The sequence below is a fragment of the Dama dama genome, chromosome 15, assembly GCF_033118175.1.
Source record: "Dama dama isolate Ldn47 chromosome 15, ASM3311817v1, whole genome shotgun sequence".
In the NCBI taxonomy this organism is placed as follows: Eukaryota; Metazoa; Chordata; class Mammalia; order Artiodactyla; family Cervidae; genus Dama; species Dama dama.
Window position 1 is genome coordinate 8802020 of NC_083695.1, and position 288358 is coordinate 9090377.

A 288358-nucleotide genomic window follows, 5' to 3' on the forward strand; every position below is an offset into this window, starting at 1 on the left:
AGAGGGTATTACAGGCCTCCTAAAGAACCTTAGACTAGGAGAGAAAACTCCTAGACTCACTTCTGTGCCGGTGGCGAGATCCATGAGTCAACACAGCATGAATCACAAATATCAGCTTCTTCAAAACAACCCAGGCTTCCATCAGTCCTGTCAGGACACAGACTGAGCCACCCTGAGCTGCACATTTCCTGGGGATTTCGGACTCCATTGGTTGGTGTTGGGATTGGATGCTGGTGAAGAGTGACTAGCTGGTTAGCTCACCTGTATCGCATTACCTGTAGGCCGGGCAGAGGGCCCTGGGCAGGGCATTTAGGAATTCTGGTTTTTAATCCCAGCTCTGCTTGTGGACTCACTGAACAATTTTGGCATTTTGATTTCCTCATCTTTAAAACTGGGATATGAGCTGGCTTAACTGGGAAGATGACCATGAGTGATGAACCATAGACCATTTGGTGCTCTAAAAATTGTTCAGCAGATGAGTAGAGAGTTAACCATGAACTCTAGGCCTCACTCTGCTTCACCCCACCCTTAGTCTACTTGTACATGAGATAGGCCATATGATCCCTGAGATTACTTCCATTCCAAAATTCATCATTTTGGGACTTCTCTGGAGGTCCAGTGATTAAGACTCTGTGCTTCCAATGCAGAGGGCATGAATTTGATCCCTGGTCAGGGAACTAATACCCCACATAATACAGGCCAAAAAATAAAATTTAAAATGAATTAAAAAAAAGGAAGGTAACAGTTAAAAAAGGAAGATAAAACCCTCCAAATCCATTATTTTATTTATTTTCACATGGTATTGCATTTTATTTCATCTTACTATTATTTTTATTTTTTATCAAAGTATAGTTGATATACAATATTATGTAAGTTGTGTATAACCTAATGATTTATAGTTCCATTTATATATTTTTATATATATATTTGTATGTTCCATTTATAATTATTATAAAATATTGGCTATATTCCCTGTGTTGTACAATATACCCTCACAGCTTATTTATTTTATGTATAATAGTTTGTGCCTCTCGTTCCCGCACCCCTGTCTTTGACCCTCCCCACTTTCTCCTCCTCACAGATAACCACTAGTTTGTTCTATCTGTGAGTCTGTTTCTTTTTTGCTATATTCACTAGTTTGTTGCTTTTTTTAGAGTCCACATGTAAGTGACACCATACAACATTTGTCCTTCTCCATCATTTTAAGCACCAAAATCCAACATGAGGCAGTGGTTCTCAAACATGAGTGTGAAACAGAATCACCTGGAAGGCTGGTTAAAACACAGACAGGAGCCCAAGATGGGAATGTCCAACAAGCTCCCCTAGGTCTCTGTTGCTATTTTCTAGGGACCCCACCCCCAAGAACAGTAGTTTGTGGCTGTTGAGAAAAGTAGTCAAAGGAAAGTTGCTGAGTAAAGCTCTTCATGGGCACACAGCCCGTGCAGTACCCCAGGCTCTGCCCCTCCCCTCAGAAGGTTCTGGTACTTAGCCTCATGCTCTGCTGTCACCACTGGAAAGTCTTCAGTTTTCAACAAGAAGCCTTGCATTTTCTTTTTTCTTTTTTTCCCCAATTATTTTTATTAGTTGGAGGGGGACCTTGCATCTTCATTTTGCATTGGACTCCATAAATTACATAACCGGTCCTGTTCAAAGTTTTGGTTCTACAAATAAATTTTGGGTAGTGAACAAGTGTCATTTGGAAAAGCCATCTTAAAAACGACGAAGAACTAAGAACTTTCAGCTGTTTCTACACCCCAAGAAACAGGCTTATTGAGAAACTGTTCTTTTAGTTACAAGTGTTTTGCCAGTCTGCTCATCCACTCAGCAGAGGCTGGTATGCAGAAGTGGGCAAGCCCTTGTTAAAATAGGGCAGGGTGAGGTCCAGTCTCATCCTCCCACTTCTTTTGCTCCTTCCTCTCCTCCGTACACCAGGTCATCTGGGTTTTCCTCACTGCCCTAGGTAGAAAAGCCTTTAATAGGTTGTAGCAGGAATGTCAGGGCGTCCCTGGTGGCTCAGATGGTAGACAATCTGCCTGCAATGTAGGGACCGGGTTTGGGAAGATCCCCCAGAGAAGGGAATGGCTACCCACTCCAGTATTCTCGCCTGGAGAATTCCATAGACAGAGGCGCCTGGCGGGCTACAGTCCGTGGGATGGCAAGGAGTCGGACATGACTGAGCGACTAAGCACACACACACAGCAGGAGTGTCTGTGTTTCAGAAGACGAATACTTTTGATCTTTTTTGAATAACACAGATTTGAACTGCCTGGGCCACTCATAAGGAAAACAGGAAACCTATCAAAGCATGAGTTTTAATTTATTTGCTCTATTTATTCATTTTGTCTTTGATCAACCCAAGTTCTTAAAGAAAAGTATGGAAAGAAATAATTTGAAGTTAAGAACATTCTATCCATCAAATCACCATTTTCTGAAAGCTGAGAAACAGTTACCATTCCTTGAATTTAGCAGCAGGATCCTTGAGTTCAGCATTGGAGCAAGAGGGTTTTTGCAGCAGCATAGACTGCGATCCACCTCAGAATGTGGGCCCGACAGGATATTTGTGGGGCACATAAGAAATTTTCCAGAAGAGTTGGCAGTAGTGTTCAACTCTTTGCAACCCCATGGACTGTAGCCCCCTCAAGGCTCCTGTGTCCATAGAATTCTCCAGGTAAGAATGCTGGAGTGCGTAGCCATTCCGTTCTCCAGGGCATCTTCCCAACCCAGGGTTCAAACCTGGGTCTCCAGCATCGCCGGCAGATTCTTTACCATCTGAGCCATCAGGGAAGCCCATTTTCCAAAAGGAGACCAAAAATAGAAGCCAGAATCAAAATTCAATCAAACTTGTTCATAAAAGGATTAGCATTTGTATCAGTATGCCAGTGCCTAGAATAAGATTATCATCCAAACCAACAAGATACTCTTTCAGTCAGTTCAGTTCAGTTCAGTCGCTCAGTCATGTCCGACTCTTTGCAACCCCATGAATTGCAGCACGCCAGTCCTCCCTGTCCATCAACAACTCCCGGAGTTGACCCAAACTCATGCCCATCGAGTCAGTGATGCCATCCAGCCATCTCATCCTCTATCGTCCCCTCCTCCTCCTGCCCCCAATCCCTCTCAGCATCAGGGTCTTTTCCAATGAATCAACTCTTCGAATGAGATGGCCAGAGTACTGGAGTTTCAGCTTCAGCGTCAGTCCTTCCAATGATCACCCAGGACTGATCTCCTTTAGGATGGACTGGTTGGATCTCCTTGCAGTCCAAGGGACTCTCAAGAGTCTTCAACACCACAGTTCAAAAGCATCAATTCTTCAGCGCTCAGCTTTCTTCACAGTCCAACTCTCACATCCATACATGACCACTGGAAAAACCATAGCCTTGACTAGATGTACCATTGTTGGCAAAGTAATGTCTCTGCTTTTTAATATGCTGTCTAGGTTGGTCATAACTTTCCTTCCAAGGAGTGAGTGTCTTTTAATTTCATGGCTGCAATCACCATCTGCAGTGATTTTGGAGCCCAGAAAAATAAAGTCTGACACTGTTTCCACTGTCTCCCCATCTATTTCCCATGAAGTGATGGGACCAGATGCTATGATCTTAGTTTTCTGAATGTTAAGCTTTAAGCCAACTTTTTCACTCTCCTCCTTCACTTTCATCAAGAGGCTTTTTAGTTCCTCTTCACTCTCTGCCATAAGGGTGGTGTCATCTGCATATCTGAGGTTATTGATATTTCTCCTGGCAATCTTCATTCCAGCTTGTGCTTCTTCCAGCCCAGCGTTTCTCATGATGTATTCTGCATATAAGTCAAATAAGCAGGGTGACAATATACAGCCTTGACATACTCCTTTTCCTATTTGGAACCAGTCTGCTGTTCCATGTCCAGTTCTAACTGTTGCTTCCTGACCTGCATACAGGTTTCTCAGGAGGCAGGTCAGGTGGTCTGGTATTCCCATCTCTTGAAGAATTTTCCACAGTTTATTGTGATCCACATAGTTGAAGGCTTTGGCATAGTCAATAAAGCAGAAATAGATGTTTTTCTGGAACTCTCTTGCTTTTTCGATGATCCAGCGGATATTGGCAATTTGATCTCTGGTTCCTCTGCCTTTTCTAAATCCAGTTTGAACATCTGGAAGTTCTTGGTTCACGTATTGCTGAAGCCTGGCTTGGAGAAATTTGAGCATTACTTTACTAGCGTGAGAGATGAGAGCAATTGTGAGGTAGTTTGAGCATTCTTTGGGATTGCCTTTCTTAGGGATTGGAATGAAAACTGACCTTTTGCAGTCCTGTGGCCACTGCTGAGTTTTCCAAATTTGCTGGCATATTGAGTGCAGCACTTTCACAGCATCATCTTTCAGGATTTGAAATAGCTCAACTGGAATTCCATCACCTCCACTAGCTCTACATGTTCATAGTCATGCTTCCTAAGGCCCACCTGACTTCACATTCCAGGGTGTCTGGCTCTAGGTCAGTGATCACACCATTGTGATTATCTGGGTCGTGAAGATCTTTTTTGTACAGTTCTTTTGTGTATTCTTGCCACCTCTTCTTACTATCTTCTGCTTCTGTTAGGTCCATACCATTTCTCTCCTTTATCGAACCCATCTTTGCCTGAAATGTTCCCTTGATATCTCTAATTTTCTTGAAGAGATCTCTACTCTTCCCTATTCTGTTGTTTTCCTCTATTTCTTTGCATTGATGCTGAGGAAGGCTTTCTTATCTCTCCTGGCTATTCTTAGAACTCTGCATTCAAATGGGAATATCTTTCCTTTTCTCCTTTGCTTTTCGCTTCTCTTCTTCTCACAGCTATTTGTAAGGCTGCCTCAGGCAACCATTTTGCCTTTTTGCGTTTCTTTTCCATGGGGATGGTCTTGATCCCTGTCTCCTGTACAGTGTCACGAACCTTCATACATAGTTCATCAGGCTCTCTTTAGGTTCCAGCAAAGAGTTGGCTTTTATTCTGCCAAGGTTAATTGAACATACCACTCACCTCTGAAACTGTGCGCTTTTCAAAAGGTATCTAAGCACACTGAACACTAACATAACATTGCTTGTAACAAAAATATACCTATTTCAGGAGGGGAAATCTGGCTACAAGAGTCAATTCTGAATCCTCCCATCCTGTAACAGTTTTCAAAGTTTGAACTGAGTGCATTTCTCACACTAAGGGTTCCAGGGCTCAAACAGGTGCCCAACTTGAAGGCAGCCTTCTACATATGGAGGGTAAAATGGCCTTTACCACTGCCAATGCAGGAGACACACGAGAGGTGGATTCAATCCCTGGGTCAGGAAGAACCCTGGAGGAGGAAATGGAAACTCACTCCAGTATTCTTGCCTGGAAAATCCCATGGACAGAGGAACCTGGCAGGCTGCAGTCCATAGGGTTGCAAAGAACTGGACGCAACTGAGCCATTGAGCACATAGGCATGACACACTGCCAAACAGATAATTCTCACAAATTGTGCCTGTTGCCAAAAGGGCCATACTAAATTTGGATCAAGGCAATATCTACTATTTTCAGAGGATTAAAACAAGAATCTAAGTTCTCAAATCACATTGCTTGGGTGGATCACATCTTAATTGACTGCTTAGGGACTAAATAAAATTTTAATTCCTTTTGATACCAATGATAATTGACATCCAAAAACACATCTTCCTTGTACTACTCATTATAATGATGTTTTAAAATATCAGAGGTCTACATTGCTGTCTCATTGTGTCACCTACTGATTTTATACCGTGCTTACATTCAGACCCGTAGGGTTAGCTCAGGCTACTTGAAGAACAACGAGTTTGTTCTGGGTCACCTCTGTGCCAACCTGCCCTTGTCTTCATCAGCTAAGCCAAGAGAAGAACAACAGTGTTTTGCATACAGCTTTTCAAGAAATGATTCACTGCTGGACTTAAAATGAAGATTGCAATTCTTTACTTTCATGTGAAAGAACTGCTAATGAATGTTCTTGTTTTGTTTTCAGAAACATCCAAAAAATCTGGCTGTGACATGGAGAAAGGAAAGGAAAGGGAAAAAGAAGCTAGGTAAAATGCAGCATGAAGGATGCTTCTGAGCCATGATCACAATCCACAGTCACTTACTCATAGGGTGACCAGAAAGTTCGCCTTCCAAACAGAATACATCTGAAAGTAGATGCAAGTAGCCTTGTAGATTAGGAATTGGCCTTGTTTGTCCTCCAAATCTGAAATGTACAATAGTAGTTGAGCTGTTCAGGAAATGCGTGTTGATTGGTTGATCCCAAGATTGGAACCTAAGCACTTAAAGCTTACGAAGCACGTACTGTGGGCCAACACGACAAGGAATGCTCTTGTTATGTCACATCACTTCATCCAGGGATGAAGAGCAGATTAGAAAGGGAAAACGTTTAGTTTGCTTAGTCACACATTCATATATATTGTAGTAGTACACTTTATTATCATTGTATAATTGCATTTTTACTAATTCCATAAATACAGGAATGCTATTATTAATTTTATACATGTAATTATACTTATTATAATTAAATATTTTCTAATTAAATGTAGAAGCCAAATGATCTAGGAAATTATATTCATAATTACATACTGATTGTGCATGTATATATATATATATAGCAATATATATAGCATATTACCATATATTACTAGTTATACTTAAAATATTATTTTACTGTGCTAGATGCAATCATTTCTGCTTCTGCTTGTTGCTACCTCTTTCCCTTTCCTTCTTCTTCTTACTCTTTTTCTTCTCTTCCTCCTCCTTGCCTTCCTCCTTCTCCTTCATTGCTGTCTTTAATGACAATAAAATAAATATTCAAGTTCCATTTTTCCTGTTCCTTATGATAATCATGAATAAAAGAATATTCCTGTAGGCTTGGGGATTAGCTTTTAGTCTGTCTTTTTTATCATTGACCTAAAAGAAACCCCTCAGACTTCTTTCTTTGTCCAGTTATTTTTTTCTTTCTATATTATTTCCTTTTCCCAATACCAAATTACATGGAAACATCAATTCTATCTAGTGCCTAGGTAGATCTCAGCTTTGAATTTGAGGAGGCACTGAAGAATCCTGAAAGCTGGTACTTGTGTGATCTGAGACTCAGGAAACCTTTGCCATCTCTTTCTGTATCACCAATTTCTTTTTATTAAAGGATAATTGCTTTATAATGTTGTGTTAGTTCCTGCTGTACAGTATTTTGAATCACTCATATGTATATATAACACCCCCTCCCTCTTGACCTTCCCTCCCAACCCCCTCCAACCACCCCTCTAGGCCATCACAAAGCATATAGCTGAAATCCCTGTGTTATATAGCAGCTTCCCACTAGCTATCTATTATATTTATGTCAATGCTGTCCTCTCAATTCGTTTTACCCTCTCCATTCATTCTATCCTCTCCGTCCCCCACTGTGTCCACAAGTCTGTTCTCTATGTCTGCATCTTGTATCACCAGATTTTCATGTGGTTGGGCTGTGGAGGTCCTAAGGCCAGAATCCTGTGTTAGATTCCCAGGTGAGCCAGGCAGAGTCATTAGCTTCCGTGCTTTTAATCCCAGCACACATAGATGGGAGAGGAAGCAAGGTTGAAAGCTGAATGGATCAGCCATCTGCTGAAGGGAGCTAAAAGCACCCCAGAGGCAGCTCTCCTCTCTGAGGCCTCACTGAAATTGCTCAGGTTTGGCCTCTGAGGAAATCCACATAAGTGGCCTGGGTCTGCCCTCTTCCCGTCCTTGGTTAAGATGCTGGGAGAGGTGAGTCTTGGCACTTTGGGTCTCTGGGTAAGCACTACATGGGAAGGGCGTCATTCCAGGGTGCTGGGTCCTGGCAGGTGTGGGAAAAGGGGAGGCTGGCCCTGGAGCCCTTTCCGGGGCTCTCCCCACATGCTACCTCTGGAGCCTCAGCAGCTCTGCTCTTGCCAGAAATGAAAGATAGCACCCCCCATCTTCTGCCCAGCCGCTGAGCTGTCAGCAGCTTTCAAAACACACACACACACACACACACACACACACACACACACACACACGGCCCGGGCAGAGTCCACACTTTCTTCTTGTGTGCTTTTGTTTGCTTGTTTGTTTTAGGCACAGAGTAATCTGAAAGTACATCTAAGAGGGAACAAAATGAGTAAACGTTTAGCAACTAGGATCTGCAGCACTGCCTGCCACAGAGCATCTTAGGTAACCGTATCCTTTGCCGTGCTTTGGATGCTAAGAACAGAAAGTTTTACCAACAGCTTAACTGAATCTGAGGTGACGAAAAGAATCATGAGGCTGCACGTCCAGAAGGCCATGTGTGTGGTGCCTCACAATTGCCACACAGACGCCTCAGCCCAGGCATTCCAGTCAGGAGGGAGGGCGCAGGTCATGCCGGCATGTCCTCGTCTCCCAGCTGGACTTACTGGGAGAAAGCAGAAGATTTCTGAAAAACAGCTCTCACCTCTTTCTTGGTCTCATTGGTGAGAACTCAGACACATGGCCATGCTGGCTGCAAGGTAGGCCAGGAAAACAAATATCTGTTTCCTGTTTGTTTTCCTCAGTTTCTCCGGTGGAACCAAAAAGCGCTTATTTATGTGGCTTATATCTCAGTATTTACCACGTGCTGTGTGCTTAATCACTTCAGTCATGTCTAACTCTTTGTGACCCCACAGACTGTAGCCCACCAGGCTCCTCTGTCTACTGGATTCTCCAGGCAAGAATACTAGAGTGGGTTACCATTTCCTACTCCAAGGCCTCTTCCCAACCCAGGGATTGAACCTGTATCTCTTGAATCTCCTGTATTGGCAGACAGGTTCTTTACCACTAGTGCCACCCAGGAAGCCCAGTATAAGCCCAAGAATACTGGGTAGCCTATCCCTTCTCCAGTGAATCTTCCTGATCCAGGAATCGAACCGGGGTCTCCTGCATTGCAGGTAGATTCTCTACCAGCTGAGCTACCAGGGAAGCCCAATATTTACCATAGCAGATACTAAAACTGAGAATTATTTTTAGTTAAAAAATTTTTACTTGGGAACAATTTTGTATTTTCAGAAAAGTTATAAAAAGAGTAAACAAGGAGTTCCAATATGCCCACTTTCTCCTGTTGTTAACATCTTAATACAATTTCATGGAACATTTGTCAAAACTAAGAAAATGACATTGGTATATTACTATCAAGTAAATATCTATATTTAATTTTATTTAAAAAAACTACCAAACCATTTTCAAAGTAACTGTACTGTCATGCATTCCAGCCAGCAATAATCAAAATTCCTGCATTATTTGAGTAGAAGAACATAATGAAAACCAGTTATGTTGAAACATCAGTATTTTAACTACTTTGAAATTACAAAAAGTTAATAAAAGGAAGTGTCTTAAAACTGCTAAGCCATTGATTACAAATGACAAAACAGAAATTCTGTGGTATTTACTCACACTGGAATATTATACAGCCTTAAAAAGGAATGAAATTCTGATGCAACATAGATGAATCTTGGAAATATTAAGTGATGGGAGCCAGCCACAAGAGGACAGATACTGTATGATTCCACTTGTATGAGGTACCTGGTGTAGTCAAAGTCATAGAAACAAAGTGGTTACCATGGCCTGGGAGAAAGGACTAATGAGGCATTAATGTTTAATGGTACAGTTTAGTTTGGGATGATGAAAAAGTTCTGAATGTGGATAGTGGTGATGGTTGTACAATAATATGAATGTACTTAATGCCACTGAACTGTACATTTAAATCAGTTAAAATGTTAAATTGTGATGTATATTTGGTCACAATAATAATTTTAAAAAGAAAAAACCAGAAATTTTAAGAATATTTATTACTTCATTTTAAAATAACAATAACAAACCCATAATATTGGTTTCACACAAAGAGTATATTTTTTATGAAACATAACTGTATTTTCAAAAACTATAGTGAATGCAGTAACATTGTTTAGCATTTTTTGCACATCTCTTTATTATGTCTCTTTTTGTTTAGGTTGTAAAATTGACTTTTGTCATTTTAAAGGTTTTTTTGATGTGGACGATTATTAGAGTCTTTACTAAATTTGTAATAATAATGCTTCTGTCTAGTGTTTTGATCTTTTGGCCATGCGACATGTGGGGATCAAACCTGTACCCCTTGCGTTGGAAGACAAAGTGTCAACCACTGGACTGCCAGGGAGGTCCCTATATGGTAGAAGACAGCTAGATTCTCCTATCAGCTCCAGCAATCTGTTTCATTATCACATGTCATATAACATTGGGAGAATTTGACTATACACTTGTGAGAGGGTGGGAGTAGCAAAAGCAAGTTCTGTCTTTGTGTTGGAAAAATAGTTTCAATCTCACAGATCCCCTGAAAGGGTCTCAGGACCACTTTGAGAACCAGATTGGCGTAGACGTGGTCATTAGTTTGGAAGCCAGCGAGGGGTGTCTGCCAAGGTCTCATTTTCCAATTTGGGGCTTTATCTTTTATTTGCATAAGTAAATGGCCAATATAAGTGTTAGCCTCAGAAGGAATAGTCGTCCCCACAATTATGTAAAATTTTTCGTGCCTTACCAAACAAAAAATGACCAGCAACTTTGAAAATGCAGGCTCATTTTTGCTTCCCTAATATGCATTTGGATTTCAAAAGTCATAGGATCTTTCCCATCACAGTTCAGATAAATAATGCCCGTGTTTCCCCTCTTTCCAGGCATCTCTGCAAGAAGGACACTTCCCTCGCAAGCTCATGGCACAAGAATAGGATATGGAGCAGGAAAACGCATCTGAGTCAGGGCAGTGGAAGGATGTGTCTGCCTTGCTCCAGTCTTGCTCCAGACTGTGCAACCATCCCTGTTCTACAGGGCTTATGGAAGACGTGATTGATGACATCCAAATTTACACTTAAGATCTTCTGCTGAAGATCTTCTGCTCCAAGGATCAAACCTAACTGCTCAGTCAACTATTGTCAATATTTGATTATATCCACTTCATTCTCTTTATGCTCTTCAGCCTTCTTAGCTATACTCTTCTAAGTGTGAAAAAGTTCACATGGCAGTATTGGCAGGGGGAGGCTTATGTCATCTTCCCTAAGTGCTTCAGAGGTTAACTCTGAAATGTCAGAAGCCCTGTGGGCAAATTGCAGAAGCTAGAGAGGGCCTCCATCAGCGTCCAAGATCTGTGACAGTGGTTTTCTGAAGAGGCAATGAGGTTTTGCAGGTGGAATACAGAATCACCTGGGAGTTTTCTCAGACTACACTTAGCAGTTCCTTCCCCCAAACCCCGAGAGATGGATCTCGCCTCGCCACCAACCCGTTTAAAATCACTGATCTGCTTGTTAGGAAAGAGCTTCATTAAACTTAAATTTAGCATGTGAGGCTGTGGATAACCCCATCTCTGTTTCAGAGAAACAACTGTTTACTATTCTAACACTCTGGAAACCTGGCAAGCCGCTCCAGGAGGGCTGGCAACCCTGAGCTCCAGAGGCTTCTGTGCAGCTGCTCTGTAAGGGACCCCTGCCTCAGCTCCCACCTGCCCAGCTCGGTGTTCAAATTAGGAGGGGGTACATGGCCAAGAACTTTGCAGGACCCAGAAGGGCAGCCAGAACCTATTTTTGATGATCCTGAGGATTATTAAGAAAGGAAATTCCACAAAGTCCTTGTAACTCTCAGAAAGGATTTTGTTCCACTGCTTGCTTTCTTTGTCTTCCAATTCTATTTCTGGATTTCCCTCTTTACGTTTCTAGGTCTGGAACTGAATAGCAATGAAGTAAAAGTGATTGTCCTAAAGAGATATTCCTGGGTGAAAAAATGGGTTACTGAAAATCCCTGCCCACCACCTATATGATGGTGGTCTTGGTGGACTTGTGAGAGGATTTGAAGGACAGTTGGAGCCCTGAGAATTCTGGGCTCCAGAATTCCCAGGGGATTCTGGAGGGGGATTTTTATTCTATTGTCGCTTACTCTAGGGGAAAGTCGATGTGGGTTACAGCTACCTAGGTAGTGGGGCTGAATTAATTGCTGCACACTGAGAAATTGTCTTGCTTACACTTTCTTTCTGTATTTATTTATTTTATTGAAGTATAGTTGATTTACAATGTTGTATCACTTCACAAAATGATTCAGATATATATATATATATATATTACATATATATGAAACTTATAACCATATACTTCTGTTATATTTTATTATAAGGTATTGAATATAGTTCCCTGTGTATACAGTAGGACCTTGTTGTTTACCTATTTTGTATACAGTAGTGTGTATCTGCTAATCCCAAACTCCTAATTCTTCCCTGCCCTCCTTCCCCTTTGCTGACGGTAAGTTTGTATTCTGTGTCTCACACTTTACTCTAGAAGCATTTGTTGCAGGAAAAGCCTTCTGGTTAGATCCTCATCTTCTAAATCACACGCTCCGTACGTGACCCTGGGTGTTGGAGCGGGGACACTGGACCGTAGAGGCGAAACAGCCCCAGTATCCACAAGTGACGTGATAGACAGGCCGCGTGATCTCGGCAGCTAAAATGAGACTCCAGACGCCAGAGGGAATGGAAAGTGATGACGCCGGACACCCGAACAGTATCGTAACCTCAGAGGATGTTCACAGCCAGGACTATGTAAGCTGAATGGACTGGAGCTAAGTGCGTAAGACAGCCTTGTGGACAGAGAATGTAATGACGTTGCCTTTTATTTCCTGTTTGAGGTATCCTGTCGAGTGAGCCTGCTCATTACGGAGAAGATAAAGTAAAGCTTTAATTCATCACTATTTGATGTTGGAAATGCACCCTGGAAGAGTATAGAGTTTACACACTTGAAGGCTATCTTTAGCCAAACTTGTCCAAAGCCATCTATTCTGCAGTTATCTTTATTTTTGCCTAGCAGACCATACAGCAGGTAGTGAATACATAATTAGTCCTTACGGTGGACTATTCTCCCCAGAATTCTGGAAGCCAGGGCAAAATTCCAGAACCTTCTTTTTAAAAGATGTTAGTTTCTGTTATAACAAAAATAACAGCAGTGAACTAACAGTGAAATATGATATATACATACATATATATATATATATATATATATATATACACTCCTTGTATAATTGAGTGAATGATACCTTTTATTTTGAGATTTTTGCTCTTTTCTCATCTTTTTAAAACCATTTTAAAGATTGAAATATAGTTGATTTACAATGTGATGTTAGTTTTAGGTACACAGCAAAGTGATTCAGTTTATATATATATATATATATATATATATATATATATATATATAGCTAGCATGCCTGCTCAGTCACTTCAGTCATGTCCAACTCTTTTGCAATCCCATGGACTGTAGCCCACCAAACTCCTCTGTCTATGGGATTCTCCAGGCAAGAATACAGGAATGGGTTGCCATGCCTTTCTCCAGGGGATCTTCCCGACCCAAGGATCAAACCTGTGTCTCCTGCCTCTCTTTCATTGGCAGGAGGATTCTTTACCCCTGGGCCACCTGGAAAGCCCTCACAGTTCTTATACTTTGATTTTGAAATATACATATGTGTTATAGTTACCTAAATACTGTTCATTTATAGGCTTTCAATAATTAAACTGACTCCATTTAAATTTAAACAGTTACTTCTATTGTAATAGAATGAAGTCTTGGTGGAGAAGGCAAGTTTTGCAACCTGAAATCTTTTTATACATTGTTATAGAAAAACAATGCATAGAATTGGAACTACACTAGGAGTTTGGGAAAAGGCTTAAAAGCAAATTTGAAATATGTCCTCTAAGCTTCTTAATTAAAAACCAAACCAAAACAAACAGTCTGACCGTCAGATGACTAGCATGCTTTTCTTTAATTTACACCCTTCGTCTTGTCCTGAGGGAGCCATTCTTCCCACTTAAGGCCAATGCCACTCCTGTAGGAGTCCATCAAGGCGTTCTTGGCACGAACCTCAGAAGCCCCTGTGGTAGAACCACTGAGCCAAGCCCTGTGGCTTCCCTTCTGCTAGGAGGCTCTGGGCCTGGGCAGCCCCTCCCTGACTTCAGGACTTTGATCTATGCAGGCTGCTTGCACCTGCCCCTCCCCCACACCCCAACTGGGCAATTCCAGAGATTCCCTGTCCCTCTGCTTCATAACAGTGGAAGTACCCGCACGCTCCTGCGAACACACACGCACACATTTTGCCTGTCTTTGCTGGGTTCCTTTGCCACTGCAGAATCATCACTGCCTCACACCATGTCTGAGTTTAGCCAATACTGTCTTCCACATGACAACCCCTCCTGGCCCCCTCCTCTCTTGTTTCTACAGTGAGTATCTGTTGAAAATAGAAGCTTTGCTGGAGAAAAGATAGAGGGGGGTGGCATAGAGTAGAGAGTCTCTTTCCACCTTAGCCTCCTCGCCACGCACTCTCCCCAACACTAGTCCCTGGCATTGACAATGCAGAGACTCTCATCTTGTTACCTGTGTCCTGCTTCTGCACCTCTTCCCCTCCCTACCACCTTGATCCCTCCACATGTCTGTGATGAGAAGAGTGAGAGGAAGATGGGGAAAGATAGACCCAAAGAGGCTGGGGCGCAATGCTCACTGTGTCACACCATTACTCACCACCCAGAGGGTCCTCCACCCACCAGCCCTGCCCAGTCCACCCCCAGCCCCTCTCTGTTCCCACATCTCCTGCCAAAGTCCCTTCCTCTTGAGGACCTCCAATCCTTGCTCCCCACTTCTTCCCAGCCTCCAAGGCTCAGTAACTTCTGCCCTCGGCCATGGGGTCCTTGCTAGTAGTGTAGACCCGGGAGGTTCTTAATCATTTCTAGGGCTACAGTGGTGGAAAGGTAAGTTCTTGACATCCAGAGTTAGGTCTCTGTCAGAGCAGGATTTGCTCTCATCTCCCCAATATCTACAGAACAGAGTACAGATTCTGATCCACAGGCTTTTTATAACCTAGTCCTGCCCCTCTCTCCAGCCGTACCTGCCGCCCACCCTCTTTCCTATACCCTCCCCATATCAAGCCAACATAACACTTACCTTCTCCTTCATGTGTGTTAGTCACTCAGTTGTGTCTGACTCTTTACGATCCCATGGACTGTAACCCGCCAGGCTCCTCTGTCAATGGGGATTCTCCAGGCATGAATGCTGGAGTGGGTTGCCATGGCCTCCTCCAAGGGATCTTCGTAACCTATGTATCGAACCCACGTCTCTCATGTTGCAGGCGGATTCTTTACCATCTGAGCCACCAGGGAAGCCCAAGAATATTGGAGTGGGTAGCCTATCCCTTCTCCTGGGGAATCTTCCCAACCCAGGACTCGAACTGGGGTCTCTTGCATTGCAGGTGGATTCTTTACCAGCTGAGCCACCCAGGGAGCCTGTTATCCTTCATACTCTTTTGTTTTTCCTTTAGGCTGGGCTGGGTCTCCGTTGCCACGCACAGGTTCTTTGTTTCGGAGCATGGGCTCAGTAGATGCAGTGGCGGGGGGTTGCTTAGCTGCTTCACAGCGTGTGGGATCTTAGTTCCCCCACCATGGGAAGGTGGATTCTTAGCTGCTGGACCACCAGGGAAGTCCCCACACTCTTTCTTTTGTATGAAATATTCCCTTTCACCTCCTAACCATTTGCTGTTCGTTCTTCAAGGAGCAACTAAGATGCCCTGTCTGTTGTTCTCCATGCCCTGCTTCTCCAGGCAGAATTCATTGTTCCCTAACCTGGATTTCTGTTCCTCTTCTCATGCCCACTTCTACTAGAGTGTTTATCACATTGTGTTCAAGGTTTTGTCTATGTTCTGCCCTCCTCCAGGCACTGTATGCAGCCAGGGGGAGTGTTTGGGAGGTCAAGCAACATATCTGATCTATCTTCAAGTCCCAGGGAACTAGTGTGTGATAAACTAATGTGTGTTTGATGAATGGAGTCAAATATATGATACACCTTTGACTTATCATGTAAGATGATAACAATACACAAGATGATAGCCTTGACCTTGGACTTCCAGCCTCTGGAACTGTAAGAAAAGAAATTTCTGTTGTTTAAGCCCGCAGTCTGTGCTATTTTGTGATGGAAGACCAAGCTGACTAGCCCAGAGAGTAATACCAGAGGAAGTCAGAACAGCAGGTGGAGGAAGGGACCCTTGAGGACCTTGAGCCCTGGGCTAAGGAATATGGAAAGATCACACTGTTTGTGTGCTCCTAGTGCCGGGTACTTCAGTTGTCTCTTTATGCATGAGAACCACCTGAACCCTTAGTGTCTTGAAGCAAACACCACCGTTTATCTGCTCCTGATTTTGCAATCTGGGCAGAGCTCTGTGGGGATGACTTGACTCTGTTCCAGGAGGTATTGGCTGAGGTCCCACATGCAGCTGTGCTCAGCTTGGGACTCCCCTGAGGACAGACCACAAACATGGCTTTCTTAACTGCATGTTAGGGACTGCACACTCCCAGCAACGGAGCTGAGTGGCTGGGGGCTGGCTGGGCCTTCTGCTCTCCCTCTGGTTTCTCATCATTTAGTGGTATATCTTGAACTCCTTTTTAGGCAACTGGATCCCACGAGGGGGAAAGGAGAAGCCACAGGGCCTTTTAAGTGCTGGGACTGGAAGTCCCAGAATGTCACTTCTGCCGCATCTGCCAATATTCCAAGAGCTGGAGATGCTGAAAATACAAAATAGTTTTATTTTCCAACCCAACAAGATGGGAAATATCTCCTCTAACTTTTGTTTGAAAAGAAGACAGGTTTTTTGTTTACTTGTTTGTTTTCCTTTTTTGGCCATGCTGTCTGGCATATAGCACCTTAGTTCCTTGATGAATCAAACCTGCATCCCCTGCAGTGGAAGCATAGAGTCTTAACCACTGGACAACGAGGGAAGTGTCTTCTTTTTTTAATGGTTAAGATAATCAATTTTATGATATGTTTTTTACCACAATAAAAAAGTGGTACAGCTTCTGCCTTGTTCTCTTGGAATCCTTAGCTGTGTTTTGAGGAAGCCCAGACCAGCTCTAGCAGAGACATCACATGGAGAGGTATGCCGTCTCCAATGAGGTAGCCCCTCAGTGGGGATTTCAGCGCCTGAGGTCTCAGCCACCAACCAGCATCAACCACCAGGGTGTGAGTTAAAGCAACAGCAAGTCACTCCTGTCTTCCAGGCTTCACAGCCCCAACATGCTGGAGCAGAGACGAGTCAACCCCCTCATTAAGTATAGTCACCGTGCTGTACATTACATTGCCAGGACTTATTTATTTTATAACTGGAAATTTGTACCTCTTGACACCCTTCACCCATTTCTCCCATCCTCCCACCTTCCTACTCCATCTCTGGCAACCCTCAGTCTAGCTCTGAGTTCAGTTGTTTGTTTGTTTTAGATTCCACACCTAAGCAAGATCATATAGTATTTGTCTTTGTCTGTCTGACTTATTTCACTAAGCACATGCCTTCAAAATTCATCCACGTTGTTGCAAATGGCAAGTTTTCCTTATCTTTTTATGGCTGAATAATTTTCCATAATATTATTATGAGTAATAAAGTATAAAATATACTTTATACCGTAAAATACACCGTGTTTTTCTTTATCCACTCATCCATTAATGGACTCCTAGGTTATATCCTTATTTGGGCTATTGTAAATAATACTCTGTTCTTGGGGATTCTCCAGGCAAGAATACTGAGTGGATTGCCATGCCTTCCTCCAGGGTATCTTCTCAACCCAGGGATCATACCCAGATCACCCACATTGCAGATGGATTCTTTACCATCTGAGCTACGAGGGAAGCCCAAATAACGCTGCAATGAACATTGGAGTGCCTATATCTTTCTGAGTTAAGGTTTTTGTTTTCTTTGGATTCATATCCAAAATAGGATTTTCTGGGTCATTCGGTAGTTCCATTTAAATTTTTGAGGCTCCTGTATATTGTCACCCTGCTTATTTAACTTATATGCAGAGTACATCATGAGAAACGCTGGGTGGAAAAAGCACAAGCTGGAATCAAGATTGCCAGGAGAAATATCAATAGCCTCAGATATGCAGATGACACCACCCTTATGGCAGAGAGTGAAGAGGAACTAAAAAGCCTCTTGATGAAAGTGAAGGAGGAGAGTGAAAAAGTTGGCTTAAAGCTTAACATTCAGAAAACTAAGATCATGGCATCCGGTCCCATCACTTCATGGAAAATAGATGGGGAAACAGTGGAAACAGTGTCAGACTTTATTTTTCTGATCTCCTAGATCACTGCAGATGGTGATTGCAGCCATGAAATTAAAAGATGCTTACTCCTTGGAAGGAAAGTTATGACCAACCTAGACAGCTTATTAAAAAGCAGAGACATTACTTTGCCAACAAAGGTCCATCTAGTCAAGGCTATGGTTTTTCCAGTGGTCATGTATGGATGTGAGAGTTGGACTATAAAGAAAGCTGAGCGCTGAAGAATTGATGCTTCTGAACTGTGGTGTTGGAGAAGACTCTTGAGAGTCCCTTGGACTGCAAGGAGATTCAACCAGTCCATCCTGAAGGAGATCAGTCCTGGGTGTTCATTGGAAGGACTGATGCTGAAATTGAAACTCCAATACTTTGGCCACCTCATGCGAATAGTTGACTCATTGCAAAAAACCCGGATGCTGGGAGGGGTTGGGGGCAGGAGGAGAAGGGGAAGACAGAGGATGAGATGGCTGGATGGCATCACTGACTCGATGGACATGAGTTTGAGTAAACTCCGGGATTTGGGGATGGACAGGGAGGCCTGGCATGCTGCAGTCCGTGGGGTCGCAAAGAGTCGGACACGACTGAGCGACTGAACTGAACTGAACTTATAACTGTTTTCCAGTAGCTGCGCCAATTTACATTCCAGTCAATGGTGCACAAGTGTCCCATTCTCTCCACAGACTCACCAACACTTATTTCTGGTCTTGCTAAATAATAGCCATTCTAACAGGTGTTAGGCAATATCTTATTATGGTCTTTTTTCATTTTTTCAATAATTAATGATGCTAAGCATCTTTTCATATATCTGTTGGCCATCTGTAGGTCTTCTTTGGCAAAATGTTTATCCTGCTCATTTTTAATTGAACTGTTTAGTTTTTTGCTGCTAAGTTGTAGGAATTCTTTATGTATCTTGGATTTTCACTTTTATCGAATATCTGACTTGCAAGTATTTTTCCCATTTGGTGGATTGCTTTTTCATTTTGTTGATAGTTTCCTTTGCTGTGCAGAAGCTTTTTAGTTTGATGACATCTCACCTATTTTTCTCTTTGCTTTTGATGTCAAATCCAAAAAATCATCGCCAACACTGATGACAAGGAGCTTACTGATTGTGTTTTCTTCTAGGAATTTTATAGTCTATGGTCTTATGTCCAGGTCTTTAAACCAGGTTATTTTCTTGTGTATGGTATGAGAGAGTGGTCCAGTTTCATTCTTCAGTATGTGGCTGTCCAGTTTTCCCAATACCATTTCTTGAAGAGACTTCCCTTTCTCTACTGTATATTCTTGTCTCTCTTATTTTTTTTATTAATTAGTTTATTTTAATTGCAGGCTAATTGCTTTACAATATTGTGGTGGTTTTTGCCATACATCGACATGAGTCAGCCATGATTGTACATGTGTCCCACCTTCTTGTCTCTTTTGTCATAAATTAATTGATAATGTATGTGTAGATTCATTTCTGGACTGTCACTCCTGTCCCACTGATTTATGTGTCTGTTTTTATGCCAATACCATTTGATTTCCAGTCTTCCCAGTGTTAGCCATTCTAGTGGATGTGTAGTAAAGTCTCACTGTGGCTTTAATTTGACTGTTATAGTTGATGCTAAGAACATACCCATATGTTTATTAGACATTTAGAGATTGTCTTTTTTGAAATGACTGCTAAAGACTTTTGCCCATGTTTCTATTGGGTCATCTATCTTTCCTTTTTGATTTTAAGTTGTTCCTTAAATAATCTGTACATGGTCCATTTGTCATATATGCATATGGTAAATATTTTCTCTCTATTCTTTGGCTTGCCTTTGCGCTTCATGGTGTTTTTTGATAAACTCATCTATAAAGTATCATTACTCCTAGATGGTCATTTGCTAAACTCTACTTCCCAATGAGGTCATCCCGTTTCTTTGGATTCTCTCTAATGTAACTGCTGCCTGTGCGCTGGCCTTCAGGACAGTGTCTCCTGCTGGCTGCATGGAACATCCTCAGAGTTCAGTGCACCTGTTGCTGTCCTTTTGGGGTCTGCCCCATCCCAGTGGGCATATCTGGTTCCCAGTTCTGGCATTATCCAGTCTTCTCAGACTCCCTGCAGTTAACTAGCTGTGCCCATAGTGTTCTGAAAATAAGTTCAGGATGTGCAAACAATTGACTTATAAATGAACTTTGGCACCCATGACTCTGTCCATTGGGAAGTCCTAGATATTCTATTTACTTTGCCTTAGTCACTTAAGAACAAATACTTCTAGTCAAAAGGAACTGAAATATTAAAACCATAATTGTGGATCACCAAGACATCTCTGCAACTTAGTTCTAGCCTACAAGTCTATGGGAGAAATGGTACTATGAGAAAAAGAATCTTTTAAGCCAAGTTGAGAAATTCAACAAGTAATGATTGACATGTCAGTCACTGTTGTAAATACAACAGAAGTAACAAAAGGAAAAAAAAAAAACATGCAGCAATCCATGCATCCACAGCCAGCACTTATATTTTAGCTAGAGAGACAGATAGCAAACAGGATAAATAAACAAAACATCTAGCATATTAAATAAAAAGTGCTAAGGGAAAAGAGGTGCATCGTGAGAGAGGTTGTGGGGTGATAATTTTAGATGGAATTTGCAGGTAAGAGCTCACCAAAAGAGTGATATTTGAAGGACTTCCTTGGTGATCCAGTGGTTAAAACTTTGCCTTCCAATCAGGGGGTGCAGGTTTGATTCCTGGTTGGAGAGCTAGGATCCGGCATACCTCAGGTCCAAAAAACCAAGGTACAAAAAAAAGGAGCAACATTGTAACAAATTCAACCAGTGCGTGTGTTAGCTGCTGAGTCCTGTCTGACTCTTTGCAACCCCATGGACTGTGTAGCTCACCAGGCTCCTCTGTCCATGGAATTCTCCAGGCAAGAATACTGGTGTGGGTTGCCATTCCCTTCTCCAGAGGATCTTCTCAACCCAGGGATCGAACCCGAGTCTCCCACATTGCAGGCAGATTCTTGACCAATTTTCAATGAACAAATTCAATAAAATTTTAAAAAGACCCACAGAAAAAAATCTTTAAATAAAAAGGAGTGATATTTAAGCAAAGACCTGAGAAAAGAGAGAGAGCCATGGAGATATTTGGGGGAAGAAACTTCAAGGCAGAGGAAACAGCAAGTTCAAAGGCCCTGAGGTGGAAATGTGTATCCTGTGTTAGAGGAACAGCAAGCATCAACAATGCAAATGTGGCTGGATTTGAGAGAGAAAAACAGAGAGAAATAAGTGAAGAGGCCAAGGAGGTGTTAGGGGACTAGGGCCTGACAGGGCAGTGTTCTACAGTGTGACGTAGTCACTTAGTTGTGTCCAACTCTTTGTGACCCTGTGGACTGTAGCCTGTCAGGCTCCTCAGCCCTTAGGATTCTCCAAGCAAAAATACTGGAGTGGGTAGCCATTCCCTTCTCCAGAGAAGGGATCCAGAGATTGAACCTGGGTCTCCCACATTGCAGGCAGATTTTTTACCATCTGAGCCACCATATGGCAATATGACATAGGACTACACCGATTTGGGATGGTGATGCTCAGAGGCCAAATTTACCTTGTGTTGTAGGTAAGGAAGATGGTGGTAATTTCTGCAGCCCTGAGAAGAAAAGGAGACATGGGGAAGGGAGCGGCTAGAGACCTCACTACTGAGTCAGAGGTTTGGCCGGCAGTAAGTGAGGAACACTGCAATTCTGAGTCCACAGGGGCAAGAAGATTCAAGGAGAGGCCAGGACCTAGGAGGGGATCAACAAACCCCAGACACAGAGGTTCAGCAGCACCTGGCTGACTTCTTGCAGAGAAGTAATAAATGAGAAAAAGAGCAGAGGTCACTTTAAGAAATCTTACTGGTTCACAGCTTATTATTCAAGGATCATCTCTGCGGTGTCTGCCTGCTATGGGTCATTCTCCAGTACCTCAAATTATAAGATTTTTAAACAATTTGTGAAGACTTGATGATTTTTATCAGCAAGAAAATCACTCCATCTGAGCTACTCTATCAGTTCTAGAAGTGACTTCTTTTATTATTTTTTTAAATCCAAGATGTTAATAATCATTTCCAGCAACATGTGTTGTGTTAATTATGACTTATATTCCTCTGTTTGGCTATTTCCACATCTTTGGAAATAAGGTACATTTTTGTTTTTTCTTTTTTCCAAGGAAGAAGGTCCTCCTTTTCCCATGGTTCATTTTTCCTTTTCTTCTCAGGGTTGCAGCATGCTTTTCTTAACAATTCCCAAATTACAGCCATTCTCCTGGTCTGATATTGCATTGCCCAAGTTGATGGCTCCCTTCATGTAATAAAAGCCGAAGCTGTCTCTCCTTCTATGGCTTGACAGTATAGAATCAGGCGGGTGAAGAGTCTCATCGAGGGTTACAGACAAAGTCTTTCTGTTCCCAGTTTCTTCTTACTTTCCTAGCCTAGAGACCAGTGATGACTCAGGGCATTGTCAAACTTTGCATTAGTAATCATTGCTAGGTACCAGTGTTACTGCGAAACCACACGTTCATTATCTCGCACTTTCTGTGGGTCAGGGGTCCAGGCACAGCAAGGCTGGTCATCTGCTTCAGCCTCTCACAGACCTGAAATTAAAGCATCAGCAGGGGCTGTGGGTGCACCTGAGGCTCAAGTGGGGAAGGATCCTCATCCCAGTTCATGTGGTTGTTGTCAGCCTTTAGTTGTTTATAGGCTCTTGGACTGAGGGCCTCCATTTCCCTCTGACTGTCAGCTGGAAGCTGCCCTAAGTTCCTTGCTAGGTGGATATTCCCAACAGCCCCTTGTTTCCTCAGAGCCAACAAGGAAGAGAGTCTCCTGGCGAGATTAATGCTACAGCTGTATGCACGTCATCACAGATCTTGTCACCTTTGCCGTATTCCATTGGTTGGAAGCAAGTCACCACTCACCAGTCCCATCTTCACGCAAAAGGAGAGGTAAGGGCATGAAGACCAGTAAAGGGGCCATGGGAGACCACTTTAGGATCTGTCTGCCGGCAGGTTCTTTCTTCCTTTTCTTTCTTTTTTGTCACACAGGCAGCATCTTAAGCCCCCCAACCAGAGATGGAACCTGTCCTCCCTGTGGAGTCTTAACCACTGGACCACCAGAGAAGTCCCAGCCACACGTTTCTTCTCGGCCTCTTGGGGCCAAAAAGACCAGACACACTCACACATTCAAAGCCAGCCTACCATAGGAAGGAGCATAGATTTTAGCAGGACATGTTCTACCCAGGAGTCTCTCCTTTATGGACTTCATGCAAGAGTTTCTTGATGTTATTAGACTCCATGCTCCTCCCTGGTACCTAGAGAGCATCTCAACCACACACACAACAAAGGGTCTACTTCTCCTGGCTGCTGCTGCTGCAGCTATCTGGTCCAGGTGAGGCACAGACAGTAAAATTACAATTTAGCCTCACTCGGTGGCACAGACTCAGAATCCTCTCTGGAGTATATTTTGTGTGTGTGTGTGTGTTCAGTTGCTTCACAGTTGTGTCTGACTCTTTTGCAACCCCATGGACTGTAGCCTGCCAGGCTCCTCTGTCATGGGATTTCCCAGTCAAGATACTAGAGTGGGTTGCCATTCCCTTCTCTGGGGGATTTTCTTCATCCAGGGATCAACCCACATCTCCTGCATCTCCACCATTGCAGGTGGATTCTTTACCACTGAGCCACCAGGGAAGACCATATTTTTTAATAACATGGAATATTTTCCATAGCCTAAATGTTTGGGAAATATGCAAATAAATTATGACCCCCATAAAGTACAGTACCTTCAAATTTTGTAGCTACTAACAAAGATTTTAGCATGGAAAAATATTCCTAGAATAGGGAAGCAGTTTGAAAAAATAGTGATTTCAGACGTGATTTCTTTAAAATATATGTATTTATGTGTGTATAATAAAAGTGGTTATTTTTAGGTGATAAGGAAAATGTGTGATTTTCTATTTCTTCTTTTAACTTAGCTATGTCAAAAAATACAGTGAAATATATTCTTTAAAATATATGTATTAAATTAAATTAAATTAAATTAAAATATATGTATTAAAAGTCCTAGTTTTATAACTTTTTGCTTATTTTTATTTGAGAGTGTGATCTATTTGAGATTGAGGACTGTGTTATTTATCTTTGTGTTTCTAACCTCTTAGTATAACTCCCTTTGATATACTAAGCTCTTAATAAGTATTTTTTTTTTTTAACAAACAGATCGGTTTCAGAAGATTTAAAAGTGATATCAAGATATTCTGTGGAGATATGCAAGCAATATTAATTTCTATGCATTATTACAAAAAAACCCCTCCCCAATCTCCAAAACTTGAACTCTACTTCTTCTAAGGAACCAATCCCACTGCACCTTCCCCAATGCCATCAACTATTAGAGGAGGTAAAGGTGGCAAATGACATGGTCCCTGGTTAAGTATGCTTTAGGCAGGTGAAATTCACATATAATCTAGTATTCCTTGTTTTAAGCTATAGTTTCAACTGTCTTTCTTGATATGACTTCTGAAACTGACTAACAAGAAGAAAAATGGAAGGAATTGGCATTACATTTCCTATTTTGGACCACAACTTTAGCAGTTGGTAATGAATATCCAGTTGATTTTGAACTTTAGAATGAATGAGGAAGAAAAATAAGGAACCGAGTAAATAACCCCAGTACTAATGAGAACTTACTATAAATAATTCCTTGCTATTTTTCACTTCATCCAAAACAACTGTTCCTCACCAGGAGTGAGTGGGCTAGAGAATTTTCCCCCAAGAATACTAAATGCTAATATATCACGATACATTTATAAGTTGTTATTTCAGGAGTATATTTTAATGCTTACACCATTTTTAAGGAATATTCAGTTCAGTTCAGTTCAGTCGCTCAGTCGTGTCCGACTCTTTGCGACCTCATGGACTGCAGCACGCCAGGCCTCCCTGTCTGTTGCCAACTCCTGGAGTTACCTAAACTCATGTCCATTGAGTCAGTGATGCCATCCAACCATCTCATCCTCTGTCGTCCCCTTCTCCCACCTTCAATCTTTCCCAGCATCAGGGTCTTTTCCAATGAGTCAGTTCTTCACATCGGGTGGCCAAAGTATTGGGAGTTTCAGCATCAGCATCAGTCCTTCCAATGAATAGTCAGGACTGGTTTCCTTTAGGATGGACTGGTTGGATCTCCTTGCAGTCCAGGGGACTCTCAAGAGTCTTCTCCAACACCATAGTTCAAAAGCATCAATTCTTCCGCGCTCAGCTTTCTTTATAGTCCAACTCTCACATCCATACATGACCCCTGGAGAAACCATAGCTTTGACTAGATGGACCTTTGTCGGCAAAGTAATGTCTCTGCTTTAAGGAAATGGACAAGTATAATCTGGATCCTATTTTACAGAGGTGAATATTGAAGCCTGGAAAGATGCTAAATTTTTTTTACAAGATGAAAAAGTCAATGGCCTATCAAATAAGAGCTGTTAATATTTTTACTTTGAAAGTCAGTGGTCCATTAAATAATAGACATCAAATCACTTATCAATCCATCTTTAGTATGACTAGGACCTTTTTATCTCCTACTCAATGTTTTCTTTTTTTAATGTATGAAAGGTTTTTTTTTTTTAATTTTATTGAAGTGTGGTTGATTCACATTGTTAATTTCTGCTCTTCAGCAAAGTGATTGTTATACACACATATATATTCGTATAGAACCATGTTCTATTATGGTTTATCCCAGCCTATTGGATATAGTTCCCTGTGCTGTACAGTAGGACCTTGCTGTTTACCCATCCTATATGTCATAGTTTGCATTCGGTAATCCCAAACTCCCATTCCTTCCCTCCCGCTTGGTAACCACAAGTCTGTTCTCTTTATGCCTTTGAGTCTGTTCCTGTAGCTTATTTGCGTTGTATTTTAGATTCCACATATAACTGATGTCATATAGCATTTGTCTTTCTCTTTCTGATGAACTTCACTTAGTGTGATAATCTCTAGATCCGTGCTACTCAACGTTTCTTGATTCCTAGGAAAATAAAACAACAAATAACTAATTAGATCATTGGTGTTTTCTTTTTCCTTCTCCAACTCTTGCATTTCATGATAACTAGCTCAGTTTCCCCTCTGTAGTCGACTCTTTGCCTGTTATGACAGGACCCACGACATGGTTTTCAGGTACAAACTTTTCTAGCCTCAGCTGAGTAACAGAGCTGTCCACCAACATCATGATCCCAGCAAGAGTGAGCTGCATCTTGGATTTCCCCCTATAATTGTAGCCACTACCTCAGTCCTATCTAGGTTCAAACAGCTGTATTTTCCTCATTTATCATCCTAAAAAAAAGAGAAAAAAGCCTGCCACGTACTTGAGATTGTGTTAAGGCGTGGCTGAAGAATGGGGTAAGGAAAGGAAAACCCAGTTACAGCTGCTGCTTTCCTGTGCTCAGAAGAAGTTTCCTTTCCCAGTCACTCTATAACACACCTTCCCTTCTACCATCAAGTCCTTGCTTGGAAGTCCCTGGCTTTGAACATCCTAGTTTGAAATCTGTGCTCCACCCAGGCAAATCAAGTCAGTCTATTTACTTCTTTTCTCACTCTTCTTGTCTTTTAGATTCCTTTTCTCTCTTCAATGAAGACTACTTTTTCTTTAAAAAGGTCAAATTTCAATTGGACCTTACCACCAGCAAGACTGTTTAATCACTATGTTGTGTTGGACTCTTTTGCTGCCCCGTGGACTGCAGCCCTCCAGGCGCCTCTGTTCATGGGATTCCCCAGGCAAGAATGCTGGAGTGGGTTGCCATTTCCTTCTCTAGGGGATCTTCCCGACTCGGGGACTGAGCTGGCGTCTCCTGCTTAGCAAACCAGCAAGAATACAAATTAAAATGAGATTATGTCACTCTCTTCCAGAAGTGCCTAAAGTTGACTATTGTTCTCAGAAAATGACGTTTAGAAAGTATTGTTTCAAGTTAAATTGGCTTCTAGGTCTTTTTTTCTGATGTCGAAAATAAACATTCCTTCAACAAAATGAGAAACTGCAAGGAATTCAGAGAAGAAAACAGAAATCAGAGTTTCATCATCCAATATTAATATTAATATTGGCATACATTTATTTCAAGATCTTATTTTATGCATATATGATTAGATATAAAATATACACATTTACTGAGGAGGGATAATTTGAGATACACATTTTGGTATCTCTTTTTATTTAGCATAGTGACATTTCCAACATAATTAAGTATTCAATTAAACATGTAATTACCTTCAAATTACTTTAGATGCTTCCTTTCATTTATCAATTGAGAAAAAGATCAACCCAATAATTATGGGCTTCCCTAGTGGTTCAGATGGTAAAGAAATCTGCCTGCAATACGGGAGACCTGAGTTTGATCCCTCGGTGGGGAAGATCCCCTGGCAAAGGGAATGGCTACCCACTTCAGTATTCTTCGGGCTTCCCTGGTGGTTCAGATGGTAAAGAATTTGCCTGCAATGCGGAAGGCCCTGATTGAATTACTTTCAGATGTTTCATTTATCAATTGAGTAAAATATCAGCCATATAATTATGGCCACTCCTAAAGTCTGAAAATTCTAACTCCACACTGGAAATTTTTTAATCCCTAAAAGTAAACTTAAACAACTAGACCTATGGAAAAATCTATTATTGCTGTTGATATTGTAAACAAAGATTTCTTATATTTTATTTCATGAAGAGCAGTGGTGCCATCCATCATGAATACCAAAATGCAGCTAAAAATAACAACTATGGTTGAGTAAGACAGCAAAAGATATTCTAAGGACAGATGAGGAAACATGATAGCTAATTCCTCTGTAGTTTGCGAATAGACTTATGAGCTCTGTTGGAAAGTTTGGGTCTTCTGTTCAACTATGAAATAATATCCAACTTAATTTCAATCTTGTCTATGTGGGCTAGTAGTTAGGGAAATGGTCAGAACTGGTCAATAAATAAAATATAATAGTTGTGAATGAATATTTCCATGATGATTATAATAGTACTAAAGAAAAAAAATTTTGAGAAGGATATATTAAGAGGCTCAGAAATTTATTTGCCTTGATAAAAGAAGGAAATGATACATTTTACCTACTTTCTTTCTTTATTAACTTTTTCTTAAAAAAATTTTTTTTAATTTAAAATTTTATTTATTTACTTATTTTTAGGCCACACCACGTGGCATGCAGGATCCTAGTTCCCCAACTAGGGATCAAACCCATGCCCTCTGCTTTGGAAGCACAGGGTCTTAACCACTGGATGAACAGAGAAGCCCTATTTTTAACCTACTTTCTTAAGAAATATGCAATCTGACTAGATTTGCAGAAAGCTAGTGTGTGTGTGTGTGTTGTTAGTCACTCAGTCATATCCAACTCTTTTGTGACCCCATGGACTGTAGCCCTCCAGGCTCCTCTGTCCATGGAATTCTCCAGGCAAGAATACTGGAGTGTGTAGCCATTGGCTTCTCCAGGGGAATCTTCCTGACACAAGGATTGAACCCAGGTCTCCTGTGTTGCAGGCAGATTCTTTACCGTCTGAGCCACCAGGGAAGCCCTGCAGGAAGCTGGATGTTCAGGTAAAGTATCTCAAGGCCTTGCTTTGTGAGAAAAAGCATCTGGTTGGGATTAGAAAACCTGGATTCTCATCCTATCATTTTCACTAACTGTTTGAGTGATTTGAACAAATTACTTCACTTATCTGAGACTCAGCTTTTTCTTCCAAAAAAAGAAAAGATAAAAGTAATGCATGTTCGTTAAAAAAAACTGTAAGCAATATTTAAGTATGTAAAGTAAAAATGTACTTTGCCTCACTTTCTGAGTCTACTCCATGGTTTAATGTAATCACTGTTAAAATTTGGTGCACACCATCCAAATATACTTCTCTATAACAAGGTAAAACATTTTTAAAATAAAAACGGGATCAAACTCCATATATTATCTTATAATTTGCTTTTTCCACTTAATACTATATGGTGGACATTCTATCCAACTGCAGTCTTACATTTCATGGTACAGAAATACCCTAGTCGATGAAACAATTTCCACTACTGACGGATGTTTATATTGCCCCCAATTTTTCACCATCTAAAAATTATGAAACAAACACATTGGAACATATATTCAATGTGTATGTATTAGGTTTCTTTAAGATAGCTTTTTAAAATTTTTTTCTGCTTTTTGGCCATGCTGCATTGCATGCAGAATCTTAGTTCCCTGACCAGGGATGGAATATGTGGCCCTTGCACTGGGAGTGCAGTGTCTTAACCACTGGGCCACCAGGGAAGTTCCAGGATTGCTTTCTTAAAATGAACCAAAAAATATACATTTCTAAAATTTGTGTAGGTGGTGCCAAACTACCCTCCCAAAACATACCGTTTGATATTTTCCTTAATCAGGTACAAGAATGTTCCTCTGGACACTTTTGCCAACTTTAAATATCATATATCTTCTTATATTCTGCCATTATGGTCAGTGAAAATGGAATCCTATTGAAACTTTCTTAATCTATAAGAAGAAGAGTTGGATTGCATGATGTCTAAGGACATCTTGGTTCTAAAATGGTACATGTGGGAGCTTTCCCTGGCTCTTCAGTGGTTAAGACTGCTTCCAATGCAGGGGGTGTGGGTTTGATTCCTTGTGAGGGAACTAAAGATCCCACATGCTGCATGGTGTGGCAAAAAAAATATTTTTAATAAATAAAAGACTACATGTGGAGTTACATGGAAAACAAAATTGCCTTCCATAAATACGTAAATGTCTGGCATCATAATGGACTTTTCTGGGCCGTTTCTGATCTATCTGCAAAACTATAATGCACAGTCCTGAGATTTCTGTTGAGGATTCCAGAGGAGGTGGGAGATCTATTTAGAGATATGGGATCTGACAATCTCATCTGATTCAAAGGAAGACAAATTTTGCTATTGTCAGCAATTTTAACTAAAAACAAACAAGCAAAAAACACCAAAAAAAAAGTAACAAAAGCACTAGAAATACATAATCTTCCATTCAATGCTACATGTTGTAACAATTCAAGGATAAAAGCTCAATATTTGACATGGACTCTGTAACTATTGGTAATTCTACTGATGAAACTATATCAGTTAATGCCTTTCTGGCTAAATTTAGATATGTAGATATCACGCTAATGCTTATAAATTCTTCAGTTAGCCTCAGGAGGGGAAAAAAAGATTATGACAGAGCAATGGAAAATCTATCCAGGGCAAGGTTAGTTTGACTGATGTGCCCTTCGGACTCTGGCACTCACTTATCCCATTGAGTTACTGTTTCTTTTAAGTGGCAGTTTGGAAGCCAGCTCCTAAATTCAAGGCATTTGTGAGTCTCCACCAAGCTCCAGACATAGGCAGAGGCTTATGTCTTAATTACCGTTTGTTTTTGTGTGACACCTTTCTTTCTGGTAGCTTTTTATTTCATAAAATCCTTGCACAGTTTCAAAACTTTTGCCTTTTAAATTTTCAGTCAATCATACTATGAAATGAAGGAAATAATTTCTTTTTTCTTAAAAAAAAAAAAATCGTTTTGTTTTATATTGGAGTATAGGCTCAGACAGTAAAGAATCTGCCTGTAATGCACGAGACCCAGGCTCGATCCCTGGGTTGGGAAGATCCCCTGGAGAAGGACCTGGCAACTCACTACGGTATTCTTGACTGAAGAAACCCATGGACAGAGGAGCCTTGTGGGCTACAGTCCATGGGGTCAGAAAGAGTCAGACACAACAGAGTAACACTTTCACTTTTCATGGCTGATTAAAATGTTGTGATAGTTGCAGGTGGACAGCAAAGGGGCTCAGCCATACAGATACACGTATCCATCCCCTCCCCCCCAATTCCCTAAATGCAGGAAATAATTTCTAAATGACATTTGTGAAAAAATTTATTAAAATGCAAACATAACCCCAAGGATGAGCTATCATGATCATCAGCTCCTACTGGTCTCTGCCAGCAGCCTTTGCTCCTTTGACCCGATTTACAACTTTCCAGCCTTAGAGAGATTTGGCTTAGAGCATCTTCCATATCCAATCTCGGTCTCCCAATCCCACCTCCTTTCTTGTCTTTTTCGTTAGCATGGACTCCGTGTTCCTATCAGCCTGGCAGTTCTCCAAACTCTGCTCTGTGTCTCACTGACTTTTCACAGGTAGATCCACTGCTCAAAATAACTCATCCCCACGCACGTCACCCCTTGTTTATTTCTTTTCCATGTTTCGAGATGCAGCTCACACGTCACCTTCCCTGGGAAGATTCACTCCCTGGGGAAAGCTGACCCTTTTTGTGCCCTCAATCTCTGGTCTCATGTCTGTCGCACAGATGGCAGAGCTTATTTTCAATGGCTGCCTCTGTACTAGCCTCTGCTAACACCTCTTTCTGGGAAAACATAGGCCTTGCGTATTGGTCATCTTTCCATCGTTTATCAAAGTGTCAAGCACACTGCAGAGATGTAGTTGACATTCACTGAATTAACTTGAACTGACACTCCGGGCAAACCTAGAATGTACTTGGAGACTCATTTTATTGGTGATCATGGTATGAATTCTAAGAAAGCATCGTGTATAAACTACACTTACAAATCATGCAAACTCTGAATGAATCATATCTCTTGCACAGCAATCCCTAGCTCCTTATTATTGGGAGAAGGATGCGTAAGATTTCATTCTGTTATTTTTATAATCTTCTTTCATGTACTTCTTGTACAATAGCCATGGTTCCCTAAAGATTCTGTGATCTTTTGAAATGCTTGACAGAACATTCAATGAAAACACAAGACTAACAACATGTGAAATAAAATAGAACTCCCTTTGCTATTGTTAATCCAGTTAACTTTTAAAGGTATACAGACATCCTCCCAACCTTTAAAACGTTCAGAGAACTTTGACGTGACCAATTTTGAAGCTTTAATGTAGCGGATTCCCCATTTACCTATCTGACAGTCCAAAATAATAACTGCCTATATATGAATACATTGCCCTTTAATCTAAGGCCTTGAATTCTTTAATGTCTGTAATTACACTTGTAGCTTAAAATTTGTGTGATTTTTACAGAGAGGTCCTCTGAGATACAGACTGAAAATTTTTTTGTCTTTATAAGTATAGCAAATAGAGTTAATTCTTTTCATTATTCTTTCTGTTATAGAAATCTGATTCCCAGAATTGAATATCTTCTTCAAAGTATGCTCTTTTGTTCCAAGGCTAAAGAAAAGCCCTTGAAAAAATAACATAATTCAAAAGGTGCAAGCATCGAGTTATAAGTATGAAGGATGTACTGTACACCACGGTGACTATAGTGACCACTACTGTGTGATAGATAGGAAAGTTATTAGAGAATAAATCCTAGGAGTTCTCATCACGAGGAGAAACATTTTTTCTCTTCCTTTTACTGGATCTATTCAAGAAGATGGATTTTAGCTGAACTTATTGTGGTAATCATTTCACAATATATGTAACTGAAACCATCATATTCTATGCCTTATATAGTGATGTAGGCCAATTATTGCTCAATCAAATTGGGACTAAAAAGCATATCCCAAAATGTCCTTTTTCGTTTAAATACTTGTTAACAGATTTTCTTTAATCAATTATGTGGAACTATTTATGAAAAACACTTAACTATATTACAGTTCAAATATTAGAAGCCGACTGAAAATGAAAACTAACATTACGTAAAAATAGTTGGTATGCATAGATAATTCAGGATTTGATTTTTTTTTCATTTTTCAATTGATCTTTGATTATTTTTGTTTTAAACTGTTAAGCTATATTCTTATATTTAAAATCGATACTTGTAATTAACTGTACATTTAATTATATGTAACTTTACTTTTTAGAATCCACCATTCCACATAATAAAGTGACAACAGTCTTGTTTACAGCTGTGGCATGTTGGATGGCTACAGACTTAACAGAAATGAAATGAGGAAGTTAATGGATATAAACATATTTTGAATTCCTGCTGCATATTTCCAAATTGCGTCTGAAAGGGTGATACCGATTTATAGTATCACTTGTAATGCATCAAAATATAAATTAACATCTGCTTTTTCCAGGAATAAACATTACTTTGTAGAAAATTTAGTAGGTATATGGAACATTAGTTTAGTAGGTATATGGTACGTATTTAGTAGGTATATGGTATATTAATCTAATCTACATTCCTAGAGTTGAACATTTGCCTGTAAATTTGATAATTGGACTTTGTACACGTGAATCATTTGTTTATATTTTTTGGCTGTTTTTCTACTGAACTCTGTTTTTCTCATTATTATTATGAGCTGTGTGTTAAAAGCAAACATATATACATATTTTATCCTTTTATTTTCTGTATTTGTTGTTTTTTCACTCTGTTGCTTGTCTTTTAAAGGTCGTTTAGCTTGTTTACCCATTATTTTAAAAAGCAGAAGATACTTAAATTTGCCATTTATATGTAGTTATATCTGCTGAACGTTTCCTCGATAATTGTTTTCTGAAATGTCTAGAAAGTCTTCTCTAACATCATTCCCCATATTGATAAAAATGCAGCTCCATTATTTTCCGGGTTTTCTACTACTTGTTTTAATACAAATTTTCAGCATTTGATTATGATGAGACTCGGTGTTGTTTTCATCATGTTCCTTGTGTGGGTGTTTATTGAGCTTCCTGGGTCTATGGATGATCATTCTTCATAAATTTGGAAAATGTCCAGTGATTGCCTCTTCAAGTATTTTTTCTGCCTGCCCCATTTCTTTAGGGACTCAAATTACAAACACGTTAGTCCACTTGAAATTGTTCCATAGTTTACTGATGTTTTGTTCACTAAACAAACAAACAAAAAAACCTCTTTTCTCTGGATGTTTCGTTCTGATTCCTTTCTATTGCTATGCTTTCAAGTTCTTTTCTTCTGTGATTCCGGTGTGTGTGCTCATTTGCTCATTCACGGCCTATTCTTTGCAACCCCATGGACTGTAGCCCGCCAGGCTCCTCTGTCCATGGGATTTCCCAAGCAAGAATGGGAAGCAGGTTGCCATTTCCTCCTCCAGGGGATCTTCCCGACCCAGGGATCGAACACACGTCTCCTGCTTCTCCTGCATTGGCAGATGGATTCTTTACTGTGTCACCCGGGAAGCCCAATGTGGTATTTGCTTTGTCATTATTCCCATGGGGTGTTTTTTCCATCTCACACATTGTAGTTTCTTTCTCACTGGTGAAGTGACTGAGATGACAGCCTCATGATTGGATAGAATTTCATTCCTGGTCATGTGTGAATACAGGTATTGTCCCCTCTGATTCTTTCAGACTGTTCTTTCCTCAGCTTGAGATTGTTCCCTCACCAGCAAGTGCCGACCGTTACTCGAGGGGGCTCTCTGCAGGTCTCCAGAGCCTCCTCTTAGGTTCTCTCTTCATACTCTTCAAATTTCAGCCGCCTCGTCCTCCCTGGACTCTGAGGTCCATTTCTTCAGCTCAGAGGGTCCTTCCTGCTCTGCCTGGGTTTCCTCTTCTTGGGCCGCGGCCAGGAGACTCACTCAAGGTGGTAAACTGGGGCAACCATGGGGCAAACCTTGCTTATTTTATTTCTTTCTAGGATCGTTGACAACTTAGTTGCCTGATGTACAGTGTCTTGAAAAGCATTGTTTCGTATATTTGTCCACGTTTTGGCTGTTTCCAGTGGGAGTGTAAATACGGTACCTGTTATTCCATGCTGTTCAGAACTATAATTTCTTTAGGTATCTGGAGTCCCTTCTTGCATTTTGATTTTTTTTTTACTCCATTCAAAGTACTTACCCCAACACCAATTAGTGAAAATTTTCTTCCCTGATTGTTTTTGATACTTACATTGTACTATTTTAAACACTTACTAAAATTGGGGTTTGTTTCTTGATTAGCTAACTCTTTGGGTAATGGTGGTGGCGGAAGCGGTGGCTTAGTCACTCAGTCCTGTCCAACTGTTTTGTGGCCCCATAGACTGTAGCCAGGCTCCTCCGTCCATGGGATTTCCCAGGCAAGAATACTGGAGTGGGTTGCCAGACCCTCCTCCAAGGGATCGTCCCAACCCAGGGATCGAACCCACGTCTCCTGCATCTCCTGTATCACAGGCAGGTTCTTAACCACTGAGCCACCTGGGAAACCCAGCTCTTTGGGTATTGAGGGTCTATTTGTCTGATTTTTCCCCAGAGCTATATTCTTTTACTGGCAGCTGCTTTGTCATATATTTTTAATACATGATAATGCTAATCTTCCCTATTATACTTTTCCATTAAGTGTTCCTCTGAGAATTTTTAAGATGTATTCTTTTATATCAATTTAAGAAACATTTTGTCAAATCTGGGATTTTTTCTTAAGACTGAATTAAACATGTATATTAACTCGGAGTTGGCACACAGACATTTTATATAATATTTGTCTTCCTATCCAGGAGCATAATATAGCTATCAGTCTTCTCTATTCATTCATTTTAATTTTCTAATGGCTTTTATAGTTTCTTCTCAAAGACCTTATACATTTTCCTCTCAGGTACATTTATGTGTGTGTTTTGCTATTGGAAATTGGTCTTTATTTTCTTAGTTTGTTTTCTTGAAATTACAGATAAAATGTTCTAGACATCACATGTATGTTTGTATGTGTATATATATTTGCACTGATTTAATGTCCTATATTCTATATTATATCCAATTGTTTTCAGAACTGAATCCTTGACTTTTCTAGTATATAATCATATCACTAGGAAATACTTTTTTTTGTCACTTTATTTACACTTAAATAACTCCATAAAATTAGACTGACTTACTGGGTCATGAAGCTAGCTACAGCATAGTTATACAACAAGAAATATTAGTCTGGATCCCAAATAGAACTGAAAATAAATTGAAATCTTCATAGAAGTCTTTTAAAAATACCAAAGGAAGAATTCAAATGTAATACAAATCAAATAAATTGTATTTTTTTTTTTCTGTTTACCTCTAATCTGTCTAATATGTCATACAGAGAACTGGTCTTCTCTTCAATTTATCCCCCAAACTGCTCTCTCTGCCCCAAGTTCTTCTTCAAATTTGACTCACATAGAGCCAAGTCCTTCCCCCCACCCCCACTCCCACCCAAAGTTTTCTGATAACTATTTATTTCACTTTGCTGGCTTTCCTGGTTCTCTACTTCACCATTACGCTAATAAACAAAAAATCTTTCCAGTGGCAAAAATTTAATGGAATTTAACTTAGGATGGGGTGGGAGTGAGGGGACTCAGGCCACCCACACCTATCATTTAGGGTACTTATTAAACAGATGATTGTGAATGCTTCTCATTAGCTAAGAAAATATAAACATTTAGAAGTCCCATTGCTTTCCAAATAATGTTTTAAAACATTATTTTTATAAAAATCTTAATTTATGTGGAAGAGTTAATGAACCAATTTTTATCATTGTACATCACATTCAAACCTTAAATTTGAATACTGTAGATCCTTTAAGGTACCTGGAGATACAGCTGAATTCACTCTGGGGTCAGAAAAATGCTCTGGTGCTATCTGCTGGTTGTTAAAGATATAGCAGGTATTTGCTGTGGTTTGATTTCCAATTTTTTTTTTTTTTTCTCCAACTTTCTACCAGTGCCTTTCAAAATAACCAGAAAAAAATAGTTGTAATTTTGGGTGACAAGACCACAAGTGCTCAGCTTCATAATAATGTATATGACTTTGTACAGGACACAACATGACGAAACAAATTCTTAACTTCTCAGTTCTCATTGAACCAGTCATCTATTTGTTGGCACTTGGCTAACGTAAGGTTTCACATGATGCATTTACAGTGTTAATTATGTACATCTTATTTTGTTTCTCATCAATAGATACATTTTCAAGGAGACAGTATGCTATCAGTCGTGATATATGGTGAGAATAATCTGCTAATAATACAATTTTGAATTTTCTGAATAACTTTCTTTTATTTATAGTTAGAATAATTCTAAGTTATTCCTGTAACAATGCTACTCTTACTTACTTGCATTCTGATACACACTTCTTGAACAGGAAGGAGATAGGGCTAGAGCTTACACGTATTTACATTCGTTAATAAATATTTACTGTCAAGCATATGCTAGGCATTTTACTTTGGAGCAGTGATTCAGCCACAACCTTGGGAAAGTCCTGTCTTCAACAGCATCCTTGGACCAGCCTAAGGTCTGCACATCAGTTCAGTTCATTTCAGTCACTCAGTCTGACTCTTTGCGGCCCCATAGACTGCAGCACACCAGGCTTCCCTGTCCATCGCCAACTCCCAGAGCTTACCCAAACTCAAACTTACTCAAACTCGGTAATGCCATCCAACCATCTCCTCCTCTGTTATCCCCTTCTCCTGCCTTCAGTCTTTCCCAGCATCAGGGTCTTTTCCAATGAGTCAGTTCTTTGCATCAGGTGGCCAAAATATTGGAGTTTCAGCATCAGTCCTTCCAATGAACACCCAGGACTGATCTCCTTTAGGATGGGCTGGTTGGATCTCCTTGCAGTCCAAGGGACTCTCAAGAGTCTTCTCCAACACCACAGTTCAAAAGCATCAATTCTTCAGCGCTCAGCTTTCTTTATAGTCCAACTCTCACATCCATACATGACTACTGGAAAAATCCTAGCTATGACTAGACAGGCCTTTGTCGACAAAATAATGTCTCTGCTTTTCAATATGCTGTATAGGTTGGTCACAGCTTTTCTTCCAAGGAGCAAGTGTCTTTTAAATTCATGGCTGTAGTCACCATCTGCAGTGATTTTGGAACCCAAGAAAATAAAGTCTGTCACTGTTTCCATTGTTTCCCCATCTATTTGCCATGAAGTGATGGGACCAGATGCCATGATCTTTTTTTAATGTTGAGTTTTAAGCCAGGTTTTTCACTCTCCTCTTTCACTTTAGTCAAAAGGCTCTTTAGTTCCTCTTTGCTTTCTGCCATAAGGGCGGTGTCATCTGCATATCTGAGGTTATTGCTATTTCTCCTGGCAATCTTAATTCCAGCTTGTGCTTCATCCACTAGCATTCATTCAGCCTGACATTTCGCATGATGTACTCCACTTAGAAGTTAAATAAGCAGGGTGACAATATACAGTCTTGACACACCAGTCTGTTGTTCCATGTCTGGTTCTATCTGTTGCTTCTTGACCTGCATACAGATTTCTCAGGAGGTAGGTAAAGTGGTCTGGTGTTCCCATCTCTTGAAGAATTTTCCACAGTTTGTTGTGATCCACACAGTCAAAGGCTTTGACTTAGTCAATAAAGCAGATGTTTTTCTGGAACTCTCTTGCTTTTTCTATGATCCAACATGTGTTGGCAATTTGATCTCTGGTTCCTCTGCGTTTTCTAAATCCTGATTGAACACCTGGAAGTTCTCAGTTCACATACTGTTGAAACCTGCCTTGGAGAATTTTGAGCATTACTTTGCTAGCATGTGAGATGAGTGCAATTGTGCAGTAGTTTGAATATTCATTGGCATTGCCTTTCTTTGGGATTGGAATGAAAACTGTCCTTTTCCAGTCCTGTGGTAACTGCTGAGTTTTCCAAATTTGCTGGCATATTGAGTGCAACACTTTCACAGCATCATATTTTGGGATTTGAAATAACTCAGCTTGAATTCCATGACCTCCACTAGTTTTGTTTGCAGTGATGCTTCCTAAGGCCCACTTTGCACTCCAGGCTGTCTGGCTCTAGGTGCGTGAGCACACCATCATTGTTATCTGGGTCATTAAGATCTTTTTTGTACATTTCTTCTGTGTGTTCTTGCCACCTCGTCTTAATATCTTCTGCTTCTGTTAGGTCCTACAAACTGCAGAACAATTATACCAAAAAAATTCTAGCACTGTTAAGAACAGTGCTATGTTAAAACATCTGCCAGCACTAGGACCCATAACAGATTTCCCAACCTCGGGATCCAGCAAAAGACTGAGAACCTCCCAGGGAATTTGACTTTGGAGGCCAGTGGGATTTGATTACAGAACTTCCAGAGGACTGGGGAAACAGACTCTTGGAGGGCACAAACAAAACCTTGTGCACACCAGGAGCCAGGAGAAAAACAGTGTCCCCACAGGAGACTGAGCCAGATTTGCGTGTGAGTATCCAGGAGTCTCCAGCAGAGGCATGGGCCGACAGTGGCCTGCCGCAGGGTCAGGGTCACTGAATACAACAGTGTGTGTCCAAGTCCTTTTCAAGGAGATCGCATTACCTTCATTACCCCTACTGTAGGGGCCTACTGTAGGCTTCAGACCAAACATCAGGGAGGGAACACAGTCCCGCCCATCAACAGAAAATTGGATTAAAAATTTACTGAGCATGGCCCGGCCCTTCAGAACAAGACCCAGTTTCCCCTACAGTCAATCTCTCCCATCAGGAAGCTACCATAAGCCTCTTATCCTTATCCATCAGAGGGCAGACAGAATGAAAGCCACAGTCAAAGAAAACTAACCAAACTGACCACATGGACCACAACCTTGTCCAATTCAATGAAACTATGAGCCATGCTGTGTAGGGCCACCCAAGATGGATGGGTCATAGTGGAGAGTTCTGACAAAACGTGGTCCATTGGAGAAGGGAATGGCAAACCACGTCAGTATTCTTACCTTGAGAACCCTGTGAACAGTATGAAAAGGCAAAAAGATACGACACTGAAAGATGAACTCCCCAAGGTCTGCACATGAATATCACAAATACATGAGAAATTTGTTTTAAAATGTAGAAGTCTGGCCTTCAGAAGCTGCCATCTAGCACTGCTGTGGCACATTCCATGACTCTGAATCTCCAGTCTTTGATTTATATACTTAAGCTTCAGGAAAACAGTTTCTCACCCTGTGTTCTCAAATAAAAGACAAACTCGTCTGAGTGTTCTGAAGGTTTGTGGATTGTACTGTTTCTGGACACAGCTTTAGCACAGGGGAAGATTCAAATCCAGAAGTGCTTAAGTAAGAGAAAGACAAATTGATGAACTTGTCACACTTTTCCTTTTAGACCACATGTACATATTAGATTTTTGCATAGAAAAGTATAAAGTATTATTTCTAAGTAGTTCCAAACATGCAATTTCTTGTTTCCTTTTGTTTCCCAATTTACAGTTCTGGAGGTACTCATGAACTACTGTACTACATATTCTCAACAATTGGATGTGGTAACTAAAGATCCTTTAACAGCATTAAAAAATTCATATGACCCTTCAATTTGAAAACAGGTAGATATACATAATGGCTTCCCTGGTGTGCCTGCAACGTGGGAAACCCAGGTTCGATCCCTGGTTGGGGAAGATCCCTTGGAGAAGGGAATGGCTATCCATTCCAGTATTTTTGCCTTGTGGATCCCAAGGACAGGGGAGCCTGGCAGGCTACAGTCCATGGGGTTGCAAAGAATTGTACATGACTGAGTGACTAACACAGATATAAGTATAGCATGAATGAAAGGGAATACTGATTTTTCCTTTTTTTGGCAGAGGGGATGTGGTGGGATATTGATTCTTTACACTGGCAACTAGATAGACATGGAATGACAAACTTGTGAATAACTTTTATGAATAGTTTATTATAATAAGATAATAATATTTTCCAAAAATAAAAATTACCTTTATTTAATTTTATTTAAGATGTTGACATTATAACCTGTGCTTTTGCCTTGTTGAGGGTAATTCTTTTGAAAACATTGAGAATAAGTGAAAAATATAATGTACAGATTTTTTACATAATTTATATTTTTATGAAATACATTCAAATTTTGTACACTTTGAATGTAATTAAATTTTATCTTTTAATCTTTTTGATCATTTTTGTCAATAGGACACAATTTGTGAAAGTCTGAATTAAACAACATAATTGGTAACTATGCTGACATGAAGGCAAAATTCTATGTGCTAAATATATAGGAAATCTATTAACTCTCAATCAATATTGTATCCAGTATGTGCATGTGTGCATGCTTAGTCACTCAGTTGTGTCCAACTCTTTGCAACTCCATGGACTGTAGCCCACCAGGCTCCTCTGTCCATGGGATTTCCCAGGTAAGAATACTGGAGTGGGTAGCCATTTTCCTCCTCCAGGGGATATTCCCAACCCAGAGATTGATCCTGGCTTTCCTATATTGCAGGCAGATTTTTTACTGCTGGGCCACCAGGGAAGTCCATATTGTATCCAGACAGTTATGATAATAATTGAATGCTGTCATCTTTTGTATTTTGCTGTCTTTCAGTCATATGAAAATATTTTTGTTATACTTTTTTTTTTTTTTCGTCAAAGTTAAAGGTTATACCATATCCGAGGTTACAGTGTGTTAGGTTGATCTTTATCTCTTAAGTATTTTAGACTGACAGCTGCGTCTCCATCTGCAACTTTGCCTTGGTATCAAAATCTCAGGGATGGGCTCCATGCCAGTGTGAAGACAGTATTCTGTAAGTGGATATAAGAAATAAATAGGTAAGCAAACAAATCAGATCATTCCAGGTAGTTGCAACTCTGTGAAGAAAATACAAACTTGGTATACTTGATAGGCAGAAAAGAGCCTTGCTGTGATTGGAGTGAACATCAAGATTGATCCTGTCTAGGGTATTTCCTGGAGAAGGAAATGGCAACCTACTCCAGTACTCTTGCCTGGAAAATTCCATGGATGGCGGAGCCTGGTAGGCTACAGTCCATGGGATTGCAAAAAATCGGACACGACTGAGCAACTTCACTGAGGGTATTTCCAGTTTATCAAGACTAGTCATTCAGGTCTTGGCTTAAATGTTCCCTCCTCAGAAGGTCCTTCTCCAGCCACTCAAATTAATGATGCCCTCTCTGTTTTACCCCTATCCTATGGCTTTTTATTATTGCCAGCAGAGCTTTCCCTACATTACCTGATGTTTTTCTGATTTATCTATTTGCCTTTTACCTGTCACTTCCTGGTGGGATGTAAATTCCACAGGAGCAGAGAACTTAACCTGTCTTGTCCACACTGTATGCCTAGCTTGGTATAAAGTGGGGAAGGAAAGTATCTGTGCTCTGGAGTAAAGAAGAATGGGATGAGGGAGGGCTTTTACAAGTACTTTAAAAAAGAGCTCATTTATTCAAGTCACTCTTACAAAGTTGTTTTTTGGGAAGGGTTAGAGTCCTTGCCATGAACAGTGATTGAAATAAGCAGCAGAATAGATCACTCTGCCATGTGACATCTCCCATCAAACGAATGAATGAATGGTTAATATACCATGTCTGAAAACAATGCTTACCCTTGCATCAAGAAATACATATCACTATGGCTAAAATTTTGGATTTAATGAGTGTAAAATGGCAAAATGCAGTAAAAGGGTTATTAAGAGAAATTGCAGAGCAACAGATGATCTATGACCAATATTTTGAATTCAAGTAGCAACAGAAAAGAAGTTTACTCTGGTCCCCAGCTGAATAATCATAGCAGGAGATAAGTTTATAATCACAAAAACTGAGGAGGTAGTTATTAGACAACAATCAGGAATATATCCAAACAATTCTTTTAAAATGGAGAAAAATACACAGTTCAAGGTCACAGCATGTTTTTTAAAACAGATATTATATTTACGAATCTCTCACTTGTTCTTTTTACTTTTCTAGTTTACTTAAAATTTTTTTTTCTTCTCATTTACTTCTAAAGTAAAATTCAGCACAGTACCATATACCATTGGAACTAATATAAACATGATTGAACCAAACATTTGTGGCATCTTTGTTTATTTGCACTTTGATGAGGCTTGTAAAAACATGAGAATTTTTTAAAGCAAACAAACAGTATCTGATAATTTGGGGACAATAATTTGGGGACACTGGTGGGGGAACTTTTCATTTCTCACTATTTTCATTTCTCCCAAAGCTGATGTAAAGAAGAACAACAAAAATTCCTTTGAGAGATCTGTTTTTAAGGATCAAAGAGATATTCCTGGAACTTAAAAAAACCACATCATTCTCTGCAAGGCGATCAACAGCCCATGCAAAAGATCATTAGCTATCTCTAGAAGTAACTGAGAAGTTTTTTGGTTGTTGCAGATGCTGTTAAGACAAAACAAAAATGAAAGGTTGTGTTCACAAAGAGAGATCTACATGGAGTAGAGAAGGGAGCCCCTCAAACTATAACTCTGTTTCCAACTATTCAAGAATAGAAGACTGACACCCTGGCATCAAAAAGACCTCCACGTCCTAAGAGAAACGAATGCACCCAAAAAATACAGGTAGGATATCCGATCTCATGCCTGCATCCTGTGCAGCTTCTTGGAGTGGCCAGTTCACTCCATCTGGGCACATACCCTTGCTTTGGGAACAGGCTGTGGTATACTCATGTGGAACTCTCTTCAGCAGCACCAACTTATAGTGATACTAAGATGCCCAGTTGTTACCTGGGGCCAGGAGTGGGGGGCGGGGGGGCAACACAGCAAAGGGATCAGAGGGAACTTTTTGGGGCAACGGAAACTTTCTATGTCTTGAATGGACAGATAGTGATACCCACTTAATCCTTTGTTAAAACTCATCGAATTGCTAAACTGAATTGTGCGATGTCGTTTGTAAATTGTATTTCACCAGGGTTAGTGAAAAACAAAACAACAAATCACGCAGGGCGTGTACTCCGGAAATACAGTGGCTGGCCCCAAGTTTCAGAATAGTGGTAGCCAGCATTTATTTGCAGAGCGGCTCGCGCTGCCATCAGTAGGTCATCTGATGAAACTCTCAGCCTGTTTTCATTTTATAGAGGAGATACCAAACTCCGAGAGACGAGAATTCAGTGCAGCTCACAGAGCCCAAAGACCCTAGAGCGGGTATATTAACCCGGACTGCGACGGCATGGCTCAGTTTTAACCACTGCGCCATGCTGCCGGTATGTAGTAAAAATCTCGATAAGTATGTTGAATGAAGGATTCCTGCTACGGAACGTCAAAGCTCACAAAATGCCCAGTCAGAAACTGAAACCCAGCAGCGAGCCAAGCACAGACCGCAAGCCTCCAACAGATCCGGACCGCGCGGCGGAGGGGCGGGGCTTCGCCGCCTGGGGGCGGAGTCATCGTTTCGCTTTCCGGCAAGCTTGTACCTCTTCTCTTGCCGTAGTGCCTGAGACCGGAAGTTCGCGCGAGGCGTGCTCTACAGTTCCGGCCGAGAGCTGGACTTCTTGGTACCCATGTGGGAGCTGCTGGGAAGATTCATTGGTTTCTGAGTCCTGCCCAAAGTCGAGCTCGGGTGAGCAGGGGCTGTGAGTCGGGGCGGTATGGAGGAGAGGGTTAGGTGTCCTCGAGTTTTCGAGTCTCCGCGGAGTTGGAGCTGAGAAACGCTTGGCGCGGCCCTCGGGGATGTCATTAGCTATTAGTGCTGTTGTTTTAGGGTTTGCACGTTTGGCGTCTGGGGGTTCCTGGACAGCAGGTGATGTGTCCGCAGCCTCGCTGAGTGCGGAGGAAAGTTGCTTGTACGTGAGACATTTGCTGTTTGCCGTTACGCCGTCTTACAATTTTGTAGAGGGTTCTCACGGTGGGTCTGCTTCTTAACCTGTGTTTTTAGAAGTCTGCCAACGTGAAAGATGACGTCCTTAGCCCAGCAGCTCCAACGGCTTGCCCTCCCTCAGAGTGACGCCAGTCTTTTATCTAGAGATGAAGTTGCCTCTTTGTTGTTTGACCCCAAGGAAGCGGGCACCATCGACAGAGACACCCTCTTTGCCATTGGTGAGCTGCCCTTTAACTTAGAAAAATCCCTGGGAAGCGTGTGTTACCCGGATGTTGCTGTGTTTTCTGACCCGCTCTCTTAGCGGTTTGTATCTTGCTAACTCGACTTACGTTGTTAGGGAAAGAAAATGGCAAATAACTACGCTCTAGATGCTTAAAATGTGTATAGGTAGCAGTGTCTGAATTTCACACTAAGGTTGGGGGAAGTTATCTAAGGTGTAGAAAGGAAGAGGCCGGAAGCAGTGGTTGGGGGGTCAGGGAGGGGTCTTCCAAGGACTGGCCTAGTTACTGTACTGAAATTGTATTGAAAAAAAAAAAAAAAGGCTCCCTGCCTCGAGGTACTTTTTCTTCTCCTTGGTGAGATGAAATTTATTTTCTATGTTGGATAGAAATCTATGTTTGGGACTGTATTACAGATTATTCTAAAAGAATAGAGAGTATTAGAGAAAACTTCAACTGTAAAAGAAGGGTGAGGCGTGTTTACTTGCAAAGAATTGTTACATCAACTGGAGTTTTCCTAGGATGCACTGGACTGGAAGAGCTGCTTGGAATTGATCCTTCCTTTGAGCGATTTGAAGCACCGTTGTTCAGCCAGCTAGCAAAAACCTTGGAGCGCAGCGTTCAGACCAAAGCAGTGAACAAACAGCTGGATGAAAACATTTCATTGTTTCTTATTCACTTGTCCCCTTACTTCCTGCTGAAGCCGGCACAGAAGTGTCTGGAGTGGTTGATCCACAGGTAGCAAATGAAATTACAGAAATAACTATGGGATGATAACATTGATGTTTTTAAGTAATGAGAACGTTTGTTAATTTAAATATTGAGATAAACATGATTTGTATTGGGTGAGATAAGCATGCCCTTCTATGTTGAACTCATTTTTATTGATAGTGAAAAGTAAAACTACTTTTTAAAAGATCTTGAGTAAAAAAAAAAAAAAAAATCTTGAGTAAATAGTCTAACCTCATTGGTTCTAAGGGGCTTATGTCACTTCGCTATTACAGATTACTTTTGCATATTTGGGGCAAAGAGTGTTATTGAACTTCTTGCCAAAATAACAAAAATGGTGGTTTGGGAAAAGAATAATATTATTCTTTAAAATACTGTAACTTAAGAAAAACAAAAAAAAAGAAAAACAGTAATAGCTAATGTGTATGGAACACTTTACACCAGGCCTGATGGTAAGCACTTTGTATGCCTTATCAGCGCTTACAGCATTCATGTGAGCGAGGTGGTGCTTTCATCCCCATTATACAATTGAGAAAACAGGTGTAGAAAGTTAAGTTGGCAGAGTCACATGACTCGTAAGCGGCGATATAAATTTGTTTCCAAGGTCGGATCTTTCATCTCCTTTTGAAATTGTCTAAGTTTACTCAGTCTATTTTCTCATTTATTTACATCATGTTGGTATCACACCATAGTTTACACATTTTTTTTTTCTTATGGATGTTTTAAAAGTAGAAAGACTTCCAATTCATTAACTGGAGGCATAGAGGTAAAGGAGGCCAGTGAGTCATTGAGAAAACATAGTTTAACCTGGGTCTTCTGATTATCACATCATTAGATTCTTCAGACAAAAAAAGAATCAAATTTGTGCTATTTCTCTCTGTCTTCTAGCATTTGATTTCCCCCAAATAGATCATTATTGTAAGGAGTACTTTTTGCCTTTGTTTTTGCATTTATTTATTCATGTGAGTTATTTAGCAAACAGTAAGTTCAATACAAGGATAAATGTGCTGCCTTTTCTTAAACCATTGTGAAATGAATGCCACAGTAAGGGTGTATACAGGGTTTTGGGAGTGTGGTGCTGCCTGAAGTAGTTGCAGAAAGCTTCATGGAGGAAGTGAAGACTAGCCACTAGTCTTGGCTAGTCCTAATGCCCTATTAGAGAACTAATAAAAGGCAAGAGGTGTGGTGCTATAAGAGAGAAGGGATAGGAGAGCTTCGACAGACAGAGGGATCACTTGGCTGGGAGAATTAGTAAAAACATCTCGAGAAAGAAACCTGGAAGGGATTTAGATCTTAAAGGCTAGAAAGGATTTAATGAATCTGACAGAATTAATACATCTGTCTTATGTTAATGGGTGGCATGACCAATACCAAGTTTTGTAAAGTTCATGAACAAATTAAATAGGCTTGTAATTTCATAATTTTTTTTTATTCAAAGAAGGTAATATGATTTTCTTTGTAATTAGTCTTCTGGTTTTAGGATGATGATATTAATAGTTAGGTAAACTGAGGAAACAGCTGTGGAAGGTGAACTTTGGAGAACAGAGAGAAATTGAGTGTTACCTAGTTGACCCAGTTTGCTTTTCTGTTGGTTTGACTGCAGTGATCCCAAAATTATGTTAATAAATGGGTTTTTTAAAAAGTTGAGAAAAAGTGAATGGATGTCAATTTTGATATTGAATATTTTAAAATATTTCTGCATAAGAATTGGCCAACCGTATTGAATACTTTCATGCCTGTGCTTTAAGTGTGCTATACCTCGCTTCTAGTTTTATCGTTGTTTTAAGTGGGTTTAGGTCACTGGTGTACCATTTGGGCACATAAGGAAATATATGCTTGTAAGTTTTGTATCAGTTTGAATTGTTTGCTTCTTCTTTCTCCAGGTTCCATATCCATCTTTATAATCAAGATAGCCTCATTGCTTGTGTTCTGCCATACCACGAGACAAGAATATTTGTGCGGGTTATACAGCTTCTAAAAATTAATAATTCAAAGCACAAATGGTTCTGGTTATTACCAATTAAGGTATGATTGTTGAATGATAATGTATCTGTATTAATTGCAAGCCTTCATAAAAGGTATTATTAGGAAAAATTAAAGCCATTGGTGTTCCTAAGAGTACACCAAGTATTACCTCCATCACTTTTATTTCCTAGCTTCCATTTGAAACTATTATGAATAATAGCTCGCTTTTATTTGGCACGTAATAGTAGGATAGGCAGTTTGTATTTTGTTATCTCTGATTCTCACAAAAAAACTTACAGATGAGTACAGGTTTAGAGTATTAAGTTACTCACCAAAGTTCAAGCAGCTCTAAAGTGGCAGAGTTGAGATTTGAATCTAGATCTGATTCTAGAGCTTGTCTTTCCATTATACTGTGCTGTCTGGCATTTAGAATTTTGGAACTGAAAAGCTTAAAAAAGGTTAGGTGAGGAAAAGCATAAAATACTTAGAAAAAGTAAAAAAAAAAAAAAAAAATGAAGGACTTCAAGAAATTAGTATTGAAAGAAGATGCTAAGAATTAATTTACAGATAAATAATAGGGTGATTGCCTTACAGGAAGGCTCTGGCTGAGATCAGATAGCATGATTTTGTAGGAAAACAACTGACTTGTCATTACCACCTTGTCTGTGACTATAGTAAAGAAAGTAGATGTATGTTGTTAGCAAGAATTTGATTAAATGTTGAATGGTGATTTGGGCCAGCAGGCGGCAAATGGGATGAAAGTAGGCTAACAGGTTGTGACCATGGAACAAGTAACTCTCTGGCTGATGACAGGCAGTCCATGATCAGAATTAGTAAAGAGAAAGGAATGGGCATTTTGATTAGAAGAAGAAAAGAATTTGGATGTAAAGCACTTAATCTAAAGAATATTCAGGAAGAGAAGGCCAACCTGTAATAAAGCCTATCAAACTTTTACTCAGTATTCATTCTGCTAATAACATTATTTTTTTTCTCTAATCTACGCATAGACTTTGCTGTTCTCTAGACACACTTGTTTCAGGTATCCAAACCACACTTAACCTATTGAAATTTGCTGCAAATTATCTTTTCATTGATCTATTCCAAATTTATTGTGCACTTGCATATGCCATGCACAGTGCTAGGTCATGGGAAGAGCAGTGTAAGTTGACTGGGTTCCTAGTCTATTTCTGTTACTAGTGTTATTGTAAAGCAGTGACAAAACCATATCACAGTGACTGAAAAACCAAGTCTAACTGGTAGAGTTACTAAGAATCTAGAGAATCTGGATTTAGATAAATACATATCAAAATGCAACACATGATAAGTAACCATTTTTCACTGAGTACCTCCACACTCATTGCTGGCCCTTCTCTTTTGAATTTCTTAAGTTTGCACAATTTTATATGTTAGTCTCTTCTTTACCACCAGTTATAATGGAAGACTATATTTTGTATTAATGAACTGTAGCAGTTTGAAGCTGTTACTTTGGTAGGTACTTTAATGATGAGTTGATGAATTATCCTTACTAATAGTTGGTTCTTCCTCTCTGTAACAGCGGTCTGGAGTGCCCTTAGCTAAAGGAACTTTGGTTACCCACTGCTACAAAGATCTTGGATTCATGGATTTCATTTGTAGTCTGGTGACAAAATCTGTGAAGGTGAGTAGTACGCTGTTTCGTGAACGTGTAATTCCGTTAGCATGTTGCTTCCTCGGCCTGGAGAAAGCGAATGAGGGCCTTCTGTAGCAGCAGTGGGACTTCGAAGAAGTGCCTTTTGTTAAGTGCTCTCCTCTTGTGGAGCATGTGCAGCTTAGTCCATCTTTCACCACTAAAGCTGTTTCTCTACAAAAATAAATTATTGTCTTCCTTGCCAAATACTTTACAGCGACTGTTTAAACAAAGACACAGTCTAAAAATGTCAAGAAGGTTGTTCATTCTTGCCATGTTTAATTGTTTAATATTATATGGTAGAAGTAAAGTGTCAGCCTGAAGTAGTTGAGGAGAACTATAAATATTTTCATAATTATATCTCATTAGCTTTTCACTTCTAAATGTGTTTGGTTTGTGGTTTTTGTTCCAGGCTTTTGCTGAGTATCCTGGGAGTTCCACTCAGTTGAGGGTGCTCTTAAGTTTCTATGCCTCTACCATCGTGTCTGCTCTCGTGGCTGCCGAGGACTTATCCGACAATATAGTTGCCAAGCTGTTTCCATATATTCAAAAGGTTGGCCCTGCTTATGTGTAAAATAGATTATTTTGTACTGGAAGAAATTTTCTTGCTTTTGAAAATTTCACTTAGGCATAAATGTTTTTACATTGGCAGTTTATTTCAGATGGTTGATGAAATTTAATTTTTAGGTAAAAAATATGACTTCTTAAAAACTTACCAGAGTGGAATCTTAGTTAGGAAGCTCCTTAAGAATGAACACTGGGGGACTTCCTGGCTGGTCCAGTGGTTGAGATTTGGCCTTCCAATGCAGGGGGTGCAGATTCAGTTCCTGGTCAGGGAGCTAAGATTCCACATGCCTTGTGGCCAAAAATCCCAAAACCTAAAACAGAAGTGATATAGTAACAAATTCAGTAAAGGCTTTAAAAAATGGTCTAAATCAGAAAATCTTTGAGAAAAAAAGGAAAAAGTGAAATTCTTTTTAAAAGAGAATGGATTATAAAATCTCTTGAAGGCAGAGGCTCTCTTTTAATTCTTTTTGTATCGACTTCTGCTTCTTGATGTTTCTTCTACCCAAGTACCTCATAGCCTCCCGCCTTTCCAGGTTCCCCATAGACGAACTGCAAAAGCCCCCCCAACCAGGGTCCCCAAATTATTGTCTTTAGTCAGATACTGTTTTGTTTCTGATTGAAGTCTCCCTTACACAGGTGAATGTTTGCATACAAAAGAAGACTCCTTTGTTCTTTTAGCATGTGTAGTGGATATTTGAGTTGGGAGACCTTCTGAGATCCCTTCTGTCATCCATGAATCTTGTCTCATTTCCATGTCCCCTCAGGAAAGGGGGCCAGCATCTTGATTTTTCACTTCTGAGGAGTGTTGACTCTCAGTGTGCATTAGGTTGTATTCACCTCTAATTTATGACACTTCCAATTTGTCAAAATAAAGTAATATTTTTCAGCAGGCTAAAATAACATAGTTTGTTGCTTTTCCTTATATTTTAAAAAATATTCAGGGATTGAAATCATCTTTACCAGATTACAGAGCTGCAACGTACATGATAATATGTCAGATTTCCGTGAAAGTGACCATGGAAGATACCTTCGTTAACTCCTTGGCTTCACAGATTATCAGAACACTGACCAGAATTCCCTCTCTGATCAAGGATGGATTGAGTTGCTTGATAGTTCTCCTTCAGAGACAGAAGCCAGAGAGCCTGGGGAAAAAGTACGTACGATTGAATTGAGAATGATGATAACTGGAGGTGAATGAAGTTATTTTGAGTAGTTTTTTTCATAGGATAAATTTTATGCTATTTTTAAAAATTGCCATTCATTGTCTTCTAACATGTAAAGTCAACATCTTATGTCCTTGCTTCTCCAAAGGCCATTTCCTCACTTGTGTAATGTTCCTGATCTTATTACACTACTTCACGGAATTTCTGAAACATACGACATTAGTCCTCTTCTGCGTTACATGCTTCCCCATCTGGTCGTCTCCATGATTAATCAGGTTACAGGTAAATGGTTTTGCTTGTTGTGTCCAAAAACTTACTTTCTCATATTTGATTTTCTTACGATAAAAATCACACCCTGGTTAATATCTTTGAGATATCTAGCGTTTCTGCTGTCCACCTCTTTTTGTGTAATTTGTCTGTTTTTTCTGACATGAGAAACGTTTAGGGTGGGGAGCAGGTTGGTTGAAGGGAGAACCTTGTTAGTTGAGTGATACACTCAGTATTTTTTTAAATTAATTTTTATTGAAGTGAAGTTGCTTTGCAATGCTGTGTTAGTTTCTGCTGTCCAGCAAAATGAATCAGTTATAAAGGCACCTGTATCCTTTTGGACTCCCTCTCAGGTTACCACAGAGCATTAAGTAGAGTTCCTTATGCTATATAGTAGGTTCTCTTTGGTGCTGGTGGTTTGGTTGCTAAGTTGTGTCCGACTCTTGTGATCCTGTGGACTGTAGCCTGTGAGGCTCCTCTGTCTGTGGGGTTCTCCAGGCAAGGATCTTGGAGTGGGTTGCCATTTCCTTCTCCAGGGGATCTTCCAACCTGGGGATCAAACACGGGTCTCCTGCACTGCAGGCCGATGATCTCTCAGCTGAGCCATGAGGGAAACCCAGGTTCTCATTAGTTCCCTACTTTATACAAAGGACCAATAGTGTGTATACGTCAGTCCCAGTCTCCCACTTCCTCCCGCCTGCCGCCTTTCCCTCTTGGCATCCATACATGTGTTATCTATATCTGTTTCTCTATTTCTGTTGCAAATAAGGTCATCTGTACAATTTTTCTAGATTCCACGTGTATGTGTTAATATACAATATTTGTTTTTCAGAGTTACTTCACTCTGTGACACTCTCTAGGTAGTTTTTTTTTTTTTTTTTAATGTGTGTTCTTTTATAGTTTCTACATGAAAAAAGACTGTGGAATTATTTTAAAACAGTTAAAACACATTATTGAGTCAAACTTTCCCTTTTCATCTAAATATTTAACAAACTTTAGTGATTCCTTTCCAATAAATATCTAGTTGCCCAAAAAAGTTTTTCTCCCTTGAGTCATTGAAAATATAAGAAGAAAAATCTCATGTGTGAAAATCCAGATTTAAAAAAAGGCCAGAAGTTAATTAGAAAGTGATTATTGGCATTATATGTTTTTCACCTTTCAATAAGTATGGAAAGACAAGGAAGACATTCTTGGTGCTCTTGCTACTAGACTTAGAAAGACATAGTAAGAAAGTCATCTCTAAAGTTACATCCATTTATTGGAAAACAAGGCTTACTTAACCCAATCTCAGTTTAAATACAAGTTTCAGAAACACGACTAGCACAAATGAAAGGGTACATTTCCTGTTCAGATGGTGAGTAATGAAGTCAGGGCCAACATTCAGTCTTACATAGTGGAAGATGACAGCTCTGGGTTCAGTAAGGAGGCATTGAGGTGAAAGTTTAGCCTGTATTCAGATAGTTTATTGAGATGTAGACTCAGGTCCCAGCTTCACTGCTTGTAATGTGGCTTGGGAAAAGACTGTGTTCTTTGGACTTCTGTTTGATTAATGAGAGAGGCATGATAGTACTTGTTTTTAAAAAATATAGAGGATTTCAAGTAAAGGATAAATGAGGGTAATATATACAAAATGATTTTAAAAGATACAAATGACCAAATAGGTGAATTGAAAATAGGTATAAAGCTGGATGTGGATATATGTTTTAAAGTTATTCCTATAGAAAGATTTTCTGCTATAAAAAAACCTAATAGTATGCACATGCAAAAACATTTTTCTCCAGTCAATTTTAATTTGTTATGTATGCTAAGGAGAAGAAACTGAAGAGATGGATGGTCAAATCTATAGGAGACTCTTAGAAGCCATACTTACAAATATATCCCTGAAGAACAACTTAGACCATTTGTTGGCTGGGTAAGCTCTTACTTTTGATACTTGTATTTCTGTGGCTTAGTATCCTCCTTCTCAGGGTTGGTTAACAGTTTTCTAGTATCCCTTTATAATGTATTTCTTGCTTTGTCCATGTTCATTTAATTGTAAGTACTTAGTAAAGTGATTGTGGCAACAGAAAAAGAAGTAATTTCTCTTGTTTGTCTTTAGTGTATATATGTGATCATGCAGAGTTAATAGTGAAGATAAATTTGGGTTATATTATATGTAATTTTGGTTGTTTAAAATTTCCTCGTACTAAGTGGACCAAAATGCAAGAAACACTATATCACAGTTGGTAATCAGTAAATGTCATTAAGAAACTTAAACCACTAAGTAAAAATAGTTGAGAGTCTCCCGTTTTCTTTTCTTACTGGAAGGGCAACTTGATACGGTGAAAAGAATGTCGTCATAGTAGTCAGAAAAAAAGTGGAGGTGTTAGTTGTTCAGTCACTCTTTGTGACCGCATGGACTGTAGCCCGCCAGGCTCCTCTGTCCATGGGATTCTCCAAGCCAGAGTACTCGAATGGGTTGCCGTTTCCTTCTCCAGGTGATTTCCCAACCCTGGGGACTGAACTTGGGTCTCCTGCAGTGCAGGCAGATTCTTTACCCTCTGAGCCACCAGGGAAGCCCAGACATAAGTTAAATCCTTCCTCCTATCACCTCCAGGCAGGTAGAGTAGTAAGTTCTGAAGGTCAGGCTCTGGATCTGGTTTTGTCTTTGTGTATCCTTGGGCACACCTATCTAGAGGGTGTGTCATTTGTGCACCCTGCTTCCAAGTTGTCTTGTGAATTAAGTGAGTTTAAATATACAAAGTACTGCTGAGAGCTTGGCTGTGGACTCAGACAGGGATTGAAAACTGTGCTCCACTTTTTATGATGTAATAGTGCTCACTGAGTATTGCCTCTTGTTGCTGTTCTTGTTTAACCTCAGGCAAATTATAAGACTTCTTAGTCCGAGTTTTTGTATCTGTAAAATTAATCTAATTTTTACCCTGTGGAGGTCTGACAGAGATAATACATTCTAAAGCACCTAGTACGTAGTAGGTGTTCAATACATAGTAACTCTCATGCCTGCTGGTATTTGCTTTGCTTTGCAGCCTTCTTTTTGAAGAGTATATTTCATATAGTTCCCAGGACAAGATGGATTCTGATAAAGTATCTTTGCTAAATGAACAGTTTCTTCCACTTATCAGACTTTTAGAAAGCAGGTAAGCTGTGTGTATGTGTGTGTCTGTGTGCACTTACTAATGTGTACCTCTGGTTTTATAGAGATGATTTACAAGTTACTTAATATAGTGAAGGAATTATAAAGGGATTGTTTTTCTTTTCTACCTTTCAGGGAGGGACAGTTATAGGATTTAAATATATTTGAAATATAAGAGGGAATAAAGGTTGTATGGGGGCTTTGGAGAGTATAATTTTTTATATAGACTGTTGTTGAAATAGTCATAGTAACAAACTTGATCAATGTCATTTGGTTTTACATATTCCGTTTGTCAAAAATTTAAGTCTTAATCTCAGTAATATTAAAAAGTTAGATTTTTTTTTCTTTTATACCTAGATGGTCTGTGTAGTTTAACAACTGTACTAAGAATAATGAACTGACTCTTTACTTTCATCCCAGATGCCCCAGAACATTAGATGCTGTATTAGAGGAGCGTTTGAAGGAGATTACAGACCTGAAGAAGCAGGAGCTTTTTCACCAGTTTATCTCTCTCTCTACAAGTGGAGGGAAGTACCAGGTAACTTTTTCTTCAGGGGACTTGTGACACGGATATTCATGGGATTATTTGGAGAGCTTGGGAAGGAAATTTGCTACTTTCCTGCTGTTTGAGAAGTTCCATGGAGAGAGAAGATTTACTCAGTTTGCCCTAGGTACAGAGTAAGACTCTGAGGCAGGAATTAAATAATTGCAGAAAGGTACAGTAATTTTTAAATAACTGAACCTGATGCTTATTTCAGGAAAAGTGTTGTTTGGAAATTTTATGTCTAGTGCTTATTAGCAGTCACCAAAAGATGGCCTAACTTAGATTTCTAGAGATCCTTATCTTTCTCCTGTATCTTCACTTCTTAGCACAGCACCCGCCAGCCACATGTGGCTGTTTGAGTCATTGATTAGGAAAAGGGAAATAGATTTTGTTTCATGATTATGTTAGGACTTCAGAAATTTTCTAGGGACAATTTGCCTCAAGTCTTTATGCTAGAAGTTAGATACTTAAGTAGTTCTTATTGTTTGCCTTGAAAACAAATGTTATGAAGAGAAATGTGATTGTTTTGGTGTTTCTCTTCCATAATTAGACTTTCATCTTTAGTGGTATTTCGTTTGCAGATCACAGGTTGATAGACTTCCTTCTTAGTCTAATTACATAAATAAATGAAGTTGTCAACAACTCCAGTGCAGTATCACATCATTTTCTTAATAGATGTAATGCATTCTTTCTTCAGTGATCAATTTTTTTGATATATATTTTCATTTAGGTCCTAATACCCAGTGGTTTATCTTAGGTGTTTTTCCCTTTGCAAACTTACATATAAAACTTATGTATATATGTTCAGATATACATAAAGAACACAGAATCACTTCATAAATTACTTCACTGATTTAAACCTACATATAGACACAAGTATACATGAAATCACAGCATTTGCAGTACAGATTTTTTTATCTATTTACAAATCATACTGTGTTTTGGAGGCAAAGATTTTGCTTTACTTTTTACTTTTGGTTTACTTTACATTTTACTCTCTGAAATTAGATGGTTATTGAATATGTCAGCATGGTGTGGTTTTCTTTGGTTCTTCTTGATTATATGCTGCTCAGATTTAATGGTGAGATCATTTGCTAATTGTGATGAATCCTGTAGTTTTTAGCAGATTCTGATACCTCCTTGTTGCTCAGTCTGAATCATCCGCTTGCGCCTGTGAGACTTCTGGCCATTAATCATCTGAAAAATGTCATGACAACACCAGAGGTTTGTGTCAAATAGCTTTCATTTGTGATGTTTTTATCCTTGTGATGAACAGTGTAATTCTAGAGTAAGAAATTGAAGTTACCACCTAGATTCAATATTGTTTAATTATAGAGGTTTACCTAATAAACCAGATTCGAGTTCATTGGACAAAAATTTAGGACCATACATACTGGAAGCCACCATTTTTAACCTGTATGTGTCCTAGCTGGTAAAGAATCCACCTGCAATGTGGGAGACCTGGGTTCAGTCCCTGGGTTGGGAAGATCCTCTGGAGAAGGGAAGGGCAACCCACTCCAGTATTCTGGCCTGGAGAATTCTACAGACTGTATAATCCACGGAGTCGCAAAGAATCAGACACGACTGAGTGACTTTCACTTTCTTTCATTTCCTAGTAACAACTTGTTATCAGTATGTTTCTACATTGCAGATGATTAGGTTAGCTTTAATTGAGAGTTTTTCAAGCTGGGATTAGGAATGAATTTATAGAGGGTCACAAATTATCTGAGTTTTCAGTTTTGAAATTTGAATTTGACAGTCTTACTTAACGTGAACATATTTGAGGATATCAGACTGATAGCTTTTGGAACCCTGTTCACAGTTTTGGTACCTAGAAGTCTCATTTGTGTTTAAAATTTTGGTGACTCCAAATAGTAAGTACAGAAGCTGACGTAATTTGTAAATAAAGCTTTTATGCCAAAATAATATTTTACAAAGACTTTGCAGTGATTTGACTAGAGTGCTATTTTCCGAACTTTAGTCATTCAGCCACATTTATTTTTGTTGTATTAATTTACAACTGATGTTATTTTTTAGCTTCCTTTAAATGGACTCACTGTTTTTTTCACGTAGCCTTGTTTGTTTGTTTTCTTAAAATATGGTGGATTTGGGGCTTCCTTGGTGGCTCAGTGGTAGAGAATCTGCTTGCCAATGAAGGAGACTTGGGTTTGATCCCTGGGTTGGGAAGATCGCCTAGGGAAGGAAATGGCAACCCACTTCTATATTCTTGCCTGGGAAATCCCTTGGACAGAGGAGCCTTGTGGGCTGCAGTCCATGGGGTCACAAAGGAGTCGGATATGATTTAGTGACTAAGCTACAACAACAATGGTTGATTTAAGTATTATATTTCTTTTTTTTTTCTAACTTTTTATTTTGTTTTGGGGTATAGCCGATTAACCAACAGTGTTGTAATAGTTTCAGGTACAGTGTTATATTTCATGTGAACAGCTTAGTAATTCAGTATTTTTATAGGTTATGCTTCATACAGAGTAAATATAAAATATTGACTATATTCCCTGTGCTATGAATGAATTCCTTACAACTCACTGAATTTATACGTAGCAGGCTTGTACTTCTTTATCCTCTTCATCTGTTTCACATAGCTTTTACTTCATGAGTTTGAAGTGCTAATTGTATGTACATTTTATTATAGTTAGGACAGTCGGAAATGTTCATCTATATAACATCTAAAATCACCTCATGCTCTGCCACTTGCATATTTGGGAAATTTTTGGACTAGAGACAAACAGTAGGAGAAATTCATTTCTCCATAGCACATAGCAGTGTAAACAGGCTGAACTCTAAACTTGTGTCTTGGCTGTTAAAACCAGATTCATTAGTGCACATAGAATTTAATTTCAGCTAATCATAATTACCGCTTTAAATTTATTGATGACTTTTTTTTTTAGTTTTTTTAGCTTTTGACTTACAATTTTATAAATATTTTGAAAATATTATATTTTATATTTTTAAAGAGTTATACTTACTTTTTAAAATGGTTGATGTACTCATATTTGAAGAATACTGCTTTGCTTGATTCATTCCTGATCTGGTACAAATTATGTTTCTTTCATGAATTGCTGGTAGATTTGTCTTACTGACTTATAGGATAAGTAAACTCAGTGAATACTGTTCTTTGTTGTAATAGGAAAATTTCAGTGAGTAGACTAAGAAAGGAGTTCCTGAAATCTCCTAATATTCTTGAAGTCATTCTCATCCTTCTTTCACTCTTAATCCAGTCCTACCCTGGATTTGTTAGTTTTTCAGTGAAGGGCAGTGTATATGTACGTTCAGCTTAACAGGCTTCAGTACTGTAATTGCAGTTAATGTCTGTCTTCGCATGCATTGATTTCCTTTCACTTCTCCATTAATGTCTGGACACAGGTTCTGTTCTCGAATTCCAGATTGAGCTATTGGGCTACTTGTTAGCTTTTGAGGAAAATTTGACATTATACTTTGACTTAGTTTTGTAGATTTGAAGGATTTTACTTTTTCTTTGCCAACCTTCCCTTCTGATCTACATTTTTCTTCTGTAGGATTATTTACTTTTTTTTTCTTTTTACCACCTACAGGCAGAGCTATATTCAGTTGGGTTAGGAGTCTTATATTTTTTTTGTGAATGATTTTGTTTTATTTTCTTTCATAATTTAAAAGAAAAATATGAACTTTTTTTGGCAGAGTGCATGTTTAAGCATTGATATGTATTATTTGATCCTGTAGCAACCTTTTGAGGGAGGTACTGTTATTTGCCCTGTGTTATAGATGAGAACAATGAGGCTTAGGAAAGTTAAGTAACTTACTCAAGATCTCACAGCTTGTCCAGTGGTAGAGCTAGGATTTCAACCTAGACATTCTGGTTCTGTAATCTCTGCACTCGCAATATGTAGGTTTTCTCTCATTTTAACAAAATAAAAATTACATTTCAATTACACATGTTATATTTTCAGTGGAAACTGGAACAAGTTTGTACCAAACAGTTATTCATCTTAAAAGGACTTCTAGAGATTGCCTGCTGCTGCTAAGTCACTTCAGTCGTGTCCGACTCTGTGCGACCCCTTAGATGGCAGCCCACCAGGCTTCGCCATCCCTGGGATTCTCCAGGCAAGAACACTGGAGTGGGTTGTCATTTCCTTCTCCAATGCATGAAAGTGAAAATGAAAGTGAAGACGCTCAGTTGTGTCCGACTCTTAGCCCACCAGGCTCCTCCGTCCATGGGGTTTTCCAGGCAAGAATACTGGAGTGGGTTGCCATTGCCTTCTCCAGAGATTGCCTAGTTCAATGCAAATTCAGTTCACGTGAGCTTAGTTTTGAATGTGCACCAGGGGCAACAGAGCCTGTGTTCCTTGAGTGGAATTCTGGAATGCCTTTCACAAAACCATACTTCCCTTCTAATTTAAAGTCTCAAGAGATTTTAGCAACAACTAATTTTTTCCCCCTGTTGTTCAGGAGAGTATCGATGAGTCTTTCATAAAAGAAGCTATTTTAACCCGATTAGATGATGACAGTATGGATGTTGTTTTGTCGGCTATAAGTGCTTTTGAGGTGAGTGACTTTGTTGTTCATTGAAGTGCATGTTTTGCTTGTAAGTATTTATTTACCCTTCTCACATGAATCACCTCTAGGCAGGAATATATTTGTAAATTATTCTTTTTTGGAAATATGTTCTGTTGAGATCACAGACTTTTAATTGGGGAGAGCACATAGGAGTAATTAGATTACACAGCTTTATATATCTGGAAGTTCTTCTAAAATGGAAAGGTGCTTTTCATTGATAGTAAATTCCTGAAGTTTATGGGAAATTGGCTCCTCAGTGCCACTTTTGAGAAACTGCTCACATACAAGTTTTAAATTATGTTGGGATTTTTGGGAGATAAATTCTTTTTTTTTTTTTTTTGGAGTGGGGGAGATAAATTCTTTATAATTCATAATTTTTTAAGGTTTAGTAAGCACCATATTTGAAGCCAGTAAAAATTTACTCATGGGTATTTTTTTTCTCTCTAGATTTACAAACAACACTTTACTTCAGAAGTGACAGTTTCACATCTCCTGAATCTCTTTCGAAGAGCAGAACTTTCAAAAAATGGGGGATGGTAAGTATTTATATCTCCTCTTACAAATAAATTAGTGAAATTCTTGTATTAAGTTCACTTTTATTTGGGTTTGTATGGGTCATAATATTCTCTGTGTTTGAAATTTTTCTTAATAAAATGGAAAAAGAAATATAATGTATGACATAATGCTAAGATCTGGGAAGTAGGGTGGGAGGCGACTTTAATTTTTTATTTTATATAATTTTGTGGGGTCTTTTTTTTTTTTTACAAGAATAATATAATACTTTATAACTAAAAACATACAAATATATTAAACAAAAAATAAACTCAGAAGCACACAACACTTTTTGTAATATTTGATGAGCTTTTATTATTTCATTTTTGACACCTACGCTTTTTACATGGAAAACTGACTAAGCTCTTTAGAGAATGAGAGCACGTCTTACAAGTTTTTATATCCTAAGTAGTTGAACAGAACAGAATATCTGTTCAGATATTATTTTTTGAACTTAAAAGAGTGAGTCTTGGATTTCTAGTGGAGTTGAGACATAATATAGTGTGGTCTGTGTTTTATGTTGTAATTAATGATCTCTCAAAAAAAAAATATGGGCTTCCCCTGTGGCTCAACTGGTAAAGAATCTGCCTGCGATGTGGGAGACCTGGGTTCGATCCCTGGGTTGGGAAGATCCCCAGAAGGGATCTTCCTGTATTCTGGCCTGGAGAATTCCATGGACCAAGTCCATGGGGTCACAAAGAGTCAGACACGACTGATCGACTTTCACTTTCAAAAAAAAAATGATTTGACAGAATTGATTTAAAATTCATGTCCCAAATCGCCCCTTTGTTAGCATGGATTTTAAGTGATGTCTTGGTGTTTCTTAGTAATGTATTTGTTAAAGAGATCAGGATAGTGTCAATTGAGCTGGGAAAGTATAATGATGAGTTTTTGCTGAACTGAAGTCTCTAATGTGTCTCAACCAAATGTGTTTATGTATTTTTTAGGTACAAAGTACTTGAGATAGCAGCAGACATACTGATTAAAGAGGACGTACTGGGTGAAAATGATCAGTTGTCAAATCAGGTGGTGGTGCACCTGTTGCCATTTATGGTCATCAACAGTGACGAGATGGAATCTGCTGAGATGAAAATGGCTGTTTATTTATCAAAATCAGGAATTTGCTCTTTGCATCCTTTATTAAGAGGCTGGAAAGAAGGTAAGAGATGTAGTTGTTTTTCAGAAAAAGTGAACAAGTGATACTTTAAAGGAAGGAGATAATGACAATTAAAAATGGGCAGTGATTGTTATTTGAAATTGTTTATGTTACCTGCCAGCAAGATTTTTAAAAATTTTTGCTAATATGAAGAGTATACTTTGAAAAGGAAGCTGACCCACTGATGAATTCTGAATTGTACGAAAAGAAAAATACAAAGCAAACCTTCACAGGAAGATTGTAAAACTTTTAAATTCCTTACCCTGTACTCAAGTGAATGTTGGTGGCTAAGAGCCCCTGGAGTTCGATTCTTATATATACATATGTATTTTTTTTAAATAGCTCTTGAAAATGTGATTAAAAGCACAAAGTCAGAAGAACTAATTGGTGTAGCAAATCAGAAGATGATTGAGTTGCTGGCTGACAATATAAATTCAGGGAATCCCTCTTCAATGTTAAAGATGGTAGGTACACTATTGAAGTTCAACCCCTGGGTTTCCTTCTCAGAATATTTCTGGATTCTCAGTGGTTACTTTACTAGATTCTTCTTTTTTAAAAATAACTTTTCCATTCTTGAGTATTTTGTTTTGTTTTAAAAATATATAGTGTTATATCTTGCAGATAGTTTGAAATCCTTAACATTTTGGAGAATTTATTTCATCGTGGTTGTTTATTGAACCAGTAGGAATATAATGTATACTTTTTAACCTTTTTTCCTCTCATTTAAAATATTAAAGTCATGTTTTTCTTAAAAGCGCAAAATCTAAAAGAGGAGAAATTTTCTTTTGCCTTAGTAAATAAACCTTTTAAAAACATAAAAACATTTATCTAGTTGGCAGGTGCAATTATGTTCATTATAATTTCTGAAATTATTTTTATAATTACTCAGAAGTCAGTGCTTATTGCTTATTTAAGGTTTTATATTTATCATCTCTGAATATAGAAGAAATGATACCTAGATAGGCAGAGGTTGAGAAAGTTGTTTTTATGCAACTGAGAGCCACCATTAATGGAGTTTGTTTATTTTTCAAGGTGGAGGATTTAATAGGAGTTGGAGAGAAGGAGTCCTTTAGCTTGAAGCAGAAAGTGACTTTTCACATAGTCATGGCTGTGCTTGTCTCCTGCTGTTCCTCTTTGAAAGAAACTCACTTTCCATTTGCAACAAGAGTCTTCAGTTTGTTGCAGAAAAAAATAAAGAAGCTTGAAAGTGTCATTACTACAGTGGTAAGTAGGAGTGCAGAGTCTCTGGAGAGTTGAATGTTGAGACCACTTTGCCAGTCACAGTAGAACTGAAAATTGGAGGCTGAGATGCTGAGTCTTTGCATTCTAGGAGTAGAATATGAAGTGGCCTTTTGTAGTAGTAGGTAGTGAATTAGGCACTCTCTTCCTTTTGCAGGAAATGTAATTGAGTCGTGGGATTTCAGGTTTGTGGTGTTTGTGTCTGATAATTGACTCTACTCTGTGTCATCTCTATTGGGCCATTTTCCGAGTTATAATCAACTACATCTGGTGATAAATTCACTAGATACATTACTGTTTGAATAATATTGTTTTGTTCTGTTGTTTACTAAAATAGGTCTTTTGTATTATTTTTATTTGGATTTTGCAAGCATATTATTATCTTTGACAGTCTTACATACTGATATTTTTACCTACTACCACACCTTGAAGTTACAGATTTTTTTCTTTTTATATCTGCCATAAATAGCATCTTATAATAGTGTCATTTTTATTTGTTGGGTTCCTTGTTGTAGGAGTTGCTCAACAAATCTCATCTTTTTCACATTCACTTATACTCTTAGGATTTTATAAGTTCTAGCACAGCCATTATAGCTGAATTTTTGTAAACTTTAAAGAAATGAATCTTCATCTTTTAAAAAAGTAGCCAGGGAATTCCCTGGTGGTCTCGTGGCTAGGACTGTGCTTTCCCTGCTGGGGCCCAGGTTCGATCACTGATCAGGTAGCTAAGATTGCACAAGCCATGAAGCTCAGCCAAAAAAAAAATTAAAAAAAAATAAAAAGTAGTTCAGATGAGCCCTCTTAACTTCTTTATTTTTTTGAATGTGTGGTGACCTGGACTCTACTTGTTCTCACTGGTAAAGTGTGGACAAATTGAACATTTTATTAATGGATAGATAACATGTTGTTTTATATCTGATACCCTTTCTGAAAGTTTTGAACATCTCTTTGGCTATAGTAGCACAGTGAGCCAGTGAAATCCACTATCAGAGCTGTTATCTTGAAAAGCTGTTATCTTGAAAGTCTGGCTTTGGGATAGTTTACTTCCAAGTTATTACTCTGCACTTGCCTTACGAAGTCTGATTTGTCATTTTCCTGCACCACTTCTCATGCTTCCTGTTGGCATTTTAGTGTAATTTCTATGCATCTTAACTTTATGCTTCTTGTTTAGAATCATCTGCAAATCTGGGGATTTGACCATGTATTAATACTTTCTTCAGATCAGCAGTCAAAGTGTGAAATGAGAAAAGTCTCCTCAAGGATTTCTTGGATATTCATTTCCTTATCTTCTGTTTAGAAACATGCCTACTCTTTATTTGATAAGCATAATTAACATGAATAACATTTGATTTAGGGATGGATTTTAAGAAAACAAAGATAAAATGAAGCCATGCTGAACTTATTTGTGTCTTTTCTTGTGTATAGTGATGGTGAGACCTCTTAAAAAATCTGATTAAAATAACTAATCTCCCTACCCAAATACATGTATAGACAAAATTTTGCAGATTACACAATTGTACAGCCGTTGCAGTCCATCTCTATAACTCATGTTCAGGACACCTTTGAATTAGTGCTGTTTTTGTTTTGCTTTCACATTTCAGGAAATCTCCTCAGAATGGCATTTTGAGCTGATGATGGACAGAGGGATACCGTTGGAGCTGTGGGCACATTACGTAAAACAGCTCAAAACTGCCCAGCAGATTGCCGTGGAGGACTCAGTTTTACTCTTGTTTTCACTGAAAAATTTTATTCATGCTCTAAAGGCTCCTAAATCTTTTCCTAAAGGTAGGACAGGCTGTGAATCCCTTGAGTGTGATACTATGGAAAACTGAAGTATTGATTCTACAGTGTTCTTTGTCTTGAATGAAAAGTTCCCAGCAGTGTGTTCACATAAGCTTATGCGCCATTTCCCGTTCTCTTCACGTCCCCGTAGATGATACATGGTGGAATCCTGAGCAGCTGCAAGAAGACAGCAGGGACTACCTGCGTCTGCTCATTGGGCTCTTTGAGATGGTTCTCGGTGGTGCCGATGCCATGCATTTTCGGGTTCTGATGAAACTTTTCATAAAGGTACCAGGTCATCTTTTTCAGACATACTCTTCCTGTGAAGATGATATTATAGATTATTTCAGTTTTGGCAGTTTTTAATGAAAAAGAAAGCAGACCTTTAAACAGTGAAGTGTGTGATGATGGAGGCAGACTGGTAAAGCTGTGCTGAATCATGACAGCAGTCCATAGGTTGGACAGAGACTGACGTTGCTGCCGGCCTCCTAATGTATTAGTCCTGCTCAGGTGTTTAATAATCATAACAGCCCAATATATCTGGCTGATTGATGCCATTACCAAAGAGAAACTATGGTTCAGAGAGGCAGTTTCGGCTGTGCAGAGTCACTCAGTGGAGAGATTGCATCATAGCACCATGACCTCCATGCCGCCAGGCCCAGTGGTCAGTTCTCTATCCTGTCTTAACCTCTAAACAAGCGTTTGACACAGTTGACGTGGGTCACTCTGCCCTTAAGGTACTTTCTCAGTGAGGCTTCCTAACATCATTCTTGTCTGGGTTGTCTGCTTGGTGACCTCATCCTTTTTATTGTTTGAGCCCAAAATTATAGAGAAGTCCTCTGAATACCACGGCCAATAAGTCCTCTGAACTCGTCTACATCCTTCCCAGTGGGTTAAAGTACCCAGCAGAGATGAATTTTAAGTGACTAGACAAAGCAAAACATTGCAGTAAATTGTTTTTTGTAATTGTACACCAGTGGAAAGATTTGGAACCAACTTATTTGAGTAAAGGGCTTCCCTTGTGGCTCAGATGATAAAGAATCTGCCTGCAGTGCGGGAGACCAGGTTCGATCCCTGGGTCGGAAAGATCCCGTGGAGAAGGGAGTGGCTACCCACTCCAGTCTTCTTGCCTGGAGAGTCCTGCGGACAGAGGAACCTGGTGGGCTACAGTCCATGGGGTCGCAGAGTCAGACACGACTGAGCAACTAACACTTTACATACTATTTGAGTAAAATTAACTGTCTTCTTTTTTTTTCAGGTACATTTAGAAGATGTTTCTCAGTTATTCAAGTTCTTTTCTGTTTTATGGACCTATGGTTCTAGCCTTTCAAACCCACTCAACTGCAGGGTGACAGCAGCACTGCAGACGCAGGCTCTCTATGTGGGCTGCGCCCTGCTTTCTGCTCAGAAGGCGCAGTGGAAGCATCAGCTGGCGTCTGCGTCTTCTCCAGGTACTGCACGGAGCCTTGTCCTGTTCGTCATGGCCAGCTGGTGACGCTTTCTCTGTGTGAGGTGCATGAAGGTTGTGGTTTGGAGAATTTGTTTTTATTAGTGTGAGTGCACACTCTGTCTCTGTGTGTGTGTGTGTGTATTTGTGTATATGTAGACTGTTTCTGGTTACTTTTATATTGCTTTTAAGTTCTAAATGTCAATTGCAAAATCTTGACAAAACAGATAACAAAAATGGTAGGTGATTAATTTTGGGTTTTTATCTATACAACTGTTCATTTTTTGAGTAGTATCAGGGCTATCTAGGGAAACCAAACCATCTTAATACAATTCAGCATTTAAGTGATTGATTATATAAAATTGGTCTCCATTCAGGCAACCCTTCTGGATTTATCTATTTTATCTGGTATAAAGTAATTTTCAGGTTGGGCACTCAGTAATGAAACAGCCAAAAATAAAGCTTACCTTTTTTATAAGTGAAATTGTAAATTTTGCAAAACATGCAGAATTTCATAAAGTTGATGAATATGATTTTGAAAAGTGGATTGACTTATAAAGTTATTGACAAGAGGATCTGGAAGAATCAGACCCTATATTGACTGAAAGTGAGAAAGTTGATGAGGATGATGCAGTCATTTTAGTATGAGAGGAAGAAGAGTGGCCCGGGGGAAATTTGAACATGCTCTTGATTTTGTCTTCCCAAATCACTCTTTATAAGTGGTCTGTGAAAGCAAAGTGAATGATCCTACATTTTCCTCAGAACAGTTTCTCACTGTTTTTCTTTTATTAGCTCCTTGGAAGAGGACATAATTATGATTGTAATCAAAGTTTTGTTATATGTGAGATAGATACAATTTTAAGTTTTACTTAGAAAGTAAATCCCATGAATGTAATTCTTTTTCCACTGCTTACTGTAAAATTGCATCCTTTTTTTAAATGGATTTTCTTTTTTTTTTTAATTTATGTTTTGGCTTTCTGGATCTTCATTGTTGCATGCAGGCTTTCTCGAATTGTGGTGAGCAGGGGCTACCGTAGTTTCGACGCATAGGCTTATCATTGTGGTGGCTTTCTTGTTGAGGAGCACAGGCTCTAGGGTGCGCCAGCTTCAGTAGTTGTGGTACACAGGCTTAGTTGCCTCATGGCATGTGGAGTCTTCTCAGACCAGGGGTTGAACCCATGTCCCCTGTATTGGCAGGTGGATCCTGGACCACCAGAAAGTCCTGGATTTACTTTTAAGAAGATGTATTTAGGGGTTTTGGATGTGAACTTCCTGCACATTTCTTAAACTTTTTCATTGAATACATTGTAAGCATCTTTCTATATTAATATATAAATTATATATATTTTAAATGCAGAATATTTTATATGGAGATATACTGTATTTTATGAAAATAGTTATCCACTGTTAAACTTGTGAGTTAAAAAAAAAAAGTCACAAGTAGTTAGATTTTATAGTTAGGTGTGAAATGTGCTATCCTTCAGCATCACAGGCAGTGGCTTCTGAGGGCCATGTCTCTTTGTAGGCAGCGTGACAGAGGACCTAACTTCTCCTGTGGTGTTGCAGCAAGATGAACTCCCTTCATACTCCTGCTTCTTTGCTTTCTGTCACCTCCCCCTTCCTAAAGTAATTTTGCATTTATGCTCCCTAGACATGTCACAGGACTCTGTTAAAAGCAGGAGAGATGTGTTCCGTTCTGCTTGAAAGCTCAAGGACCACTAGCATTGCCCCGGCCCAGATAGAGGGTGCTTACTCGTTGCACCTGTCCTCAGACCACTCCACTGCGAGTCTGCAGTGAGCTGCTGCTGCTGCTAAGTCACTTCTTTCATGTCCAACTCTTTGCGACCCCACAGATGGCAGCCCACCAGGCTCCTCTGTCCTTGGGATTCTTCAGGCAAGAATACTGGAGTGGGTTGCCGTTTACTTCTCCCATGCATGCATGCATGCTAACTCACTCAGTCATGTCCGACTCTGTGCGACCGTATGGACAGCAGCCCGCCGGGCTCCTGCGTCCACAGGATTCTCTAGGCAAGAACACTGGAGTGGGTTGCCATTTCCTTCTCTGCAGTGAGCTATACCATGTCCATAAGGAGTGTTGGCTGGTGTTTGTTTTCATACAGTTACGAAAAACATGATGTTTAAGAGAAAAAGGATTTGCAGTATTAAAACAGTACAGTGTAGTTGTGTGCATTAACTTTCTGTCCGTGACTTGAGAACCTAACCACCATTTATTACTCTCTCTGAAAACATGTATTCAGCTCTGGCTCACATAGAGCAAATCTTTGCTGAATGAATAAGCATTTAACATTTGTAAGCTGGAGGCTGCTGTTGGTTTGATATGCTCTATCAGTATAGTAAGTTTATAAGTATAAAAGCAAAACTCAAGTATTTTTTCAACTTTTATGTAAAATAGGCTATTTTAAATCTAAGTAAAATTAGTTAGTTGAATGAAGTCACATAGATTTTTAAATGGAAAGACATTCCTAAAAGCAGATTGTTTAAATAACGTAGTTATTTAACGTTTAAATAATGTAGTTTTGACTTATCTTGGGTTCTAGTTTCTTACTTGAACATAGTAACCATGGTAGTTAGTGCTTTGAACTTGTTTTTGAATTTCGATTTTTCTGGAAGATCTGCCCCCTCTAGACTGGGAATTTTAGCAGATAGATACCTGGGCCTGAAGCTGCCCTTTGTGTGAATTCAACTTTTCAGCCGTTCATTTCTGGCTTTATTTTATAAATTAATTTTCTGGAGACCAGGAAAATCTAACTTTTATATGACCTCAGAAAGGTATGAATGCTTGTCATACTGTTTCTTGGCATTCCAGAAGTAGTAGATATAGAATGGATCATTTCTAGCAAGATAAAAATCACCAAAATTTGCCCCAGTAAATAGCATGGAATAAAGCATAAATAACTATCTGCTATAAAAGGAATTTAATTCTCTTTATCCCAGAGACTTCTCTCTCAAAAAACCCTTATTGAGTTGCTTTCACAGATTCATTTTACCGGATCAGTGAAGCCAGGGATTGATATGTATGTATCAATACTGGTATGGGAAACATTCCCAGTATACATTGAGGTGTGACAGCCCCTGTGCAAAATAGGATGTGTCTGCTCTGGTCTCATGTATTTTCAGACAAACACACCAGTATACATCTAGCATTGCTCTAGGGTAGTGAGCAAATGATTAAACAGTGACTTCAGAGAGGGGGTTTGAGCTGGGAGGAAAACTTGCATCATGTACCTCTTGGTACAGTTGAAATTTTATACTGTTTCGATGTTTTCAATTGTTACTTAAATGTTTTTCCCTTTGGTTTTAGTGGTGATATCTCTACTCGTTAATCTGGGTAGCCCCATAAAAGAGGTGCGCAGGGCTGCCATTCACTGTTTCCAGGCCCTCAGTGGAGGGGCATCCCAGTTTCATCTGGTCATAGATCATGTGGTTCCTAAAGCAGAGGAGATCACCTCAGACGCCTCCTACGTTGTTCAGGTAAACTCAGTGGCAGAGAAGATGGAGTGTGTGCAGACCGTTGTGGGCACGTGAGCCATTCTCCCCTTGGTTGATGTTCTGCTTTGCAGGGCATTTGATCAGCTAAGTCATTGAATTTAGAAATTGATATGTCAATATCTGCACATCTTTGTCCCCTAATCTTAAAAAGATGGCAATATCATGTTGCATTTCTGCTATCTTGTCACTGGCTAAAAGGCCAGTGTTGGTAGTAAGCTATCAGATGGGTAGTGATACCATTTCCTATTCAGGTTTCAAGGGGAAATGAAAAATCATGAGCTGTGTCACATCATTTGAGAAAACATCTTTCCTGAGTAGTACATGGCGCTAGTTTTAAGCCAGTTTTCTTTTTTGTATCCTAGGATTTGACAACTTTATTTGAGGAACTGCAGAGTGAAAAGAAGCTGAAATCTCATCAGAAGTTATCTGAAACTTTGAAAAACCTCCTTTATTGTGTATATAGTTGCCCATCTTATATTGCAAAAGATTTGATGAAAGTACTTCAGGGCATCAATAATGAGGTACGTGTAATTTAAGTGGGCTTATCCATTCCAGGTGATGTTACTGAAGATTATTTTAATTGGTCATGTGTGCACAAGACTACGTGAGAGTTATATATATACACACAGGCGTGAATACTTTCATATTAATGTGAGAGAAGAGCTGAGGTGGAGGAAAAAGATACAGGGTACAAGAAACAAGCTATAGTGCATTTCTTCCCATTTTAAAATTGTGTGTTATCCCTGTCTCATCACTGACCTGACGTTAAATGAATTTTAAAAGCACAGGGAAAACCATTGATGAAAAGCAGTTTGTGTTTATTCTCGGGTGAAAATCCTCCACAGAATAATAATATTTGAACATAAAAGTCTATGTACATTTCAAGATTGTTTCCTCTTTTTTAAAATATACATGGCTGTACATTTCTGAAGAGGTGAGGGGGAGAACCAGAGCTTTCTCTATGGTTCCAGGGAAGCCCATGTTACAAAAGAGAGGTTTATGAACCACTTGTGTGATGGTTTGTGCTGGTAAGCAAGAGAAAACTGCTCCTTATCCTTGTGTTCCAAAACCTCCTCTGGACCTTACCAATCTTGGGACTTGACTGCAAGTTGGGGAAGTAAAAGAGGGGTAGTGCTGTTCAGTTGCTGGGTCCTGTCTGACTCTTGTGACCTTGTGGACTGTAGCCCACCAGGCTCCTCTGTCCATCGGACTTCCCAGACAGAAATACTGGAGTGGGTTGCCATTTCCTTCTCCAGGGGATCTTCCTCACCCAGGGATCAAACCCAACTCTCCTGCATTGACAGGTGAATTCTTTACCACTGAGCCACTAGTGAAGCCCAAAAGAGGGGTAACATGGAGTAAAAGCCCTTTCATTATATTGTCCTGGTGCAAGGAAACAGGTGGCCTATGTCAGCTCTGTGTCATTCCTGGTATAGTTTAAACTGGGAATTGACCATCTTGTTCTACAAAGCAGTGGTCCCCAAGCTTCTTGGCATCAGGGACTGGTTTTGTGGCAGACAGTTTTTCCACAGAAGGGGTGCTGGGGTGGTTTCAGGATAATTCAAGTGCATTACTTTAATGTGCACTCTCTGTTTTGTGGCCATCTTGGGATATTGCGTCTTTACTTTAAGGTTAGGGTTCATGCTCCTGTGAGAATCTAGTGCCACCACTGATCTGACCGTAGGAGAAATTGAGGCGGTAAAGCAAGTAATGGGGAGCAGCTGTAAATACAGATGAAGCTTCGCTTACTCGTCTGCTGCTTACCTCCTCCTGTGTGGCCCAGTTTCTAGTGGGCCACAGCCCAGCCCCGGGGCTGGGGATCCCTGCTATAAAGGACCAAGTAATAAATATTTTAGGCCCTGTGGCTGTACAGACTCCATTGCAGATGCTCTGCTCTGCCATCATATTGCCAAAGCAGCCTCAGACAGTATGTAAACAGAAGAGCATGCCTGTGATTTTCAACAAAATTTACAGAAGCAGATGGTCCTCTGAATGTGTCCTGCAAGCCATAATTTGCTGGCTCCTGCTTTAGTTATTGAAGAATTCACACATATATAATTTGAATTAATATTATACCAAATTGGAAATGTTGTGTGGAAAAGCTTAATTTTATTTTTGTAGTCTAAAACTTCAGTTTGTATTTCCTGCTTTTAGAAAGTCTTAGAATGCCCACAGATTATTACTGCTGAAAGATTCAGAGCTTTTGATTATTACAGACTGAACTGTCATGAGGGACCTGGGTGCCTTAGTTGGATTAATAGCTATCCTTATGTCTAAGAGGTCATTACTGTTGGTTTTTTTCTTCCCTGCTAAGCTTCTAGTCTTACAACATATCTTTGTATGTTTTTGTACAGTAAGCAATAATTTGCATCAGTATAAATAACTATTTACTAATAAATTTTCCAAACTTTAGATGGTGCTTTCTCAGCTGTTACCAATGATTGAACAACTTTTAGACAAGAGCCAGAAGGAGCCCACAGCTGTCCTGAAAGATGAGGCCGTCGCCTTGCATCTCACTCTGGGGAAATATAATGAATATTCAGCTTCCCTGTTACATAAGGACCCAAAGAGTCTAGAGATATTTATAAAAGCGGTGCACACAACAAAGGAACTTAGCCCGGGAATGCCAACCATTCAGATTACAGCTCTCGAAAAGGTCAGCGATTTCTTTCAGAGATTAAAGCATGTTAAGCTTTTGAAAATCTGTAATGTTTTCCTTCGAGAAAATAAAATGGTCCAAATATGTTTCAAAGGAGTATAATATATTTGACCCATATGCAAAACTGGATAATGTACATGAGTCATTTAAACTGACAAAATGGGGGCCAATTTCACATTGTAAGACAATGATAGAAACATTATTTTTAGAATTCAAGTTTGTTCATTGATCTCAATTGCCTTTTTTCTGCCTCTAGATTACGAGGCCATTTTTCGCAGCTATAACAGATGAAAAGGTTCAGCAGAAGCTTTTGTGCGTGTTGTTTGATTTATTGGTGAACTGTAAGAATTCACATTGTTCTCAGACTGTTAGCAGTGTTTTCAAAGGGGTAAGCTGCAAACTTGTCATTTATTTATTAATATTTATTCTCTTCCAAGTAATGCCATATTTAAGCCTTCTCCCTTTTGTAATTCCTTTAGGAAGTCAGATATTCCCAGTAGCCAGAATCATAGAAAAGTAGGTCATAGAGAAGTACAAAATCAAAGTTGTAAGTCCTCACTATTACTTTTATGGTATGAAATATTTAGTTTTGAACGGTAGGATGTGTGTTAGTTTAGGTGTTACTTACCTCCTAGGCAAGAACAGGAAGGAATGGTGACTTGAAGTTCATCAGGGTCACGGATTATTCTACTTAATTTACATTGTTTAATGACACATAGAATGGAATTGAGAATCTGCTCATTGGTTTATATGTATATTGAAAGCTAGCTGTAGATCTGAATAACTACCTGATTACCGTATATGTTGTTTTGTTGTGCTTTTTAGGGAAATTTTCTTTCACAAAAATACATAATAGCATGGTGAAGTCCTAGTATCCAGATTCTGCAGTTCTCAGAATTATAACATATTTTATTAGATTTCTAAGATAAGTGGAACCAATTAAGGTACAGAGCAGTGTGATCATATGCTCTGGTGTGTGTCTAATCTTTATAGAGCTGTTGGTATATGGAAAATTCCCCAAGGAATACATAAGGGATTGTCAGTGAAGTTTCCCTTTGGGTATTGGACTGGGCTCTAGGGTCATAGGGAGACATAAAGTGGGACACAGACGTTTTCATTGTTATCTCTTTAAATCTATGTAAACTGCTCTAATTGTATCCCGTGGAATCCTTTCATCACCCATACCTCCTTAATATTCTAGATTTCTGTTAATGCTGAACAAGTCAGAATAGAACTGGAGCCACCGGATAAAGCCAAGTCCTTAGGCTCAGTTCAGCAGACGAGGAGGCAAAAGATGCAGCACAAGTAAGTGTGGCTGTCCCCTGGCCGTGAGTGTTTGCGGCCACTGTAACCCTCTGATGCCCATCACTGCGGCATAATGGGTTACGACAGTTTGTACTTAACATTGACAGTGTTTGCTTTTCTTTTTGTCTCATCCGGTTCCCAGAAGATCACAAGAGCAAGAATCTGTCCAGGAGGTTGGAGGTTCTTACTGGCAAAGGGTAACCCTTATCCTGGAATTACTGCAGCACAAAAAGAAACTCAAAAATCCTCAGATATTGATACCAGCCCTTTTTAACCTGCTGTCAAGGTAGTGACACTTGCCTTTGATATGTGAGAGAACAGGATTCTAATTCTTGCCTGTCTTATTTAACTTTCACACTCTCCTCTTCCTCAGCTAGTCTGTAAAACAATGCAAGTTGAATACTATAGTTGGAAGATTTAAAGAATGGTTATAGGAACCTGTTGCCAAGGCCTGAAGCTAACCTTCATCCTGTATTGTATAGTAAATGAGCACTCAACCTTGCAGCCTGCTTTGCTTCTTCGTTTTCAATACTGTGTCCCTGGGGCGTCGTTACTTCTGTTTAAGGATGTAGTGTGACACCTAGTGTATTTTTAGACATGCATCATTAGATAGCCATAGGGTATGCCTTGCATGGTGGATGGTGCTCTCGTCTAAGAAAAAGTAATTCTCAAGGTCGTCCTCTAAGAAGGTTCAAAATGGGATGATGGAAAGTTCGGTAGAAACGAGAGGTAATGTGACGTCAGCTCCTGCCTGCACTAGAAGAATCAGAGTTAGAAATCTCACACTGTGTTTATAGACATAATGTTAATATTTTAGTTCATCCTCATTTAAGATATGCTCTAGGCATTGGTCGTTACTGCAGCACTCAAACTGTACAACCCTTTCATTTCCCATCATTTCTCTTCTGGGATTCCTGAAGGTGTTTAGAGCCTCTGCCACCGGAGCAGGGAAGCATGGAATACACCAAACAGTTAATTCTTAGTTGTCTGCTTAACATCTGCCAAAAACTCTCTCCAGAAGGTGGCAGAATACCCAAAGGTGCGTATTTTGTTGGAAGCAAGTGGGGAAGGGTTATCTGTTCTGAGTGTGAATGTACCTACTACTTGGAGATTTTTTATTTCTTGCCCTGTAGACATTCTGGATGAGGAGAAGTTCAATGTGGAACTGATAGTCCAGTGCATCCGTGTTTCTGAGATGCCTCAGACCCATCACCATGCCCTTTTGCTCTTGGGTACTGTTGCTGGAATATTTCCTGTAAGTGTTAATGATTTTAAGGCTTATGCAGATATTTTGGATGTTTTCTTCCGTGGACATACGTAGGTGCACATGCTTGGGATTCTGTGGCGTTCTGGATCTTACAGTGCAGGTGGGACTCCCAGGCCTGTCTCTTTAGTCGAGGCAGTGAGCTGGTTGATCTATCTAAGCTTTGGCTCCACCTTTTGTAAAGTGGAAAATACAGTAACCTTCATAGAATCGTGAGAGTGGGATTGGATAATTTATGGTTAGCACTTAGCGTGGCACTTCATGCAAGGTAACTCCAGTAAGTGGACTTAAAAGTAACTTGATTATGAACTACCTCAGTTAAAGAAATCGTGTTCGTTATAGAAATATATCATTTAAAGATTTTTGAAGAGATGGAAATTATTTTCATCTAAGGGATATGTTCCTAACTGACAATTTTTGGTTTTCCATGAGCTTCTGTGGGATTTTAATCTACTAAAATCATGTGCAAGATTTAATGTGTATGGGATTTTTTTTCCCCTTGGTATAGAGTCAGTAGCCCTCAAAGGGGTTGATAATCCAGAAACAATTAAGAATCATATTTTTCTTTTGTTTTTATTGAAATATAGTTCATATTGTTACAAAAATCTACCCATGTGAAGTGCACGATTCAGTGGTTTTAGTTTACTCGCAGAGTTCTACAGCTGTCACCGTTATGTATTTCCAGAACACTCAGCAACCTCAGAAAGAAACCCCATATGCATTAGCGTTCAGTCCCCATTCCCTTTACCAGCAGCACCACCACCTCTGGCAGCCACTTATCTACTTTTCTGTTCTGGACTTTCCTTGTGAATGGAATCATATAATATGTGCCTTTTTTGTGTCTGACTTTTTGCACTTCGCATGCTTTCAAGGCTAATCCATTTGGAAGCGTGAGTTAATATTCCTTTTATGGCTGAGTAGTAAACCATTGTAGGACTTTTCCTAGTAGCTCAATGGTAAAGAATCCACCAGCAATGCAGGAGACATGGTTCAATCCCTGGGTTGGGAAGATCCCCTGGAGGAGGGCATGGCAGCCCACTCCAGTATTCTTGCCTGGAGAATCCCATGGGCAGAGGAGCCTGGCGGGCTAAGTCCATGAGGCCATAAAGAGTCAGACACGACTTAGAGACTGAACATCGGCAACAACAATAAACCGTCGTATGTACATGTATTTTGTTTATCTGTTCACTGATTGTGGGCATTTAAGTTTCCCACTCTACATCTATTCATTAACTGACATGTTTGTTGTCTCCGCGTTCTGGCTGTTAACCAGGCTGCCGTGAACATTCACATGGGAGGTTTTGTGTGAACCTGTTCTTGGGACTTTCAGCAGGAGTGGGATTGCTGGCTCTGTGCTACCTTTGACCTTAGGAGAAACTGTCAGGCCATTTCACAGTGAGGTCATTTTGTGCCCGCCACGCAGTGTCTAGGGGTTCTAATTTGTCCACCCCCTCACAGTTATTCCTGTCTGTCTTTTTTATTATACTCGTCCGAATTGGTGCTTCTGATTTGGATTTTGCATTTCCCTCATAACTGATGTTGATCATCTTTTCATGTGCTTTTCAGTTGTTTATTTGTGGAGAAATATCTTTGTGCATCATTTGACTATTTTTAAGCTGGGTTATACTTTTTTATTGCTGAGTTGTAATGACTCATTGATATTTGATCTGCTTAAGTGGAAAATGTTGAAAAATGTGTTCTCTTTCAGGATAAAGTTCTACACAATATCATGTCTATTTTTACATTTATGGGAGCCAATGTGATGCGTCTAGATGATACTTACAGTTTTCAGGTTATCAACAAGACAGTGAAGATGGTTATTCCAGCACTTATTCAGGTGAGTTTTCTATTGTCATTGGTGTTATATTTTTTAATTTTTAAGATTTTACATAGTGTGAGATTCAAGTAGTAGTTAATAAATGACATCAAAAGCCTCTCCAGAATGCTTAGGTATTAGTGCCCATTAAATTTTAGAGTGGTGAAGCTAAGGAGTAGTCTTGGAAATATCTTCTCCAGAAATATCTATAAACATCCCTAGCTGATTGTGCTGTACTGCAAGGGTATAAACTATAGAAGTGCCCTAACGTTCTTTACAGTCAGGGTGTATCTCAGGACATTGTATCAGTTTGATGAGACCCTTAAGTAGGTCTGTGCAGATAGGAAGTTTTAAAGCTACGGCGGCAAGTGTGTTAATGTACAGTTTAACAGACGTTTACCAAGTGTTCTCTGAAACTTAGTACACAAAGAGATGACTGAAACCTGGTCTCTAGCAGCCTAGTCTCAGGAAGGAGTGAAGACTTTGAAACTAAACAATAGCCTTGAAGATGAACAGGCGTGGTTATCCACTTGTGTTTTCTGTTTACCTCCACTGTTGTTACTTTCTTTTCTCATGTTATTGACCGTTTCCTCAGTGACCATACCGGGCACCTTCTCCTTTTAATCTTTGTGTAAGGTTGGTATTCTTTGTGTCCAGCAAATTAGCCAGAGTGACACATATATAAAAAAGGAAAATAACTATGCATTCATGTGATGTATGCCAGTGGGATAAACACTGAGGAGTTGATTGTAGGGGAAGGCCCGTACGGGCCAGAATGACCACAAACTTTAATAAGAAATGGACTTCAAACCGGTATGAAGAGGGCAGGATTTATTCTCTGAAATGGCTGGCAGTCCCGGCCTGGGGTTGTGCACAGTGTGTGTGAGGGATGTGGAAAGCAAAGTCGGGTGGGAATAGGGGCGCTGGGTTAGCTGTCTCATGGGTCTGTCTTCATTCTTTCATTCAGCAGTTGTCTTTCATGCACCCATTCCAGATGGTCAGAATTGTATTCTGAAAGCAGCAGGGACCTATTGGCTTTGCACTGCTCTGCTTGTTAGATGATACCGTCCTTCTCCAGGCATAGCTCAAATCCTGTTTGGTTTTTCTGGATGCCCCAAGAGCAGGCTTGCTCTCAGGGCCCGTCGTTGGCCTCTGCCGTCTTTTCACGGGAGCGTCGTGTCTGGTGGGGATGGTGCGCCTCCTTCCGGCAAGGCTCACGTCTTGCACCGTGTGGTCCCCTCATGGGAACGTCCTCTGTACTCCTTGAATACCTACTGATTGGTCTTCGATTGTTAGAACTCCTTTGATAACTCTCTTGGGGGCACATCGGAAGGCCTTTTCGAGTCTAGTTAAAGCTTGTCTCATGGCGGCTTGGTGGCTTCTCCTTGCTGTCTCCTGCTTGCCGCCCTGCAGTCTGATGGTGGCGACTCCGCCGAAGTCACGAGGAACGTGGAGGACATCGTGGTCAAGATCATTAACGTGTTTGTGGACGCACTGCCCCACGTGCCCGAGCACAGGCGCCTGCCTGTCCTTGTCCAGCTTGTTGACACGCTGGGCGCAGAGAGGTTCCTCTGGGTTCTCCTGGTCCTGCTGTTCGAACAGTACGTCACTAAAACCGTGCTGGTGGCTGCCTGCGGAGAAAAGGTCAGAGCACAGAGCGGGCTGATAAGGAAAAATGGGAGGCGTTTCACATAGATTTTACATTACTTTTCACTTTAAACTTGCGGCTGGTCATGCTTAATGCACATGGCTTCACCTCTTGAGCTCAGAAGTGCTTTTAAAAGTATTTTTTATATTCTTTGGACCTACTTCCAGAGCCTGAGGCACTGAATATCCTTGGGAATAACAGGACTTCTCTTGAGGGTGACTGGAATTTAAGAAACAGTTGGTGCCATGCTGGGTGGGTCTGTTTTAAGCCCAACAGCATACAGATGTACAGGAATTAAACTGTCTCTTAAATGTGTTTTTGAGGGCATTTCAGGGGGCAGGGGAGGTGAGTCAGTGTTATAGAGGTCAGTGAGAGGCAGGTAACTGTTTTGAAGCACCCTGTTGAGAGAGATGAGGGGGGGACTTACAGGTCCAGGGCTGTTTCTAAATGACTTCTTAGACAGTGGGATTCAGGAATAGATCTAGAACCTGTGTTAAGTAATTCAGTTCTACCAGAAACCATAATGCAGTTTATCCTGGATTTATACCTCTTAATCCTTGTAAATTGGCTTTTTTATGTAAGGAGCTCACTATTTGATTCTTCTAGTCATACACATGACCATGCTTATGGTCAGTGTGGAGTAGCTTTGTGTGCTGAGAAGTATATTTAAAATGTTTCCCTTATTTGTACTTGTTAAGTAATGTAAATTTGAGAGGTACAGTTTTATTACTTCTTTCTCTCCTCTACACAGGATGCTGTTTTAGAGGCAGACACTGAATTTTGGATTTCTGTCTGTTGTGAGTTTAGTGTGCAGCATCAGATCCAAAGCTTGATGACGATCCTTGAGTACTTACTGAAGCTGCCAGAGGAAAAAGAAGGTAGGCATAAGTCAGATGTTAATTATTGTTTGATCTGGAAGCTTGAGAGAAGCAGAAGACTATGCACTTTATCCTCAGAACCCATGACATGTATTTAGAAGGATTTTTTTAAGTAAATCAGTAATTTATATGGCTGTCACCTTCTCAAATCTTTGTAGAAAACAGTAAATAGGATTTTTACCTACCATTCCTCAAACATTGGTTATTGTGTCTCTGTGTTGGTATGTGGGCTGTGGAGTATTCTGAGTGGGATGAATTATAGTAAAAAAAACCCAGCAAGTTAGTAGGACCTTATTAGCTGTATCTTAGCTTTCCCTTAAAATGGGAGCCATGTGTGGTGACAGGCTAAGTATGACAAAGCCTGAATTTTGCTTCACCCGCTAGCACAGTGATTGGTAAGTGGCCCACCAGTGGACATATACCCGTTTTATATTCGATACATTTGAGTGTGGAATTCTACAGAATTTAAAGACAAACGTCCTCAACTTTTAGGTTTAAATGTTGAAGGGGAGGGATGACCCTCCTTCAGTCTGTTGTGGGCCATCAAAGTACATGCCTGTGTAGCTTCAGAAATGGGGCATGGAGCCAGTTTAGACTCTTTTTGCAATATTTTTGTCTTCCATTTGTTTGTCTCAGTTACCTTGTTATTTGTTTGGTTTTGTGAATACTGTATTCTCAGGGCTGTTGGATATTTTATTTGTAAATGTATCTTTCACTAGTTTAGAAGAGGAAAATGGATATAACAAATTATGTATGTATGTATGTATGTATATTATAGGGCTTCCCTCGTGGCTCAGACAGTAAAGAGTCTGGGTGCAGTGCAGGAGACCCAGGTCTGATCCTTGTGTTGGGAAGATCCCCCGGAGAAGGGAATGCCGTAATACCGACTCCAGTATTCCTGCCTGGAGAACTCCATGGGCAGAGGAACCTGGCAGGTTACAGTCCGTGGGGTGGCAAAGAGTTAGACATGACTGAGCAACTAACACTTTCACTTTCTTTTCCTGTATATTATATGGATATGTTTAGTAATATACATGTATTTTATGCATAACAGAGTTCTCTCTGAAACTTGTATGCATTTACCATGCTCATTAATATCTGTGTCTATACACTAAAAAATCAGGTCAAAGACGAGTGAGGTCACTTGTTCATTGTTCTTCTTCAGAAACCATTCCCAAATCAGTATCTAACAAGAGCGAATCACAAGAAGAAGTGCTGCAGGTCTTTAACATAGACGCTCACACTAGCAAGCAGCTGCGGCATTTTAAATTTCTGTCTGTGTCCTTCATGTCTCAGCTCCTGGCTTCCAACAATTTTATCAGAAAGGTGAGCTGTTCTTTAAATGTATTTATGATATAATTTTGCTTTTTCTGAAGAAATTGTGATTAAGGCTAGTAAGAATAGCTTGGCAAGTCTCTCATGAAAACATGAGGCATGCCTATAATAGAAAAGAAAGAGTGCTGTTCACTTCAACATGAACATGTGTTGGGCACGACCTGGTAAGATTGTATATGCATAAACGCTCTGGCTCAGCAGTTCTATCTTCAGATGGTACATACCTGCAGAAGTGTATGCATGTGTGCACCGAAAGACTTTGAAAGGCATGTTAATGGTAGCACTATTGATGTTGCCAGGACTGGGAACAGTCCAAGTGTCCATTAACAGTGGAGTGGGTAAAGTGTCTGTCATCATCACTGGATGTGGGTGAACCTCACTGACACACTGTTGCCCCTCATCAGCATCACATCGAAGGAGAGAACGTATCCTGTGGTTCCTGTCGTATTAAGTTCTAAAACAGGCAGAACACACTTGTGGTTTTAGAAGTAATAACGGTGTCTGTCTTTGGAAGGAGAAGAGGGTCAGGTAGGGGAGGAATTCTGAGGTGCCGATAATACGCTGTTTACCACATATAGTGAGCTCCGCACACACTATTTGTGCACCTTTCTGTTTGTGTGCTAAACTTTGAACAATGAGAGGGAAAGAAGGACATATAGAAACAAAACAAAGACATGAAGAAACAGAAAGAAGAGTCAGAGTCCTGAGCAGGAACACAAGAATGGCTGAGCGTTTGAATATCTGTGTCCTTATAATGCATGAACTGATGGAGAGAGGAAGTCTGTGATCACTGAAGGATTCAGACAAACAGCTTAGTGAATTCTGTACTTACTCATGACTTAAGGAGGATGATTGTCAGCATCGTGAGGTAGGTGGGACTCCCTGGCCTGATAAAGACATGGTTTATATCACACTTCATGACAAGACGTTAACGTGTGCACGTCGGAGAAGTCACTGTTCACACTCAGCTAAAGGAGCGAAGTGTAAGAATCAGAAAAGGACTTGACAGACTTGCTCAACTAGTAATTAGCTAAGCAAGCTTGCTTGAGAGTGACCAGTGTAGACACGGATTGTGTCAGGCAGAGTCGAGGATGGTGGTGGTGCCTGATGATGCGAGTGGATCAGTGTGGCCGGACATCAGCTGGCCACACCCACATGATGTAAAAAGCACTTCCTGTGTTGGGCGGCGCCGTGTGACAATGGGGAGAGAGAAGTGTGCGAGACCTAGGTCTGCTGTGGTTTGTGCCGAGTCAGGAGGAGAGGCGGATGTCACATGTAAAGTTAGATTAACAGAAGGTCAATTGAAAACTTCAGTGTGAAAAGGAGTGCTTGGCACTTTGAGAAGAAAATCAAAGAAAATACAACCAGAGGATGGAGAAGAATTTCTTAAGAACTTCAATTAAAAAGTCACCATAAGCAAAATGAAAAGAAAACCACAAACTAAGACAAGATTATTGCTGTTCGTGAGTTCAGAGGCATCCGTTTCTATTAGAATAGTTGGCAAGCAATATGAATTCACTGAAGAGGAAATCTCAAATGGCCAGTGAGATGAGACAACCTCCTTAGTAAGAACAGAAATGCAGATTAAAGGAGATGCCACTGTGATGTTATCAAATTGGCAGAAATTTTAAAGTTTTTAATGCAGGAAGCACCAAGACTGTGGGGACACGATCATTGTTCTACAGTGTTGGGAAGTGGGACTCAGTATGCCACTTCAGGAAGCGCCAGGCAGTGACCAGTCAAAGTGAGGATGTTGTCCCCTGTGACCTAGCAGTTCCCTTTCTCTACAAAAACTTGGCTCGATGCTCAACGAGAAAAGTTCTTTTTAGCACTGTTACTAAAGGAAAAAAGGATGAGGGGGGTGACATAAGCTATCCACAAAAAGAGGTGAATGAATAAGTTGTGATACATCAGGGGGAATAGTGTGTACAGTTAAAATAAGTGAACTCGAGCAACATGAGTCACCGTAGAGAGACCTCCCCAAATCTAATCAAGGGAAGCACGTTGCTGCCTGGTATGTACTCTCTAATGACGTTTAACTGCAGGTTGAAGTGTGTGGGGCTCGGGGTGGGAGGAGATTGGGATTAGAAAGCAGTAAAGGGGGGACTCCAGCTGTACCCTTCATGTTTATTAACATCTTAAAATTAGATACAGCCCTCACAAAAGATTAACATTTCATAAAATAAAGAGGTAAGTGTTAATCATTTGCTGTATTTTTCTGAATCTTTGTGGTACTTTACAGATGCTATGAATATCTATAAAATGTAATCAAAGTAAATTAAGGGAAGTGGAGTTGATACAGTATGATGGGGTGATTTGGACCTAATTAAGTTGTAGTATCAGAAAACACTGGGGAGTGAGTTGAAGAATTTCCGAAGTTTCATTTCACTTACTTCAAGTGATTTTTCATCCCTGACTTCCATATTGTTCTAATGATGCCTTCTTTAAAAATCAGGTAGTTGAAAGTGGTGGCCCTCAGGTGTTGACAGGCCTGGAACAGAGGTATGTTCCCTTTCTTTCTTTAATCTGTATTTGGAAATAATTTCAAACTTTTCATCAGAAAGCTGGAAGAAGTTAAAACTCTCATACGAGTCTCCTGTGTTCCAGGTTGCTAGAAACAGTTCTTGGCTACATCAATGCTGTAGCACAGTCCATGGAGAGAAATGCAGACAAGCTAACTGGGAAGTTCTGGAGAGCACTCCTCAGTAAAGCTTATGACTTGCTGGACAAGGTGGGCATTTATTTCTCTCCGTCTTCTGTGTTTTGTTGCTGTGCTATGTCATTGTCAAGTTATTTATCAGAAAGTTTTACTTTAAGAATAAAGTTAGCGATACCTTCTCATTAGAATGCAGGTCAGATTTTTCTTGGAAAAGAATTTGATGCCTGGAGATCATTTTATCTGAAAAACAGTTGCTTACTTACTGATTATGCGATCGTGTATCTCAGTAAATTTAAAGCATCAGCTTTAAATGTTGAGTCATATCCTACTGTATTAACGTTCCAGTTTATTTAAGTGGAATAAATGATTCCTATTAGATGGAGTGTGTAGTTCATCAGTAAAATCACTGGCCAGGACCACTGTTTAAAATTGAGCTGAATTGTTTAGCTCAATGATAGCATCCTCTTTTGTTGTTGTGTGTTTGATAAATGTGGTTAGTCATGTCTCCCTGAAACGTGAGAACTAGATAAGAATTGGTGTGTGAAAACGCCTCATACTTTGAAGGTGTGCAGCGAGTGGAAGTCTGTCTTAAATGAGTCATCTTCCCTTTTGTATTTTATATTTTCCTCTTTTGTTAAATGTGAAACTGCTGTATAGGTCAATGCCTTGCTGCCCACAGAAACCTTCATCCCTGTGATCAGAGGACTGCTGGAGAACCCACTGCCATCTGTTCGCCGGAAAGCTTTGGATCTTTTGAACAACAAACTACAGCAGAAAACCTCCTGGAAGAAGAAAATTGTAAGTGAAGACTGTGCTACAGACCCATTACCCATCCCTTGGTTTATCAGAGCTGTAGTTTCTCTAATGGTACAAGTTAAAGAAGTATGTTGCTATCCAAGTATAATACTGTGATGCCTGTGTGTTTAACTGTGATGTTAACTCTGGTAGGAGCACTCTATATGTGTTATAAGAGCTATTAGAGGGGAATTGCAGCCAAATGGAATTCTTGCTTAATATTGACCACATATTGCCTTAACTTTAGCATGATTCGAATCCTTTTTCACTCCACACTGGTAGGGTGCTTTATATAAATACAGAATTGATTGCAAGCACATGCACCCATTTATTCGTAAGTAACACAAGTGGGGAAATGGTTGCTTGTGTATAATCGTATGGCTTAGGACTTCTTGGTCTGATCTCCATTTAAGCAATCTCAAGTAGTAAAAATGGACAGAAGACTAGCATTTCTTTGCAGCTTTAATTATTTGGGAATTCTGGCTGTCTTCCTCAGATTTACCATTTCCTCGACCTGATCCCCGTCCTCGTGGCCATGGTGAGGCATAAAAGAAAGACGTTAGAAGACCAACCAATAAACAGACAGACGGCTCTGTATACCTTAAAGCTCTTATGCAAGAATTTCGGTTCAGAAAATCCAGAGCCTTTTGTCCCGGTGCTGAACACCACTGTGAGGTTGATTGCTCTGGGAGCAAAGGAGGAGAAGAACGTCCTGGGCAGCGCCCTGCTGTGCGTGGCCGAGGTGGTCTCTACCCTGGAAGCCCTGGCCATCCCTCAGCTCCCCAGGTATGCCGAGGGGACCTGGGGCAGGACCACCGCACAGGGTTTCTGCTACCAACTGGGAAATAAAAACCTTAGTGACTTCTTTTTTTTTGCCCATCAGTAGAAGTTTCATTAAATTCGATTTGTTAGAGAAGTGATCTTTTCTTCAAACTGGAAAACACAGCATTCTCATTTACCTTTATGATGCGTATTGCCCCCAGTTTTTGCTCCACTTGGACCAGCAGTCCTAGGGAGCAGCGGGGACAGTGCCATTTCGTGGAGGAGCCCTTCTGGTCGGGCCGTGGCTGGCGCGTGCCGGCCATGCCGGAAGTGGCCACTCCTGGCTGTCTCGCTGGCTCCGGTATCTGCTGGCCGTGCAGCCTCGCCAGGGTTACTTAGCCTGTAGAGCTCTGCCACCTACAAACCGAGATAGTGCCTGTCCAATGCGGTAATGATGGGGCAGTAGATGCAGGGCTTATTTTCTTTTTTTTTTGAGATTAAAAAAAATTTTTAATTGCATAGACTGCTATTTTCATAAAATACACTAAAAACAACTAGAAAACTGAAATAACACAGGCACACAAAATTTCTTATTACTATTAGAGTCACAGACATAAAATTACTCTGCCAAACTGCTATAAATGTTTTTTTCAGAGCTTGCTCCCAGTCTCCTTACTTATTGCTTTGTAGACTAATAGGTTTTTTTGTCTTTTTTTAAAATTGGAGTGTAGTTGCTTCCATGCAAGGCTTTTTTACCTGACATGTAGCGAGTGTTCAGCTGAAAGGCGTTGTCATTTTTTAAGTAAAGTGATAGTGTGTTGGTACTATGGGCCGTGGGAGAGCTCTTGCTCTTGGTCACATGAAATGTATAGATGTTTCCTGGGCTCGGACATCAGAATGTCAGGGGCATGGATGGTGGTTTGGATTTTTTCATGGTGACTTCTGCTCCATCTTCCATTCTCTGTTTCTGCTTTAAGTTTTGAAACTTGTGTCCTTTCTTTCCAGCCTGATGCCACCACTGCTGACAACCATGAAAAACACCCGCGAGCTGATCTCTGGGGAGGTCTACCTGCTCAGCGCCCTGGCGGCCCTGCAGAAGGTGGTCGAGACCCTGCCGCACTTCATCAGCCCCTACCTGGAAGGGGTCCTGTCGCAGGTGCGTCGGTGACCACAGCAGGGGAGGGAAGAGTTACAGATGCGGTCACTGTATCTGTGCCCACGGTTTTCCATCTGGCAGGGAGAGTCTTACTCTGAAAGATGTGCTGCTGCTTACCAGCTATGCTCCTCGCTCACTTCCGTCGTCCCTCCAGTTCAGTCCTGACGTTGGTGCGGGCGTTGCTTCGTCACGAGGCTCTTTCCTTCTTTGACTTTGCAGGATGTATTTTACTGCTTTCTTTTGCTATGAGCTCTTTGGACTTGGGCTGATAGAGCTTCTTGTAGAAATGGGCATGCCTGCTTTGTTCCTAACGTGAGGGTTTCTTAACCCTAAGGTGTCTTTCAGAGTGGAATGCCTGTGCTGCAATTCAGACAGTGGGCCATTGGCATTTCTAGTGAAATGCCGATCTGTTGTGTTGTGTTGATCACTGGCCATTTATGAAGTTAGGAGCCTTAGCTGCTTTGATGCAGATGACTTAATTGATTCACATACTTTCTAGCCACACCTTGAAGGTAGACATGAAGAAATGGACCTCTGCATCTGAGCAGCTTTCTCGATTCTTTAGCATAGAACATAGCTTTCCTCCTGGTCCCTGGATCCTTGTCCTCTAAGATCACTGTCCTGAGCCCTGCCCTCTGTGTCCTGCCTCCCACCATTTGCCTGCATCCCTGATTCCCTTGGAAAGAGGCATCTGTCCATTTTTTTCTATTTTAATTTATATTAAATATTAAAAATAAGTATTCATTTTTATTTATTCTTACGTTTGGGGTTGGGTGTATGAAGATTTCTGTGTAAGGCTAAGTGCACTGAGCATTCCCAGTCCTGGCGCTTGGACTGACTTCTCCATCCTCCCCATGACTTTTCTGTGCGTGTGTAGACACATGCTCTCAGTGACGCCCTGTGGTGGCCTTAATGGTGGTTGTTATTTCCTACAGGTGATTCACTTGGAGAAAATCACTAGTGAAATGAGTCCTGCCTCCCAGGCTAATGTCCGTCTCACGTCCCTTAAAAAGACACTGGCTACCACGCTGTCACCCCGGGTGTTACTGCCAGCCATCAACAAGACGTACAAGCAGATTGAGAAGAACTGGAAGGTTAGACTGTACAGGGTATTAGACTTGGGAGGAGGGAGATGTGGTACTCAAATTTTTAGATTTTAACTTAAAGAAGAATATAGTTATTTAATGCCATTACAGATGCATTAATGAACTCTAGGAGTATTAAAAATGGGCACATCTCCTGTGTGTTTTCAGAATCTCATGGGCCCGTTTATGAGCATCTTGCGCGAGCACATTGGGGTGATGAGGAAGGAGGAGCTCGCCTCCCACCAGCCCCAGCTCACCACATTCTTTCTGGAGGCCCTGGACTTCCGCACCCAGCACGCTGAGGTAGGCATGTTTCCACCTGCCTGTCCTGAAGTTGCCACCTAGCTCAGAGCCAGAGAAAAGCCTAGCTGTGTAACCTGTTGTACCTGCCAGAGTTAGACCTAGATGTCAGTACTCTGGGTAATAAATTAGCTCTTCTGTTTTTAGAATGATCTCGAGGAAATTGGAAAAACGGAAAATTACATCATTGACTGTCTTGTAGCCATGGTGGTCAAACTTTCTGAGGTCACATTCAGACCCCTGTTCTTCAAGGTGAGCTTTCTTCCTCTACTTCTCTTACTCACATAGCAGTCACAAGATCCATAGAAGAAACTAATATTACTTTTATCTTTTTAGCTGTTTGATTGGGCTAAGACAGAGGATGCTCCCAAGGACAGACTGTTGACCTTTTACAACTTGGCAGATTGCATTGCTGAAAAACTGAAAGGGCTTTTTACCCTGTTTGCTGGTCACTTGGTGAAGCCTTTTGCTGACACCTTGAACCAGGTGAACATCTCCAAAACAGGTAGGTAGCTGACTCTAGATCAGCTGGCGTGCTTGCTCTGTGTACCTTACACAAGGTATAGTAAGGAAGATACATTTCTTACCTTGTATTCAGTTGTCAGACACTGTTTTAGCATGTCATTAACTGGGGCTTCCCTTGTGGCTCAGACAGTAAAAGAATCTGCCTGTGATGTGGGGGGTCTGGGTTCGATCCCTGGGCTGGGAAGATCCCCTGGAGGAGGGAACAGCTCTCACTCCAGTATTCTGGCCTGGAGAACTGCATGGACAGAGGAGCCTGGCAGTCCACGGGGTCACAAAGAATCAGACACGATTGAGCAACTTTCACACACACAATATTAATTTACTCACTTGGAAGAAAGAATAAAGGTCATTCCTCTGCTTCTGGAATTAACTCTAAAACATTAAAATTGGTTTATTCGTTAATGCTAATAACAATCAGTCCATTTGCCAAACTAAGCAGTCTTAACAGCCAAGAATGGTAACAGCTCTGAAAGAATGAGCCAGTCCCCTGAGACATTTTATTTGTGCTCTGCCTTCATCCTGATTGATTTCTAGATCATTTTAGAAATATCCCTCTACTTATAGTTCTTATAATAGTGATTTGAATTTAGATACTGGAGATTTGAAATTCAGCTTTTTTTGGTTTTGTTTCCATTTTTACTCTTCCCAATCTACAGATGAAGCGTTTTTTGACTCTGAAAATGATCCTGAAAAGTGCTGTTTGCTACTGCAGTTTATTCTGAACTGTTTATACAAAATCTTCCTTTTTGACACCCAGCATTTTCTAAGTAAAGAGAGAGCGGAAGCCTTGATGATGCCCCTGGTGGATCAGGTAACCACGTGGAACCATTCTCTGTTGAAAGTTGGGACGGTCGGTGGTACATGCCCACAGGGTTTATGTTGACCAGAACCACAGTTTGCTGGGTTTTCTTTTCCTTTTTATGAAATTTTTATTTCAAACTTGATTTCATCTTTCTGATGAATGTAACTCGTCTTCACAGTGGCATTGATGGAGTTTTTAATTTTTCAAATAAAAGGCATGGTATAAGGTCTATTAGTTAAATTTTTAATTCTTAAAAACTGAGTTTCTTGAGAATGTGTAAGGGTTTGGCTGCTCTTCTCTCAGTTTCTGCAGAGGGAAAGGGGTGAAGCTGTGGGCTGTGATTCCACTTGAGTTCCTCGAAGGTGGTAAATTTACTCTAGAGAGAGTAATAGAATAAGCAGTACCTGGTTTTTGAGCCTGCTGATATTAGGAAGGATAGTAAAATACCATATACATTGAGTTTTTTCCAAACAGCAAGAGACCCACTGCTCAGTCCTTGTCTCACTGTCAACAGCTGGAAAACAGGCTTGGAGGAGAAGAGAAGTTCCAAGAACGGGTGACGAAGCACCTGATCCCATGCCTTGCACAGTTCTCAGTGGCCATGGCAGACGACTCGCTTTGGAAACCACTCAACTACCAGATTCTGCTGAAGACGAGGGACTCCTCACCCAAGGTCAGGCGCCGTGGTGTGCACGTGGGTGCAGGACCGGCACTGCTGTGTTTAGCACCAGGGCTTGGCCTGTGACAGGCAGAAGACTGAACCTGAGAAATCTGAATCCCATTTACAGACCGTTTATAAATAGCAGTCCTTCCCACACCCATGGTGTGTTAGACAGGACCACCAAAATGCTTTATACTTTTAAATACTCAAAAGACTTTAATTCCTCGTGTTTCTTAAGCACCATTTTCATGTCAGTGTACTCCCAGACGCATGCTGTGTTTGTCCTCAGAACATTCCTTTCAGTTAGAGCAGTGTATTACCCTGTTGTACACACATCTCAGGCCTCGGACTTTGTGGAGTAATGTGCATCAGCACGGGTGGGCGGGGGGAGTGAGTGATGTGTGGAGGTTTGAAGCTTTCAAGCTGTCCTAGTGATGGATCACCATTTCTCAAGCTGATTATTACACTGAATTTCAGTGGATAAACAGACTGAAGCAGAATTTTATTAATAGACTGATTGGTTGAAATTCACAGCATTTATTTTTTTGGAAGTAATGGAAACAATGAGGCTCTTCCAGTATACCCCTACATTTTAAATTGTAGGTTCTTACAAAGTTGCTGCACTACATTTATTGTAACATATGTTGTTTTGATTGTACCAGATCAGGAAAATCCTGATTGAACATAGGCAGTTACAAATGTTTTTTTAAACATCTCACTTTGCTGTATCCAGATATTCTTTATATCACCCCAAACAGAAAGAGGACTAACATGGCTTTTGTTTCAGAGTGAATCACTTAACAGAGCAAACAGCTGCTTGGGTCCCTTGTCACAGACAAGACATGTAAGCAGCACGCCAATCTTTAAGTTACAAAACTAGGACATTTATGACACGGTGAGTGTCTTCTAGTCAGGCTGAGGAAGGTGGCCCCTCACACCACCACACGGTGGCCCCGGTCGGGGTTGAGGGCAGGGGCCCTGCCGGCAGTGGCTGGGGGCCCCCGCCAGGTGGGCCTGAGCCAGGCCAGCCAGCAGCTCCCGTGCAGCCACATTTGGTGACACACTGGAGTTTGCATGTGGCTTTTTTACTGTTTCTATTTGTTTTAAGGAAAATGTTACAAAATAAAAAATCACATGAAAGGCCTGCAGCACTAGAACACAGATTGAAAGACTCCGACTTTACAAGGTTGCCCACGTTATAAAACAGATCTCAAACTGTTAAACAAACTGGTATGCTAAGATAAAGCTTGAATGGAGAGAGTAAAACAGTTTAAAATTCAGAGCATGTCTCAAGTTAGATCATAAATTAACAAACATAGCTATAATAGTTTTTTGGTTTTTAAAAAATGATTCATCATCTTTTCAGGTTCGATTTGCTGCTCTGATAACTGTGTTAGCACTGGCTGAAAAACTGAGAGAGAATTATATCGTCTTGTTACCAGAATCCATTCCGTTCTTAGCTGAATTGATGGAAGGTAATTCCCAAACTTTTAAGAAGTAATTAAACCTCTGTGGGAATGTGCCCGGTGGGAATACCCATTTGGAGAGACTGTGATGAGCTCTTGGCTCCAGCCCTCTGCCTGGAGGCTGAGCTCCTGTTTTGAGTGGGGTGGAGGGAACAGTTAGAAAGCAAACGCCTCCTCATCGTTTGAGATTTGTTTACAGCATAATCCTTACTATCTTTAGCTTTGTGTTTTTTGCTGACAGTACAGACTGTAAGAGTGTTTTGCTTTAACCTCATACATGACTGTGATTGAATACTTTGGTCCACAGATGCAGGGTTGTTATATCAAAACACAGTGCCACTGAGGATGCAGGGGAGCAGCTCTGTTAATGCCCAGCGCTTATCTGTGCTCTGTGTGGGTGAGCTCATTAACCCTCACCAGGCACATGCCCTTATCCCCCTTTTTTCCATAAAGGAAAAAACTAGGTGCTTTAACAGGATTAAGCAATCTATCTGATAACAAGTGTGACAGGTGGGACTGGGGTTGACGTCCAGGTTTGCGCAGCTCTGGACCCACAGCAGTGAGCACGGTGCTACCTGCAGCCCAGGAGATGGTACAGAACGAGCAGGGGTGGCGGAGGCAAGGACGGAGCGTTCACATCGGGCCTTCACTGCGCATGCCAAACCAGGGGCCTGCACCTCTGCTCCCCCCGCCCCGCGAGGGGCTGTGTGAACGACGGTACCGAGCGGCATTGCTAGGCGTCTGCAGTGTCCATTTGTGCACCACTGTTTGGGGTCTTTCTCCGCTTGCCAAGTCTAAGACCGTAAGAAGGGGAGGCAGGCAGGAAGGAGAAAGGCAGGAGGCACTTCCAGGATGGCTTCCGCCTCAGGACCGTGCTCCACTTCTCTCCTGACTCAGGGACTCGCAGCGAGAGCAGGACGTGCGGACCCAGGCCGATGAGAACCGGGGCAGGAAGACTGACTTGTGTTCATTTTTTTTTTTTAGATGAATGTGAAGAGGTGGAGCACCAGTGCCAGAAGACCATCCAGCAGCTGGAAACCATCCTGGGAGAGCCTCTCCAGAGCTACTTCTGAAACTCTGGGTTTGGGTATTTCACACTCTGTTCAGAGGTCAGACTGCTTTTTCATATCTTTATTCTGGGTGTTCAGGACCATATTACTTTTGGTGCCTTAACCCCACTTGGACTTCTTTACAAAATTCCCACCTGATTTGTGCGACCACAGAAGCCTTTCCTGCCAGTTGTACAGAACCTACAAAGAGTGAATGATACGGACTGCTGTGTTTGTTTCAGCGTTGATTATGTGTGTAGTGTGTGCTCAGTTGCTCAGTCTTTGGGACCCTCTGGATTGTAGCTCGTTGGGCTTCTCTTTCCATGGGATTCTTCAGGCAAGAATACTGGAGTGGGTTGCCATTTTCTCCTGCAAGGGATCTCCCCGACCCTGGGGATCGAACCCAGGTCTCCTGCATCGCAGGTGGATTCTTTTACCAATAAACCACTGGGGAAGCCCCAGAACTGATTGCAGTCTCTTCTGATTGATGTTACTGTCACTATATACATGTTTAATGTTAGCATTCAAAGCTAACCTGCACTTGGACTGTAAAGCCTGAATGTTCGTGGTAAAGGAAAGCTTTTGTACATGGTGTCCATGTCAGGCATTTCACTCAAAGTAGCTCTTTACTTCAAGAAAATGAGTTACTCAGGACCTAACAAGAATGCTTTCAGCCCTGAAGCCATTGGATTTTTACTTTTCGTTCTGGGTGGATAACACTTCAGTCTTGTGTGTGCCCCATAGAGCAGGTCGTTCTGGAATGCATCTTCTACTCTGGACTATCTCTCCTTTATCCTTCAGTCTCTTGGGGGCAGGGTGGGGTGGTGGAGGCAATAGATTGTTTATAGAACCACCACACCCAATGATCCTACAAATAGCCAGGGCCTCAAAACAAAAGGAGCCCCTCCAGAGTTAGATGTGCTCACATTTCCATTGGCAGTTAACCAAGAATTGAGGAAAAAAGTAAATAAAAGAATTTTTTCAAGGCTTTAAAGTTCTCTTATCTCTATACCATGTCATGGTGAAGCTAGAAAGTGAACACTCAAGCAGAGTTAAACAAATCTGCCTTTATTTTAAGACATTAATTGATGCCTTTTAAAATTTAAGGCATCTAAGAACTGTTCCATAGCTGTTAAAGTCTGAAAGCCCTTGATCTAATTTAATATAGAAATTTAGTGTGGAACTGTGACAAGCAGAAGGCTGGTTTGCGTCTGGAGACAGAGCTTGCTAGGAGTGCGTATTCTCTTTAAGAAATGTCACAACAGGGTTTATTAATAAATGCTAACAGCTTATTTTCCAAAAACAAGATTTTATATTTACTCTATCAAAGAACTGACTTACTATTGTCCACATAAAAGGAAAATGTACTATGGTTTAAGACTTAAAACAAGGTAAGTGGGCTTTTCTTTTTTCCTAAGTGGGCCACAGTTTCTGCCAAGCTCTCTGATGTTCCTTTCTGAAGGAAAAAAATACCCTGGGGATTCTAGACCTTTCTTGCCTTGTACAGCTTTCCCAATATCCCCACCTCCACCATTATTTTTTTTTTTTTTTAGTTTGGTGAGACTCAGCATAATAAAGTAACATGAAAAGATGGAAAAGAATAAGTGCTCGAAGTTTCCACACTGAGTACCTTTAGGAGTAAGATTGGTAATAGTATTTTCTGCAATATAGGGATACAAATAACACCTGACCACAAACTGTTACGAAAATAGCCCCAAATCCTGGCAGAATTCAGCCCAGCAATTTAACATGATGAAATGATGCGACTGATCTAGCCTTTTCTCTCCCCTCTCACAAACCTCTGAAATTCCCTGTAACAAGATCTGACCTGTAAGAATTCTACAAAGAACTTCTGCCAACTTGCTTCAAAGAATAATAGACAAAAATTACAGAAATGCAACAGTTTAACTTGCTGATACAGGTTTTGATTTTAATCACTAGAAGCAGAACAGTGTTTTGATCTCTGGCACTAACGACGATGGACCCGTCTCAGACGGGCAGAGGCAGTGCTGGTCTGTGCACTGACCAGGGACCGCATAAGCGAGCCCCTCCTCACGGGTCTCGGCTGCTGTGTCTTACTTCTCTGAGAGGCCTGCTTCATAAACAGTCATCAGATCTAATCTTGACACTGCTTTGTCACCCACAGACGTTTTACAAATTGAGACGTCTCTTGTCTACCTTACACTCTGTAGAGTATGTGCATAGGAGACCTCTGGCTCACTCGAAACTCCAATATTCTAAAATATGCATTTACTGGTACAGACATCAGTGGCCTTGAGACTGATGTCAAGTTAATTTCAACATCATTTGGTTCAGTTTTGCTTTGCTTTTTGCCTTTATCTTTGTGCTGTGTTTAGATTTCATAGTGTTAAATCATTTGGTAATGCTTACAACTAGCAGAGCTAGATATTTATCATGCTAAAGAAAATCTCCAGACATAAATCAGCATCAGTCCTCCCAATTATGGGATACAGTCAAACCCTGAGCCAGCACTGGAGGAAGTGTCGCCTGTAAGTTTGTGTCCTCAGGTGATTAACAGAGTAATCCTTCTAAGCCCCTGGTGTGTGAGGGAGGAGCAGCGGCCCAGAGCTTGGCAGAGCAGGGGATGCATGCGCCCCACTGTGTGCCCCTGGCCCCCACCACACACGCAAAGCTAAGTGCTCAGTGCGGGCTGGCTTCCTCTGTGACCGTGGACACTTCCTAAACGCTTGCTGAGCGCAAAGTAGGTTTAAAAGAGGCAGTCAAGGTGCAGAGGAGAGAGCAGGAGAGCCTGTTACAGCAATGGCTGTGACCACTGTCGCATCAGTCTTCTCACTCTGGGCTCGGCAAGGCGCGCAGCACGGACTGAGGATACCCAGCGGGACGTAAGGACTTAACAATGTATATAAAGCATGTCGTGATAGATGTGTTTTACCAAGGCCAGTGTTACAGAGGTCATGCTGTAGTTCAGCGTTGGCAGCCCCTGTGTCAGCTACCAGCTCCGCACTTCCAGCAAGTGGATGTCACCGTCGATCTCCAGCGTGTCGATTTTACTCAGCTCCTTAAATCTGTGCTTGTACTCCAGGCTGTGGACACCGTTTACCGCGACTTTGAATTCTCTCACGTCACAGTAAATTATCATCTGGAAGGAAAGCACACATGAGGGTTCCCCAGGCTTTAGAAGTTTTTGTGTCTTGCACACAGAATGTTAAAAAATAAACCATTTAGTTCTTCTCCCAGCCTGCCAGCACTGGCACCCTGCCATGGTTTCTAAGCTCTGATGAGAGTGTATCTGGTGGTGGCACTTTCCGTCTTGTCCCACTCAGGGAAGTGACTCGCACGTAGCTGGAACCTCACTGTGGCCTGAGGCCCACTGGCCGCTCTGTCCCCTGCTCCTGCCCCGGCTCTCAGGGAAGTGGGAAGTCGCCCTCCTCGAGACACGTGGGAACTCAATCGAAGGAGAAGAGGGAGCTGCTTCGTGCCCACAGCCCAGGAACCCAGGGGCTTGGGTCCTCACCTCTCTGCCTCAAACTTGGGTTTGGGGCAGCTCAGAAAATATGGATCCCAGGTCAGGGCACCTGGCAGGGACTGCACTGCTGCCTGGTGACTCGGACCCCCACCCCACTCAGCACACTGTTTCTCTAACGCTGGTCAAAGCTCCTTGTTCTGTGAACCTCTGCATTCTGGCAGAGAGGCAGTTCAGAGTCATCACTGGTGTCAGCCCGTCAGCGCTAACAGAAGAGTCTGCTGTCCTTTAAATCCCCCGTACACCTCAACCTTTTCCCCTGCTACCGTGTTCCTTGTGCCAGTCCGGCCACCCCCTCCGCCCCGTCTCCACCCTCACTGCAGAGCCCCCTGGGGCGAGTCCACGGTTCTCCCCTCGCTCCCTGCCCCCACCCCAGAGGCAGATGGAGGCGCAAAATCTGGATCCTCAAAGCAGCAAACTGAGTGTCTCTTTTCTTTCGATAGGACTAGTAGAAATGACTGCTAGGGGAGATTAGGAAGGGGGAAATTCCATGGATGATAGCAATAACTGACACAGATGAAGGCAGAAGGCTGATGCAGAGAACTGGGGGAGCTCTCCGTGACTGGGGGTCCTGCGCTCACAACAATGGTGGAAACCCCAGTTTGAACCAGGCAGAAAGACTTCTCTGGTGACGGACATTTAACAGTCTCCACAGAACAGAGGACACACCACCCCAACAGGCTCAGAAGGGAAAACGGCTCCTACGGGACCTCAGAGCAAGTGAAAGCCAGCATGTTACAAATGGGAGAATTTATTATTGTCCTCTTTCACATTAATGCAGTAGTCCCAAACTTGGGGCTCAAACTGGTCAAAAAAGAAGACACTAGTTCCCAGTCACCAACCACAAGGATCGACCTTCCAGAGCATCCACCGCTCCTTCAGTGAACCCACATCACCCACACACCCTGACATCTGCCAAGTCAGCAACCCCAGGGCTGCACTTCCCACCTCAGCGACTTGTCCATACGTCCACAACATCTGAAAAACACAGTGTACCCACATCCTTCTGAATCCCAAACCAGTATCCATCACTTCCAGAGAACCTGTGCTTGGCTTACTTCTGTTACTTCACACACGCCAGGGCATGCCTTAGACTGGAACTTATTAATAAAACTAATGTCAGATTGCCACCTTATATTCAGCCTGATGTTCGTGCTTTCAGCAACTCTGAGGAATCTGGCGAGCTCGAATTGTCCAGAGCACGTGACAGTTTAAAATGCGGAGGCATGACCGAAATCAGTGACCCTCAGTGACCACATGAGGAGTCAGTCACGTGAGCTAGTGAGGGTGCCCGGCCGACCACGCGGCATCCGACGCCTGGAGGCACACCTGGGGAGAGGCTGTGTTGTGAGACTCCACCTCTGGGGGCTCCAAGTCCTGATGGCCTAAATGTGTCTTTCTCTGAAGATACACAAGCAGGATCGCTTGGAAGAAAGTGCTGCCACCTCAGCTGCATGTCAACAAGACGACAGGGCAAGGAGGCTCAGCTCCCATGTCCTCGTGGTCACTTAGGGTTCAACATGTTACTCAACCCTGAGACCAGGTTCCTGTTAAAATTCCTATTAACTAATAGGGGCTACACAGAAACTGTCATCATGAAAAAACATGTCAAATAATTCCAATGTAAATAATGTGGCACTCGACTGGCTTGGCCGTTTCTGCTGATTAACCTATGTTACAAAACGGCATTCAAAATAAGTCTCCAGCTAAACAAAACCACACACAAGCTCCACATATTAAGCTGTACTTGATCTAAATAGTGAAAGTCGCTCAGTCGTGTCCGACTTTTTTCGGCCCCATGGACAAAGTCCATGGAATTTTCCAGGCCAGAATACTGGAGTCGGTAGCCTTTCCCTTCTCCAGGGGATCTTTCCAACCCAGGGATCGAACCCAGGTCTCCCACACTGCAGGTGGATTCTGCACCAGCTGAGCCACAAGGGAATCCCAAGAAGACAACAGTGGGTAGCCTATCCCTTCTCCAGTGGATCTTCCCGACCCAGGAATCAACCAGGGTCTCCTGCATTGCAGGTGGAGTCTTACCAACTGATCTATGAGGGAAGCCCAGGATGGACAATTTATCCTACCCCTGCCCCCAGGATTCTTTTTCCTATCTCGTTTTAAAAAAAGATAATCATCTCACCTCAAAGTACATCCCAGGACTAAAAGGGAAACAGGTAATATTTCTCTCTTCTTCTCCCCAGGCCTCCCGAAGAAAAGAATTTCTTACAAATGCTTTCATATTCAGGCGTGGGTTCAAGTGGAGAGCAATATCCTTGGATTTTCCTGATAGCAGATCAACAGTAAAGCTTTTGAGAGAATTAAAAAACTAATTAGCCAAGGAGAAGAGAGGGGTGCAGTTTTAACAATAAGAATTAAGCTGATGACACAGCACACGTAGACTCAGGACCCAGGAATGCCAGTGGAGGTGATATTTAAAATTGTGAGTCAGTATACCATTGGTATAAATATGTTATTTGCAAAATAAAAATATGGAAAGCTTAAAGATCAGTGTTTAAGACTATAAATCCGATTGGGAAGAAATTAATGGGTTAGAATAAGTGACCCAAAAGATCACATCTGTCACGGGAATAGGGTCCCTCCAAAGTAGAAACACTCTAAACATTTACAAGTATCCTGTTCTTCAAAGTGTACTGTGTGTGCTCAGCCGTGTCTCTTTGCGACCCCTTGGACTGTAGCCCGCCAGGCTCCTCTGTCCATGGGATTCTCCAGGCAAGAACACTGGAGCAAGCTGCCATTTCCTTTTCCAGGGGATCTTCCCAACCCAGGGACTGAAGCTGAGCCTCATGTCGCCTGCAGTGGCAGGCAGGTTCTTTACCACTAGCGCCAACCTGGGAAAATAGCTCTTACTTCAAACTTTCAGAACTCTGGACATCTCTGGAAAAGATTATAAAAGCAGGAATTCTTTAAGTCCCATGACAAGAGAAGTCCTGACAAAACTGATATGCTCTCATACGCTGCCCTGCAGTTCAAGGCAAGGGCGTGCCTTACGGACAAAAAGCCATCCTCCTGTGTAGCCACAAAAGGCCTAGGACTCTGCCACCAACTTGTCCTTAGCAGTCTAACTGCCTCTGGCTTTAACTGGCTTATTTCTCAAATGAAGCTTATGACGCTAGCCCGACTTGCACCTCACGAGACTGCTGTGACAGGGTTATAGCCGTAAGAGACACCCACGGCAGCATCTGCACTTTTACGGTCACTTAACGACACTGACCCTTTGGCGTTTGTATTTACTTCTCCTTTTATGACGACAGTCCGTCCAGGGCCCATGGAGGAGTTCAACCTTGCTACGAACGGCAGAGTCTGCAAAGAAACCCCAGTCAGTGCCAGGCGACCTCAGAAAGAGATCTCGGGGGAGAACTGGCTGAAGACACCGGGACATGTTTAAAGGCCGTGACCCTGTGACCCCCGTGAAGGGACAGATGAGTCTGCCTGGGTCCCAGGTGGGTCCCCGGCCGTTAGCACTGTGCCGGCTCCCAGCAGACTCTCCGTGAGGCTGTTTCAGACCATGAAGTGAATGGGTGTGGGGGGGGAGCTGGGCCTCCCTGAGTGACACTCCCGCTGAGACGTCACCTCGGCTGGGGTCTGACGCGTGCTCTGTGTCCAGCCTGGAGGGGAGGCGGCCGAGGCGGGGGCAGTTACGGAAACACACTTGGGGCTCAGGGACCTGCTCTCCGTCCACGACACACAATGCCAGCGCCAAGTGGCTGCTTCGGGCTTGGACTGGGGGTGGAGGTTACGCGACTAGCTAACTAAAACTTAACTCGCTACACAGAATTAGGAAAATTTTGGCTCTTCAAACCTTTGACAAACAGTTGATAGGTAGTATTTTGGTGCAAGTCAAAGTGTGATTGGCTGGCGAACCTTTGCTCTTGGTGTAGACAGTTCTGGGGACGATTTTAGAAATGTCTCCTCTATTACTAGGCTGTAGGGAAACAGTTCTGCGATAAGGTATGGAATAAGTGAAGCTGTCTTCCAAGGTTTAAACTTCATTTCCTGGACACTCATAAAAAGGTTCCACATGTTATATAGCAAAAATACTTACAAGCTGTGACCCGCCAGACTTTAGTACCTATTGGAAAAGAAAGACAAAATGAGAATGTGTGACAGACAAGCAAGAAATAGACTGTGTAACATGAGCAATCATCTTCCTGGCGGTACGACTGGGATAGTGGGGCCTCCCGGCCCTGGGCGCGGGGACAGGCAGGGGCCAGAGCTTTCTGAACACGAGCAGGGCGCTGCAGAGCCACGCAGGCTGGGGGCAGCCCGCCTGTCCTACTCATCGTCTCAGTTCTGTAACTCCTCCGTGCGCTAGGCATCTTCCAGAGGCCACACGTGGGGTCAGACATGGTTTACTTCTTTCCAGGGTGCGCCCCAGATGCTGAGATTAGAGTCTACTTATGAACGTGCCGAGATCAGTTAAGACCTCACTTTTCTCCACTAATAACAGCTAAAAGGTCTGAACTGCACTTGTTTCCATGGGGAACAAGTGGAAACGTGGAAGTTGTTTACTGATTCATTGGCTGTGCTCACTATGTATAAACACCTCCTGCCAGCCCTACTCAGCAGCTAAGAGTTCTTTGTACATTAAGATGGGTGGGGAGTGGTCAGATCACTGAGTCTAAACAGCAAGACTTAACGCAACCGGCACCCTGAGTATATGCCTCAATTTTCAACTTCCAGCATATTAATTATTAAAAATGTAAGTGTTCACATTAAAAACATGGTTTCATATTATAAGTGTTCATATTAAAAATGTTTTCATATTAAAAACATAACTTAAAAAAACTCAGCCTGCCTGCCACCTAATTTACATGACAACTAAAAAGACATTTTTAGACATTTTTAAACTTTAAGAGATTTAATAATTACATTTTCTTTACTTATCCCTGTCTGTTCCAGAGTAGATCCTTGGGTACTTCCTAAATCCTGAAAAAAAGTTCAGATTAATGTTTAACATCCATCAGAATTCTAAATATAATCTTCTTGACATATCAAAAAAATCATAAATGGTACTAAACATGAAAATATGCAAATATCAAAAAATGCAGGCACATTAGCATTCTTCTCCTACTACCAAACTGACAAAAGCTAGAGGTAAGAAAAAGTGTGAAGACTGAGCGAATGTATACAGATCTTGAGACTGTAATTTGTTTTACTGTCTGTGGAGGGCAGGTTAGCAATTTCAACTGGACATCCCACTGCCGGGAAACAGTTTTAGAGAGAACTACTCCACTGTACTCCCACGTCAAGGAAATACCCCCACTCCAGCTATAAAGGGTTGGTTGGCTGGTTGTGGTTATCACTTCAGGTTTTTTGTTAGAACCATGCTAGATTTGAGATCTACAGGCAATAAGCTCTAGTCAATGATTAGCATCCTACTAGTCTGAATATTTACTTCTAAGAAATTAACACACTAGTGAGGGATATGTTTACACTGTTTTCATCTCAACAGATGATGTTAAAGATGTTTCCTACCATTTCATCAGAAGACGCCGCCAAAAGGGGACCCCCAGACAGCCCCCCTCCTCCTGTGGAAGGGCCCTCACCGAGCTGAAGCTGAAGCCCACAGAGTGAATGGTGACTCTGCCGTAAACGCCCAGCGTGTCGATCCTCTCTGGGCTGATCCTGTAGGCATACAGCAGGGTGTGCTTTCCATTGACAGCCACCTGGACAAACGGAAAACAGCACCTCCTCCAATAAAGCACTTAATAAATGAATTTTATTAATTTATCCAAGTTTGAATCTGCTGACTCAGATTTAGGTTGAGACTTTTTCCCACAGGTCTCCGCATGACACGTCTGACCAAACTGTGATGAAAGCACCCACAACGGGCAGCACTCTCAACTTCCTTGGAGTTCTTCATCTGACTGAACACCAGGGACACTCTCTCCAGACAGATCACGCATCTGTGAACGCATGACCACATCCCCGCGTGTAGCAGGCCTGTACATGAGACACCCTGGCTGCCCATGAGCCCTGGCAGAGACCTGCCCCACGACCTCATCACCCTGCTGTCCTGAGGACCAGACTCTGGAGACCACCCCACACAAGGCCGGTGCTCCACACACATCTGGGTACTTTGCTGAATGAATGAACCTGGGCAAGTGACCCAAGTTCTCTGAAATTTCTATCCGTGAGCAGGAAGCACGCGCCCTCCAGACGCCGCTGCTGGGAGGAGATGACCCTCTCGTGAGACTCCAGCCAGTGCCTGACCAAGAGGGCACCAGTGCTCCGGGCTCCTCCTTCCTCCCTCCCAGATGCCAGTACACGTGTACGGAGTGTCGGGAAGACACGCAGAACACAATACGGTCTCTGACCTCAAGGAGCTGAAAATCCCATTGGAAGGCAAGAGAAATGCAGGAAAAAAACCCAAAGCACAACAGTACAGACAGACGTTTAAAAAAAAAAAGATACAGACACAAGGACTCCAACAGTGAGAAGAGGGAGGGATGGTGGGAGGGGGAGGTTCGGGCAGGAGGGATGGTGGCAGCAGGCTCTGAAGGTCAGAGGAGTCTGCACCTCGGGTGGGTCGTTTCCCTCTGTGCTGTCGAGTCTCTACTCTGCGAGGCTCCACAGGCTGGAGCAGCCTCGGGACCACACCCCACCTCTGCGCACACTAGGGATAAAGTGCTCAGCGGTCCTGATGACGCATGGGCTTTCTAAGCTCCTCTGGTCAGAATCGCTGGACCCTATGGGACGAGGCACTGCAGGACAGAACCGACCACCCCCCGGCCCCGACTCCAACGCCAGGATCCCGTCCGTCAGTTCAGACTCCCCCACACTCGGGGTTCTAGTGCCTGCAGTTAACTTTCCATCATCAGTGTAAGCCTGAGCCAGTTCAGAACGAACTCAGTCCTGCAAGGAGACACAGTCCAGCAAAGATCCAGCCACACTGGACCTGCATGGCGACATCAGCAGGGACACAGGAGCCAGGCTGTGCCTCCTCACAGGAAGGTGCCCACCGTGCCTGCCTTCTGAGAAGAGTTATAAAGCCAAACCCCTCCTCTGGATTTAGGAGACGTAAGGGCGAGTTCACGCGTGCAGAGGGCTTCCCTCACGCTCACTGTCACGAGTGAGGAGTCAACCTCCACCCTCCAAAACCTGCCTGGAACTTCTCCTTCAGCACCATGATCACAATCTCGAACGACTTCTCTTTCTTGAAAGGCATGTCGTAGGTGATCTCCTCCCTGCCCCACTTCTCATTTCTCAGAGTGTTGCAGACAATGCAGTTGGCCCTTTTGAAGCGTGGATTGAAATGGAAGGCCACATCCGCTCGGGGTTTCACGCTGCTGCCACACTGCAGGTCCACCTGGAACCTGTGAAGGGAAGAGACGGGCCACGTGGGGACTCAGGAAGGCGGCCGCGTGGAAACCCAGGCCTGTTGACACCTGACCCACCCAGGGGGCCCAAACGGTCCAGAACAAGCACCTATTTACTGGCCTCCCTGCAGGAGGGCTGGCCCAGGGGTCCCAAGCTCTGCCAACAAGGTGGAAGGGAAGTATTCACAGAAAACTATAGGAAATGGCCTCAATAGTTGACATCTGTCTTCTGTCCACTCCGCCCCTTCCCCCCAAAAACCACATATGGACCCAGGCAGCTACACAAACAACGTGAGGACCAGAGTCCCAGCTTCCAGGAACCGTGAGAAAGAAGACATCACCCTGGGACCGCGGGTGCGGGCAGGAAGGGGCTCCCGCCTGACAGCTCCATGGCCTGCCCTTCAGCCGTCTGGACTGTCCCCTTTAAAGGTCGCATTCACCTCTTACTTAAACCACTGTTACTCGGGCGTCAGTCATACAGAGCCAAGTCCAACTCCAGCTGATACAGCCTCATCCAGACTTTGTGCCCAAGGCAAGCATTACATAAAACCACCTGGGACAGGCCCGAAGAGATGCTGTGGGAAAGTTACACTGTAACTAGGCCACATCCTTGTCATCTGACCACAATTCCCTCCACTGGCTATGTTTCTAATTCTTTACAGTAAAGTCAGACTCACGGCAATAAAAAATCCAAATCACCTGTATTTCAGTTTTTCATTCCGGATTCCTCAGCACCTTGGCCAAGGCTGCGGTAAAAGCAAAATCAGCCTCAAGTCCCCTAATGGTCTCTCCGACGTTATTTTTTGTTGTCCCACAATCACAAAGATGCACTTTACTTGTGTTCTCATCTAATACCATGACTTTACCTGTCCGAGTCACTAGGAACATGCCCACGTAGTACAATCAAAGTTCCCGGCTCCAATTGCTCAGAAATGGTCCCAACATAGGGGATTACCTAGGAAAAATAATTTTAACAAATGTTCATTTACAAAATCAAAGGACTACACTCTTAAAGGCTGCACATGAATTTGCTCAGACCCTAGCATTTTTCCAAGTCCTCACTATTCAAACAGCTGTGTGGGAACAACACAGCTTGGAGACACAACACCTGCAAACCACTCTGGGTTCTTGAGAAACAGACATACTACTTACAGTCCTTTTCATCTGGCTGGAGTGTGTGTGCATGCTCAGTTGTGTCCAGCTCTTTGTGGTCCCGTGGACTGTAGCCCACCAGGCTTTCTGCCCATGGAATTCTCCAGACAATAATATTGGAGTGGGTTGCCATTTCCTCCTCCAGGGGATCTTCCCAACCCAGGGACTGAACCCGCGTCTTGCGTCTCCTGGCTTGGCAGGCGGATTCTTTACCACCTGAGCCCCCTGGGAATATCTGGCAGAGGGTTGTATGAAATGCCACGCCTTGCTCCTGTTTTTCCTAAGGTTCCATGGATGATCCCAACATGATGGAGGCCGGGCCAGGCCCTACCCTAGCGCTGAAGAAGACAATGACAAGCACTCACTGCCTACAGAGGGCACTCCAAACTAAGCCGCTCCACCTTCCCTGGGACCAGGTGCCTTACCTTACCCACTGGGCTCCCACACTGCGCCCCACATGGGAACCAGAGACCTTCACGGTCTGAAGGACGCACTCACGGTGCCTGTGGGTCTCTCAAGACACAGCATCTACATACCTCGCCTGGTCCAGGGCGCAGGCCTGGGCCCTGACCGGAGGTCCCACACAGGATTCGGGTCTCCCACCTGCCCCTTCCTCACCTGGAACACAGCATTTTTGTCTGGGGCCTGACACAGGATCACATCTTCTCACTCCCCTCCCCTGGGTGGCTCTACCATCCTCCCTGACCACTGGTTATGTGGCTGCGCCTCCTGCACCCCAACCACATCCCACTTCCACCTGGAGCCTCTGACCGACCGAGACAAGCAGGCCAGACGCCAGCATGCCTTATACCGAGCTCACCTGGGTTATGACACCTATGCTAAAATTGACCAAGGGAGCTCTGATTGTCAAGAAGTAAGAAATAAAACAAAAGAGGCCATATAATGCCACCTCAGACACAATCTCGGGTATGAAGCCTTTTTTGGACTCTCTGGGCCAACTGAATCAGCCCTCTGTGAGGGTCATCATGGTACTTGTTACTCTGTTCCTGTGCAAACACATGCCTAGATTTTGAGCTGCATGGGGCAGGACCCAGCCGTCATCTTTACACCCCCAGGACAGAGGTCAGACGATGATCCACAATCACTTGGTGAATGAATGAGCTCTCACCATTCTGGAAAAAGGGTTCTGACAGGCCTCACAAACGCAGAGGCATGGCAACTAAACAGCTGCTGAGCAGTGTTGCTGCCTTAAGCAGTAAGACAAGCTATCACCAAAGCCAGTGACCATCTGGTGTCACAGCCATTGCTGGGGGCAGCATTGGGGAGATGAACAGGGCAACAAACCAGAAAAGGAAAAATGTAACAGATGTGCAGAGCATGGCCACAGCCACACATCAGACTGGATGGTTTCTGTGTATAGAGAATGTGGAAGTCATCACTCTTCTCAGCCACAGCCAAGAATAAACAGCAGCATCCTTCATGATGTATATCTCTTAATAAAATGAGAACCGTTTTTGTAACTTCAATTTTTTTTCCTATGTTCAACTTATATTTGGGCTTCCCAAGGTGGCTCAGAAGAACCCACCTGCCAATGCAGGAGACACAAGAGATGCAGGTATGATCCCTGGGTCCGGAAGATTCCATGGAGGAGGAAATGGCAACCCACTCTAGTATTCCTGCCTGGAGAATCCCATGAACAGAGGAGCCTGGCAGGCTACAGTCCAAAAAGTCAGACATGACTAGCAACTGAGCACAACTTATATTTATGCAGAATATTTAATAACACAGAACTGTTAGTAAAATAATTACCAGTGAGAAAGTAGCCTACAAAACTCCATACAGTGTGGTCTTAACCAAAAGGAAAAAGAAAACACTAAAGAAATAAGCCAAAAATGTTACAACACTTTTCTTGAGGAATGAGATTTTAATTTTCTTCTTTATATATTTGTATACTTTCCAGATTTATATAATAAGCATGTATAATGTTTATTACCACAGATTTTTTATTATATCAGTCTGAGAAACAACTGTGCTGCAAATTTGGGCAATTTGCTGTTTTCCATGTTAATGCTTTCTCTTTAGGAATGTACCCTGATTTATATTAATATCACTGCTGCTGCTGCTCAGTCGTGTCTGACTCTTTGTGCCCCATGGACTATAGCCTGCCAGGCTCCACTGTCCATGGGATTTTCTAGGTAAGAATAGTGGAGTGAGTTGCCATTTCCTCCTCCAGGGGATACTCCCAACCCAGGAATGAACTGGGGTCTCCTGCATTGCAGGCAGATTCTTTACCTGCTTAGCCATCAGCAATACTCAACTTTTTTGGACCATGTGAAGGAAACAAAAGCCCCTCAGCCCACTTACTCCCTCACAAACAGGCTCCTGTGGAAAGGGAGAAGGGTGCTGTTTTCAAGGCAACTCCAAGCTTTGAGGCTTTGGTGTTTCACAAATAATTTACGTAAAACAATACAATGTAGATCTGAACACACTGGAGACAGTATCATAAACTTAAGCCTTACTCAGGTTTGGCATTAACCTGCCTGAACGTCCCAGCTGATTCATATGCTTTGCCTTTTTTATGTCATTTATCAGATGTCTGCTCTACACCAGGGTCGGGTCAGGCAGCCTGCAGCTGGAAAGAAGTATGAGTTCCGTCTATCCGGGAGGAGCTGAAGATACAGTTGGGAAGAAATCAGATACCCTCGGAAAGATGATTAGTGGAAACGTGACGCTCTGTCCAGCTGTTCAAATCGGAACCTCCTTCCAGCTGGGAAACCCTCTATCTTATGAACACGAGCCCTCATCCAAACTGTGATGAAGGCATATGATGCAGATCTGTCCGTCAGCACCCCCAGTTCAGACTCTAAGCTAGAAGCCATGACAAGCAGGAGCCAGGATCCTGCAGTGCTCGCTCCGGCCGAGGCGGGCAGCGGCTCCACCGGGGTCAGAGGCAGCAGAGGCGCGGCGGCGCTGCCAGGGCACAGAGGACCGTGTTGGTCCACTGCGGAGAACAGCCCTGAGCCCGGCGTGGGCTGCTGCCTGTGATGACATCACTGACAAGCCTGGCCCTTTGGTCCAGCCTGCTGACATCACTTAATCCCTTTTCTGCTCAAATTAGCGGCTGGTTTCTGTTTTTGCAACTACCAGCCCTGGCCAAGTCAACATCTAAAAAAATGGGGCAGGAAGGAAGTGTTGAATAAATGCTTCAGAAAAATGTATGAAGAACTGTAACTGAGGTGGCCGCAGCTGATGAATGCGGGATGATGTGACCCGGGGAAAAAGTATGGTTAGGCAGAGAGGAGGAAGCCAGTTCAGGTAGAGATGTCCAGTTACAAAGGCGGAGAGGCAGGGAGAGACAAAACTGACCTGGGAGACAGTAAACAGTAAGGGAGCAGTTAAAGACAAGAGTTAGAGTCAAACTTTAGAAAAACAAGACAAAAGTGGGGGTTGGAACAACAACCCAGTGGGAGTGAAATAAACTGTTGGGCAGAGGAGTATCTGGGAGGCTGCCTGGCAGTAAGCAAGACGGCACAGAGAGATAAGAACGTGATCCTCGCTGATGGCAGCAGAGGCTGAGGGGGTGGGGGCGGGAGAAGATAAACACTTTGAGCTATATCAAAGAAAACTGTCCATGTGGGGCCACCACCTAAAATGGTCAACTGTGGAAGAAACAGATTTCAGAAGGAAGAGGATGACTTAACTTGTGAACACCCGTAGTGTGAGAGGTTGGCAAGACACCTAAGGGGAAATACACTGAAAGGAGTGGGAGACTCAGGACCAATATGAAGTGAGTGGCCAAGACTCAGAAGTCAGAGAAGAGATGATGACTTAATAAAATGAGAGGTACTAGACAAGCTGAGAGAGGAAGTCAGGAGCAAAGTCTCAATGGTGGTCAGTTACGGGGTGTGCGGCATCAACACAGCAGACCTGGCTGCTGGCTTTGAAAGGCCTCCTTCCAAGGAACTTGGATCTGGAGAGAGCACCCACCACCCTAACTGAGAAGGGTGGGTTACCCACCTCAACTATTTGTGCGAACATGATTTATGCTCAACACCTGCTTTCCTGCTGGGAGTCTGGAGTTTTGGTAGCTGCTAGGCAGATGCTATCTACACAACATCTCTCAAGAAAGACCCTGGGTGGTGAGTCTCTAATGAGCTTCCCCAGAGGAGAAAATTTCACACATGTCACAGCTAGCCGCTGGGAGATTTAAGTCCATCCTGTGTGACACCACTGGCAGGATACCCTTGAAATCCTGTACCGACTTCCCCTGGACTTCGCTCCACGTGCCTTTCCCCTTTGTGGTTTTTGCTCTACACCCTTTTACTGGCACACATCACAGCCACGGGTATGACTGAGCTGGTGAATCATTACGACTGAGGGTACGTGGGAGACTTCAATGCAGGGAGTGAGAAGAGAAAGAAGAAAGAAGGATCTGACAGAGCAGGGCAGTCATGTCAAAGAAGTCAATTTTAAAAAGGGAATGTCTCTAACATGGAAAAATAAGGAAGACCTCACCCCTGCCTCCACCAAAAGATAATGAAATGGATATCATGCTCTCTGACATAGTGATTCTGCTTTTATAGACTTCTCTTGTAAAATACTAGCACATGTGCACAAAGATGCACCTCTAAGGATGTACACTACAGCCCTGGATAGTCATAAATAGATCTAGCCCTTTAACAGGGGGCTGGTTATATAAGTCACAGTACATCCATACAGTGGGCAAATTATGTAGCCACTAAAATAAGTGAGTAAACTCTATGCTGATACCTCCAAAATGTGTTAAATGGAAAAAAGCACGGTATAGCACAGTTTATCCAATATGATACATGCATGTAAAGAAACAGAATATACAAAAGGTGATACACACAACATATGTTCACTCCTGGATATTCACATATAGTCTCAGGAAGGATATGCAAAAACCTGGTAGAAAACAGTTACCTTTAGGGAGGGTAAATAAGCACCAAGGTAGAAGGAAAATTTATGTTTTAATGAAATCCTTAAATACTGCTTGAATTTTAAAAACATTGTACATATCTTTTCTTTGTATTTTTAACATAGTAATAAGGAAAAGTCATTTGAATTTGAGATAAATGAATTTAAAATTTTGAAGACAGATTAACTTCAAACTGTTGGGGGCTTGGCAGCATGGAAGGACACTGAAAGAAATGGACATCCACAAAAGGGAAGCTGGTTTGGAAAGGAAGATGAGAGTTTTGTTTTGAACTCACAGTCCTGAAGGGCTGGCAGGGCATCTAAGTGAGCTGGAGGTCACAGAACTATATACAAACTGTACACATATTCAAAAGATGATCAGTCAACACAGAAATAGACGAAGCACAGGCTGGAATCAAGATTTCAGGGAGAAATATCAATAACCTCAGATATGCAGATAACACCACCCTTATGGCAGAAAGCAAAGAGGAACTAAAGAGCCTCTTGATGAAAGTGAAAGAGAAGAGTGAAAAACTCAACATTCAAAAAATAAAGATCATGACATCCGGTCCCATCACTTTATGGCAAACAGATGGGGAAACAGAAACAGTGACAGACTTTCTTTTCTCAGGCTCCAAAATCACTGCAGATGGTGAGTGCAGCCATGAAATTAAAAGACGCTTGCTCCTTGGAAGAAAGGCTATGACAAACTGAGACAGCATATTAAAAAGCAGAGACATTACTTTACCAACAAAGGTCCGTCTAGTCAAGGCTGTGGTTTTTCCAGTGGTCATGTATGGATGTGAGAGTTGGACCATAAAGAAAGCTGAGGGCCAAAGAATTGATGCTTTTGAACTGTGCTGTTGGAGAGGACTCTTGAGAGTCCCTTGGACTGCAAGGAGATCAAACCATGTGTCAGTTGCTTAGTCATGTCCGACTCTTTGTGACCCCATGGACAGTAGCCCACCAGGCTCTCCCATCCATGGAATTCTCCAGGCAAGAATACTGGAGTGGGTTGCCATTTCCTTCTCCAGGGCATCTTCCTGACCCAGGGATCGGACCCAGGTCTCCTGTATTGCAGGCAGATTCTTTACCATCTGAGCTATAAAAAGTCCCTGAGATCAAACCAGTCAATCCTAAAGGAAATCAGTGCTGAGTATTCATTGGAAGGACTGATGCTGAAGCTGAAACTCCAATACTTTGGCCACCTGACGCAAACAACTGACTCACTGGAAAAGACCCTGATGCTGGGAAAGACTGAAGGCAGGAGAAGGGGACGATAGAGGAGGAGATGGTTGGATGGCATCACTGACTTGATGGACATGAGTTTGAGCAAGCTTAGGGAGTTGGTGACGGACAGGGAAGCCTGGCCCCACGCAGTCCATGGGGTCACAAAGAGCTGGACACGACTGAGTGAAATGAAAAGACAGCAAAGAAATAAAGAGAGACACTGAAGACAAGAGTGGTAAAAAGACAAGAAAGAAATGAAACTTAAGAGTTAAAAACGCAAGAGGGCAGGGAGGAATACATTAGGAGCGTGGGATTAACATATACACACTACTATTTACAAAATAGATAATCAATAAGGACCTACTATATAGCACAGGGAACTCCACTCAGTACTCTGTGATTAGCTACATGGGAAAAGAATCTGAAAAAGAATGGATATGTGTATACTTACAACTGAATCACTGTGCTATACACCTAAAATTAACACAACCCTGTAAATCACCAATATGCCAATATAAACTTGGAATTAAAAAAAAATTAGGATTCAGAAAAAAAAAATCAAAATGCAGAGTCATGGTGCAGAAATCAAGACAGCAGAAATCGATTGTCTCAGGAAGGAAGTTAGCAAAAGAACAAGGGAACAAACACAGGAATGATCTTCAGAGAGTAAAAAGAAAATTTTATCGTTTTGTGGGTTTTTTTTGTTTTTCATTTATTTTTATTAGTTGGAGGCTAATTACTTTACAATATTGTAGTGTTTTTTGCCATACATTGACATGAATCAGCCGTGGATTTACATGTATTCCCCATCCCGAACCCCCCTCCCACCCATTTTGTGTTTTAAGGTTAAACTGCAAGGTAGAAAGGGAGGTCCTTAGAATACTAAGGAAAAAAGAATAAATGTAGAAGTAAGGTTCCTAAGGAAATTGGAATCATGAGCTTTTCAGGGGGGGATTAATATTAGCAAATGGCTTGTTAACTAAAAGCGAGAACCAACTGGATTAATTTCTAAATAACTTAGCTCACACCTGATCACATCCTAAAACCTCTAAAAACAACAATAATAAAATATTTAAGTAGATTGTTGAGCTGCCAAACAGATTTCACTGAAGGAACTTCTGGTATGAAGATACTGTTGTCCAAATGACTCACTCAATTTAAGTGGAAAGAAAAGTGAGCCGGGCTTTCTTAAGTCTTGGAATTCTAGCAACTGAACTTGTCAATGAAATATACTAAATAGGAAAAAAATTATACAGGCCAGTTATACAACTGACTTAATCTTTTCCAAGAGTGAATATGAACAGAATTTGTCTACCACAATTTTTAAATATATTTTAAGTCATTTTTATTGAACTGATTTTAATTACACTGTTTTAGCTGGTGGCAGCTGCCCCAAACCAAGACAAAGCCCTTGTGAAGGCTATTCAACATCCTCAAAGTAATCCAGTTTGTTTTTGTATTTGGAAGATATTGTTAAAATAGTTATACTTTTGAAATTATATAATCAAGCAAACAATGCAGACAAGTGTGGTGGCCAAAATGTTCATTTGGGTTTCTCCATAACATGATGGAAAAACCTGAATGAACTTTTGCGTCAAATCAATATATTATTCAAAAAGACATGCATTTCGTTAAAAAATAATTTTGAAAGAAGCTTCAGCTTTATTATTGACACATTCTGTACTTCATGCTCTCAAAGTAAGAAATGCCCTAAAACTAACTCTATGTTTCTTTGCTGATATGAATGAATAGAATTCACATCAGCAGGAACTGAAATTTAACATATAAGAGACAACACATGTGGACCAAAACGTTAGAAACGTCAAGAGATAAAAACAGAAAGATGGCAGTTCTGTGTCTTCACAAGGCTTAATGAAGAGTATAGTAGAAACTCCATAAACACTTTCAGGTTGAGTGAACTGATCACTAAGGAAATACCCAGAATGCAGGAAGATATCTACTCTGGAAACACGCTGTCATGAACCATTCTCAGAACAGCACCAGGAGTCCTAAATGCAGCATCTGTTCCAAGTGCCCTGTCCTCAGGAAATGAAACGTCAGCTGATTTTTGTTTCAACTCTGTAGTTGAGGGTGCTAACCCCAGAAACCACAGCAAACATCAGGATCTCAGGTTATAAAATTTTGTTTTCTAAATAACACTCAAATAAGGTGTCTCTGTGATGATGCAGGGCAGAGTTGAACTTTAATCCGAACATCCATCCCTCCTGGCTTGAGCAAGGGTTACACTTCAGTTCCCCTTGGCAGGGAGAATATTTCTTTTCTTTCTTTCAATCTTTGCAGAAAGTCAAGTCTACAACTTTTGAGATGTTTTTAATTCTTGAGATGCACAAAATCTTTTAAAATGTCTAGCTGACTTCAAGTTCAGCAAGCGTTCCTTTTTAAACCTACTAGAAGTGAAGGTTATTTCTTCCAAAACTGACTTTGCTTTATATGGTGGTTGTACCTCATTCTTACACAATGACAGTAAACCTTAGGGGGGAATAAAGAGCTAGAGCTACAAAGTAAATAAAAAACTGAACTCACTTACACTAATAAGACCGGCTGAAGGCCTTACTTGAAGGACTCTTACCAGGAGTCTCCTACAGAGGGTTTACCACAAAAAAAAAAACAAAAAAAAAAACCCAAACAAGCAGCAACTCTGTCTTAGACCTAAATTCAAGATTCAGCTTCGGACAAATGGAAACTAGACATTTCTAAAGATTCTCACACCATATGAACTGAAACCAGTTCATCACTGAAATTTCTAGCAATTACATTCAGGAGTTCCTGGACTGGCCTGAGGCTCACACAAGACTATTAGTTTTTTTCCTTCTCCATCTCACCACTGGCTTTGAACATTCCCCTGCTCAAGTAACAAGCAGGATTTGAAAGGCAGAGGGAAAGCTGAGAAATGAACTTCGCATGAACAAGTCTAGTTAAAAAAGAAAATGAAAACGTGTACAGAAAGAAATCCATTCCCTCTGAAAATTACGTCTTATGATGGTCTGAACCTTCCTCCCACCACGATCAGAGTGGCTTCCCCATCACTCTCCCTCTGTGTTCTTTAACCACAGCACGTCTCATCACCTTGGACAGCCGACCTCTGAACAACACAGGTTTGAACTGCACAGGTCTGAATCCACTTACACTTGGATTTTTTTTTTTTTTTTTTCAGTAAGTGCGTGCTATCTAATTAGCGGTTGGCTGAATTCCCAGATGCCGAATTGTGGGTACTGAGAGGAGAGCTGAATATTGAATTTAAGCATCTGTGGGGCTGCAAAGGCTGGAAATGCTTTTTAGTCAACACCCACTGCAGTTCCATCACATAGCAGGTGTTCTATTTGTTTACTGAACTTTACTTCTGCCCCCACCCACCACCTGCAATGAAGAATTATTTGTTGTTGTTCAGTCGCTAAGTCGGGTCCCGATTCTTTACACTGCAGCATGCCAGGCTCCTCTGTCCTCCACTATCTCCCAGATAATTCCTAGGTTGGCCAAAAACTTCATTTGAGTTTTCCCGTAAGATGTTACTGAAAAACCTGAACTTTCCAGCCAATCCGATATTACTCTTTGGACTTGCTCTCAACACTGCCACAGGCAAAAAGTGATTGTGGAGATCAGTTACCGGGTTATAGATGACATTCTGTAGATTGTTTAAGGACAACATCATTCTCTTCCACCTTATTGTTGACTGGGCTCTCTTCCGGGTATGGTCGAAGATTTTAAATACGTTTCACTTAAAGAATTCCCAGATTGAAGTTGAGGCACGTGCCCTATGTAAAATCAAAAGGGAAAGAAAAATAAGCATACACCATTTTTCTTCATATTATAACTATTTTTAAATATGTAAGTTATTTTACTGATATTTATCAAATAACAGCATGCTATTACAATCAAAGATCTGACTCCAACTCTTATCAAATGTACTCTACTAAATAATTTTGTATTATGAGGACAGGACATATTAATTTAAAAAATACATCTGTAGAACATTTTTAACTTGGAAACGTTATTAAAAATACTTATTACTGGGAGTTCCCAGTGGCCTAGTGGCTTTCACTTCTGTGGCCCAGGTTCAATCCCTGGTTAAGGAACCGGGATCCCACAAGCTGTGTGGCACAGCCAAAAGAAACAAAAACTTACTATTAAAATACTGGACCAAATAGCAGGAAATACTCCTATACAATCATCAGAGACCTTCACTTAAATTTTCTCACCTGTACAATGAGAATATAACAGTATTCACCTCATAGGTTTGTTCTACAGATTAAATGAATAAATAAAACAATGGAACAGCACACGCTTTAGAAGTTTTACATATTGTTATTAGTAGAAGGGAATGCTCTTCCTCCTCCAAATTAAACAAGTTGAAAGAAAAAAAAAAAATCCAATGCCTCAAATATTAACTTCCCTGTGGCTTAGAAAAAAAGTGGGGTGTGGCGCATGAGCTACAGTTTTCAAGATAAAGGGACCCATCAGGGAAGACCTGAAGATGAAGGAGAACTAAAAGAGAAACAAAACTAAAGCTTCCGACATTTTACTTCCACTAATTCTATCATTATACCAAAGGGCAATACACACTGATCACATCTATCACTTTGAATCTATTAAGAAAAAAAAAATTGCACTTTGAACGCTGGATGTAACAAACTGAGTAGTTATGTTAAATTACATCAAGAGAGATTTTGCAGGTGAAATTACAGTTACAAATCAGCTGATGTCAAGACAGGGAGATTGTCCTCGATTATCTAGCGGGCCCCATGTAATTACATGAGCCCTTAATAAAGAAGGAAGCCAGAGAGATGTGGTAGAAGAAGAAATTAGAGATGTGAAGCATGAGAATTCAACACATGATTGCTGGCATTTGAGAGGGAGTGTAGGTGGGTACAAAAGGAAACTGTAAGAAAGAAACTCCGAAAACAAACTCAAGTTATCCTGGAAGTGGGCTCTTTCTGAGAGAATAGAGCCCAAACTGCAAAACACCTGCACTTAGCTTGTGACACCCTAATCACCTAACTCAGTTAGTAACACTCATCCTGGTCCCCCTAAGTTCTGATCAAAGATCTGTAAGAAATAAGTGGGTGTAATCAAAACATCAAGTTTTATGTCCTAAATATATACAATTTCTATTTGTCACATATACCCCAATTCCCCAGAAATTAAAAACAAAAACAAAAACAAAACTGTATCCCTCCTGGTTTATAAATGTGACCGCAATCTATTAACTTACTACGTTAGTCAAAAATCTCAAAACTTTTTGTTTTGCTCCATCAAACTCGGGAGGTATCAACAAGACCAAAAAAGAAAGGATACAGAGATTCCACGGCCACATTCAGAATTTACTTGTGACCAGAGAGTGATCCAATTTAAGCCACAGGCCCGTGTGAAACCAATCATTCCCGGAAACATCCATAGGCACGAGTCCTGCTGTAATTAATTAACACTTGGTTCGCATCCCAAGAAGCCATCATGATGCTGAAGCAGTTAAAGGACTTGCGTTCCCTAACGTTTAATCCTGCAGTCAGTGACTCTGCATCTCACAAAAAGCGTCTTCAGAATCCGGGAGGACCACGGAGGTCTGTCATTCAACTTGAGGAGCCCGTCATTCAAAACACTGGGAAGGAAACGACCCCGATCCCACCGAGTGAAGGCGGCGCTCGGCCCCAGGCTGGGGGGTCGCGGGTGCGAAGGCAGTCCCGACGGAGGGGGTGGTCAACAGCGGGGTCAGTGCCGGGGTCCCGGGGGCCGCGACCCGGGACCACGACTTATCCCTGGGGCGCCTCGCGCCGGGCAGTGCCCGCCGCCCAGCCGGATCCTCCGCGGTGACGACACGCGAGACGGGGAGACGGGGAGACGGGAGCCAGTCCCACCGTCTGACTCTGACGCGGGGCCAGAAACGCCCGGCCCCTGCTCGGCCGGCGCACCCCCCACAGCGAGAGGCCCCCACGACTCACCCCGGGACTGGCGTCGCAGGCGCTGAGCGTTGGCAGCTGTCGCTCCGCCGCGGCACGTCGTCCGCGTTCCCGTCCGGGCGCGCGCGGGCGGCGACCGGAAGTGCGAGGAGTCAGTCCGCCGCCATTGCCCGGTGCGCGCGCCCCGGGCGTCGCCGTCGGCCTCGCGTCTGCGTCCGGGTCGCGCTGGCGGCTCCGCTGAGCTGGGGGCCCGGCGCGTTGCTGCCGGCCACCGGGCTGAGCCTCATGCACAGCCTGGGGACTCGGAGCGCGACCGGCTGGCTGCGGGACGAGCAGAGAGGGAAGGGCAGAGTGTGTTTCCAAAATGCCCAGACTCTTTGCTGCAGTCGGGACTGACGGGCCGGGAAGTGCGGAAGAGAGGGGAGACCACCTGCCCCCTCCGCCCGCTTGTCCCCGGCCTCCAGCGCCGGTGTGGACGCACACAGGCCCCCTGGGCCCGACGAGGGCCCCCTCCACGCGGACGGGGGGGCGTCTCTGACCTTCCCTGGTCGCGCGGGTCAACCGGCTAGGTGCCAGGTATTTATTTTTCTAGGTTTGCTTCCTTGTCTGCCTGGGGTCAGAGTCCAGCCAGTGCAAAGAAAGATAATCTGACTTGGAAGCACCCCGTTTTGGGCCACACCTTCGGGTGTAAGTAAAATGATGGGGAAATGGGTTCAGTGTAGTTGGACTTCGTCCAGTCTGGAGCCGCCAAACACTTCCTCTAACTTGGACTTAAGTCACTGCGGCTTCTCCGCCAGTTTTGTGTTGCCGTTTTCTTAGTTTTATCAGGACTTCCCCGAGGAATATGTCAGCAGTACAAAGCCCAGTTCTGAGCACGGTAGGTGTTCAGAAATAACCAACTTTCCTGTCCAGGGCCCATACTGACTGCCAGTTTGACCTGCTGGCTGTAAAGAAACGTCAGCGACAAGCACAAAGTGACGTAAGCTACCTTGAACACCTGGTCCACTTTGTTTTCTGATAGGGATCATGAAGTTCTTATCTACCTACTTGTCTCTGCTTGACTTTTATCCAGGTTTCCTTTGAAAGGCAGGTTTTGCTGTCCCTGCTCTGGACTTTCTGCTCTGTATCTTTGGGCTTTATTATTTTTTATTTAAATTGAGAAATTCATTACACACTCCATACCATTGGACTCACATTCTAATTCCCTATTACGTTTCTCTCTTCCTATTCATTTTCTGTTTGCTTCACTCTTCAGGATTCAACTTCAGTAGTTGAATTTAACCTTTAACACACACTACCTGGAATTTGTACTTAGCCTTGTTCGATCTATTCAACACGGATTTAAATCGAGAAGAGGAAATTGTCCTGTATATTCCCCAATGCCTAGTGTTATAATGCTTTGCATGAAGTTGACACTCTAAATGTTAGGATAAAGTGACAGGTTATTGATAAAGTAAGGAGCAGTTGAATGTCTTCACAACTTTGCCTGGGTTGATTACCTTTCTCCACAAAGTTGAAATAAATATAGATCAATGTTCCATTTCTTTGGTAAATGGAATTTAGGTATAAATGGGACTGTGTAAATAGGCTTCCCCAGTGGCTTTGGCCATCTGATGCAAAGAGCTGACTCACTGGAAAAGACCCTAATGCTGGGAACGATTGAGGGCAGGAGGAGAAGGGGGAGACAGAGGATGAGATGGTTGGATGGAATCACTCACTCAATGGACATGAGTTTGAGCAAACTCCTGGAGATAGTGAAGGACAGGGAAGCCTGGCTGCTCTAGTCCATGGGGTTGCAAAGCGTCGGACACGACTGAGCGACTAAACAGCAGTGGCTTAGCAGTAAAAAACATCTGCCCACAGTGCAGAAGACGCGGGTTCGATCCCTGGGTCGGGAAGATCTAGGAAGGCATGGCAACCCACTCCAGTATTCTTGCCTGAAAAATCCCATGGACAGAGGAGCCTGGTGGGCTACAGTCCATGGGGTCTCCAAGAGGCCAACACGGCTGAAGCTTGACATGGGACTGTGAAAGGGCCAGAAATCCTGGGTTGGTGCTGTAATGTTGGACTAAAAGGTGTGCAAATCCAAAACATTTACTCTTAAAAAAACTTCTTTGATCCCTGTTTTGTTCAGTGAACTATGTTTTTTATATCTTTAAAAATCAAGGAATATATCCTCAGTGCCCACCATGACAAGGCACAGTGGTGAGGAACACCAGTATACAAAGAGCTTTGTAGAATTTGCCTTTCAGGGCCCTTCTAAACGCAGAGAAGAGATATAATACATGGAAGTCCCACCTCTTTTCTTGGGTTATTACAATAGCTTCTTCATTGATCTCCCAGCTTTTGCCCTTCCCCCTGCAGTCTGTTCTCAACACAACAGCCAGAAAGGCCATGACAACACACGATCCAAACAATGTTACTCCTCTCTCAAACCTTCCACTACTTTTTGCTCATTCTTTGAGTGCAAGTCCATTACACTTCGTGATCTGGCCCCACCCCGTGCGCTCTGACCTCACTTCCTACCATGTTCCTCCTCCCTTACTCTGTCCTGACCACACCCGTTCGCATGTCACACTCCCAGATCAGAACCTCTCCTTGTGATGTCTCCTTTACCTCCTTAAAAGTCTGTTCAGTGTCAGTTCTCGGTGAGGCCCTTCCTGACCACCGTATTTAAAATTGTAGACACCCTCCCGAAACACACACACACAACCGCCTATCACTCTTTCTTGCTTTATTACTCTCCAGCATTTACCATATTCTATCTAATATGCTGTATTATTTACTTTTTAGTTTTACTTCATCCACCAGACTACAGGCTCCATGAGGACAGGAGCAGTTTTGACTGCTCTTGTTTATGGCAAGTAGTAACTTTTTTTTTTTCTTTTAGACCTCATTTTGCAGCATGGGGACATTAGTTCCCCAACCAGGGAGTGAACCCCATGCCCCCTGCATTGGGGGCACATAGCCTAACCCCTGAGCCACCAGTCTACCCTGACTGTTCTTGTTCCAATGGCACTGCATTCCAGTGGGGGACCCAGGGAGTGATGCATTGTGGAGAAGATTAGGGTTATGTAATTGGGAGCATTTGGGTGACTACTTTAGTTGCATGCCTGGGAAAGTCTCTCCAAAAAGGTGAAGTTTAAGCTGCTGGTAAATGAAAGAAAGGAGACAGCTAAACAAAACGAAATGACAACTTATGGACTGGGAGAAAATATTTGCAAGCATGCGACTGACAAGGGCTTAATGTCCAAGATATATTAACAGCTCATGCAGCTCAATACTAAAAAAAAACAGCCCAATAGTAAATTGGCAGAAGACCTAAATAAACATTTCTCTAAAGAAGATATACAGATAGCTGACAGGCACATGGAAAGATGCTCAGTGTTCCTAATTATTAGAGAAATGCAAATCAAAACTATAATACGCTATCATCTCTCACTGGTTAGAATGGCCATCATCAAAAAGTCTACAAATAGTAAGTGCCGGAGTGGTAAGGGTTAGTCGCTCAGTCGTGCCCGATTCTTCGGGACCTCATGGCGCCCCCTGCAGCCCACCAGGAGTGGTAAGGGTTAGTCGCTCAGTCGTGCCCGATTCTTCGGGACCTCATGGCGCCCCCTGCAGCCCACCAGGCTCCTCTGTCCATGGGATTTTCCAGGCAAGAATGCTGGAGTGTGTAGCCATTGCTCCTCTGTCCATGGGATTTTCCAGGCAAGAATGCTGGAGTGTGTAGCCATTTCCTTCTCCAGGGGATCTTCCTGACCCAGGGATCAAACCCAGGTCTCCTGCACTGCAGGCAGATTCTTTACCGACTGAGCTACAAGGGAGTGCTGGAGTGGGTGTGGATAAAAAGGAACCCTCCTCCATTGTTGGTGGGGATGTAAATTGGTGCAGCCACTATGGAGAACAGAGTGGAAAGGCCTTTAAAAACTAAAAATAGACTTGCCCACCAATCCCACCCCTGGGCATATATCCACAAAAGACAAAAATTAATTTAAAAAGAAACATGCACCCCAGTGTTCACAGCAGCGCTATTTACAATAGCCAACACATGGAAGCGACCTAAGTGTCTGTCGACAGATGAATGGATAAAGAAGGTGTGGTACACATATGCACATACACACATAAGTACAACAGAACATTACTCAGCCATAAAAAAGAATGAAATAATGCCATTTGCAGCATTGCATGGACTTAGAGATTATTGTACTATGGGAATAATGTCAGACAGAGGAAAACAAATATCTATGACATCCCTTCTCTGTGAAATCTAAAAGAAAAAATGATACAAATGGACTGATTTACAAAAAAATAGACACACAAAACAAAGTTTTGGTTACCAAAAAGGACAAGAAGAGGAGGGATAAATTAGGAGTTTCAGGTTAACAGATATACAGCAATATGTATAAAATGGATCGTTTCTACTGTATAGCACGGGAAATTATATTCAATAACCTATGATGGAAAATAATCTGTAAAAGTATACACACACACACACACATATATATACACACACCCTCTCCAGCACTACTTATTTGTAGACTTTCTGATGATGGCCATTCTGACCAGTGAGAGATGATAGCATATTGTAGTTTTGATTTGCATTTCTCTAATAATTAGGTATGTTGAGCATCTTTCCATGTGCCTGTCAGCCATCTGTATATCTTCTTTAGAGAAATGTCTATTTAGGTCATCTGCCAATTTTTTATTGGGTTTTTCTTTAATATTGAGCTGCATGAGCTGTTTTTATATATATTTATATATAGACTTCCCTGGTGGCTCAGTGGTAAAGAATTCACTTGCAAGGCAGGAGACAAAGAAGATGCAGGTTCAATCCCTGGGTCAGGAAGATCCCCTAGAGAAGGGAATGGCAACCTACTCCAGTGTTCTTGCCTGGAGAATCCCATGGACAGAGACAGGCTACAGAGGGTCAAAAAGAGTCGGACACAACTGAAGCGACTTAGCACATGTATATATAATATATATATTATATATATCACTTTGCTGTATACCTGAAACACGACACTGTAAATCAACTATATTTCAATTTTTTTTAAAAAAAGAGTAAAGCAACTGTACTCCAATAAAAATTTTAAAATAAGTAAAAAAGCTGGGAGGCAGTCACATGAAGATCTTGGGGAGGCGCACTGTTGACTGAAGGAATAGATAATGCAGAAGTCTTTTGGGCTCTTGAAAACACATTGAAGGTTTTCAGGCACAGAGACCGCCAGCATGGCTAAGCAGAGTAAATGAGGGAGAAATGATATTTGATGAAGTCATGGACTTTGATCAGGTCACAGGGGAGGGTAGATAGATGGAGAAGTTGACCTGGACAGAGCCCTTGGGAGAAAAAAAGAAGAAAAACCAGTAAAAGAGACTGAGAAGGGGCGGCCATGGAGACCTGCTGCAAATGTGTCAGAGCAGCCAAAGGAAGGAAGTGCTTTAAGAGAGTTGAACAACCAGTTGTGCTGTTAAGAGGTCAAGAAACACAGAAGTGACCAGTGAATTTAGCAACATCGAGGTCATTGGTGCCTGACTCAAGTGGATTGAGGCATGTGAGGTGGTGGAAACAATGAGTATATAAATATCTTAAGAAGTTTTGCTGTGAAGAGGAACAAAAAGTGCTAAGGCTAAGGAAGCAGTGAGGTATAAGGGAATATTTTTATTTTCTTGTTTTGTTTCTATTTCTTTTTTTCAGCAGAAGATACTACAGTGGTGCCTTTTATCAAGTAAGCCACAATAAGAAATACATTGTTACATACCTATTTAAAATCATGGAAACAAAAATTTCACAAAACCATACTCTTGAATGAAGCACTCTCATTCTTCATTTAAAAATACTGCTTATAACTCTCTAAAATGTTCACAAGACTAAACGTTACAAATTGTTTATAGACAATTGCCTTAGACTTCCAAAGATGAAGGGATCATTTCTGGTTGGATCAATTTTTTTTTCATCTATCTTTATTGTCCTCTTTCTTTACTCAAGAAGCCATATTCATAAAGTACAAATTTAAAAATAGTGTGATATAAAAATACTAAATACACACACACTACTATATATAAAATAAGGACCAAGGACCTACTGTATAGCACAGGGAACTATATTCAATATCCTAATAATGGAAAAGCATGTGAAAAAGAATATATATTGGGTTGACCAAAAAGTTTTTCAGGTTTTTCCATGAGATGTTACAGAAGAACCCAAATGAACTTCTTGGCCAACCCAATCCTATATATATATATATATATATATATATATATATATATATATATATATATATCCTATATGTATGTGTGTATATATCTATATGTATATATCATATACGGCACTGAATGGCTGAGTGCCAGAGAATTGATGCCTTTAAATTGTGGTGCTGAAGAAGACTCTTGAGAGCCCCTTGGACTGCAAGGAGATAAAACCAATCAATCTAAAGAAAATCAACCCTGAATATTCATTGGAAGGACTGATGCTGAAGGTGAAGCTCCAGTACTTTAGCCACCTGATGCAAAGAGCCTTATGCTGGGAAAGATCAAAGGCAAAAGGAGAAGGCAGCAGAGGATGAGATGGTTAGATAGCATCACTGACTCAATGGACATGAATTTGAGCAAACTCTGGGAGACAGTGGAGGACAAGGAAGCCTGGCGTGCTGCAGTCCATGGTATTGCAGTTAGACATAACTTAGTGACTGAACAACAATATATGGCACTGATTCATTTTGATATAAACCTGAAACTAATGTTAACATTATAAATCAACTATAATTAAAGAATTAAAATATGAAGTATTATATGTTGCCCCAATTTAAAAAAAACTAAAATATCACATGATTTCAGACTTATGAATTTAAACTGTATTGTTCACAGGATTAATTGACTAAACAAACACGTGCCATATTTTGTCAATGATGTGAACGATGTTGTGTCAAGCCAGGAAACATTTCTGGTAGTGCTTTTGCTTATTGTTGGGCTGCTGTGTTATTTTTGTTATTATAATAATTTTTTGAAATATTGGCCCTCCAAACACTCATTTAAATGGTGGTGCCACTGTTGGGAAAATATACTCCCATATCGGTAATTTTGGAATACAAGTTACGTGTGATAAAACATTATAAATAAATCTAAATAATTACTTTGATTTTTTTTTCCACCATGAATTTATGAGCCAGAACTCTAGAACCTTTAGCAATAATAATGATAAATAAAAGCAGTATTAAAAAGTTGCCACAATACATATAGATTTATGAACTCTGAGAACACATACACTGCTTTCCATTTATTCTTGTGAGAAAATTAGTCTTGAATTTTGCAGGCCTTAAATTATGCAGTCTTTATGAATGCATTCTTCACACAATCATGGCACTCATATTTCTTACACGTATGTCTACTTCCCAGGGAAATTTTTATGGTTGGTGTCATCTACTTCTTTTGACTCTCCCCACCATTCTACATGGACTCCTGTCTTCTTTGAATCCTCTAGCTTTGAACTAATGTCTCCCACACCCCAATACTGGTACCATGCATAGAACTCAAAGTCTTTTATCACCCTCTAGACCCCCTGTGTTGATTGATTAGGCTTACCTCTTATGTTCTACAGGATCATGTCCCAAATCTAGTCTTTTCAGGTCTGAGAAACAAGCTTCTAGAACCATGGCTTTGTCATAAAATAAAAGAACCTTGGAGACAGGAGAAATCTTCAGAGGAGTGTGGATTAATTTATCTCAGTGGCTCCAATAATGAGATGCTGTCCCATTTTCAAAATACTTTTCTTGAATGCCTTGGCAGACTATGGTATGTTAACTAGAACATGTTGTACTATTATTTCATATAAGGATATACCTGAAATTATTTAAAAGTCAAAACAAAATAGAACCCTTTAAAAGTTTATGTATACACACACACACACACACACACGTATATAAATTGAACAAAATGTTACGCACTAGAGATACAGTAGGTAAAAAATATAGCTTACCCAGGGACTTCCCTGGAGGTCCAATGGTCCAGTGGCTAAGACTCTGCATTTCCAATACCGGGGACAAGGTTCGATCCCAAGGTGGGGAAATAAGATCCTACATGTTGCACAGTGTGGCCAAAAATGTGTGTGTGTGTATGCATGCCCATGTGTCCTCGGCCGCTCAGTCTTTGCAACCCCATGGACTGTAGCCTGCCAGGATCCTCTGTCCATGGAATTTTCCAAGCAAGAATACTAGAGCAGGTAGCATTTCTTTTGGATTCTTTACCACTGCGCAACATGGGAAGATGAAATGAAAGTCACTCAGTTGTTTCCAACTCCTTGCAACTCCATGGACTATACAGTCCATGGCATTCTCCAGGCCAGAATACTGGAGTGGGTAGCCTTTCCCTTCTCCAGGGGATCTTCCCAACCCAGGGATCGAACCCAGGTCTCCCACACTGCAGGCAGATTCTTTACCAGCTGAGCTTCAAGGAGGGCCCAATCCTTCCTTAAATCTAGTGGGAGTTAGACATTCAGTAATCACGTATATGAATTTTTTAAAAGTGCAGAAGAGTGATATTAGTAACTGTTAGTCTTCATTGTGATCTTTGTTCCTACATAGTTGCTGCAATACATAAAATCGTTAAAAGGCCTCCCTCAGCCTCCCTCTCTCAATATTTAACCAATCCCTCCTGCACACAACTAATCTCCTTCCAGCTTGTGTTTACACAGCTCATTATAAAATAAAGTGACAAGCAAAACCTCAAGGGAAGAATTTTTGTGACAGGTTGGAGCAAGTAAGAAATCCAGGTGGTTTTTCCAAATAGAAAAATGTTATTGAGTCCAAATACTTACAAAAATTTTTTTAAAAAATTATTTTGAAAATTTCAAAACATACATATAAGAGACAGTGGGATGAATTCACATCCACTCACATTCTAGGTCCAGCATGGGCATATCTTATAAGCAAGTCCTATCTTGTTTCATCGGCTCCTAACCCACTCTCTCCCCACCCCCCCAGATCACTTTGAAGCAAATGTCAGACTCCATTTAATCTGAAAAACCTCAAAACTGGTTGTTAGACTTTAATTTTAATAAGATCAGGTTCCGTTTCTTGCCCAGATGACTTCATAGTGGAATGTATTTCCAATTACAAGTCAGCAGAAGACGTTTAAAGTCTGGTTGTTGTTCTTTTCTTTTTAAATATTTCTTTATTTATTTGACTGCACCAGGTCTTAGCTGTGGCACGCGGGATCTCTGATCTTGGTTGCTGCATGCAGGATCTTTAGCTGTGGCATGCTAACTCTTGGCTGCGGCGTTCAGGATCTAGCTCCCTGACCAGGGACTGAATCCGGGCCCTCCCTGGGAACACGGAGTCTCGGCCAGTGAACCACTGCGGAAGTCCTCTGGTTGCTTTCCTGTTTGCAATAACCACACCTCAGGGAAACTGCACTGGGCAATGATACTTCACCTGGTTTTTCTCTGTGTGATATCAAGACTGGTCAGTGGTTTGAGGTGTTCTCAGCCTGATCCATCGATCTAGTACAAAGTTCCCATCAGTTATTTTTCTCCCCACCACTGCCTGGATCCATTATTTCATGAAAAACTGAAAAGTGATATATCAGTGATAACATTCCTCCTGCATTTATGAGCTGGATTTCTTCTATGAGGGAATATTGTTTCCTATTTGGTAACCCCAAGGTGAAGTTTATGCCAGAAAGGCAGGCCATTTGCTTCATTCCTCCCCTTCATCACTTAGTTTTCTTAATAATGAGTTGGTTTCCTAGCCTCCACAAAAGGTAACCAATGAATTAGTTTTTTAAAATATCATTATGAATTCATGAAAATTAATATATTTGATATGTTTCTATTTTTCCTGATACTTAAGTTATCCCATCTTTAACTGTCTCTTTGAGTTGGCTTCTTACTTCTTTTGACTCAACATAGTGATCTTAGCTTCCTTGCTTTCTCGCATGACAAGATATCCCAAGCTACCATTTTCATTTCCTGCCAAACTTGGATTTAGCAGTTTCTCCAAGGAAACTTGTAGTGGGAAATGGCATATGGAGACTACACTTTTGACGAGGGGTATTCGTGGCATGTGGGTTGGTTTCTGGACTTCCTAGTGAATAGAGCTAGAAGGAGAGTTTTATTTTTAAATATCTGAGTCTATGCTGATTCCTGTCAGTTGAGCATTACAATGTTTTCACTGAGCTCTTTATTTTATATTTATACCTCACTATTCTTGTAAAAAAGCTTCTGACAAAATTAGTATAATTACTTATTTGCTTTATCTTATATAATAGTTTCAGGGTAAAAGGATAAATATTATCATAACCATATGATTACAAAACCAAACCAAGGTTTATTTGTGGCCTTTTTCTATCCTTAGGCTATATCTCATAAGATACAGATATATACACACACATATATACATATATTAATAATTACATTTCTGTGTTTTAAAGTAATTTGATAGTACTACCAAAGTGATCTATAAGTTCACTGCAAGCACTATCAAAATCCCAACAATATTTTTGCAGAAACAAATCCAAAAATTTATATGGAATCTCAAGAGACCCTGAAAAACCAAAACAGTCTTGAAGAACAAAAAGTTGAAGGTCTCACACTTCCTGAATTCAGAAAGCAAGTTAGTAGGCAAAATAATGTAGTACTGGCATAAAGACAGACACCTAGACCAGCACAACAGAATAGAGAACCTTGAAATGAATGCTCATGTGTGTGGTCAAATGATCTTTAACAAGGGTGCCAAGACCACTCAGTGGGGGAACAACAGTCCCTTCAGCAAATGATACTGGGAAAACTGCATCTCCACATGCCAAAGAGGGAATTTGAATGCTTATCTTACACTCTATATGAAAATTAACTCAAAATGGATTAAAGAACTAAACACAAAACCTAAAACCATAAAATTCCTTGAAGAAAACTTCATGACATTGGATTTTAGCAATGATTTCTTAAATATAACACCAAAAGCACAGATAATAAATTTAAAAATAGACCAATAGGACATCAAACCTAAAAATTCTGTGTATAAAGGGCACAACCTATAGAATGTAAAGGCAATCCATGGAATGGCAGAAAGTATTTGTAAATTACATCTGACAAGGGGTTAATATCCAGAATATATAAAGAACTCCTACAACTCAACAGCAAAAAGACAAATAATCCAATTCAAAAATGTGCATAGGACTTTAAAAGACATTTCTCCAAAGATAATATGCAAATAACCAACAAACATAAGAAAAGGTGCTCAACATCATTAGTAGTTAGATAAATGCAAATCAAAACCGCAGTGAGATACCACCTCACACCCATTAGGATGGCTATAATAAAATGATAATAATAATGTGTTGGCAAAGATATGGAAAATCAGAATTGTTTTGCACTGTTGGGAGTACCAAGTTGTGCAGCCCCTATGGAAACCAGTATGGAAGTTCCTCAAAAAATAAAAAATAGAATTACCATATGATCCAGCAATCCCACTTCTGGGTATATATCCAGAAGAACTAAGAACAGGCTCTTAAAGAGATATTTGCATACCCATGTTCATAGCAGCATGATTCGCAATAGCCAGAGGTGAAAGCAACCCAAATGTCCACCGACAGATGAATGGTAAACCAAATGTCATATATTCATGTGATACGGTATTACTCACCCTTAAGAAAGGAAGGAAGCTTGGTCACATGCTACAGCATAGATGAAAATTGAGGACATTATGCAAAGTGAAACAACTCAGTCACAAGAAGATAAATACTCTAGGATTCTGTTTATATGAGGCATCTAACATAATCAAATTCATAGATAGAATGGTCGTTGCCATTGGCTGTGGGAAGAGGAAATGGGAAGTTGCTTAATGGGTAGAGAGTTTCAATTTTGAAAGATGAAAAAGTTCTGGAGATTGGTTGTGCAACAGTGTGAAGGTACTTAACACTACTGAACTGTACACTTAGAATGGTTACAATGCTAAATTTTATGTTATGTGTTAAACACAATTTTTTTAAAGAAGTAATTGAAATAATGTATCTCTGTGAGTAAGCCACCACCTTAACATACCATTTACACTCATTAGTTTCATTGTGCTTTCAATTCTTGGGGCTTGCTTTGTATTTATTTAACTTTGGTTTAATTCTGGTTTGTAATTGTGTGAAGTATTTACATGAATTCAAAGCCGAATTTACAAACAAGATACATTCAAGGAATTCTAACTCCCCCCCACCCTGCTCCCCATCCTAGTTCCTTCCTCTTTCTACAGGTAACGTTTGTGGATGGTTGCCTCTATCTATTCTTATTCTCAACTTAGACAAAAAGTAGCACACCATGAATAGTTTTGTACTTGCCTCTTTTTACTTCACACACAGCTTGAAGATCACCCCACAGTAGCACACAGAGATACTCCTCATTTCATTTCTATAGCTGCATGCTTCTCCATTGTGTCAACATTCCATAGTTTACTTAACCTGTGGATACCTGGGTTGTTTCTCATCTACCACAAGTAATGCTTCAGTGATGACTTTGGGTACGTGTCTTTGTATATAGCCACACTATCTCTTTGGGACTGATTCCTAGAAGTGGCACATTTAATATTATCAAGATGTCAGTTCTTCCCTAATTGATTGATAGACTCAATGTAATCCAAATCAAATGTAATCCAACTATTTGATGAATATCAACAAACCAGTTATAAAGTTTATATGGAGAGGTAAAAGACCTAGAATAGCCAACACAATATTGAAAGAGAGAACAAAACAGAAGGACTGGCACGACCTAGCTTCAAGACTTACTATAGAGGTACGGTAACCAAGAATACCATAGTATTCTCGAAAGAACAGACAAACAGATCAACAGAACCAAGGGCCCAGAAGCAAAGCCATGTAAATAGAAGCAATTGGTTTTTGACAAAGGAGCAAAGGGAATAAAATGGAGTAAAGAAATCCTTTTCAGCACATGGTTCTGAACAATTAGACCTCTACATTCAAAAAAATGACTCTAGATACAGACCTTACATCCTTCACAAAAATTAGCTCCAAATGGATCTTACACGTAACTGTTAAATGGAAAACTATAAAACTCCTAGAAGATAATACAGGAGAAAAGCTAGATGACCTTGGGTTCAGTGATGGCTTTTTAGATACAACACCAAAGACAGGGTTCATGAAATAAATAACTGATAATCTGAACTTGGGTAAAATTAAAGACTTCTGCTAGCGAAAGACAGTATGAAGAGAAGGAGAGGAGAAAGCCCAGACTGGGACAACATGCGGGCAGGGAACACCTCTGATAAAGGGCTTACACAGAATATATCAAGAACTCTTAAAGCTTAACAAAGCAACAAAAGACACACAGCTTAAAAATGGATCAAAGACCTTAACAAACGCCAAAATGCTTTTACCGTGTGTTCCAGCAATTGCACTCCCTGGTATTTGCTCAAATAAGCACAAAACTTTATGTCTACACAAAAAACTGCACATAGATGTTTACATAGCAATATAACGTAACTATAACTGGCAAAACTTGGAAGCAACCGAGATATCCTTCAGTAAGGTGAGTGATAAACTGTGTTATAACCAAATAATCAGTGCTAAAAACATGAGCTACCATCTGTGTTCCCACTGACCTCTCCCTCAACTTGAGCCTTTAGACCTAAAGATGCCTACATCTGTTAGTTCCTCCTTAGTTGCCTTTCACTCTTGTAATTAGTTCCTTTATTAAATTGTCCTGATGGAACTTACCATTTGTTCCCCCATGAAAATACTGACTGAATTATAAAAAGATAAACTTTGGCTTCCTGACACAACAGTTGCCTGTTTTCTTGTCTGTCTTCATTCCTGGATTTGGGGTCCATCACTGTATTCTCAGAACTCAGTTGAGGGCTTGACCATAGTAAATGCTTGGTAAATGTTTGCTGACTGACTTAATGTGATTTCCCCTATTAGTTTCTATTTAAAACTAGAAACAGAAATCATCTAAAAGAGGTATAAGCGGCTCTTCCAAATCTGTCACTCCAGAAGAATACCCTTTTTTGATCTGGCTTTTTTCAGAGACATACACATAGAGGAAGAACCAGTTCTTGCCACTTATTTCTCTTTGCTGCCCTTTTTCAGTCAGTTCTCCCATTGCTACTTTACTGAGTCCACAGCAAACATGATGATTTTCTGCACCTTGGACAAATCCAACTGCTACTGCCCTGATCACATGGCTGTGTCGGTGTTTTGGCCTGTCTTCCTGGGAGAGAGGCTGAGGACCTGCAGGTAAAGAGGTGGGATGGGGGATGGTATTTGGAGCAGGGACCTTCGCTCCACAGCCCCTCTGAGGAGCAGGATCTTCAGCTCTGCAGAGGACAGCAGGGGTCCAGAGTGCTTTCAGCATCCTGGCTGTCATGAGGGAGATGGAAGGCAGGCACCCTGCTTGGTTGGACTCACAGAGCAGTCTTCACTGGCTTCAAGACCAGCCTCCTCCTCACTTTCCCCTCCGCCTTCTCCCGGCTCCCCTCAGCTGCTGGGAGCTGCTGTTTTTGCTTCACCCTCCCCTGTGGGGACAGCTTTATTTTTTATGTTTGTTTTTTATCCTATTGGGACACAATTCACATAACATAAAATTCATCATGTAAAAAAGCACGTTAAGCACACAATTCAGGGGCTTTGTAGTAGGTTCACAGCTCTGTGAAAGATTCATTGCCATCTAATTCCAGAAGATTTTTGCTTTGATCTTTGAAGACAGAAAATGAATGGAAGGGGATGAACCTCATTAAAAAGCATCCTGTGTCCCAGAGGCATTCACGGTTTGGTATGTAAAACCCCTCATTTGGTATTTTCTATTTATAACATTTTTCCTCCTCAAGAACCATGATACTGTTAAAAAATTTTCTTAACGCTTTCACTTTATTTGAAGTATTACTTTCTTAGTTCCATTTCATTTCTTCAGCATATTTTGAATCACTCCAGGCCAGTTAGTGCTAATGATAACAGTGAACCACAAACAAGGCCCCATCCTCTGTGGTTTGCAGCCAAGCGGAGCGGGCTTGACATCAGTAATCAGGTTATTGTGATGAGTGCTGTGGGGTAAATATAACAGGAAGACAACCAAGTCTGGGAGGCAGGGGCACTTTCCTGGTAAGAGCGGTGTTAGAGGCAAGACCTGGAGCCTGAAGAGGCTGGGCTGGGGAAGGTGGCGGGGCCAGGTCTGATTGTAGCTGGTGTGGGGAGCTGAGGACCTCCTCTAGTGCGGCTAAGCTTCAGGAGCTGCAGGAGAGTGGGCACGATGACAAGCCACACAGGCAAGTCACGGGGCCTCAGAGCCCACGTTGCCAACTTGGGATTTCACCTTCAGTGGGAGCCCATCGAAGGAGTTAATGTGGGGGTGGCGGGATTCGTCCCGTGGTTGGAGACCACTTGGGAGGCTGTTGCAGGATGAGAAAGGGTGGCTGCCTGGCTTAGGACGGTCGTGAGGATGGAGTAGAGGGAAGAGATTTAAGAGACATTTGGGAGGGGGTCTTGAGGGTGATTTACCAGCAAGGTAGATGGTCAGGGAACTCTGGTGAAGAGGAAGAGTGGACGGGGGAGTCATGGGTTCTCTTCAGGACAGGTTGGATTTGAGGTACCTGGGAAGCAGCTGCATGGAGATGTCAAGCTGGTAGTTGGGGTGTCTGGCAGCTCAGTAGACCAGCCTGGGCCAGAGAGAGAAAGTTAGGAGAGGCGGAAAGTGACTGTGAAAACACTCTTCATGTGCAGGTATTACAACATCCAAAACACTTCATCAGACTACTTGTTCACCTGAGTTTCCTCCTGCCTCAGTGATTCTCACTTCATTCTGCCCCTTCCTGGGTGTGTGTGACACCCTCTCCAGGAGTGTGTCTCGTCATGTACAATGACTCGCCCTCATCTAAAGCTCCTGGAGGGTAGGAAGGTCTTACTTATCTTTGCATCCCTGGGATGTATTATAGAAAATCACTAGGTTTCTGACTGATGAATGACCAAGAGAAAAAAGGGAATCAATGATTGTGTTAGGATCTGCATAAAAGCACCAATTAGAGTTATGGTGGACGTCCATTTAATTTTGCAGCACCCATTATGATAGTTTAAAATAATCTCTATTTATAAAGAAGCATATAAAATCATGCAAGACATCAAAATGAAGGCATCTTCAAAAGTATAGCATGAAGACATATAATGGATCACAAAAATTCAGTCATATAAAAGCATTGCTGAAGAAGTCCTCCATGGAGCTTTCTCAAAGGAAAATGGTCACTGGAGGTCACATCAAGTATAAGAGCTCAGCTCAGCTCAGGGGCCATAAGAAGCTATAATCTTTACATTTCCAAAAGGGTTGATAAATTCAATCATTTCATTTCGAGTTGCATTGTTGACTACTTTGATCTCTTCAACTGTGGAGTTGGTTTCAGGCATGTCATCAGCTAAGATGGCCATGGAGACAAAGAAAACAGCCTCTCCTCTGCTCTGGGTCTTCCACTAGGTGATGGGAGGTGCAGCACCCACTTGCCTGGCACTTGATTCAGCATCACGGCTGCAACCCTCCAAACAAGTGGGAAGCAAGATTTGCCCTTGTCCATTTATACACAACTGCACACATTTCAGAAGGTGGAGCTGGAACTCCCAGGCAGGAAATCACAGAATCAGGAGGGAGACTGCTTCTCAGTCACTTCCTTGAGTACATGCAGTTGCAGATGTTTTGGTTACGTCACTCCAAATTTTTGTTGTGACAAGACAAAGAACCGAGGAGCATACACTTGCCTGACAGTTACAAGGGTAGAAAACAGTTTCAACGTTCTTAAGTTCAAAGTGTCATTAAATATGAAAGACAATCCTCTATATGTATAAGCAAAAAAAAGGAAGCCAATGTTAGCAGGTCACCGGGAGTTAAGAAGGCCACAGGCATGTAGAAAAAATCTGATTCAAAGGCTGAGGAACTGGCCCTAAAACAAGCAATACAGACAGCAGAAACATGAACCCAGAGGAGAGGAAGATTCTATAACAGAGGACAGAAGTGGAAAAATGTTATTAATATAAGGAGGATAGTCTTGCCTCAAAACTAAATGAAATATATTCACTCATCTGAAAAAGAGAAAGAAAATTCGCTAGATCTTAGTTATTAGGACTGTATTTAAAATACTGTGTTTCTTTTATGTGTCATAGAGGAAGACACAGTTAGCACTCTTCCTTGAAGTCTGCTGTAACTGAGGGAGATCAATCCCTTTGCCTTTTTACACAGAAATCACTATACCTGTGATGTTCAAGATGAAGCATCATTAAACTGAAAGCAAAAGAGACCACAGACAGCTAACCTTATATCTCCCACAGAGAAATACTGAGTGTTTAGGGAGAACTCCCAGGGTGACGAACTGCAACTAGGGTTGACTGTTCCACATTTCATCTGCGTGATGATGTTGTCATGATGGGGATACCTTCAGGGGAGAGGAACCCTCATCTCAATTATGCCAGCCTCATTCCATTAGTATTTGCCAATCTGTAAAACAATTGCACTCTTCTGATTTTTTAGTGGGCTACTTCTAAGAGTTCTAACATACAACCAATAATCAATAGAAGGTTGGTTCTAGGCTGGTCTTAGGGCTTCCCAGGAGGCTCAAAGAATCTGCCTGACAGTACAGGAGACACAAGAGACAGGGTTTGATCCCTGGAGAAGGGAATGGTTACCCACTCTAGGATTCTTGCCTGGAGAATTCCATGGACAGAGGAGCCGGAGCCTGGCGGGCTACAGTCCCAGGGGGTCTCGGCTTAGTGACTCACACACACACTGGTCTTAGCCAAGCCTGAAAGGATGCAAGCAGATTCCATTCTCCAGCAGAGGGCAGCGCCCCATAAAAATTACCCAAAGGTGCAGCATCTTTGTCTATCACCATGCATTTGCTGTATTGTTATTTTATGGCCATGTAGCTTGTGGGATCTTAGTTTCCCAACTAGGAATTGAACCTGGGTCCCCTGCAGTGGAAGCACAGAGTCTGACCACTGGATCGCCAGGGAAGTCCCTCTGTATTATCAAATATTTATTATTTAGTGTCACAAAAATGGAAGGCTTGTTCATACAAGTTATCTTGAATACTGATGGGCAATCCAGGCAAACAATTTAAGCCCTAACTATTTAAAATCTTATAATTTTAAGATTAATTGAAATTAGTTAATAATTTAAATGACTCTGTGCTTTATTTGTGTCTTCCTTCCACGTGAGTCTTCCTCTGTGTGCATGCGTCCTGGGTGTGTGTGTGGTGTCTACTTTGCTTTCCATCCCCTTGCAAGTAGTAATTTTCTATTGCAACCAAATAAAATGCATATTACATAGAGCCGCAACACATAACACCATAACATTGCAGGTGGGAGTTTTGTTTAAAAGAGTGTAACTTGGAACTTAGCTAAGAAGAATTCATCCTTCTAATAGCAAAAGGACATCATCGAAAGCGGATTAGTTCATAGTATGATCAATTCAACATGGATTCCTACAGAAGAAAGCTTTTAAGTATTAATGAATACATTTTAACAATTATTTGATCAATCAGTCATAAAGTAATTCCCTTCCTTTCCACTTTGACCTTTGTAAAGTATCAGCATAGTCAGGCTAACACAGTATTTATCTACTAAAAATAAACTTTAAAGAAAATTATTTGGGGTTACTACAGAATTGTGTTATAGTTCTACTTCAGTTGAGATTTACTTTTGATATTTCTGTATGTAACACAGATGAAAGTCATCCTCCATTTGGTCAAAGTCTAGAATCTAAATGAACTTTAATTAAAAACAATTTTTGGTTAAATCTCTCTCTGCTAATACACTGTTAATAATTAAAACTTTTCCTAAGGTAAATGCCAATGAATGTAGATGTCGATATGTGCAAATAATGATAGAGTGAAATTAAAACAACATACTTATATCAACTCCTATTTTTTTTTTTAAATCCCTTCTATCCTGGCACTTCTGCTATGCAATTATAATAGAAACTTAAGCTTTTATAGCCAGTGATGAAAATTATTAGCCATCAGGCTTTGGAACTAATGCTGCCAAATGGAGAGCTGAGGGGGTGGTGCTCTGTGGTCTCGTGGTTTCTCTGTAATTCTTGAACATAAAGATAAAGGAGCGTTCTTAGCTCTGCCCATAGCTGAACCATCTGCATTCTTGTGTCTTAACATTTCTGATCCAACTCGAAGGTAATTTCAGCCGACATTTATGAACCACAGCCACGTTCAGGTATCTATGAGGGTAAGTTCTGTCTAAGCTTGGGGGGAATTCCCTGGTGGTCCAGTGGTTGAGACTTTGCCTTCCAATGCAGGGGGTACGGGTTCAATCCCTGATTAGGGAACTAAGATCCCACACACTTCTTGGCCAAGAAACCAAAACATAAAGTAGGACAATATCATAGCAAATTCAATAAAAACAAATTTTAAATTCAAAATGCTTTAAAGACGGTCCACATTTAAAAAGGAAAAAAAAACTTGAAAAAAAAGTCAGCTTTGAGCTTGAAATCTGCAGTTTGGAAATTTGGAAACATGCCCCACAGGACATTTGTCATGCTGGGACCCCCCGCCCCCCTCCTTCTATCACAAGGGGGTGTCATGATCCAAGGAGCAATGACCCTCTGACTTGAGGGTCTGGAACCACAAAACACTAAATAAGCACACCCTTTTGGTTCCATTTCCCTAAATGTCCATAATAAATGTGAAAGGCTCATCTGCACTTTCCCACAGTACATTTTGGGCTAACATATGAGCACATGTCACACGCAGCCTAACGAAAACCCCGAGTGTACATGCTTGTGCATGCTCAGTCGTGTCCGACTCTTTGCGGCCCCGTAGACTGTAGCCCACCAGGCTCCTCTGTCCATGGGATTCTCCAAACAAGAATGCTGGAGAGGGTCTTCATTTCCTACTCCAGGAGATCTTCCCGACGGGATCGAACCCGAGTTCTCGCATCTCCTGTACTGGCAGGCAGATTCTTGACCATTGCTCCACCTGGGATCCCGAACACGGTGCAAAATCAAATGTTCTGTACAGTGCCAAGAATACAGCAGACAACCAACACCTAACAACCACCCCACTGGACATCAAGCTGCAAAAGAACCCAGTTTTTAAAACTTACATTTTATTTCTGACTGCTGCTTTGGGTACATCTTTTGATAAATTTGGCATTTATCTGCTAAATCTGAAAAAACGAGCTAGGTGTGACTAACACTGACTAAGTCGGAAGTGATCAGTAGGTCTCTACAGTACTTTTGCAAGTTTAGAGATAACATTTGATGACTACATACCAGCAACCTCTGTAACAAACTGCTGTAAACAGTGGGGAAAAAATGTCAGTGGTTGAGAAAATAACTTTGAGTTAATCCTAATCTTTCTTGTACTCCTATCAATGTTAGTCATCATTTCTGCTTCTTTTAGTCAGGGATTTATACAGAATCCTCCCACACTGGATGAAGTACCTTAATTTTCTAAGCCTACAGCCAAAATCAAATAGCACTTTTATGAAATTGTCAAGTAAACCAAGGCTTCCCTTCCATCCTCCACACCTTCCACAGTAAACCATCAAACAAGACTACTGGATATTCTTTGGATCTAATCTTTTCATTTGGTTTAAAATCCTCTAAAATTTGGATTTTAAAGCACAGCTCCCCTTCCAATATCATCAGTAAAGATTTCTCTTTCTTGGCTAATGTATTGGGTAATACTGAGGCTCTGTCTTAAGCTGAGATAGTAGGTTTTAGAGGGGGTTGCCTTTCACCCATGGGCTGAATTGTGATGTACAGTACCTGAACTGTACAATATTGTGATGGTTTTTGCCATATATCAGTATGAATCGGCCACAGGCATTCATGTGTCCCCTCTATCCTGAATCCCTCCTCCCTCCCCAGATTTTTATTTATTTCTCAACTGAGCTTTCTCTCTGGGGCAAAACACTCGACCTGATAGAAAAGATGTAGAAATAAATACTAAATTAACTTTTGAAACGTCAAGGATACTGGAAGGGCCAACTCTTTGTCAATACCTTTCCCGTGGTCCTTATTACCCTGCTAATTCCTGACTCTGTCTTCCCAATAACTAGTTGTTTTGATAAATATTTCTTTTGAAAATACTCGAGCAAAGACCTCTTTGACAGCGCCCAGAGTTTGAATAAGAAAGGCGGCACCTGTATCCTGGAGTGTATCACTACATAACGCCAGCAACCTGTAAGTTCACTTTGTAACAAAAAGCGTAACAGGCTAAAGGGTGACTGCTCTCTGTGTGTGGGAGTGTCGTTACTCATCAGGGATCTTGTGGATGATGACTTTTGGGGGCCATCAGCCATCTCAGTTCCAATCTCAATCTTCTGTATTTAAAGGAGGGGAACTTTTATTTTCATCATGGCATGAATCCATTCTGATTATAGCTTTGGCCCTGGTCCCCGTAGGAGCTTACAACACATTTCCCCCAATTCCAGATTCAAATATTAAATTAAAACAGATGTGCAAAACTAAAGGAAATTCCACCACCAAAAACATACCCGACCCCTCCACAAAACTGCCAGCTCTGGGGAAAACCAATGTCCATGGTTCCGGGTCCTTCTCCTAAACTTGAAAAGGAACAGAGTCAGGACTTTCCCAGCGGTCCAGTGGTTAAGACTCCACGCTCCCAATGCAGGCAGCGTGGGTCTGATCCCTGGTTAGGGAACTAAGATCCTACATGCAGCACAACGTGGGAAAAGAGGAAAAAAGAACAGATTCACATTGCTCCTTAACCTGCGCTTCTTTCAATGTCCGAGAGGCCAATGAGAAGGAGCCGAGGTCTAGAAGTTCCTGGGGTGCTCTCCACGCCCCCGCTTGGGCCACTCCTCGTCCACCCACCTGCGCAGCACCTTCTCCACGTCGGCCCGGTGGTACAGCCGGCAGAGCTCCATCAGCTGGCCCACTGTCCTCTGACTGTTCCGGAGCAAGAACTCCAGGGTGGGGCTCTGGGGTCGCTGCTCCAGGAAGCACAGCTCGTCGTAGGGCATGCCCCACTTGCTGGCAAAATTCCTCCAGTTTTTGACTGTTGGGTGACAGGGATCCAGCTTTATCCTGATCACATCTAGTAAGTCCTGGTCATTGAGCAAGTCGCTGATGGTGGGGACGCGGAGCGCACAGGAGGGACAGGAACAGGTCTCCGTGCAGGACGCATCCTTGCTCACACCTGCAGGGTAAACCACAAGGGTGCGTGTGTTAGCAAGAGGCCCCAGACACGTGCTTATCTCTTCGGTCCTTTATTTTCCTGCTGAATTGCTCATAGCGTCAGGGTAAGTACCGCACCTGTTTCAGGACACTCACTTCTACATATTCACCAATAACGTCTTATTCTCTGCGGTCAAGAACAGCTGCTCTGCTGGAAGCAGTGGCAAGACTTTATAAAGCCAGTGTTCCCTTCTTTCTGAGACTCTGTCCCCCAGGCTGCCCATTTGTGAGCCTGCCGGCCAGATGAGGGCTCCAAAGAGCAGAGCTCTCTCTGTGGGCAGATAGCCAGTCTGGGGGGTGGGTGGACTCTGCCATCTCAGGAGAAACCAGCCCATTCTCACCTCCTCAACCCTCTCGCCCCTTCCAAATTACAAGTCAGCCTTGTCAGCTTTTTAAGGTCAAGCACAGCATGTCAGGGTGTATTGCACAATTCTTCAAAAGGTCTCTATTAAAAAAAAAATAATAATAACACGCACAACCTCAAACTGGAATATCCACTCCAAACGCATATTTGAAAATGAGTGATAACTGATAATGCCAGACTTTTCAGATTTATGGCCACCTTATCATGGCTTTGCCTTTATTTATTTATTTATTTCTTAACACATAGGGCTGCCTTTGAAGTAGAGCCAATACCCTGAGGTGTGTGCAGTGGGCTGGGTGAGTGGGTGGCTTTGAGCTCAGCCTCCCCAAGAAGGGGGCTTCCTTGGTGGCTCAAATGATAAAGAATCTGCCTGCAATCCTGGAGACCCAGGTTCAATCCCTGGGTTGGGAAGATCCCCTGGAGAAGGGAATGGCTACCCACTTTAGTATTCTTGCCTAGAGAATTCCACGGACAGAGGAGCCTGGCGGGCTACAGTCTATGCGGTCGCAAAGCGTCGGACATGACTGAGCAACCAACACTTTTGCTTTCACCAAGAAAAGCAGCCCCAGCACAGAGGAAGGGCCACCTTCCCATCCATCATCTCTGGCCTCCCTGCTTTATCTGGCAGTATCTACTAAGAGGATGAAGCTAGTAGGTAAGCAGTAAATAGGTTAGAGGTAAGAGGTTAGTAGGTAAGAGACAACTCAGAGTACAGGTGTAAGCGGGGTCTGCACAGCAACCCAAGTGAGTTAAAACTCTGCAACTGCACTGAATCTCCTAGCTCCTCTCACTGGGGATATTTAACCACCAAAGACGACACTAAAGATGACTGGCTTGGAAAATTCTGGGAGGTTATGATGCCTTTTTCTACAGTGAACTGTGTGCACAGTCCAACTTAAGAAAGTAAAAAATTTGGAGAAAAAAAAATAAGGAGTCACTCTGGTTATTATAAAATTGAGAACTAGAAATTTTGAGGCAAATACAAAGTAAAAGATAACAAGAGCCATGAAAATTATGCTCATACTCTGACCTACTAATATAACTTCTGAGAATCCAGTCAAAGGAGATCATCTAAAACATGTATGTACTTGAACATTTTTTATTATAGTCTTACTCTTATTATACATTAAAAAAAAACTTAAAATCAAAGTTAGGGGACTAGTGAAATTATTGTTACTATTTGAAGGAATATTATCTAAGAAATTATGAAGACTATAGCAACCTAGAAAATGTGTGTGCTATCATGTTCAGTGAAAAATGCAAGATGTAAGGAATTTATGTACTCTGATTAAAAAACTATGGGAAAAGTCTCTGTTAATATTACCATGGAAGGAAATGTACAAAAATAATCGTAGCTTCTGTGGTTAATGTAGGATTATGTTTTTATTTTCCAGACTTTCTCAGTGTGTATGCCGGCGTGTGCTCAGGCGTGCGCTGTGTGCTCAGTCGTGTCTGTCTGGCTCTCTGAGACCCCCTGGACTGTAGCCCGCCAGGCTCCTCTGTCCATGGGATTCTCCAGGCAAGAACACTGGAGTGCGTTACCAGGCCCTCCTCCAGGGGATTTTCCTGATCCAGGGATCGAACTTGTGTCTCCTGCATTGGCAGGCAGAGTCTTTACCACTGCACCACCTGGGATTGTGTTTCTGTTCTCCAAACTTTCTCTAGTGGTGGTTATATTTCGACGATAATGAAAACCATGTATTACATTAACAAACACATTGTTCAGCACTGAGCAAACGTATCAATGCAGCATCCCTCCTTTTCACCAAGCTTCACTTACCCCTCTGAGGTCACCTCTTCCTACCTTCCCCATGATTTATTTCATCAAATACCTCCTTTCTTTCCCCTCACCTCCAGACACCCATCTCTACTGATTCTCTTTCCTTTATCCACAGACAGGTATAGAGCTCCTCTATCATAAAAAGTAAGAACCTCAGACTGCCACTCTCTGGTTTATAATGCACTGAAGGACTTTCTCTTCTCTTCATTTCTTTACTGTTTTAAAAATATTTATTATTATTTTGGGGGCTACACCACATGGCATGTATCGGGATCTTAGTTCCCCAATCAGGACGAAACCCATGCAACCTGCAGTAAAAAGCTCAGAGTCTTAACCACTGGGCTGCTGGGCAGGTCCCAGTTTACTGTTAAACTTCTAAAAGGAGAAATCAAAACCTGTTGCCTACAATGCCTCACCAGGTTATTAATCTTCACTTTCTTTGGCTTTGAGCAGCGTCTGACCAGCCCCATTCTTGCCAACCCTGTAGAGACCAGACCTAGTTCCCCATGCCCCGCCTGTGGACCAGAGTCCAGTTCTGATGGGGTAGATAAATCCAGAGATGCAGATCCCCACCTGGCTTGGAGGATCTGCTGCTGCTAACGCCCCCATCACATCACTCCCCTTGGGCCTGCCTGCCTCTAGAACTGAGCCCAAGATTTTTGTGCCCCTTTGAACACTGTCTATTGCACTGAAGACGGTGTTTTCCCAGAACTCAGGCCCCTTATCCCCAAGCACATCCTACATTGTCCCGGCCACATCCCTTTTCTTGTCTGCCTGACGCACTGCGATCCCAGCCTGTCTCACTGCCAAGTCCCTGGGAGTTATAAGGAGGTGCTCTGGTCCTGTTCTTAGCCCAAGGCTTTCCTCTTCTGCATTGTGTCCCTTTGGTTTTCTCCGCTCCCAACAACCTCCACAAAGATCTCCCACTAGAATGGAAGACCCTTTCTTTTTGCATCTACAGGATCCAATACAGCCCTTGACACACTGCAGCAAACACTTAACCAACGTGGACTGAGTGAATAAATGAATGGCCAACCCTGCCGGCTCACCTGGGCTCCAGAACTGGCTACTAGAAAACGTCTCTTGATGTTCAGATGACATGTCCAACTCAAAGGACCCAATACAGTACTTACATTTCTCCTGCTATGCACCCAAAGCCCCTCAAGTCCCTTAATGACATCTGCAACTCCTCAGCATCCTTACAGACTTTTTTTTTTCTATCTAATCAGTTACCAGGGTCCCAAACTCCCCTGGAAGCTCTCCATACCTCTCGTCCATCTTATTTCCCATGGCTTCCTTGAATATAATCTGGGCTCCAGAGAAAAGGGACTACTTACTTCCTGAATAGACAACCTGTATTTTCTTTGCTTCAAAGTTTAATAAAATGAAAAGGAAAAAATATAAGCTCAGTGTAGAACATTAAAAATTATACTTAGTTATGAATTTTGTGTAAACTTGAACATTTAGGGTTTCCCCATAGTTGCATGACTATGAGTAACAATTTGATGCAGACCCTTACATCTAAATTTTTGACCACCTCTTTAATGATCTCACCAGTAACTCTTAGGCTGAAAAATATGACCATTTTAAGGCTATCAGTGTCTATATCCTAAATTGCTTTCCAGAAGTAAATGCTGTATCAATTCACACTCTGTAAACTCCGAGAATAGTGACGGTGCATATCTCAGTTGACCTTTGTTAGCATCAAGTAACACTTTTATTAAAAAAGATCTTTGTCAATTGCATAGGTGGAAAATAAAGATTTCCTGCAGGACTTTTCTGATGTTTTCTCTCTGATCAGTTCTCTCTCTTCTTTCTCTCTCCCTCTCACTGAACTTCCTCTCACTGAACTTCCCCTCAGCTACTAAACTTATCTATCCTATGAAACCCACCTCAGAAACACCCCTTTATTAAATCCCCTGGCTCTGCCTGCAATGCCGTCTCATCCATAGTCTCTTCATTGTGTTTGCATCTCCTGACTTTGCCTTGCAGTGAGATATTCCATATGGTCTTTGTTGTTGCTCCTTCAGGGCCCTGAGAAAAGATCCATATCCTTCTACAATGTGTTACACATCTTAGAGTTCTAGATTGTTGAATTACATTTCTGTGTAATATAGTAAGAGTTATTCTTCTGCTCCATTAATAATGGTGTATCTGGAAGTGAGACTTTAGCTCCATGATGGGATAGAAATTTATTTATAAAGAGTTTTCTAACATTGAAGGTGGTTTTTGAAGTACAAGGGGGAAAACTGTGCAATTTTCTTTGCCCTTATTTAAAAGTAGAGTCAAAATCCAGGGAACTCAAATTGGGGCTCTGTAACAACCTAGAGAGGTGGGATGGGGTGGGAAGCGGGAGGGAGGTTCAATGGGGAAACATATGTACACCTACGGCTGATTCATGTTGATGTGAGGCAGAAACCAACATAATATTGTAAAGCAATTATCCTTCAATTAAAAATAAATTTTTAAAAAAGGTGGGAATACGGGAAAAAAGTAATACTTTGTCAAGTAGAAAAGAAAGCAGTTTACCAAAGGGTACGTATAATTCCATTTTTGTAAAAACAAAATAATACAGTCATTTTTATCCACATAAAGCTTATATTATACACACATTCATGGGCATAGGAAAAATCTTGAAGTATGCATAAAAACATTAACAATGGGTGTTCCTAATTTTCTATAGTTACTATGTTTATTTAGACACTTAAAATATATTTTTTAAATGTCACAAAAAAATAAACGATTTATATCTCTAAGTCCAGAATGAAATGTATTGCTTTCTGAAGGTCTGCTCTGTATTACCTCCGTAAGACTCAGGGTTTTAGCCATGTTTTCTCCTTTAGTGTCAAGAAGAATGAAAATTGTTATGGTTTCTGTGAAGCTCCTCTAAGCCTTCTAGTGTACGAGAAGCTTCTGTTTCTTTGAACACCACCACCATCCATTTATCAGTTTGTTTTAAAATGTGTGATGTGTCAAAAATCTATTGTTTCCTTTTTTATTTTCAATGACACACATGCTAAGCCATTTACCCAACTGGAATCTACATAAACTGCCAACAATCATGAAGTTAAAGTTGCCTTTCGAATCATAAACTATAATTAGTTCTCTGAGGACTTAAGCAGACAAACTTTTTTCCCTATGAAATACATTTGTCCTGCCCTGCTGTAAACACCTATCATGTATTCATGTGCATGCAAGGAAAGAATGGCTGATGCTTTGGGGTAAGAAAAGTCATGGGAAGAGAAACACTTAGAACCAAAGAAGTTTTTCTCAGAAATGGGGGAAGAAATGGAATTATTATTGGGTGCTACTCAGTGGCAAGCTCAGGATATCTGTACAGGAGAAACTCAAAAACTGTTTACTAAATGAATGAATGAGAATTGTTATTTCTCCTCTGGAGACAAGGTAGGTTTCTTATTACTGTGTGATGCATTTTAGGACATGAAGAGAGAATTACTAGCAAAGGAAAGAGAATTTACTGGTGTCTGTTGGCTGTTAGAAAAATACAAAAGACAGATTGATTCTAGATTTGGGGGAAGGAAAGGAGAGTGTTATTGAGGAGAGAGAAGTCAGTTATGTATAAAAATTCTCTTGGATTCTCTAACAAGTAGGGTCCTTGCTTGTCATATTTTGACACTCGACTTTGCATATTTTCCACGGATGCAAAACAAGAACAGGTTGCACCATTAGTTCATAATAACTTCTTAGAGGCCAAAACCCTGGAAGAACTTGCCTTCTGTAGGTTTAGTCTGAGTCCTGGCTTGAACTAAGGAAGAGTTTATCAGTGGAGGAAGGGCCAAATTTCTCAGTGGTTTTTATCATCACAGTAACTGTCATTTATTAAATGCTTAATATATAACCGGCCCTGCACTGTGCCCTTTTACATCAGGAGTCCCAAATTCTGGGATCTAATGCCTGATGATCTGAGGGGGAGCTGATGGAATAATAATAGAAATAAAGTGCACAATAAATGTAATGCACTTGAATCATCCTGATACCATCGCCCAACTCCCACCCTCAGATGGTGGAAAAACTCTTTCACAAAACCAGTCCCTGGTGCCAAAAACACTGGGGACTGCTGCTCCACACGCATAGTCCCGAATCAGCTGCATCAGATGGGGCTCATCAAACTGGTGCCCCAGCTTCCCAGGGCTTGACTGCTCAAGGCATTTAACATCCCTGGACTTCAGATTCCTCATCTATCAAATGGAGATGATAATGTAATAATTCCTACATCTCATGAATTAAATGAGATAAATGATGTGAAAGCATTTTTGTCAAGTCTTATGTAAATGTTATTTAAGGTTTTTAGGTTTTACAATTTTTTTTTTTAAGTAGAATGGGGGGAAAAAAAGAGTGTGTCAATGTGTCATCTGGCCTCTGCTGACACCTCCCAGCTCATTCCCTTTTCAAGTGCTCTTTACTGCCCACACTTGTCTCTAGAACATATACTCAACCCTGCCTCAGGACCTTGGCACCAGCTGGGTCTTCCCTCTGAAGTCCTCCTTCCTCAGATCTCCACATGGCTGGCTCCTTTGCATTGTTTAGATTTTGGTGCACCTTCTTAGCTAACACAGCATCCTTTCCTTGCAGGCAAACCCCACTGTACACTCATTTATTTTCCTCAAGGCACCTACCACCATATGTAATTATTTGTGTTTATTGTCTGTCACTCCCAACTAGTATATAAGGTCCAAGAGGAAAGGGCCTTAGATGTCTAACGTCTCCACTTCATTCCAGGCACATAGTAGGCACTCAATAATGTCTGTTGAGTAAATCTATTTAATGAAGAACATGACACAGAGAAATAATCAAATCAGGAACTTCTGAGCAGCATATGAAGTGTTACCTAGAAAGTCTCAGACAAACGGAAAGGTTTCTCACGCTGAGTATATACAAGGCAGAAGAAGGACGACTGGTTGCTATGGAGAAGAAGTACACCATGTACCACAGGGGTACCCACATGAGCTTTAGAAGCATGCTGACCAACTGTTAATACAAGCTGACATCGTGCAGGTATGCAGCGTGGACAGGTTACTCAGCTTGCTAAGGCCATGTCCTCCCTCTCTGAACAACTGAGAGGACTGAATTTCATAAAGTTGTGGAGAGGATTAAATGAGACCATCCCTTAAAGCCTTATCCTAGTGCATGGTAGTTGGAAAAGGCAATGGCACCCCACTCCAGCACTCCTGCCTGGAAGATCCCATGGACGGAGGAGCCTGGTAGGCTGCAGTCCATGGGGTCATGAAGAGTCAGACACAATTGAGCAACTTCACTTTCACTTTTCACTTGCACGCATTGGAGAAGGAAATGGCAGCCCACCCCAGTGTTCTTGCCTGGAGAATCCCAGGGACGGGGGAGCCTGGTGGGCTGCCGTCTACGGGGTCGCGCAGAGTCGGACACGGCTGAAGCGACTCAGCAGCAGCAGTGCATGGTAAGTGTGCAACAAAGAATTAGTAGCTGTGGGTAGGGAACCATAACAGCAGGAGTTCTCAGGACTTTCCTGGTGATTCAGTGGTTAAGATTCTGAGTTTTCAATGCAGGGGTGGGGGGGTTTGATCTCTGGTTGGAGAACTAAGATCCCATGCATGAATGAATAAATAAAGCAGTAGTTCTCAAACCTTGGCTAAAAATGGAACTCTCGACCCCCTCCCAACCCCACTCTCCCCTGGGGATATTACAAAATCCTGATGTCTGGTTCCAATACCAAGACCCTTATTTAACTGGTCTGGGGTATAGGCAGGACACGGGAAGTTTTCCAAGCTCTCTTGGAAATTCTCGTGTGCAGCAGGGTTGAAAACCATTGCCTTAAACCATATCTACGGAAGAAGTTATCAATCAGATGGGCCAGCAAAAGTAGGTGTTGGAATGCCAGCTACTTCTCTTTGAAGAATACAGCGTGTGCTTGGTGATTGGGAATTTGTGGATAATATTTCTGCACACTCACAAGCAGAAGAATGGATTTTCCTAGGGGGCTTTTTTCCCTTCTTCCACTATTCTTCATTGCACACACTTTTCACATCGTACCTTAAAGAAGACTTCAGAAATCAAGCGTGCCTATTGACAAGGTATGTCCATGTCATTTCAAACAAAGTAAGAAACAGTTCACATCCAAAGATTCAGTGCCTAACTCTCAAGTTGGCAGCTGGCAGATCATAAAATGCCGGTCAATTAACAGTTAATTGTGAACTGGAACAAGATGCAGAGCTCACAAGGGCCCTGATTGGCTGAGCCTGGAAAATGGCTCCAGTCAGGATGCTGGCAGTGGATCACAGATTGACTTAATGTGTCTCCCTGCAGGGGAGGTGCCGTTTTATCTTGTACACCCTGGCTTTTCGAGAGCTATTACCACACGGGCATTTCCCTCCACAGTGCTCAGCGCCACTGCGGGCTCTCAAATCATTTATAATAATGTTCCCCATGATAACCAGGTCTTCAGTTGGCGCAAACAATTAAATAGAAAACATTTTATATTGGCAGGTTCGCAAATAGCAAAACATATTCTATTCTAAAATAACTAAAATAACTCCTAGGTGTCTATAAATTATGAGATTTGGAAAATACCACCAAGTGTCAAAGTACTGTCAAATACTTCCACGGTTATGTTTGTTAATGGTGTAAATTCATTCCTTTTTCTGCGTGTGGTTTCTAACACGGCTGGAAATAAATATATTTAAAATGCCAATTTATGGCTTTGAGCGATCACTGGGGTGCTTGCATACCACATGACTCATCAGAGGTAGTTATTTGCTCTGAGCTCGAAAATGGTGAAGAATTATTTTTATCTACTAAGAAACTGACCCCAGGGCTTTTGGTGGGTGTTTGATCTCTTAACCAAAGGGAAAAACAATATGATTTCATTTTCCCTTTCTGAAACACCCTTTTAAGAAGACATCAAGTTGGCGGCAGCACTAGGAAATCTAACTGACAAATTGGATGGATCTTGGGCAAGTAAATCACACTGGGCCACTCTGTCATCACACAAAACTGAGGCATAGAAGGTATGTTTAAAAACAAAACAAGACACACATGTAAGAAAGGACCCAGGTTAAAATTCAGCAGAGGATTTTATGTGAGCTTGCATTCTGAAATTACGTGACCCAACGTATTTACGAAGTGTCAGTTTATAGACCTCAGTTGGAAAAAAAAAAGAAAATCTTTTTGCACGTTCAGTTCTACAGGTAAATTAGGTTTGGAAGAGGCAAGTGCCGAATTATGCAAGGTGGTCAGAAAGTCAAGTCTTGAAAAGCTGGCAATTGTGAAGAGGGAGGGAGGAAGTCATGGTCCAAGTGATAAACAGTACCACCAGAGGGGAGAACAAGAATAGGTTATTATTTAGTTTTTTAAATTATTTATTTAATTTCTGTAATTTATAAAATTGACATATCCTATTTACATCATCCTCCCCTTGTGGCATGTGGGATCTCAGTTCTCTAACCAGGAATCGAACCTGTGCCCCCTGCATTAGGAGTGCAGAGTCTTAACCACTAGATTGCTAGGTAAGTCCCTAGAAAAGGTTTTTAACTTTCCAATTTGTGAGGAGTTTTTTTGTTTGTCTGTTTTTTATAACTGAGTCTTACTCTTTTAATGCCCAAATGTTTTCATTTTGAAAAACTGCATGAAAACATAGTAAAACTTTTATGACTCCTGGGGGCTGGTTTCTGTATTCAATGGCTCCACAAGGGGGCTTTGATTTTCTGGTAGTAGCTGATTCTGAATTGTATTCTTATTCTCGCCTTGATTATCAACTGTCAGCTGTCATTTCTCACTCTGGTTGAATCCCTCCTTTTATCTTAGAGCCCTCCATCCTCTGCAGATTGCTTACTTTAACTAGATATAAACTGGATGCAGATAACTAGGGTTTTCAGGTTTTAAGAATTAAATAAAAGCCAGGGTCTGAGTTAAGTAAGGCTAGACCAAGGGCCTGATTAGGGGAGAATAGCAAGCCTCTGCAAAAAGTGTTTCAGTGGCTCAAAGACTGACTCGGGGGAGGGATGGACTTTGGCTTTGTTCCAGCCTGAGACTCTGAGCTGGAAGTCTGACCTTCACCCCCGGGTATGACACTGAAGCACCTGAAACGTGCGCTACACAGGCGATAGGTCTGGCCCGAGGGGAGACAGCATGGTGTGGTGCTGGTGGTGGTGGGGTGGCGGTCAGGCCAGGCCTGGGGCTTGAATCCCACTCGGGGCCTGTGCGATGGAGCACCAGTCATGTGACCCAGTGCTCCTTCTGTTGCATCCACCTGGTGAATAACTGAACCCACAGAGTTGTCATTAACACTTTTTTCTAAGGGCATCACTAAAAAGAGCAGACTCATTGAAAAAGGGCAGACTCATTGGAAAAGACCTTAATGCTGGAAAAGATTGAGGGCAAGAGCAGAAGCGTCAACAGAGGATGAGACGGTTGGATGGCATCACGGACTCAATGGACATGAGTTTGAGCAAACTCCGGGAGATGGTGAAGGACAGGGAAGCCTGGCTGCTGAAGTCCATGGGGTTGCAAAGAGTCAGACACAAATTAGCGACTGAACAACAACAAAAGTACTTGAAGGAGGCCTGGTTCATGGCAAATGCTAAATTTGTGCAAGTACAACAGTAAGTAAACCTTACTTAGGTGGCTGCTGTCACTCAAAGGGTAAGGCAGGACTTACCTAGTAGTCCAGTGGCTAAGACCCAATGCTGGGGTCCTGGGTTGAAGCAAGGAACTAGATCCCGTATGCCACAACAAAGAGTTTGCATGCCACAACTAAGTATCCCTGTGTGCTGCAACTAAGACCTAGTGGGGCCAAATAAATAGATATGTAGAAAAAAACAAAAAACAAAAAAGAGGAAATAATGGGGATCCGCTTTTGCCTCATCTTCCAAAATCAATGCCCTGAAGTCAATGTCTCTCATTTGCTTGTTTATGAAAAAAAAAAAAAACAACAACCCACCCAACCAAACACCTGAACATTCCTCTGGGCAAAGCATCATGCTGGGTGGCAAAGATGTTGACTTCTGCAGCATGGGTTCTGTTCTAGGTAATGCTACCTGCGATCACTGTGAAAAGTTTGTTCTCTCTAAAATCTTTCATTTCATTTTGACACGGGTAAAGATATTTAGAGACAAACCGAAATTTGATTAATCTAGTACTGACCTGATCTCATAAGAGTCTTGGAAGGGTTGATAGATATTACTAACCAACTTACTTGATTCATTCTCATTTTAGGTGACGTTTCACATTGGTAGGCAGGATGTTAGTCTTTAAAAAGTTTAACTATAGATTTTTTTTTAATTAGAAAAGAAATATGTGCTTGTCACAGAAAATCTAAAAACTCAGATGAGCATAGGGAAAAAAATTTCACATTCTCACCACTCAGGCTCATCACAGTTCACCTTTTAGGTTATTTTACTACTCATTATATGTATTTGCCTACACCAGGTCATTGGTTATATATATATTTGAATATACCCATTAAAGTTTTGGGGGTAGGTTTTTCTGATACCCACTCATGCTAGAAATTTTTTAAATACAGGGGAGTGAAAAGGAAATTAAAACTGCCTCTGCTTGTATGATAAGATACTTTCTGTTCCTCCACCTCATTCAGCAAGGTGCTTCTAATATGAGCCTGTGTCCACTGGAGCATTTGTGGAAGAGGATAATTATTAGCCATGGCCTTAGCCTCCAGCAGGGGCGGACTGTGGTCCAAGGAAAACGAGTTCCATGGGTTCCTGGTTGGGACCCCAGATGTTGGGCCTGTCCCATAAAAGCTGGTGGGTAGGTGCCACTGGACGTTCTCTGGCCTGATTTCTCCCTGATTTCTCTAATCACAGCAGGACAGTGGCTGAGCAGGATAGTGATTGAACTGGAACCAGCATCCCAACTTCTGTCTTTCAGAACTGTACCTTTGCCACTTGGCCTCCTCAGAAAGCCTGGCACACAGTGGGTCTTTAAGAAATGAAAATCAGTTGAATGAAAAAACAAACAAAAAAACACCTGGAATCTCACCACCCAGAGATAAAACTGCTCCTAACATCATGTATCAAAAGTTGATTATGCATCGCAAGTTCTGATTTTCAGCATGGTTACCTGGGCACAGCCTGGGATTGATGATAGAATATCCTAAGACCTTTATGAGTACCCCCATCCTTCTTTAAAAAAGAAATGAACAAACCCCTGATGATTTGGGTCATTCAATATGTGTTTTAAAAGATATTTTCAAATGTTGGTGAGGTTTTTTTCCCCCTAATTATTATTTTGGTAGCTTATTTTAATGCTCACTCCATATTTTCCCCATGATTAATTAATGAGAAATCTAAGTATTGCCTAACTTTTTTTTTGTTTTTTCATTTTTTTGGCCATGCCACATGGCACATGGGGATCTTAGTTCTCTGACCAGGGATCAAACCAGCAACCCTGCACGAGAAGTGTGAAGTGCCAACCCCTGGACCACCAAGGAAGGTCCTGAATATTGCCAAAGTTTCTGTCTTACAATGAAGAAACGAAAAAAGGCGGTGGGGGACGAGGCAGTGGAGACAAATTAAATGTTTCTTGTACATGAATACATATATGCAGAATCTAGAAAAATGGTATAGATGATCTTATTTGCAAAGCAGAAATGGAGACACAGACACAGAGAACACATGTATGGACATCAAGGAGGGAAAGGGGAGAGGTGGGAGGAATTGGGAGATTGGGGTTGACTTATATACATTATTGATACTACATATAAAATAGATAACTAATGAGAACCTATTGTATAGCTCAGGGAACTCTACTTAGTATTCTGGGGTGACCTAAATGGTAAGGAAATGTAAAAATGAAGAGATATATGTACATGTATAATTGGTTCACTTTGCTGTACAGTAGAAACTAATATAACATTGTAAAGCAACTACACTCCAATAAAAATTAATTTAAAAGTGTTTTTTGGTGAAGCACATTAGAAGCAGAAAACGGTGGGGACCAGCACATAGCCTGGCTCCCTAAGGCGTGGAGATGGAAGGGAGGCAGTGGGTGGCTGAGCGGCCTCCCTACCCTGACTGGGTTTGCCTACATCCCATCATTTGCTTCCTCCTGGCAAAGTTCTCTGCCAACACTGTGGCTCCTGGAACTTGGAGGGAGGGTCAGTTCTGACCCTCATCTGATCCTAAAGCCATCCACTCAAGAACCCTGCTGTGCCCTGCACAAGAAAGGAGGGTTAACACGAGAAAATACTCCTTGTAGGCTTTTGTGAAATCCTGCAAGATTTCTTTGCAGTTCACCATGGCATGTGGTTGGAAAGTTTCTCTAGTCAGTAATACAGATTTTGAAAGTTAATGATAAACACCTTCTCAAATGATCTTGAATTTAGCCATGCTAGCTAGCACTGATGCCCAGATACCTTTAAAGTCAATCATTTACCTGAAAGGGGGTCTCCAGTACTGTCTCGAAAGCCATTTTCTTCTCCCTTAAAAAACAAAAATGCAATCTTCATTAAAACCATACCCATATGTGATTAGAGATGTTATCAATTTTCCAATTTAGTTAAATTTCCACCAGAACCTGGGAGGGGGGTATGGATCTTAAGAATGGTACTTTACTGAGTAATAAGTCAGACAGAGAAATACAAATATCATATGATATTGCTTGTATGTGGCATTAAAAAAATGGTACAAATGAACTTATTTACAAAACAGAAATAGAGTCAGAGACATAGAAAACAAACTTACAGTTACTGGGGGGAAAAGAGAGAAGGGATAAATCAGGAGATTGGAATTGACATGTTTACACTACTAAATATAAAATGGATAACTGATAAGGACCTATTGTATAGCACAGGGAACGCTACTTAATACTCGGTAATGATGTATATGGGAAAACAATTTTTAAAAGAGTGGATATGTGTATATGTGTAACAGTTCACTTTGCTGTACATATGTTAGTAGAAACTAACATAACTATCCTCCAATTAAATCAACTATCCTCCAATTAAAAAAAAATATATGGGTAGTGAATGATGTGTCTCTCCCTAGAATATAAACGCCCAGAGAGCAGGAACCCTTGTCTATTTCTTCTCCGTGCTAGGCCCTCAGTGGTCAGAACAATGCCAAGCACACAGCAGACACTCAACAAATGTTCGTTAAATTACTGTCATTTTTTTAAAGTATAAATGCATACAAGATGCCGTTTCTTTCTTTTTAATCTTACATTATGGACTATTTCCCGTGTTTTATTCTCTATCTGCTTTTTGTCGGGCTTGTTGTCTGTCAGTCCAAGTTATAATTCTTGCCTGTATCTGTTATACTTTGTGTTGTTGTTGTTCAGTTGCTAAGTCACAGAAGCAAAGAAAAACTGTTAAAAACAGTGACTAATTCCCTAGAGAAGCAATGAGTTTCTGCCCGCCTAGTTGAGGTTCTATTTTTACCAAGGCCGTGCTGCCTGGAGGGAGTTACCTGATCTCCTTGCAGGGTGTATGTGGCTGTTTTCGGTGGAGTCAGCAGAGGAGAATGACCCCAGTATATATCTGTTCATGCTAACTCTATGTTATTTTTTAAATTTTTATGTATTTATTTTGGCTGTGCTATGCGGCATGTGGGATCTTAGTTCCCTGATCAGGGATCGAACCTGCATCCCCTGCAGTGGAAGTGCAGAGTCTTAACTACTGAACCCCCAGGGAAAGCCCACATTAACTCTATCTACCTACAACTAAATCTCCCTCAGCAGCTAACGGTCCCCCTTCCATCCACAGTGCTGCAGAAGAAGCACTAAGAGTTGGCCCAAGGCCCCGGGTGTGAGTCCACCTACATTCACAACCACAGGCACGTCACTCACCTGGAGAAAGAGCCCTGGCCTCTGATTTCTCATTTGCATACTGAGGGGGCTGATAGATGACCTTATCCCTAAGAGGCTCTACACTCTCAGGTCTCTGAGAGTTTCACTTAAAGATGAGCTAGCTCCTTAGTGTCAAACATTTTAAACAGTCTTTTTCTCTTAATCCCCTAAGAAGCCTTTCTCCTTGCTCTTGAGTTCATAAATTCCCATGTTTCAGGGTTTCCATAGTGGTTGAGCAGTTAAGACTCCTAGCTTCCACTGCAAGGGTCATGGGTTCAATCCCTGGTCTGGGAACTAAGATCCCAAATGCCACAGGGTGTGGCCACAAACAAATTTTATCCAAAAATAAATGTCCATGTTTCTGCAGAATACAGACGGTGGTCTAATTACAAGCCTAATTTTTTTCTTTTGAACAAGAAGCATCCCTGTGTCTTATCAGCTAGATTTTGTACCCTAACTCATCTATTTCTTGCTTTTGTTTGAATCCTGTTCCTTCTCACTGTCCTCACTAGAACAAAAAGCAACCTGTTCACCATACTGTATATACAGTTTATAAGAGTTATGGGCAGTCTCTAAAAGAATAGAAATTCCTCTCTCTACAACTTTTTATTTCTGCAAGACAAAACCCATGAGCTCCACAACATTAAGGCCACTATTCGCTGTTCACCGGGTCGTGTGGGGACCTGCCTTTTCCCATCTGTGAGCTCCAGCAGGACTGGGCAGGCTCACCCTCCCACCAGCACAGTCACGGTTATGCTCACTGAATTGGAAACTTTCACGAAGGGAGCAGAAACCGGACCTTCAGGTAGTGTCAAGAGACACAAACATTAGCACTGGACAGATTTTTGTGGTACTGACGAGGTCCCGCTAAAGCATGGGCTGTTCTTTAAGTAAAGATGATGTTACATGGCATAGCTGATTTGACTTCTCATCAAAACGTTACCAAACTCAGTGTCCGGCTAGACTCACCCCACTGATGTAGATGAGGGACAAGAGTTAGAATTACTTGTGACAGTCAATGGGGACACAATTTAGATTTTTGTTCTTTCACCCTGATTAGTATGTTGTGCTACTTTTAAAGATGGGTTCCTAAGAGTGAAGTCAGAAGAGACTTATATTTTGTGGTTTCCAGGGTCTTACTGAAACCTCATTCGGCACCTCTTTTCTGAGTAGCTAGTAGGTACCAGCTCCTGTGGGGGAACCTATCTACAAAGGTAAAGAGACCTGAACCCTGACTGCAACGCTCAGAGGTGCTGGGGAAATAGAGACACAGCAGACCAGCTAAAACATAAGGCAGAAGATGGTGCATTCTGATGGGGAGGAAAAGATCAAGTCAGAGGGGGGAGGTTTCTTCCAACCAAAACACATTCTGATTCTTCAAATCAGAGATGTCTGAGATGAGCCTTTTAGAAGGCCTGGAGAGTGGGCATCAGGAGGAAAGGGCATTGAGCTAGAGGCCCATGGGAGCGCAAAAGGAAGTGAAAACACACGGGGCCCCTGCAGGGCATTTTGTCTGAAGCAAAGGCATTGGGGGGGTGATGGAGGGAGATGAGACGGGAAGATGGGCTGAGGTCTGAGACCTGGTTTCAGGCAATGGGAGTCACAAAGAGGCAATCATCAGAACCTGGGAATCCTTGGAGCTGTCGAGGATCAGAGTGGGAACACCTACCCAACTGTAGGAGGCAGGGACACACGGGTAGCCAGGAGATCTGATGAGGGGAAGCATGACTGGCTCAAAGGCAAGGATTAGGAAGTCTCCACACCACTGCTTTGGGAGAGGAAGGGATAAAGCTAGAGCCATGGCAAGGATACGGCCAGCGGGGGGGCGGGTGAGCGGAAGTGAGACGAAGAGCGAGTCCAGAAGATATGATGGATGAGACCACAAGAGCTTGGGGGCAACTGAAGACAGTGCTGGTCCTCGGGAGAGGCTGGGCCAGGAGACTAAGACACGGATGCTGGAAGAAAAGTCAGGCAGTGGAGGGCACGTGGTGAAGTCTCAACTTTGAGGAGCACCCAGTAGCAAGGGAGGGAATGAGAAAGGAGGGAAGTCAGAGGGGAGGAAAGAAAAGGTCCAGCGCCACATGAAGACATGGTCTGGCAAGGAGAGGAGCAGGTTCTGAGAGCAGCTCTAGCAGCTTCTGCCAGGCGGGCAGTGACGATGTGGGGAATCCTCTCCGCCACCCCTCCTTGCTGCTTCACTTTCTCTGGCCTTTAAGGCCTCAGCTTAGGCATCACCAACTCTAGGAAGCTGTCCAAGCTCACAATCAGGGTGATGTGCCCTGGGTACTCCTAGAGCCTTCTGAACCTGAATGACCTTGGTGACACACAGGGTCAGTACCAATAATCCTCAGGGGAGAGCCTGGTGGTGGGAACCTAAGCAAAGTGCAGCTCTGGGGACAGGAGTCCAGGGCCGAGGAGCTGTGACTCGGGCACGGAGGCCAGCCCTGCAGCATCCTGGGGGTGCTGAATCCAGGTCGGAGGGTATGAGTGCAGTTGAGCACTCGCTGCTCCATTAAAGCTGATCCGGGAACAGAGGACAGAGTTGCGGGTCAGAGCAGCAGTGGGCCTAGCTGTAAGCAACAAAGAATGGCAGGGGACATGAAACAAGGGCTTAATCCTCTCTGTTTCATGTCTGTCCCTTCCCTCCAAGGGATCCTACCCCTGGGTCTTTTCTGAGCCAACTCCTGAAACCAGTTCTTCCATTCTGCTCCTTCCTACCTTCCGAACTTCTCGATGGCTGACTTCTGCCGAGTGCATACTATGTCCCAGGCAGATGACACTTTTTTTGGGGGGGGGGGGGCGGGCATGAGGCATGCGGGACTGTAGTTCCCTGACCAGGGATCGAACTCATGCCGCCTGCATTCAGAGTGTGGAGTCTTAACCACTGGACCGCCAGGGAAGTCATCCCCAGGCCGATAATCTTTATTGGGTTAGCTCATTTCCTCCTCCAGATTCTGAGCAGCTGAGAACCACCACACGCAAATGATGAAACACTGCAGATTTCTATTTGGAGGACTTGTTTTAATTCTGAGTGAAGTTCAAGTGCAATGCATTGGTTTTGTGGAAGAGAATAGTTTCTGGATACCATTGGGTCTGTGTGCCAAAGGGAAATGGTCTAGATAAGAAAAAAGGTAGAAATGACCTAAATGTCCATAGAGAGATAACTGGATTAACAAAATGTGGAATATTATTCAGCCTTAAAAAGGAAGGGAATTCTGACATGCTAGAATAAGGATGAACCTTTATTCCATGCTAAGTGAAATAAGCCAGTCACAGGTGGACAATACCATATGATTCCATTTATATGGGTCACCTAGAGGAGTTAAATTCAAAGAGACAGAAAGTAAAATAACGATTACCAGAGGGTGGAGCAAGGGTGAATGGAGAGTTGGTGTTTAACTGGTATAGAGTTTCAGTTTGGGAAGATGAAAAAGCTCTTCAGATGGATGGTGGTGATGGCGGCACAACAGTGTCATTGTACTTAAAGCCTTTGAACCGTACACCTAAAAATGGTCAAGATGGTAAACATCGTATGTGTATTTTACCACTTAAAAATTTTAAAATATCTCCTTAGGAAATCTGAAGGTAACCACAAAACTGAACACCAGTGTTGTATAAATTCAAGCCGGCTAAAGAAAACACCCATTTTGCAAAACCTTTCCATTGTGAATATGTGGAAATTACCTTATATTTGGGCAAATGTATTAACTGCTGCCAAGAATTCTTTGAGTAGAAAGAAAGTTGGCTAGGTGACATCAATTTTGCACTTGGGTGAGTTTATAACCTAGTCGTTGGGTCCCATGTCTGCTTAGGGAGCTGCAGGAATCAGGTGATGAACAAGAGTCTGCCCTGGGGACTTACACGTGGTGACTTCACACCAGGCTCCAAGCAGCAGCAACCGCAGGGCCAAGAAGACACTGCGGGTAAGGAGAGATGAACACACGATCGATGTGCCATCCACACATGGGGATGGACTGATGGGCTGAAGATGCTGACAGATAGATGAAGAAGATATAAACCAGCACCGAGGAGCTAGGTACCGGTTTGCAGGGAAACACGATCTGCTGGCCTCTTTCGTCCATCCTTTTTCCTGTCCTTTTCTTCCTTATTTCCTTCCAGAGCACTGCACAGCATGTGGAATCTTAGTTCCTTGACCAGGGATTGAACCCGAGCCCCCTGCACTGGAAGCACCTGACTATCTTCCAAACTGGGAAGTCCCAGTTTGGTCTATTTTTATGTGTCTATGCTTAGCTCACTAATAAGGAGTCCCATCTTTATGCCTTGGAAAACTGAGGAGACGATAACTGAGTGGGGAAGCACTCAACAGGTTGGTTAATCCAGTTGTAGCCTAAGTCTGAGTGGAAACCACCATAAAGACCAAAGTTGTCAGCAACCTGCACGACAGGCAACGAGCCACAGAAGAAATGCCTCCTTTGAAATAACTAGCTTCTTTGGCAGAACAACCAGTGCTAAAGCTTGATGTCTCTGCTTCATGAAAATATTTTAGTAAATGGCTTTGAAAGTGTGATTTTAAATGCCTGAGTGTGCCAGGGAAACAGGGCTTACATAGCACGGGTTTCAGTTCAGTTCAGTCACTCAGTCGTGTCCGACTCTTTGCGACCCCATGAATCACAGCACACCAGGCCTCCCTGTCCATCACCAACTCCCGGAGTTTACCCAAACCCATGTCCATCAAGTCAGTGATGCCATCCAGCCATCTCATCCTCTGTCGTCCCCTTCTCCTCCTGCCCCCAATCCCTCCCAGCATCAGGGTCTTTTCCAATGAGTCAACTCTTTGCATGAGAGTTGACTCATGCAAAATCCAAATATTGGAGTTTCAGCTTCAGCATCAGTCCTTCCAATGAACACCCAGGACTGATCTCCTTTAGGATGGACTGGTTGGATCTCCTTGCAGTCCAAGGGACATTCAAGAGTCTTCTCCAACACCACAGTTCAAAAGCATCAATTCTTTGGTGCTCAGCTTTCTTTACCGTCCAACTCTCACATCCATACGTAACCAGACTGTTCTCAACTTTCTCCCATCGCTTGCCACTGCAAGCAAGCACCTTTTGGTGCTATGAATTCCCAAGATAGACCTGTGTTCTGCGTAACTCTTCTGAATGCATTTACTGATTATCCACTTATAAACATTAGGACTGGACTATCAGTCTCCTGTTGGGTTTTTCTAAAGCAGTTTATACTCAATTCTTTTCCTGCAAATTAATTACAATTTAATAACTATTTACATTTATTTTTATTTCTTACTGAAGTATAATATACATAGGGAAAACTGGACATATCTATTTCAAAGTATACAAGCACAGTCTGAAGATATTGCAGGTTTAGTTCTAGGCCACCACAATAAAATGAATAACTCAACAAAGTGGTTGTTGTTGTTTAGTCACTAAGTCCTATCTGACTCTTTGCCACCCCATGGACTGTAGCCCACCAAGCTCCTCTATTCATAGGATTTCCCAGGCAAGAATACTGGAGTGGGTTGCCATTTCCTTCTCTAGGGGATCTTCCTGACCCAGGGATCAAAACCATGTCTCCTGCACTGGCAGGTGGACTCTTTACAACTAAAAGCCACCAAGGACACCCCCTCAATAAGGTAAGTCACATGAATTTTTTGGTTTCTCAGTGCATATAAAAGTTATGTCTATACCATTCTGTAGTCTACTAAACATGCAACTGCATTCTGTCTAAAAAACAATCTACATACCTTAATTCAAAAATACTTTATTGCTAGGGAATTCCCTGGTCCAGTGGTTAAGACTCTGCACTTCCAATGCAGGAGGTATGGGTTTGATCCCTGGTTGGGGAACAAGATCCCACATGCCTCATGGTGTGCCAGAATGTTAAAAAAAAAATTTGTAAATACTTTATTGCTAAAAATACTAAACATTATCGGAGCCTTCAGCAAGTCATATTCTTTTTGCACCAGTAGCATCAAAGATCACTGCTCCCAGATCATCATAACACATATAATAAAAATGAAAAAGTTTGAAATGTTGCAAGAATTACAAAACATGACACAGAACCATGAAGTGAGTAAACGCAGTAGGGAAAATGGTGGCAACAGACTTCCTGGACACAGGGTTGCCCCAATTTGTAAAAAATGCAATCTCTGCAAAGGCAAAGAGGCAATAAAGGCAAAGAAAATAAAACGAGGTGCGCCTATATTTTAGAACTGGCTTTTGGAAATGGGTTTCAGTCGATATGTTCATCAAGCACCTACTCAGTGCTGGAAACAAATCCCTGATGCTGCGGGCTACGATCCAGTAATGTGACCAAGACACATACATAAACATCCAGACCACAAGGAAAAACGTGTGAAAACGGTACATGCGGAGTGAGTGCCAAGGGAACACAAAGGTGTGCAGGTGCTCAAGTGAGACCTCCAAGAACAGGGCAGTTTCGCTAAGGATGAAAGAACTAAATCTGGAAGAAAGGCATTTTGAAATGAACGCTACAGTACTTCACTAGGATGAGAGCAAATCTGCGGGTTTGTGTACATTTAGTTCTTTCTTCTCTTCAAGGAGCTCTCTATCAAATGACAAGGAAGACCTGCTACTTGTGGAGGTGAAGTGAAGGTCAAAGACTGCAGCGGCTCTTTCCATGACTTCAAGGCGGGGATACTCAGGTGTAATTTCATACCTCGGCTACGGTTTCAGAGATGAAAGAGGGAGGGGTTTTCCCTTTGTGTGTAAAGCATTAGATGATTATCGTTGAGAAATATCACGAAGTATTTTACAGGAGATTATGGCTTGCATGTGCAAATGCCAGCAGACAACGAAGATATGGATATTGCTGCGAGGCAGGGAGGTTCTGCCTGTATTTCTTTCATTCACAAATCCTGGGTTGGAGGATACAAGGGATGCTAGAGCACAGACCAGTTGAAGGTTCCAGATGAGGAAGTGCATTTGAGAACTCCTCATTTCAGTCTCTGATTTTCCTCTCCTGCATAATTAAGATGTTAGCTGAAGAAAGACTGCTTGGCTTCATATGGAGGGCCAATATATGAAAAGGTTACTGAGCCAAAATACCATCTAAAATGCGTATATGATTTAACCCATCACTTTTCTTTGAAGAAAATACCAAAGACACGAATAACAAGTATTCAAAACTATACTATTTTTCAAAACAGCAACAAGTGATACGAAAATTTTTTTCCCCTAATCTCTCATCCCACTTCCTTCCCCAGATATTATTAGTTACAATCTGGAGTGCCTCCTTCCTCATTCCTTATTGACAGCCACCCTCAAAACCTACCTAGAGATGTTGTTTAGCCCAAAACCATAATAGTCTACAATTTCGTTTATTTAACATTATATTGTGAGTATCTTTTAAGGTCAGTAGTCTCTCCTCTTTTCAATGGCTTAATATTATTACACTGTGTCAAAGTATCAACATTCATCAACCGCCTCCTACCCATGTGCATGTAAGCTAGCAGCAACACTTCTCTGCTTCAAACACACTCTGCAAAGATGTCTCCAGTATCGAGTCCTTACAGGGGGATCACTGGATCAATGAATAACAGATGATGCCAAATAATTTCCTGAAAGTTCTATCAGTTTACACTCTCAGCTGTGTATGAGGGCAGCTTCCACAGCAACCGAGAGTTTAAGTGAAATTTAGCACACTTGTGAAATTTAAAGTCATTTTAGTTCACAGAGCACTGAATGATAATGAGAACAGAAGCCACTAAGTCAACTAGAACAGATAAAGTAAAGAACTAGGGGCTTCCCTGGTGGTTGAGCGGTTAAGATTCCATGCTCCCAATGCAGGGGGCACAAGTTTGATCCCTGGTCAGGGAACTAAGATCCTATGTGCTGCATGGCACGGCCAAAAGATAAAAATAAATAAAAAATAAATTAAGAAAAATAAAGAGTTGTACAATTTTAATGGTTAATAAACTCTATATGCTGCTCTCAGGATAATAACTATGAAGCGCTAGGAAGCAGGCATGTTTGCCCTTCAGCGTGTACCTGTTTTATCACAAATATTTTCTTTTGGTACTGAAGTATAAATAAATCAAAGACACAGACATTAATAGATTCTATCAAATTAGAGTATTATGATTTTTCTTTTAAAATTTCATATCTGGAATATTCACTAGAGACAAAAGGACTCAAGGTTCTGAGATGATGACTGTGGTTGGGTGGCATGAATTTGTGGTGGGAGGAATAGTTCACATAGCATCATTTTCCAGAAATCAGAGTCAGAGAGAGGAGGTGGTCCTGGTTCAGCCAACCTAGGACTGGGTCAGCCAGGTTCCACCCCAAATTAGCAAGAGCATCACCAAAATGCCTGATGAGTTGAGACTGTTGCCAGCTAAGCTGATGGATAGAAGGAGCAAGGGGGAGGAAAAAAGAAAAGAGACCAGGTTGGGTCAGAGATGTGGGAGAGATTATCCTCGGGGACAATGCACCACAGACGCAATGGTTTCCATGGATGGCAGAGCACAGTGAGGAGGCAAGCAGGTCATCATCCAGGATAAATAAATTACTGGTTCAAGAAAGTGCAATCTGTTTGGACTGGGAGAGGGTGAAGCTAAAGGGAGTCCCTCTCATGAGAGTTAAAAACACCAAGTGTAAGGGTCCTCCTGGGTAGTCCAGTGGTTGCAACTCCGTGCTTCTACTGCCAGGGCCCAGGTTCAATGCCTGGTCGGGGAAACAAGACCCTGAAAGCCGAGCAGCACAGCCAAAAATAAAACAAAGGGACTCAAAAAAAAAAAAAAAAAATCCAGATCAATAATGCAAAATTCACAGTGTTTGCCATCCAATAAAGAAGTTAGTAAACAAACAGGGGACTTCTCTGGTGGTCCAGTGCTTAGGACTTCCCTTTCAACACAGGGGGGTGCAGGTTTGATCGCTGGTCCGGGAGTAAGATCTCATATGCCTCCAGGCCAAAAAATCAACACATAAAACAAACAACATTGTAATAAATTCAATAAAGACTTTAAAAATGGTCTACATCAAAAAAAAATCTTTAAAAGAATTTAAAAATTATAGAAAGAAGTAGGAAAATCTGATTAATAACCAGGAGACAATATCTGACAATTAAAAAAAAAAAAAAACCTGAAAAATGCCAAATGTAGGTTCTGGGCAAAGTTCTCTAGTTTTATCTGGTTCCACATCTCTAAACTTCACATCAGGGTGAAGTAAGGAACTCCTGAATATTTTCTAAATGCAGAATGATCTGATTTTTCCCTTAGAGAACAAACAAAAGGACTCGCCAATCGATCAAACAGATCTTGTTGGAGCTTGAAAGGATTGCTGCGTATCAAGGAGGGCAGGTAGGGGCCTGCTGGGCTGATTCACAGCAGACACCATCCACGGCAAGTGCTGGTGGGCCCATTCCCTGTTATTAAAACACATGTAATTGCTTCAGGTTTGCAGATGGTCTGATGGGCTGCTACCTCTGCCAAGGCAATGAGGCTGCTGGGCTGGCAATGGGATTTTGCCAGCCACCTCTCAGCCTAATTTAAAGAAAAGAGCAACCCCTCCATTTACCAATTTTGTTCCCAAAGTTTTTACGCTAGTGGTCTGCCAGACTGACAGCATTGAGAACTGTGGAAAAGCCTAGAATCTCCCCTGGTTTTTGCCAGGAAAGAGGCCCAGCAACAACTGATAACACCAACTGCTACTGATCAGAAATGAGAGGCATAGGGGCGGGGTTGGGAGTGGGAGGAGGGACACTGGATGAGGAAGGCTCCAGGTCCCAACTCTGCCCTTCAGCCACTGGCTCAAGTCCCCTCTGTGAAACAATGTGATTTCTATGCCCCGCTTTAGCTCTAACGATGCCAAGTTGTCAATTTGGGCATCTAAGTCCAAACCCACTATCTAAATGGTCAGGATTAGCAAGGCCAAGCCTTCTCTCTGATTTAGTATCAGGTGGCAAAAGCTCAGGATATAAGGTACAACACAGACGGGACTCCAGCCTCTGTCATGACGGAGGGTGTGTGGAAGGCCTGGCAAGAAGCGGGGAGTCCAGAGGGTCTTTCGAAGGCTCAAGGCTATCGGGGGGAAGGAGTCCTGCCTAAGATAACAGAGCATGTGTCCTTAGAAATAAAAGACTTCTGTTTGGTTCATAGATTAATAAGAAACAAAATTAATCATCATCTCTAGGGGTTGCTACCCTAGCATCAATCATTAACTGAGAGTTTTTAGGCTTCAATGTCTTGGCCATCATATTATACTTTGTGTAACACTATCAGTGGGCTAGAATGCTAGGAGTTTCTGTGCTTTAAAACTGGGTGGATGCTCCCTGTGGCCCCGCCCCCTCCACTGACTCTGAGTAACATAATGAGGAATATTAACTTTGAAAGGCTTGTTTAATTTTGAAGAAATCAGTTAGCTGTTGTTAGGCTTTCCATAGAGAAGACAGCATGTTTTTTAAAATTTGGTGGTATTTATGACTAGAAATAGACTTCAGCCCTTATAGCTTGCTTAGTGGAAGAACTGGCAGTGTGGTCTATTGGGTCTAACCTAATTGAGGTGTAAATGGAGTCTAAGGAAATATATAGCCTTAAAGGTGGGGACTGACACATTCACCGTAGCAGTACAGAGAACAGTAAGACAACCTCAAAGTACCATAGTCAGGAAACTCAAGTAGCTCGATGGCATAGAATATAACAGGACAGAGGATGGGATGCACACCTCCCACAGAGAGGTGCCAGGTTAATCCCGAAGGACCAGCCTTCGGCTGATAGAAGGAGGAGAGATTTCTTTGAAGGAATCAGAAGAACTGAGAGCTGGGGCTGCTTTCCTTCCTCTGTCTATATGGCTCTCTGTCCCACCCCCAAGCCAAGTGAAGGGGGCCTCAAGATCACCACGTGTCAGGGGTGCTTGCCAAAAGGAGGCCTCTCACTCTTAGCCTGATGCTTGTTGATCTATAGACGCTCACAGTCCCAACCGCTCTGCCACTGGGAGACCTACCCTGTGTGTATAAGGAGCTAAAAGAGCCAGTCTGGAGCTGTTCCTGATGGTGGGATGGGGTGGCAAGTTTGCCACAGCCAAGTGGACCAGGGCCATTGCCCTTGTTAAGGGACCTTGCCCAAGGTAAGAGGTGCAGAACATACTCCTGAGAGAGAAGGACCTGGGGTTGGCTGTTGGAGGCAAATGTGAACATTCAGCTGGGAATGGTTTGCCCATATCAGGTAACGGCAGTACTGACTTCCCACTCTGGGGAAGGGGAGGAGAACCAAGGCCACTTGCCCCTCTTTGGAGCCTCAACATTTCAAATCAGACTTGAGTTGGAAGTGAAGAGAAAAGGTTTGAATTGGATGAGAGATTTAACTACTGTATGGAGTTCACTTCACTTAAATATACTAACCAGACATTTAAATATACTAACCAGACTACTGGATGCTAGGAGACATATTATTATACTCATTTTTCAGAGGTGGAAACTAACAGAGAGCTGAACTAACTGTTCAAAGTGATATGGCTAAGTGGCAGAGTTAGGGACCTGGTAGGTCTGTCTAGCTCCAAAGACCATGGTAAGGCTGGCTACAGTTCTAAATATGGATTCTAGAGTCAGACTACCTATGGCTCTACTATGCAATAGCTGTGTGCCTTAAACAAATGATTTAACCTCTCTGTGCCTCAGTAAAATGGGCAGAATAACAGTATATCCCACATAGGGTAATTCTGAAAATGAAAGTTTACACTGCTGTATTTAACATGGATAACCAGACCCTGATGCTGGGAAGATCGAGGGCAGCAGGAGAAGGGGACAACAGAGGTTGAGATGATTGGATGGCATCACTGACACAATGGACATGGGTTTGGGTGGACTCCGGGAGTTGGTGATGGACAGGGAGGCCTGGCATACTGTGGTTCATGGGGTCGCAAAGAGTCGGACATGACTGAGCAACTGAACTGAACTGAACTGAACCAACAAGGTCCTATGTACAGTGCAGAGAACTCTGCTCAACGTTATGTGGCAGCGTGGACAGGAGGAGCGTTTGGGGGAGAATGGATACATGTATAGGTATGGCTGAGTCGCTTAGTTGTGCACCTGAAACCATCAATGTTGTTAATCGGCTGTACTCCAAGATAAAAAGTTAAAAAAAAGACATTCCCCTCTCCAGCTGTTAGAATTTTTTTTAATTATTAATATAAAAAAAGAAAATTAAAAGAGTTCATGCAGGTGAGTGCTTGGAAAACACTTGACCTTAAAAATGTTAATGGTGATGCTTCTTTAAGGCAAAGAATGCTGAAGATGGCGTCACCCACCAGAAGCTAAGGGAGACAGCTGGGACAGATTCTGCCTTTTGGCCTACAAGGAGCCAATCCTGATGACACATGGAGCTTGGACTTCTGCCTCCAGGCTGACAGATCACGAATTTCTGTTTAAGCCACTCAGTCTGTAGGATTTTGTTAGGACAGCCCTAGGAAACTAATACACATGTGATACATTCATTGCTTCTGAAACGGAAAAAAACAACTTTTTGGACCTCTGTTTTCCTATCAGCGAAGTGAGAAATGGATCCCAGATACAGCTTCTTCCATCTCTGTCGGGAATATCTGCATAATCTCTCCACCAGAAACCCATATATTTAGGTGAAGAATACATCTAAAATAACCTAAACTCTTATTCATAAATATAGCACATCAGCATTTCCAATGTGTATTTCTTGGATTATTGGGCCTAAGAGTTGGAGAACAGGCTTCAGCAGTCAAAGAACCCTCTTCCTCACGCTGTCCACATGCAGTGAGCTGTCCCCTTCCACTGCGCTGACCGACCACTGTGAGGGGACCGACGCAAGGATCGACACCACCCCCCACCCACTCAGGCCGCCCCACTTCTACCTCAGCCAACCAGCCACACCTGCTGGCAGGAAGGAGCAGTCTGCATCTGTGCCAAATGAAGAGGTGATGCTGAAGACACGTCTGGGTTGTTTTACCCTGTGGACACACGGTCCACCCCAGCCCTTCTCACCCCAGTTACACAAAGTCCTGGAACACTGAGAAGTATCAGAGGTTGGAGTCCACTCCAGACCACTTCAGCAAGATTCTGCGAGATAAGAGCCAGCCATCGATATTCTGCAAAAGTTCTCCAAGTGATTCTGATGTGCAGTCAGGGTCCAGGACCATTCCTTTGTCTACGCAGATCACAGGCGGGCACTAATAACTTTCGGGCTTCCCAGGTGGTGCTAGTGGTAAAGAACCCGCCTGCCAATGCAGGAGATGAAGGTTTGATCCTTGGGTTAGGAAGATCGCCTGGAGGAGGCCATGGCAACCCTCTCCAGTATCCTTGCCTGGAGAATCCCACACACAGAGGAGCCTGGTGGGCTACAGTCCATTGGGTCAAAAAGCGCCAGACCTGACTGAAGCGACAGCATGCATGCTATAGATAGCTTTTAGTGAGAAAAGTAAATTTAAATCTGATTTTTGTGGGAGCTTTCTTCTAAGCTTTTTGTTTGTTTTAATTTTTTGGCCTTGCAGCATGTGGGATCTTAGTTTTCCAACAAGCAATCAAACCCATGCCCCCTTCATCGGACCCCCCTCAGTGTGAACCACTGGGCCGCCAGGGAAGTCCCTCTTCTGAGTTTTAAAATCTGTCCTCAAGGATTCTCAGTGCTGCCTATAGTGCTGGATCAAATAGCAGCCAATGGACGGTACAAGACCCTGCCCCTTTCCAGAGCCAGTGTTTGCAGTACTTTCTATGTGCAAAGTGATGTGCCATGTTCATGTAAAGTCGCTCAGTCGTGTCCAGCTCTTTCTGACCCCATGGACTGTAGCCTAACAGGTTCCTCTGTCCCTGGGATTCTCCAGGCAAGAGCGCTGGAGTGGTTGCCATTTCCTTCTCCAGGGGATCTTCCTGACCCAGGGATTGAACCTGGGCCTCCCACATTGGAGGCAGACACTTTACCATCTGAGCTACCAGGGAAGCCCCATGCCATGCTCATAGGTTACCCACAAATGGCCAAGAAGGGTAGGGTGGTGAGAGAATATACCAAATGAAGGATAAGAGGGTCATTTGAGACTACTCTCATGATAACTTCAACCACAGATTTGTGTTAACATAAATTAAAATTATTCAGACATCAACCTAGCTGTGCAGTAGGTGAACTTAAACCCATGGCCAGACACTTTCCCCCTTCCACTCAATGATTTCATTTGGAGGGAGGCAGTTGGCACATCAGAATCACCTATGAGGCTTACAGAAACTACTTCTGGGTTTGGGAAGGTTCCTTGTGCTATTTTGGAAGCTCAGAGCTCCTGCAACACGGCCCAGTTCCCTTCCTTCCCTCACCTGCCTCTCTACTTCATGATGGCTGGCAGGATGGTCTTGCTAATGCCCACCCAAAGAACAGGACTAACTTTATACAGAAGAGAGTCCTGGGAACCCCCAACAGCCTAGACGCCCGTGCACATGTCCAGCCCGCGGAGCCCCTATGTGGTTTCTGGAGGGAGGAGCCCTGCTGCAGAGTCCTCTGTGGACCACATGGATACAGCGTGGTGCCTGGGGCTGTGGAGGAGGGCAGGCCATGAACCTGGACTAGCGCGCGCTCTCGTCCCTGGGGACTTCACATCTACAGCCGTTCACGCTGCTTCCTGTAACACTTCTCAAAAATCCACCATGTGCTCTGCCACCCTCTACACAACATAGCTTGCTTCTGATTCCCTGGCAACTCCCACCCAATCTGGACACTCCCTTCCAGTGATTTTTTTCCCCTGTGTGATTTTTCTCTGCCACACCATTACCAGTAGAAAGATTCTGTATTGTATAGACTCAGTCACAGTAAATCTTATTTATTTGTTACATACCCATAAAGCATTTATGATGTGCTTGATGGCATCTTTTAAAGACTTTTTTTAAAGTCTTTATTGAATTTGTTACAACATTGTTTCTGTTTTATGTTTTGGCTTTTTGGCTGCAAAGCCAAAAGGGGGAACTTTGCTCCCCTACCAAGGATAGAACCCATACCCCCTGCATTGGAAGGCGAAGTCTTAACCACTGGACTGCCAGGGAAGTCCCTTGCGGATATCTTAAGAGCTTAAAAAAATATGAGTTCACTTTTTTTCCGAGTTCCCAGAGAAGCCATTTTCTTATTTTTCAACAGTGGCCCCACTAGGCACTGCTCACCTGCTGGGACGCTCTGAAGCAGATCTGTAACCCTTTCCTCCTCTGCAGTCTCAAGTCCTATCAGACACTGAACCCTTGACATCTCCAAAATGTATCATTTTGTTCTTTCTTCCCCCAAGCATTCTTAGAGGTTGAATGGTGTCCCTTAAAAGATATACACTGGAGTCCAAACTCCAGCACCTCAGAGTGTGATTGTATTTGGAGACAGCTCAGTGGTAGAATTCTCGCCTGCCACGCGGGAGGCTGGGGTTTGATTCCCGGCCCATGCAGCCCCAGCGTCCCATTTAGGGCTTCCCTGGTGGCTCAGAGGTTAAAGCATCTGCCTGCAATGCGGGAGACCTGGGTTCGATCCCTGAATCGGGAAGATCCCCTGGAGAAGGAAATGGCAACCCACTCCAGTATTCTTGCCTGAAGAATCCCATGGACAGAGGAGCCTGGTGGGCTACAGTCCACGGGGTCGCAAAGAGTCGGACACGACTGAGCGAGTTCACTTTATAAAGGTAATTAAGTCAAATGAGGTCATGAAAGTGAGTGCTAAATCAGTATGACTGGTGTCTTTACCAAACGGGGACATGTGAAAAGAGAGAGCCATGCATGGGGGGAAGACGACGTGAAAAGACAGAGGGAACAGACAACTGGCTACAAACCCAGGAGACAGACCTGGCACAGATCTTTCCCTCATGGCTCTCAGAAGGAGCCAACCCTGCCCACACCTTGATTTCAGACTTACATGTTCCGCACAGTGAAACAATACATTTCTGCTGTTACTGCCACCCTCTCTGTGGTGCTTCATGACAGCAGCCCCAGCAAGCCAACAAGAACCTCTCAGAATTACACTCCCCACTCTCCATTCTTCCTTCCACAACCACACCCAGGCCCTTGGGCAAATGATCTTCCTGGGTGACTGCAATAGCCCCTTGGTGTCTCCTGGCCTCAATCTTTCTTCCTACCTATCCCTTGGACAAGCCACTTATGAGAGTAACATTTCTAAGACTCTATTTTCATCCCATCATTTCACAGGAAGACTCTTCCGGGACCTTCCAAGTGCCTGGGAGATCCGGGCCCTCCAGACTTCCTCTAGAGCAGCACCTCTTATGGTAGCAGTTAGAGACAGGTATGCTAACGTGGGAGAAACAAGCCTGTCTCTCTTCAACAGGTAAGAAGCCTGCTTACCTATTGAACGCGTTCAATCACTGTCTTCTCTCTTTTCTTTTCCCTCTATATTTCTGTGCTGAGAGTCTCTGAGAATCTAAGGGAGAGGCTCTTAGCTTAAACATTCTGATTCAGCTTTCCATGTGGGAGATTTAAAAATGCTCAATTTCACTGAAAGCTCTAAGTATGCATCACTGTACACCCCTAGCATTTAATAGTAGTGGTGATACATTCTTGGACTCAAATACTGGATGGATGGGTGAGTGGGTGGGTGGATGGGTGGGTGGGTGGATGGATGGATGGGTGGGTGGGTGGACGGGTGGAAGTGTCATCATCTATCCTCTTGTAATCTATTTCCCATTTATCAAACACTGCCACACCACTACCAACTTCAAGAAGGCCTATGGCCTCAGTGCTATATGACTGGAACAAACTCTTTCGTCCCCTGATGTCCTTGCTGGATTTCCTTTCTTCCTGCTCCATCCACATGTCATCATTCAAGGCACAACTCAAATTTGACATTGATTAACTCAACTACTTGCCTTTACATCTAAAAAAGAAGTTTCTATCTTTCTCCCATTTTACCCTTCTTTGCGTCCTGCCTCTGAAAAAGAGTCAAAGTTCTTACTTTTAAAATACAACTCCTCTCTGTGTGTTTTTGGTGTCTTTATTTATCTAACATAGGTGTGCATATATCTCATTTGCCAGATTACAAATTCCTTGAGGGAAATCAATGTGCTGTGTATTCTCCAATAGAAATTGCTAAGGACTTATTGGTAAATAGTTGCTAAGAAAATTAATCCTCTCTGCCTTCCCAGGGAAAACACATCCCATTAATTATTCCACTTCTCTCTTTTTTCCCTCTTAATCTTTAATCTCTACACCCCTGGTGATACCATATCCTTTAAAATCTGTTGTCTCCCATCCTTAGAAAAAGAACCTTTTGCCATGTTTTCCAACATCTTCAAATAAAAGCTTACTACTTTTCCTTGCTACCTTAGTAAATCTGACAAAACTACATAAACTTTATCACCCACTCCTCAAGCCTTTTGTAATTATGTTTTTGTCCCTATAACTGAGTTCCTTCCTAAAAGGTCCTTCCTGAAATACCATCTGAAAGGAAAAATCCAAAGGTGTCTTTGTAGGGCCTGCCCTTGACTACAAGATGATGTTGACAGTACTTTCCTTGGCACTTGAAGCAATGCCCAACCCTGACCTTTTGCTGTCTTTATTCAACGTACATTTATTGAGACTTACTATGTGCTAGGCATTGAGGATACACTTATGAGCCAAAAGACATAGCAGTCCCTGCTCGTGAGGAGAGACAATGAGACCATCAGCAAACATTTGAGTATAAACCAGGAAAGTGTTGTAAAGTACAGATGCCTCCACCACACACAGTATTCTTCTCTGGCCACTCCTCTTTCTGCCTCTCAGCTCCTTGTCTTTCTCTGGGCTCCAGAGGGAAGTTCCTCAAGGCTCCACCCTTGGCACCTCTCTTTGCTTTTCAACAAGGACGCTCTCCTTGACAGTCCCATTCTCCTCTCGGGCTTCAACTGTAACCTCTTGAAGCAGGCATTTTAAACCAATCACTTCCTGCAACACATCTCACATACCCCAAACTCTACAGACTTCAATCTCCCTTTTCTGCAGTCCATAAACAGACAACTCTCAATCCTGAAAAGTGAAAGTCACTCAGTCATTTCCAGCTCTTTGCGACCCCATGCACTGTAGCTGGCCAGGCTCCTCTGTCCATGGGATTCTCCAGGCAAGAATACTGGAGTGCGTAGCCATTCCCTTCTCCAAGGGATCCCGATTCTAGGATCAAAGGCAGGTCTCCTGCATTGCAGGCAGATTCTTTACCATCTGAGACATCAGGGAAACCCACTCTCAATCCTAACACACAAATCTTATCTTCCCCCTTAATCCTCTACTGATACTGTTAGTAGCATCCCTCTCCTGCTTACAGGCCGAGTCTCATCTCTCTCCAGTTCCCCAGGGTCCCAGATTTGGTCACAGAACCATCCCTGAAAGCCACCAATATCTTCCATCCACCTCCTGGCATTTAAGGTTCTAGGGTCCTGGATCCAAATGATCTTCCAGCCTCACTGCCTCAATCTGCCAACACTTCAGCTCCAGGCAAAGTTGGTTGCTCTGACTCTCCTCAGAGCATTCCTTCTATGAGGCTGCTCTCACCCTGCCCCCAGGCACACATCCTCAAGTCTATTTCTGTTATCAATAAATATCAGAGGTGACAGTATCATGCAGCCATTGATGGATGGTAAGGCCATGCAGCAAACTGGATGAAATGAGATCCAGTTTTCAAACTGGATAAAAACTTGTGAGATCATGTTATACAACAAAAGCAAGATGCAAAATTGTCTGTAAACAGGTTTTTAAAAAAATAATTATCCAGATAAAAATATATAAGGAATACATCAAAATGACAAAAATAACATTAGAGTGGTGGAATTCTGGATGAGTTTTTTCATTTTTCTAGATTCTAAATTATATTTAGTGTGGTTTTTAAAATATGTGTATGTTTCAGGACTTCCCTGGAGGTCCAGTGGTTAAGATTCTGTGCTTCCCCGGCAAGCAGTGGGGGTTCTATCCCTCATCAGGGAAATAAGATTCCACATGCTGTGCGGCACAGCCAAAAAAGAAAAGTAAATTAGAAAAAATATATATTATACATGTGTGTGTATGTATGTTTCAAAATAGTTTTAGATCTACAGAAAATTTGAGAAGCTAATATAGAGCATTCCTATGTACCCTACAGTGGTTTCCCTTATTAGCAACATCGTATATTAGTATCACACTAATAATAACATATCAATATGGTATGGTATCAATATAATATCAATAATAACAATACCAATAATTTAATGTGGTTTTTAAAACTTAAAAAAATTATAGTTTGGTAAAACCAAATAACCAGCATAAACAGAGGAAAAAGTTATTTTTTCATAACCTCTAACTCCAACTTAGCATCCTCATAGTTACTAATTTTCTTATTATTGCAGTCTCCTCTTGGCATGGATTCTTAGCTAAAAACTGAAACAAATTTTGCTCTGCTATCATTTGCCATACCTGTGTGCATGTAGTTAAAATTTTATTATTTGATTTAAAGATTCTGGGAAATATTTTCTATAAACATAAAGAACCATGAAAAAATTTTTAAGCAGATGAACCAGAGCCACATCCAGAATCTAACGCTGCTTACACCGCTGTTAAACAAGTCTAGAAGCTCCGCTTGGGTCTGGTCCCCTCCCTACTTCCCCCATCGCCTCAACCCCCACCCTGAGTACTGCACGTCTAAGAATACCCAGGCTCAGGACACAGACTCGGTAAGTACCAGCCGTAACAAACTGGACAAGTAGGGTAACTCTAATTGATGGGGGTATTGATTTCAAATTACTAAAAGAAAAGGATTCTTTATGAAATTTTATGAGATGTCAGTTTTCTATTTTTGACAAACAGGACATCACAATGTTTTCCCTTGGCATCATTCAAAAGAGCTGGTTAAAATTAGATTCTACATAGAAATGGATTTTAGTTTATAAAGTTAGAAAAATCATCTGCCTCCTCAGTGCAGTAGGCAGCGCGTCAGTCTCATAAATCAGAAAAATTGAAGAAACAGCAAATGATAAGTATTCTAAAGAATGTATTTTCAACTTGCTTTTAAAGTCTGAGCTACAGAAAATGAAGTGTTGCTGTGTTTTTTTTTTTAAACATTTCTCCCCTAGTGAGTTTTCTTTGTTCTAACTGCCAAGTTAGTTTCAAAGATTCTTTCTGGATACCTAGCGGTTAGAACAAGTCCTACAGATTATGCAAAGAAATAACCAACTGAAGTGGTAGGTACAGTGCTACTTTTTATAGGAATATATGACAGCCTGTTTTAAAACAGAACTTAAATAAAAATCCCAAGTAGGTCCCCCCGTTTTTAGGGGTGGGGGACCTTCCCAGGTGGTTCAGTGGGTAAAGAATCTGCCTGCAATCCAGGAGACGCAGGCAGATATGAGCTTGATCCTCAGGTCGGGAAGACCCACTCCAGTATTCTTGCCTGGAAAATCCCATGGAGAGAGGAGCCTGGTGGGCTACAGTCCATAGGGTCGCAGAGTCGGACACGACTAAAGTGACTGAGCACGCACCCTGCTTTTTTTAGTTGAAAAATCTTTTTCCATCTTTGAAGATAATCTATACTTGATCAAACCAGAACTATAATACTAAAATTAGAAAATATACTGAACAGTGTCCTAAAGCATATTCTGTATCTAATCTTGTATGATTTTGGAAAAACCCTAAAACTAAACAAACAACATAACATTCTTGTATCTTGTTGCAAAAAAATGTGAGGAGCAAAACTTTAAGTAAGTTAAGGATTGCAAGAAAGGAAAAACTTATACTAAGTTTTCAGTGAATCTAAAGTTCACTAAAATAGTTGAAATTCAGTCACTGTCGAAGTCCAGCATCAGGTTATAATTCCAAGGAAAATGCTGAGTATCAGGATTAATAAATAAGAAAATGGTATTCCCAGTTGGCGACTAAAGACTGCCAAGTTAAAGTTAGAAGTAGCACCATTGACAATTTTCAAGAGAACTGTGTTTATGGTTAAAATTGCTTATCAACTACTGTATAAATCTGCTTTATGACAAAAGTGACTTGATTATCTAAGAATATCACTATTATTGATTTATTACTGACTGATGCTTTAATAGTAAGACTGAAAAAAAAACAAAACGTTAATCACTCAGTCATGTTCGACTCTTTGCAACCCCATGGACCATAGCCTGCCAGGCTCCTCTGTCCATAGGATTCTCCGGGCCAGGCAAGGTTCAAATCAGTCTTGTTAAAAATTAACTTGGTATTACAGAGAGAGCAGGACCCAGCCAGTCTGTCTTGAGGCAAGACACCCTTTTTGAGACTTTTAATGTCCTCACTATAGCTAGGCGGATGTGAGGAATTGTGTAGTTTTGCTAATGAGCTTTGAATGAGTAAACAGAGATAGCCTGGAAAGTATCAGAAGTAACTGAAGCACCCGGTGACCCAAAGAAGCTTCTGGAAGGAGGTACAGTAAGTCCCCTACATACAAACCTTCAAGGTGAGAACTCTCAAAGATGTGAATGTGCGTCCACATGTCCAATCACACAAATCAGGTCACGTGCCTGGTGTACACTGTCGCGTGTGTGCGTCCTCTACCAGCGGCCGTGCGTTTGTGTGCATTACTGTAACTACTGTATACGTCAGTAGCGCAACACCTTTATGTCAAGCCCAGGATGTCTGGGAGCGAACGTAAAACCAGCGGTGATGTAGCTGGCAGTGCTAAGAAGCACCAGCTATTGTACTAGATACTACAGTACTTTTCAAAGTACTATACTGTAAGGTTAAAAATGTTTTATTTTTCACGTTTGCTTTGTTATATATTATCTGTGTGAAAAGTATTATAAAACTGTTACAGTACAGTACTATATAGCCGATTATGTTACTTGGGTACCTAGGCTAACTTTGCTGGACTTATGAACAAATCAGACTTACAAACTGCTCTCAGAACAGATCTCATTCCTATGTAGGGGACTTACTGTCCCTTGCAAGGTGAACAGTAGAAGGTGCCAAGTGATTTTCAACCTTTTGGTACATTTTTGTCTGATCTGAAGTTTAAAATAACAAGCACTCTTTTAAAAGCAGAAAACAACAGCTGTATTTTGTAAAAGGACAATTAAAATAATATGTTAAAACTTGGTATCTGAATGAAGTAAAAGTTTTATAAAACATTACAAAAATGTCTTGAAACTACCCAGTTTTGTTGAGGCTTTAAGAAAAAGTTCCCATCCAGTGCATACCAACAACGGGTAAAAGAAAGCAACTTTCCTTTCTAACTCAATAACACTGATGGCCTGTTTTTGGCATATGGATAAGTATTTATTTCAAAGAGTAGATTAAAGCTACCCAGTTACTAAAAGTAACAGAAGCTATACAGATACACCACAGTACTGGGATGCTTAAAGATCATTTCCAAACTCATTATCCAAAAATCCTGTTCTTTATTTTTAAAGCTCTAGAAGATAATTACTAAGTAAATTCTAGTTGGATTAGCATGTGCCTAGGGGTAAAAATATAACTGACATTATTCTTACCTGGTGCTGCACATCGGAATTTGCTGGGCAGTTCAAAGTAATTGGATCACACTCCTCTTCTACGGATTAAAAAAAAAAAAAGATGCTAAGCTTGATGAAGAAAGCACATGCTCTGCAGTATAAGGCCTAAAATGAAGACTTAATATTACGTTCTGTTTACGTCTGGTAAAACCAGGAGGACCTTGAGTGGCCCAGTTACAAGTTCCCCTCCTCGCTCTGCTCCTGTGGACAAGACCCCAGCTAAATAGTTCTGCTTCTCGAGGGGATCAGGCACAACCCTTGCTCATCCCAGAGCGGTGGGGGTTCCCTGCCAGACCACTGAATTATTCAGACAGTTACATCCTTCCCCAGGAGCCCTGGGGCACACCCCCGTTCACAGGAGAGCCTCGTCACCCGCAGCCCCTGGCGTTCACTCTGTCCCCGAGCGCAGCCCCTGTATGACCCTGCATGGCGTGCACCATCGTGCTCCCCCAGGCCATGAGGCTCCGTGATTCATAAGCTGCTGTCAGACTCAGCTGCCCTGATGTCCTGTGCGTGGCCATCCTCATAACCCCACGGCAGGACCCCTCCCTGGCAACGCAGGGAGCAGAAGGTGGTTCAAACTTCCCCCTCTGATAATCTTACATCAGATTCCAGGTGTTGGCTGTCTGACTGACAGTTTACTAAGCCCTTCAGAGAGCAGGGAGTGGGATTATACTTATCTTGATAGCTCAGCCTCCTACAAGTCAAACTGAAACCATTTCAGTTCTAAAGCGGGGATTGCCGGTGAAAGTCAAGGAACATGATAGACATGTGAAACATCTAACACCTCTCAGAATTAACTGTGAGGAAGGAAATTCCATTCTTATGTTGTCTTACATATGTGTTAATGTCACAGCTCCCCAGTTTGTGGTGAAGACAAATACATTAAACGCTGATCTGGGGGACTTCCCTGGTGGTCCAGTGGTTAAGATTCTGCACTTCCACTGCAGGGTGCACAGGTTCCTTCCCTGGTCAGGGAACTAAGACCCCACATGTCATGTGGTATGGCAAAAAAAAAAAAAAAAAGCTGAATTTTTCCATTAGATTTTACTCTTTAACCATAGAATTCAGTATCACAGTAACCTTGAAAGCTGACAGAAATATAGTATACTATGAAACAAATGCTTAGTGGCATGTAAAATTTTAGAGTTATAAAGCCTTACACACAGAATCACTTAACTCAAGGTTCAAAAGTTAGGAGTGAATGACAGATTGATTGATTCATCCATTATTTCTTTTTACATTCTGTAACATGCATTGACCTACTACAGACTGAGCTGATAGATTTGTTCATGTAAGGGGCTATATTTATTGCTGCCTACACGATTCTGACTAAAAGGTCATTTTTCTTTAATATTATTATCTGCGAAATTTAAACTAAAAGCACAGTCTTTTACTAAGATTCCATATGGTATCTTTTTCTCTTTTAAATTCATTTGGCTGCACTGGTTCTTAGTTGCAGTATGCAGGATCTTGAGTTGCAGCATGAGAGATCTAGTTCCCTAATGAGGGATAGAACCCCTGGGCATTGGGAGGGTGGAGTCTTAGCCACTAGGCCAGCAGGGAAATCCATATACCATATCTTTCTAAGCTGGAGCAATGGAGAGCTCACCTAGGCTTGTGTTCCTCATGATACAGTTCCAGTTCTCTTGCATGAGAATCATTTGACTGCCTGTTAACAATGCAGATATCTGGGCTCCACCTCCAGACTTTCTGGTTTGGAACTTCGGGGAGTCCAGAAATCTGACACCTAACAAGCACCCCATAGAATTCAGGTGCATACTAAAGTGATTTTTCACAGTGACAGACATTTGATTTCGGTCATAATTCTCACAATGGCCACGCGTGCTGTGCATGCTCAGATGCTTCAGTTGTGGCCAACTCTATGTGACCCTTTGCACTATAGCCTGCCAGGTCCATGGGATTCTCCAGGCAAGAATACCAGAGTGGATTGCCATGCCCTTCCTTCTCCAGGAGATCTTCCCAACCCAGGGATCAAACCCACGTCTCTTATGTCTCCTGCATTGGCAGGTGGGTTCTCTCCCACTAGCAACACCTGGGAAGCCCCTCACAATGACCAGCGTCATCACTGTTACCCGAGCATTTTTGAAAAGGCAGGACTTTTTATTTCCCAACACAATGTTAACTTGAAATTAAAAAGCAACTTTTCTTACATGGCCTCCCACACACTCCTGTGGTCATATCCTTCTCCCTCCCATCCACCCTCCAGTAAAGAAAAGTTTCGCAGAATGGTCACCTTTGTATTTGTGTTATAATTTGGGGGAGCGGATTTAACTTTTGGTTTGCTATAACAGGAGACTGCCAAGAGTCTGGGTCAAGGTTGGGTGGGAGGCAGTGAGCTGGTGGAATGAGTGGGACCAGGTAACATCATATCATGCAGACAAGAGAGGTTTTTAGTTTCATTTTAAAACAAACTTAATAGCAAAATACCATCAATCAATCGGCAAAATGAGAAATCATATAAAATACAATACATTGGCTTGCTAGTTTGGGGGCAGACATTTTTATTGGGTTGGCCACAAAATTCGTTTGGGTTTTTCTGTTACAGCCTATGGAAAAACCTTAACAAACTTACTGGCCAGCCCAACACTTCCAAATTATTTTAGTGATTTCCTCAGTACTTGTTTATTTTCTCCTAATTTTTCCAAACTGAACTACTACAATCTGTTAACAAATTTTTCCAAATGTCACCCATGTTGAAGTTCAAATTACACAGTTATTAACAATAAAATCAGTCTATTTCTCTTTCACTTTACATTTGCTATATAATTTTTTTGAACAATCAAAGTCAGAGAAAATGAAGGTGATAAATTTTTGATTAAATCAAACATATTTTTGTGCAATTTCCCCTCACTAGGAATAGCAGCTATGGAGAAGGAAATGGCAACCCACTCCAGTACTCTTGCCTGGAAAATTCCATGGACTGAGGAACCTGGTAGGCTACAGTCCATGGGGTCGCAAAGAGTTGGACACGACTGAGCGACTTCACTTCAGGAATAGCAGCTGAAATATCAGAATTCTTTTTCAAAAGACATTTTTCTCTCAAAATGTGAAGAGCCACATTCCCTCTAGAATCCTCAAGCCAGTATAGGAATTCATGAAATAAAGTGAACCCCAATCTAAATGAGTCCTGAGTTTAGTGCCTAAAGACTCTCACAGAGAACCTGTAACAGACACTCGACATAATGAACTGCCTGAAATCTCTAAAATCAGGGGAGGCAGAAGCTACACATTTGTTCCCAAGAAAACAAGTATTATAACATGTTTTACCTCAAAAATATGCTGATCACTGAAATTACACTAGATGCCTACAGTTGATTTATGGTAAAAAGCACAAAATTCAGACCCATTTTTGTTCGGACCATGTTAAGGAACAGTGTTATATTGTCCATGGGGAAACTAGGAATATACTAGAATTAGAATGAAGATTTTGTGAAACATGCTTCTTTTCTTAAGAAATTATATTTTGAGGACTTTTTAATCATATGAAAATGGTTCAACCTAATTACAAATGACTCCTCTATTAAATATAGTGAAAGAAAGTAAAGTGAAAGTGAAGTCGCTCAGTCGTGTCCGACTCTTCGCGACCCCGTGGACTGTAGCCTACCAGGCTCCTCTGTCCATGGGATTCTCCAGGCAAGAATACTGGAGTGGGTTACCATTTCCTTCTCCAGGGGATCTTCCCAACCCAGGGATCGAACCCGGGTCTCCGTCATTGGAGGCAGACGCTTTAACCTCTGAGCACCAGGGAAGCCCCATTAAATATAGTAGCCCCCTAGAATTCACTTATGTGTCAGAGTCTGAATCTGTACTTAATATAATTCTATTACATTTACTTTTAATCTATAAATTAGTCTCTTCATTAATTTATGTGGGCTTTGTGTTCCTAAAAACAATGAGAAAATAACCATAATCATTTAATACTGAAATTGGCTCCATTATGGTATGTTTAACAAAATACTGCAGACGTTAAATTGTTGTATTATCAAATGCAAATGTTGGAGTAAGTTTTCAAACTTCTGGACATGGTTCATTACATTTAAGATCATGTATTTCTTGGAGAAAAATTATGTGCTTAAAAATGCTCTTCCACCCCATGAATAAAGACAGAGGAAGGTCTAGAGTATGGTTTTTAACAGCCGTTACTTGTCAGCTCACCACCATTTTAATTGAGGTTTTGTAAAACTTAAATTATTGAAGAAACAGTTACAGTACAGTTACTGTATTATCAGGCTGCTAAGCAACAATCTTTTTCTCTTAAAACAGGAAATCACATTCAAGATGATAAAAAAAACAACAAAGATTTCAGATGGATCAGACTGTGGCAATGCCTTCCCAGAGTCACTGTGGCTCCATTTGTGCTTAAAACAGTGGTTCCACTCTCACCTCTGCTACGAGAGCTTTCCACAGTCCTCAACCCTGACTGATCACGGCTCTCTTGCCACACTTCCCTCCTCCCTGTCCGAAGCTCCTGGGTGCCAGGCGCTATTCTTGTGTTTGATTCTCACGAGCACCCTGGGAGGTGGCATCTGCCTTGTCCTAAACTGTGAAGTCACCTGCTGAGTCCTCTCAGAGCTGGCAAGCTTTGTCAGCCGGTTCTCTCCTACATGTCCCATTGGAGGGTACACCACATTCTTGAAGCTTCGTAGGCAGGCTCTCAAAGGGAGGTCTGAGACCCACTCACTCAGGGACGCATTAAAACACAGGTTTCAATCCTAATCTCCCACGTGTCTCACCCTCCCTGACCACACTACCACGTGTAAAATAAACAGCTAGTGGGGAAGGTGCAGTATAGCACAGGGAACTCAGCTCGGCGCTCTGCAATGCCCTAGATGGGTGGGATGTGGTGGTTTGGGAGGGAGATTCAAGGGGGAGAGGATCATGTACACACACAGCTGATTTGATTCATTGTGCGGCAGGAACTAATACAACGTTGTAAAGAATTATCCTCCAACTAAAAAAACAACAAACGAGTGAAAAACAAAAAAACCCTACAGGTTTCTGGGCCTGATCCTAGACCCACCACATGATGATTTTGGAGAAGCAGGGCCCAGAATCTGCATTTTAAACTAGCTCCCCAGATGATTCTTCACTGTACCCTCCCTGAAGTCCACTGAATACCACCCAGGACAGTTTCCTCTCTACGCTGGTGTCTTGGCCTGCACCTCCCACTTTCTTGCTGAACTAGACAGTCACAGGGTGGGGAATTCGGGATGCTGAGAAGTCATTCAGGGAGAGGGGAAGGGAAAGGAAACACGCAAGAAGCCAGCCGCCCCTAGAACAACCAGGAATCGGGCTCAAAGTTGGCCTTCAGGCTCTTTTCCCTATACTACTGCCATTCCTGGGTGAAACTGTATTGATGTCATTTCCGGAAGCAGGGAGAGGAGTCTGGTGAGTAGAGAATGAGAGAAGGGGACTCAGCAGAACCACAGACTTAACCACAGATGGGTCCTGGCAGGGAGCTCCCTTCCGACCTGCAGTCTGGCAGTCCTGTGATATTCATCACCAGAAGGAGGTTGGGGAAACCCACAGCAGGCTGTGCTGGGAAGTCCTCTCTCTCCAGGAAGCCAGGGAGGCCCTGCCAACTCTGATGCAGGTCAGATCTGCTTGCTCCCCATCCCACCCCTTCACCCTGGGTTGTCAGCAGAACATAAGGTAAGTGCTCCATTGTGAAGGCCACCAGCTCATTCTTCTTACTGGATACAGCCTTGCAGACTATAGCCTTGGACAGGCTCAGGCTCCTTTCAGATGCATCTGCACCACATCTGAGATATTAATCTGTGGATCATGAAAGAAAGCTCTTTTTGCTTTGGGACCTGACAAGCATCCCCTTCCCCTTGTCTGGCAATGGAACCTGTGGTTTGAGTAGAACTGTCTCCGTGCCCTCCACACCCACCCTCTAACCTCGAGGCTCAGACCTGGTCAGCCCTCCATCCTCCTGATGACCACAGTCGATATGATCGCCACATGACCAAGCTGCTCCTGCCAGCACTGCCCCTAAAACCGAGCCGTGTGTGCTGGGGGAAAGGCTCCCTCCTGTTCCACCGTCGTAAGCAGCACCAAGTGAAGCTGGAAGTGGCAGAGACCATCTTTCCCACCTCATGGGGAAAACTGGCCCGAGAATTGAGTCAACACAGAAGACTGAGCCATGAGAGTCAGAGAGAGGGGTGGGGAGAGGGAGAAGAAGAAGAAGGAGATGAGGAAAAGAAAAAGAGAGGGAGAGAGAGAGAGAGCCTGAGACACCATTTTAAATGATTGGATTTAACAGACTCAAAGACTCTAAACCACCAAATTCTTCCCCTCCCCTTTTTTGTTTTTATTGGTTTGGGGCCATATCATGCAGCATGCAGGACTTTAGTTCCCTAACCAGGGATCAAACCTGTGCCCCCTGCATTGTAAGTTCAGGGTCTTAACCACTGGACTGCCAGGGAAGTCCCTGCCCACCCTCCCCACCCCCTACCTTTTAAAACTAATTTGAGTTATACTTCTGTCACTTGCAACCGACAGTCCTGGTTGTCCTCATTTTAACCATGCTAAAAACACCATAGGAACTTGATGTATCATTTGATCTAAAATCATTTCTAGATTTTAATAAGAAAATTCATGCTACAGATGATCAAATCAGGCACTAAATTATCAGTATGTTTCTGTTCTACAATTTTAACAAATGAAAAATTACTCTGACTAGTGCTTTGTTCAGGACAGGAGAATAATCACAAGCACAAGCTGTTGCATTAACTGTACATACCTTTAGGGAGTCCTGTGTCTTGAATGGGATACTTGTCTGACTGCAGAAACCAACAAAAGGGGAAAGTTATTTTTTTAAACACTATAGTCAATTATAAGATCAAAGTGAAAAGAAAGCTTTGTCTTGGGAAAGTCATGATTTTCATTTAAAATCTTGCAAGTGTTTAGCCTTGAATTTATCCATAGGCCTGACCCGTGGCTTATTCTCAGTTTTAAAGAGATGAAATCAAATTTGACGAGACGTCAATGCTGGAATATGAAACAGAACAAGCCTTCAGCTCTGACCATAAACCACACTTCCTCTCTTGTCTGCAGTGTTATTTTACTCCCTGCAGCTCAAAACTGAGGGACTGTCATATCTTTTCTCACCACTTCTGTGACAGGCATTTGGGTCAATAAGCATGTATTCTGGGCAGCTCTCACAACTGGAGAGCTCTGTCCTGGATTGGCAGGATTGAAAAGGTAACTATCCCATAAGTTGCATGAAGATCAGTCACCCATATGCCCAGTTACGCACAGTTCCTCAGTGCTTTCCTGGAGGGCAGTACTGTCACAGGGAATTCAAAATAGCAAATGCTCTTGCAATCATGTATTTCTTTGTTGGTCCTGATAAATATGCAGGTATCTAAGCTTCTGGAAACTTCTACTTCAGATTACACAATGTAGTTGTTTTCCAAAGATTTCTATGAGAGAAGCTTGAATGTGCCCAGTTTCCCTAGCCTGCCTCTGACCCCGCCTCAGTTCCACCATCATCTCCTCTGGGCCTTTGGGTCCATGGCTCTCCAGCTTAAACAAAGCTGCACCTCCCAACTCTCCTGTATGTCTCCCCACTGTCTTCCTTGGACAGAGGAGGAAAAGAAACAAATGCAGCACCAGGGATTCTTTTTGTAAGGGAAAAAAAAACTGAGTTTATTAACATTATTAAGCTTTGAAATTAACATGACTTCCTTAACATAGTCCAATATTCTATGGAGGTTTGAGTTTACATGGTTGTCATCTATGTATTTAACTTTGCTTATTGATCAGTAGTTAAAGGAAGGCTGTTATGTGGTCATCACTCAGTATCCTTGAGGGTCTGATTCTAAGACCTTCCATGGATACCAAACTTTGGATGCCCGAGTGGGATTTTAGTTCCCCAACCAGGGATGGAACCTGTGCCCCTTGCATTGGGATCATGTAGTCTGAGCCACTGGGCCACCAGCGAAGTCCTATGCCATTTTATGGAAGGGACCTGGGCATCCAGGGATTCTGTTTTAAATGCCTTTCCTTGGAGTTTCTTTGGAGCAGAAGCCTCCAACCTCTTTCCACAAAAGAAATTAATCTTCTTTATGTTATAAATTCAACCTTTGAAGGGCCTGGGGTTTAAGGTCAGACACACTGGGAGTCAAGCATGTCTACACAACTGAGCCCCGAGAACACTTTGGACACCAGAGGCTGGATGAGTTTCCTTGGTTGTCAGTACTCTGTGTGTATCATCACACACCATTACCGAGACCAGTAAACACTGTCCACACAGCTGAGAGGGTAACTGAAAACCACCTGCTTACAACTCTCCTGGGCCCTGCCCTATGCTCCTCCTGCTTTGGCTGACTTTAATCTGAATCCTTTTGCTATAATACACCACAGTCTTGAGTGGGAAAAAAATAAACATCAATCAGAAAGAACCTAAAAGTCAAATACTTTCCCCCCTGACTAAATACTGCCCCATACTCTGCCCCCTAGAACGTGGAAAACACAACTGTACGTACTATAGTACTTCTCAGACTCGTTTCAAAGTATTTTTCTCAGACTGTGAGTGTTTCAAGAGAAAGGACCATCCCAAGGTTTTGACTAAGTTCAGTCTACAAGAACGAACAAGTGTGGGTTTCCTGGACAGACTGACAGTTGAGCAGGCCTAGAGGATGCCCAGGACTCAGGACGGCCACTGCAGATGGTGGGCATAGAGGATCAAGGCCAGGTGGTTGGGAGACTGATGGGATCATCACATCATCACAGATGCTCCCATCAGTGGTGGGAGCAGAGACAATGCTGGGGGTGGAAAAGGAAGACACCGTTGGATATGAAATAATGGAGCCGGTTTCCATGGAAGACCCTGGAAGTGAGGTGAAGGGACTGAGGTGCCATCCTAGGATCTCAGGAAGCTTGACTCACCAAACACTGCTGCCTGCCTGGTGCCCACCTCTGCATACATGGTCGGCACAGCCTTGCAGAGAGCCAGCCAAGCAAATCATCCCCACACAATAGCATAAGAAGTAGAGAAGACAACAGCCGAAGGCCCCAGGACACAGCAGAGAAGGCCTTCCAGGTACGGAATGCTTAAGTTGAGTGGCAGGGTGCGTAGGCGCTCACTAGGTGAGGAAGCGGGCAAGACCAGCATTAGGGGTACCTCAGGATGGCGAGAAGGCATGGGGCATCCAAGGAGCAGCAAATAGCTACACACGACTGGGATGCTGAGACAAGGGGACCTCATGTGCCATGTCAAGGACTGTAAATTTAATCCTGAAAGCAGCAGGAATGTTATGGTTGAAATCTGTGCACCCCCTGTATATGCCAAAGTCCAAACCCCTAGTCCCTCAGACTGTGACCTTATTGGAAATAGAGTCAGTGTAAATAGAATTAGTTGAGCTGAGGTCACACTGGTGTAGGGTTGGCCCTTCATCTAACAGGATGGACATTCTTGTAAGAAGAGAAGAGACACAGACACCCAGGGAGAAGACGGCCATGTGCCACTGAAGGAAGAGAGCGGAGGGAAGCAGCTACAAGCCCAGGGACACCACGAACTGCCGACAACCACCAGAAGCCAGAAGGCACAAGCCAGGATTCTTCCCTACAGGTTTCAGAGGGAGCACAGCCCTTGATTTTTAGTCCATTTGCATGACCTTGTCAGGCAGCCCCAACAAACGAATACAGGGAAGCGACAGTAAAGGCAATTTGTCCTGGAGTCGTAGAGGAGTGAGGAGAGGCAGCCAGGACTCCAGGTGAGCCGTAAGGAGGGGGCCCCCAAGGAAGGGAGATGCTGGTGTCAGGGGATCGAGTGGACAGCAAGACAATCACAGGTCAGGCAGTGTGAAGGGTGAATTAAGTAACCCTTTTGCAGGGGTCCCCAACCTCTGGGATCTGATGCCTGATGATCTGAGGTGGAGCTGATGTAATAATAACAGAAATAAAGTGCACAATAAATATAATGCACTTGAATCATCCCCAAACCATCCATCCCCACCTGGTCTGGGAAAGTTTGTCTGCAATGAAACCGACCCTGGTGCCAAAAAAGTTGGGGAGCGCTGCTCTATAGAACCCATGGCTTTAGTAACAGGCTACACCCAAGAGGGTCATAAGACCTGGCCACAGGGCCATTGTGTGCTCTGCTTCTACATGAGTTAGGAGCTAGAAGTTTTTCATATTGGCAGTGTCTCAAAGTTTGATTCCCTATGCTGTCCACACTTATTAAACTGTGCTGTAGTTATAATGCGAGGCCATGAAAACAAACATTTCAGGTTTCTAAGACATTAAGGTGCCTTGTGACTCACCCCCCCCCCTTTTTTTTTTTTTTTTGGCTGTGCTGGGTCTTAGTAGAGAAGTGCAAGATCTAGTTCCCTGATCAGGGGTTGAATCCAGGCCCCCTGCATTGGGAGCATGGGGTCTGGACCACCAGGGAAGTCTCCACCAAAGACTTAAAGACATTGAACTGAAATCCCTTGAGAGTACTTATGCCATTCTAACTAAATTAATACAAATTCTTCATGACTCAATAGATCACATCCTCCAGACACTTTGAAAAACAGGAATGTATCTCACACTGCATGCATAGTAACACACACAATGCTGTCAAAGGCATTTATCTGGTCATAAGTAAGAGGCAGTATCGAGTAGGGGAGCAGGGCGTCAGTCTGGCTGACTTTCTACAAACCAGCTAATTGCCATATCCTCATCTACAGTAGAATAATAAAATCTTTTATGACAGTAGACACAGCACAGAGTGGTTATGGGATGGTGGGGCAGGGATCTGAAGCCAGCTGATGGGTTCGAATCCCACCTGGGCTGCTTCCAAGTTTGGCGACTTGCCTCACTCCTTGTGTCTCAGTGTTTCAGCTGTGAAGCAGGCAATGCCTACCTTTCAGGACTGTTTCAGGGGTAAAAGTGGTAATTGACAACGAATGCCCACCTACCTATGGGCAGCCCTCCATTACTGTAAGGTGTTCATATTTTTTCTTTCAATCTCAAGCTATATATTTTGATTTCTGAAGAACAGGGTCATTAAAAATAGATACTATTAAAATTAGACAAGCAGAGACTTCTCTGGTGGTCCAGTGGTTAAGAACCTGCTTTCCAATGCAAGGGACACAGGTTCCATCCCTGGTGGGGGAACTAAGATTCCACATGCCACATGGTGTGGCCAAAAAAAATAATAAATTTAAAATAAAAATAAATAAAAATACATAATTAAAAAGACAAGTAGATAAAGACCTCACATAATCTAAGAAGAACACTCCTGACATGTGCAAAATGAGAACAGAGTCTAACACCAATAACAAAGGGAGAAAAAAAAACAACCAAAGCCACACCATTAATGTAAAATGAGTAACCTACCGTATTAAGGGATATAGTGCTAGGGTCTGTGTCTTCCACTGGTTCCTTTGCCAAATGATCTGTAAACAAAACACAATAAGAGAATTTTCTTCAACTTAAAAGCACAAATGTATCCTTTGATAACTGTCTTCATATAAATGCAAGCTGCCTCCGTCAGTTTGGAGAAAAACTTTCAATCATTAGTAGAGACAAAAAAGAAAGAATGGGTTCAGACTGCATCAAGAAAGTGATTAAGACAAACTACATTAAAAAAATTATATATATATATATTTATATTTATGTTTTATATATATTATATATATATATATATTTGGACTTCCCTGGTGGTCCAGTGGTGAAGAGTCCATCTGCCAACGCAGAGAACACAGGTTTGATCCCTGGTCCTGGAAGATCTCACATGCCATGGGGCAACTAAGCTTGTGAGCCACAACTGCTGAGCCCACATGCCCTAGAGCCTGTGTTCTACAACAAGAGAAGCCACCGCAATGAGAAGCCTGGACACTACAACTAGAGAGTATCCACTGCTTGCCACAATCCACTGTATCCACTGAAAGCCCAGGAGCAGCAATGAAGATCCAGCGCAGCCAAAAATAAATAAATAATGTTAAAAAAAAACATGTTTTGTTAACAGTTTACTTATAAATGTCTACAAACACTCAGAGGTACAAATAGCTACAAATGATGCAAACATGATATTAATTAGTGACTCTTTTACACTTCGGATTTTGAGATAGACTGGGACCTGGGACTCTCTACTGGGGTGCTCAGGCCTGACAAATATCTCCTTGAGCAACAGATACAAAGAAACTATAAGGGACTGAAAATATCTGTGTGCATGTGTAGTTGGGGCAAATTATGAACAACATACAATAAGGAACACAAAAAGGGCACAAACCAACTGCCATTTCCGAGGCTCTGGGAACAAAGGCGGGGAACTGCATATGATCCCTGCATACAGACCCACCATGGGGGTGGGCAGATCACTTAAGCCAGCGCTCTGGTCCATCCCCACCCTTGCCCCACTCACGGAACTAGCCTGCCCTCTGTAGAGAGCAAGGGCACCTGTTTTCTTGTTTTCACTAAGAGTAAAGCCTTGCCTGAGTTCCTCATCTGGTCTGTCATCAATTTCTACTGATTAAAAGGCAGGGAAGCCTTGTGTGCTGCAGTCCATGTGGTTGCAGACTCCAGACATGACTGAGTGACTGAATAACAACAATTGATTAAAGAGTCCAAGGACCCAGGCTGGCAACAATTTGATTATAGCTTTGAGAGAGAAAACTAGAAAAAAGGCTCAGAGGTTAAAGCGTCTGCCCGCAATGCAGGAGTCCCGGGTTCGATCCCTGGGTTGGGAAGATCCCCTGGAGAAGGAAATGGCAACCCACTCCAGTATTCTTGCTTGGAGAATCCCATGGAGGGAGGAGCCTGGTAGGCTACAGTCCACGGGGTCGCAAAGAGTCGGACACGACTGAGCGACTATACTTTACTTTACTTTACTAGACACTCTAGGAAACATCTGCTGGAAAACTATCTTGCTCAATAACCATATCTGAGTGGGATCCTCAGTATTTGGGCAGTCAGCACACAAGCTGCAAAACCCTAAGTGGCAGCCTTAGACCAGTCAAGATTCAACTTTCATTTTTCTCCCAAATCATCATGAAGTACATAATGTGGGCCAGGTCCGAGGTCCTGGGAATGCCTTGGGGCATCCAAACAAACAGGACAGGACAACCTGTGGAGGTTTGTTCCTTCTCCCTACACGTCTTTCATTGAGACTGTGTCTGGACTTTTCACATTCCTCTCCCTGCGGAGTATTGACAATGCCCAAAGGAAAAGTCATGTGAAGGGAACATCTCTTTATCTGTTTTATGATAGGCTACAGTCAATGAAGAGATTAAAGGAGGTGGCCCAGAGGAGTGGATGCAGACAGAGAGAGATTTGCCAGTGTCCCCCCATGGAGGAGGGGACAGACACCTGCAACTCCACAAGTAGAGACTGTGCCCTTGTCCCTGGCAGAGCCCACAGGTGGCAAGATCACATCACGGAATGCACAGAGGGGGCTAGCCCCTGGGTCCCAGGGTTCCCAGCCCCAGCAAAGAAATCCCATGATTTGGGTCTGGCACAGAAACAGAGGACTCCTGGATCCCAGAGTCTTCTCAGGCTTGGACCCTGATGCACAAAAAATTCAAGGCCCCTCCTTTTCCAAGTGCCATATCAGCCTCTTAGACTCCTGTATGACACTAAGGAAGGAGCCCAGTTCAGAGTGAAATGGAATTTCCTGCCAGCCCAGCAGATGACAGACTCAGACTTGAGTTTAAATCGACATAAAGACAATAAGAACAAACTGTGCTGCTAACTCTATTCTGAGTTTACAGATCTCCCGCTGCCCAAATAAGAGACAATTATAATACAGAGCACGTGGTGTGAAGACAGCAGAAATGCACAATGACGTGGAAACACATGGGAGGAACAGAAGCCCGCTTGGGGTGCACGGTGGGGAGAGCAGAGCCTGCAGAGGAAGTGGTTCCAGAGTCTGGAAGGCTGAGTTGAAGCCAGCCAGGAGAAAGAGTCAGGGAGGGGAAAGCATTCTGGACAGAAGGAACAGCATAGGCGAAGGCTGAGAGATGAAAAAGAACATGACATGCTAGTGGACTTCAACTAGGTCCAGCCAGACACTTGCATTTGGTTTTCCAGTTCTGTTTTTCCATCCTTCTCACGCTCTGGCTCCTGGGTAGGGAGAGGGTAGTAGAAGACACACCGAGGAGCTTCAAGGCCCTTCTTCCCTCCTCCAGTCACCGCCTGGTCTCAGCCATGTCATTTTCCCTAAAGTGTATCTGAATGACAATACCTTTTTTTTTTTTTGGCTGAGTGGTTTGAGGGATCTTAGTTCCCTGATCAGAGATCAAACCCATGCCCCCTGCACTGGAAGCAGGGGCTCAACCACGGGATGGCCAGGGAAGTCCTGGGATGACAATACTTCAAACGATTACCTCCACCGTGGGTGCGGGATTTTAGCAGGTACCCTGTGCAGGTATCCTATGACATGGAGGGCTTCTTTCCTACAGAGACATTAACGTGAGAGGAAGTAAAAGGAAAAAAATGAAGAAGAAAATGGAGAAGACAGCTGGGAAAAGACAGAAATACCCTCAAAGCAGCAGTGAGGATGCAAGTAGAACAGTTAAAGGGAAGGTGCACAAAGCCTGGGGAGAAGGCTTGGGTCTCACAACCACACCACTGAGACCTAGAGCTCTGAGTAACACCGTGACCCTGGATGACTCCTATAATTGTTCTCAGCCTCAGGCTCTTCCTCGGTAACATGAGGGTGGTCCAGGCTGGTTTCCACACCCAGTTGATCAGTGTTACTCTGGTCCAGGTTTGGGAATGATCCTCCCTGAGAATCTGTGCCTCAGAGGGTGACGGGGTGAACAGGAAGATATGGGCTGCCAACAAAAAGTGTTTGGAGCCCCAAAGGCTCTTGCTTTGGTCTGAAATCTCTGAGCACAAATGAAATTTAAGATGAGAAGGGCAAGGGGAATTTAATTTTTGTTGTTGTTTTCGGAAGCACAATAGCAGAGTGAGAGAGCAATCCAGAAAGGCAATGGGTTTCAGTTCAGTTCAGTTCAGTCGCTCAGTCGTATTCGACTCTTTGCGACCCCATAAACTGCAGCACGCCAGGCCTCCCTGTCTGTCAACAACTCCCAAAGTTTACCCAAACTTATGTCCATTGCGTCGGTGATGCCATCCAACCATCTCATCCTCTGTCGTCCCCTTCTCCTCCTGCCCACAATTGTTCCCAGCATCAGGGTCTTTTCCAATGAGTCAGCTCTTCCCATCGATGGCCAAAGTATTGGAGTTTCAGCTTCAACATCAGTCCTTCCAATGAACACCCAGGACTGATCTCCTTTAAGATGGACTGGTTGGATCTCCCTACAGTCCAAGGGACTCTCAAGAGTCTTCTCCAACACCACAGTTCAAAAGCATCAATTCTTTAGCGCACACCTTTCTTTACAGTCCAACTCTCACATCCATACATGACTACTGGAAAAACCATAGCCTTGACTAGACAGACCTTTGTTGGCAAAGTAATGTCTCTGCTTTTTAATATGCTGTCTAAGTTGGTCATAACTTTCCTTTCAAGGACCAAGCGTCTTTTAATTTCATGGCTGCAATCACCATCTGCAGTGATTTTGGAGCCCCAAAAAATGAAGTCAGCCACTGTTTCCACTATTTCGCCATCTATTTGCCATGAAGTGATGGGACCAGATGCCATGATCTTAGTTTTCTGAATGTTGAGCTTTAAGCCAACTTTTTCACTCTCCTCTTTCACGTTCATCAAGAGACGCTTTAGTTTTTCTTCACTTTCTGCCATAAGGGTGGTGTCATAAGGGTGCATATCTGAGGTTATTGACATTTCTCCCAGCAATCTTGATTCCAGCTTGTGCTTCATCCAGTCCAGCATTTCTCATGATGTACTCTGCATATGAGTTAAATAAGCAGGGTGACAATATATAGCCTTGACATACTCCTTTTCCTATTTGGAACCAGTCTGTTGTTCCATGTCCAGTTCTAACTGTTGCTTCCTGACCTGCATACAGGTTTCTCAAGAGGCGGGTCAGGTGGTCTGGTATTCTCATCTCTTTCAGAATTCTCCACAGTTTATTGTGATCTGCACAGTCAAAGGCTTTGGCATAGTCAATAAAGAAGAAATAGATGTTTTTCTGGAACTCTCTTGCTTTTTCGATGATCCATTGGATGTTGGCAATTTGATCTCTGGTTCCTCTGCCTTTCTAAAATCAGCTCAAACGTCTGGAAGTTCATGGTTCATGTATTGCTGAAGCCTGGCTTGGAGAATTTTGAGCATTACTTTGCTAGTATGTGAGATGAGTGCAACTGTGTGGCAGTTTGAGCATTCTTTGGCATTACCTTTCTTTGGGATTGGAATGAAAACTGACCTTTTCCAGTCCCGTGACAACTGCTGAGTTTTCCAAATTTGCTGGCATACTGAGTGCAGCACTTTCACAGCATCATCTTTTAGGATTTGAAATAGCTCAACTGCAATTCCATCACTTCCACTAGCTTTGTTCATAGTGATGCTTTCTAAGGTCCACTTGACTTCACATTCCAGGATGTCTGGCTCTAGGTGAGTGATCACACCATCGTGATTATCTGGGTTGTGAAGATCTTTTCTGTATAGTTCTGTGTATTCTTGCCACTGCTTCTTAATATCTTCTGCTTCTGTTAGGTCCATACCATTTCTGTCCTATATTGAGCCCATTTTTGCATGAAATGTTCCCTTGGTATCTCTAATTTTCTTGAAGAGATCTCTAGTCTTTCCTGTTTGATTATTTCCCTCTATTTCTTTGCACTGATCATTGAGGAAGGCTTTCTTATCTCTCCTTGCTATTCTTTGGAACTCTGCATTCAAATGGGAATATCTTTCCTTTTCTCCTTTGCTTTTCGCTTCTCTTCTTTTCACAGCTATTTGTAAGGCCTCCTCAGACAGCCATTTTGCCTTTTTGCATTTCTTTTTCTTGGGGATGGTCTTGCTCCCTGTCTCCTGTACAATGTCCCAAACCTCCGTCCATAGTTCATCAGGCTCTCTGTCTATCAGATCTAGTCCCTTAAATCTATTTCTCACTTCCACTGTATAATCTTAAGGGATTTGATTTAGGTCATACCTGAATGGTCTAGTGGTTTTCCTTACTTTCTTCCGTTTAAGTCTGAATTTGGCAATAAGGAGTTCATGATCTGAGCCACAATCAGCTCCCGGTCTTGTTTTTGTTGACTGTACAGAGCTTCTCCATCTTTGGCTGCAAAGAATATAATCAATCTGATTTTGGTATTGATTGTCTGGTGATGTCCTTGTGTAGAGTCTTCTCTTGTGTTGTTGGAAGAGGGTGTTTGCTATGATCAGTGTGTTCTCTTGGCAAAATCCTGTTAGCCTTTGCCTGCTTCATTTTGTACTCCAAGCCCAAATTTGCCTGTTACTCCAGGTATCTCTTGACTTCCTACTTTTGCATTCCAGTCCCCTATAATGAAGAGGACATCTTTTTTGGGTGTTAGTTCTAAAAGGTCTTGTAGGTCTCCATAGAACTGCTCAACTTCAGCTTCTTCAGCATTACTGATCAGGGCATAGACTTGGATTACTGTGATATTGAATGGTTTGCCTTGGAAATGAACAGAGATCATTCTGTCATTTTTGAGACTGCACCCAAATACTGAATTTCAGACTCTTTTGTTGACTATGATGGCTACTCCATTTCTTCTAAGGGATTCTTGCCCACAGTAGTAGAAATAATGGTAATCTGAGTTAAATTCAACCCATTCCAGTCCATTTTATTTTGCTGAATGTCGACATTCACTCTTGCCATCTCCTGTTTGACCACTTCCAATTTGCCTTGATTCATGGACCTAACATTCCAGGTTCCTATGCAATACTGCTCTTTACAGCATCAGACTTTGCTTCTATCAGTAGTCACACCCACAACGGGTTTAGAACTAGTCTTTGAAGCACTTGAGGTCTTCTATTATTATTTTTTAATTTATTTATTTGGCTGCATCAGGTCTTAATTGTGGCACACGGGATCTTTCACTGTGGGGTGGGGGTTCTTCAGTTGCAGTGCATGGGCTCAATAGTTACAGCAAGTGGGCTTAAGTGCCTCTTGGCATGTGGGATCTTGGTTCCCCAGCCAGGGATCGAACCTGCATCCCCTACATTGGAAGGCAGATTCTTAACCACTGGACCACCAGGGAAGTTTCATTTTTGTCTCCGTTTTTTATTATTTTCACTCGAATGCTTGTAACTGTATCAGACTCTGACTTGGACCAGGCTGGGGCTGATGTTCTTCCTTACATGTTAGTGTTAAATCCGCCCACAGACCCAGAACCAGGCCCGAGGTGGCCCCCTTCATGCTTGTTCTCCCAGGCCCATGTTGTGTACCCAAAGATTATCTGGAGGAGGGCTGATCCTGGTTATTTGAGACCAGTCTACCAGTAAGCATTTGTCCTAAAGTATTTTCTTAGAGCTCTTGGACCCACATGTTGACAATATTATTAAGTATAAAATAAAATAGTTTACTTTGAAGCTTTAAAATGTTTATTTTTACAGGCCCTAGGTAACAGCAGGCTGGGCCCCCAGACAAGGCTCTGATACCAGACGAGACAAGGGCACAAAAGAGCTGACACAAAAAGGAGGACCACGTGAACTCCAAGGTGGCAAGGCCAGCAGTTCAGCGAGGGGCCAGTGGGGACGTTCCTACTGCTCCTGGCTGTCGCTATACTCCCCCAAAGCTGCCTCCACTCTCCTGGATCGATGACTCTACACGAGGCAGAGCATGCTAAGTCGCTTCAGTCATGTCCAACTCTTTGCAACCCTTATGGACCATAGCCCATGAGGCTCCTCTGTCAATGAGATTCTTCAGGCAAGAATACTGGAGTGGGTTTCCATTTCTTCCTCCAGGGGATCTTCCCAACCTAGAGATCGAACCCCATCTCTTACATCTCCTGCACTGGCAGGCAGGTTCTTTACCACTAGCACCCCACACAAAGCAGAGATCACCCCAAATAAGCTGGTAAGTGACCAAAGCGGATTTCACTGCTGGCAGTGAGAAGATGTTTCATTCATATGAGCATCTCCTGGGGAGCTCCTCAAAAGGCATGAGCGAAACTCAGTGGTGAACTGATGTCTCTGGGCAGCTGGAGGGACACCCAGCCTGGTTCCCAGAGCCCCAGGCGAGAGCAAGTGAGGCTGTCACTTACTTCTCTGGGCCTCAAGATCCCAATCTTTACTATTCAGGGGTGAACAGAGAGCCTCCACATGCTCTTCCAGCTTTTTAAGTCCACGAGTGGGGACTTCCCTGGTGGTCCAGGGGTTAAGACTCCACATTCCCAATGTAGGGGGCATGGGTTCGATCTCTAGTTCGGGAACTAGGATCCTGCATGGCACAGACAAAATAAATATATAAATACTCTCTATATATGTATATAATTTTTTTTAAGTCCATGAAGTGAGAAGTACGGGCCCCACAGGGAAAGCAGCATCTTCAGGTGAAGGTCACAGGAAGCCCAACTACAATTACAGCTCCCTCTTACAGTGCCCCCGGGGCTGCCTGGTTTACACAGAGCCCCAGTTCATCCTCACAGCCACCCTGAGAAAGGACCATGCATCTCCTTTGTCCGTACTGAGTGCCAAAGTCACAGGGCGAAGGAAGAGCCAGAATTTGGACCTGGGACTTTCTGACTTCAAAATCTGCTTGTTTTCCACTATCTTCAGGGTGCCAGAAGTGGTCCATGCACTGGCCACTGATGACAGGCTCCCCTGGGGGGAGAGAGAGGGGGATCTCTGTGCCCAGGATTTCCCTGCTTATAAGGGTACCAGTCACATTGCATGAGAGCCCACTCTAATGACTTCATTTTGACTGCTTCGGTAAAGACTCTATTCCCAAATAAAGTCACATTCTGAGTTATTGGGGGTTAGGATTCCAACAAAATTTTGGGGGTGGGGGGAAGAGTTCAACCTGTAACGATTCACCCTCAAGCCCTCAAATTCATGTCCTTCCCATGTGCAAAATACATTCACCCAACATTCCCCAAAGTGGTCATCATTCTAGCATCAACTCTAAATGCAAAATCCCATCTACCCATCATCCACTCAAAGACCCAGCTCTCATCTCTTCCAGATCAGAATTCCCGGGAGCCCTGGAGCCTGTGGACTGCCAGCCGGCAGCCTCTCCACCAGGAATGATGGAGGACTGCCCAACACAGAAACATAGACACGGGTGAGTTGCCCAAGAGCGGCCCAGTCATGTCTAGACATCTCCCTTTATGAATCACATTAGATAAGGGCCAGAATTTCCTCGAGATAGTTTCTCAGAGGAAGTTCAAAGATCTCCTCTAAAGATGTTCTTTCAGGGAAACAAAGAGGAAAGCCTGTCACAGCTTACTGGCTTTCTCAAATCTCAGGAGCCAAGAGAGTGAGGCCTCACACTTCTTAGTGAAGAATTAAAGGCAATTCTTTGAACTTGTGATATCAGAGTTAATTTATTTTTCCTTTGTTATTATTTTTTGTACCTAAGCTTTTCTTTTGACCTACAGCTGTTTTCACTCCTGAGTCTAAAGAAGCCCTAGAGTCCTAACCGTATTCGGGATTACAGAAGCTCTCAGGGTGGAAGCGCTGTGTAATCTTCTTCCCCGTCTTAGACAGCAGCCCTGCTCTGTCATCCTTGGACCTCAGAGAGGGGGCTGAACAAGCTGAGAAAGAACCAGGGATCAAGAAGGCGTGCCTCTGGATGGTGGCCAAGCTGAGGGGGTCCAATCGAAGAGGGCGAGGGAAGGGGAGAGGAGAGGAACAGATGAACCAAGGGACCGAAGAGGAGACACAGACGAGAGGAAAATACTTGGGTAGAGAGAAGAAAACTTAGAGGCATGATGAGAAAGGGAAAGAAATGAAGTGGGCATTGGAAAAACCCATTGGAAGGGGAAGGAGAAAGGGAAGAAGGAAGAAAGGAAAATCGCAGCCTGTCACTACTCTCCGGTGGATGCGGAGGAAGAACTGACTGGTCTAGCTTTGATAACAAGGATGCTCCCACTTTAGCCCTGGTTTCTGCACCCAGTGCTAACTGGTGTTTGCAAGAAGGACAGGGTGCCACCTCAGACCCATCTAAGCCAGGAAGGCTCAGAGGGGTGCAAGAGAGGGGAGAGGCCACCTGAGGGGCTGTCCTGAGCCAGTCTCTAGGGCCAGGGCTCCCAGAGAGCAGCCCCAGCATGCAGTGCAAACAAGATCCAGGGAATGAAGAAGCTAGGCAGAAGATACATTGATGTGCTCTGTGGCCCAGGGCACTTAACTCATTGCAACAAAGCAATGAACTCTTCTACCTCCCCAGCTCTCTTGACTTTCAAAGCTTCCTTCTTTCTCTCCTTAATATCTGTATGAACGCAAACCAGATTTTATTCACATTCAGCAGGCAATTCTGACTCATTCCATGGTGGATGGTTTATTAGTGGTAGAGATAGAGACTGACTACATTGTAACCAGCATGACAATTTTCCTTCCAATGTAAATTTTTTTAGAGTAAAGAGTTGTTTTTTAAATTAAGATCATACAGTATAATAATAGTCACCTTTGTTATATGCATGTGGATATACAAAGATATTTATTATTTTTGAACTTTACAAGGCAAACCCAGTTAACACATCTAACTTGATGAAGCCGTTTCTAAGATGCCAACATGGGAAGAGCTTTTACTGCCCACAGTTTGAGGCATGGTTGTTCAGTTGCTAAGTTATGCACAACTCTTTGCAACCCTTTGCAGCCTGCCAGGCTTCCCTGTCCTTCAACATCTCCCGGAGTTTGCTCAAACTCATGTCCACTGAGTTGGTGATGCTATCTACCATCTCGTCCTCTGTCATCCCCTTCTCCTCCTGCCTTCAATCTTTCCCAGCATCAGGGTCTTTTCCAATGAGTCGGCTCTTCACATGAGGTAGCCAAAGTACTGGAGCTTCAGCTTTAGCATCAGTCCTTCCAGTGAATATTCAGGGTTGATTTTCTTTAGAATCGACTGGTTTGATCTCCTTGCAGTTCAAGGGAGTCTCAAGAGTCTTCTCCAACACCACAGTTCAAAAGCATCAATTCTTCAGCACTCAGCCTTCTTTATGGTCCAACTCTCACATCCATACATGACTACTGGAAAAACCATAACTTTGACTATAGGGACCTTTGTCAGCAAAGTAATGTCTCTGCTTTAATATGCTGTCTAAGTTTGTCATAGTTTGAGGCATACATGGTTACATTTTATATTTTCCATTCATTTGCCTCGGACATGACTGAGCAATTGAACAACAATTCATTTACTGAGGTGATAAGTATTTAGCCAAGGCTTACTATGTGCTGGGTATGGGGCTGGGTGTTGGAGATAAACTGTTGAGCCTTCTGTCTAAGAACTCATAGTTTAATGGGGGAGAAAGAACGGTGAAATTTCACGGCTAGAAACGGTGACAAGCGCTGGAAGGGTGCACCAAGAGTGTGTAACGTGGAGCCAGATCTATATCCATTTTGATCTGAAATCTGAATGGTGAGCAGGAGATAGCTCGAGTGGGGTGATGAGTGGATGGGAATGTGAAGGGGGTCTTCTATGTGCAAAGGTCAGGAGGCAGGTGGTCCAGGGCTCTCAAGGAAACAGAGGAGGTGGCATGGCTGCAACGCAGAGAGACAGAGCAGGCTCACCAACTGAAGGGAGACCTACAGGTCCATGCACAGAGTACACTGTTAAAGGATTGAGATAGACGGGAAAGTCAGCACAGGTTTCTAAGTAGAGGAAGGACAGGTCTGCGCTGATACTAAAAGGTCACTCTAGCCACCTTTAGGTGATCAGGTTGGTGGAAAGCAAGAGTGGGTATGGAAACACAAGTTGGGAGGTCAGTGCAGGAAATTAGGTGATACAGCATGGTAACGGGGTTTGGGGAAGAGATGGGAAAATTCCATTTAACAAGTTCCACATTATCACCACTTTGTGGCTTCATCACAGAAACGAAAGAGGCAAGTGGGTGTGTCCTGGTGGTTATAGAAACGAAATGAGATGTCAGAAAGAAGTCATTTTTAAATCTTTCTTTTTAATGGAAGAACTCTATATAACTGATAGAATTCCAGAGTGGGAATGGACATGAGGGTATATTCAGATGCCTGAAGATGTTCTTAAGCATCTCAGCAAGTGACAGAGACATCTCTACTTAGGAGGGCTCCCCACTATTTGCAGGAAGCCAAAAAGAGTCCACTATAAGTTTAGGTTCTACCTTTTAAAAGTCAAGAGACAGGTTCATACCAGATGACATCCTCAGCTCTCTCGACCTACCACATGTGCTGGGATTTCCAAGTCCCTTTGTTTCAGGCTGTGTGCTTCCATCTTGGCTGGGCCACACAGACTAAGTACCATCGCTGGGATTCTAGATCCTGCAATGCTATTACTGCCATCTAAGATCCCACTAGTTGCCCTGGTGGCCTCACCATACTTTTGACTCATTGACGTTTTTATACATGATGCTGTGTCCCAGCCCCCACCTTCTCCGGTGCCACTGATGGGGGGAGCGGGGGCATGGGGCAAGCAGACTTTCTATATATCCCCATTCAATGGGTCCCTATAAAGATATTTTTGAATCTCCCTCACCATCATCATTTAATAAGATCTGAAACCACTGTTCATAAAATCTAGCTTAACACCTCTTGCACCTAGTCAGGTTTTCAGAAGAGGAAGTGGATGTGGAGGTGAGAGTTGGGGGGCAGGGGCAGAATTTCTCCCGTCATTTCCTCTTCTGTTTTTTCAAACAATGAAAACGGGGGAGGACAAGGATATCCAAACTATGCATTTATTTTCCATCTCTTATGGATAAAACGTTTGCCATTCCCCACTTGAAGAAGAATTTAGATCTTCCTTTAAGATCTCCAGGAAGTCCTCCCAGAGCAGCACATCACAATGCCAATTTAGTGATCTTCTGACTCACCTCCAGGTACTTTCTGTCTCCTTCTCTTAACTGCTCAAGCCCTAAGTGAACAATGAAACAGTCAAGCTCCCATGCTGCCCACGAAAGAAAATAGGAAACACCTCTCCCTCTCTAAGTAGTTTCATATACCTGGGATTCTCCCTAACCTTTCCTGCCTCAACGAAACTAGAAACAGCCCCAGTGTGCTCCGAGGGATACATCATTCATTCATTTAGGTGTTCAACAAACATTCACTGAGGATTAGCCAAGGTTATGGGAGAGGAAGGACAGAGAATTTCCGAAGGTGAAGTCTGAGAAAGATTCTAAACTCAAGTGAGATTAACAGCTAGATCCTGACCTCAGTTACAACTCAATGTTTTACGGTTCTTAAATTCAAGTCAGATGGAAGAAAAGGCTAGAATCTGGCTTCAGATACAAACAATGTTTAACGCTAAGGACAGAACTAGCGGCCGTTCTAATCCAAGGCCTCTACAGGTGGGATCCCACCAGTGGGATCCACCGCTTGGTTTTGCGGATACGTTTACGAAATAGCTCCAAGAGCCAATATTTAGAACCCAAAGCATTTAATAAAAGTGAAATGAGGAGACAGGAGGAGAAATGAGAAAGCACGTGAGTGGGGAGAAAGGACGAGCTCGGGAGGAAGAAGTGCACCCCCACCCGCCCCTTGCACTCTCCTCTGCTGAGAGGTTTGAGAGGCTTGTTTCAACCTGGCACCCTGGGTCCAGAACAAAGCGGCTGGGGCCACAGAGTGGGGAGAGGAAAGGGGAGTCTCAGGCATCCGACGGGTTGACGGGGGCTGCGGGGCGCGCAGGAGGCGGGTGCCGCCAGCAGCCGCCCCCTCGGGGCTCGGGCGCCTCCGCCGTCTGCCGATCGGGCCTGAGCGAGCCTGGCTGGGGCGCCGCGGCCCAGGGTGGTCCCAGGTCGCCCCTCGGGGCTCGCGGGGAGCACGGCCTCGACGACCCTGCCGCAGCCGCGGGCGCCTCCAGATCTCGCGACCCGCGGTCCCCGCTCCAGGTGAGGGCGCGGCGCGGTGTCACCTTACCTGCGCGCAGAGGGTCGTCCGGAGAAGCCATCGGAGCGGGGTGGGGCCGACGGGCGCCCGAGGGGCCTGGGCGGCCTCCGGGACCGGGGAGGAGGGCCGGCTGCTGAGCCTGGGCGTCCTGCAGCTCCGACGCGCGGGGAGCAAATCTCCGTGGCTCCGCGCGCCCCTCCTCCTCCAGCGCCTCCCCCGTCTCCGCCTCCCTCTCTCCGCGGCTCTTCCCCGCGCTCACTTCCTGCTTGGCAATTAGCAAAGACCCTGCAGGAGCGTCCCGATCCCCCGCCTCCAGAGGCGCGGGCGGGAACCCGGGTCCCACAGGCCGGGGCGTGGGGAGGAGTCCCCGGCTGTCCGGGACTCCCAGCGCCCGCCGCGGGCGCCCTTCCAGTCCCGCGTCCGGGTGCCCCCGCAGGTCCCGCCGCGGAGCTCACGTGTCCGCTGCCCGGCACCGGCGGCGAAGCAATTATTAATTAGCCTTAAAACCTGGCTGCAGTCACGGGTCGCCCTACGGGCTCCTCATCTCGCCCTGAGTCGGAACGCAACTTTACTCCGCGCACAGGCCTGGGCTGAGATGCCTGGCGGCGATCTGATATTTAAACCATTTCCTGATCTTTAGGCAGAGAACGCCGCTGCATGATGGCACACGCTAATAATTTCGATTTTGATTTTTCTTTGGCATTGGTTATTACATGACCTCCAGGTTAAGTGCAACACAAAACGAGTGAAAAGAGGAACTTTGATACACGGTCGCACAGCCTCGCTAGAAAAATAGCTTAGCACTCCCCTGGAAATGCCGAATCGGTTCTTTAATAAACGAAAGTCTAAATACAACTTCTGAACTTAAATGCTATTCCCCCCCTACCCCAACGGGCAACTCTTAAATCTACATTTCAGTATATCACCCCCGGAAGTGAACTTCAAGTTTTTGTCTCAAAACTGGCGGTAGCACCTGGTACCCCAAAGGCGGAGACTGGCCTTTGCGTTTGGAAGATTGTGTATGGGTATTTTTGTATTAAAAAATATTTAAAAGCAAAAAAAAAAAAGTCTTTTTAAATTTTAATTTTCATTTCATTTTATACCAGTTACATGCGCATGACTGGAATCGTTTACTAAGAATATATATGATGGTTATATTTTAACTAAATCTAACATCAATCATAAATCTTTTATTATACAGTGGTAACAGGTAATTTAAAAGGAATCTCTTAAGGGTTTAAAATAATCTCTGTCTTTCTTCGCAGGTAAGAATTGAAAGGTATAAATTACCTGGAAAGAGATAACTAATAGCTTTTAGTCAATTTATCAGAAAGGAGCAGCCTCTAGCTAAAACCCAGCTCTAAAAATGCAGGAAACCAGAAAGTATCTATCATACCTACCCTCTTGGTGCCCAGGGGCCTGCTTGGTGCTTCTCCCCATCTGTTTAGTCGTCCTGAGGCCCATGGCACTCTCCAGATCGCTGCCTTATTCTCTGGAATATGCCATGGAAGAAACTAGAGGCTCAGAGAAGAGGGTCCTGCTGAGTGTCGACCTTCTGATGGAGAGCTTGCTGGGGAATTTGTGGGTGGGAGGACGAACTTCCTTTTGGTCTGCCTTCTGACAGGAAGGGAAATTTTTTAAAAGGGTGTTTTAGCATCCATTCTGAGGTTTGGTTTGTGGTTCTTTACTTCTCATGAAGGTGGAATTATTTCTGAGGTTAGTTGTCAAGAACCACATATCAAGTCAGCAACACAACCTCAAGCGTTGCTGTAAAGCTGGTTTGCTTTTCAAAACCCACAATTCATTGCTTTATCACTCCCAGTCTTATTATATCAAATAGAAGGCGGGTGGCGGAAACACACGTTAAGGTTAATTTTTTTTTTAAAGAAAATGCACTATATATAATAAAGGTTATTATTCCCTCTCATTCTATTTCTTTGTACCTGATATTATGAATTGCAACTATAACCCCTCATTACTTTATTTTCCCCATGTGTTTGGTGAACTCTAAAGGGTAATGCAAATGGAACTATTTTTTAAATTTACAAAAATCTAATTAAAGAACAACTATCATCCACCAGAGTTCCCAAAGTGCTCCCATACAATCTATTTGTTGTCACACTGTCCTGCTTTCGCTTCTACTGATGCCTGCAGAGTGTTTTAAAACATTCTTTAAAATAGACATGTTTTACTTTTCTTAATAGCACCTAAATTAACTCATGAATCTCAGAATCACAATAAATCACAAAGAGTCAGACATGCTGGGTTTGACTCATGGGTCTCTCACCAAGAGTTTGTGTTACTTTAGTAAGTAACCGAAACTCCAAGTCTGTAAGAATGTGTAGGGTTGTGAAAGTGAAATGAAATCATGTATATATAAAAATCCCCTTCATGGATCACAGCCTTGTCACGGTGAAAGGGCTTTTGTAACTCAGTGAAGTTATAAATCCACCCAAGATCGATGATGAAGAAGGCTGAGTACCAAAAAACTGATGCTTTCAAACTGTGGTGCTGGAGAAGACTCTTGGGAGTCCCTTGGAGTGCAAGGAGATCAAACCAGTCAATTCTAAAGGACATCAGTCCTGAATATTCATTGGAAGGACTGTTGCTGAAGCTGAAGTTCCAATTCTTTGGCCACCCGATGCGAAGAGCCAACTTATTGGAAAAGAACCTGATGCTAGGAAAGATTAAGGGAAAAAGAGAAGGGAGTGGCAGGGTATGAGATGGTTAGACAGCATCACCAACTCAATGGACAGGAATTTGAGCAAACTCCGGGAGATAGTGGAGGACAAGAGGAGCCTGGCGTGCTGCAGTTCATGGAGTTGCAAAGAGTCAGACACAACTTAGCAACTGAACGAGAACAACAAACAAATATATAAAAATACCTAAAAGTGCCTTGCTTATAGTAGGTACAAATAAACCAGCTACCTTCCTGCCTTCATTCTTTCCTTGGAATTTAACGTTACTGTGAGAAGTTCCTATTCCCTTTGTTACAAGAAATGAACCAATATTTGTTATACTGTTCACACATAGCATGGATCAATGGATTGATTGATAGCTCTGTATGCACCAAAGAAAATGCCAAGCCCTGGGAAACCAAAGTAAGAAAGCCCTGAAATTTTAGGAGTCAGATTTGCAAATACTCATCCACAGTAGAACTGAGATGATGAAAGTTTAAAACAGGAAATGGTATGTGTATAAAAAAAGGGACTGAAGACATATGTAAGCCCAAGTGGCTTGGTGGTAACCACCCTCAGACTGACAGTTTGCCATGGAAGCTTTCAGGCAGATTTTGAGACGTTCATTTATAAAGCCTTAAGTGGAAGGACTGATGCTGATGCTGAAACTCCAATACTTTGGCCACCTCATGCGAAGAGTTGACTCATTGGAAAAGACCCTGATGGTGGGAGGGATTGGGGGCAGGAGGAGAAGAGGACGACAGAGGGTGAGATGGCTGGATGGCATCACCGACTTGACGGACATGGGTTTGAGTAAACTCCGGGAGTTGGTGATGGACAGGGAGGCCTGGCGTGCTGCGATTCACGAGGTTGCAAGAGTCGGACACAACTGAGCGACTGAACTGAACTGAACTGAAAGTGGAGGGAAGACTGCTGGTCTTGTGTCTTTGCACAGACAGTGACAGTGATCAGAAATGTTATCTTCAAAAGGGGAAAACAGCAACTCAAAACATAGCTTATTTGATTCATCACTGAAATATATTGCTTTTGCTCATTTTACATTATTTTGGGTGTCACTTAAATTTATGCAACCTGAGATGAAAAGTTATACTTCCTTATTTCAAAAGGTATGCAGTTAGACCTGCAATGACAGCATGTGGATTTAGGATCATAGGAGACTCCTTACATTCCAGAATGGGACAATCCCTCAGTTGAATTGATTTGATAAACCCTTGAGGCCATATGTGTGGTAGAAGAGGCACAAATGAGGATTAGTAAGTTCATTTGAACAGGTATTTGCTGATGTTTGACTAGAGTATGTTAAGGCAGTGGTAATGGGTCTCTGTCGTTTTTTGCTATATAACTTCTAATGGGAATGTCAGTTTTCTCCTGGAGAACCATCGTTCCACAGTCAATCCACGTGATCAGGCAATGGCACCATCACCCCTGCCTCCTGACTCTAAGGGTTGGCACATGACCCAGGAATAGCTTTTCTAAGCATTGCTGAATGAGCCAACAAGCCTGGAAGATGCATGGGGCCCTCAGTGGGACAGCTGGGAGATGGGTCTCTTTTTTTTTTTTGGCCACACAGCATCTGGAACCTTAGTTCTCAGACTAGGGATCAGACCCCAGCCCCATTCAGTGGAGTACAGAGTCTTAACCACTGGACCTCCATGGAATTCTCGAGATGGGCCTTTACATACCCCCAAGATCACACAGCCTGTGTGCAGTGGAAGAAATGAGCAGGAGTGAAAGTGTGGGAGGGAGAGAGCCTTGAATGCCAGACAAAAGCACCTGAAACAATTTTTCAGCAACAGGAAGCCGGGAAGCTAGTGTTTGAAAAGTTGCATATGAAAATTGGTGTTTTTAGAGGATTAGTCTGGCAGCTGTGTGGAGGATAGGATGGGGGTGAGGAGAGAATGCAGGCCAAGAACCATTTCATCTTTACAATACACTGTAATTTACTACAGAGGTGAATTTACATCCTTGTCCAAATGTGAGTGAAACTCATATTTGAAATTTTAAAATGTCTTTTTATGGCCCTTTATTTTGGGTGACCTTTTTAAGCATTCATTGTCTCACACCATTTGATTCCCCTGTAGGTTTGCATGTATGCATAAAAATGATGTATTCCCAAATGTCAACAGAGGAACTGAAAAACTTAAATAAGGAAAATATTATCATTTTTGCTGATGTGAATACTGTTTGACAGGGACACAATGTCCTGCTGCATATGTTAAAGCATAAATAGTTCTTTTTCATTGGAATATGGTTGATTTACAATGTTGTGTTAACTTCTGCTGTACAGCAAAGTGATTCATTTATACACATATATATTCTTTTTATATTCTTTTCCATTATGGTTTATCTCAGGATATTAAATATGGTTCCCTGTGCTATACAGTGTAGGTATGTGTTAGTCCCTCAGTTGTATCTGACTCTTTACGACCCTATGAACCATAGCCTGTCAGGCTCCTCTGTCCATGGAATTCTCCAGGCAAGAACACTGTAGTGGGTAGCCATTCCTTCTCCAGGGAATCTTCCCAATCCAGGGATCAAACCTGGGTCTCCTACATTGCAGGCAGATTCTTTGCTGTCTGAACCATCAGGGAAGCTCATGCTATTCAGTAGGACTTTGTTTATCCATTCTGTATGTAATAGTTTGTATCTACCAACGCCAAACTCCTAGTCCATCCCTCCCCTACACTCTCCCTCTTGGCGACCACAGGTCTGTTCTCTATGTCTATGAGTCATTTTCTGTTTCATAGTTAGGTTCATTTGTGTCATAGTTTAGATTCCACATATAAGTGGTACCATGTGATAGTTGTCTTTCTCTTTCTGACTTACTTCACTTAGTATAATAATCTCTGGTTGCATCCATGTTGCTGCAAATGGCATTTCCTTCTTTTTATGGCTGAGTAGTATTCCATTTTATATATGTGCCGCCTCTGCTTTATCCCTTCCTCTCTCAATGGACCTTTAGGCTGTTTCCATGTCTTGGCTATTGTGAATAGTGCTGTTATTAACATACAGCTGCATGTGTCTTTTTGAATTATGTTGCTGTTGTTGTTCAGTCACTAAGTTGTGTCCAACTCATTTCGACTCTATGGACTGCAGCACACCAGGCTCCCCTGTCCTTCACCGTCTCCTTGAGTTTGCTCAAATTCATGTCTGTCCATTGACTTAGTGACGCTATCTAACCATCTCCTCCTCTGCCACCCCCTTCTCCTCCTGCCCTCAATCTTTCCCAGCATCAGGGTCTTTTCCAATGAGTTGGCTCTTCGCATCAGGTGCGCCAAAGTATTGAAGCTTCAGCTTCAGCTTCAGCATCAGTCCTTCTGATGAATCTCCAGGGTTGATTTCCTTTAGGATTGAATGATTGGATCTCCTAACAGTCCCAAGGGACTCTCAAGAGTCTTCTCCAGCACCACAATTCAAAAGCATCAGTTCTTTGGAGTTCAACATTCTTTATGGTCCAGCTCTCACATCCATACATGACTACTGGAAGAACCATAGCTTTGACTCTGTGGACCTTTGTTGGCAGTGATGTCTCTGCTTTTTAATATGCTGTTTAGGTTAGTCATAATTTTCCTTCCAAGGAGCAAGCGTCTTTGAATTTCTTGGCTGCAGTCATTGTCAGCAATGATTTTGGAGCCCAGGAAAATAAAGTCTGTCATTGCTTCTACTTTTCCCCCTTCTATTTTCCATGAAGTGATGGAACCAGATGCCATGATCTTCATCTTTTGAATGTTGAGTTTTAAGCCAGCTTTTCCACTCTCCTCTTTTACCTTCATCAAGAGACTCTTTAGTTCCTCTTAGCTTCCTGCCATTCATGGTATCATCTGCATATCTGAGGCTGTTAATATTTCTCCCAGAAATCTTAATTACAGTTTGTGAGTCATCCAGCCTAGCGTTTCACATGATGTACTCTGCATAGAAGTTAAACAAGCAGGGTGAAAATGTACCACTTTATTGTATTCCTTTCCCAATTTTGAAACAGTCCGTTGTTCTATGTCAGGTTCTAACTGTTGCTTCTTGACCTGCATACAGGTTCCTCAGGAGACAGGTGAGGTGGTCTGGTATTCTCATCTCTTTAAGAATTTTCCACAGTTTGTTGTGATCCATGTAATCAAAGGCTTTAGTGTAGTCAATGAAGCAGAAGTAGATGCTTTTCTGGAATTCCCTTTGAATTATAGTCTTGTCCAGATATATGCCCAGGAGTGGGATTGCTGGATCCTGTGATATTTCTATTTTTAGTTTTTTAAGGAAACTATCTATTGTTCTCCATAGTGGCTGAAGCAACTTACATTCCCACCAACAATGTAGGAGGGTTCCATTTTCTCCACACCCTCTCCAGCATTTCTTGTCTGTAGGCTTTTTAATGATGTCCATTCTGACCATTGTGAGGTGTTACCTCACTGTAGCTTTGATTTATGCACGAATAGTTTTTAAAGGTTCTTCTACTTTTCACTTAAGCAATGCCTGCCCTTCTACATACACAAGATTAAATCTCTCTTGTCTACACACCTATAAGCTTACTTTGAATTATCTGCACATCAAGATGATTGAGCTAGAAAACCACAGTTTTTGTGCTGTGTTTGGCTTCCCCAAAAGGGAACAACACAGTGTGGGTGATTCTCAATATGGTATTTGGCTAAAACACTTAGAATACCACAGGTGGGGCATGAGAGATGGGAAGAGAAGAAGAGGGACAAGGAGAAAAGCTGAGACTGGGCAGCGAGCACTAAAATTTGTTCTAGCAATCCTCCTCCAGCCTCAGGGGTCTCACTCACCACACACGTGTCATGGTGCCTTGACATGGTATGATTTCCAGCTGCTTTCTTAGTGAATATCTTTATATATAACAATTTATTTCATGCTCCAGATTTTGAGAGAAAGTCTGTACAAAGAGATGAACAGATATGTTAAAACCTGAAACCCAGCTAACGAAAATCAGCTAGAGGAGATTTTGCTCTGCTTTTGCCGTGAGGAGGGCAAGTGAGTGTTATCAGTGATCAACCAAAAATTGCACAGTCAGTACCTGAGAGCATAATTTCCTGTGTTTCGTACCCTGACAATGTAGAACACAGGCTCAAACTGGTGACTCTGGAATCTACAAAATCACCAATCATTTAAAAAATTAATTTGACGACTTGTCATTTAGAATTTATTCTAAGCTAAAGCACAAAGGTGGATCCAAGTGAGTCAGTTGAGAACTTTTAGAACTAGTGAATCTGGCTCAGACAAGAGAGAAAGTTCCACAAATGGAACACCAACAGCTTTCTTGTACACCAGTTATAACTAGCTGGGCAGGAATGAGCTCATTTACAGCAGAAAAGAAAGCTATAGAGTAACTAGGACCAAATTCATGACTGAAGAGGTTTAGCATGCATACAATGAATCTAAAGGTTTGATATAAAATGAATCACACTAACAAGACCTTTTCTGGAACATGAACCTGATTGTAAATTCATATGGAAAGGTAATATCAAGATCACATCGAAAAAGAATAGCAAAGAGAGAGAATGTCCCTCAAGGATGGCAAGATCTTATACATCAATAGTGAGTAACAGTGGATTAATGAAACCTGCTATATGATAGAGACAGTTAAATGGTGAAAAGATGGACAGTTCAAGAAACAGTATTAGGAGGGTATTTTGCTATTTATAGGAACTGTACAATTTGTATTCCTGCCTCACTGTATATACAAAAGTAAGATTCAAATAGATCAAATATCTCACTTTAAAATATTTTAAAAATTATTAAGAGAGAATATGTGAGAATCTCTTAATAACTTTTGTAACAGGTAAAGCTTTCTTTAAGGAGAAAAATCATAAGACATAAAATTCTGATAAACCTGAACACATAAAATTCAAATTCTGTGCCATTAAGACAACAGAAAATCATAAAACAGGGTATAAACTCAGAGAAACTAATTATACAAGTAATGTTCTATTTTAAAATTATAAGATACAAAATAAAATGTAATTATGAAATATTTATAATTATAAAATAGAATATTATATAATATGCATTATCTAAATTTTAAGCATTTATTCAAACAAATTAAAATACAATAAAAATTCAATGTAAGGTTAGGCAAAGACTAAATAGAAAATTCCTAGAAGAAACAAAAACGGTCAGTAAAACTATGAAAAGGGATTCAACTTTCTAAAAATAAGAGAAATACAAAAGAAAACAATAATGAACTAGCAGGTTGGCATAAACTTAAAAGGCTGCTAATATAAATTATTGGTAAGACTGTGGAGAAACAAGTCCTCATATGTTGTAGGAATGTAAATTCGTATGATCACATTGGAGAGCAATCTGACCTCTGTACGTTCCCTAAAGGAACTCTTACACGTGATGCAAGGAGACATGCCTGAGACTGCTGCTTGCAGCGTTGTTTGTGATAGGAAAGATCAGAAGCAACCTAAATGTCCATCAACAGGAGAATGGATAAGTACGATATAATCATGCAATGGAATATTTTACAGAAGTTACCAAAAATAAGCTTAATTTTTAAAAAAATGAAAACAACAAGTTGCGGAATGATGAGGGGTAGGCACAAACCAATCTCTGTTTTCTATAACAACAGATAAAAATTTTTAAATGGACACATGTCAACTTTGCCTCACAGTCAAGATAGAGTAAGAGGGTGCAGATTTATCTTCTTGTTTGAAGCAATAACAACAGCAACAAAACAGACAAAATATATGAAATGATAGGTGTTTAAGGCACTGCACATCAGACAAAGAAGGAAAGTGATCCACAAGAGCTGGCATATAAACAAGGTGATTCCTAAGATTGCCACAGCTTACTGCCTTGAGAGAATTTCCAGATTGCAGTGCAGAGAAAGGGAACCCAGGCAGAGCCCAATGGACTCCCTGACTTGAAGAGATGCAGCTAGAAGTCTGAGGAGACCCAGGCTGTCCTGTCTAACTCTCAGGACAGAGCTCTATAGAGACCGACCAGGAAGATGCTGGGAGATGATGGCGTGTCCCCCTTGACTCCTTAGCATAACACTCACTGATGGTAGGTGCACTCGTGTTCGAAATGACCCCAAACTCAGGAAAGGACCACTGGGGGGATATGTGAGAGGATTAGAGGGAGCAGTAATTGGTGCTTACTTGGGGCCAGTAATAGTGCTGTTCGTACCAGTGAGACTGAGAAGAAAACCTGATATTTCATGGGCACTTGGTAGCGCGCACAGAAAGAGTTTTGCCTCTTCTGGGACAAAACTTAGTCCCTAGACTAAGCAAGCACTGTCTCAGTTCAGCTAGCAGAGCTTAAAAGCAAGACCCAAAAGGATAAAACTTAAAAAATTTTTTACATTGAAGGATAATTGTTTTACAGAACTTTGTGGTTTTCTGTCGTGCATTAACAAGAATCAGCCGTAGGTACACCTGTGTCCCCTCCCTCCCAAACCTCCCTCCCATCTCCCTCCCCATCCCACCCTTCAGCCTGTCACAGAGCCCCTGTTTGAGTTTCCTGAGTCACATGGCAGATTCCCATTGGCTGTCTATTTTACATATGGTATTGTAAATTTCTATGTAACTCTCCAATATCTCCCCTTCTCCCTCCTCTCCTCCCACCGTGTCCACAGGTCTGTTCTCTATGTCTGTTTCTCCATTGCTGCCCTGAAAATAAATTCATCAGTGCCCTCTCTTCAGATTCCATACATATGTGTTAGTATACGATATTTATTTGTCTCTTTTAGATTTATTTCACTCTGCAAAATAGGCTCTAGTTTCATCTACCTCATTAGAACAGATTCAAATGCATTCCTTTTTATGGCTGAGTATATTCCATTGTGTATATGTACCACAGCTTCTTTATCCATTCATCTGTCAATGGACATCTAAGTTGCTTCCATGTTCTAGCTATTGTAAATAATGCTGCAGTGAACATTGGGGCATCTGTGTCTTTTTCAGTTTTGATTTCCTCAGGGTATATGCCTAGCAGTGGGATTGCTGGGTCATATGGTGGTTTTATTCCTAGCTTTTTAAGGAGTCTCCATCCTTCATAGTGGCTGTAACTGTTTACACTCCCACCAGCAATGCTAGAGTGTTCCCTTTTAGACATTTTTTTTAATTGAAGGATAATTGCTTTACAGAATTTTGTGGATTTCAGGATAAAACATTTTTCAAGTAACTTAGCTGCATCCCAGAGCTAAGTTACATTTCAAGTAACTTAACTGCATGCTTAAGAAATACAGACTACAGAAACACAGGCACGTCCAGTACCCATAAAGGTATGTGCATGATATCTGGAATACACAGATGGCCAGGTTTGCAAGAAGAAGGAAAATACAAGCTCATACTCAGAAGAAAAATTAGTCAATTGCAACAGACCCAAAATTGACACAGATGTTAAAATTCACAGAGAAGGACATTAGCACTTTTATTATAACTGTATTCTACAGGTTCAATAAGCTAATCAGAGATGTGGTAGTGCATAGAAAATATTAAAAACCCATAATAGAACTTTCAGAGATTAAAGCTGTAATACCTAAAATGAAATATACACTGACTGGGATTAACAGCTGATAAGACATTGCAAAAGAAAAGATTAGTGACTTGTGTATGTGCTCAGTCAATAATTCGTATCTGACTCCTTGCAGTCTCATGGACTATAGCCTGCCAGGCTTCTCTGTCCATGGGATTTTTCAGGCAACAATATTGGAGTAGGTTGCAGTTTCCTCCTCCAAGGTATCTTCCAGACCCAGGTGTCAAACCTCTGTCTCCTGCATTGACAAGCAGGTTCTTCACCACTGAGCTACCTGGGAAGCCTTTAGTGACTTGAAAATATAGCAACTGAAAATATTGAAAATGAAACTCAGAGAAAAAATATTTTTTTTTAAAAAGTGAAAATTAACTGTGGGACAGCTTCAAGTCACCTAGTAAATATGTAACTGAAATCCCTGAAATGGAAGGAAGAAGGGGGACCAAAAATATTTAAAGAAATAATGGCTGAATGTTTCCCAAATTTGATGAAAACTTTAAACTAACAGATGGAAAAATCTCAGGGAATCCCAAGCCCCAGAAATATGAACATGACTTCACCACATAATCAACTTATTCAAAGCCATTGATAAAGATAAAAATCTTAAAGCAGCCACAGGAAAAACAAAATGCATTACAGAGAGACAAAAATAAGGATGACAACAGATTTCTCATCCACGCAACCCAGGAGACAGTGGAGCGTCTTTAAATAATTGAAAGAAAACACTGTCAATAGAGTTTATACCCAGTAGAAGTGTTTTTCAAAAATGAAGACAAAATAAACTTTTTCAGACATACAAAAGTTAAGTTAGTTTATCTCTGGCAGACCTGCATTACAGAAATTGTTAAAGAAAATCCCTCAGGCAGACAGAATGGCACTAGATGGGAATTTGGATCTATGCAAAGAGTGAAGAGCACCAGAAGTGATGAATATATGGTTAATAAGAAAAGGAGTTTTCTTCTTATTAAGAGTATTTAAAGGCTCATAGATTTTTTTAAAGCAAAAAAGTAACAATGTATGTGGAATTTATACCATGTGTAGAGGTAAAATTAATATCAACAGTGGCTCAAAAACCTGGAAGAGATAAGTAGAAGTATATTCTTCTAAGGTTCTTAGACAGAATTGTTATATCATTTAAAGATATACTGTGACATGTTAAAGATGTATACAATAAACTCTAAAGCAACCACCAAATAACACAATAAGATTTATGGCTAATAAAGCCAATAAAGGAGGTAAAATGAAGTCAGATATAATATAGTTTTGCAGTTTCCTAAAAATTAAATGTACACCTACTATATGATCCCCTACTATATGATCCAGTTATTCCACCTTTAGTTATTCACCTAAGGGTAATTAAAGCATATTTAAAACAGGTGTTCATAAATATAAAAACTAACTGTAAAATGTCAAGAAGAAAGCAGAAGAAATTTTGTGGCTTTGGGTTAAGCAAAGATTTCTTAAGTACAATACCAAAAATACAACATCAATTAAAAAATTGAAATATTGAGCTTCATCCAATTTCAGAACTTTTGCTTTTCTATAGAAACTTAGAATAATGCAAAGACCAGCAACTTCTGGGAGAAAATATTTTCAAGGATGTACTTGACAAAGGGCTTTTATTCAAAAATAAAAAGAACACTCAATACATAAGGAAACATACAACCCAAAAACAACAAAAGAAACTGGACAAAACCTACAAAGAAATACTTCACCAAAGAAGATGGCAAATAAGTATATGAATAGATGGTCACATCACCGGTCTTTTGAAAAATTCTAATTAAAACCATAATGAGATACTACTTAACACTTGTTAGAATGGCTAAAATATAAAAGACTGACCATATCATGTGGTGGCAAGCATGTGGAGAAACTGGAACTATCCTGTCCTAATGGTTGCCATGTTAAGGGGTACTATCTCTTCAGAAAACCATCTGGCAGTTTCTTAAAATTTTACATATACATCTACCACATGATCTTGCTGTGGGTCATACATGATCCATGTATGATATTTACCCAAGTTTTTAAGAAGCACATGTCTAGACAACAACTTGAACACAAATGTTTACTGTACCTTTATTTGTAATAGCTCTAAACTAAAACAACTCAAATGTTCATTAACAAGTGGATGAGTAAAAATATTGAGGTTTATCTTTATAATGAAATATGTATGTGCATGCTCAACTCTTTGTGATCCCATGGACTGTAGCCCACTAGATTCCTCTGTCCATTGAATTTTCCAAGCAAGAATACTGGAGTGGGTTGCTATTTCATACTCCAGGGGATCTTCCTGACCCAGGGACTGAACCCAAATCTCTGGCATCTCCTGCATTGGCAGGGGGATTCTTTACCACTAGTGCCGCCATAATGAAATACTATTCAGCAATAAAAGGAAGGGATTCTTGATACACATAACAACATGGATGCATCTTCAAATGGCCATGCTCAGTGAGAGAGGCCAGGAAAAAAAAGAAAGGAGTACATACTATATGGCTCCATTTATATAAACCTATTGAAATTTAAGCTATCTATAGTGACAGAAAGCTGACCAATGGGTTCCTGGGCCTGAGGATGGAAAGGAAGAGTAGATTACAAAGGAAAGTGAGTCAGCTTTGGGCATGATGGATATGCTTGCAACATGGTATTTGTGGTGGTGGTTTCATAGGTATAGGCACATGTCAAAACTTATAAAATTGTATATTTTAAATTTGTGCACTTGATTATCAGGCAATTATTCCTCAGTAAAGCTGGTTTTTATTTAAAGAATGGATGTGTGTCAAGCTCATAACAATGGCTGATAATAACTATATCTGGGCAACAGGAAAATGATCAGGAATGAGAAAAAGTAATACTTAAAAGGAGATTTTAGCTTTGCCTGTAATGTTCTAATTTTATAGTATAAATATTAATTTATGTATACCTCATTTAATTAAAATTTTTAAATAGAAAATTTGGAAATGATTTTCATAAAGGTGCTTGCTTAACAAAATCAAATTTGATCCAAGAGAATGCTCAGTCACTTCAGTCGTATCTGACTCTTTGCGATCTTATGGACTGTAGCCCGACAGGCTCCTCTGGCCATGGGACTCTCCAGGCAAGAATACTGGAGTGGGTTGCCCTCATCTAGGGGATCTTCCCAACCCAGGGAAACCTGGGTTTCCTCAAACCCACGTCTCTTACTTCTCCTGCATCGGCAGGTAGGTTCCATACTACTAGCATCACCTGGAAAGCCCCCTGATACTCTTGCCCCTCCACACACTGTTTCACAGGCTGATCTATTTGCTAAGCTTCAGTCAACTGAAAGGTTTTCATTATTCTCATTTTCCAGACTATGAAATGTTCAAATAAATAAGTAATAGTTGATTTTTTTTCATCTATTTTACAGAATAAGTGGTGGTTAGCCTATTTAACTTGAGACTTTTCCTTCCTGTATTTACACCATTGGCATTTTGTTCCTTTGTGTTATATTATTTTGATCCCTTTTTAAAGGTAAACAGTTTTATGCTATTACCGATTAGTTTTATCCAACCAGGTTTTTCTCTGGGGAACATGGGAACATTGTGAAAGGAAGAAAAACTGAAGAGGAGTCAGGAGATGGAAGTTCATAGAGAGGGAAGGCAGGGGGCACCAAAGGCAAACACAAGTGCAGAGGACCTGCGTGTCAATTACCATAACCAACGCTAGTGACATAGCAGTCTCGGTGGGAAAACCAGTACTTCTTCAGTAAATCACACTGGGCACCAGCAGCATGAAGGGAGGTTTAAATCAGCTAAAACACAAGGGGAAGCCTAGGTTGCACATTACAGAATAGAATTTCTCATAGGTTAATAGAAATGGATGCACCTTACTTGCATCTTGGATATGCCCATCACCAGTAATTTAATAAAAGCTCTCTCAGTTTCACACCTTCTCACTTCTTCTGTAGAGAGAGGGGATTGTACCATTCATTGTTTCAATAGGCAACTTCTTGTGATGTTCAGAGATTTTTTTCATTTTAATTCGTGCAACTGCCAGAAGAGACCAGTACCCTTCTCTCTCCACTCCCCACCCCTGCCACAAAAGGATCCAATCGATTATGAATACTTCAGTCATTTAAAAAAAAATAGAGTTTGTGATTGAGGATTATGGATGTGAATTTTGAATCTAAGAAGAAAATTATACAAAAAAGTAATTTTCAGTGCAGGAAGATAATCATTTCAGTTGAAGTATAAAAAAGAGATAAATGAAAATAGTAGCACCTAAATATTCAATGATAAGAGAGTGGTTGAATTATGATCCATCCATGATGACCACAGAAGTAGGTCAACACAACAATAAAATAGTCATTTTGCTTTCAATTATGTAAAACTTTATAATGGCAAGCATGTAAGGAACTTGGAAGTCACCACTTCTTCCTAACAGAAAGTTCAACAAAGTGGAACATCAACAATTATTCTTTGATTGATCAAAGGAGTGATGTCATGGAGAAATTGGAGAGACCAATGAATGGGTCAATACAGAGAATCACGATTTACCAGAAGCAGCACACAAACAGACACCTCCATAAGCCAGTACCAGGGTACTGAACCTGAACCGTGAATGACAAAAATCCTGGAGGTCTCAGTGCAGACCAGTCTGAGAGAGAAGCTCTGGGCGGGGGCAGGGGGCACATTTATGAGTTTTACCTCCAAGATTTTTTTTTTCTTTTTGCTGCACTTCACAGCTTGCAGGAACTTAGTTCCCCAGTCAGGGATTGAAACCAGATCCTCGGCAGTGAGGCTACCGAGTCCTAACCACCGGACCACCAGGGAATTACTCTACCTTCAGGATTTTGGCCAGGTTCTTACAGTGAATATAAGCAGGGGAAGCAGGAAAAGGAATGATTTGAGATACCCAGAGTGAGTGAGTGAAAGTCACTTGGCCGTGTCTGACTCTTTGGGACCTCGTGGACTATATAATCCATGGAATTCTCCAGGCCAGAATACTCTAGTGAGTAGCCGTTCCCTTCTCCAGGGGATCTTTCCAACCCAGGCATCGAACGTGGGTCTCCTGAATTGCAGGCAGATTCTTTACCAGCTGAGCCCCCAGAGAAGCCCTGAACATTGTATTTTTAGCAAGACCTGCCCTCCAGAGAAACTATCCTACCAAAGCCTAAACCATTGGGGTTTTATAAGAGCCTTACCAGCCTGGGAGAAGAAAATGCCCAAGTCAGGCTGCCTCTAACCTTCCACATGAGGGAAAGGAAATATCCAACTCCAAACTATCAACAAAATCTACAAGAGCTGCTGCTTGGTATCAAAATCTTAATGATGGAAGGCCATATGAACTAAACATGATGATGATGACAATGCCTAAGAAATTAATTAGCAGATCTTTTTGTTTATAAAATGAGTGGTAATTTTTAATTTAATTATCATTTCATTAAAGAGGCATATCCCTTACCTCAAAAAACTTACATATTCTTGGGAAGGTATGTACAGGTAGTGAAATGAAAATATATACAGCTGGATAATGGATTGTCAAATGCTTGATACAGACAGTAAATGCTATTAAAGGTTTAGAGGAAGTAAAAATATGACAGAAAGAGATCCTTTTGAGTTGTAAAATTCACAAAACGAACAGAAGTATAGTTAGCCCTTGAATGAATGGGAGCTGGGGTGAGGCGACGTGGGAGCAAATATACAGACAACAATACAGCATGGGTCATCATATAGTGAGAAGTCAAACAATGAGGGCAGATGCCTATTAAAGTAAAGGTTCTTGGGACTTCCCTGGTGGTCCAGTGGCTAAGATTCTGCACTCCCAATGTGGGGGGCCGGGGTTTGATGCCTGGTCAAGGAACTAGATTCCACACGTCGCAACCAAAGAGTTTCCATGCCGCACTTAAGAGGTCCCAGATGCCACCGTGAAGATCAAAGATCCTGCCTGCTGCAACTAGGACCTAGCACAGCCAAACAAATAAACATTTGTAAAAATTAATAATAAAGTAAAGGTTCTTACAGGAGGTAAGGTTGCAAAGGAGTGGAAGAGTCTGAGAAAGACTTTAAATGTCAGCCAGAGACTTGTTTGTCCTTTTGAAGATGGTAAATATTATGGGTTATATGATAAAGTTTTAATCAGGTTAAAGTTTTAATAAATTTTAATGTGACAAATTAATTTTGTTTGGATTATGAATGCTTTATAATCAAAATTCTATGTCTGGAAATGCCGGGGTCCAGCCTCGGCAGGATCCAGGGGGTACCCTCAGGATGAACGGCGTCTGCGAGAGAGAGAGGAGACACGTGAGACCAGCCTTGATAGGGCCAAGTCTGCGAGGGAGAGAGAGAGAGAGAGAGAGAGAATGACCAGACGGGGGTGTTTGCAGGGTCTGGCAGAGTCTGGCAATGCTTTATTTTTTACCATGGCTTTTATACCCTAAGTTAGTACATTTCTAAGGGGATGATAGTTTAACATTACGTCAGCTTGTCCTTCATGAAACCAGGGTGTTTTCTGCATACTTCTTTGTTTATGAGGGTCTTGTACATTATCTTCTGGCCTTGGGGCCTATTAACATTTTATGCAAGTCAGGTGAATGTAAACCTATTTTCTGTTTCTATGGTGACCTTAACTGAAAGGTAACAGTCTCATAGGGCAACAGTACCTTGTTAACACAAAAATTAGTCCTTCTGCAGAAGTTGTCAGTTGCGTTTATCTAAGAAGTTTACCCCACACTGACTCTGCGACTTTGGTGAGGCAGCTTCTGCCTAGCACTCCTGGCTGACAATTAACAACCATCTCATTGTTAGCACACTAGGGCTAAGCTCTTATTTCTCTAGATCTTTAACTATATTAACAATGCTTTCTATAACACAACCTTAGCACATTAAAAGCAAAAACACAGCAAGCAAAACACAGCAAGCAAACGTCAACCCAATAACCACCATTAGAATAATTTTTCTTATGTTTTCTAATAGGACTCCTCCACCCCTCAAAAAGGCTCTATGTCTATTAGGGCTTTTATATAATCAGGTTCTTTATGCTATTTTATGATTAGGATATTATAAGCAATGATGCATATTAGTACCAAGGGCATAAATGCATTTGGCTAACAAACTACTAGTCAAGGAGTTTAAATTAAAACACTCCTTTCACCCTGGATAATCTCATAAAATACCACCACCTGGGAAACTTATTGATTAAAGTTCTAAATTGATTTTTATTTGGGTAGAGATCGGGGAAGACCTTCTGACTGTGTCACAGAAATTAGGGAGTAGTCTATGGAAGCAAGCGTCAGAAAAACAGATATCATCTTTAAGGTGAGCGCCGGGGGCAGCTTTGGGGCAGCTTTTCGGAATCCCTGAAAACCTGATCCGCCTTGCCCGTCAGGTTTTCTCCCTCATGACCTTGTCACGGGTAGGATCTCGTGTGCTGGCTCCCGGCATGGAAAAATATCTTTCAAAAATGAAAATGAAATAAAGACATTTTCATACAAAAAGTTGAAAGAAATCAGTAACAAGAGACCCATACTCTAAGAAATGTTAAAAGAAATCCTTTAGATAGAAGGAAAGCAATTATGGTTGGAAATTTAGATCTATACAAAGAATGAAAATCAGTGGAAATGACAACTACATGGGTAAATATATAAAATCTTTTCCTTATGATCAAAATCTTTAAAAAATATAATTGGCTGTTAAATAAAATTTATCATAATATATTGTTGTAAATTTTATTTAACAGCCAGTTATATTTTTAAAGGATTTAAATCATAAGGAAAAGATTTCTGTCACATTAAAACTTTATCATATAACCCATAGTATTTTCCCAAATGGATCACATTGTGTACCATAAAATAAATTTTAAAAGATTCAAGTCATATGAAGCAGATTCTTTGACAACAATTAGATTAAGTTACAAATCAAAAACAAAAACATCAGGCTTACCTGGTGGCTCAGTGGTAAAGAATCTGCCTGCCTATGCAGCAGGGAAACTCAGGTTTAATCCCTGGGTCAGGAAGATTCCCTGGAGAAGGAAATGGCAACCCACTCCAGTATTCTTGCCTGGAAAATCCCATGGACAAAGGAGCCCGGCGGGCTACAATCCATAGGGTCGCAAAAGAGTCAGACATGACTAAAAAACAACAAAGACATCTCTGGAAAGTCGCCAAATACTTAGACATTAAAGAACACACTCCTAAATAACCTAAGGGACAAAAGAGACATCAAAGGGGGAAAATTAAAACATTTTGAACTAAGTTAAATTGAGAATATAACATATCAAAATTTATGGGATGCCATTAAAGCAGTTTTTAGGGAGAAATTTATATCACTAACACCTAAATCAGAAAAGAAGAATGTCTCAAATCTATGACTTTATTTTAAGAACCAGGAAAAAGGAACAAATAAAATAAGTAAGCAGAAAAAGGAAATAATAAACATTGGAATGGAAATTAATGAAATAGAAAAGAAAAACAGCAGAGAAAATCAGTGAAACCAAAAGCTGGTTCTTTGAGAAGATCAATAAAATTGATAAACCTGTAGACTGAATAACTAGGAAAAATTATCTTCTCTCTTAAGATATACATTGCCAGTATTAGGAATGACAGAAGTGACATCATTACAGATTCCACATATAGTAAAAGGAAAATGTGAATAATTTTATGCTAATAAATTCAACAATTTAAATGGCTCAGAGCCATTTATTAACTCATTTTTAAAAATGAAAAATAAATTCCTGCATGTTAACATAAATAATATATATTTTGCAAAAAACAACTACTTTTTTCCAAAACAAAAGAAGTCATAAGAAGTGTAGCAATGTTTTAAATGTTTGCAAATCTCCTTGTGCCTGGCTTAAGACAGCAGGATTCTTGTATTTGCCTCTGTATTTAATCTCTTGTGATATGTTTCAATGTAAATATATGAGGAAAACCTAGCCTCACAAAGATGTATGGTAGCAAAATGAAGGGTTATTTTAATTGTATTCTGAAACAGTTTTAAATACTCTTCTTTGATACCAGATCAGAACTTGTAAAAAGAAGCCTATGTTCAGTAATTAATGTTACAGTATCTTATTTTAGTTGGGAATGACCTATATATTTAATAAACTTCTACCATTTAGCTTAATTTAGTAAACTCTAAAGTTTCAAGTTATCAAATTCTGGAGAGATGATTTTTTAATTTTTATTTTTGGCCATGTGGCTTGTGGGATTGTAGTTCCCCAACTAGGAATTGAACACAGGGCCATGGCAATGAGAGCACTGAGTGCTAATCTCTGGATCCCACAGAATTCCCTGGAGAGACTATTTTATAGTAGATATTCCTAAAACATAATTATTCCTAACCAGTATACCTAAAAGCTTTCATGTCATTTGTATATATATGACTCATTGGAAAAGACCCTGATGCTGGGGCGGATTGGGGGCAGGAGAAGGGGACGACAGAGGATGAGATGGTTGGATGGCATCACTGACTCGATGGACATGGGTTTGGGTAAACTCCGGGAGTTGGTGATGGACAGGGAGGCCTGGCGTGCTGCGATTCATGGGGTCGCAAAGAGTCGGACACGACTGAGCGACTGAACTGACTGACTGATTGACTTATAAAAATTTCATTATACCAAGTTTTTTCTTTTTTTTATGACCAATCACTTTATTTATTGTAGTAAACTACAGGTAACATTAAATTTACCATTATAACCCTTTTTAAGTGTACAATTCAATGGTACATTCATATTGATGTGTGATCACTACTACCATTCATCTACAGAAGCCTTTTCATCTTGCAAAATTGAAGTTGTATGCTTATTAAACAATAACTCTTTATTCTCTCCTCCCTCCAGCCCCTGACAACCACCATATTGATATTTTATGCCTCGTGATCTTGACGGTAAGATCTTGACTCTAAGTGACTCTATAAGTTTCTCACATAAGTAGAATCATACAAGTACTTGTCTTTTTTGTAACTAGCTTATTTCATTTAGTATAATGTCCTCAAGGTTTACCCAAGTTGTAATATATGTCATAATTTCATTCCTTTTAAGGGGTGAATAATATTCCATTGTATGTATACATACATTTTGTGTTTCCATTCACCTATATAAGTTATGTTTCTTGCTGACAAATTTTGCAACAGATATAAAAAGATCTTATTTGGCTTCTAGAACCTAAAAGTATTATGCTTAATGTCTGTAATAATTAAAGCAACAAACTTAGACTAACTTTATAACTAAACATGGCCACACCCAACGAAACAAGACCCAGTTTCCCCCTCAGTCAGTCTCTCCCATCAGAAAGCTTCCATAAGACTCTTTTCCTTATCCATCAGGGGGCAGACAGAATGAAAACTACAATCACAGAAAACTAACCAAACTGATCACATGGACCACAGCCTTGTCTAGCTCAACAAAACTATAAGCCATGCCGTGTAGAGCCACCCAAGGTGGACAGGTCATGGCGGAGACTTCTGACAAAACATGGTCCATTGGAGAAGGGAATGGCAAACCGCTACAGTATTACTGCCTTGAGACCCCACGAATAGTATGAAAAGGCAAAAAGATATGACACTGAAAGATGGAACTTCCCAGGTCGGTAGGTGCCCAATATGCTACTGGAGAAGAGTAGAGAAATAACTACAAAAAAAATGAAGAGACGGAGCCAAAGCAAAAACAACACCCAGTTGTGGATGTGACAGGTGATGGAAGTAAACCCCGAGGTTGTAAAGAGCAATATTGCATAGGAACCTCAAATGTTAGGTCCATGAATCAAAGCACATTGGAAGTGGTCAAACAAGAGATGGCAAGAGTGCACATCAACATTTTAGGGATCAGTGAACTAAAATGGACTGGAATGGGTGAATTTAACTCAGATGACCATTATATCTACTACTATGAGCAAGAATCCCTTAGAAGAAATGGAGTAGCCATCGTAGCCAACAAAAGAGTCTGAAATACAGTACTTTGGGTGCAGTCTCAAAAATGACAGAATGATCTCTGCTCACTTCCAAGGCAAACCATTCAATATCATGGTAATCCAAGTCTATGCCCTGATCAGTGATGCTGAAGAAGCTGAAGTTGAACAGTTCTATGAAGACCTACAAGACCTTCTAGAACTAACAGCCAAAAAAGATGTCCTCTTCATTATAGGGGACTGGAATGCAAAAGTGGGAAGTTAAGAGATACCTGGAGTAACGCAAATTTGGCCTGTACAAAATGAAGCAGGCAAAGGATAACAGAGTCTTGCCAAAAGAATGCACTGGTCATAGCAAACACCCTCTTCCAACATCACAAGAGAAGACTCTACACAAAGACACCACCAGACAATCAATACCAAAATCAGATTGATTATATTCTTCACAGCCAAAGATGGAGAAGCTCTATATAGTCAGCAAAAACAAGACCGGGAGCTGACTGTAGCTCAGATCGTGAACTCCTTATTGCCAAATTCAGACTTAAACGGAAGAAAGTAGGGAAAACCATTAGACCATTCAGGTATAACCTAAATCAGATCCCTTATGATTATACAGTGGAAGTGAGAAATAGATTTAAGGGACTAGATTTGATAGACAGTGTTTGATGAACTATGGACGGAGGTTTGTGACATTGTACAGGATGCAGTGATCAAGACCATCCCCAAGAAAAAGAAATGCAAAAATGCAAAATGGTTGTCTGAGGAGGCCTTACCAATAACTGAGAAAAGAAAAGTGAAAGGCAAAGGAGGAAAGGAAAGGTATACCCACCTGAAAGCAGAATTCCAAAGAATGGCAAGGAGAGATAAGGAAGCCTTCCTCAGAAATCAATGCAAAGAAATAGAGGAAAACAACAGAATGGGAAAGACTAGAGATCTCTTCAAGAAAATTAGAGATACCAAGGGAACATTTCATGCAAAAATGGGCTCAATAAAGGACAGAAATGGTACGGACCTAACAGAAGCAGAAGATATTAAGAAAAGGTGTCAAGAATACACAGAAGAACTATATGAAAATGATCTACATGACCCAGATAAGCACAGTGGTGTGATCACTCACCTAGAGCCAGACATCCTGGAATGTGAAGTCAAGTGGGCCTTAGGAAGCATCACGATGAACAAAGCTAGTGGAGGTGATGGAATTGCAGTTGAGCTATTTTAAATCCTAAAAGATGATGCTGTGAAAGTGCTGCACTCAATATGCCAGCAAATCTGGAAAACTCAGCAGTGTCCACAAGACTGGAAAAGGTCAGTTTTCCATCCAATCTGAAAGAAAGGCAATGCCAAAGAATGCTCAAACTACCACACAATTACACTCATCTCACACACCAGCAAAGTAATGCTCAAAATCTCCAAACCAGGCTTCAACAGTACATGAATCATGAACTTCCAGATGTTCAAGCTGGATTTAGAAAAGGCAGAGGGACCAGAGATCAAATTGCTAACATCAGCTGGATCATGGAAAAAGCAAGTTCAGTTCAGTCTCTTAGTCATGTCTGACTCTTTGCGACCCCATGAACCGCAGCACGCCAGGCCTCCCTGTCCATCACCAACTCCCAGAGTCCACCCAAGCTCATGCCCATCGAGTCGGTGATGCCATCTAACCATCTCAACCTCTGTTTTCCCTTCTCCTCCTTCCCTCAATCTGCCCTAAAAGCATTAGGGTGTTTTCAAATGAGTCAGCTCTTCGCATCAGGTGGCCAAAGTATTGGAGTTTCAGCTTCAGCATCAGTCCTTCCAATGAATACTCAGGACTAATCTCCTTTAGGATGGACTGGTTGGATCTCCTTGCAGTCCAAGGGACTCTCAAGACTCTTCTCCAACACCACAGTTCAAAGGCATCAATTCTGCGCTCAGCTTTCCTTATAGCCCAACTCTCACATCCATACACGACCACTGGAAAAATCATAGCTTTGACTAGATGGACCTTTGTTGACAAAGTAATGTCTCTGCTTTTCAATATGCTGTCTAGGGTGGTCATAACTTTCCTTCCAAGGAGCAAAAGTTTTTTAATTTCATGGCTGCAGTCACCATCTGCAGTGATTTTGGAGCCCAGAAAAATAGTCAGCCACTGTTTCCCCATCTATCTGACATGAAGTGATGGGACCGGATGTCATGATCTTAGTTTTCTGAATGTTCAGTTTCAAGCCAACTTTTTCACTCTCCTCTTTTACTTTCAACCAGAGGCTCTTTAGTTCTTCTTCACTTTCTGCCATAAGGGTGGTGTCATAAGGGTGCATATCTGAGGTTATTGATATTTCTCCCGGCAATCTTGATTCCAGCTTGTGCTTCCTCCAGCCCAGCATTTCTCATGATGTACTCTGCATATAAGTTAAATAAGCAGGGTGACAATATACAACCTTGATGTACTCCTTTTCCTATTTGGAACAAGTCTGTTGTTCCATGTCCAGTTATAACTGTTGCTTCCTGACCTGTATACAGGTTTCTCAAGAGGCAGGTCAGGTGGTCTGGTGTTCCCATTTCTTTCAGAATTTTCCACCATTTATTGTGATCCACACAGTCAAAGGCTTTGGCATAGTCAATAAAGCAGAAATAGATGCTTTTCTGGAACTCTCTTGCTTTTGCGATGATCCAGCGGATATTGGCAATTTGATCTCTGGTTCCTCTGCCTTTTCTAAAACCAGCTTGAATGGTTAACGGTTCATGTATTGCTAAAGCCTGGCTTGGAGAATTTTAGGCATTACTTTACTAGCATGTGAGATGAGTGCAATTGTGCAGTAGTTTGAGCATTCTTTGGGATTGCCTTTCTTTGGGATTGGATGGAAAAGTGACCTTTTCCAGTCCTGTGGCCACTGCTGAGTTTTCCAAACTTGCTTTCATATTGAGTGCAGCACTTTCACAGCATCATCTTTCAGGAGTTGAAATAGCTCAACTGGAATTCCATCACCTCCACTAGCTTTGTTCGTACTGATGCTTTCTAAGGCCCACTTGACTTCACATTCCAGGATGTCTGGCTCTAGGTGAGTGTGAGTGATCACACCATTGTGATTATCTGGGTCATTCCAGAAAAATATCTACTTCTGCTATATTGACTACATCAATGCCTTTGACTGTGTGGATCACAACAAACTGTGGAAAATTCTGAAAGAAATGGGAATACCAGACTACCTGACCTGCCTCCTGAGAAATCTGTATGCAGATCAAGAAGCAACAGTTAGAACTGGACATGGAACAACAGACTTGTTCCAAATAGGAAAAGGAGTACATCAAGGCTGTATATTGTCACCCTGCTTATTTAACTCATATGCAGAGTACATCATGAGAAATGCTGGGCTGGAGGAAGCACAAGCTGGAATCAAGATTGCCGGGAGAAATATCAATAACCTCAGATATGCACCCTTATGACACCACCCTTATGGCAGAAAGTGAAGAAGAACTGAAGAGCCTCTGGTTGAAAGTAAAAGAGGAGAGTGAAAAAGTTGGCTTGAAACTGAACATTCAGAAAACTAAGATCATGGCATCCGGTCCCATCACTTAATGACAAACAGATGTGGAAACAATGGAAACAGTGAGAGACTTTATTCTGGGGGGCTCCAAAATCATTGCTGACAGTGACTGCAGCCATGAAATCAAAAGGCACTTGCTCCTTGGAAGAAAAACTATGACCAACCTAGACAGCATATTAAAAAGCAGAGACATTACTTTACCAACAAAGGTCCATCTAGTCAAAACTATGGTTTTTCCAGTAGTCATGTGGATGTGAGAGTTGGACTATAAAGAAAGGTGAGTGCCAAAGAATTGATGCTATTGAACTGTGGTGTTGGAGAAGACTCTTGAGAGTCCCTTGGACTGCAAGGAAAGCCAACCAGTCCATCCTAAAGGAGATCAGTCCTGAGTGGTCATTGGAAGGACTGATGCTGAAGCAGAAACTCCAATACTTTGGCCACCTGATGCAAAGAACTCACTCATTGGAAAAGACCCTGATGCTGGGAAAGATTGAAGTTAGGAGAAGGGGATGACAGAGGATGAGATGGTTGGATGGCATCACCGATTCGATGGACATGAGTTTTAGTAAGCACCGGGAGTTGGTGATGGACAGGGAAGCCTGGCGTGCTGCAGTCCATGCGGTTGCAAAGAGTCAGACACAACTGAGCGAGTGAACTGAACTGAACTGAACTTTAATATCAAATATTAATTTAATGTTAAATATTTCCCAGTTTATATGAACCTGAAATGTATTGGGGTTAATTTCTTTTGTATTTCTGATAATTTATATATTCTGTTAATTTAATCAAATCTGTTCATTTATAAATAAATTTTGGTAATACCATTCATAGGTAAATATATATCAGGCCTATAATGTATACACAGACATATAGACAGACACAATCAGAGATCTCATTAGCTTCATTTTTAAACAGTCATGAATCAGGTATTACAATATAAAACTCACTAGTTTATAACAGTTGGAATAAGTTAAGTTTACCCATTTGATTTCCAAAAGGATTCTTTTTCCTTTTTTTTCCCAGTCTCAGGAATTAGAGATGGTCTAGACAGGATAAGAATTTCTGAGAACCCTAGGAGAACATTTACATTTCAAGGCATAGAGAGAGAAATGCAAGCTCCTCTAAAAGGACTTGTTCTCTTAGGGTCAGAGTTCTGAAAAAATGTTATATCAAGCTGACTTTCTCTAATTCTAACTGCATATGCAAAAAACTGGTATTGGATTGTCAAAAGATCCCCATTTTAGCCACTTTCAGAGCAAGATTTTCTTTAATTCCTAATTAAGTACTTGTAAGTATAAGTTTCCCTTGTACATAAACCTGGCAGGGGTATTAGTTAGAGACTGGCTTTCTGATGTCCCAAAGCTCAACATTCAGAAAACTAAGATCATGGCATCCAGCCCCATCACTTTATGACAAACAGATGGGGAAACAGTGGAAACATTGGCTGACTTTATTTTGGGGGGCTCCAAAATCACTGCAGATGGTGATTGCAGCCATGAAATTAAAAGACGCTTACTCCTTGGAAGGAAAATCATGACCAACCTAGACAGCACATTAAAAAGCAAGAGACATTACTTTGCCAACAAAGGTCCGTCTGGTCAAGGCTATGGATTTTCCAGTGGTCATGTATGGATGTGAGAGTTGGACTATAAAGAAAGCTGAGCGCCGAAAAATTGATGCTTTTGAACTGTGGTGTTGGTGAAGACTCTTGAAAGTCGCTTGGACTGCAAGGAGATCCAATCAGTCCATCCAAAAGGAGATCAGTCCTGGGTGTTCATTGGAAGGACTGATGTTGAAGCTGAAACTCCAATACTCTGGCCACCTGATGTGAAGAGCTGACTCATTGGAAAAGACGCTGATGCTGGGAAAGATTGAGGAAAGGAGGAGAAGGGGACGACAGAGGATGAGATGGTTGGATGGCATCAATGACTCAATGGACAAGGGTTTGGGTGGACTCCAGGAGTTGGTGATGGACAGTCAGGCCTAGCGTGCTGCGATTCATGGGGTTGCAGAGTCGGACACGACTGATCGACTGAACTGAACTGAACTGTTTATGAAAGACATTAGGCCAGCCTCCCACCTAATCACCCCAGTCCAGACCTCTCATTGTGTTTCAGTTGAGCAAATCCCAGAGTATTCCAACCAGGTTCCCCCAGTATTTTTTTCAACTGGGAGGCATTTTTCCCTAGTGTCTTTCAACTGGGTTCTCCCAGTATCTTTCAAAGGCGGGGGGGCGGGGGGGGGGGGGGTCAAGTACTTGTGTTTCATCACCAAATAAGATCATGAACAATAGTTGGGAGATTGGCGAACCAGGAAAGACTCACCCAAATTCATCTGGACTTGCCAAGGAGTCAGATGGGCAAAAAAGCCTGCTGGTACCAAGGCTCCTGATCCTTGTAGAGTTCAGGCAAAGGAGAGAAGTCTGCTCCAGGTCCCTTTAGAGTTGCAAAAACTTGTCAACTGAAATAAAAATGCACAACATGAGATCTGTGAGTTTCAGTTTCATTGAGAAACTTACTGAGGAATATAGCCCAGGATCTAAGAAGAGGTGGCAAGAATACACAGAAGAACTGTACAAAAAAGATCTTCATGACCCAGATAATCACAATGGTGTGATCACTCACCTAGAGCCAGACATTCTGGAATGTGAAGTCAAGTGGTCCTTAGAAAGCATCACTACGAACAAAGCTAGTGGATGTGATGGAATTCCAGCTGAGCTATTTCAGATCCTGAAAGATCTGTGAAAGTGCTGCACTCAATATGCCAGCAAATTTGGAAAACTCAGCAATGGCCACAGGACTGGAAAAGGTCAGTTTTCATTCCAATCCCTAAGAAAGGCAATCCCAAAGAATGCTCAAACTACTGCACAATTGCACTCATCTCACATGCTAGTAAAGTAATGCTCAAAATTCTCCAAGTCAGGCTTCAGAAATATGTGAACCGTGAACATCCAGATGTTCAAGCTCGTTTTAGAAAAGGCAGAGGAACCAGAGATCAAATTGCCAATATCCGCTGGATCATCGCAAAAGCAAGAGAGTTCCAGAAAAACATTTATTTCTTCTTTATTGACTATGCCAAAGCCTTCGACTGTGTGGATCACAATAAACTGTGGAAAATTCTTCAAGAGATGGGAATACCAGACCACCTGACCTGCCTCTTGAGAAACCTGTATACAGGTGAGGAAGCAACAGTTAGAACTGGAAATGGAATAACCGACTGGTTCCAAATAGGAAAAGGAGTACGTCAAGGTTGTATATTGTCACCCTGCTTATTTAACTTATATGCAGAGTACATCATGAGAAATGCTGGGCTGGAGGAACCACAAGCTGGAATCAAGATTGCTGGGAGAAATATCAATAACCTCAGATACACAGATGACACCACCCTTATGGCAGAGAGTGAAGAGGAACTAAAACGCCTCTTGATAAAAATGAAAGAGGAGAGTGAAAAAGTTGGCTTAAAGCTTAACATTGAGAAAACGAAGATCATGGCATCTGGTCCCATCACCTCATGGGAAATAGATGGGGAGACAGTGGAAACAGTGTCAGACTTTATTTTTCTGGGCTCCAAAATCACTGCAGATGGTGATTGCAGCCATGAAATTAAAAGACACTTACTCCTTGGAAGGAAAGTTATGACCAACCTAGATAGCATATTAAAAAGCAGAGACATTACTTTGCCAACAAAGGTCCGTCTGGTCAAGGCTATGGTTTTTCCAATGGTCATGTATGGATGTGAGAGTTGGACTGTGAAGAAAGCTGAGCACCGAAAAATTGATGCTTTTGAACTGTGGTGTTGGAGAAGACTCTTGAGAGTCCCTTGGATTGCAAGGAGATCCAACCAGTCCACTCTAAAGGAGATCAGTCCTGGGTGTTCATTGGAAGGACTGATGCTGAAGCTGAAACTCCAGTACTTTGGCCACCTGATGGAAAGAGCTGACTCGTTGGAAACGACCCTGATGCTGGGAGGGGTTGGGGGTCTGGAGGAGAAGGGGAGGACAGAGGATGAGATGGCTGGATGGCATCACCGACTCGATGGGCATGAGTTTGGGTAAACTCCGGGAGTTTGTGATGGACAGGGAGGCCTGGGGTGCTGCGGTTCATGGGGTCGCACAGAGTCGGACACGACTGAGTGACTGAACTGAACTGAATTTATTTATTTTAATTGGAGGCTAATTACTTTACAATATTATGGTGGGTTTTCCATACATTGACATGAATCAGCCACAGGTGAACATGGGTACCCCATCCCGAAACCCCCACCCACATCCCTCCCCATCCCATCCCTCTGAACTGAACTGAACTGATAGCCCAGAATACAGCCTCTCAGATAGGCTTCAGGCACTGAGGTAGGGGGAGAGGTCAGTTTATTCATGATTTTGGAGAAGGGGTATGTGCAATTAAACACATATCTCAGGAGGAGGTTACTGCTAGTCATGGGGCACAAAGATCTCAGTTAATGATTTTAGTGCTTTCTAAGCATGGGAATATACCAAGAAAATTGGGTTCGTAACATTTTCTCCTGAAAATATCTGACTACCTGCAGCCCTTTTCTGATAGTTTTCCCAGCGCACAGAGTACCTCATTCCTGATCCAGGGGTGTTGAAGGTCAGTGACTGCAGTGGCTAATGACCTAGCCCTTATAGGGCTGAACGGTGAGTGACATTCTCTAATTGGCAATGTATTATACTAAATGTATATTGCATTGTTTTTCATTCGGTCCTTAAAAAAAAACTGTATAATTTATTAATATAATTTTTATAGATGAGGAACTTGGGCTTAAAGGGGTTAATTAATTTGTCCAAGGTCACATACCCAACAAGTGATAATGCTGGGGTTTGGCCCTAAGTGTGGCTTCCAACATTCTAGGCTTCTCTCGTACTCTGACATTTTCAACTAAAAATCCCTGGGTTTCTCATGGCACTTTAATGTGTGTGAGTCATTTGTGCACAATCCAGGATGTGTTTCCTGGGTAGGAGATGCAAAACCTACTTGGCATTTGAGGTCAGTACATTATAGGAATAAATTGTGCTTGTGTCTAGGCTTTTAAGTATCTAAATGACTGAGACTTTGTCTTCAAAAGGGAAAAATAACAGCCTTGTAAAACAGGATTACCAGTACAGAGCTGAGTGTCTTAGAATCTTTAAGCCTCAGAACACAGAGAGCAGAAGAGAAAAAATGTTTCTAGGTACAAGAGAATTAATGAGCTCCAAAGGAAAGAGCCTGTCCTTTTGCTTAGCAACACCAAAAGCTGATTATTTAGTGCTTGCTCTCTGGGCAAAAGGCAGAAAAACCAAGTGATGAAAAGATACCACCTCATTTAACAGGCACTTAAAGCATTATCACACATGCTACTTTACCAAAAATAGTCTCCATTTTAAACACTAACCTTAGTTGAACACCAAGTGTCTTATGCATGCTGGGTGCTCAACAGACCCACAGTCTCAGAATAATTTTTATCACCACCTAAGATAGCTGTGTACAAATACAGATTGAGAAAGTAAGGCCAAGAGATGAACAACTGGCCCGAGCTCACACAGTTCTTTTCAGTAGAGCTGAAACAGAGCCTAGGTCGTGGTAGGTAACAACCCTGGACTCCGAAGTCAGACTGCCTCAATCAACTGAGGCAACCTTAAGAGTTGAGGGTTCAGCTCTTACATTTAGTGATAGAGTTACCCAGGCCAGTGTACTTGATCATGCCTGACTCATAGAGTTATAGTGAATGGTCCTGTGATAATACAAAGGAAAGACTAGCCACGTGGTACATGAGCTCTCTGTAAATTCACTGCCCTTAATGCCATTATTACTGACCAGTTTCTCTGAGCACCCTCTACCACATAGATTGACAGTTCTACACAGCTTGACAGCTCTTTCTTTCTTTCTTTTTTTAAAGTTTTTTTCTGTTTTATGTGGACGATTGTTAAAGTCTTTATTGAATTTGTTACAATATTGCTTCTGTTTTTTTTTTCTTATGCTTTGGTTTTTTTTAGCTTTAAGGTGTGTGGGATCTTAGCTCCCCGACTTAGGATTGAACCTCCCTCCTTGCATTGGAAGGTGAAGCCTTTACCACTGGACCACTGGGGAAGTCCCATGACAGCTCTTTCAACAATGTCTTGAAGGCTACCAGACTAGCCATGCCAAAGTATGACTCTTTGGCACATGGATTACCTTCAGCTACAGGGGGCTTCCCTCACAGCTCAGGTGGTAAAGAATCAATCCGCCTGCAATGCAGAAGACCCCAGTTCGATTCCTGGGTTGGGAAGATCTGCTGAAGAAGGGATAGGCTACCCACTCCAGTATTCTTGGGCTTCCCTTGTGGCTCAGCTGGTAAAGAATCCACCTGCAATGTGGGAGACCTGGGTTCAATCCCTGGGTTGGGAAGATGCCCTGGAGAAGGGAATGGCTACCCACTCCAGTATTCTGGCCTAGAGAATTCCATGGACTATACAGTCCATCGGGTCACAGAGTGTCGGACACAACTGAGCGACTTTCACTTTCACAGGGAATTAAGAGCCAACAGATGCAGGAAAAGTGCCTTACCTCCCCTTAACTGACTATAATAGAGTATACATTTCCTCATAAAGGAAATTTCTGGGACTTTCTTTTTGGTCCAGTGCTTAAGACTCTACAATTCGAATGCAGGGCGAAGTGTTCCATCCCTGGTTAGGGAACTAAGATCCCACATGCACATGGTGAGGCCAAAAAATACAAATAAAAGAGAAAAATGCATACATATGGAATGTAGAAAGATGGTAATGATGACCCTATATGCAAGACAGCAAAAGAGATACAGATATAAATAACAGACTGCAGTCTTTAACAGACTCCTTTGGACTCTGAGGGAGAAGGTGATGGTGGGATGATTTGAGAGAATAGCACTGAAACATGTATATTACCATATGTGAAATAGATCACCAGTCCAAGTTCAAGGTATGAAACAGGGCACTCAAAGCTGGTGCACTGGGACAACCCAGAGGGATGGGGTGGGCAGGGAGTTGGGAGGCGGGTTCAGGATGGGGGACACATGTTCACCCGTGGCTGATTCACATCAATGTATGGAAAACCCACCACAATATTGTAAACTAATTAGCTTCTAATTAAAATAAATAAATTCAGTTCAGTTCAGTCGCTCAGTCATGTCCAACTCTTTGCGACCCCTGCACGCCAGGCCTCCCTGTCCATCACCAACTCCCGGAGTCCACCCAAACCCATGTCCATTGTGTCAGTGATGCCATCCAACCATCTCATCCTCCATTGTCCCCTTCTCCTCCTGCCTTCAATCTTTCCCAGCATTAGGGTCTTTTCAAATCAGCTCTTCCCATCAGGTGGCCAAAGTACTGGAGTTTCAGCTTCAACATCAGTCCTTCCAATGAACACCCAGGACTGATCTCTTTTAGGATGGACTGGTTGGATCTCCTTGCAGTCCAAGGGACTCTCAAGAGTCTTCTCCAACACCACAGTTCAAAAGCATCAATTCTTCGGCACTCAGCTTTCTTTATAGTCCAACTCTCACATCCATACATGACCACTGGAAAAACCATAGCCTTGATTAGATGAACCTTTGTTGACAAAGTAATATGCTGTCTAGGTTGGTCATAACTTTCCTTCCAAGGAGTAAGTGTCTTTTAATTTCATGGCTGCAATCACCATCTGCAGTGATTTTGGAGTCTAGAAAAATAAAGTCAGCCACTGTTTCCCCATCTGCCATGAAGTGATGGGACTGGATGCCATGATCTTAGTTTTCTGAATGTTGAGCTTTAAGCCAACATTTTTACTCTCCTCTTTCACTTTCATCAAGAGGCTCTTTAGTTCTTCTTTACTTTCTGCCATAAGGGTGGTGTCATCTGCATATCTGAGGTTATTGATATTTCTCCCAGCAATCTCGATTCCAGCTTGTGCTTCCTCCAGCCCAGCATTTCTCATGATGTACTCTGCATATAAGTTAAATAAGCAGGGTGACAAATAAAAGAGGAAATTTCCAATTGTAAAGTTGCTTCAGTGTCAGGAAGAGGACCACCCCCAGAGACAACTCTGATCATCTGAGACCCTTAACTGCACAATATATTTCCTCCCTTCAACTTCTCCTAACTTGCCTCTACTCTCTCAGAAGTGCTGAACTTTTTTCCCTATGTTTAGTCTAAAACAGTCTTTAAGCCTCAATCACTTGGTCATGACTGAAGCGATTTAGCAGCAGCAGCACTTGGCCACAATCTCGAATGTATTTTCCTTGTGGAACTCTAACACATCTTAATCCCCACAAGTCTTTTGTCAGTTTAATTCCCAAGGCCCTTCTCAGGTGGCACAGTGGTAAAGAATCCACCTGCCAATACAGGAGATGCAAAAGTCATGGGTTTGATCCCTGGGCCAGGAAAAATCCCCTGGAGTAGGATATGGCAACCCACTCCAGTATTCTTGCCTGGAGAACCCCGTGGACAGAGGAGCCTGGCGGGCTATAGTCCACAGGGTCACGAAGAGGCGGACACGACTGGGCAACTGCATACACACACACACACAGCTGGAGAACCTAGCTGGGCAGAAGAAAAAGGTTTTTGCCTCCTGTACAATCTGCTTGAAATAAAGTATTTGTTGGGCTCACCTATTAAGGAGAAAATTCTGGGTTGTTTTGAAATACTCCCGCCAAACTTGTAACCTAGCAGGACCCTATAGGGCCTTGCCGGAAGAGGACCACCCCCGCCATGTCCTCTGTCTACTTATCTGTAGAGAAACTTTAGCCTCCTAGGTCTTCCCCAAGTTTCAAAGAGTGAATTTAATCAGAGAAGTGAGAAAATACAGAAAGGAAAACAGTCAAACAAGACAAAATAATAATAGTTTAGCCATTAAATAAAGTCAAGAAACTAAAGATTCCTTTAGTTCCTTCTCAAGGGCTATAGATACTATTCTGAGCCATACACTTTAAGTTGTTTTGGGGATACTGAAACCCTTACCAGGTAGAAGTTAACCACATGCTGCCAAGCACATAGACCCCCAGACTGGTTGGAACCAGAAGGCTGATGACGGTAACTCTCAATTTCCTCACTATCAACCACTAAGAAGAATGTACAGGAGCTAATCAAAAACCCCACCACCCCTCTCCCTCACCCAGTCTTTAAAAACCTTTGGCCAAAAGCCTGCAAGGAGTTTGGTCTTTTAAGCACTAGAGGTCCCGGACCCCTTCCTAATAAGCACCTTATATAAACCTGCACTTTCCTTCACCACCACTAGGTGTCAGTAGGTTGACTTTACTGCTAAGCTCCTGCGGGCTAGGGGACCCAAGTTTGGTGCCCTAACGAAAAACCAATAGAAAGTTGTCAGCGACCAGAACTTGGGATTGGAATACTTTGTCACAACCTGAACTTGAACTAGGTTCATTCAGGGATTTTATCAAGAGAAAGACTGCAGAACGGGGCAGACAGCTTCCTTACAGGAGATTCATGTGTGGCAGTTTCATCCGGCAGTCGTGTGAGCAAGGCAACTTGTGAGTAGGTCTTGGTCCTTGTGCTTGCAAATATGGGCTACGCAGGTGCCCGGTTTCTGAAAGCAGCCTCTGTTTACAGTAAGACGAAGGACCGGAGGACAATCCTATTTTCCGAAAGTTCAAGCCAAACCGTGGGCCCTCAGGGCTGTGTGAGTTCAGGGCAGAAGCGCAGTATTTAGAGCTTCTAAAGAAGGAGGCGGGACTGCGAGGACGGCAGGTCGGGTGGCAGGGGGCGCCGTTCCATGCGCCCGCACCTCCTTGTTTCGGATGCCCGCGGGGTCCCGCCTCTTTCGCTGAGCTGGCGCAGGAGGCCGGGGAGCTGAGCAGCCCCCTCAGCTGTTCAGTTTCTGGGTTTGCTCGGCCGCAGGCCCCGCCTTCCTTCCTGGGGCGGATTTAGCGGGCCCAGAACCACAATTCCCACAAGGCGCCGCGCTCTGGGGGGGCGTGGCCAGGAGGGGCGTGGCCAGGAGGGAGAGCGTGGCCTCGGCGGCGGGAAGATCAGCGATGCTAAGAGAGTCTTGGTGCTTACCTTCTCGGCTTCCCTACCGGGCTTCCCAGAGCTGGGGAGCTTTCTCATCCTTGGGGTGATGTCTGATCCTCTGACCCCTAGAGTCACTCGACATCTGGGAGCGTCGCCTCAGACAGGAGCTCGACGGGCAGCATGTGCCAAAGAGTTGTGTGGGAAGCCCAGGGTGGGGACCGTGTAACATGGAAGCTGCTGACGGTCCTGGACTTCGTGGGGGAACCTGTCTGAGACCCAGGAAGTTACAGGTGCTGGTACGGGAATCCCAGGGAAAACTGGGGCCAAAACCAGCACTGCGAGCCGGAAGCCAGCAATAAGAGTAAAGAAAGTGAAAGTCGCTCAGTCGTGTCCCACTCTCTGGGACCCCATGGACTAAGTAGCCCATGGAATTCTCCAGGCCAGACTACTGGAGTGGGTAGCCGTTCCCTTCTTCAGGGGATCTTCCCAACCTAGGGATTGAACCCAGGTCTCCCACATTGCAGGCAGATTCTTTATCAGCTGAGCCATCAGGGAAGCCAAAGAATATTGGAGTGGGTAGCCTATCCCTTCTCTAGCAGACCTTCCCAACCCAGGAAACGAACCAGGGTCTCCTGCATTGCAGGCGGATTCTTTACCTGCTGAGCTACCAGGGAGGCCCAGAAGCCAGCAATAACTCTGGGGAAAATCCCAACCTCTAAGATGCTTGAATTTTGGCAATGAAGATAAGCAGGAAAGTTGACAGTGGAATCAATGTGATGTCTGTGGAGCAATACTGAAACTTTTAGATTTGTCCTCCAGATCTTTCTTAGCTATCATTCATAGCTTTTATCCTTTCATCCCTTGTGTTGCATTCTGAGAGAATACCTTGGCTTGGTATTCCAGCTGTCTGGTTTGATTTTCAGTAGTGGCCATTCTGCTATTCAACCCATCTCTTTCAGTAGCTGTTTGTATTTCCAATCTCTGGTTAACTTATTTTCATAACTGCCTGCTCTCATTTTGTGATGTGATATTCTTGTTTATCCCTGTGATTATTTAAATAATGCTGATTTTAAGGTCCTAATCACTTAAAAAAGTTTCCTCAGGTGTAAATTCTCTTTTAAAAAAAGAAGAAAATGTATATTGAAGTTGTTCTTTTTTGTTTTGATTTTCTTGAAATATTTGAGATTGTTGGTTTATGTGTCACTCTTTTTTTTTTTTTTTTTTTTTTGTACCCAAGAACCCTAATTTTTACTCTTTGCAGAGGGAAGAGGGATAAGGAGAGGACACTGGGGTTTAAATATTTTTTTCTTTTAATGAAAGTGGAAAGAAGCAAGATTCGTAGCCTAGTGACTATCTGGGGAATCCCATCCTTCCTAAACCTGGGATTTTGTGTATTTCTCTTACTGAAACTCTCATACTCTTTGCTCCTAGCTGGAAGCAGAGATCCCATCTTCTGCTCCCTGAGAGCTTGTATTTTGTGAAGCCTCTTGTTCTGTTATCACAACTAGTTACCTTTCTGTTTCCCTTGGCTCCCTCTCTCCAGGTTTTCAACCCCCTTTCCTCATGTGCGAATGGGGATGGTAGGAAAGAGTGATCCAAGGAGCCTCCCTCAATTATTTCAGTATCTTTTTTTCAGTATTTAAAAGGGAACCAACAATCCTCACTAGGATTCTCAAAAGATGAATGAAAAACAATGCCAGTAATAAATCTGCTATAGACATGAAAAGGCATCTGTTCTTTATATTGCATATAAATTTTTTTAATTAACATTACGTGAAACATAAGAATTAGCTTGAGGTAATCATTTCGAAGGGCTTCCCCGGTGGCTCAGATAGTAGAGACTCTGCCTCCAATGTAAGATACTCAGGATCAGTCAGTCTCTGGATCGGGAAGATCCCCTGGAGAAGGAGATGGCTACCCAATCCAGTATTCTTGCCTGGAAAATTCCATGGACAGAGGAACCTGGTGGGACACAGTCCATGGGGTTACAAAGATTCTGACATGGCTGAGCGACTTTCACTTCCCGTCACTTCAATCATTTGAAAACTGATGTCCATACACTTTTATATCTTAGTAAACAAAGATGCTGTAGGGTCTTACTGATCATTCTTACTCTATATAAGAACTCTCGGAGTTCTGTTAAGATAACACCATCCATTTAAAAAAAAAAAAAGGTAAAACTGGAACAGTGATCAAGCATTAACTCCTATTTGTGCCCTGAACCCCTGATGGTGGGCATAATTAAAAATTTGAATATTTACCCTTTAAATTAAGAACTTTGAGGGTCTGTTGTTTCAGCACATAAGCACTTCATTGACAAAGGTGTGATTTTCATCATTCTTTAAGCGGGTAGAAGAGGACACACAAAAATAAAGATACTGTTTAGTTTTAGGTAAAAAATAAATGAATAAATTATTATGGTATGTAAAACCTTTATAGTACCTAGGTTGGCATAGTGCATCCCCATTTTGAATCACAGCAAATTCGGGCTGAACAAATGCTTTTGCTTCCATAACACAGTCATCATCCTCACTCTGGATATTTCTACATCTGCTTTCACAGCTGTAGGCAGGTACCTAAGTTCCCAAGCTCCACTAACTGTAGCAAGTACAGTGTAGAATCAGACTTTATCCACTTCAGAGTTTAATCCTTTTGTGCTTTCTATTTCTCCCTTCTCTTTCAACAGCTAAGAAAACCTTGCCCAGCAAAACTTGTATTTCTGACCAGTTCATGAAAGATACAGTAAAAATACCAAAATCAGTTAATTAGCTATTACTGATTAGTATTAGCTAGTGATAATAGTGGGGACTTCCCTGGTGACTCAGCTGTAAAGAACCCACCTGCCAATTCAGGAATTGTAGGAGATGCAGTTTCAGTCCTTGGGTTGGAAAGATCCCCTGGAGAAGGAAGTGGCAACCCGCTCCAGTATTCTTGCCTGGGAAATCCCAAGGACAGAGGAGCCTGATGGGCTACAGTCCATGGGGTCGCAGAAGAGATGGACACGACTTAGCAACTAAACAACAAAACTGATAGTAATTATAGATAATTTGAAATGTTGGTGGAAACATTGATGATGAAACTCTTTTCACAGCCTGGTAATAGAGCCAGAGCACAAACAGCTCAGCTATGATGAATTTACACACACACACACACGCACTATAAATGTGTTTACCAGCTGGATTCCATTGGTGGTTTCTTCATACCCAACCCCACTCTTGCCTGGGTAGAAGAACTTCAAGCAGCTTCATAACAATCAAATAATTTTATTATTTATTTATTTTTAATTTTTTGGAACTTTTTATTTTGTATTAGGGTATAGCTGATTAACAATGTTGTCATAGTTTCAGGTGGACAGCAAAGGGACTCAGCCACACAGATACATGTTTCTATTCTCCCTCAAATCCCCCTCCTATCCAGGCTACAGCCTCACATTGAGCAGAGTTACAGCAAAGCAAATCAGCTATAAGAGGTTGGTTGGTGCCTTTTTAACCAACCACTTGGAAGCATCACTATAAACAAAGCTAGTGGAGGTGATGGAATTCCAGCTGAGCTATTTCAAGTCCTAAAAGATGATGCTGTTAAAGTGCTGCACTCAATATGCCAGAAAATTTGGAAAACTCAGCAATGGCCACAGGACTGGAAAAGGTCACTTTTCATCCCAATTTGAAAGGAAGGCGGCAATGCCAAAGAATGTCCAAACTACCGCACAATTGCACTCATCTCACATACTAGCAAAGTAATGCTCAAAATTCTCCAAGGCAGGCTTCAACAGTATGTGAAGCGAGAACTTCCAGGTGTTCAAGCTGGATTTAGAAAAGGCAGAGGAACCAGAGATCAAATTGCCAACATCCACTGGATCATCAAAAAAGCAAGAGAGTTCCAGAAAAACATCTACTTCTGCTTTATTGACTATGGCAAAGCCTTTGACTGTGGCAGAGCCTTTGACTGTGCAGGTCACAACAAACTGTGAATAATTTTTCAAGAGATGGGAATACCAGACCACCTGACCTGCCTCCTGAGAAACCTGCATGAAGGTCAAGAAGCAACAGTTAGAACCAGACACAGAACAATGGACTGGTTCCAAATTGGGAAAGGAGTACGTCAAAGCTGTAAGGTGTCACCCTGCTTATTTAACTTCTATGCAGAGTACATCATGCAAAATGCTGGGCTGAATGAAGCAGAAGCTAGAATCAAGATTGCTGGGAGAAATATCAATAACCTCAAATATGCAGATGACACCACCCTTATGGCAGAAAGGGAAGAGGAACTGAAGAGCCTCTTGTTGAAAGTGAAAGAGGAGAGTGAAAAAGCTGGCTTCAAACTCAACATTCAAAAAACAAAGATCATGGCATCCGGTTCCATCACTTCATGGCAAACAGAGGGGGAAACAGTGGAAATAGTGACAGACATTTTTTTGAGCTCCAAATCACTGCAGATGGTGACTGCAGCCCTAAAATTAAAAGACGCTTGCTCCTTGGAAGAAAAGCTAAGACCAATGTAAACGGCATATTAAAAAGCAGACACATTACTTTACCAACAAAGTTCTGTCTCATCAAAGCTATGGTTTTTCTAGTAGTCATGTATGGATGTGACAGTTGGATCATAAAGAAAGCTGAGCGCTGAAGAATTGATGCTATTGAACTGTGGTGTTGGAGAAGACTCTTGAGAGTCCCTTGGACTGCAAGGAGATCCAACCAGTCCATCCTAAAGGAAATCAGTCCTGAATATTCATTGGAGGGACTGATGCTGAAGCTGAAGCTCCAGTACTTTGGCCACCTGCTGTAAAGAACTGATTCATTGGAAAAGATCCTGATGCTGGGAAAGATTGAAGGCAGGATGAGAAGGGGATGACGGAGGATGAGATGGTTGGATGGTATCACCAACTCGATGGACATGAGTTTGAGTAAACTCCAGTAGCTGGCAATGGACAGGGAGTCCTGGCATGCTGCAGTCTGTGGGTCACAAAGAGTCAGACACAGCTGAGCAACTGAACTGAACTGGACTGATGCAGCTATACATATACATATATCCCCTCTTCTTTGGATTTCATTCTTATTCAGGTCACCACAGAGCACTGAGTAGAGTTCCCTGAGCTATACAGTAGGTTCTCGTTAGTTATCTATTTTATCATGTTCATGTTAGTCACTCAGTCATGTCCAACTCTTTGCAACCCCATGGACTATAGCCTGCCAGGCTCCTCTGTCCATGGAATTTTCCAGGCAAGAATACTGGAGTGGATTGCCATGCCCTTCTCCAGAGGATCTTCCCAAACCAGGGATTGAACCCAGGTCTCCTGCATTGTAGGCAGCTTCTCTACCATCTGAGCCATGAGGTAAGACCCATCTATTTTATGCATAGTATCATTAGTATCTCCTGGAGCTTGCTCAAACTCATGTCCATCGAGTTGGTGATGCCATCCAACCATCTCATCCTCTGTCATCCCCTTCTTGTCCTGTCTTTAATCTTTTCCAGTATCAGGGTCTTTTCCAATGAGTCAGTTCTTCGCATCAAGTGGCCAAAACATTGGAGCCTCAGCTTCAGCATCAGTCCTTCAAGTGAATATTCAGGGTTGATTTCCTTTAGGTTTGACTGGTTTGATCTCCTTGCTGTTTAAAGGCATCAAAACCACAGTTTGAAGGCATCAATTCTTCAGCACTCAGCCTTTCTTATTGTCCAGATCTCACATCTATACACGACTCCTGGAAAACTCATAGCTTTGACTAGATGAACCTTTGTTGGCAAAGTAACGTCACTGCTTTTTAATATGCTGTCTAGGTTTGTCATAACTTTTCTTCCAAGGAGCAAGTGTCTTTTAATTTCATGGATGCAGTCACTGTCCTCAGTGACTTTGGAGTCCAAGAAAATAAAGTCTGTCACTGTTTCCATTGTTATCCCATCTGTTTGTCATGAAGTGGTAGGCTTGGGATCATGGATGCCATGATCTTAGTTTTTAAATGTTTTTTAAATGTTAAAAACATGATCTTAGTTTTTTAAATGTTGGGCTTTAAGCCAGATCACTCTCCTCTTTCACTGTCATCGAAGTGAAGTCGCTCAGTTGTGTCCGACTCTTTGCGACCCCATGGACTGTAGCCTAGCAGGATCCTCTGTCCATGGGATTTTCCAGGCAAGAATACTGGAGTGGGTTGCCATTTCCTTCTCTAGGGGATCTTCCTGACCCAGGGATCGAAGCCAGGTCTCCTGCATTGTAGGCAGACACTTTACCATCTGAGATACCAGGGAAGCCCTCGCCTTCATCGAGGGGCTCTTTAATTCCTCTTCCCTTTTTGCCATTAGGGTGGCGTCATTTGCATATCTGAGGTAATTGATATTTCTCCTGGCAATCTTGATTCCAGCTTGTGCTTCATCCAGTCTGGCATTTTGCCTGATGTGCTTTCTTCTGAATATTATTTTAGAAAAGCCTAAATTTAGGATTTCATCCTAGCAATTTGTTAGCACACTTCCTAGAGTAGGGATGAAAGGAAGCACAAATGTGACAAGAACACCTCATTCTTGAACAGATCATATTCTAAGGTGCAGCGTTTGGTAATATAGCCCACGACACACTCCCTCACCTACAAGCTTCCTCATCTCTCTAGCTCACAGATATCAAGCAGAAACACTGATTTTAGATTTTATTGAATTTTTATTTTACAGATTATATGGCCACATTAACAGAAGTCTTAAAAAGGTAAAAGTTGCCCTAACATTTTGCAAATAAATTAAACTCTTGTTTGAGGTAATTGGTGCTTTCTTTCTAGATTCCACATGCATATTATATGATTTATGTAGTTTTACTTGTAGTTGAATTTGAGAACTGTCCACTAACTTATGCTCTCTTTCCCCAAAATTTTTGTTGTCAATCTAACAGTAGAAAATCAAAAGTATATTGCTTTGCAGGTGAAACTTCTTTTGAAGTTATTCTGTTTAAACTAATTACTGGGAAATTGTTCATTAATGTAAAATTAATGTACAGTGTAAATTAATGAACAGTGAGAGAAGAGAAAGTGCCATCAAATTTCCCATTCAGAAGGAATTTGTTTGAGGTTAGATTATTCTCTTGTGAGGGAGAGAGGAGAGAGAATAAATGACCAACTTAAAATAAGTTCAGACTTACGTTGGAAAATCAAAAGCCCTTTCTAAATGCCTCTCTTATAAATAATTGTATTAAAATAGCAAAACCAATAGAGTACAAATTTATTTGTTCCCAAATACATACCCTTGAACTTTTGTTATCATGTAGAAAGCAATGGCACCCCTCTCCAGCACTCTTGTCTGGAAAATCCCATGGGTGGAGGAGCCTGGTAGGTTGCAGTCCATGGAGCCGTTAAGAGTCAGACACGACTGAGTGACTTCACTTTCACTTTTCACTTTTATGCATTGGAGAAGGAAATGGCAACCCACTCCAGTCTTCTTGCCTGGAGAATCCCAGGGACGGGGGGAGCCTGGTGGGCTGCCATCTATGGGGTCGCATAGAGTCAGATACTACTAAAGTGACTTGGCAGCAGCAGCAGCAGAAAATTATCCATTTGCCATCGGTTGGAATTTTGAAAGGAAGCTAGTGTATAGAATAGGATGGTTTTTAGCATTTAGTGAGGGTGAGGAAATGGGTCCCTTAATACTGCCTGCACATTGTAGCAGCAACTTTCTGAGGTCACGTTCTGATTTCGGATGGCTATCCTTTCCCTCAAGGAGATCCAAGACGCCGGAGCTGTGCCTATCTCACTCAGTAGTGAATGAGACTTACTGGTGGCTTTCTGCTTCAGATATTTGCATGATAGACTCTAGTTAAAATCCACAACCGGCTATTTACAAATTATTACAGGCACTGGACCTTCAGAGACCTTTGAAACCAGGTACAGTCCTGGCTGTTAAGAACATAGAACAGGGTACTATGTAGCATACATTATGTGAAAAAATGACATTAGTATTTGCTCAGTGGTTTCAGTAAGTTGTTGTCCACTAGACTGTAGGGGTGAGAAACATCTGGAAGTTTCTCAGGAAGTAATGGTTTTAGGGGGAAAGAAGATGAGAGTAGGATTACCAGATTTAGGAGGTAATGAATAAAACTTGAGAGGTAGGCTTGGAATCATGAACTTTTGCTATTGTCTTGGCAGGAGTTGAGGTATAAGAGTGTCCTGGGGCTGCATTGCAGTGAGTCGACCATGGGGAGATGGTGAAGTGACTACACAGGGGAATCACCATTTGGGTTTGGTATCAAGAAGCAATCAAAGAAAAAAAGTAAAAAAAAGAAACTTCCCTGGGCTGCCCAGTGGTTAGCACTCTGAACTTCCAATGCAAGGGGCACAGGTTTGACCCCTTGTGAGGGAACTGAAATCCCACAGGCCGCAAGGTGTGGCCTAAAAATTTAAAAATAAAAACGAGAAAAGAAAACATCAAAGTAATTTAGCCAGAGAATCCCATTTGCAGGGTGTGTCTGTGTGTTAACTCTTCATAGCTGAGGATACTGTGTTAATTGTTTACAGATACCAGTTGCAACAGTCCTTATGTCTGGACTTGGTTCTGCTGTCAACCAGACCTCAGGCAATTCCTCGACCTCTGATTCTATCACAGTGTGATAAGGTCGTGTGTCCTAAGCCCCAGTGTTTGTTTTATCTGTAACCAGTCCTTTGGTCCCTAATCTCTTAACTGGACTGACCATCACAGTGCAGAAGGTGCAGGTGAGAAGAAATGGTTCACTTCCCCTTGAGGAGAGCGGTCAGACCACAAGGGGAAACCAGCTAGCCCCTGGGGGCACTGGGAAGGGTGTGCTGACAACAGACTTCTGGAAGGAGAGCAGGAGATGCCACCGCTGGTTCCGATGCAGTCACAGAACCGGGGTTGGGGGCAGGACGGGGAGGAGGGAGGTGATGGAGCAGCAGCAGGCATGCAGAATGACTTAGCTGAGTAATTAGAAGGGAAATGTCTTGTTATCACTTTTTATTTTATGAGCGTGTATATGTGTGTGTGTGAGAGAGAGAATGTGTTACGTTTTAAACAAGAGAGATAGGTGATATTTACTTTTGTTTCTGGTAAGATCTTCTCTGTGATAGTAAGAAATTCATATGACGGTAAGTGGAGTGCTGGTGCTGGACCTCATTCACAGTTTCAAAGAGTTGAAGAGGGACATCTGGGGAGTCATTCTCTTCTTTGAAAAATTTTGGTTTGTTTTATTTTGATTTTTATTTTTAATGCAGCATCTGGGATGATAGTTCCCCGACCAGGGATCAAACCTGTGCCCCTGCGATCTAAATCAGAGTCCTAACCACTGGACTGCCAGGGAATCCCTCTTTTTTTTAAATTTTATTTTTAATTTTTTAATTGAAATATAGTTGATTTACAATCTTGTGTTAGTTTTAGGGGTACAGCAAAGTAACTCAGTTACATATATATGTGTCTATGTACATGTATATATATGTGTGTTCTCTTACACATTCTTTTCCCTCATAGGTTATTACAAATTATTGAGTGGAGTTCCCGTGCTTTACAGTAGGTTCTTGTTGTTTACCTAATTTATATATATATGTCTAGAGATCCATTCTCTTAATAAGAGAGGTAAACTCTAGTCACAGTAAAATCAGAGGTCCTACGTGACTGTTGTCATCTGGACCTTGTCACACAGGTCTGGCTGTTGCAGCACTTTCACAGCATCATCTTTTAGGATTTGAAATAGCTCAGCTGGAATTCCATCACCTCCACTAGCTTTGTTTGTAGTGATGCTTCCTGAGGCCCACTTGACTTCACACTCCAGGATGTCTGGCTCTAGGTGAGTGATCACACCATTGTGGTTTCTGGGTCTTTGAGATCATTTTTGTATAGTTCTTCTGTGTATTCTTGACACCTTTTCTTAATATCTTCTGCTTCTGTTAGGTCCATACAATTTCTGTCCTTTATCGAACCCATCTTTGCATGAAATGTTCCCTTGGTATCTCTAATTCTCTTGAAGAGATCTCTAGTCTTTCCCATTCTATTTTTTCCTCTATTTCTTTGCATTGTTCACTTAGGAAGGTTTTCTTATCTTTCCTTATTAGTCTTTGGAACTGTACGTTCAGATGGGTATATCTTTCCTTCTTCTTTGCCTTTTACTTCTCTTCTTTTCTTAGCTATCTGAAAGGGCTCCTCAGACAACCATTTGCCTTGTTGCATTTCTTCTTCTTGGGGATGATTTTGATCATCGCCTTGGGTACAATGTTAGAATGTTACAAACCTCTGTTTATAATTCTTTAGGCACTCTATCAGATCTAATCCCTTGAATCTATTTGTAACTTCCATTGTATAATGCCTGGTGGCTCAAATGGTAAAGAATCGACCTGCAATGGTGGAGACCTGGGTTTGATACCTGGGTCGGGAAGATCCTCTGAAGAAGGGCATGGCAACACACTCCAGTATTCTTGCCTGTGAAGAAGCGCCGAAAAATTGATGCTTTTGAACTGTGGTGTTGGAGAAGACTCTTGAGAGTCCCTTGGACTCCAGGGAGATCCAACCAGTCCATCCTAAAGGAGATCAGTCCTGGGTGTTCATTGGAAGGACTGATGCTGAAGCTGAAACTCCAATACTTTGGCCAATGAGCTGACTCATTTGAAAAGACCCTAATGCTGGGAGGGATTGGGGACAGGAGGAGAAGGGGACAACAGAGGATGAGATGGTTGGATGGCATCGCCGACTCAATGGACATGGGTTTGGATGAACTCTGGGAGTTGGTGATGGACAGGGAAGCCTGGCGTGCTGCAGTTCATGGGGTCACAAGGAGTCGGACACGACTGAGTGACTGAACTGACTGACTAAATGGTCTAGCGATTTTCCCTACTTTCTTCGATTGAAGTCTGAATTTTGCAATAAGGAGTTCATGATATGAGTCCCAGTCATCTCCTGATCTTGTTTTTGCTGACTGTATGGAGCTTCTCTGTCTTCAGCTGCAAAGAATATAATCAATCTGATTTCAGGATTGACCATCTGGTGACGGCCATGTGGAGTCGTCTCTTGTGTTGTTGGAAGAGGGTGTTTTCTATGACCTAAAGGAAATCAACCCTGAATATTCATTGGAAGGACTGATGCTGAAGCTGAAGCTCCAATACTTTGGCCACCTGATGGGAAGAGCCTGACTCATTAGAGAGGACCCTGATGCTGGGAAAGATTGAAGTCAGGAGGAGAAGGGGACGACAGAGGACAAGATGGTTGGATGGCATCATGGGCTCAATGGACATGAGCTTGAGCAAGCTCCGGGAGATAGTGAAGGACAGAGAAGCCTGGTGTGCCGCAGCACCTGATTCACAAAGGGTCAGACACGACTGAGCGACTCACCAATAACAACTCCTCTTTTCCAGGCACTGTGCTATGACCTGGGTTTATAGAGGTGAAATAAAAGCAGAAATAAAAATAGATGTGGGCTCTGTTCCCAATGAAGCTGAAACCCATCTGTTTTTTTATTTTTATTTTTTTTACTGTCCATTCTCTTCTGGTCTTCTATGGGCACTATGTAGCCCCACTAAGCACTTACACAGGTGAACTGCCTGATTCTGCGAAAGGATTTCACTGTCCTGTGTTCACAAGGATGGCTCTGCCTTGGTTTTTCACCAATCAGGGATTGAACCTGTGCCCCCTGTATTGGAAGTATGGAATCTTAACCACTGGACCGCCAGGGAAGTCCCAGGATGGCTCTGCCTTTGAACAGTGGGAGAAGATGCAGGGCATTTCTTCCTCATGTTTGTTAGTGATTTTATCATCTGGTGGTGATTTCTGGTTGCTGCAAGGGGGACATTATCTGGCATGGACAAGTTTATAAGTGCAAGATAAGAGTGTTAGAAAATAGATATTGTGGAACAAGAGCAGTCCCTGAGGGGTCCCTTGCACTCACGGGAGAGAAGCAGGTTCCAGGAACTTGATCAGTGACCTGAGGATGGCAGGCGTGCTATGTGGAATGGGTGGGAGATAAGAGACAGCACTAACGGCCCGGTTCTATGACCTGATTTTCTGAGTGCGTTTACGGGAAGCACCTTGTACTAGAAGAAGACAATTTGTGGGACAGAGGGGAAGCTTTAGAAAGGAAGTTTTACCAGTCATTGAATTTATTGCATCTTTCCATCCTGGGCACAGCACTCATTAATCTCTAGTCCAATCAATCTGTTGGTTATAAAAATAAGCTTTCTTCTAACTGATATTTATCATTTTGTAACCTCTTTGAGCAGTGAATCATTCTAGTTTATCTCCAAATACCTAATCCTGTCTAATAAAGAAAACTTGAGAGTTTTAGAACTCCATAAACATTTAAGAAAAACAATAGATTCATTCCTGTTGATGTGCCAAAGAAAGGAGATAGTAAGTATCAAAAATCTTACTACAAAGCACAAATTGCAATTTATACTTGTCAAGATGCCATCAGTAAATAAATATTCTGCCTTCTCCGAAACCTGTTACCCACCTTCCAGTATCTCTATTATGCCGTATAAATAAAAGCAGTTACCAGTATCCAGCCGTCATTAACCACAACTCAGCTTTCTCCCAGAAGTATAAATAAACTGTTCATTATGTTTTTATCCCATCACTTTGCCACTGTGGTGGAATTGTTCATTAGCTGATTCCTAAAATCAGGAACCACAAAATTTTAATAGAACAGCAATATCCTTGATGGTATCTTGGAGAGGTAAGTGCCCGGTGTAATTTTCTTAATTTGTAAAATTACGTTAAAATTACAGTAGATGGGCCAAGGCCATTGTCAAACCTCCATCAAGAAGGGTCATTAATTTGAGAAATATCCCCTTGTTTTTCACGATGACAGCCTCTGAGTTATTCCATTAGTTGGCACACACATTTGAGATGAGAGCCTTGTGGACTTTTTGACAACTGAACAGCATATCTGTGTTTAAAGCATTCTGATCCTTTTTCTTAATACAAAAATGCCAGTTTTTTCACCCTTCATGTAACTGTCCGCATCAGGAAAGTTCCTGCCTCAGAAGGTTGGACCAGTTCTCCAAGGGAGTTTTCAGGAGAACTACCTCCAAAGTGGTCACCTGAGATATCTCCAAGATAAAGCTGAAATTCTAAACATCCATAATAACTTTAGTAATATTGATAAGGAAAAGATTTTCCCCTTAATACAATAATACTACATACGTGTATATATATGGAATGGAAGAAAGAATAAACACAAAATTTCAGAGGAGTTACACCACTGATATATGAACTCCACGAGAGCAGGATTTTTGCCTTTTTTTTTTTTTTTTACACTACTGTGTCACCAGCACCTAGAACAGTGCCTGACACAGTGGCCACTCAAAGTTCGATTGTTTTGAATAAATCACTTTGGGCTTTGATAGTGAAATAGTTCATATCCTCAGGCAAGGGGTGGGATTTGGGGTGGGTCAGAGTACATTTCAAACCTGATTCATAATGATTGTGGTCTGTTCACATGTTGATTATTTTCTTTCTTTTAAGATTTTTTTTTTTTTTGATGTGTGTCATTTTTAAAGTCTTTATTGAATTTGTTACATATTGTTTCTGTTTTTATGTTTTGTTTTTTTAGCTGCAAAGCATGTGGGTTCTTAGCTCCCTGACCAGAGATGGAACATTAGAAGGTGAAATCTTAACCACTGTACTTCCAGGGAAGTCCTGATCACTATCCTTTGAAAATGTGAGGCACATAGATGTTGTCCACATTGAATTCTCTTTGTTCATATACAGAATCACAAAACAAGTCATCCTGACTGGCCTCAACCCATACCCTCCAGGATTATACACATCTCTCCCCATGTCTTTCTGGGAAATTGGATCTTGAGGATTCAAACCAAAGATGAAAAAGGATTGATGCTCCCTTATTTTGATGGTCCATTCATTTTTGCTTTCTTGGTTTTGGGGTCTATCATAGTTCCTGACTTTCTGAAGATAAGGACCACTTGACTGAGAATGATATTCACAGAGTCCCTCTGCAGATGTTCACAGAGTCCCATGTGGGTCAAGGGCAGGAAACATAATGGATCTCTGGAAGTTTTTAAAAGATGCCTTTGTCCCTGTTGTAAAGGACCATTCAAGACAAAATGTTCAGGCAGAGTAGAGGATGATTAGAAAAGGTGAAGTTATAGCTGCTCACTGATCCTGTAGCTGATCAGGATGTCCCTCTGATGGAGGGACAGAACTACACCCAGCTACAGGGCCAGTGCAGTGAAGTATGGGAAGGGAGAGACATAAATCATCTTTCACAACAGCCCCTGAGATCTTCCTCACAATGGAAAATGCTGTAGTGAGGTTCTTCTAAATTCTGGCAGATGCCTTAAATTGAAGGCTGGGAGACAATTTTCCATTTTCCATGGATCTCACTATTTCTGCACATGTTGTGAGCAGAGGCACTAAAAGCCCTTTTTCCAGACTGCTTTTCAAACTTGTTTATGTACTGAACATCCTTGAGATATAGAAGCAATGTCTCTTTGAAGAGCAGAAGACAGGTTTGCTTACTGTCCAGTACAACAAAGATAATGTCTCCATCTAGGGAAAGGTCAGCCAGATTTAAAATCCATTATAAAAGATTTGGGGTCCCTATGTTCAGGGATCCTCAACTGTAATGCAAACCTCCTGAGTGCCCAGCATCTGCCTGGCTGCTCCATGTCACCCCCGAGGAACCTGAGGATTGAAGGTTGGAACCAACATGAACATGAATCTCATGCCCCTTGCTGTGCCTGAGTAATAAAATCCTCTGTTATTTTGACCTAAATATTGAGAAAGCTAATTCTTTGGTCGGTTGATAAGGAGTCCAGGGCCCTCAGGGAGGAGGAAAGGACAAACAGTTTTTTCTACATTGCTTTGTCTTAGTCACATGAGACGTTTTTTCTTAAACTTGGAGTTGTTATGACAACAGTCTTTAAGACTGAATTTCCAAAGACATACTTTCCAAAAAGACATACTCTTTTCCCAATTTTGATCCAGTCTGTTGTTCCATGTCTGGTTCTAACTTGCTTCTTGACCTGCACTTAAAAGTCCAGAGCTAATGATTACACAACAGAACAACTCATCTTGCTTAAGGGTATGTCTTTCCTTAAGCTCTGTACTAATTATTATATAACAACAATGTATATTGCTCAAGGACATGTTTTTCCTTCTGACTGATCTTGTTAATTTAAGATGTATTTTGTGGGAGTGGGTCTGGTAAAAGTATATAAGGCCTTGATAAGACTAGTGAGTGGGGCCCTCTCCATCTCCCTTCTGATGTCTACGTCAGATGCTTTCTCTGCTCTTTTTCGCTGTAATAAAACTTTTGTCACACAGGAGCTCTGAGTGATCAAGCCTGGTCCCTGGTCCTGAAGCTAAATCTTCTTCAGAGACCATGAATCTGACATCTTTCACTGTAAGCTGTCAATATATTGTGTTTTCTGACATCATCCATGAAACTGGCAGGCTAGTTTCCAGGTGGGGTAAAATTTCAGATGCTTACAGTTCTTGGTAAAAAGTCAAGGAAGCAGTTGAATGTATAAGTATGGAGTTCACAGGAATAGTGTGGAAGGTGTAAGTCCTGGAATATCTCTAATTTGTGGATGAAGAGCCTGACCATAGGATGGATAGCTTATCCCTAGTTATGGCAAGATTACAGCAGAGATGAAACTAGAGTCATGTCTATGTGCTTATTGGTTAAACCTGACTGTAAAGTTCAGCTGTCTCCAGTCTTGGTTCTTTTGCCACTTATTCTCTGACCCTGTTTTGTAATTTAGGAAATAAGGGTAGTAACAGTACCTGCCTTAAAGGGTTATTCTCTCTCTCTATCTCTCTCTCTCTTTTTTTCTTCTTTGGTTGTGGTGCCCAGCATGTGGGATCTTAGTTTCCTGACCAGGGATGGAACCGAGGCCCCCTGCACTGGAAGGACAGAATCTGAACCACTGAACCAGCAAGGAGGTCCCTGGAGAGTTATTCTAGTTTTTTATGTTTCAGTCCTTGTCAGACATTTGCGGCAGGGTTTAGCACACACATGGAAAGTGCTTGGCCCTCAAATAACTGTTCTCCAATATTGAGATTACTTATCAGTGCACTTTGTACTCACTGCTAATCGGCTCTTTTGCCAAGAACTGATTAAAGCAGAATTGTCATGTGAGAAACTTCTAAGCCAAACAGTGAAGGCTGTGAGAACCCGGCATCTGGGAGGTTTTGTGTTGGCCATGTACCCATGGTTAGAAGGTGACAGAACAGACCTCAGAAACAGTTCACCCCTTCAGGAGCCAGTAGGTCAGGGACTTTGTAAGCGTGTGAAAGCCTCAAATTGCAAAGACAACCAGGAACAAGGCTGTTGTCTGTTAAAATCAGAGGTATTGACTTAATACAGTGAGAGGAGGGACTTCCCTGGTGGTCCCACATGCCACAGCTAAGAGTTCTCATGCTGAACCAAGACCTAGTGCAGTCAAATAAATTAACTTTAAAAAATACAGTGAGGGGGGCTTCTGAGCTGATGTTGTCGTTGCTCAGTTGCTAAGTCATGGCCAACTCTGAATCCATGGACTGCAGCACACCAGGCGGTCTGCCATTCACTATATCCCAGAGTTTGCTCAAACTTGTCCATTGAGGCAAAGACATACTCTTTCCCCAATTTTGATCCAGTCTGTTGTTCCATGTCTGGTTCTAACTTGCTTCTTGACCTGCATACAAGTCTCTCAGCAGGCAGGTAAAGTGGTCTGGTATTCCCATCTCTGAGAATTTTCCAGTTTGTTGTGATCTACCTAGTCAAAGGCTTTAGCATAGTCAATGAAGCAGAAATAGACGTTTTTTTGTTTTTAAATTCTCTTGCTTTTTCTATGATCCAACAGATGTTGGCAATTTGATCTCTGGTTCCTCTGCCTTTTCTAAATTCAGGTTTTACATCTTGAAGTTCTCCATTCACATACTGTTGAAGCATAGCTTGAAGGATTTTGAGCATTATCTTGCTAGCATGTGAAATGCGTGCAATTGTGTGATAGTTTGAACATTCTTTGGGATTGCCTTACTTTGGGATTGGAATGAAAACTGACCTTTTCCAGTCCTGTGGCCACTGCTGAGTTTTCCAAATTTGCTGGCATATTGAGTGCAGCACTTTCACAGCATCATCTTTTAGGATTTGAAATAACTCAGATGGAATTCCATTACCTCCACTAGCTTTGTTCGTAGTAGTAATTCCTAAGGCCCACTTGACTTTGGACTCCAGGATGTCTGGCTCTAGGTAAATGATCACACCATCGTTGTTATCTGGATCATTAAGACCTTTTTTGTACAGTTCTGTGTATTCTTGCCACCTCTTCTTAATCTTTTCTGTTTCTGTTAGGTCCATACTATTTCTGTCCTTTATTGTGTCCATCTTTGCATGAAATGTTCCCTTGGTGTCTCTAATTTTCTTGAAGAGATCTCTGGTCTTTCCCATTCTATTGTTTTCCTCTATTGCTTTTCATTGATCACTTAAGAAGACTTTCTTATCTCTCCGTGCTATTCTTTGGAACTCTGCATTTACATGGGTGTATCTTTCCCTTTCTCCTTTGCCTTTCACTTCTCTTCTTTTCTCAGTTATTTTATGGCCTTCCTTAGACAACCATTTTGCCTTGTTGCATTTCTTTTTCTTGGGGATGGTTTTGGTCACCAACTACTGTACAACATTACAAATCTCCATCCATATCGTTCTTCAGGCACTCTGTCTATCAGATCTAATCCATTGAGTCTATTTGTCACTTCCACTATATAATCTTAGGGATTTGATTTAGGTCATACCAGAATGGCCTAGTGGTTTTCCCTACTTCCATCAACTTAAGTCTGAATTTTGCTTCCCTGGTGGCTCACTGGTAAAGAATCTGCCTGCCAGTTCAGGATACGTGGGTTTGATCCCTGGTCCAGGAAAGTCCCACGTGCCTCATAGTAACTAATCCCATGTGGTACAACTACTCAGGCTGTGTTCTCAGGGCCCAAGAGCCACGATGACTGAAGCCCGTGTGCCCAAGAGCCCATGCTATGCAACAGGAGAAACCATTGCAACGAGACGTCCATGCACTGCAACTAGAGAATAACCACCTGTTCACTGAAACTACAGGGGGAAAAAGCTCTTGCAGCGACGAAGACCAAGCGCAGCCAAAATAAATAAATAAATAAAATTAAACAAAAAAGAGTAACACACAGTAAAAGAAGACATTTCTCAGGATGCTGCTGGCCGAGAGGATAGAGGAAAGCATCTTTTGGAAGGGCTGAGCTCCCTCTGAAGGAGTCTGCAGCACACCCAAGGAAAGTGGTTCTGTGCTGGTTGCTCTTTCTGAGGTGGAATTAGCAGGAGAGGGATTAGTCAGGACTTGGGTGCTGTCTTAATTCAGGCTACTGTCAACCACAGATTGGCACTTGTCATGAGCACTTGTTATTTGTCCGTACAAGGATCAAATCATGTGCTGCTGAAGCTGCTGGCCTCCAACAACCCCCTGAAAGAATTCAGGTGGAGAGCAGAAATGAGGCACTCTGTGCTCTGGGAAAACTGGCAGGACAGGTCTTGAGAGTCAGATATTCTCAGGAGCAGATTTTATGAGCCCAGTTCTTGAATCGCCTCTTATCTAGAAAAGCACTAAAATCCTTCATGGTGCCGATTGTTTCTTGTGACTAGCAGAAGCTTCCTGAGATCAGAAATTTTCTACAAAAAATATGCGCTTGATTGCATGTACTCCCCTTTACCAAAATCACATATATGCTATCCTACACCGCTCCTCCCCCCGCACCCCTCTTCCCCCCAAACCTCTATGGAGCAGTTTCTCAGAGCTATCCGAGGTGCTGTCTTCTGGGCTGCAGTCCTCACATTGCCCCAAATACTTAACTTGCAACTCTCACTTTGTGCACTTTTTCTTTTTTTCAGCTGACACTAGTATAACAAGTAACCTTGCACTGGGTGGCTTTAAACAACAAACCTTTATTACTCGCGGTTCTGGAGACTACAAATTTCAAGATCAAAGTGCTGGCAGATCAGCTCTGATGTCTGGTGAGGACCCGAATCCTGGTTTGCAGACAACCATCTTCTCATGCTGTCCTCATAGTGTGCACAGCAGAGAGAACATGCTTGCAAGTCTTTTCTTACAAGGACAATTATTCCATTCATGAGGGCTCCATCCCCATGACTTAACCACCCCAAAGACCATGCCTCCTACTCCCATCACTTTGGGGCCTAGGGTTTCAACACATGAATTTGGGGGAGCATAACCATTCAGTCTCCTAACAAGTGCTGCCATGAGAACAGGGTGGTTTAGCAATTGGGTATCCCCAGTGATTTGTTAATTTTGTTGGTCTTAAAAAAAAAAAAAAAAACTCTTGGTTTTGTTACTTGTCCTTATTGTTTTTCTATTCTCTATTTACCTCAGCTGTAGTTTAAATTGTTTCCTTCCCTCTGCTAGTATTGGGTGTTTGTTTGTTTGTTTTTTCCCAGTTTTTTAAGATGTAAAGTTAGATTGTCGATTTGAGATCGCTCTTCTTTTTAATATAAGGACATATAGCTCTAAAATTTTCTCTCAGCACTGCTCTCAGTGCATCACATAAATTCTGTCATTAATGTGTTTAATTTTCTTTTGTCTCAAGATATTTTCCAATTTTCTTTATGATTTCTTCTTTGGATTGTTGGTTAAGAGTTGTTCAATTTCCACGTATCTGTGAATTTTCCTGTGTCCTTCTGCTATTGACTTCTAGTTTCATTCCATTTTAATCAGAAAAGGTGCTTTGTACGAATTCAGTAACTTTTTAACGACTTGTAGCCTACTGGATGGTTTGTCCTGGAGAACATTCCATGCCCCTTGAGAAGAATGTGTATTCTGCCTTTGTTGGGTGGATGTTCTATATATGTCTGTTCATGTTATGGACCTCGTGTCTAGTTGTTCTATTCATTATTGAAAGGGGAGTATTGAAGTCTCTTTCTATGATGGTACAGTTGCCTATTTCTCCCTTCAATTTTGTCAGTGTTTGTTTCATATATTGAGGAGCTCTAATTGGTACACATATTTTATATGTATTTTACTTTATAATTGGTACACATATTTTATAATTGTCATGTCTTTTTGGTGAATTGACCTTTCTATCACTATATAATGTCCTTTGTCTCTTGTGATGCTTTTTTTATCTAAATCCTACTTTTTAAATTGGTATAGCCACCTCTGTTCCCTTCTGGTTGCTATTTGTATGGAACTAATCATCAACTCTTTCCTCATTTGACAAGTCAGCCAAAAGGCAGGCATAGTAGAATAACAATACATTTGCTGGTGTCATGGAAATGCAAATACTAAGTGCAATTTAATTCACCCAATCATTAACATTACAGTAATCTTACTAGGAGCTCTGAAGACTTTGTTGTTAAAAAAAATCCTTAGCCATTTGAAGTAGAGCTTCAGAGAAAACTTTGAGCTGACAGGATTCTATGCATTGGTACCAACATGTGGGATAATCAATTAGACATTTTGTCTTTCTGGTGTCCTTTATTTAAAGGAAGCTATAACTCTTTTGTTAACGAAAGATCATTTTCCATCTTACTGCCTTTTCAAGAAATGTGATATTAAGCCACCTAAAAGAAATATTCAAGATATTGGAAAACCAAGATTCACATTTTACTGTTAAAAGTCATAAAATGTATTTTTCTGAAAATGGCCTGAGAAAGAATGTTAGGAAGAATGTCTTAGTGCTTCCTGCCTAAAAAGTAAATTTATGCTAAATATATACTGGTGAAGTTGTAGAACAAAGGTATAAGGTCAGATGGAAAACTAATCATCACACTGGTGGTGTATAGGTTAAAGTTTGGGTGAGTAAATTAAACTTCTACAACAAAGAAAATTATATTTCCCAATAATAATCACATAATAAATACACTGAAAGTGAAAATGTTAGTCACTCAGTCGTGTCCGAGTCTTTGTGACCCCATGGACTGTAGCCTGCCAGGCTCCTCTGTCCATGGAATTCTCCAGGCAAGAATACTGGAATGGGTAGCCTTTCCCTTCTCCAGGAGATCTTCCCAGCCGGCTCTCCTGCACTGCATGCAGATTCTTTACCATCTGAGCCACTAGGGAAGACCAAAATAAACCTAATATCTTACAACTAATATGTAACTATAGATTCAAAGATTAAATTCCATAAGAGACCAAAATTTTATACTTAAAAATAGATTATTACAGGAGGATGTTTTCCTTTTCATAAAAAAAAAATTGTTAGAAGCCCAACTTCATAATGCTAAAAGATTCAGAACAGATGCAGTCCATTACCCGCTTGTGTCATTATGATGACTGATAATATTTTTCAGCCTTCTCTTTCTCTGTCCAAGAGTGATGACAAGTTCAGTGTTGCTTTCTCAACAGCACTTGCATTATTGATTTTATCCTTTCAAGGAAATGTTATTCTGATCTTCTTTCTTTTTTGCTGATGGCATTAAATTTAGTAAGAACTAAATAAAAATATTTAGGGTTTATAGTTTTCTCTTTCCACAAGGGGCACCAACTCTAGAATGGTCATTTGGGGTATCCTTTGAGATTACAAGAAAAATTCATGGACTTTTCTGGTGGTCCAGTGATTAAGACACTGCACTCCCAATGCAGAGGGCATGGGTTTGGTCCCTGGCTGGGAAACTACCCACATGCTACATGGCACAGTCAAGAAAAAGACAAAAGAAAATTCAAACAATACAGTGATTCAGTCAACAAATGTTTATGGGCAACTGTGTATGGGTACTGTGATTAATAATCAGAGAGCTATTACATAAGTAAGGAATTCTCCAAGGACATTACAATCTGGAAATTCCCTGGTGATACACTGGTTAAGTCTCCGAACGTTCAATGCAGCAGCTGTGGGTTCAATCCCAGGTAGGGGAACTAAGATCCCACATGTCTGGTTCAGTTCAGCTCAATTCAGTCACTCACTTGTGTCTGACTCTTTGTGACCCCATGGACTGAAGCACGCCAGGCTTCCCAGTCCATCACCTACTCCCGGAGCTTGCTCAAATTAGTAGCCATTGAGTCAGTGATGCCATCATACCATCTCATCCTCTGTTGTCCCCTTCTCCTGCCTTCAATCTTTCCCAGCATCAGGGTCTTTTCAAATGAGTCAGTTCTTTGCATCAGGTAGCCAAAGTATTGGAGCTTCAGCTTCAGCATCAGTCCTTCCAATGAATATTCATGGTTGATTTCCTTTAGGATGGACTGGGTGGATCTCCTTGCAGTCCAAGGGACTCTCAAGAGTCTTCTCCAACAGCACAGTTCAAAAGCATCAATTCTTCAGCACTCAGTTTTTTTTTTATGGTCCAACTCTCACAGCTATCCATGACTACTGGAAAAATCATAACTTTGATGAGACCAACCTGTCAGCAAAGTAATGTCTCTGCTTTTTAATATGCTTTCTAGGTTGGTCATAGTTTTCTTCCAAGGAGCAAGCGACTTTTAATTTTATGGCTGCAGTCACCATCTGCAGTGATTTTGGAGCCCCCAAAATAAAGTCTGTCACTGTTTCCATTGTTTCCCCATATATTTGCCATGAAGTGATGGGACCAGATGCTATGATCTTAGTTTTCTGAATATTGAGTTTTAAGCCAACTTTTTCACTCTCCTCTTTCACTTTCATCAAGAGGCTCTTCAGTTCCTCTTCGCTTTCTGCCATAAGGGTGTTGTCATCTGCACGTCTGAGGTTATTGATATTTCTCCCAGCAATTTTGATTCCAGCTTCTGCTTCATCCAGCCCAGGATTTTGCATGATGTACTCTGCATAGAAGTTAAATAAGCAGTGTGGCAATATAGACAATATACAATTTTGATGTACTCCTTTTCCAGTTTGAAAGCAGTCCATTGTTCCATGTCTGGTTCTAACTGTTTCTTCTAGAACTGCATAGAGATTTCTCAGGAGGCAGGTAAGGTGGTCTGTTATTTCCATCTCTTGAAGAATTTTCCAGTCTGTTGTGATCCACACAGTCAAAGGCATTGGTACAATCATTAAAGCAGAAGTAGATGTTTTTCTGAAACTCGGTTGCTTTTTCTATGATCCAACAAGTGTTGGCAATTTGATCTCTGGTTCCTCTGCCTTTTCTTAATCCATCTTAAACATCTGGAAGTTCTCAGTTCATGTACGGTTGAAGCCTGGCTTGGAGAATTTTGAGCATTACTTTGCTAGTGTGTGAGATGAGTGCAGTTGCGCGGTAGTTTGAACACTCTTCAGCATTGCTGCCTTTCTTAGGGATTGGAATGAAAAGTGACCTTTTCCAGTCCTGTGGCCATTGCTGAGTTTTCCAAATTTGCTGGCATATTGAGTGCAGCACTTTCACAGCATCATCTTTTAGGATTTGAAATAACTCAGATGGAATTCCATTACCTCCACTAGCTTTGTTTGAAGTGATGCTTCCTGAGGCCCACTTGACTTCGAACTCCAGGATGTCTGGCTCTAGGTGAGTGATCACACCACTGTGGTTATCTGGGTCATTAAGATCTTTTTTGTATATTTCAGTGTATTCTTGCCATCTTTTCTTAAAATTTTCTGCTTCTATTAAGTCCATACCATTTCTGTCCTTTATTGTGCCCATCTTTGCATGAAATGTTCCCTTGGTATCTCTAATTTTCTTAAAGAAATCTCTAGTCTTTCCCATTCTATAGTTTTCCTCTATATCTTTGCATTGATCGCTGAGGGAGGCTTTCTTCTCTCTCCGTGCTATTCTTTGGAATTCTGCTTTCACATGGGTATATCTTTTCTTTCCTCCTTTGCCTTTCACTTTTCTTCTTTTCTCAGCTATTTGTAAGGCCTCTCAGACAACCATTTTGCCTTTTTGCATTTCTTTTTCTTGGGGATGGTCTTGATCCCTGCTTCCAATACAGTGTCATGAACCTCTGTCCATAGTTCTTCAGGCACTCTGTCTATCAGATCTAATCCCTTGAATCTATTTGTTACTTCCACTGCATAATCATAAGGAATTTGATTTAGGTCATACCTGAATGGTCTAGTGGTTTTCCCTACTTTCTTCAATTTAAGTCTGAATTTGGAATAAGGAGTTCATGACCTGAGCCACAGTCAACTTCTGGTCTTGTTTTTGCTGACTATATAGAGCTTCTCCATCTTTGGCTGTGACGAATATAATCAGTCTGATATTGGTATTGAACATCTGGTGATATCCATGTGTAGAGTCATCTCTTGTGCTGTCGTAAGAGTGTATTTGCTATAACCAGTGCATTCTCTTGGCAAAATTCTGTTAGCATTTGCCCTGCTTCATTTTGTACTTCAAGGTCAAACTTGCCTGTTACTCCAGGTATCTCTTGATTTCCTACTTTTGCATTCCATTCCCCTGTGATGAAAAGGAAACCTGTTTTTGAGTGTTAGTTCTAGAAGGTCTTGTAGGTCATCACAGAACCTTTCAACTTCACCTTCTTTGGCATTAGTGGTTGGGGCATACACTTGGATTACTGTGATATTGAATGGAAACAAGCAGAGATCATTCTGTCATTTTTGAGATTGCACCCAAGTACTGCATTTCAGACTCTTTTGTTGACTATGATGGCTACTCCATTTCTTCTAAGGGATTCTTGCCCACAGTAGTAGATATAATGGTCATCTAAGTTAAATTCATCCATTCCAGTCCATTTTTGCTGGGAGCCAACACACAAGACCCTACCCATGACAAGGCCATAAGGGAGAAAGCCTGACGGGCAAGGCGGATCAGGTTTTCAGGGGTTTCAAAAAGGGCAGCTCACGAGATCCCACCCATGACAAGGTCACGAGGAGAAAGCCTGACAGGCAAGGCAGATTAGGTTTTCAGGGATTTCGAAAAGCTGCCCCCGGTGCTCACCTTAAAGATGATCTCTGTCTTTCTGATGCCTGCTTCAATAGACTACTCCCTAATTTCTGTGACACAGGCAGAAGGCCTTCCCCGATCTCTTCCCAAATAAAAATCAATTTAGAACTTTAATCAATAAGTTTCCCAGGTGGTGGTATTTTATGAGATTATCCAGGGGGAAAGGAGTGTTTCAATTTAAACTCCTTTGCTGGTAGTTTGTTAGTCAAATGCATTTATGCCCTTGGTACTAATATGCATGATTGCTTATAATATCCTAATCATAAAATAGCATAAAGAACCTGATTATATAAAAGCCCTAATAGACATAGAGCCCTTTTAAGGGGTAAAGGAGTCCTATTAGAAAACATAAGAAAAATTATTCTATAGGTAGTTATTGGTTCGAGATTTGCTTGCTGTGTTTTGCTTGCTGTGTTTTTGCTTTTAATGTGCTAAGGTAGTGTTATAGAAACCATTGTTAATATAGTTTAAGATTAGAGAAATAAGGACTTAGCCCTAGTGTGCTAACAATGAGATGGTTGTTAATTGTCAGCCAGGAGTGCTAGGCAGAGGCTGCCTCACTGAAGCCGCAGAGTCTGTATTGGGTAAACTTCTTAGATAAACGCAACTGACAACTTTTGCAGAAGGATTAATTTTTGTATTAACAAGGATATACTTCTACTCTGTACTATTTCCCTATGAGACTGTTACCTTTCAGTTAAGGTCACCATAAAAACGGAAAATAGGTTTATATTCACCTGACCTGCATAAAATGTTAATGGCCCCAAGGCCAGAAGATCATGTGCTAAAACTACTATAAGAATTAGAAAGCAAAAAACATCCTGCTTTTCCTAAAAAACAAAATGATGTAATACTAATCCTGTGCAATCATGAGTAAGCATCTTGTACCTTGAAAACGTTCTGCAAAAGGGTATAAAACCGGTTGTCAAAAAGTAAAACACAGACTTGGCCCTATCAAGGCTAGTCTCACGTGTCTGCTCTCTCTCTCTCTCTCTCTCTCTCTCTCTCTCGCAGACGCCGTTCATCCTGAGGGTACCCCCTGGATCCTGCCGAGGCTGGACCCTGGCACATTTTATTTTGCTGAATGTCGACATTCACTCTTGCCATCTCCTGTTTGACCACTTTCAATTTGCCTTGATTCATGGACTTAACATTCCAGGTTCTTATGCAATATTGCTCTTTACAGCATCGAACTTCACTTCCATCATCAGTCACATCCACAACTGGACGTGATTTTTCCTTTGGCTCTGTCTCCTCATTATTTCTGGAGTTATTTCTCTACTTTTCTCCAGTAGCATATTGGGCACCTACCAACCTGGCAAGTTCATCTTTCAGTGTCGTATCTTTTTGACTTTTGATGCTGTCCACACCTGGTAGTGTGACCAAAACAAAACAAAACAAAAAACCCACAAAAAAAAAACCAGTGTTACAGTGTGAGTAGGCTAGGAAGCCCGCCAAACTCCTCTGCACAGGGGATTTTTTAGGCAAGAATACTGGAGTGGTTTGCCATTTCCTGCTTCAGGAAATCTTCCCAACCCAGGGATCGAATCTGAGTCTCCCTTGTCTCCTGCATTGAAGGTGGATTCTTTACCGGCTGAGCCATTGGTGAAGATGTTGGGTCAAAGAAGAGAAGATTATTTCGACCTGCAATTGTGAGATTGGCTGCACCTCTGGCTAAAGACGGCTTTGGAGCAACTAGAGGAGTTAAAGGATCAGTATCGGATAGAGAGAAGGGAACAGCTAATATTGAAGTGGGAGAAGGGGAGATACTTCCAGAGCAAACTGAAACGATCTGTCATGAATTGAAATGTGCTTTAGTAGGTTGGAAATTAATTTAGTATATTTCTAATATATTGATCTGTGCATATTTTCACAATATCCCTTTGGGAAGGTGGAACATTCATCTCTGACTCTGTTGGCCCCATACAGAGGACTCTGCCAAGGCCATGATGAAATCACCCTACTCCGAGCCTTCCCCCACTCTTGATCTCTTTCATGTCCTAGACTTTCAAGCCAAGCCCCTCTTCCATATCCAATACTTTGTTTCAATATGGATTAGGATTTATAATCTTACCATCATCAGGTCTCACAGAAAATTCCCAGCCTTTGTCTATGTAACGATCTTTTAAATTACAGCACTGCTCAGAATTCCATCTTCTAACAGGACCTGGATCAATGGTCATTTTCACTTCAAAAAATTTCATTAACAGCTTCTCGTTAAAGATTTGAGTTTCAAACTTGAGCCATGATTTTATTAGTCAGGATCAGAACAAAGAGTGAGTGGGGCTCCAGAAATAAAATAATCAAATTAAAGAATTCAGGGGAAAATTCCACTAATGTCTGCCTGTACACATACACCCCTCCCTGGAGGTTCATTGTAGGGGGCCCAAGAGAAAGATCATAAGTCCCCTCTCACACCCCCTCCCCCGCCCCACTTTGTAAGCCAGACAGTTGCCTTCCTCACTAGGGAAAGCTATGATCCCCCACTGACTGTTGCCAGTAATTTGTGATGCAAACTTCTTTAACTTGCTGGTATCTCAGTATTAACCTCATGGGTTGCTGAGAGAATTAGATAATAACTTCTAAAGGGAAAAGAGCAGTGGTGAGTGGCAGCAGCAGTAACCAGTAGAAGCAGCTGCTCACCATATAATCCAATTTCAACCACAGTGTAGCCTTCGTATGGTGGATAGGGGGCTTGCCAGGTGGCACCAGCGGTAAAGAACTTGCCTGCCAATGCAGGAGATGCAGGAGACTTGGGTTTGACCCCTGGGTTGGGCAAATCCCCTGGATGAAGGGATGGAAACCCACTCCAGTATTCTTGTCTGCAGAATCCCATGGGCAGAAGAGGCTGGCGGGCTATAGTTCATGGGCTTGCAAAGAGTGGGACATGACTGAAGTGACTTAGCATGCACACACGTGATGGATAGGAATGGTACAGAATAGGAAGAAGGAGCAAAGAGACTGTGAGAATTCACTGCTTTATTTCTCAAAATTGGTGGAATATCTGTGGAGTTTGAATTTTGAAGATGTTTGATGAGGAGGACAATAATTCCTTTAGATTAACAGTGTTGTTGTTGTTTAAATAGTTATTTATTTTATTTATTTAGCTGTGCCAGGTCTTGGTGGCAGCATGTGGGATCTAGTTGCCCAACTGGTGATCGAATCCAGGCCCCCTGCATTGGGAGCACAGTCTCAGCTGCTGGACCACCAGGGAAGTCCCAATAGGATCCATCATTTTGAACCCAGATGAATGTATTCCTATTGGTATAATCACCACAGTCTTCATTCAGTATGTTCACCCTATTAACTGGTTACGTTTCAACAGTTTTCTGGATTTGCTACTGCAAGCTTGGACCTAATGGTGCATGTGTTAAATTGTATAAATAGGTAAGAAATCTATGCCATGATGGAGTAGTGGTTCTTAGACAATTTGGCAGACGTTTTTGACTGTCACAACTGGGAAGGTCCTCCGAGCTTCTAGTGGGTAGGCCAGAGACACTGCTAAACGTCGTGCAACGAGCAAGACAGCACCCCACCCCCAACCTCTGCAAAAAGAATTACCTGGCCCCAAGTGACTAACTTGCCAAAATTGAGAAGCCTGGTGTAGAGGGAGGAATACCAAGACTTAGAGTGATGGGGAGGCTGATTTTGAGCCATATGAGTGTTCCTCTCATTTATGCCTTCACTATTGTTCCAAAGAGCCAAAAAACATACTTCTATCTCATTGCAGATGAAATTTTTAATTAGGAAACAAGACAAGCTGTTTCCCTTGCCAGCCCAGTGTAATCATGAATCTATCATCCCTAGCGGCTGGACTTCATGTTATGTCAAAGTTCAGTAAGATAGACCTTCAGTCACCAAAGCTGTCACTGTGCAGCTAATTTGCCTAATTTGTGGGCCACCACAATTCACAATGAGCCCTCTGTCTGGCACCCTGATCTGAGATGACCAGCCAGCTGCCTAGTGGTAGGCCAATAACTCTGGACTCTTTCTTCTCAGAAAGGATAGCAACTTTTCCTCGACTGGGACAGAATCTGGACTTGTGTTTCTACCTGTCCTGTTTCTACCTGTCCTCTCCCAACATCAGTTTCTGTGAATTCACTTTTGCAACAGGAAATGATCAAGAATGAAGTAATGGGATGACAAGGCAGTTTGAACTGTAAACACAGTAGCAATACATTAGAAAGAATAACCAAAAGATTTTTTTAAGATCCTTAATCTGCTGTAAATCATTTTATGATGGCTCAAACTTGATTTCTTAGGAAAAAGAAATAATATTAAGGCAAGTGTTCAATTAGTCATTGAAATGTTAAGTAACAAATAATGTTCTAACTTTCCTTTGGATAATTTAGAAAAACAGAGTCTACTTTAAGCAGTATGGTTTTAAAATAAATTAGAAGTGAGCAGCAGAAACACAGGGATGTAAATCTAGTAACCTTTGTTAAATATTTAAACAACATCACAGAAAAGATTGCAGACTACCTTCCCTCAAGATCACAAGATAGCTGTGAGTAGCTTGTAGGACAAGACATTTCTTCACTTTCTAAATCCCAGTTGTAGAATGAAAGCTCTTCCCATACACCAGACTAAACCAGCTTTGGTCAGTACCCTATCCCTAAGCCAATAATCACTGCCTGATGTTGTCATGTGTTGATTGCTTCCAACTTGGGTTTCTGATTCTCTTATTGTGTTTGAATAGACTAGTCAGGACTCCTCTCTGTGGCTGGGAATGGGATTTTTATCTCTGAAGTCACATGAGTCCTAAGGGGAATAAATGGATGATTGATGGAAATTGGGGTTCTGACACAAAGGAGGAAGTAAGAAATAGATGCTAAGGGAAGGGTGTCCATTGGAGTAGAACTCTCTTGTAGAGAGAGTCAGGGTCACAATCCCTCCAACACTTATATCTTCCTTCTCATCTGTTTTCCTGATTATGCAAAAAAGCCAAACACAGCCAAGTGGCAGTGTCAACTTTTATTTCAGTGACAGACTTACTATGTCTTGAGGATGGAGTGGGAAGGATGGAGAACATGTCGGTAAAATCTCAGATCAACAGAACCAAGACACTGGGGAAAGAAAGCAGGCAGTTAATGAGCTGTAATGGCGTAAAGAATCCTCTTGTCCATCACTCAGTTCTACTCTTGGGTTCCTATATCTGTGCATTTTGCCATGAGAAATATAATATATGCCAATAATTCAAAGCATATGTTGCATCTGAAAGGTGGCAGACAATCCCCCATTGTGTCGCTTTTGATAGCACAGAAAAAGCTAACCACAGAGAAGGGCAGAACAAAGAGAAGACATGAGAAATTAAGCTGGACCTTCGATCAAAATGTGCCTGAAACCTATTCTACCTCTGACATCATGTTCTTGAATTCTCAAGAGTTCATTGGTTTTGATTCAGTTTTCTAAAATTTAATATTTTATTGAAGTACAGTTGATTTACAATGTTGTGTTAATTTCTGCTGTACAGTAAAAGTGATTCAGTTGTACATATGTATATATGTACATTCACTTTCTTTTTTAAAATACTCTTTTCCGTTATATAGGATATTGAATATATCCTAGGTTTATAGGATGTAGATTTAACATAGGATATTGAATATAGTTCTCTGTGCTATACAGTACAAACTTGTTTGTTCATGCTAACCCAATGAATGAAAGTTTACATACGCTAACTCCAACCTCCCACTCCATCCCTCCCCTAAGCCTTTCCTTCTCGGCTACCAGTCTGTTCTCTATGTCTGTGACTCTGTTTCTCTTTTATGGATAGATTCATTTATGTTCTATTTTAGATTCCACATATAAGTGATATCATATGATATTTGTCTTTCTCTTTCTGACTTACTTCAGTTAGTATGATAATCTCTAGGTCCATTCATTTTGCTGCAAATGGCGTTATTTCATTCTCTTTTATGGCTAAGTAATATTTCATTGTGTATGTGTACCACATCTTCTTTATCCATTCATCTGTCAATGGATATTTGGTTGTTTCCATGTCTTAGCTATTGTGCAATGAATATAGGAGTGCATTTATCTTTTTGAATTAGAGTTTTGTTCAGATGCATGCCAAGGAGTGGGACTGCTGGATCATATGACAACTCTATTTTTAGTTTTTTAAGGAACCTCCATACTATTCTTCATAGTGGCTGCACCAGTTTACATTCTCACCAACAGTGTTGGAGCCTTGCCTTTTATCCATACCCTCTCCAGCATTTGTTAACTGTAGACTTTTTAATGATGACCATTCTGACAGGTATGAGGTGGTACCTCTCTATAGTTTTGACTTGCATTTTCTAATAATTAGCAATATTGAGTGGTTTTGATTCAGTTTTAAATGGAATTTCTGTTATTTATTTTCCTCCCCAAAGATCCAAATAAATGTACTGATACAGGGGAGGCCATGAAGAGAGTGGTGAGAATCTGAGGTTCACTCTGGACTCTTCCTTAATTACTATTTCCGATGAGAAAGGTGCATGAAGACTGCGCTCCTCCTACACTGCCAGAAGAACTGTGGAATATGGTGATGTTGAAATAGAAGTGTGCTTTTTCTTCCCATCATTTAGAGACCAGTCTTCACCTTCCACATGGCACTTGATATCTTAATCCAGTTACTTTAAGATCAGATGGGAAGATGGAATTAAATGTGCAAGAAATTTATTGGGGAAATGCTAATCAGAGAAAATGAGGGAGGAGGCTGGAGATGGTGGCAGGGTGGTGAGACTTGGATACAGGTCTGATTAAAGAAGAGAGAGAAGATAGGAAGGAGGTGGAGGAGCATGGGCTTTGTGCTAACCTAGCGATAGTCCTCAGAGGACAGCATCAGGGCCCTGCAGTTGGAGATCTGAGAGGTGCCTTCCCTTTGGCTGCACAATCAGTGATAGAATGGAACTTGCTGGACTATGCACGCCCACCACCAGGGCAGTGAGATTGGGTTGGGTCAATGATATACTCTTTCAGGAATTTTCATTTCCAGAAAGAAAACTCATACAGAATTTAAGGTGTCAGAAGCAGAGTGACACAAAGCAGGGCCCACTTCTGCTGAGGACTTCGGTACTGCCTTGGTTGCCTTTCAAGATTTTATGGTTCAACATTTTCCTTAATTATGTGGATATTTCAATATAAGTACAATACATCTCTTTGTTTTGAAGGACTTTAGAGTTATTTTCTACTGCTTATAAACATCAGAGACCCTTGGCTGAGGTAGGAGGAAGGGGTTAGTTTTTAAAATAAGTAAATGCTTTTAGAGAACAAAAAGCAGGTATTAGTACTGTTTAAAATTTTTTTAATTACATACATGATTTCATATTGAATGTGTCCTGGAAAGTTGCTTTTTTGTTTAGAATTATGTTTAAAGTTTCATCCATGGCTATAGTTCAGAATGAGATTTTCTATTAAATGGATATGTATATTTCATTGAAAGACTGCAGTCTTTTGTAAATACAAAGGTGAATGTATGTTTAGGTGGCAACTGTGCAAGCATTTCTTGGACTTCCCAGGTGTCTTTAGTTAATGAACCCACTTGCCAGTTCAGGAGATATAAGAGATGAAGGTTCAATCCTTGGGTCGGGCATATCCCCTGGTGGAGGGCATGGAAACCCTCTCCAGTATTCTTGCCTAGAGAATCCCATGGGCAGAGGAGCCTGGTGGGCTACAGTTCATAGTGTCTCAAAGAGCTGGACATGGCTGAAGTGACTTAGCATGCACATATATGCACACAAGCATTTCTACAGAATGCATACCTAAGAGAGCAATTGCTGTGTCCTGAGGTAAGCACTTTTTAACTATGATCATATTGCCAATTGCTCTTCATAGTGGTTGTAACAATTTACTCCCCAGTTAGGAATACAGAAATCTCCCATTGCTTCACATCATGGAAATACTTAGCATCTTTAGATTCTTAAATGTTGGGTAGTCAAAAATTGAAATATTATCTGGCAGTAAAAAATGAAGTATTGATACTTACCACAACATGGATGAACCTTCAAAATATTACACTAAGGGAAGGAAATGAGTCCCCAAGGACCACACATTTTGTATAATTTCATTTATATAAAATGAAGAAGAAGCAAAACTACAGGACAGAAAACATATTAGTGATTGCCAGGGGCTGAGTGGGTTGGAGGGAAACACGCAAAGAGTTACTTTGGAGAGCAATGGAAATACTGTAAAATTTATGTGGTGATGGCGTCACAGTTTTATTTTATAATTTTATTTATTGGTTGATTTAATTTTTGGCTGTACTGGGTCTTTGTTGCTGCACAGGTGTTCCCTAGTCATGGGGAGTGAAGACTACCCTCTAGTTGAGGTGTGGTGGCTTCTCTTGTTGCCAAGTGCCAGCCCTAGGGCCCAAGGGCTTCAGTAGGTGCAGCACATAGGCTCAGAACTTGCAATTCCTGGCCTCCAGAGAACAGGCTCAGGAGTTGGGATGCTCGGGCTTAGTTGCTCTGCGGCATGTGGGACCTTCCCGGATCAGGAATCGAACCCATGTCTTCTACATTGGCAGGTGGATTCTTTACCAATGAGCCACCAGGGAAGCCCCACAGTTTCACTAATATGCTAAAGCCATTGAATTATACACTTTAGATGGGTGAATTAGATGATATGTAAATTATGCATCAATAAAACTGTTACCAAAAAAAAGTGTTTGGAGGATGCTGGTCTAAACAGACCATTGTTAAGTATGTGTTGCGTGTGTTGCGTGCTTAGTTGTGTCCGACTCTTTGCAACCCCATGGACTGTAGTCTGCCGTGCTCCTTTGTCCATGGAATTTTCCAGGCAAGAATACTGGATTGGGTTGCCATTTCCTGCTCCAGAGGATCTTCCCGACCCAGGGACAGAACCCACGTTTCCTGCATTGGCAGGTGGATTCTTTACCTCTGCGCCACCTGGAAAGCAGAGAGTTAACTATAGCAATATAGTTAACAAAGCACCTGATGGAGAAATATGGAAAAAGAAAGCCACAATTTTTTCAAACCATTAGGCATTTCACACAAGTGAAAGTCCAAATTTTTTTGTTTTATTTTTTAAACATTTTATTTGTGTTGCAATAGTTTCAGGTGAACAGTGAAGGGACTCAGCCATACACATATGCCAGGGTCCAGCCTCGGCAGGATCCAGGGAGCACCCTCAGGATGAATGGCATCGGCGAGAGAGAGAGAAGACACGTGAGACCCGCCTTGATAGGGCCAAGTCTGCGAGGGAGAGAGAGAGAGAGAGAGAGAATGACCAGACGGGGGTGCAGAGAGTCTGGCAGAGTCTGGCAATGCTTTATTTTTTACCATGGCTTTTATACCCTAAATTAGTACATTTCTAAGGGGAAGATAGTTTAACATTACATCAGCTTGTCCTTCATGAAACCAGGGTGTTTTCTGCATACTTCTTTGTTTATGAGGGTCTTGTACATTATCTTCTGACCTGGGAGCCTATTAACATTTTATGCAAGTCAGGTGAATGTAAACCTATTTTCTGTTTCTATGGTGACCTTAACTGGAAGGTAGCAGTCTCATAGGGCAACAGTACAGAGTAGAAGTATAACCTTGTTAACACAAAAATTAGTCCTTCTGCAGAAGTTGTCAGTTGCGTTTATCTAAGAAGTTTACCCCACACTGACTCTGCGACTTTGGTGAGGCAGCTTCTGCCTAGCACTCCTGGCTGACAATTAAAAACCATCTCATTGTTAGCACACTAGGGCTAAGTCCTTATTTCTCTAGGTCTTTAACTATATTAACAATGGTTTCTATAACACAACCTTAGCACATTAAAAGCAAAAACACAGCAAGCAAAACACAGCAAGCAAACGTCAACCCAATAACCACCATTAGAATAATTTTTCTTATGTTTTCTAATAGGACTCCTCCACCCCTCAAAAAGGCTCTATGTCTATTAGGGCTTTTATATAATCAGGTTCTTTATGCTATTTTATGATTAGGATAATATAAGCAATCATGCATATTAGTACCAAGGGCATAAATGCATTTGGCTAACAAACTACTAGCAAAGGAGTTTAAATTAAAACACTCCTTTCACCCTGGATAATCTCATAAACTACCACCACCTGAGAAACTTACTGATTAAAGTTCTAAATTGATTCTTATTTGGGAAGAGATTGGGGAAGGCCTTCTGCCTGTGTCACAGAAATTAGGAGTAGTCCATTGAGGCAGGCATCAGAAAGACAGATACCATCTTTAAGGTGAGCGCCGGGGGCAGCTTTTCGGAATCCCTGAAAACCTGATCTGCCTTGCCTGTCAGGCTTTCTCCTCGTGACCTTGTCATGGGTGGGATCTCGTGAGCTGGCCTTTTTGAAACCCCTGAAAACCTGATCCGCCTTGCCCGTCAGGTTTTCTCCCTCATGACCTTGTCATGGGTGGGATCTCGTGTGCTGGCTCCCGGCACACATACATGTATCCATTTAAGCCACAATTTTTGATTGCTTATTGGAGATAGAGTAAGATTAGGGGTGACAGATTGCAACCCAGGTAGATGTGCAGACATACTGTATTATGAATTGAGATGATGCCAACATCGAGAAAGCATAGATAGCACCGTGTGTCTTCAAAGGCTGTGATATCAGAGTCTGTCAAAGCCTAGTGGTGCTGCATGGCAGAGAGCTTTGTGGGCTGCTTTTCTTTCTGACGTACTGTGATTAGAGTAATATGTGGAAACTAAAGATAAACAAAGACCACAAGTTGCTTTATAAATATTTATAAGGACAGAAAGTAATTTTAATTGTGTCAGTGTGGTACAGCAAGGGCTAGGATTGCACGTATAAGACTTCAAAACACCATGCGTACTTCCTGTTCTTTCTGGATAACACAATTGCTTGTCAGCAAAACTTTCTTGTTCCCGGTAGGAAAATGATAAATACTCCTTATATGATACAGTACATGCCCAAACTGATACTAAACATAACAAAAATCTGTAATTACTGGTCAGTCTCAATTTTGGCTTTGATGATACTATCTTTGTTCATATATACTGAAAGCTAAATGGACTTTCATTATAGATGGAACTATAGTTCTAGTTTTTCCAGAGACTTTGACTTAGCATGGTGTAAGTATTGTCAAGAATGAGTTGTGAAGTAGATCTAAAAATAATCCGAAGTAGGATATTCTTTTAGAAAGTATCAAATCTGTAAAACAATAACAACAAACACAGGCCACTTATTCCAATTTGGAGGACTGAAAAACTTCTCATAAAGAATTATCATGAAGAAAATCCTCTCTATGAAGGATTGTCTTATTCAGTTATGTATCTTCTATTTCAGGAATTTTCAATAGTCCCTTCATAAGTTGGCTATACCTGATCATCATTACAGCTTTCTGCAGGCAAGACCTTTGGAACATATTATCTATATAATTCTGGCACTTCATCTGTGAAATGAAATGCAATTCCCTAAAGTTTTAAAGTATATATTTTATGCTCTGAAGACTATTTATCATCAAGTAAGTCCTGCCAAAAGGCCATTTGATAAAATGGATTTTCTGCATGCCTGAAATTCTCACTATTAACACCATTCCCTTAATGGCTTTGAAGGAGATGTTTGCATTTTAGCAAGGCTAAGGGTTTTTTATTTTAAAACCTGGATATAGCCCCTAATTGAGCAAATGAAGTAAACAGATCACCCAGAAAAAGTACTCGACATCTGGTGAAAGGGGCTGATGTCAGGGAAAAGGGGTAAGAGGCTACAATAAGGATGGTCACTTTGGTGGCTATTAGGAGTCCAGGAGGTCTGAACATTAGTGAAATGAGCTGCTGGGGGTGGAAATTGTGTTCATGTCTGTTCCAATGACAGCAGCATTTGTTAAACGCCAGCTAATGGCTGATTGTGGCACTGTGGTCAGACCTTCAGATTTTTCAATAGGCCGGCATCTTGGATATAACTGTGAACACTTCCATGCCACCTGCGTTGGAAGCATCAAATGTTAACCACTGGACCACCAGGGACGTCCCCAAACTCTTCTTATTGTCAAATGTGGACAACTAATAACATTAAAAAGAAAATCTGTAGGTCAACAATTTCCAAGTCAAACAGGTTAGTTCTGTGGGCTGTGTGAAGCCTCAGGCCACCAGTTTGAAATTCTCACAGTAGAACATTTTCCAAAGGAAGCTGAAAAATAGTGGGGACAAACATTGGCCTATTCTCTGTTGAACCTACAGCTGGCATCATAAGGAAGCTCACCTCTGCTCTTTGCAAGTGTCTCTATGAGCTAGGCCAACTCCCTCCCTCAAGATGGAGTTCAAAGACAGTTTTCCACTCTCAACATGTTTAGAACAAGCAGAGGCCCTGTCCTGTTCCAGAAGTCACAATTCAGTCTTCTGAGTTGAATAGGGGGATACTGCTGTTACTTCTACCAGGGATTTAAGAGCATAAAAGTTCCTAGATATTTACCTTGCTCTTCATTCCTCCCATATGCTGGTTAGTACTTGGTTTCTTGAGTGACAAATCCGTGGGAGCTGGGAGTATGAAAGTCTAACCAGGGACTCCCCTGGTGGTCCAGTGGCTAAGACTCCAAGCTCCCAATGCAGGGGGCCCAGGTTCAATCCCTAGTCAGGGAACTAGATCCTACATACAACTAAAAGATCCTATGTGCCACAATTAAGACCTGGTGCAGCCAGATAAATAAATAAAGTCAATTAATTAATTTTTAAAAGTCTAACCAGGGAGCTGGGAGTTGGTGTTCTATATATGACTAAAGAGTCGGACACGACTGAGTGATTGAACTGAACTGAAGCCAATCAAGTTTCTGCTATGGTTAACAGCGTGAGTCTGATTCATGATAATGTTTGGCAGAAACCAACACAATGCTGTAAAACAATTATCCTTAAATGAAAAATAAATAAATTTTTTAAAAAGAGTGTGAAGTTGGAGCCAATTGCCTGGTCAGATTCTGACTCCATCACTAACTTGGTAATTGTGCTTAAACCATCAGTAAAATGGGGAAAATAAAATACCTATATATGAGGCTGTTGTGAGGATGAAATATATTGATACCCAGTGCTCTAAAAGTTAGTTGTTTGCTTTTATTTTTTTGAATTTCAAAAGACAACTTTATCCAGACAGGAACCTTCCAAACAGAACACAAAGAAAAGTTAGGCAGCAGTTATTAAAATACACTTTGCCAAATGATTTAACATTAGAAGACAAGAGGAGCTGGGAGAAGGGTGGATGCAGAAGTCTTGGCCAGCCCTACCCACCCTTGCCACCCTCTTCCCAATCTTGACCACCCCCAACCCCCCCCCCCCAACCCCAGTACCCTCCGAAGTGGGAGGAGTCAGACAACTCTCAATCATCCCGAAGGGGTGATCATGGCCACCTCAGAGACCAGTGAGCAGGCCGGGTCTGCACCTTTCAAGGGTAAACATGGCAGAACTCACGTTGGGTAAGCTACTTTTAGGCCAAGTTCTCTGGCGGCACAGTGCCCAGAGAAAACGAGCAGCTGGCAGGTAAATGTCTCAGGGTGGGTCCTCGGAGGCCACGCAGATCCCACTTCTGGCCCACGCCAGGGCATTCAGGGCCATAGGCACCTCCTGTCGGGGCAGTGGACCTCCTCGACAGGGCAAGAACAGAGGGCTCAGGGAAGCACAGCTGAGGATGAGACCACACTGGTTGATGCCACTCCAAGAGGGGCATCCACGGAGACTGAGTCTCAAGGGTGTGTCTTGAGCCTGTGTCCTCAGGAAGCGCAGGAGGGCACTAGGAGGCGGTTTACAACATGGCAGTGTGGACCGAGGCACCAGCAAGGCTGAGAAGAGCCCGGAACCTCCTGGGCTACTGCCTGGGTTGCCCCCTGCACCTGTTCTTAGGGCTGGGCCTCGGAGCCATAGGCCTCATGCTGCTGGGGGCGGGGGCAGGGTAGTGGTGCTCAGCAGTGCTTCCGCCGGGGGTTGGGCTGGGGTGTGAACAGCTCAGACCACAAGTGGATGCTGGGAACCCCCCAGGCTGGCCAGCATCTTCTCTTAGTGCCTAGTGATGGTGGCCACAGTGAAGGTCACTTGCTAAGACGTAAGTCCCAGGTGATTGTCAGAACAGTCTTTTCTTGTCACCAGAGAGGCAAGTGACAACCATTCACGAGACCGCAGCACACGTGCTCTGATCCAGATGCTCAAAGCCAAGTGGCAAGTCAGGGCAAGTGCCCCTTCCCCAACTTCTAGGGCTCTTTACGGAACTTGCTTGCTGGATGGGTACCACAGAAAGTCGAAGTCAACCTCAGCAGGAATGCAAACCAGGTCTCAGAATTTGTGAAGTCCAGTAGCTGTCTCCTCCCAACATGGAAGCACTGGCCCGAGCCCCCCACCCAGCCCCCACGCCCACTGCAGCCCCACAGTGGCTGTCCCTCCCCAGTCCTGGAGTCAGGGCACCCTGCTCCCTGTAGTGTTAATAGTTAGTACACAGACAAAACCCAAACATGTGAAGATCCACAAAGAGCTGGCTCTGAGCCCCCCATGGGCCTTGCACAAGTCGGGGGCCCACATCCTTCCCAGGGAATTAGAAATGAACCTTGCAGCATCTACGGAGTCACTGAGCTTTGTGGTTCCATTTGGCCCCCAAATACACATTTAGGGGCCTCAGTATCTTTTCAAAAATAACTAGACACGTGAATTTGAACGTTCCCCACCCCCAGGCCCCCATCCACCCTTCAGTTTCTCCCAGGAGCTCCAAAGCTGAAGTTGAGTCTGTCCCACTTGGGTTGTTGCGAGGTGGCTCTGCTTCCTGGGGGGCCGCAGTTCTGGTGTGAATGATGGTGACGTTCCAGCACAGGGGCCTCTGCTGGCGGCCGTCACATGATTGCACAGCATGTTTCCAGGCTGTTTTATAGAAGGCTTTAGACTGTATTCCCAGCACTTCGGATTTGGATACCGGGTCATGGAGCTTCTCACCTCATTCTAATAAAGACTCCATGGTGTTGTGCAGGATGATCTTGGTCTCATCCAGTTCAGCCTGCACTTTAGTCATGGGGTCAGCTTCTCGGGGGTTCTGGTATCTACTGAGGTGCCTGTCCAGGCCTGTGTACTGGATGGTATCAGGGGATCCAGTTGGCCAGTCTATCCTGTCGATCTGCTTGGAGAACTCGTCTAGTACCTTCTCTAGCAAGGTAAAAGCCAGCCGGGATGGGTATTCACTGTCAGCAATGACCACTCCCGCAAGACTGTCATTTCTCACGTAGACATGGCCCAGATGTTCTTGTTCTTTCACAGAAGCTCGGCTGCCTTTTCCTGAGCGCTCCACAATCAGCTGACTTGTGAAGGTCATGAACTCCTGAACGCTGGATCTCTGAAAAAAGCTGAAGGAGGACACATCGTATGCGGCCTTGAGCAGCACCGTCTTGGACTCGCCTTTATAGAGGACGCTTAGGCTGTACCGCTTCATGGCGCCGGGCCCCTGGGTCGGCCACCCGCCTGGCCGCGGCACCGGTTCTCAGGGAGCCGCGCAGCGCCGCCCCTCGAGGCCGCCGCCCAGTTGTTTGCTCTTATAGGAAAAAAATGTTATTTTGGAAATTTGAGAAAACCAAAGCTCCAAAGAGCGAATTGACTTGTCCAAGTCACACTACTTGGAAAAAAAGAAAGCAGGTGTCAGAATTTGAACTCTAGAAGGAAATGGCAACCCATTCCAGTATTTTTGCCTGGGAAATCCCATGAATAGAGGAGCCTGGTGGATGATAGTCCATGGGGTCACAAAGAGTAGGACACGACTCAGCCACTGAACACACACACTCTTGAATTCCAGGTATGGTATTCTGGTCTACTTAGCGCACCCCAGATTTTCTCAGAATTACATGAGGTTTATCTAAGTGCTTAATAGAAGTGATTTGTACAAAACCAGATTTTGCTGCAAATCCTGGTTGCATTGGAATGTAGTATATCACAGAAATCATTGGTGGTATTTCTAAGCAAATTGCCGTCTAAATGATTAAGTTTGAGTTCTTCAAAGAGGAAAACAGGTAAAGACAACAAGGGAAGATTCACAAGGCAAAGCTGGTCCCACAGCCAGAGGGCAGGGGAGAAAAGAAACCTCTCTGGAAATAGAGGTATGTGTGTACTCAGTCATGTCTGACTCTTTGCAACCCATGGACTGTAGCCTGCCAGACTCCTCTGTCCATGGGATATCCCAGGCAAGAAAACTGAAATAGGTTGCCATTTCCTCCTTCGGGGATCTTCCTGAACCAGAGATCGAACCCAAGTCTCTTGCATTTCTGGCAGATTCTTTACTACTGATCCAGCAAAGAAGCCCAGATATAGTGGACTCCAGATTAAAAGATTTGTCCAAAAGAAGAGAAAACCATTGTTTATCTTCTGGTGCTTGTTTTGGGATGGAGTTGGTCAATTCAAGGTTGAGTAGAAACCTAGGCAGTAAACCCCAGTGATCAAAAGAGGCCTCCTGAACGAAGTGGCCTTGCAAAATTCATGGACATGAAAAAGTACATTTCAAAACATTTTTATTCATTAAACATCTATCCACTAGAGACTTCTAAATAGCAAGTCCTCAAATAACATTCTTAAAATTTCCGCTCATAGGCAGCTTGATCACTAACAGGGAAGGAAAAAAAGGCCAAGTTTATGAATGACTTACACAAGGTCACGTGGGAATCTGTGGCAGAAGGAAAACTAGGCTCTGGGAATATGTACATCAGTGGTTGGGGCTATGACCCCAGACTCAGATCACACACAGACCACTTTATTTTAAGTGTTTTTTTAATTAAATAATGAACTAGACTTCTTTGGGTCTTAGTTGTGGCATGTGAGATCTTTAGTTGTGGCATGTGGGATCTAGTTACCTGACCAGGGATTGAACCTGGGCCCTCTGCATTGGGAGTGCAGTCTTAACCGCTGGTCTACCAGGGAAGTCCCTGGGGTGTTTTACTGAGCTGAGATAGAAAGGTACCTCCAGGCATTTTCATCGCTACCTCAGCTCACAGCAGCAAAAGTCCTGGGCAGTTCATACCTGCTAGATTTTATCAGGCCTATGATGAGGCTTCCCAGAAACCAGGCTCACTTAGGGATCCTGAATCCATCAACAAGGGGGTGGTGAAGAGGGTTTCCACGGGGTAGTCAGACTCTGTGGACAGGTGTGTTGTGTTTCTTTTTAAGACTGAAAAAAATTCCATTGAATATATGTACCACATTTAGTTAATCCATTCATCTATTTAGTTAACCCATTGATCTATTGGGTTTTGAAACAACTAGGTATTTCATTTCCAAGGTCTTTAAAAGTTTGAAAAATATACAACAACCTTTCATGTACGTAGTCTCTCTTTTTTTTTAATGTTTGAAGATATTAATTATAGTTTCAAAATATCCCCGTGCTGTTGGCTCTGTTCCCTTCGCGTTTGGACTGATGCACTGCAACTCCTTTTGGAGCTGAGGGGAGGAAACCCAGCCTAGAGGACTAGTGTTCAGCCTGCATCTTCCCCTTGCTTTACACGCCCCGCCCCTTGACTTCCTCCCTTTTTTGCCCCCAGGTCATGGGCTCCTCTGCTTATTTCTCTCACTGCAAATCTCCTGCTCTGCTGGGGACCTGGAGACCATAAGAAAAGACTCCAACTGTCCCAGTGCAACTGTGGAAAAGACTGGCTGAGAAGGAAGGGGGAGGCCAGGGCCCTGTGGAGGATAATAGGAGGGTTCTGAACTTTTCAGGTTTTGCCTAGGGCTACTAGAAGCTGCAAGGAGACTTTTCTGCCCTTTTTAAGTTATTGAGTCACTGATTTTGCACTCTCTTGTCTCCTGAGACTTATGCTCTAGAAGCAGAACAGTCTGGGCCATGGTGGCCAAGAGGTTCCTTGTGGTGGTGGGCTCCCTGGGGCACTCCTCCGAGGCACCCACCAGGATGCACGCGTGGGCACGGATGTTGGCCAGGGCACAAGACCAAGTGCCCAGAACAACCAGCGTAGCCAGGCTGAGGCCTGTGAGGTGGCTGGGGATAGGATGGGCCCTTTGTGTGATTTCTCTGCTAGAGATGTTGATGAGGAATGATGACATCATATAAAATATATGTGGGTCAGTATTGGAACTTTTAAATGTATCTGCCGTGCCTCTTAACTTTGGGTGAAATTTTTCATCAGCTGCTAGTCTCTTTCACCTATGTTACCCAAAGTGACTCTCTTTTTTAATTGTGGTAAAATTTATACAACATTACCTTTTAACCAACCATTTTACCCTTTTAACCATTTTTAAGTGAACAATTCAGTGGCATTAAGTACATTCATAATTTATATAACCATTATCACTCTTCATTTCCAGAACTTTTTTCATCATCCCAAACAGAAGCCACACCCATTAAACAATAACTCCCCATCTTCCCCTGCCCCAGCCCCTGGAAATTTCTGCTCTACTTTCTGTCTCTATGTAATTGCATATTCTAGGTGCCTCATACAAGAGGGGTCATAAAGCATTTGTCTTTTCATATCTGGCTTACTTCACTTAGCATAGTGTTCTCAAGTTCACCCACATTGTAGCCTGTGTCAGAATTTCATTCCTTTTTAAGACTGAAAAAAAGTCCATTGAGTATAGTTACCACATTTAGTTAATCCATTTATCTGTTCATAGCCCCAAGGGATTTTGAAACAACTAGACATTTCATTTCCAAGATCTCTAATATTTAAAATGTATGTAATAACCTTTCACATATGCGACCTCATTTTATTTTTTATTTTATTTATTTATTTTTTTCACTTACTTTTCTTAGTTGGAAGCTAATTACTTTACAATATTGTAGTGGTTTTTACCATACATTGACATGAATCAGCCATGGATTTACATGTGTTCCCCATCCTGAACCCCCCTCCCACCTCCCTCCCTATCCCATCCCTTTGGGTCATCCCAGTGCACCAGCCCCAAACACTTGTCTCATGCATCCAACCTGGGCTGGCGATCTGTCTCACACTTGATAATATACATGTTTTGATGATATTCTCTCAGATCATCCCACCCTCGCCTTCTCCCATAGAGTCCAAAAGTCTGTTCTATACATCTGTGTCTCTTTTTCTGTCTTGCATATAGGGTTATCATTACCATCTTTCTAAATTCCATATATATGTGTTAGTATACTGTTTTGGTGTTTATCTTTCTGGCTTACTTCACTCTGTATAATTGGCTCCAGTTTGATCCATCTCATTAGAACTGATTCAAATGAATTCTTTTTAATGGCTGAGTAATATTCCATGGTGTATATGTACCATAGCTTTCTTATCCATTCATCTGCTGATGGGCATCTAGGTTGCTTCCATGTCCTGGCTATTATAAACAGTGCTGCGATGAACATTGGGGTACACGTGCCTCTTTCAGTTCTGGTTTCATCGGTGTGTATGCCCAGGAGTGGGATTGCTGGGTCATGTGGCAGTTCTATTTCCAGTTTTTTAAGAAATCTCCACACTGTTCTCCATAGTGGCTGTACTTGTTTGCATTCCCACCAACAGTGTAAGAGGGCTCCCTTTTCTCCACACCCTCTCCAGCATTTATTGCTTGTAGACCTTTGGATAGCAGCCTTCCTGACTGGCGTGTAATGGTACCTCATTGTGGTTTTGATTTGCATTGCTCTGAGAATGAGTGATGTTGAACATCTTTTCATGTGTTTGTTAGCCATCTGTATGTCTTCTTTGGAGAAATGTCTGTTTAGATCTTTGGCCCATTTTTTGATTGGGTCATTTATTTTTCTGGAATTGAGCTGCTGGAGTTGCTTGTATATTTTTGAGATTAATCCTTTGTCTGTTGCTTCGTTTGCTATTATTTTTTCCCATTCTGAAGGCTGTCTTTTCACCTTGCTTATAGTTTCCTTTGTTGTGCAAAAGCTTTTAAGTTTCATTTGGTCCCATTTGTTAGGATCCTGCTGTGATTTATGTCGGAGAGTGTTTTGCCTATGTTCTCCTCTAGGAGTTTTATAGTTTCTGGTCTTACATTTAGATCGTTAATCCATTTTGAGTTTATTTTTGTGTATGGTGTTAGCAAGTGTTCTAGTTTCATTCTTTTACAAGTGGTTGACCAGTTTTCCCAGCACCACTTGTTAAAGAGGTTATCTTTTTTCCGTTGTATATTCTTGCCTCCTTTGTCAAAGATAAGGTGTCCATAGGTATGTGGATTTATCTCTGGGCTTTCTATTTTGTTCCATTGATCTATATTTCTGTCTTTGTGCCAGTACCATACTGTCTTGATGACTGTGGCTTTGTAGTAGAGCCTGAAGTCAGGCAGGTTGATTCCTCCAGTTCCATTCTTCTTTCTCAAGATTGTTTTGGCTATTTGAGGTTTTTTGTATTTCCATACAAATTGTGAAATTATTTGTTCTAGTTCTGTGAAGAATACCGTTGGTAGCTTGATAGGGATTGCATTGAATCTATAGATTGCTTCGGGTAGTATACTCATTTTCACAATATTGATTCTTCCAATCCATGAACATGGTATGTATCTCCATCTATTTGTGTCCTCTTTGATTTCTTTCATCAGTGTTTTATAGTTTTCTATATATAGGTCTTTTGTTTCTTTAGGTAGATATACCCCTAAGTATTTTATTCTTTTTGTTGCAATGGTGAATGGTATTGTTTCCTTAATTTCTCTTTCTGTTTTCTCATTGTTAGTGTATAGGAATGCAAGGGATTTCTGTGTGTTAATTTTATATCCTGCAACTTTACTATATTCATTGATTAGCTCTAGTAATTTTCTGGTAGAGTCTTTAGGGTTTCCTATGTAGAGGATCATGTCATCTGCAAACAGTGAGAGTTTTACTTCTTCTTTTCCTATCTGGATTCCTTTTATTCCTTTTTCTGCTCTGATTGCTGTGGCCAACACTTCCAAAACTATGTTGAATAGTAGTGGTGAGAGTGGGACCCTTGTCTTGTTCCTGACTTTAGGGGGAATGGTTTCAATTTTTCACCATTGAGGATAATGTTTGCTGTGGGTTTGTCAAGAGACCTCATTTTAATGTTTGAAGACATTAATATATTCCTGCCCTGTTGTCTCTGCTATCTTTGTGTTCTCCCAAGTCAATAAGTCCATTTATTTTCTCTCTCCCATAGTGTCAGCTTGCCCCAGGTATGTGGTCATTCTAGATCATGGACTTATCTTCCCAGAAGAGACTCTGTAGAATGTCTATTGCCTTCATTTGTACATCCTCTTGGGAGAGGGGGAGTGAGAATCCAAGGAAACATCACTGATTTATATCTTGGCCAATTCCTGGTGGGAACAAGGAAGACACAGGATGTGATATCCTCACTCACAACTCCAACCAAGAGACAGATGGCCTCCCCTCTTAACGCCCCAGGCCATAAGAGAGATGGGAGGGTCCAGGGCACTGGGTAACCTTTGCTTCAGTCTCCCAACCAATCATCAGCTTAGTGGTTGTCCCAAGTTCTCCTTCTGTGATTGTTTCTCCCACCTCCATTTCCACATCTGTAAAATGGGCATAAAATAGAATGATTCTAATTAACATTATTTTTTAAATCGTCTTTTCTTCAGTATTTCCATTGGAGAGAATTTTTTCTGGCAATATCAAGGATGAATATTTAACTCTTTTTAAAAAAGTATTGTACATTGTACCTATGGGTGTATGATTCTCTGTGTGTGTGATTTTAAGTAATGCCATGTAAAAAGGAGCTGTGATTTTTAAAATTTATTTATTTTTAATTGGAGGATAATTACTTTACAATATTGTGCTGGTTTCTGCCATACATCAGAACTGCTATTTTTAAGTTATGTTTTCAAAGTGAAAACATTAGAAGTAAATGTTTCAAAAGGAGGCATTAAAATATTTACTTAGTGCTAGGAACTGGGGGGGGGGGGTCATACTGTACCCTAAATTAACAATAAAATGATAATCTATTCTTCTTAGGTAAAAATAATTCTGTTCAAGCTATATAAAGAAGTTAATGTGATACTTAAAAATATATAGAGAACATTGATTCAATATAATTATCAAATTAGTTCTTACCTGGTACAATAACTATAAGTTAAACATGGAGCCAGTGTCTTTAGTAGAGAATTTGTGTGTGTGTATGTGGGGTGGGGTTGGGGTGCTGGGATGGGATAAAGATTTAATCCTAAACAAGAAAAGACAGGCAGGAATGACAAATACAAATTTCTAAGCCTCATATATGATTTTCTGAAAAATAAAAGTAAATGATGATGAAGTAGAATGCTTCAAAGTAACAAGTTTTTAATACAGAATTCCTATTTTAAGTTATCATAATTTGGGGACAAATAAAGTGTTGCAAGCCATACAAAGCCCTAGCAGTTTATAAACCTGCCCTCAAGAAAGCAGGCATTCCTCAGTTCCCAGGCTTTCTGGCCAGGCTCAGCTCAGTACAGCCAATGCCAGGATCAGGTTTTGCTCAAATTATCAAAAGTAATCTTTCTTTTTCTTCTTTCCTAATGTCCCTCTTTCTTTTCAGGTGAAAGAAATGTTTGGTCCAAGGATCCTAGGTGTATTTGTCTGGCTCCTAAGATAGAGACAGGGCTTTTAAGATATTTATTTATTTATTTGGCTGCACTGGGTCTTAGTTGGGACCTGGAAACTCTTAGTTGTGGCATGCAGGATCTAGTTCCCTGAGCAAGGGTGGAACCCAGGCCCCCTGGACCACCAGAGAGGTCCTGAGACAGGATTTTTAACAAAATGACTTGGAAATAAAAAAAGCTTATGTCATTATGTGCTTAGTAGCTTGAGTCATAGCCAACTAACTCTTCACGACCCTATGGACTGTGGCTGCCAGGCTCCTCTGTCCAGGGGATTCCCCAGGCAAGAATATTAGAGTGGGTTGCCATTTCCTACCCCCGAGAATCTTCCTGACCCAGAGATTGAATCTGCGTCTCTGATGTCTCCTGCATTGGCAGGCGGGTTTTTTACTTCTAGCGCTACCTGGGAAACCCATGTAAGGAGGCACATTCAACCCTTCCTTTGTAATACAACTACATAACCTGGTAAAAAAGAATAGTTACTAGAACCAAAACTGAATGAACCATGATTAACAATCAATTCAGAAAACACTTTAGCTTTCACCAAACTACTGTCCACTACCTTCCTAATAAGGTATGAAGAGCCCTTAACTCTGTATGACATATCAAGTAATACATTGCTATTCTGTCTCATTTCTAACCGCATTGCTCATATCTGCAGTTATACAATGTGTAGGGTTCAAAGTCAAACACAGAACACTGCTTAAGCAAACAAATAGAGTGCCATTAGCATACATTTTCCAAATTCCTCCCTCCTTGGTTGCCTTCCATATCAGGTAGACCGTCAAGCACTGCACTCAGATCCTATAGATGGACAACTGCTTCAGTCGGCTTCTCCAACAAATAATCACATTATCAGGGCTGTTCTTCAAGGCCATTAAGTGACTGGCTTTTAATTGCTTCTTGGCCTGGGACTGGGCATTCAATTAAGATCAACACAGATCCCTGTTCCTGCCTTCATGAAGGTTAAAGTTTGGTGTCATTTGGAAAGTTTTGGCATTCTTACTTTGCAAGTCTTATAATCCAAAATATGGTTTTAGTTCTAGTTCTTGTCTTATGAAATTGGAATCTCCGATGAATCTTCATTGAAATGAAAGGGAAAATGCCTGGAGATATAGCAAGGAGTCAGTACCAACAAATCTTATGTGTTATTTCATTTTACTCTTGTGGCAGCCTTATCAGACTTAAAGTAGGCAGGTATTATTGTCCTCACTTTACAAATGAGCTTTTATAAAGGGAGGTTGTAGACAACTTGATCATGGTCTTAAAAGCTACCAGTGGGTAGAAAAAGGGACCTCAACTTTGGTTTCCTGCCAGACAGCCTACCAGTGAGTGACATGGCTGTTCTTTGTTCCTTTTGAGTAAAATTGCCTTTGTACTTCCTCCAAAGTGTTCAGCTTTGCCTAAAAAAAAAAAAAAAAAAAAAATTCAAGTGTGTCACATCCCAGTGAAAATTAAGTGTGATCAAAATTAGTGTTCCTTGGGCTTCCCTGTGGCTCAGACCGTAATGAATCTGCCTGCAATGAGAGAGACCCAGGTTTGATCCCTGGGTGGGGAAGGTCCTCTGGAGAAGGGAACAGCTACTCACTCCAGTATTCTCGCCTGGAGAATTTCACAGACAGAGGAGCCTGGAAGGCTACAGTCTATGGGGTCCCAAAGAGTCAGACACAACTGAGTGACTAAAACTTTTACTTTCAAGGACCCTTGATGAGTCAGTTGTCTCATCAAATTCCCACTTTAAGACATCCTTTCCAGAGACATTACAAGTTCTGACACTCTGAATTTAGGGCTACTCCTAGAACTGGTAGTAAACCTTCAGCAACAGAAAAGGGCATATAGATATCTATCTAGAAGTTTCCTTAGGTTTGAAAGATCATTTTCTTCAGAAAAAGACTTGCTCAGACTTACCTGCCTGCCCCCATCTGATCTCCCTCTTTCACCAGTAAATCTTAAGTGTTATCACTAACTTTGATATCTTTACTAATTTATTTCATATATAAGGTTAATGTTAATGCATGCTAATGCATGTTAACATGCATTTAACTAAAAAATTTACCTATATTCTTGCAAGCATATCAAATTGCTTTCATTTGTCTGTATTTTCTGTTCAGATCTGATTTATGTGCAAACAAAAGCCATATATAGTTTTTAGTCATGACACAATCTCATATTGGTCTGTATTTATAGCGAATTTAAAATAGGGGGCTAATGTTAACCTGACCTGACAACAAATAACAAAATAATAGCTCCTAATATAATAATAATTCAGAATTTCTAGGTAACAGTACTATTAGTTAAAAGTCTGGAGAAGACTATTCACAATTTCAAATTTTTCTCTAATTTGTATATTTGCATGGTGGTTTGTTTTCAGTTTTTGTTGAGCAAGTGACACGGATGGCTTACTTCCAAGAGTAGAAGTCTGAATACTTCTGCCCACTGTGTCTTGGTGTGGGAGTTGCCAAAAAAAAAACAAAAACAAAATGCAGTCAAAGCACTGGATGGAACAACACTTTACTCACATGGAGACAGAGGAGGGCAGGTTCAGCAGTGGGTATTGGCCACCAGGTGCCTCCTGGCTGCCTATTCAGGGCAACTGTCTCTCATGCACCCTTCTTGGTCTGCACCAGAAGGATCCCACACCCTCACCATAAGGGACAGTAGATCAGTGGTGTTGGCCAGGTGCCATATGACCCACATGCTGAAGCAGAACAAAGGGGTACAGGCTGAATCTGAACTAGGGAAAAGGGTTTCCACACAGGATGGTAAGTCCAGCACAGGCTGTACAGACTCTATCTCTTTAGAAGAAAGTGTTCCAGGCTTACTGGGGCAGAGTGGGAGTTGAAAAACTGCACACATGAGACTCCTTTCCCTACAGTTTTAATTTTAGTATCCCCCCACCTTAGATTCAGTTTGCATAAGGCTATTTCATGTAACAGTTACCTAAATGGAGAAGGTTCACAAACTGAGATCAATCCCATTTTCCCTCACTGCATTGGCCTGGGGATATTATTCCTGCTTCTCTTGAATGCATCCAAGAGCCACAGCCTTTGAAGATACTTTTTAGGTGATGAGATAATGCCATTAATAACTGCCCGAGTACCTACTGTGAGCCTTACAGTGGCACTAACAAGTGAATTACGTCACACGTGTCATTCCTAGATCAAGTGTTAGGTTTTGCTTTTGATCTTTCTTCCACTGACTGGCCAAGCTAGAACAGTACACACTGTTCCTTGCTGTCATGAAGTATTTTTATAGAGTTTCCAGTGAACAGGATCCCAAGGCTTCTGGGCTGTTGCTAATAAACTGGACCCACGATGGCCTAGCTATGTAGCACTGAATGGTTCCCTTACCACACATGTTCAAGAAAAGTAAAAACACACTGACAATGTAGTGTTTACATTTAGATGTAGCAAATCTTGGGAGGCTGGAGATTGCTGTTACTTTTCACACTCTATATGGACTCTGTGGATAACATGTGTGTTGTGACGTACTGCAACTTTGTTGGTGGTATACTTCATTGAGCAGAAATCATTAATTTTGTTGTAATAAATGTATCAGTTAGGATTGTGTTTTGAAGCTGTGTTTAATAATTCCTTTTTTCTTTTTCTTAATTGGAGTATACTTGCTTTCCAGTGTCACACAACAAAGTGAATTAGCTATATGCATTTACCTATATCCCTGCCCTTTTTGGACTTCCCTGACTCTCCCCCCAATCCACCCTCTAGGTTACTATGGAGCACCAAACTGAGCTCCCTACACTACACGGCAGGTTCCCACTAGCTGTCTGCTCTGTACATGGTAGTGCACTCACGGGAACTCTCTTGCACTGTTGGTGAGCATGAAAATTGATACAGCCATGATGGGAAACGGCATGGAAGTTCCTTAAAAAGCTGAAAAATAGGACCACCATGTGGCCCAGCAAGCTGGTACTGGACATATACCCTGAGGATACCAAAATTCAGAAGGACACGTGCACCCCCATGTTCACTGCAGCACTGTTTGCAAAAATCCCTTCTCCAAGGATGTTCCAAAGAGGTTCTCCTGTATCACTTTCTACTCTCTTCATAGTTTTGCCTCTCAAATTTAGATATTTAATCTTCCCAGAGCCCTTTCGTATGGTGTCATGTAGAAATAATTTAATTTTCTTCATACAGTAAACTGGTTTTACCAATGGCCTGTAGTAAATAACTTGTCCTTTTCCCTTTGGTGTGTGTTACTATTTTTATGGTATATTGGGTTCTCGTCTATTCACAAATCTATCTCAAAGCTCTCTCTTCTGTTCCCAGGGGGTATTTATCTGTTCTTTGACCTCTGTCACCATTTAAAAATTTATTTTAAATTTTAAGTTATTTCTTTGAGGTATGTCTTAATACCTGAAAGGGAAAGTTTTCCCTCCTTTTTTTTAAAAGATTGACTTAATTATTTATGGACCTCTATTTATTAGGTAAAGCTTAAAACTTCCCTAGTAGCTCAGATGGTAAAGAATCTGCCTGTAATGCAGGAGACCCAGGTTTGATCCCTGGGACGGGAACATCCCCTGGAGAAGGAAATGGCAACCTACTCTAGTGTTCTTGCCTAGAGAATTCCATCGACAGAGGAGCCTGGTGGGCTACAGTCCATGTGGTCACAAAGAGTCGGACTTGACTGAGTGACTAACACATACCCCATGATATTGGGTATCACTTGTCTTGAAGCTATCTTGAAGATTTTCCATTAAGTACAATGGTTGTAGTATTTTTGGAATATAAACCTTACTGAATAAAGGATGTTCTCTTCTACTATTAATTTGCTAAGAGTTTTCCCCCTTAATCATAGCTATTGAGTTTCATACTTTCTGCATCCTTTGATGATTATATAGATTTTCTTCTTCCAGTCTTTGATACATTGGATTGTGTTAATTGATTGTTTTTAATGTTATTGCACTCTTACATTCCTGGTATATACTCAACTTTGTCATCTTCTTTATATGCTGCTAGATTCAGCTTGCTAATATTTGATTTGAGATTTTTAACATCTTATTCATGAATGACACTTCCTGTCATTTTCCTTTCCCAAACTGTCCTTGTTTAATCTCACTTTTAAGCTTACACTAGTCTAACAGAATGAATTGGAGACTATTCCCTTTGGAGACTTCCCTCATGGCTCAGATGGTAAAGCGTTTGCCTACAATGTGGGAGACTCAGGTTTGATCCCTGGGTCAGGAAGATCCTCTGGAGAAGGAAATGGCAACCCACTCTGTACTCTTGCCTGGAAAATCCCATGGATGGAGAAGCATCATGTGCTACAGTCCATGAGGTCCCAAAGAGTTGGACACAACTGAGTGACTTCATTTCACTTCACTTCCCTTTGTCTTTATTTTCCAGAGGCGGTTTTGTAAGTTTGAAACAATCTATTCCTTTCAAATTTGGTAGAATTTGCTTTCAAACTGGCCAGATACAGACATTTTTCTTTCTTAAAAAAAAAAAAAAATATATATATATATATATGAAAATATATATGTATATACACATGTGTGTGATCATACTTTAACTATGTCTTACACAGTTATTTTATATTCAGAATCTGATCATTCCTATATGGGCATACCTAATTTTACTGTGCTTTGCAGATATTGTATTTTTTACAAATTGAAGATTTGTTGTTGTTGTTGTTGTTTTTCAGTTGCTAAGTTGTGTCTGACTCTTTGTGACCCCATGGACTGCAGCACACCAGACTTCTCAGTCCTCCACTTTCTCCCAGAGTTTGCTCAAATTCATGTCCACTGAGTCTGTGATACCATCCAATCATTTCATCCTCTGTCACCCTCTTCTTCTCCTGCCTTCAATCTTTCTCAGCATCAGGGTCTTTTCCAATGAGCATCTCTTCGCATCAGGTGGCCAGAGTATTGGAGCTTCAGCTTCAGCCTCGGTCCTTCCAATGAATACTCAGGGTTGATTTCCTTTAGGATTGACTGGTTTGATCTCCTTGCAGTCCAAAGGACTCTGAAGAGTCTTCTCCAGCACCGCAATTCAAAAGCATCAATTCTTCAGTGCTCAGCCTTCTTTATGGTCCAACTCTCAGATCTGTACGTGTGAAGGTCTGTGGCAACCCTGCATCCAGCGAGTCTGTCAGTG

General features: G+C 41.9%; 4 protein-coding genes across 15 annotated transcripts; 1 reads left to right on the top strand and 3 right to left on the bottom strand.

Moving 5' to 3' along the window:
* Positions 1 to 44095: 44095 nt before the first annotated feature.
* On the top strand, positions 44096 to 91589 carry HEATR1 (HEAT repeat containing 1). Of its 2 annotated transcripts, none has more exons than XM_061161409.1 (45): positions 44096 to 44206; positions 44522 to 44682; positions 45204 to 45420; positions 47295 to 47436; positions 48932 to 49033; positions 49455 to 49595; positions 50551 to 50762; positions 50921 to 51054; positions 52849 to 52951; positions 54066 to 54176; positions 54593 to 54710; positions 55833 to 55940; positions 59163 to 59258; positions 59718 to 59806; positions 60770 to 60981; positions 61321 to 61442; positions 62011 to 62202; positions 63819 to 64002; positions 64151 to 64287; positions 65258 to 65450; positions 68769 to 68938; positions 69319 to 69477; positions 71370 to 71612; positions 71872 to 72003; positions 72817 to 72920; positions 73063 to 73206; positions 73841 to 73959; positions 74054 to 74175; positions 75893 to 76021; positions 77414 to 77644; positions 78400 to 78526; positions 79692 to 79852; positions 82317 to 82363; positions 82469 to 82592; positions 83178 to 83318; positions 83812 to 84101; positions 85083 to 85233; positions 86169 to 86327; positions 86487 to 86621; positions 86766 to 86870; positions 86955 to 87123; positions 87800 to 87954; positions 88460 to 88618; positions 89973 to 90081; positions 91057 to 91589. In XM_061161409.1, the coding sequence occupies exons 2-45, from the start codon at positions 44541 to 44543 to the stop codon at positions 91143 to 91145; spliced, it is 6429 nt and encodes a 2142-aa protein (XP_061017392.1). In that variant the 5' UTR covers positions 44096 to 44206; positions 44522 to 44540; the 3' UTR covers positions 91146 to 91589. The 2 variants fall into 2 exon arrangements, with proteins under 2 accessions (XP_061017392.1, XP_061017393.1); XM_061161410.1 differs by having other exon boundaries at positions 73066 to 73206.
* A 579-nt stretch (positions 91590 to 92168) lies between these two features.
* LGALS8 (galectin 8) lies at positions 92169 to 115339 on the bottom strand. Of its 11 annotated transcripts, none has more exons than XM_061161414.1 (13): positions 115202 to 115291; positions 113391 to 113464; positions 112873 to 113020; positions 102833 to 102921; positions 101753 to 101963; positions 100194 to 100313; positions 99517 to 99573; positions 98690 to 98716; positions 98447 to 98569; positions 97859 to 97947; positions 97495 to 97521; positions 96767 to 96932; positions 92169 to 94242 (listed from the first exon to the last, which is right to left on the bottom strand). In XM_061161414.1, the coding sequence occupies exons 3-13, from the start codon at positions 112915 to 112917 to the stop codon at positions 94093 to 94095; spliced, it is 1104 nt and encodes a 367-aa protein (XP_061017397.1). In that variant the 5' UTR covers positions 112918 to 113020; positions 113391 to 113464; positions 115202 to 115291; the 3' UTR covers positions 92169 to 94092. The 11 variants fall into 11 exon arrangements, with proteins under 11 accessions (XP_061017397.1, XP_061017398.1, XP_061017394.1 ...); XM_061161415.1 differs by lacking the exon at positions 115202 to 115291 and adding an exon at positions 114591 to 115195; XM_061161411.1 differs by lacking the exon at positions 115202 to 115291 and adding an exon at positions 114478 to 115195.
* A 12046-nt stretch (positions 115340 to 127385) lies between these two features.
* On the bottom strand, positions 127386 to 235202 carry EDARADD (EDAR associated via death domain). Its single transcript, XM_061162980.1, has 8 exons — positions 235126 to 235202; positions 234621 to 234961; positions 199568 to 199987; positions 186037 to 186095; positions 181451 to 181490; positions 174661 to 174719; positions 150866 to 150911; positions 127386 to 137301 (listed from the first exon to the last, which is right to left on the bottom strand). Exons 1-8 carry the CDS (start codon positions 235200 to 235202, stop codon positions 136919 to 136921), a joined length of 1425 nt encoding a protein of 474 aa, XP_061018963.1. The 3' UTR covers positions 127386 to 136918.
* Positions 235203 to 274615: 39413 nt separating this feature from the next.
* On the bottom strand, positions 274616 to 275232 carry LOC133070593 (synaptobrevin homolog YKT6-like). Its single transcript, XM_061162989.1, has one exon. It carries the CDS (start codon positions 275179 to 275181, stop codon positions 274693 to 274695), a length of 489 nt encoding a protein of 162 aa, XP_061018972.1. The 5' UTR covers positions 275182 to 275232; the 3' UTR covers positions 274616 to 274692.
* Between the last annotated feature and the right edge of the window lie 13126 nt (positions 275233 to 288358).

Coding starts and splice junctions, on each gene's coding strand:
- HEATR1 (XM_061161409.1), top strand. CDS start 44,541: ATGACGTCCTTAGCCCAGCAGCTCCAACGGCTTGCCCTCCCTCAGAGT. Junction 83,319..83,811: donor CCTCCTGGAAGAAGAAAATT/GTAAGTGAAGAC, acceptor TGTCTTCCTCAG/ATTTACCATTTCCTCGACCT. Junction 86,871..86,954: donor TCAGACCCCTGTTCTTCAAG/GTGAGCTTTCTT, acceptor TTATCTTTTTAG/CTGTTTGATTGGGCTAAGAC.
- LGALS8 (XM_061161413.1), bottom strand. CDS start 112,917: ATGATGTTGTCCTTAAACAATCTACAGAATGTCATCTATAACCCG. Junction 99,574..100,193: donor TGGGCTTCAGCTTCAGCTCG/GTGAGGGCCCTT, acceptor ACTTTTTTTCAG/GATTTAGGAAGTACCCAAGG. Junction 98,717..99,516: donor CAGGGATAAGTAAAGAAAAT/GTAATTATTAAA, acceptor CTTTTCCAATAG/GTACTAAAGTCTGGCGGGTC.
- EDARADD (XM_061162980.1), bottom strand. CDS start 235,202: ATGTCGAGTGACTCTAGGGGTCAGAGGATCAGACATCACCCCAAGGAT. Junction 186,096..199,567: donor GGACGACCCTCTGCGCGCAG/GTAAGGTGACAC, acceptor TTTTGTTTACAG/ATCATTTGGCAAAGGAACCA. Junction 174,720..181,450: donor AGACACAGGACTCCCTAAAG/GTATGTACAGTT, acceptor TTTAATCCGTAG/AAGAGGAGTGTGATCCAATT.
- LOC133070593 (XM_061162989.1), bottom strand. CDS start 275,181: ATGAAGCGGTACAGCCTAAGCGTCCTCTATAAAGGCGAGTCCAAGACG.